The sequence below is a fragment of the Synchiropus splendidus genome, chromosome 1 (genome assembly GCF_027744825.2).
Source record: "Synchiropus splendidus isolate RoL2022-P1 chromosome 1, RoL_Sspl_1.0, whole genome shotgun sequence".
NCBI lineage: Eukaryota > Metazoa > Chordata > Actinopteri > Syngnathiformes > Callionymidae > Synchiropus > Synchiropus splendidus.
In genome coordinates, this window is record NC_071334.1 from 42,927,223 (window position 1) to 43,210,642 (window position 283,420).

At 42.1% G+C, this 283,420-nt stretch overlaps 19 protein-coding genes across 44 annotated transcripts in view; 9 read left to right on the forward strand and 10 right to left on the reverse strand.

The window, feature by feature from the left end:
• Positions 1–5,103: 5,103 nt before the first annotated feature.
• gyg2 (glycogenin 2) lies at positions 5,104–10,447 on the reverse strand. Of its 3 annotated transcripts, XM_053886739.1 has the most exons (10): positions 10,298–10,447; positions 9,865–10,003; positions 9,634–9,808; positions 8,656–8,818; positions 7,765–7,891; positions 7,513–7,693; positions 7,251–7,361; positions 6,535–6,600; positions 6,126–6,239; positions 5,104–5,711 (listed from the first exon to the last, which is right to left on the reverse strand). In XM_053886739.1, exons 1-10 carry the CDS (start codon positions 10,302–10,304, stop codon positions 5,556–5,558), a joined length of 1,239 nt encoding a protein of 412 aa, XP_053742714.1. In that variant the 5' UTR covers positions 10,305–10,447; the 3' UTR covers positions 5,104–5,555. The 3 variants fall into 3 exon arrangements, with proteins under 3 accessions (XP_053742714.1, XP_053742723.1, XP_053742734.1); XM_053886748.1 differs by lacking the exon at positions 6,535–6,600; XM_053886759.1 differs by lacking the exon at positions 10,298–10,447 and having other exon boundaries at positions 9,634–9,803; positions 9,865–9,934.
• A 1,108-nt stretch (positions 10,448–11,555) lies between these two features.
• On the reverse strand, positions 11,556–28,770 carry cd99 (CD99 molecule). 2 transcript variants are annotated; one of them, XM_053851410.1, is made up of 14 exons: positions 28,594–28,770; positions 26,344–26,376; positions 26,177–26,230; positions 24,611–24,643; positions 24,425–24,463; positions 23,272–23,304; positions 23,151–23,192; positions 23,030–23,068; positions 22,874–22,912; positions 22,654–22,728; positions 21,287–21,310; positions 21,033–21,053; positions 14,862–15,029; positions 11,556–13,949 (listed from the first exon to the last, which is right to left on the reverse strand). In XM_053851410.1, exons 1-14 carry the CDS (start codon positions 28,655–28,657, stop codon positions 13,921–13,923), a joined length of 693 nt encoding a protein of 230 aa, XP_053707385.1. In that variant the 5' UTR covers positions 28,658–28,770; the 3' UTR covers positions 11,556–13,920. The 2 variants fall into 2 exon arrangements, with proteins under 2 accessions (XP_053707385.1, XP_053707394.1); XM_053851419.1 differs by lacking the exons at positions 11,556–13,949; positions 14,862–15,029 and adding an exon at positions 18,352–18,522.
• Positions 28,771–38,007: 9,237 nt separating this feature from the next.
• Positions 38,008–48,877, forward strand: dhrsx (dehydrogenase/reductase (SDR family) X-linked). Its single transcript, XM_053854246.1, has 7 exons — positions 38,008–38,142; positions 44,184–44,291; positions 45,304–45,372; positions 46,069–46,170; positions 46,245–46,452; positions 46,525–46,732; positions 47,879–48,877. Exons 1-7 carry the CDS (start codon positions 38,043–38,045, stop codon positions 48,050–48,052), a joined length of 969 nt encoding a protein of 322 aa, XP_053710221.1. The 5' UTR covers positions 38,008–38,042; the 3' UTR covers positions 48,053–48,877.
• Positions 38,024–44,163, forward strand: LOC128752724 (E3 SUMO-protein ligase ZBED1-like). 2 transcript variants are annotated; one of them, XM_053854243.1, is made up of 2 exons: positions 38,024–38,142; positions 40,968–44,163. In XM_053854243.1, exon 2 carries the CDS (start codon positions 41,014–41,016, stop codon positions 43,036–43,038), a length of 2,025 nt encoding a protein of 674 aa, XP_053710218.1. In that variant the 5' UTR covers positions 38,024–38,142; positions 40,968–41,013; the 3' UTR covers positions 43,039–44,163. The 2 variants fall into 2 exon arrangements, with proteins under 2 accessions (XP_053710218.1, XP_053710219.1); XM_053854244.1 differs by having other exon boundaries at positions 38,049–38,153.
• A 1,268-nt stretch (positions 48,878–50,145) lies between the features above and the next one.
• LOC128749031 (ankyrin repeat domain-containing protein SOWAHC-like) lies at positions 50,146–51,976 on the reverse strand. Its single transcript, XM_053848194.1, has one exon. It carries the CDS (start codon positions 51,887–51,889, stop codon positions 50,318–50,320), a length of 1,572 nt encoding a protein of 523 aa, XP_053704169.1. The 5' UTR covers positions 51,890–51,976; the 3' UTR covers positions 50,146–50,317.
• A 1,110-nt stretch (positions 51,977–53,086) lies between these two features.
• On the reverse strand, positions 53,087–58,589 carry cep70 (centrosomal protein 70). 5 transcript variants are annotated; one of them, XM_053848092.1, is made up of 15 exons: positions 58,484–58,570; positions 58,278–58,342; positions 57,839–57,938; positions 57,634–57,757; positions 56,923–57,103; positions 56,590–56,765; positions 56,379–56,526; positions 56,246–56,313; positions 55,851–55,935; positions 54,197–54,352; positions 53,848–53,994; positions 53,617–53,785; positions 53,443–53,551; positions 53,302–53,381; positions 53,087–53,227 (listed from the first exon to the last, which is right to left on the reverse strand). In XM_053848092.1, exons 2-15 carry the CDS (start codon positions 58,284–58,286, stop codon positions 53,166–53,168), a joined length of 1,614 nt encoding a protein of 537 aa, XP_053704067.1. In that variant the 5' UTR covers positions 58,287–58,342; positions 58,484–58,570; the 3' UTR covers positions 53,087–53,165. The 5 variants fall into 5 exon arrangements, with proteins under 5 accessions (XP_053704067.1, XP_053704077.1, XP_053704085.1 ...); XM_053848102.1 differs by having other exon boundaries at positions 58,278–58,330; positions 58,484–58,547; XM_053848110.1 differs by having other exon boundaries at positions 58,415–58,509.
• A 3,896-nt stretch (positions 58,590–62,485) lies between these two features.
• Positions 62,486–66,742, reverse strand: LOC128765719 (progesterone receptor-like). Of its 2 annotated transcripts, none has more exons than XM_053876850.1 (8): positions 66,537–66,742; positions 64,874–64,983; positions 64,036–64,152; positions 63,689–63,970; positions 63,446–63,590; positions 63,252–63,382; positions 62,976–63,133; positions 62,486–62,908 (listed from the first exon to the last, which is right to left on the reverse strand). In XM_053876850.1, the coding sequence occupies exons 1-8, from the start codon at positions 66,725–66,727 to the stop codon at positions 62,750–62,752; spliced, it is 1,293 nt and encodes a 430-aa protein (XP_053732825.1). In that variant the 5' UTR covers positions 66,728–66,742; the 3' UTR covers positions 62,486–62,749. The 2 variants fall into 2 exon arrangements, with proteins under 2 accessions (XP_053732825.1, XP_053732737.1); XM_053876762.1 differs by lacking the exon at positions 66,537–66,742 and adding an exon at positions 65,748–66,163.
• Positions 66,743–67,163: 421 nt separating this feature from the next.
• On the reverse strand, positions 67,164–96,626 carry mapk10 (mitogen-activated protein kinase 10). 7 transcript variants are annotated; one of them, XM_053876987.1, is made up of 14 exons: positions 96,415–96,626; positions 84,563–84,634; positions 82,667–82,836; positions 78,269–78,398; positions 78,093–78,151; positions 77,541–77,679; positions 77,209–77,374; positions 76,759–76,830; positions 74,588–74,770; positions 73,079–73,203; positions 72,490–72,516; positions 71,922–71,985; positions 71,090–71,167; positions 67,164–69,783 (listed from the first exon to the last, which is right to left on the reverse strand). In XM_053876987.1, exons 1-14 carry the CDS (start codon positions 96,415–96,417, stop codon positions 69,641–69,643), a joined length of 1,431 nt encoding a protein of 476 aa, XP_053732962.1. In that variant the 5' UTR covers positions 96,418–96,626; the 3' UTR covers positions 67,164–69,640. The 7 variants fall into 7 exon arrangements, with proteins under 7 accessions (XP_053732962.1, XP_053733219.1, XP_053733133.1 ...); XM_053877244.1 differs by having other exon boundaries at positions 84,546–84,634; XM_053877158.1 differs by having other exon boundaries at positions 82,667–82,838; positions 84,536–84,634.
• Positions 96,627–101,613: 4,987 nt separating this feature from the next.
• On the forward strand, positions 101,614–141,501 carry ptpn13 (protein tyrosine phosphatase non-receptor type 13). Of its 2 annotated transcripts, none has more exons than XM_053877434.1 (49): positions 101,614–101,945; positions 105,804–105,923; positions 108,134–108,300; positions 110,078–110,143; positions 110,539–110,724; positions 110,798–110,885; positions 113,579–114,214; positions 120,202–120,294; positions 120,388–120,487; positions 122,043–122,259; positions 122,635–122,709; positions 122,789–122,960; positions 123,041–123,191; positions 123,256–123,394; positions 123,536–123,688; positions 123,825–124,007; positions 124,102–124,264; positions 124,610–125,054; positions 125,598–125,704; positions 126,081–126,134; positions 126,474–126,563; positions 127,361–127,468; positions 127,699–127,830; positions 128,949–129,379; positions 130,614–130,745; positions 131,666–131,759; positions 132,379–132,464; positions 132,570–132,711; positions 133,276–133,490; positions 133,616–133,714; positions 134,166–134,539; positions 134,615–134,747; positions 135,007–135,162; positions 135,286–135,457; positions 135,777–135,987; positions 136,118–136,203; positions 136,780–136,835; positions 136,967–137,122; positions 137,240–137,405; positions 137,471–137,557; positions 137,625–137,719; positions 137,794–137,849; positions 137,925–138,022; positions 138,235–138,383; positions 138,459–138,549; positions 139,986–140,323; positions 140,396–140,611; positions 140,860–140,922; positions 140,987–141,501. In XM_053877434.1, exons 2-49 carry the CDS (start codon positions 105,809–105,811, stop codon positions 141,062–141,064), a joined length of 7,620 nt encoding a protein of 2,539 aa, XP_053733409.1. In that variant the 5' UTR covers positions 101,614–101,945; positions 105,804–105,808; the 3' UTR covers positions 141,065–141,501. The 2 variants fall into 2 exon arrangements, with proteins under 2 accessions (XP_053733409.1, XP_053733420.1); XM_053877445.1 differs by having other exon boundaries at positions 130,614–130,730.
• An 848-nt stretch (positions 141,502–142,349) lies between these two features.
• On the forward strand, positions 142,350–148,299 carry sdad1 (SDA1 domain containing 1). The gene is made up of 22 exons (XM_053846290.1): positions 142,350–142,534; positions 142,647–142,751; positions 142,836–142,934; positions 143,012–143,122; positions 143,551–143,622; positions 143,704–143,804; positions 143,889–143,946; positions 144,028–144,106; positions 145,171–145,268; positions 145,338–145,407; positions 145,481–145,584; positions 145,673–145,730; positions 145,799–145,857; positions 145,923–145,999; positions 146,252–146,349; positions 146,599–146,675; positions 146,812–146,938; positions 147,021–147,112; positions 147,184–147,371; positions 147,447–147,531; positions 147,865–148,026; positions 148,107–148,299. The coding sequence occupies exons 1-22, from the start codon at positions 142,445–142,447 to the stop codon at positions 148,152–148,154; spliced, it is 2,058 nt and encodes a 685-aa protein (XP_053702265.1). The 5' UTR covers positions 142,350–142,444; the 3' UTR covers positions 148,155–148,299.
• Positions 148,300–148,571: 272 nt separating this feature from the next.
• klhl8 (kelch-like family member 8) lies at positions 148,572–158,405 on the forward strand. Of its 3 annotated transcripts, none has more exons than XM_053846312.1 (12): positions 148,572–148,691; positions 150,568–150,787; positions 151,132–151,193; positions 151,692–151,857; positions 151,929–152,249; positions 152,701–152,887; positions 152,964–153,107; positions 154,645–154,756; positions 154,842–155,010; positions 155,081–155,240; positions 156,331–156,532; positions 156,598–158,405. In XM_053846312.1, the coding sequence occupies exons 2-12, from the start codon at positions 150,590–150,592 to the stop codon at positions 156,719–156,721; spliced, it is 1,845 nt and encodes a 614-aa protein (XP_053702287.1). In that variant the 5' UTR covers positions 148,572–148,691; positions 150,568–150,589; the 3' UTR covers positions 156,722–158,405. The 3 variants fall into 3 exon arrangements, with proteins under 3 accessions (XP_053702287.1, XP_053702277.1, XP_053702297.1); XM_053846302.1 differs by lacking the exon at positions 148,572–148,691 and adding an exon at positions 149,103–149,194; XM_053846322.1 differs by lacking the exons at positions 148,572–148,691; positions 150,568–150,787 and adding an exon at positions 150,835–150,922.
• Positions 158,406–159,773: 1,368 nt separating this feature from the next.
• On the forward strand, positions 159,774–182,626 carry LOC128751543 (macrophage mannose receptor 1). Of its 2 annotated transcripts, none has more exons than XM_053852637.1 (50): positions 159,774–159,894; positions 163,842–163,987; positions 164,047–164,159; positions 164,224–164,354; positions 165,237–165,460; positions 165,517–165,623; positions 165,686–165,804; positions 165,873–166,008; positions 166,107–166,189; positions 167,359–167,478; positions 167,548–167,649; positions 167,734–167,892; positions 167,958–168,040; positions 169,092–169,236; positions 169,306–169,350; positions 169,420–169,587; positions 169,662–169,781; positions 169,853–169,963; positions 170,264–170,296; positions 170,369–170,503; positions 170,578–170,724; positions 170,783–170,917; positions 171,007–171,164; positions 171,227–171,371; positions 171,434–171,488; positions 171,551–171,617; positions 171,694–171,827; positions 171,888–171,931; positions 171,992–172,165; positions 172,250–172,404; positions 172,475–172,588; positions 172,661–172,776; positions 174,532–174,683; positions 174,752–174,957; positions 176,121–176,298; positions 176,357–176,581; positions 176,693–176,862; positions 176,931–177,001; positions 177,061–177,161; positions 178,796–178,915; positions 179,018–179,155; positions 179,224–179,378; positions 179,453–179,552; positions 179,627–179,862; positions 181,322–181,505; positions 181,573–181,821; positions 181,884–182,066; positions 182,123–182,182; positions 182,299–182,444; positions 182,510–182,626. In XM_053852637.1, exons 1-50 carry the CDS (start codon positions 159,831–159,833, stop codon positions 182,552–182,554), a joined length of 6,507 nt encoding a protein of 2,168 aa, XP_053708612.1. In that variant the 5' UTR covers positions 159,774–159,830; the 3' UTR covers positions 182,555–182,626. The 2 variants fall into 2 exon arrangements, with proteins under 2 accessions (XP_053708612.1, XP_053708621.1); XM_053852646.1 differs by lacking the exon at positions 159,774–159,894 and adding an exon at positions 162,664–162,749.
• Positions 182,627–182,696: 70 nt separating this feature from the next.
• On the reverse strand, positions 182,697–197,244 carry aff1 (AF4/FMR2 family, member 1). 3 transcript variants are annotated; one of them, XM_053852659.1, is made up of 19 exons: positions 197,012–197,244; positions 193,671–193,791; positions 192,216–192,914; positions 189,611–189,652; positions 189,186–189,269; positions 188,965–188,998; positions 188,582–188,639; positions 187,445–187,556; positions 186,515–187,372; positions 186,373–186,443; positions 186,119–186,287; positions 185,491–185,549; positions 185,311–185,374; positions 185,111–185,247; positions 184,983–185,048; positions 184,032–184,125; positions 183,920–183,960; positions 183,636–183,844; positions 182,697–183,555 (listed from the first exon to the last, which is right to left on the reverse strand). In XM_053852659.1, the coding sequence occupies exons 1-19, from the start codon at positions 197,197–197,199 to the stop codon at positions 183,416–183,418; spliced, it is 3,246 nt and encodes a 1,081-aa protein (XP_053708634.1). In that variant the 5' UTR covers positions 197,200–197,244; the 3' UTR covers positions 182,697–183,415. The 3 variants fall into 3 exon arrangements, with proteins under 3 accessions (XP_053708634.1, XP_053708643.1, XP_053708651.1); XM_053852668.1 differs by lacking the exon at positions 197,012–197,244 and adding an exon at positions 195,312–195,488; XM_053852676.1 differs by lacking the exon at positions 197,012–197,244 and adding an exon at positions 195,390–195,487.
• A 3,429-nt stretch (positions 197,245–200,673) lies between these two features.
• gsdf (gonadal somatic cell derived factor) lies at positions 200,674–202,989 on the reverse strand. Of its 2 annotated transcripts, none has more exons than XM_053854232.1 (5): positions 202,692–202,989; positions 202,234–202,319; positions 202,002–202,079; positions 201,826–201,941; positions 200,674–201,587 (listed from the first exon to the last, which is right to left on the reverse strand). In XM_053854232.1, exons 1-5 carry the CDS (start codon positions 202,811–202,813, stop codon positions 201,444–201,446), a joined length of 546 nt encoding a protein of 181 aa, XP_053710207.1. In that variant the 5' UTR covers positions 202,814–202,989; the 3' UTR covers positions 200,674–201,443. The 2 variants fall into 2 exon arrangements, with proteins under 2 accessions (XP_053710207.1, XP_053710206.1); XM_053854231.1 differs by having other exon boundaries at positions 202,162–202,319; positions 202,692–202,981.
• Positions 202,990–206,989: 4,000 nt separating this feature from the next.
• On the forward strand, positions 206,990–216,775 carry LOC128770694 (serine/threonine-protein phosphatase with EF-hands 2-like). The gene is made up of 17 exons (XM_053885497.1): positions 206,990–207,714; positions 207,784–207,899; positions 207,979–208,106; positions 208,553–208,607; positions 208,670–208,845; positions 208,964–209,078; positions 209,141–209,187; positions 209,253–209,419; positions 209,503–209,539; positions 209,692–209,841; positions 209,913–210,239; positions 210,318–210,503; positions 210,910–211,052; positions 211,141–211,247; positions 212,301–212,464; positions 213,377–213,464; positions 213,553–216,775. Exons 2-17 carry the CDS (start codon positions 207,857–207,859, stop codon positions 213,729–213,731), a joined length of 2,112 nt encoding a protein of 703 aa, XP_053741472.1. The 5' UTR covers positions 206,990–207,714; positions 207,784–207,856; the 3' UTR covers positions 213,732–216,775.
• On the reverse strand, positions 215,115–224,153 carry nup54 (nucleoporin 54). 3 transcript variants are annotated; one of them, XM_053885517.1, is made up of 15 exons: positions 224,091–224,153; positions 223,771–223,878; positions 222,858–222,941; positions 222,699–222,734; positions 221,883–221,969; positions 219,741–219,899; positions 219,360–219,580; positions 219,110–219,297; positions 218,743–218,939; positions 218,616–218,670; positions 217,418–217,511; positions 217,057–217,164; positions 216,150–216,269; positions 215,444–215,554; positions 215,115–215,354 (listed from the first exon to the last, which is right to left on the reverse strand). In XM_053885517.1, the coding sequence occupies exons 1-15, from the start codon at positions 224,134–224,136 to the stop codon at positions 215,226–215,228; spliced, it is 1,743 nt and encodes a 580-aa protein (XP_053741492.1). In that variant the 5' UTR covers positions 224,137–224,153; the 3' UTR covers positions 215,115–215,225. The 3 variants fall into 3 exon arrangements, with proteins under 3 accessions (XP_053741492.1, XP_053741483.1, XP_053741501.1); XM_053885508.1 differs by having other exon boundaries at positions 222,567–222,734; XM_053885526.1 differs by lacking the exon at positions 222,699–222,734.
• Positions 224,154–225,297: 1,144 nt separating this feature from the next.
• On the reverse strand, positions 225,298–247,916 carry LOC128770457 (lysosome membrane protein 2-like). Of its 2 annotated transcripts, XM_053884930.1 has the most exons (13): positions 247,484–247,916; positions 241,114–241,271; positions 238,148–238,295; positions 237,888–238,079; positions 237,201–237,292; positions 236,605–236,724; positions 231,621–231,799; positions 228,958–229,076; positions 228,657–228,730; positions 228,537–228,588; positions 228,309–228,461; positions 228,146–228,187; positions 225,298–226,649 (listed from the first exon to the last, which is right to left on the reverse strand). In XM_053884930.1, the coding sequence occupies exons 1-13, from the start codon at positions 247,604–247,606 to the stop codon at positions 226,539–226,541; spliced, it is 1,563 nt and encodes a 520-aa protein (XP_053740905.1). In that variant the 5' UTR covers positions 247,607–247,916; the 3' UTR covers positions 225,298–226,538. The 2 variants fall into 2 exon arrangements, with proteins under 2 accessions (XP_053740905.1, XP_053740911.1); XM_053884936.1 differs by lacking the exon at positions 228,146–228,187.
• An 8,860-nt stretch (positions 247,917–256,776) lies between these two features.
• On the forward strand, positions 256,777–271,557 carry amacr (alpha-methylacyl-CoA racemase). Its single transcript, XM_053854449.1, has 6 exons — positions 256,777–257,045; positions 259,817–260,073; positions 261,523–261,666; positions 265,137–265,297; positions 266,818–267,004; positions 268,770–271,557. Exons 2-6 carry the CDS (start codon positions 259,827–259,829, stop codon positions 269,177–269,179), a joined length of 1,149 nt encoding a protein of 382 aa, XP_053710424.1. The 5' UTR covers positions 256,777–257,045; positions 259,817–259,826; the 3' UTR covers positions 269,180–271,557.
• Positions 271,558–275,577: 4,020 nt separating this feature from the next.
• The window catches only part of slc45a2 (solute carrier family 45 member 2), a 17,562-nt gene continuing 9,719 nt past the window's right edge, over positions 275,578–283,420 (forward strand). The window contains exons 1-2 of the mRNA XM_053882548.1: positions 275,578–276,180; positions 278,740–278,916. Coding sequence (XP_053738523.1) covers positions 275,712–276,180; positions 278,740–278,916 — 646 coding nt within the window. The 5' untranslated portion in view covers positions 275,578–275,711. The remainder of the gene's footprint in view (positions 276,181–278,739; positions 278,917–283,420) is intronic.

Genomic DNA, 283,420 nt, shown 5'->3' on the forward strand with positions numbered 1-283,420 from the left:
TTCAACCAAGCGCCACCTAGAAAAATGATGACCCTGTTTCATGAAGCTTTATCCGCCGCTCTTCCTTCACTACTTCCACAGCTACTGTTCCCTGGATGGGCTTGAGCAAGCAAAATCTCAGTCGATCAGCAACAGCAGCCATTGTTGCTGGCATAGCTAGTGCTAGCAGAAACAAACAACTATGAGTGAAATAAAAACCTGAACAAATGAGAAGGACCTTACTTTCATCAAAGGAGAGAATAAAAGGTTTGTTTTGATTTATTTTTGCATGTTTAAGTATCTTAGTGAGGTCCAATTTTGGGGAAAACACCCTTTTTTAGGGCTGTTTGTGGTTCCCTTTTGCTGGAACCCACAAGATTAAAGATAAAGACTTCGAAATAACTGGGTCATTATAACTTGGTTTCAGCTTGGTTTAGAGTCCTGGTTAAGGTTAGCCATGTTCTTTCTGTACAAGACGTACTGAGCATCATTTTAAGCTGGAACCCCTCCCTGGTTAGATTTATTATCTAGCTTGAAGAATTTTATCCCAGTAAAACTGCTTTTATTTCTCTGCTCAACTGATGAAAACAAGTTCCTGGATCGGTCCTCCCTGCTAGTGTGGTCCAACAGACTCACCAACATTGAGAGGTGGATTGATGACGGAGTGCAGCCACCATGGGCCAGACAGGAAATGAATTGTGCCAGTGTGGCTCCGTCTGAAGTGCAGTCGCACCCTGAAGGATCTTGAAAGTTAAGAGTACAGAAGTGTAAGATCCGACCTGGAGTTTTCCGCATCAGTTGATGCAAGGATATGACTGCTGTATTAGATTTTCATTTTCTGTTTTTAAATTATAAGAAACATACAAATTCAAACTATGCATTTTAAACCATTTTATAAAAGCCCCTATTGTATGATGACACCTGGATTTATTGTTGTAAGTTGCTAGAATTAAAGAGAAAGAGGCCTCCTGAAAAATACCCCATGTTAATAGTTCTACTAAACCTAATCAAATGACCAAACTTCTTAACTCACTGACCACAGTTCCATGCGGAGTGTAGTCCGACTGAGGCAATAGTTCGATTATGTCATGGTTGGCTCAGGTGAACAGACCCGAATGCTAGATTGTAAGACTTGACACAGAAGAGGTCAAGTTGTAACAATATTTAATATACAATAAACAAAATAACAGGGCACAGACAGGAAACAAAGAACTAAATATGTTGCTATCCAAAACGCGGCGTGAGGGGAACACTCAAGGACAAAACCTGAAAACAGAAGAGAGGCAAATTATTACCAAGCCAACTAACAGGGACAACCAAAACCACACTCGGATACATACACAAGGCCCAAACAACAAAAAAAAAACACTTGATGGTGGAACACTCAAACACACACAAGAGAAAATAAGACAAAAAAAACTCAAACTTCAAAGAACGCTGAAGAAGTGGATTTCGAGGGGAACTTTACCGGAGGACGTGGAACAACCATCTGGCAGGGTAGACTGGAACCCAGGTGTAGAAATCAGCACGGCTTGATCGTCGGACGAGCTCCAGCTGCACTGCCATGAATCTGGGGGGAACAAAGGAAAAGGAAAACACAGATAGGAAATAACAAAATAAAAGCACAAGTAAAACATAACAGATTTAGGCCACTGAGTCCAATTGTGTCATGTTCTCTCAGTTTACTTGCAGTGCAGAGACACTCGAGCTGTGAGTGGTTCACCACTGTGACAAGGGGTGGTGCTGTGAGCTCTTCAGTCCTTCTGGTTCCTATGATCTTAGAGGGAGAGCAATGGAAGCTGACAGGCAGCAAGGAGCCGTTTCAGACTGTTCTATTGAACTCTGTAGACAGCGATGGTGCTGACTGATGAACTGCAGAGGTCCAGAATCATCACATTGCAGCAAAGCCGTCACCGTCATGGAGCTGTTATCGCCATCAACATGCTTCCTTCCGCAGGTTTTGGGATTAAACTTGCAAGTTTCTGAATACAATGAAATATTCAGGAGACTGTGTTATCCAGGTTGTGTTGTCCAACTAAGACAAATTACAGTTTCTCTCCAGTAGTCAGACTAAGTCGTTTACATGCATTATAAAGTCCGAACTTAGCTGGACGAACGCAATCGTTTTTTGGGGCTGTCTTGTGACTGCAGTTACCCATTTTCTACCCTTCCTCGCGGATGCAAGCTGCTCTCATTACTCACAATTAGCTTGTCGCCAGCTGAATTTTAAATCAGCGCAGCAGCTTTGACTCAGACGGCAGCACTGCCGCACATGATGAGGGGAGAACGCAACTTAACCCCCAACATATGGCACTGCTTTGACAGTTATCACATTTCCAGGTTGGTCACAACTACAGCGAGGTTCTCAGAAACAGCTGTATGCTCCAGCTGCACACAACTGCTCCCACGGGGGCCACTTCCTGTGCTGCTGCTGACAAGCGACCCTGAGCACAATCCTGGAGGAAACACAATCAAGCAGAGCGCCGATCTGAACATTATGAGATGGATTATGCTCACCTAAACCGGCACAAAGACACACGCAGGAGGGAAGATTTGAGATCAAAGCTTCATTTCTGCCAACTTTCTGTGGCGGAAATGTGTTGAGGTCACTTTGGTTGTCAGTCCTGCAGTGCTCAGTAGGTGGCGCTCTTGGTTTAAAAATGACCTGAGGTGTCATTGAAATGATTATTCAAATCCAAACATTTTAAAGTGCCATCTAGGGGGTTCGGAATATGCTGACACTGCTGCCTCATTAGCCCATCACTAACGGCCTGACCTGGACCTACCGCTTTCCAACGTCTCCTTGGGCCTGGTGAGTAGTTGGGGAGCCATTGACGGGGCTCACTGCTTGGGCTGGGAGTGCTGGTGGAGTTGTGCGCCTCAGGGACATTGGCGCCAAACATGATGTAGTTACAGATGGGCACACCAACAAGGGTCCTCCTGTCCAGTTCCCTCAGCCCCGTCCTGGACAGCCAAATGTTAAGTGCCACAATCTGGGTGACCATGTAAATCCTCACACTCTCCGTGGCGGCAGCAAGCACCACCTTCTGGAAGGCCACCACTGTGACTTGGGACACGTTGAGAACCAAATCAGTTTCATAGAACTGCCGGTCATCCTGCTCTGTCACGTCGGTCCAACCCAGCTTCCTTAAAGCCGCCGTTGACACAGGAGGACGACCGACTTCCCCGGGGTAGCAGAGTTCTTAGGAACCAAGCTCGCCCATGACTAGTGCGCCAGGGTGGGCAGCGCCAAGCATGAATCCAGCTCACTGAAGTTGCAGGAACGAGACATAACTACGTACCTTGCACCCAATGGCGATTGTAAGAGAAAGGCTGAGTGGACAAAGAGGTTGAGCAGCGGAACACAAGGGGGTCATAGATAGTGGGCGGTGCCTACCTGGGCAGTGAACCAGTCAATCACGGTCTCAGGCCAAGGCCAGTGCACCATGTGGATTAACCAATAGCAAAGGCCGTTGGAGGGCGGAGAGCATATGACACAGAACCCAGTTTTCACCAGTAGCTGCGCCAAAGACAAATATTAAGTTAGTGACTGTGGATTATTAACACATGTCTAGTGTGATCTTCTAATGAACAATGGAATACAAGACAAATGAGATCTGCCCGGGGGGAAATAAGACGTGAGTCGAAGACTTGAAATCTAGGGATTAGTCACTGCTGCCTTTTTAGTATGAGCTTCACCTTTTATTCATTTGACAATTTCTGGATTTGTTTACCAAATTAGCAATATTCAGTGTTGAAAACCAGTACACTGTATCAAAAATAACAAAATAACATGAGAATGTTATGTTCCATTCACCATGTTTTTTTTCTGATTGTTGCTTTTTATTTTTCCTTTTTGTCCACATCTTTTTCCCAGACACACATTGATTAAGCAAATACTGTAATATAGTTATGTTTTGAACCCGGAATGACTTATTCAGACCAGCAGAGGGCGGGGGAGGACAAAGGCTTGGTTTCAGCCATGCCTGTCTTCAGCGGAAGTGACGTCTTTTGAACATTTGTCATGCTGCAGACCAATGCCAATAAATTATTAGTCACATAGAGGAAATGAAAGATATTTGGACTCGCACAAATGAAGAATAATGGCTCCAACTCTGCAGAATCGTCACAGACGGCATTCAACGTATTTATTTACTGTACACACGGTCACCGTTTTTCAACCTGCAACATGAAACATCGGTCCAAATATTTCATGCTGGATTATTGTTACACTCACTGCTCTATGCTCGATGCTGACCTCAAGTGGGCGGGGCAAGACCTTTGTGTGGGGCAAGACGAGAAATGTTGCTGGCAGTTTGTTGATGGGCACCTTTGGGAGTAAAGCGCAAAATAATGAAACTGGACACAATTTAACACAACCAAACAAGCTCTCCATCAGAGCACGACTTTATTCCGCGTCTCCACAAGTGGCCACAAGACACGCATGAACTCTGAAGCTATATTATGGAGACATTTCTTGTCCAACAGTCAGTGATCTATACATCATCACCTGTATGGCATCCACTGCATAAAAAAAAAAACAGAGGCAGTAATTGATGGTGCGTTGGTGAATTCTGATTTATTCTCCTCCATGTCATCAAGTCTGCCCTCTCCAGTCTCTACCTTGATCTCCGTGCCTGTCCTCTCAACACCCTCATGGTTCATGGGCTCCACTTCTCCTTCATCATTTCCAACATAGACACTTCACAACTAACTGGGACTCGAAACATGTACGTAGGCAGCAAGGATTTAAATAGTTTGTTTGTTTGTTTGTTTGATCTTTAAAGATGGATGGAACCAAGCAGGTGCCACATGTCTGTGCACCTGCACTTCTCATCTGCACTTCCACTCCTGTCTCTTACTTTGGAAGTATCAAATGATCGCTGCTGAGACGTTAAGGAAGGTATTGTTATGGAAATGACGCGCGAGCAAACATCGTCTGACTGACAGTTGACTGTGGCGGGATCTTTTGGAAAGAAAGCGGCACAGTGCCCCCACGTGGTCATTATGGCACACAACGTCAGTTAGAAACGAAAGATCATTTTCATACACATCTAGTAATTTAGGTTCACACTTGAAATGATTCGATGATATTTTGTTCTTCGTGTCAATTATCAACACCACTCCTCAGCTGTATTAAACTTTGATGGTTCAACTTGATTGTTGCCTCCAGACAACGTGATTATTGAACCTGTTCGGTTTGACAACACGAACAGTAAAGCTTGGATATTTTGAAAGAAGATGTCGTCGTGATGGACTTTCTTTAATGGATGGACTCATATTTACTCAGCAGTGTTGGATTTCAAACGCATAATAGTCACCATCTGGGCTGTTAAAATGAAGAAAATGCTTCATTTGCGAATCACTTAATAAGAACGTGTGTTTAACAGAGTAGTTTTACCCCATAATTCCAGCACACAGACATGTTTATTTTACACAAGATACAAAACCAAACAAACAAAACAAAATCCTCCCTCTCGTTCTCTTCATCCAACACCATTGAAATGAGATTCAACACTTCTTTATCTTCCACTATCACGAATAAAAGCAATGTTTGATGATGGATTAAGTTCTTCTCACTGCTCAGGCTCAGTCTCAGAGATGCGTTCATCCAGGAAGGAATCCAGCAGCTTCTGAATATTCCTGAAAGCATCTCTGCCTAAATAGTCGGCCCGTCCTTCCTCCCACATCCTGCGATGCTCTAGCTCCTCGTTCTCACGGTCAGCAGCAGGCTGTGAAGAAGAAGAAGAAGCCCCGTCTCAAACTTAGACCTTACAGTTGCTGCAGCCATTTCTTTTAAGCCAATATTTACAGTCCAAACCTGCAGAATTCTGACTTCAGTCAGTTGCTCCAGAAGTCTGATTATCTCAGAAACAGCACAGAGAAAGGCTCGTGACAGTGGTTCCGAGTTGGATCGAAATGAGGTGTCAATTACAGGTGTGGTACGGGTTTTTTTCGTGGTGGGGGATTGTTTTTGTTTTGAGAGACCAACAGAAAAAAGATAATGGAAGATGTGATGTGATGAAGGACAACAAGCAGAGGACAGGCGTGAGAGGATGGTCTATGACACAGTCAGGAAGCAGCTGCACTGTGGGATCACGTGTGCAAGTTGATCGACATTTTGAGACACCGAAAAGTTAACATACTGCTTCACTGTGGTCGGCAGTGCTCTCAGCCTCGTCCATTTCCAAGATTCCTGTGCTTGCAGGTATTTCCCCCATCACCGTCATCTCCTCTGGTGTGTTTTCTACATGTGGAATCTAAACACACACACACACACACGTTATGTTTTGTGGGGACCTCTCATTGCCATAGACCTTTCCCAGCCACTCACCCTAAACCTAACCATCCAAAACAAATGGACTTAACCAGAGCTCTGAACCAAACTGTCATCGAATCATATTTGAAGTCCTCATCCTCCAAATAAGGCTTGGATTTGTGGGGTTCAGCCAAATGGTGCCCACATTGGCATCAGGTTCTCAAAAGTGTTTTGTCAATAATTGGTCCCCACAAGCAAGAATCAGCCAGGTACGTATACACACACAAGTGACGCACCATCCACTTCCCAGGCTGTACTTCTGTGTGCGCCATGACTCCACAGATATCACTTTCATTTGAGGCCTGTGAAAAGGTAGACAACATTTGTAAACTGACCTGTAAACATCCGTTCTACTGAAGGAGGGAATCTAATGTAATCACAGGTCATGTGACCAGATTGGATTCTGGACCTAGTGGTGGGTAGATGACGTATCATAAAACAGTGTCCTAATTTGGAGTGGCTCTTGGTTTAGAAAAGATGTGAGGTTTCAATGAATTAGTTGTATAAGTCCAAACATTTTACAGCAGACAGCGCCATCTGGTGGCCTCTGAAAATCAGGACACTGTTTCTTGGAGCCTCATCAACCTCTTCAATAGTATGTCATGAAGGCACATCTACCCATCACTAAGGGGACCGCCCCAGCTCATATCTTGAAGGTGAAACTCCAAAGTGGGAGGACTGCGATGAGAAACTTGTGGCAGGTCTTTTATTCTGCTCAGTCAAAGCCAGTGAAGCAGAACCTCTGATGAATTTCCAGCATCATGCTCTGGAGCTAACAAGAAACACTGCCTAACAACCCCCTGTAATAATCCCTGTGATGTATTATAAACACAGCCGGCTCCGTTAATAGCCTCATTCATCAAAGGAATTACTGGATTTGCTGGCAAACCCTTTGGAAATGGGTGATTTTCAGTGAACTGTGTGTTGATGAAGATGCGGGCGCCTGGCTCACCGTCAAAGGTGCGGCGTGAGTCGGCTCAGAGGTGGAAGGAAAGTGTGGGAGCAGTGAGTTGGAGCTGTCAAAGTGTCGACTAAACGGCGTGTCAGCCGCTGGTCCTTGGATCTGCAAGACAAGCAAGGCTGTTAGGCGTTGGCATGACGACGGTAGCAGTGAGGACAACTTCCTGGCTAACTAGACACTCTTTGATTATTTGAAGTAAATCTGTGGGTGTTGGAATGTGTGGTGCTGAGTCATGGATGAGCGGCATCATTACTTGTGTCTGCTGGCACTGCCGGGAGGAGGAGGAGGATGATGATGAAGCGCTGACGTATTCTTTCCACCACTGGGAGAAAAAGTCTTCACACAAATACGAAACGCCACGAGCATCTGGTCCGCTGGACCTCCAAGGTTTGTCCGGTCCCAGGAAGTGGACGATCTTTGCTTCGTGGCCAAATCTGTGGGACAGAGAGCACCTGGGACTTGAAGGGCCAGCTCAGAGTGTAGTCTGTGTTCTTTGCCGGCTCACTGTTGGAAAGCAGGGGCATAGCTGTAGACGGAGCTGGTGCTCAGGTTGTAGATGAAAGGCAGGTGTTTCCTGATGTCCTCCACTGGCCAGCCACTGAAGAAGGAGTTGAGCAGACCCTGGTCTCCCCCTGCGATGCAACAGTGCGACATCAGTTATGCTAACTCTATATAATGTAGTGAAGCCAGCTTCCCACACACTGATTCATCTGCTGAACTGAAATGAAACTACACAGCACTCAGGGTTATTTTTAAACTGATCAGACGTCGCTGCACACACACTCTCTCACACACAGGCCATCTGTTGGAGCATCAAGCTCATAAATTATCTGAACTGGGTAATAATGAAGAGATTCAGAATAAAGATTCATGTCATTCTGAATGCCTTTATAATGGCAATCCTTTATCTCCTAAATAAACCTAAAGGATGGATTGAAAATGATTTTAAATGGCTTTAAACGGCGCTTGGTGCTCCTCTTGCTACACACACTCACAGGGAAGAAGCAAAACTTTGAGTTGTTTTTCAAACCTGACGCGCCTCTAGCTTGACCACACTCCTTCACGACAGAGAAACTTAAGTTAGTCTCAAAAGTACAAGTTGTTTTAAGTAAATGCTGATCTATTTTTGTCATACTGCTCACCCCTTTCTTGAGACATTTTGAAACAGATACATTTTCTCCAATTTGTTTCTGTAAATAACATGCCAGTCAGGATGTATAATTTTCTACGGGACTTTCCACTCTTGGGCCTAGGTTCCTTAGGTGGTGAGCCTCCGGATTTTTTAAATGAGCGAAGTGTGCCGTGGCTTAAAACAGGTTGAAAACACTGCACTAATGTTCTACAAACGCCATAGTCCAGCCAACGAATCGCTGACATCCATATGCTGCCTAGTTACCGTCGAAGCTGCCCAGCCTCCGCGCGTGGTCCAGCAGCCTTGCATGAGTTTGGAGAGAGGGTTTAAACACAAACACTCCGGAGTTGAAACAGTCGGGCCAGCCGGGATCAGGAGCAGCTGAGAGTTCATCTCGTTCAAACAGCTCGTCTATGTTACACAGCACCTGAAAGTAGGAGTCAAAGCGTTCAGGTCTGTCTTGGTAGCCTATTGTTGATTTGTTGATCTGTAACAGAGTTGTGTGGGAGCATGATTACTCCTGCCCTTGAGCACTGAGCATCCAGGCTTTCATGTTTGCACTTGCCAAACAGAGGTAGACCCATGTACGTGAACATTATATTGATCCTGCCATTCATGTCGTGTGCTTTTCTGTCTGTCAGGGTCCAACCTTGACTCCCTGGGTCAACTCCTCTGCCATGTGTCATTGAGTTCTAAAGTGTGATGACACGGCAAGTCATGCAACAAAACATGATTTTAAAAGAATCTTGTCTAGTGGTGCACTCAACAAGTTCTAATGTTAAGTGCCGTTGACTTTTCAAGAGCACCTCCTGGAGTAACTCCAGAGACTCACTCGTGCATGAGAGGTCTGTTGCTTATTCCCTAAGCTGATGATTTCACTCAAAAATAAACAGAAATGTCTTGCACAGTGGATAGAAAAAATATACTGTATATAATTAATAGCCCTACGATACATAGATCTGTGCTCGCTTTGGGATATGATTAATAGATTGTAGTGATATTAAAAAATAATAATGCATTGCCTTTCATCACGACAGACTGTGAACAAATGTGTTTTTATGCACTTTTATAATGATAAACAATAAAGCGGCACTCGATTGATCCTACGCCATTGTCACACATGATTTATGAATGGTATGCTTACGTTCAAAAAACAATAACTGACATAGTTACGTTTTTGATTGAAAGGAGACTGGTGAGACTTTGTACTTTCATGTATGCAAAAATACACCATTTGCTCACCAGAGTGTCGGCGTCCAGGAAGACACATTTACTGAACTGTGTCAGAGTCCAGCAGTGGATCTTGGTGAACGTGATCCCCAGCTCCGGACGTCCCAGCACAGCCAGGCGGACGTGGTCCTCACTGTCCATCAGTTCCACCGTGATGACCTCATCAAACAGCTTCTCCAGACCTTTTCTGGTGAGAACAATCAGTTGATATCTGTCGACTCAAGAAGGAGATTCAGCTCTGACCTTGACTGTTCTGAAATGCCCACTGTCACCATGACAACGATGTCGCGAGTTGTCCCATGCCGCCGTAAACTTGCAGCTACTGCCATGGCTCCCTTGCAGTATTCATCTGTGGTCGCCATAGTGACGAAGGCTTCAGTAGCTGGAGGATGGAAACCACTGAAGAATACTTGCATCCAAAAAACATCTTTTGATAAAACTCTACTTTGTACAGACCTATCAGGATAAAAAATCTTTAACATATACTAAATTCACACAATATAGCTGCAGGACTACTGAACGGGTCGTGAAATATTGCACCTAACTCTGTCATATACATTTGCGCACAAATGCCAACTAGACAAAGTTCTACGTCAGCCAATCAGATCACTTTACAGCAGCCAGAGGACTTATAAAAGAGTTACACTCTGTATAGCTGCACCTTTAAAGCCCTTACCTGCCATTGCTGTTGTCGGCTATCCAAGTTTCAGACCCTTCTCTCAGCGGCCATGTGTGCTGCGTCTCGATTACAACAGTCTCACGAGAGTCACATGCCATCGGCCTTGGTGTTCATGTGGTCATTCAACTACTGGGAAGGTTGCGCAACTTGACCCGGAAAATCCCCTCGTTGATGCTCGGACAACACTGACAGTTACATTGCTGACATCAGCCACGTGCAGAGTGCAGGGAGGATTTTCTCATGTTTAAACCATATGTTAGGGTTCAGATGTGGGTCACATGATTGGAGAAGCGGAGAAGTGCGACGCCATTTAGGGCCATATACTCATATTGCTGAATATTTCTTTGGGGAAATATATCTGTATAAGTCTTACGATGCAAATAGATTAGAATAGATGGAAAAACCAACTGAGCTAGAAAATGATTATTGTTATTATTAGCCAAAACCATTGGCTTTCACTGAGTTTATTAAAATACTTTATGTCAAATATTCCAAGTGATTTATTTCTGATGCCTTGTCTTCAGCAACACTTGCAAATTTGGTGTCTCCAAAGCCATAAATCTAAGCAAAGTCACACAAGTTCTTTTTAGAAGATATGGCAGCCAAATATTATTGCTTTTGTAGAATAGTGGTGCTATAAATCACAATAAATACTGTAATATAATGCTTATATAGTTTGTGTATGATTGATGATCATCTGCTCTTTTTCAAATCATTAAATTGTATTTTGTGGTGCAGTTTTTTGGGGGGATGAGGGGTGATTTGTGCAACAACAAAATAAAGGCAAAAATGTTATTTCTATTCGGTGAATACATTTTGATGTACATTCGACTGTAAAAACATATAAAAACGTATTCTAAGTGTAATGAGCTCAAGCGGTCAGCAGATGGCAGTGGCGCAAATGAGTTTCTTTCACCCGATAGACATGAAGAACACGTTCCGTTGCTGAAATAACTGAGAAACCCATCCAAAAAAACACTTCAAATAGTTGGTAAATCCACAGTGATACTTATGAAAAGTGGTATATTACAGTAATTAGATTTTATGTTGTGTTGTTTGAAATCCAAACGGCCGTCTATGCTGGTTTCATTACTATGTACGACTTACGATGTAGAACTCGAAAATGAAGTTAGGATGTTGCAATAGTGACCGACCTTCCCAATTGGAATGCGATGAACTTAACAAAATCAACATATTTCATCTAAGTTTGAGTTTAAATGTTTGTCAGTAACACAGCAGGTCAGCAACAGCAGAGTGTACGACACCATTTTATTTAAGACATTCACCAACAAACAAAAAGCCAAAACGGTTGACGCAGTTTGATAGTAACTCTGAAAGGCGTTTAAGCAGATGTCTGTGCACGTTACAGTATTTACAGCTCACAAAGCAGCATGTCAGAAGAATCACCTCAGATATTCATTTTAACAGTGAAATCATTGGAGAACAAAACTAAAGATACATGTGCATCATCTGCAAAACCTTCTCTTCTGTTGCGACTATTTAAAAAGAACAACATGACAAACATCACTTGCATTCAGTTTCGGGTAACATGCATTTCCACCAGGCGCAAATTTGAAATTAACTTGAAATATTCAATTGAAAAAAAAATAAAAATCAATATGAGACTGCAATTCACTACGCCACCGCTAGGAGACAAACGGCACGAATGAAACTATGGCTAATATTTGACCTAAGATTGGGCGATAAATCGAGATTTGCTCATGAAGGTGAAACTGCAGGAAGCAGCTGTCACTCATGGACACTCGTTGGTCTGAGTGTGACATTCGGAACGCGAAGCATATTGCCCAAGAAATAATCATTAATTCCACCGAGCCAGATGACCAGCCTTTCTAAGGTGTCGCTTTAAGACGGAATCATCCGCTGCCGTTTTGTGTGCGTCAGATGCAGCGTCCTTTGACCACCTGAACCTGAAACCTTTGCAAACGTCCAGAGTGGGAATTTTCATGAAAGACCTGAAGAAGAAAGCTGCTTCCGCTGAGTGCTCACCCTGTCTCTCGGAGCATCCCTCATTTTTACAGTCTAAATAGCGTCATGCTGGCAACAATATTGAGCCTCGTCACAGCAAACGGATGACATCACGGGCATTTTATTTACCTTTAAAGAACTCAAATTGCGCTGTTTTCGCCCGCGTGTCCGCAGCTCTGCCAACAGAGACGATCCACAGGAGGGTAAACAGCGCTTGTATGTAAATAGGATGTGAGGAGTTCATGATTCAAGTTCAGGACATTACGGAGATTGTTTCATGAGTCAGTCTCGATGTTGGACCCGATTTCAAAACTAGAACAAGAGGATCGCTAGAAGTGATCCTCGTGCATCACTTCTAGCAACGTGCACTGTTGCTGTCTGCGGCACAGACAGCAACAGTGCACCTGCGGCTTATAGACCGGTGCAGCTTATGTACGAAAAGGATCTATTTTCTGTCCCCTGCATAGATATCGAGATACATATTGTATATCCAGATATAGCAGAAACATATTGAGATTAGTTTTTTTCTCAATATCGCCCATCCCTAATTTGACCAACATTTGCAATATTGCAAGTCGCTCAAAAAATAAAAAAAATCATCACTGCAACCTTACAATAACAACAAAATAACTGATACAAAATGATGTGACTCAAAAGACCCTCTATTGACACTGACAGACTGATGACATTCATCCTATGGTTGTAATAAACACAAAGCTCCTTCTGCTGGATAATAAGTCCAGACACAAAAACATGAAATGCAGCTCACGAAACACGGGACAGGAAGTTAAGAGACCAAACAAAACCTGTTGCTCCTCGTATTTCATCCTGTCAACAATGATGATTCAGGGAGAGGAACAGACTCTTGTTGAGTTGTATTTTAACGCTGACACATGCACTTTTGACGGCTAATCATTTAGTAGCACAGGTTGGGGTTTGGGAGACAGAAGTACAAAAATGAGGAAGACAGCTTTAGTATTTGTGCGTCCATGCAGCCACAAAGAGACCTCCAGTGCACATGTGAACAGGTCGGCCACTTTGAGTTCATTATTATGGGATAAGTAAAGGAGACCTGTTTACTGGGGAGCAAAAGCACCTTTTGTCCAGCAGAAAATAACTGCCCTCAATAACCCTCAAGTCAAACCTGGTGATCAGCGTGCCAATAAGGCGCTCAAGAATGAGTTATCCCTTAGACGTTCCACTTCCTGTTTACAGCACTACAGTTCAAGTCTCACGTGTGAGACTGTGTGTATAGTGGATGTGCATAGGAGATATGCAGGACTCTCGTGTGTGCCTGTGTACATGCGGACTTGGATCTTCTTCTGTTATCAAATGTGTTCATCAGACACCAGAATTTACAAATGTTCCCGGATCAAGGTGTCAGCTTGTTTCTGTGTCGTATTAAAATGGGGTGCAGCTGAAGGAAGCCGCCGCAAGTCATCACTCACGCGAACGAGGTGTCGAGGCAGCTAAATCGACGGCCAGTAATTTAATGTTGTCAATAAACAATCCTGTGGCTCATGTTTGGACCGCGTGCTGGATATTAGGGGGTACATTTTCGAGGGGCATTACGATCATTGATGTCTCACAAAGAGGCTCCATGATCCAGCTTCTTCTTGTGTAGGGCTGGGAGTCTAAGAATTCCTCATCAAGTTGCTGGAAACTGGGGGGAAAAAAAAGAAACAGGATGAATTTTGAGTTTCAAATGTTCACTTCATTTCATTCGTCACTAGAGGTCAGACTAAAGCAAGTAAAGCTCTCCCCCCTTTCTCTTCCCTGGCCATTCTACTTACATTTAACTTCAACCAATTGATGGTCGTGAGGGCCCCAAACAGGGCCTTCCCCAAACGTTCTGTGACCGTGAATGCTTGGAATTGCTCCATAATATAGCCTGAGTAGCACAGCATCTTGTCAAATGCCCTGTCGGTTCTTCTTAATCCATCTACCCGGTTAGCTGCAGGATAACCGCTTTAGTGGAGGAACTGGCAAAGAACCAAATATTTGGACGTTGAATGGAGCTAGAGGTGGTGCTCAGCGGTTAGCGCCTACTTCACGCCCACACAGTTGTATTTCATGTGCACTCTTTTATTTTTATTTTTACCATGTCAGGTCCGGGGCTCTGTAGGGCTCTCATCACTTTTTGGAGCAAATTGGTTTGATTCTGCATTTACTTTCCAGCCAACTTTTAAACCGCGGAGCAAACTTTGCTGGTGTAAATAACATTTTGGAGGGAGACGTCACTTTTGCCTCTATTAGCGCTGCAGTGCAGACAGTCTTTGGCGTTGTGGTTCCGACATGGGACACTCCCATCATTCTGTCGTGTGTGGTGAAGTTACAGGCGCAACAGGTTTGGAAACAACTGGAAGTTGTGAATTTGACTGGCTTGGCACACCAATAAGGTCACAGGTTCCACTTCCACAGTCCAAAACAGACAGATGTGAATTGGTGACTCTGGATTGTCTGTACATGTGAGTGTGCGCAACAATGTTAGGCCACACATGCTGTGTGTCAGGGTGACTTGTGCCTCTCGCCCCAGACAGCTGGGATCGGCCCTGTGACTCCAGGGGACCCTTACCTTGATTGTCAGACTGGTTGCCACCATGGTGTTTCCCACTCTCCGGGTCTTGCCCTCCCTGCAGCTTGAAGCAGAGTTTCTTTTTCTGGTAGGCAAAGTAACTGGACGCCGCGCCCAACAGAGCCACTCCGATGCTGCTGGCGATTGCCGCGATTGCTCCGGAACTCTCTGCCGGAGGAAAGAGCCAAACTTATCGTATTTTGTTTCACAGAGATGCTTCACAGAACTGATGGGTAGATGAGGTTTCATGACACAGTGTCCTGATTTTACGAGGCCACCAGATGGCACTGTCTGCTGTAAAATGTTTGGACTTAAACAACTAATTCAGTGAAACCTCACAAACTCACAAGATCGCCATCTAGTGGCCTCTGGAAATTAGGCCACTGATTCATACCTCATCTACCCATCCCTACTTCACACATCGGCTTCACTGAAAAACAACAATTCATAATGTCCAATCTTAGCATGTCATGACTGTTCCTAATCATGAATGATACCTTATAATGAGGTATATAGAATATTATAATTGAGTAAAAGACTCAAGAAGCATTATAATGCCAAAGAAACATTATCATTTGAAAAACATGATTATGAGCATTCATAAGGCCTTCCATAAAGCATTATGATGTTTTATGATCGTACTAACAATAATGTTAAGAGTCCAACTATTATCATTTTTTCTCTCTTTTTTATGATTTAAAAAAAGACATTTATGCTTTTCCATCATTCCATCCTTTCCATCAGTGATCAGACGTATACGTCATATATTGTTGCCTCTTGGTCATTCAGAATCAGGCCAGTAAAGAGTCTGTAAAAAAACATCAGGTTTCGACTGATCACAACAAACTTGAACTGGAGTTTCACATGAGCACCAGACAGTCAGGCTCTTCCTCTTGTTGTCCCTTCAGGGCTACATATCTCCAAGTCACAGTGTTGTCCTTGACTAGTCATTTCTACCATTAAAACCACAGCCTTTTCGTTTATGATCTGAAATGCCACCGAGTGACAAAGGTGCGCTGTGGCCGACATCACACACGTGGTGAAGCAGAAACAGACCTGAACAACATGGTGAAACATGGTGAAGCAGCGACTACAAATAGTTGTTCGCAGGGCAAGGTGTGGCACCCGTCAGGACTGAATAATCCCACTCATTCTCAGCTTTCACACCACAGTGAGTCATGCGTGAGGGCGGGTTCTCCTCTGATGCTCAGTACAACAACAGGGCGTCAGCCAGAGAACCGCTGTGCGTGCCAGCCTGCAGCGTGACTAACTGCACAGGAATCTTCCGCACTTGGACATTGTCTTTCTCCCCCAAAAAAGCCTGCAGCGCCTCTGCACTGAGGAAACATCTGTGCTTTAGCACCCAGTCCTGCAGGTTAGAATCACACCTCCATCATCCACGCCAACACCCAGGCTGCTTAAATTGGGTTTGGTTTTAACTGCTAACAACAACTGCATTTAAAAGGTGAACGCTAAAATAAGCTGGAACCAGGCCCCACCACGATGCAGGTCAGCCCATAGCCACCAAATCTACAGCCCTTCTCAGGTGTTCCCAGCTCTCCAAGAGAGATTCTGACTGTCACCTACTCCAATGCAACGTTGGAGTAGCTGACAGGAAACGTTTTCCTTGGTTTCCAAGAATATTGCTCACGTCATCAGAGATTCTGGTGCACTCTATAATAGGTCTGAATCACCGGACGACACAGCACCACTTGTGCTATCACAGAACACACTTGAAAGGAAATCTTGTGACAGAAATGTCAACACTAACTAGCATTATTCTGACCTGAAGCATTGGAATAAGCAGCTTTTAGAAGAACCATTTACCACCAGTTGAATCTGGAGCTGAAACATCAGTGCTCCGGTAATGAGCTGACTCTTCTCATTCTACTCTTCTTATATTTTCCCTCCATCGGCATCTAATTTCATCTCCTTCATCATGGGGGTTTAGCTGATGACATCACATTGTATGATGTGGCGCACCTGGAATTGGTGCCTGAAAAGCGTTCCCAGAGAAAGAAAGTTTACATGCAATACATCTGTTATTTGAATATTTTTTTGTAATTAATTCACCAAAATTAATCTCTTCAAGTACAAGGCCCAGTTCCTTCTCCAACTCAACAAATACGGACCCTTTATGTTTCATCTGTTTCATACTAAAACATGGAGATCCTCTTTGTCTCTCCATTGTCCTAACTAAAGCTGTTGATGCCAACGGAAAAACTTACACCAAGCCGCAAGATCTTGAAGGTCAGTCGACCAAACAGTCGCTTGAACTGATCCATAAAAAAAGATGTGTTTAACGGTATTTAAAAAGTAAAAGCCTTGTAGAGTAAAGAACATGGCTGAATAGAAGTACAGAAAAGGTTTATTTTAAAAATCCATCAAAATCTTTTTATAAGTTGACATAAGATACAACTGAGACAGCAGCAGAGACAAACATTCAGCGGAATCAAATGAAAGCTTAGCCGAGCTTATTTTATCTGATGATTCAATGACGAACAAACACATAGGTCTGTTTTCTGACAGGTTTCTCAAGCACTGTCATAAATCCTCATTCCAAGAGCCACAAAAAAGGTAAAAGCCAATGAGAAGTTTGTTCTTCAGAGTCGAGAATCTGGGCTATGAAGACTATTCCTGCCAATCGCCTCTCCTGGCTGTTAGGCAGGCGTGTTCCAACGTGACAGAAAATATGCATGTTTGGTTAGGCAGGGGTAGAAAAGTCAACTTAATCTGACGGGATTCGCAAGGCAAAATGTTCTCATGTCACTTCATGTATTCCTTAGAGATGTTCTGATCTAAGCAATGCTTTGTCATCCATGTGAGCAGTGTGAGTGGTTTGAAATTTTCATGTTCATAGAAGATGGCAACAGTTTGGAAATTGGCCCGAGGACAACGGGAAAAAACACAATTCAGTCCGATATCACTGATCCTTCAACGTCTGTATTGACAGGGGATTAATTCATGGGCTCAAATGGGGTAGCATTCCCAATAACTGAATAGAAACCATGTTTGATCTGAGTCATTGGCTTTGTTATGGGATTAAGCAGTAGGGCTGTCAATAGATAGATAGATGAATATTTTTATATCAATTAATGGCACTTAAAATGAGTTGACGCATGATTAATGGCAAATTAATCCCACAGTTTGTATCTGTTCTAAATGTAGATTCAAGGAAGATGTTCTCAACACCAGAGTAGCCATTAGAACTGACACAAAATGTGTGAGTCATTCGCTATTAATTGCAGGTTAACTGCAATTTATTGAGATAAAGATTTGAATGTATTTACAGCCGTATTAAATAGAATAGAGACCACAGTGACAAGCAAAATTGATTCATTTTTCACCCAGAGACAACTCAACACCCATCCACATGAAGATGAAATAAATACAATAAAAAAGCAGTCAGAACTCATCAGTACCCAAACTCAAAGGAAAAGTAAACACACACTTCAGATCCTTCAGTCACAGTGACTGTACAGACAGTTGACCTGAGATTCGAACTAGCGACCTGGCGGCTAGGGTACAGCTTGTAGCAGATCCATGGCCCTCTCTAACAAGGGGAACAAGGTTTGCTTAACGTTGGCCAGCCACAAAAAGAATTCCTCTGGCATGTTAGCATTTATCAGCTTCAGGATTTGGTCCCACGGCAGGTCTGGATCTGCAACGACACAAATCGAAGCAGGATTTTAGCCATTGGAGCCAGACCGGCCAGCTACGGCCAGCCGCAGAACTTCAGTCCTGGTATTATAGTCACCAAATTTTTAAGTCTTTATAGGGAAACAATGACTCAACAATGGCTCACTCTTCTGTTGCCATTAGCTACACATAACTTGATGAGTCGGTGGAATGTCCTTCAGCCATCTCCTCTGATGCCGCCATCTCACAAATTCTCTCTCGCTGACTTCCAAGGAGGCGCTAGCAGCAGAGTGCAGTATAATTCTCAAGCTCCGTAACAGAGTCCAGAGCCTGACCGTCATTCCATCACGTTTTTTTAAACTTAGCTTTACAAGTTAATTAATTAATCAATGTTAATCCAACGCTCTCAAAGCTGCTAATGTAGATTTCCACTTCGACCATCATGTCATCTCTACAGGGGTCGCAGTTGGGCTGGATTATTTTGATTCATATTATAATCCCGATTTTTCAACAATTTAAGGTTATGTTGTCATTGAACTTTCAAACTTTATTCAAAAATGAACGACAATAAAACAATGCGTAAAATATAAATAATAATTTAACAGTGATATTTAAACTTCGGGCCACACAGCAGCCTAGTGCTTCGCACTCTCGCCTTGCAGCAAGACGGTTGTGGGTTCGACGGCCGGGTCGGTCGACCTTTCTGCATGAACTTTGCACGTACTACCTGTGTGTGCGTAGGTTTTCTCCGAGTACTCCCACAACCCAAATACATGCTCACTAGGTTAATTGGACACTTGCCCCTAGGTGTGCATGTGTGTGTGAATGGTGTGTGTGTGTGCCCGGCGATGGACGACACCTGTCCAGGGTGTCCTCTCTGATCCAGCACTCCCAGCAACCCAGAACGGGACTAAGCTGAGGTTCATGGATGACGTATGTATGTATTTAACCTTCATCATGCAGGATAAATGTTTCTCTCTAGAAACTCCAATTTGCATGGTCTGGGTTTACAGAACAGTAGATAATATTTCCAGTTGAGTAGGCACTTGACCTGAATTTTTCTGATGTTATTTAAGATGTGATTTCACATTCCAAGCTTTTTTAGTCATTTTTCATGACATCATCACTACTATATTTGAGCGCTCTTCCTGCGTCTCTGCAGCCTGATGAATGACAAGGATTGTAAGGAAGCTTGATTTTATCACCTCTGTCTCAGGTTGAGCGCAAGCGATAACAACAACTAATTCACCTCACATCTTTTCTAAACAGAGAGTGCCATATAGTGGCCTCTGAAAATTAGGACACTGTTTCATCAACCCTGCAACACTGTTTCATGACACCTCTTGTAGCCATCACTATTCGTGCTCCATTGACACCAAAAGGAGTAATCTGGATGAACTTCAAATACTTAAGTTCATGTTTGACGATGGTTTGAGAGAATAAACATTTGCTTGGAATATTAAACTTGTGTTAGTGACTGGCTTCTCTAACTGTTCTCAACTCATTATGATGAAAGAGGAGCTGAAGACATTGTGTTAATATTAACCATAAGCTAAACAGTAGATGCTGAATGCACACTTCAATCTAGTTCACCTGTTGCGTCGTGAAGTGAGGACTTTTAGGGAGAGCCTCGAGGCGGACGGGGCTGTGATGTCACCATTCTTAAAATTATCTGGATCAGTCGCACACACAGAGACAAGGATCTGCCATTTGCAGAGTAACTCACTCTGGGTTTGAAAAAGTACTGTATCCAATACGGGCTCTCAATAAATTCTATGTTTCAATCTCAATACGACCAACACCGTGTGGACGAGGTCACAGGCCTTACGGATCCTAAACCAAGAGATTCCACCGAGACACTGTCTGGGAAACTGTTCCAGGTTATTGCGGTAAAAAGGCATCTTTTAAATTGATAAGTTGAAACAGGAAATCATCGATGAAGGCGCAGTGTAAGGGCACATCTGGTTTTCCCCAGTAACCGTTTGCAGCTAATTTCCTTCAAGTTGCAGCACAACACCTCCAGCAGCAACATTCCTTAAGGAAGCCAACAGTCTCCGGGAAAGAAACTGCTCATTTTAAGAGCCTCCAGTCAAGTTCGAACTTTCCACCACATCAACTCCACTGACACCTCAGTGCTGACCAACAACTGCTTGTGTTCCAGCAGTTCTCGTTCCCCAAATACTGTTCATGGACGGGCTACAGAACCACAAGGTGAAGTGGTGAGTACCATAACAAATTGAGTGTTACACAACAGAATATACTGTACATGTTTGGTGACAGAAGAAAATCACTTGTGTTTCTAATACCCACGTGCCAGGGCTCAAACAGAAAAGCTCCTTGTGTCAGATCAATGTGAAGCTACAACTCAGGATTCAGTGCCAAACAGAGATGAGTCACTCAATTGCAGCTGAAGAAGACTCATTTGGGCACAATTAAAACCTCTTCCTGAGAGGCAGGAAAACACCCTTAACACCCCCCCTCAAACAGGAAACACGCCGGCAACAGCAGGGAACAGATACGTAAGGGGCTTACCTTTAGGCTGCTCGGCGCCACCTATGAGAAACACAGAAGATTTCAAATATAAACACATTCACACATACAGTACAGTGTGGCGAACACAACCCACATGACTTTCTAAGGGTTGAACTTTGACCCTCATTAAAGCTGCATTCACTTTTGCACGGAGCCTCTTGCTAGACTTTGGAATTATTTTACTGTACAACACTATCACTCAGTATAGATCAGATGCATCAGAGGCAGCCATTAGTGCAACACAGGACACTCACCGTTTGAGTCATAGCCAGAGTTTCCTGAAATCACAAGAAAAAGACAAAACGCTTAGTCACTTCACTAGCATTCATCTAACATGTGGCAGAAAAATTTATATTAAACCGCTTCCATCTCATGAATGAGGTATCAGTTTCATCAAATGAAAGAGACTGTGTTTTATTTTTGATAGTCTCTGCTGTTGTCAGTCTCAAATAAAGTCCATGCTGATGAAGACATGTGGCTTTCATTTTACTTTCTCTTTTTTTGGGTTCAAATGTGACTGCTTCCAAGCTCTAACTAAAAGGAGGAGGGTTTTCCCTCCAGTCTCTTCAAAACCTCACTGCGGAAACCAATGTTTTAATGTTTAGAGGAGTGTGGAAAAATTCCGATGAGCAAGCTGATGTTCTGCTGCAGCAACTCAAGAGGGCTACATTTCCATCCAGAGCGTTCTCTTTTATTAATCATTATTATTAACCCAGGTCTCACACGTTTCCTCTTTATTTGAATTTCTTTGTTGTCCACGGTGTCAAGTGTCAAGCACGGCCGGTTCCGACCGTCGTCAAGGCAACGCTTCAGCGTGTGATCCAAAGTCTGCATGGTGGTCTACACGGTGTTGAAGTGTGCGGCTTTGTTCAACATTACTAGCCTGTTCAGTGTGGCTAAGGTAGCTGCTACCAAAAGGACAAGAATTGAATTTGTTGCCGGATTACATACAGTATATTAAAAAAATAAAAATAAATAGCGACGCTACTTAGTGTCACCGAGTCTGTTCATCTCCGCCCACAAGCAGGGCACACTGGACCTTTAACTCACTGGGTCCGGAGACTGGATGTGGTCAAACACGCTTGTTGGAATGTAAAACCATAAAAAATAAAAGTAAAAAAATGTCCGCCTGCATGAACATTGATGACGTGAGGCATCATCACTGTTGGCTAAGAGATGAGTATCACCAGCGGATACAAAAAAAAAAAGATGTTCCAGTAAAAAGTGATGTACCAGTCAGATGAGTGAATTTACTTCCATCGCAAACTTTGGGTTGCTAAAACTATTAAACAAATTAAAAGCATGAAAAAAGACTTTTTTCAATGAGCTTTAGTAATTAAACTCAAGATAATAAATAAATAAATAAATTGATCGAGCATGTTGAAGACACGTTCATTACTGACTCATAGCTAGTCTCGTTAAAATGAAGCTTCCTGTTCAGTGCACTACAAACCAGTTCAGTGACGTTTTCATACATTTATAGCCCTACGGCCGTCGGCACGAAGGAGTGGCAGAAGTCTTCCCTGCTTTGAAGCAGCTTCAAATGGTTTCATAATTTTAATATAATATTTTAATATTTCAATATCTACAAACAGGGGAACCAAAAGAGGTTAAGTCCTACCTCCACTGGACTGACCTCCATCGGGCTTGTAGCCTCCAATGTCCATCAAGTCTGAGTCGCTGAAGGCGCCGCCACCTATTGAAGACACACAGAGCCCATGCATGAGGGAGTGTTTCTTTTCACAGATAAAAAGTTAGCGTCAGACAGAAATACATTTTTAGGAAGCAAGGAAACACGTTGCCTGGTGTAAATTCAGAAAGCAGATGTGTCATATTTTTACCTCCTCCACCTGGGTTTACGGCAGGTTTTTTGGGGTCATCTGTAAGGATGAAACCAAGGTCAACATTTATATAATTCTGAAAAATGACCAGTGAAATAGCTTTAGAGAAGCCAATTAGTCTCGTAACATTGATGTTGCGTAATTCAAAATGATTACCTGGACCAAGTGCATCTTCCAAGTCAAAGCCGGCATTTCCTGTAATACATCAAATATTTGTAACTTCATTTCAAATGTTTGGACACATGAAACAGATAAAAACAAATCAATAACGGCAAACCTCCAGATTTGGGTTTCTTGGGCTTCTCAGGTACAGGCTCATCTAGAAAGCAGAATAATATTCAAAACAAAAAGCTCACACCTTCATCATTTGAAACCATCATTTGAAGATCTTGCTTTACCTGGTCCAAAGGCATCCAAGAGGTCTAATCCATCTGAAGGAGGGGAAACAAGAATATGACTATTTACTGTGTTCAGGAGGAGTCTTTCAGATATTCTAAATTTTCTTTTCATTCACAGCAACAAGAAGGAACGGATATAAATGGATCTACGGAATACAGCATGCATTCTTCACTAAAAGAAATGCATATAGTTAGGTGCAGAATTGGAAAACAATTGAGGGAATGGGGGACAGCCATTTTCTGACACAAATGATCATGTTTTAACTTGGGGTACGACTTAAACAGATCAATTTCATTTCATAATTACAGGCAAAAGCAGTTAATGGATCGCATATAAACTTTTACAGCGGACAAGTGCACCGCATTATACAATGTGATACCATAACTGAAACATCTGTGAGGGATGAGACTAAAAGAGATTGCACTAATGGATGGAAAATTTAAATTAAAAAACCTATGGAGAGAAGCGCAAAAAATAGGCTGAGGTCCTCCAGGGGATTGGCTCTGTTGGCACATCTGGGGACACGCGGGCGAAAACGCCGCATTTTGAGCACTTTACAGTAAGTAGAACACCTGTGATTTCATCGCTCTGATGTGACAAGGCTCAATATTTTGGGATCATGACCCTCTTTAACCTGTAAAAATCCAAATATTACCTGCATCACTTTATAAGCCACAGGGTTCAGACAGCGAGAAAAAAAGTAGCGACTTATAGTCCTGAAATTACAGTAAAAGGTTTCGACAAGGGCTGTCAATAGATAACAATTTTTTATCCCAAGTAATCGCACTAAAGCTGAGTTAACTCACAAAGGGCAAATGAATTCCACGTTTTGTATCTGTTCTAAACGTAGCTAAAAGGAAGCAGAGTGGCCAATAATGTTTCCAATGTTATGCTGTTAGCATGTTGTTGAGCCTCTTCAGAGCCTCTGAGGTTATTCTGAAGAATGTTCCTGACAGTAACTGTTATGTTGGGCTGCTGTTTCCATGAGGAAAGCATTATTGGCCACTGTGGTGTTGAGAACAGCTTCCTTTAAGCTGTGTTTAGAACAGATCCAAAATGTGATTGTGAAGAGGTTCAGACCTAGTTTAGACACATAAACAGAAAAAGAATTAAAAACAAATCAAGAAGCAATTATTAATCCCAACTGCCAACCTCCAGATTTGGGTTCCTTGGGTTTCTTAGGTGCAGGATCTACAAAGCAGAACAATAGACGCCAATTAGAATAGAGTATTTCAAAACAACAAGATCACATCTGTTCAGTTATTTACATGGAAGAGAAAGGTAAGAATTCAATTTTTTTTTTGCTAATGACATCACCATTCGAGGATCTTGTTTTACCTGGTCCAAAAGCATCCAGGAGATCTAATGTATCTGGAGGAAGGGAAACAAAAATAGGACCGTTAACTGTGTTCAAGACAAGTTTAAGAGACATTCTAGATTGTCTTTTAATTCACAGGGACTGGAAGGACGCAAAAGATCTAAACTCGATCACTGTGGGCACATCACTCACACGAATACAGCATGCTTGGTCTATTATGACTTAATCTGCTTTATCTTTGCTTTCTTCGCAAGAAAACTGCATGCAAATGATCATGTTTTTGAACGGCGTTGTTGCTCATAAATAAATCCCAAATCAATCATTTCATTATAGAATTAACATGTATTTTCAATAAGAATTTCAGAAATCAGGATTAAGCAGAAGAAAATCCGTAAGTGAGTGCATCAGGTTGAATCCCTGCAGCTTGCTAACAAAGTGATCCATCTTGCTGAAACCGCCGAGGACTGAGCAGTGTTTGGTATCCTGTAGTTTAAATGAATGAGCCCTTCATTTTCCTGTGTGTCTACTGCATATGTGGTCACTCACGTATGATTCCTCCGCAAAACAGCCTTAGTCACTAATATAGAGACACTGACACAAAGGGGCTATGTTTGTACGTCACAGTCCAGGAGGGAGAAATGTACATGTAGTCAGTGCAGAACCACGCCCATCACTGAGTACTCTTGAAATGTCATCAGATCCCACAGCTAAGAATAACATTGAGCCTTCAGCAAGCCCACATTCAGGTCATGGTGTCGCTCTTGCTCACTCTCACATGCTCCTCGCTAAATTTAACCAAAAGAATAGCTTCAAATGTGTTTTTATTTTGGTGCACAGACCATCATTATGTCATGAACTTACACTGAAGTAGAGACGGAAATACGACAGAGGAGTCCTGCACTTGAGTATCAAGTCAATGAATTTAGCTCAACTTCAATAATGTATTAATATCAGCTGTAAAAGCAAGTGACAGGCAGATGGGGCTTCATAAAAAATCTATTCATCCTCTGCTGCTTATCCGTTGCCAGGTTGCGGGGGCAGTGGCTTCAGAAGGTAGCACCACATGCCCTTCTCTGGGGCAACATCCACCAGCTCCAACTGGGGAATCCCAAGAATCTCCCAGACCAGTGAAGAGATCTCATCCCTCCACCTGGTCCTGGGTCGACCCCTTGGTCTCCTCCCAGCTGGCCATTCCTGAAAAGGGAGGCGTCCAGGGTGCATCCTCATGAGACGCCTGGACCACCTCAACTGACTCCTCTGAACATGGAGAAGCAGCGACTGCACTCCCAAGTGACAGAACTCCTCAACCTATCTCTAAGGGAGATGTCTGCCACCCGTCGGAGAAAACTCATTTCAGTCGGTTGTATCTGGGAGAGCAGAGCTCATAACCATAGATGAGGGTCGAGATGACGATTGATCGGTAAATTCAGAGCTTCTTAAATCAATGGGTTGTAAAAACCACTTCAATGAAACCACACAGAAGATAATTTCTAGACTGACAGGGCCACCTACTGAGCTCGGAAAATAGGGACACTGCTTCATGAAACCTCATCAGCACATCACTGAGTCATGAAACACACACATACCATCATTTTTAGGCTCTGGGGCTTTGGGCTTCTGGGTTGGCTGCGTATCTTTAGCTGTACGGAAAAACAGAAGTAGAAAAGCATAACATATACTGTATATATATATATATTTTTTTTTTTTTTATTTTTTTTTTTTTTCCAAAATGTGGCATAAAAACTGGGCTTACGGGATTCATCTAGGGCATCACCGAGGTCAAACCCTGTAAAACAAGAAGTTGAGAGTCACTTATTTTTGGAATACAGAACAATAGAGATGGGCCGATGAAGCGTCTAGAAGAAGAGAAGAGTCTGGAGTACCATCTAGTGGGCCATAAAAAATGAACACTGTTTCATAATGCCTCATCAGCCCGTTAATACAAAACAAAAGTAGTCAGGTTTCCATCCGAAAGTTTCAGCATCTTTTAGAAATTTTGTGAAAGTGCACAAAATGAATACAATTTTCATACAAAAAGATTTTCACAATAAATCAATGTATACGTGGAGATGATCTATGTAAGTAGTAAACTAATATAATGTAATTCATGCATTATTATATTATGGAAATAGTAATGACTGGTGAAAATTGAAATAATAGTTATAAATATTGACTGTTTTAGTTCCATAGTTTCACTTTGAGGGCCACCAAGGTCTGGCTTAGAAGCTTTTTAAAAATTACATCTTTAAATCTCGGAAGCTTTGAAAGTGGACAAATATCATGAGAGAATTGTATAAGAAAATGAAGGTTACATACAAAAAGATATCATGGCCATAAGTCAAAGTATCATGATGAAATGGCAGCAGAGCAACATGACATTATTATTCAAGACAAAGGCTAACGACAAAAGGTTAAAAAGGTGTCTGACATGATTAATGACACAGTTTCACAACAAAATATGACACATTAATCTTTTAAGTCTCTATGAAACCAGACTGTCTGACGTGCTACACCACACCAGAGTTACCAGTTTCCTTTTCTTCAATTAGACTTGAACTGAGTTGTCAGTACAACATCAACAGGAAGGAGAGTGTTTATGTTATTATAGTGATTGTCATACTAAATTACGGATGAAAAACAATACTGTTGACCAAGCTGGTGATGAACCAGACTGACAGTCTTGGCTGATCATAATGTCCAACTGCCTTGCGACTCCGCAAGTTGGAGTTCTGAAGTGAACTAAAATCAGTCGTCAGTCACGGTATCGAAGGGAAGTACAGTGTTTATGTGATCATAGAGACACAGACTGCGGCAGGTTGCTAGGCAGAAGCATCCGGCCCACTGAGTCACTAAAGCATATGATGTGCTGCTTACCCTGAACCAAAAGGGCTAGACTTGGGGGTAATGTAGTCAAGTTTAGTTGCACTACTGGATCCTCAAAAACTATCTGCTTTATTTCATACTGTTCCACCTAAACAGACAGCTTCTCAAGTGACATGAAACGCATGTTGGTCCACATACACCATTCGCAAATCTTGCTTAAAAAAATAAAATAGGAAGCAGATAGAGGTGGTTTTGCTTCCTCCTCACATGGCAACCCACCACATGAACATTACTGAATCACTGTAGTTAACATGAGACTGAAATTAGGGCGTCATGACTTATTTTCGCTGTAGCATTTACACACGTGCAAAGTGAAGTTTAATATACTGTACATGCTATTTCATGATTCCTGATGCAACATTGAACCATAGATTCCATAAGATAATAAATATAGAATGTGATTTTTGTTCAGTACTTATTCATCTTTTCTGAAGCATCATCATAATACACACATGTGAAGAGTTACAATAGAACTTGGATGTTCGGGGTGGCCATGGAAACAGTGTAGTTTTTCCATACACCTCTTTATATTACCAAACCTATGATGGAAAACAATTTAGAGAACTTACACAATAAATATGTGTGTTGTGATAATTTGTTGCCTGTCTCTTGAAAGCTTGTCTTACAAACAATTTTATTAACAACTTGGTCAAGTGTCAACAAAAACCCCACCTTTCAGGACAATCCATATTTATCGTTCTTAGATGCTTTTTAGGTGAAAGAAAAGGGGGAATTTTTTATTTAGAAAGGGTGTGGCTTCCACAGACGCCTTGTTTTTATTGTAGAAGTGAATTTTATTTCAATACTTCCAGTCTCATACAGTTCAAGGTGTTTCTTACTATCACTACTCACTTGCATATGTTTTGAAATGACGACATAAATCAGTTGGCACATATGGACTGTCACTTTAATTGGCATGTGTTGTCGACGCATTTATACACGTTTCAGTGCTAACAAAACTGGTCCTGGACATGAAAAAATATATCTTCCTTTGCAGTTTTAGTTCAGTACATTGCAATAATAGATAATAAAGTAAACAGTTGGCGTACAAACTCTTGCTAGTATCAGAATCGTCATGGAAACTTGTCGAAGTTTCACAAGTTCAGTCCACAGTACGTACCGTCTTGTGAAAACGTCCCCGTGAGGAGAAACGCCAGCAAAATGATCCTCAAAACGAACTTCATGGCGGTTTTCTTTGTTTGCAGTTCGCTCTCTGGCTTCCCTTCCAGGACACTTCAGGTCGAGTGGCACCGAGAACCTCGCCCGGAGTCGGGTTACGTGAGCGGAGTCTGGCGGGGAGGAGTTGCTGGGTGTGGCGGCCGAGACCGAAGCGCCAGACTTCGACCCATTTCAGCCTGTTTGTGGCTGAATAGAAATAAAAATATATATTAATTTATTGATATCAATCAATATCGACTGATTGAAAATATTCAATATCTAACATAAATATTAATATATATATTTTATATTGATTGATATATTGATATAACCTTTCGAATCGTTTGTTTTAGTGTGCTTGTAATACTTAACTCAAATACCGTTTTAAACAACAACGGGTGACGAACTGCAGTGACTGTCATGGCTGATCACAGCGTCCGCTCCGCAGGTTTGAGCTCTGACGTCAGCTGAATTTTTGGACAGAGCAGAACCACGCCAACAATCGATTCTTGTGCAATATAAAACCCCATCTGAATTGGAATCATCTGCTGAAAAGGGGTAATTGCACTACACTTGAATGACTGCTCACATCAATCTTCCACCACTTCTCTGAGTCCCGGGGGCAGCGACTGCAGTGCAGAGGCACCTGTGCACTGATCCTGTGTTTTCCATGCCCTCCACACCAGGGTCTTCTCTCACACAAGGAAATGTGCATCCTTTTTTTCTTCAATCAATCTTCTTCAACTTAGACTAGCAAAGCTGTTGACCAACTTAGGAGCCAGTCAATTGTTTCTAGGAATAGACTGATGCCTTGCTCTCGGATCTCTGTGGAGTTTTGGATGGCAGCTTGGGTCCTGACGTCGTAGTTGAACTGAACAACCCGCCAGTCGTGTTCAGTATTTTGAGAAGGTAAGATGTCTGAATGTTCTCTGAGTAGTGGTTGCTTAAGTTGTCTTCGGTGTAATCCGTGTCATTTCATTAACTGTTGTTATTTGTTTCGTTCTTTGGTTTCGTGAAAACGTTTTGTAAATTGTTTCTCCATGCGTTTAAACTTGAACATTGTTTTTTTATACTAATTTTAGTCGTGTTCTGTATGTTGAGGAGGATTGAAACAGAGTAAAAAAGTCCATCCACAACTTCTGAACCGTAGCCACTCGTCCTCTTTTCACTCCACCCTGCACATCAAACCCCAACAAACACAACACAAAGGACCGGCGGGTGCAGCATCGTCGAGGCAGCAGACCGGCGTAGAAGTTTGGGTTACAGAACCATACGGTCAATTACCGACTGACCATGGCACACCAATTGATGTCGAATGGATCTGTGGCCACCTTGGTGATTTTGGACGGAGAAGACGCTTCCTTCTGTCTGTATTTGCATATGTTGTTAGCGTAGAGCTGAGCTACCATCTGCGGTCCATTTGCGCCCATAATATTTAACATGAAATATGAAATGCACGCAAGACAATGATTCTGTGAATGAAGGGCTAGGTGGAGGTCTGCACTATGAAAGTGCCTTTTTATTGATTTTTATTGATACATGCTGTTAGTGTTGCAGTCTGACAGGGTTCTGGACCAGCCAACTTCATAGGTATCTTTTCATTGATCAGGAAAATGTCTGGCTGATCAGGAGCTCTAGTTCCACCCCTTGTTTCCTGTACATAAAACAAAAGCTTCTTAGTCAGAGCATAGCCTTTCACTTTGAATGAAAGAAACGCACCCAGAGCTTTCATCAGCAGGTCCTTGTTCTCCATTTGGTTCTTGATGATCAGGTCGAGCTTTTGAGCGATATTAGCTGCGCCGGGGACAGAAGGAGAGTTTCAGAAATTGTTTTGTCTTTGGATGAAATTATTTATGAATCTCTCCAGGATATAAATTCTTGGAAAATGTAACAGACTTACAGTCTTCAGAGACTCTGTCAACAGCTTTGGGAAGGTATCCGTTTGGAAATCAATGCAAATGTATGAGTTACAGAGTCTGGAAAAATCTCTATATCCAGTTGTATTTTTGTCTTACCTGGATGGAGAGCATCAGCCAGATTGAACCCACCTGAAAGAATGTCTGAATTAGATCAACAGTGAGTCTTAAAATGCATATATATATATATATATATATATATATATATATATATATATATATATATATATATATATATATATATACACACACACACACACACACACACGGGCCAACTGTCTTCACTGTGCGTTTATGAAACGCAGCGATGTATCTTAAAAGCTATATTTGCTTAATAGAATATTTCTTCATGTTCTTTCTACAGCGAACTGATAAACCAGCGTCTTCCCGTTCGACACCACTAGATGGCACTCTTTGCTCTATAATCTGTGGTGCGAACGCGTTTTGGTTAGAAGTGAAATCAATTTATAAAAGGCAAAAACTGTTTTTTTTTGTGTTCGTCTTATAGCAAGTTTAATGAACCTGTGTTAGACACTGTATTTTGACATGTTATTCTCTAAATCCTAGTTCATCTGTAAAGCACTTACAGCCTTATGAAATTTGCTATGTAAATAAAGATTGGTTTTGGGCATCACTGGGTCCGTTTGGGCCTCCTGAAACACATGAAAATGAGCTTACATCATAAACATATTTGAAGGTAATTGATTCAACACCTGAAGGCCAAACATATCTTTCCGAGCACTGCTGACTCACTGATGTGTCCAGTCAAGTGTCCCTCGCCATTATACACAGCACACAGTGCGTGTCATTCAATTGGCCTTTGTAGCAGTGTTCATGTCGACTGAATCTGCAGTCACTGGGGAGAACACTTCTGCTGTTATAAAACCTTGCCAAATTACACCGAGTTTATGGCACCAAATGTTCTTTCCACCCCAAAAATGGCACATATACTTCTCAAAGTTCAGTATTGTGCAAGGTTGCATGTGACCACAATAAGATGGTTGTCGGTCATTTATTATTAGCTGAAATGGGGAAATCATGTTAGAAACTGTACCATCCTTTCCTTCAGCTGTGTCATTGTCGGGTTCTGAGCTAACAACTTTAGTTCTGTTTTTTTTGTCACACACAACTCCATGATGGTTTGGAACTACTGCAGGATTCTACTGTTATTTATGGTGGTGGAGAAGCTGGAGCGGTATGAGATGGAGAAAAGTGGAATGAAGGTCATCGAACTCGGATCCAAATGGTTTGGACATGTTGAACAGATTATGAACCAGTGAGGTTCATAGATACAGTTAAAGAGAAGAATGATGCATAGATATTTCTATGCCTTCTGCACTAAATAAATATTGTTATGCTGAACTTCATGACCATCTCCACTCAGTCACGTTTATTCTGTCAATGTTTTGAAAAATGAGGATTCATTGTTGAAATTATAGACTCACCATCCCTGTTCTTCGGGGGGCTGGATTCTCTGGGGTTCCCTGGAACACATTAGAAGTATGGAATACCACCACTCACAAGATGTCAACAAGGTGTGACAAAGAGGTGTCACTCTCCACTCCCCTCAATACAGACAGTGTGCCATGTTGTTTTGTTGGCCAGACATTTTTTTTGTTACAGAAAAAGAAGGCCAAACCTCTTGTGTATTCTAAAATCATGCTGGATTCCTATTGAACAATGATATTTACATTAGAAAATGTGCATGAAACCCGTCCTCACTCCCATGGCATCATATATTGACATTGGGAAAGTGGACTTTTGCATCCTATACTGACACCGAAGGCAGCTTTCGGTGTTGCATGATGTTAAGTTTTTGGTTGAAGCAGATGTTCGATAAATAGACAGACATTGGGATTAGGTGTGCAATGGGATGGCAAAACAGCGCTTTATAGCAACTGACATCCAATACAGTTAAGTGAAGGAAACAGAAGTTTAAATATACTGTATATGGACCGTGAATCTAAGAGCATGATTCTGAGGCGAAGCACAGTGGGATATAACTTTGTGTTTTCAAACAAACCTGCATTAGATAAAGTGGGAGTGTCCCTTGGGGGCCACATGCTAAGACTGGGCACCCAGTGGCAGGTCACAGATCTGCATCATTAGGGCCGCAAATGGCCCACGGGCCACGATTTCAAGAGGGCTCCTGGCCGAGGAACTTCATGTACACCACTGGCAGTCAGGCATGAAAGTAGCCAGAGCACCATGTAGAACTCAGGTTTCTTGTCCCACCTGTGAGCCCACCATATCCCAAATTACACCGTAGAAAGTCAAAGACACATGCATGCATGAAGCTTGTGACATTATTTGAGTCACCCGGAGCCTCTTGAAAGTTGGGATAACATGGGAAAGGCATGTTTTTACTCACCAGGGAGAAGTCTTTCAAAAATGCTGCTCGCTGTTGTGTGACACAGAAATGAATTGTGTGCTCAGATTTCTTGGTCAGCTACTTATGATAATAACAACAAATGATGTTCAATAAAAACCAGCTATGTCAGAGGTCTGATAGAGTACATGATCCCAAACGTTCAAAAAGAGTTCAGTAAAGCACACAAAGTCTGTTTAGAATGTGTCGGACATGTGAGAGTTTTGAGTGCAGCTATGTATTTGGTCTATACATCTTTATGCAGCGTCTGGAATACGATCATGTCTGTTAAATATGTGTGTGTCTATGTGCAGGTGCTGACTCACCGCGCCTCACTTGGTGCCTCAGACTTGGATCTGGACGTTCAGATGCAACGAAAATAAAGAGACACTGAACCCAACAAAAGGCAACAAAGTCCTGAGGAAAATCTCCATTTATAGGATCATTATCGTTGATGAATACTGTAAAACTCTCTTTCAAGGAAACTTTTAGTCAATTCCTTGCATGCAAATAACCAAAAAGATGATCAGACTCTTCTTGAGGAATTAGGTAAACATACCGTCTAGTTCAATGCTCTCATGTACAAACATCTGTGACAAACTTGACATTCCAATGCGGGAAGAAGCATTGACGGTTTTACAACCAAAAACCACTGAATGTTTCTGAATGGTCACAAACTCACCAAAATTCTCAGACAGCGATGACCCTGCATATTCAAGACAAAGATCAGCGTTAATGACCGAACATTGAAAATGAGCTTGTGAGCTGCATCAATAATAATGAGATCACCTTTGACGGTGTCTGCTCCAAGGAGAAGAATCAGGAGGAAGAGGCTCATCACACCGAACTTCATGTTGACAGACCAAATGAGATCGGCATGTCGGCACGTCACCGAGCGCTGTCTTTTAAAGGCTAGACCGGGTGTGGTGCTTCACATGAAAAAATAAAGGACTAGTGGTTAAAAGGTTTCTCAAGTCAGCAAATACTTGCAACATTTAAGCCCAGTCTGTCTCGAGTTACACCTCACAGTTAAAAAACAATGTTGCCACAGTCTGTCACTCAACAACAGCACTGACAGACCTCCTCACCTGCACTACATCAGGGGCCATTAAAGAGTTCTTTTTCCCCTCAGTATTCAAAGTCCACAATCTCAAAGAGTGGCTTCCTGCCAAAATAAAATTTTAAATGCCTGTGTTTACCAAGTCATATTCACTTTAATTTTATCATGTGTCTGCCACGTTTGAAAGGACAGACACTCTAATTGGAAGAGTGTTCTGGTGACGGTGTTCCCTTACAAAAGATAACGTTCACAGTTTTATTCATTCTTCACTGGTGTTTTAGTACTTGGTAAAAGAATCATATTTAGGAAGATGGTTTTGTTTGTGTTTTTCTGCTTCCTGCGGATGGAACGACTCCCAGAGAGTTACTTCAATAGACGGCTCAATCATCATCACTATCACAAAGGCTCGCACTAGAAGCCTGTTTGTCTTTAACTTAAGGTGATGAGTGTAATGCAACTGCAGTCGCCTCGTTTTTGGCCCTTAGTTCAGATTGCTTGTTAATCCTTGACACCGTTGCCATTGTACTTAGATGTGCTCCTCCACTTTCCTCCTCCTGCTGTACAAGCCTCTTCTTAATCCCAGCTCCTTGTTGCCCTCCTCAGTGCCTCTATAGCCCCACATATAGAAACCCTCTTCTTCATCTTCCCTGGAGGGTTTCTGAAAAAAACGCCTGAAAAAACGCCTCTTATCTTATACAACAATTTCAGGCGGTAACCATGAAGGATGACTGCTATTTATAACTCAGAACTTGAGCCTGGATCCAAACAAACATATTAATTACACAGTCACTGCAGAGATTCCACCAAAGAGTTAACTTAACTTCAACATGAAACAAATTCACCTGTAACTTTCCCTTAGTCTGAACAATAACAATAATTGTCCATCACAGGTGGCACCAGCTCGGCCCGCTTCACCCGCATGGAGTTAGCATGCAATACTAACTGTGATCCAGAGTGGCACGATGGCAACGAGCAAAGTCTCCGAACTCAATGGTATCACTGTCCATGTTGGATCCAGCATATCCACCCAAAAGCAAGACAAAAACACAACAGCAGACCAAACAAAAAAGCTCACAAGGAGCCATTGCAGCCGAATTGGCCGCCACTCATTCAGTACAAGCGACTTAGTGGTATTACTGCATCAACACCTCATAGGACACAAAACAAACATGAAGGTTTTGTGGTGTCCATTCTACCATTCTAGAGAACTATTGTGTAATAAGGGGCTCTGACTAAATGTTCGCCTGGTTTAAACAGTTTAAAAGTTCTGCTCTTTGGCCGAATAGTCATCCAAGTTCACTGAAAACCTGTTGCAAATCTGTCTTTTTCTGCACGATAAGAAGGCACACATGACGGAATGGATTTGTTATTAACATGAAAGGAAAACATCACCGCTAACAAGTGACTAAGATGAGAATCTTTTTTTTTTTTTTCAATCAAAGTTTGTCAAATTCTGTATTAATTGCATGGCAGTACTCTATGGCTAAATGAGAGTTTTAAAACAGGGCGTGAAAAAAACCTTCTCTTCTCTTTGTTCATTTCCTTGGAACTTCATCTATGCAAACTGTGCAAGCAGGACAATAGTCACTCGGTTCGTGCCCAAACAGATTCAGAATGCCTTAACTGCAAGGTCAGGTGGGTACATGTCTTTGTTTCATGTGATCAGCTGATCAAAAGTGCTGTCAACTGATCATGATGCAGTGGTTGGTAGTGATGTGTAGATGAGGTGTCATGAAACACTGTTGCAGTATTGATGAATCGGTGTCCACCGCTTGATGGCGCTCTTGGTTTACAAATGATGGGCGGTTTCATTGACTAAGTTGTTCAAGTCCAAACATTTTACAGCAGACAGTGACATCTGGAGGCCTCTGAAAATCAGGACACTTCGGTGAAACCTCATCTACCCATCACAAGCTCAAGTCTTGGTTTAAGTTTGACATGGTCTACTGCATTTAACCAGGTTGGCTCAGTTCAACTTTCTCACGTCGCACGCCCTTCTTCTTCTATCTCTTCAGTCAATAATAATGTATACATTTGTCATAGTTGATGAAAGTATTTATTTATTTAGCCAAACAAGCGATAGCACACCCAGGATAACTGCTCAAACGTTGCAGCAATCCCACTGGAGCTTTTGGCAGCCTAGGCCTAGGGAAGACATCTTGACGTCTGGCATGTCAAACTGTGTATACTACCAGTTGGACGATGAAGCTCACCTCATCTAGCTCCGGGTTCTTGTCCAAGAGTGTCTCAGGATTCACCTAAAAAAATTGGCACAGGGCTTTGAATGGGAAGTGGAGGTCTGGGCTACTTCTTGGGCTTCTTTGTGGGGTACTCAGCTGTCATGGCTAAATTGGTCCAAAGCAAGCTGGATTGCAATCAAATACTAAAAATCCACCCCCAGACACACAAAGTCATGGATATCACCGGTCAGTTGAGTTGAAGAGAAAAACAAAATGGTTGAAAACATGCTACCCGAACGTGGTAACAATTCAAGGCTGCGTGGAAATATGTGGTGGAGTGGAGAAAGCCAATAAAAAAAAAAATCCTTGGCCTAAGGCAGAGCATGGCAGTGCTAAACCAATAGTGAAGCTTGTTTCGACTGCATTTTTTTTGTCTGCCGTTGTTTGTGAGCAACAAAGCATGAAAGGTTAGGTTATGCACAAATTAAGATTAATTTCAGGGTATGTTAGAAACAGGGCGCGGAACGCGTAATAACTTAGGAGGGTTCCTCCATTGGTTTGTTTGGTTTTATGAACGTACTGTACAGTTCCCCATTAACTTCCATTGCTTCCAGTTGTGTGACTAGATACAGTTCAACAACTAGGAATCCTGACTGTTGAAACACAAATCTACATTTGGACCTTAACGGGTGCTTTTGTTCCAACCAAACCCTTAGATTAGCCATTCATGGATGCTGAAAAGGTGTGCTCCTGATTGGTTAGAACAAAAATCTGCACCCACTAGGGACCTTATATGGATCGGATGGAGACCCATTTTAACGTTGTATCAAGGCTGAAGTCACCCAGATAACGCAATTGCAATTCATTCGACAATCAGATGCACGGCTTGTTCCCATTAGACCTCCAGCGATGATGTCACTTCTTCCTCCTCTAATCTCAGGCCGAGCCTAACACTTCCAACTCCACAACCCAACACATCCCGCTTGTTTCTTTTGTCACCACATGGGACGCGACGGGACAAACTGCAATGTTCCGGTAAATTAATGTAAGGTAAATGAAAAATCAGAGCGTGCAAACCTCCGCCAAGCAGCTGCAGTCAGTCCACCTCTAAGTATAAGTATCTTTCAAAACAAAATTCCTCGGTCCAAACGCCAATGGATCTGGATAAATAGCAATAATTGCAAAAGAATTCCAGACAGTGATCTATATCTGTTCCCCGTCCTATTTCCCACTCTTCCTAAAAAAAATCATCCAAATCCCTCCATAACTTTTCAAGTTATTTTGGACATGGACAAACAATTAAAAAACTGGGTTGGCCGTATTTTAAATTGGAAGTCCGAAGATGCCCACATCCTGATCTCTCCACTCACATAGCACAGATATACGTGCTAAATGTGACTAAGGATGAACTGCATTTGTTCCCATGTGGGTTATACAAGCTGGTATGAAAGCACTCTACACACAACTCAGCGTGTCGAATCATTTCTATGGTTTGGAATTACAGCACTCTGTAATTTCCATCCAGGAATTTCCATCAATATTCCCAACCACCGACCACAGTCACCAGCTTGACCCCTGTTATTGCCACTGTCTCTAAATCTTGTTCACAACAGTACCAAAGACGCTTTCTCCCCAAAGTTCATCATGTGACCAATCGATAAAGTGTGCCCCGGAGACTTGTCAAACGGTAATTGCAATATCCCCTGGCGTACATTCCACAGACAAATGTTTTGTTGTACTATTCAAAAGAACCACCGAGCCGTGCGGTCACAGCGTGAAGCGGCGGAGGCGGAACCTTCGACAGACTCCCCCCGCAGCTGCAGACAAAACGGCCGCTTTACGGTCGGACACATTTCTCTGCAGCACCGTCTCGTCGGAAGCAGAACGATGTGGCTCTTCACAGCGACCGCCGCTCTCCTCAAGCTCTACCTCTGCGGAATCAAAGTCCTCATCTACCAGATGTTCAACAGATCGTTCCAACTGCCAGGTCTGACCTTGGTTCGTTTTTCATAAAGCTTTCATTTCCTCTCATGGAGCCGTTAATGTGTTGTCCTTGCAGCCAATTTGATCACAAACAGAACACGTTACTCACTGAAACAATGTGACCACGCGGAAAAGTACATTTAAATGCAAAGCAATGTTGTAATAACTAAGGTTTTACCACTAGAACACGACCACATCATAGCAACATGTTTCGTATGTGTTTGATAAAATAGTTACTGTTAGTGTTTCTATGTTTTGTGTCGCGCTGTAAACAGAATGTGAGGTCGCGGACTTAATTCCGTTATCAGTGAGGATGTGTTGTGTAATAAAAAAAAATCGTTATTACTAGAAAGAGACATTCGAATGATTTCCTGTAGAAAATATTTAAACATGTTAAGTGTCTGACAGCCACTAAAAACAAAATTCTTCTTAAATTCTTTAGGATAGTGATCTGCTTCCGTTTGGTAGAATTGGAATCAAGAGTACTATTCCAGACTGATTTCTTGAGGTGTCTTTGAGACACTTGTTTATTTCATTGTCTCTTTATTTGGGGTCAATTGAGAAAATATATCCATCTCTCGAGTCACTGATGCTATTAGCACTAACAAGTGCATGTAACGAAGTAGCCAAGCTCAGTAACAATTCCTGTTGTTCCTTGTGTTTTATTGTGACAGAACCAAAATGCCTCTTTTAAAGTGTGACACTGTCAGATTCACTGTCAGATATCTTGTCAGCAGACCATGAAACCCTGATGCATCAAGCATTGATACAAAGACGACATTGATCTGGCAAAATGTTTTCACTTTGATAATCTGTCCAAGAATGCAGGCTAGTTAAACATGGATAATGCGATTTACAGAGTTCTTGCTCTTTCCGGGGGCGAATATACAAGTGATCCAGCCACTAAAACTGTGTGACCGCAGGCATTTGAAAATAAGAGGTGCAAAAAGAGCAATTGACATTGTAATTTACTGAAAAAAAAATCGATTAAGGACTGTAATATTTTCATTTCACAAGACTGAAATATTTACCAAAAGAAAAGAATATGTGTTTCTTGTTTCAACAATTTGTGCTTCATACAAAGAGACATTTTTTGACTTTATCACAACAATCATTTGACATTCATGCCAATTAAGTCATTTAACAAGCAAATGTCAGCGACATGCTTTTGCTGTCTGAAACTCATCAAAAACATCATGCTGGATGAAATGTTAGTATCATGGAGCAGATATTAAACCCTAATGTCCCTGAACAAGGTGTCCATGAAGTCTCTTTCCATAAAAATGTATTGCAAATGCAGTTCATAGGCTCTCTTATGAGATTTGTGGGACTACACTCACTTACTAAGAAAAAATTTTTTTTTTGTTTTACTAATCAAAATCTGTTGAAGAATGAAGCTTTCTTCAATTGATTTTTATACTTACCTGTTTCTAGGCTTTGTTTTTAAATGTAAGTGAATTTGATGATCTAAAGCATAGGATCCCCCCCACCACCACGTAAAAAACCAAAACCAAATAAAAAACATCATGTTCATGTCCACCTCCTTGATGCGTTGTGTGTTAGTCACTTGGTCTGATGTTTCCACTTTGTTTTAACACGTGAGATTTCAACTTTTAAAAGAAACCATTTTTCCGATGACTTTATGTTTATGTGTGGCGGAAACCCTGCATGAATTCAATTGAAGTCACGTATGAACTGAGCTAACAGATGCTATGTAAATATTAGCACATGGGAAATTAATTGTGTGTAGCCTAGCACAGACAGTTGCATGTCTAGGCTCACTGCAGTTGTGCGATCTCAGTATTAAATGACGCGTCCAAAAAAGTTTATTTTCACAAAAAGATGATTGTGATGAGCACACCTGGCCTGGAAAATACTGGATGCCCAGGCTGCCTCTTACTGATGACATCACACTGTGCGTGGTTCAACACCAAGACTGGTCGACTACAATCGACTATTAAGTCTGTCGCACTTGGGTTTAACAGTTGACTCGTCTACTTGTCATTGTTCTCTTAGCACCAACTGCAGTAAGTAATGAAATGTGTCCAAAAGTGTCCATTACGACCCAAAGGTAAAGAGTATATGACATTTGACAAAGGTCACGTAACTCTCTTTCCACATTCTATGCTACTAAAATTTGAATATTAAGTTCAAAACAACATTTAACACCATACAAGTGTTCACAACAATGTTCGTCAACAAGTCGCGCACAGACCAGTCAACTCATCAAGGTAGTCGGTGACTAGTCAACTATTATGGAAACCATTAGGTCATAAATTCAACGTGGGTGATAAATACCGAATGTCTACTAGTGCTACTAGTAAGCATTTTTTTAGCACTAGTGCAGTACACGTGACAATTTTGCTTTACTTTACTCTAGAACGTGACGGTGAGACGTCTTGAAAGTGTGCCGTACTGGAGATATTTCCATTAATAAGTGAACCAGCGATGCCAGCCCTTCAGTATTTACTGTACACAATCACTCATTAAGAATTTGCTAACTCCAGTTTTTCGTTTGCCTTTGTAACGCTCTTTATTAGTTCAGTGGTAAAGAGACTCTGTGGACACCCAATAGCATGTAGTTAAGGAGATAAAGTCTAAAATATATTGTGTTTTTTAATAAAAAAAAAACTCTTTATGACTTTTAATTGTGCTATGAGAAATCGTCTTCAGCCCAAACATGGCATGACACTCAGATAGCACATATACAGACCAACACAAATGTTTCCATTGTAAACAACCTTCATGGTTGGTTATGAGCTGTTTTAACTCACACTGTCTTGAAATGTCCTTGTTTTTCTCAAACATGTATTTCACTATTCTTGTTAGGCACTCAGTAATCCCAGCCCCACCTGCGCGTTTGCCAAAGGAACCAATGGAGGGTAAAAGTTCAGGGGCTTCATGCTCCCGCCTGAAGCTGGTCGCACATCCCCGAGCGAAGAGCAAAGTCTGGAAATACTTTGGCTTCGACACAGACGCAGATGGTTGCATTTTGCACTGGAAGCGTATATACTGCCGTGTCTGCATGACTCAAATTGCTTACTCTGGAAACACGTCCAATCTGTCCTACCACCTGGAAAAGAACCATCCCATTGAGTACTCTGAGTTGTTGAAAAGCAACTCGACGCATCAAGTGCGTGAGGCGTTCGCAGCTGCGTTCTACCAAATACAGAGTAAGCCTTCTGGTCCGCTTGTGCCGTCGCAAGACTCCGGCCTGAAGCAGACTTTAAACGATGAAAACAGACGACACTGTGATCTGACTACGGCCGTCATGAACTTTGTCTGTAAGGGTTTGTATCCTGCTTCCATCGTGGAAGAGCCGTGTTTTAAGGCTTTGATGAACACCGTCGATCCTGGATACTCGCCACCAAGCAAAAGTGAGGTGGCTCTAAAAATCCTTCCTCAGATGTACTGGTGTAACCGCGAAGTGGTCTTCAGTGAAATCTCTGGGGTTTCGAACTGTGGGGTCACGACAGATCTCTGGCAAAGTCAGAACAGAACATACATCTCTCTGTTTCTGCACTCAGTTTATCAGAATGGCTCCAATAGCTTTGTCTCCATCTACAAGTGCCTCAAAACATTTGAAGTTCATGAAGATAATACGGCAGAACATATCACCCGGTCGATGTTTGAGGCCTTTGATGAATGGGGAATCACTCATAAGGTCATTGGTGCCACCACAAGTGGCTCAGTGGACATTGGCAAAGCCTGTTCTCTCCTGGAGCTCTCAGTCGAAATGCCTTGCCTCGGACACACCATCAACCTTGCGATGGACAATGTCTTCCAGCTCCCACAAATAGAAAGCTTTTTAGGATGTTGCCGTAAACTGGCCGATCATTTCAAAGATCGAACTGCCCAGGGTCACCTCGCTCAGGTCCCGTCCACTTTGATCACAGACAGGGGAAGGTCCTGGTTGGGGACTCTGGCAATGTTGCAAAGACTGAAAGAGCAGCAGATTGCGGTCACTGCGTATCTAACCGAGAGCTCCAGCAGCCATCACTTTAGGATCGATACTCCTAACTGGAGTGTCTTGGACGGATTGATCGAAGTGCTTCAACATTTCAAAGTAGTGGCGGACATGTTCACCTCCTGCAGGTACCCGACGATCAGCATGGTGAAGCCAGTGCTTCACATGCTTTTGACCAGCACCCTCAAACTCACGGAGGGGGATCTCAAAGAGATCAGCATGACCAAAGAGGTCCTTTCCCGCATCCTCTCCAGCACCTATTCACAAAACACACAGTTGTCGCAGGACATCTCAGAGTTCCTCAACATTGCCACGTTTTTGGACCCAAGGTACAAGAAGCTGCCGTTTCTGTCCCCGCAGCAGAGAGCTAAAGTAGAGAGCAGTGTCATTGACGAGACCAAGGCACTCCTGGAGAAGCAGAATGCTGACAGGCCGTGCCATGATGACTTCACAGAGATGTCAGAGGAGCCACCGAGCAAGAAAGTGAGCTTGCACAGAGAATGCACAACAAGCACCATGGCTCAGGACAATCCTCTGGCTGCCATATTTTGCCAGTTCGACGCAGATCAGAATCACGAAGAACTGCATTCCCAGGCCATAGAAGAGCTAAGTAACTACAAATCTCAGAGGGTCCTTGGTCTGAATGAAGACCCTTTACGTTGGTGGTCGAGCCATGCGGCCTTATTCCCAACCCTACCCAAGCTTTTGCAGAGGTACTGGTGTATCCCAGCGACCAGTGTCCCCTGCCATCGGCTCTTCAGCCCATCTGGAACTGCTCTCTGTGGAAAGAGGAACCGCATAGCATCGTCGCTGGTGGATCAGCAAGTTTTCTTGTACGAGAACCTGCGCAGCCACTACGAGCCAGAGCCTTGTGGGGATTTGGATGATGTCAAGGACCCAACTTGTGAGCTCAGCGGTCAGCCACTCCAGTAGCTCTTCACCTCTGGGCTATGCTGTATGGAACTGAGCTAACTGGGATTGACAAATGCTCCAGAGTACCAAATTGAGGAGACATCCGTATCACTATCAGCTTGCATATTTCAACCTTATAAAGTGTGACTCCAAAGCAACTGTGAGGTCAAGAGTAGGGATGGGCGATATTAATCGTTACAGCAGAAAAGACATTTATCGCGATGACTTTTTTTGTCCATATCGCCCATCCCAAGTCAAGAGCTTGTGTTGAAAGTAAACATTCTCATCTTCACCGTTTCCCTGTTGTTCCTTCTCATGTTAAAATGTTCAGATTGATGATGTCAGAGACGTACTGCTATCAGTCTCTTACATCAACTTGTCTGTTATAGAGATTTCTCTGCAACTCTCAGTTCTTTAAGATCATGGTGAATAGAATAGAATTTGTCTTTTACTCAGTCATCTGATTTTCACCTTTAAATATATATATTGTTAGGGGTGGGATTCGAGTAAAAAAAATAATGTAGTTAATCACAGAATTTGTAATTCTCAATTGATTGCAGTTTAGTGGTTTAAGAATATTTGCCACAAGAAGCCACATTTTTCAATTTGAATGAATTTGGTATATTACTGAATCAAATGATGGACCCATACATACATTTAAACAAGATATTTCGCATCAGTTTGACGATAGCACAATAAATCAGGATGGTGTCTATATTCAAGTTTTTATATCACCTTATTTAAACTGAAGCTCTTTTAATGTCTTGAAAATATTTGTATAAGAATTTCAATTTTATAAGAATTTCAAGTACATTCAGAGTAGTGGAAACCCTGACCATTGTGTAGTGAAAAACATCCCTGAACAAAAGCTTAAATTAAATTACATTTTTGTTGTAATTAACTAATAAACTAAAGTCCCACCACTAATTATTGTATGTATTTTTAATTGTTTTTATTAATTCCCATTGTTTTTCTTCTTTTATTCTCTTTGGCTTCTGTCAGTATTTCTTGGTTAATAAAAATGATCGTGCTTTAACAATGAACCAAAGGACTATTTAAAGGTTGGTAGGTTGTGTCAGATCCAGCAGCTTGAGTTTGGAGTGTAAGGAAACTGTATACTCTGTTCCTCCAAGTGTTCATGCGGTCGCCTCTCTCCTATCTCACAGTCTTGCCCAGGCAGAAGGGAAAGGTTGCCATTGTGACTGGGGGTACGAGAGGAATGGGGTTTGAGACAGCGAGACACCTGGCGAGCCTTGGCATGCATGTTATCATAGGTATGCACCTGTCTGATCTGTCACACCTTCACCCAGTCACAGTTCAGGACATGCAGCCATCACTCTCTGACCACCAGCCGCATACTCTGGCACCACGTAAACTGCAGCTCCTGCAGTCGCTGGCAACTGGGTTTACAAATGTGGTGTGATGGCCAGTAAATGAGTCTATGTCTCAGAGTATCATTTTAAATTCAAAGTGTTGAGTCGGTTGTAAACTTCATTGTACAAAATAGGCCGACAGGGGCCCTCATTTTTTTTTAACCCAATATTAAGAAAATATATTGTGAAGTAAACTGAAGTGAAAAAGTGAAGTAGGGTAATTTGAATTTAATTTTTTTTAACAGTGAAGAGCAGCAGCATTAATTAATCAATTTCTCAAGTCTAACTAAAACTAGTGGCCGTGTGTTGTGTTGGCTTGTGACTGAATATTAGTACATGTCTGGGTTACACAGAGTAAACCCTTGGATTAATCAAAGATTGTTATTGTGATCATCATTTGTAATTAAAGCTTACTTGAAGGTTATAGATGAAGACATGAACCCATATTTATTTGATTCATTCACTATCATAAATTTGCAAAAGTGATATCCAAATTATGCCCCTTCATAATTGTAATATTAATAATTACTTACTTTACACATTATTGCATAATACAAAAAAAAACATTTCAATACGGCACAACATGGTAATGACAAAACAGATACTGTATAATGATGACTGAAATAACAGCATTGACAGTGTAGTGTGATGAAATGTTATCAGATATGTAGCTCATATGTTGGCAAGGGTCTTCTAGAATAGAGAATATATTCCTCCCCTGTGCTGCGCCTCAGCCCCTTCCTCAGCCATCTTGGATTTTGAAGCTGGCCAAGGTTAGCAGTGTGGTGTCCACTGTGGACTGACGACTCATGCACACAAGTGAAAACAGCTTTTGAATAGCTGTGAAAGGATTGTTAGAAGACTGAAGGAAACACTGGACCCACAGAGACTTTCTGATCTGCATCACTTCCAGCTGGAAACGAACAGGAGGAAGGTGCCGCAGCCGTCAAGAAGATTCAGGAAGAGAGAAGCGAAGGCAAAGGTGAGTAAGTACGCACTGTTCTGACCGAGGCGCCACAGACCCCTGTGTAGTTAAAACACGGTTCTAATAACGTGGACATAGTTCCAGTGGCCACACGGCATCATGTTCGACCTGCACTGAAGCACCTGTTTGTTGGTGGAGGATTCTCTGTCTCCACCATTTGCTGAACCTTGACAGGACTGACTGGGTCAGCGGGTACTTCAGCAAAGACACCTTCCCAAGCAGGTGGTGTGACATCATACCTCCATACTTACAACTGACCTTCATGAGGAGGCTCACTTGTCTGTGTTTGAGCCAGTGTCTGAGCAGTGAATAACCTCACTTGACAATGCAGATTATTGACAAGGGATTCTCACTGACTGAGGAGCGCAATATTAGCAAAATGCTGTCCTTGTGTTGTGTTGTGCCACAATCATTACTGCACTTGAACTTACTTGGACATTCTAGTGAGTTGAACCTCAATCATTCTGAAGTAAAATACTTTTTTTTTTTTTAATTCAAACCTAAGCTTGCAGGATGTAACACTTTTTGTTTGTTTGTTTTTTTTTAACGTGCCATGTTACCCACGAGACAGGGCTCACATGAAGCGGCGACATGGCACTGTGTTTGGGGGTTTGAACTAAAAAAATAACACTCAAATACAAGTGAAAATGTTAAGACCAATGATGCTTGATTTCTTTTCGCCCCTCCCCCCAGCCGAGTACGTCTTCTTGGATCTGACCTCGCTGAAGTCAGTGAGACAGTTTGCCCAGAAATTCAAAAGCCGAGGTCTCCCTCTCCACGTCCTGGTTAACAACGGTACCCGACTCTCACTGTGACTCCATTCATCCACAGCAACATGTGTGACCAGATGGTTGGTTTTTCTGTGCTAGCTGGGACCATGCTGGTTCCGGAGAGAACCACAGAGGACGGGTTTGAATTCCACTTTTGCCTCAACTACCTGGGGCACTTCCTGCTGACCAACCTGCTGCTGGACTCCTTGAAGAGATCCGGACGAGTGAACAACTTCTCGCGCATCATCAACATGTCGTCGGCCACGCACTACGCCGGGTATATTCACATGGACGACCTGAACAGAAGGTGAGCGGAGACAACCTTGATGGACGCTACCAAATAAGAGCTGCGCTTTACGATGCCTTTCACCTCCGACAGGGAGTTCTACACCGCTCATGGAGCCTATGCCCAAAGCAAACTGGCGCTGGTGCTCTTCAGCTACTACCTACAGGAGCAGCTGACAGGGGGAGGGTTCCCTGTGTCTGTCTACGCTGTGGATCCCGGCATGGTGGACACAGCTCTGTATGATAACCTGTGGACCCTCGCGCAGATGCTCAAAAAACCCGTGGCCAAGATTCTCTTCAGGGTAAATGCAAAAGCATTGCGAGATCTCGCAATACTTCTTTTTTTTTTTTTTACTAGTTTGAAGTGACGTCGTAACTACTTCCTAATCAGACAACCATACTGATGGCGAGTCAGGATCCGTGGGAAAGTTCCATCGAATGTTATTTCAAAGTTGGACTAAAATATGAGGACATACAGGCCGTGCTTCGTCGCAAACATGGTTTTGAAATCAGTGTCAGGTCATCCTCCATGACTCCTCTACTTCTCGCTGGAGAATCAATACATTTGAACGGCGTGAGATCTTGCATAAGTATTGGAGTGTAGTAGACAAAAACAGCCGTTCCGTAGTTTAGTTTATTCTACTTTTATTTCACTCAAACACTGTGTAGTGGTCTCCAGAAAACAGAAACAATTGCAGCTCCTCGCTCTCCTCACCAACTCCCAAAAAACAGAACTCTCTTTCACCCCCAGTGGTTTTGCGAGATCTCGCAAAAATCTTGCAAATCTTTTTTTTTTTTTGGTCATGTCCCCCTAGGGGCTCCATATAATCTCATGTGTTTTTGAGACTAACATGCAATTTTCTGGTGTAAGTCTAAAGGAAAAAGAAAAATCTCGCAATTCAGGCCAAATAGCTTTATTCTGGTTTGGGCCATTTCCAGACAAATCTTTTAACATTCCTTGCCTCAACTTGCTTCATAACAACAATTCTCTCATCCCATTTTGGAGCAAATTTGTTTGGTTCTGCATTTAGTTTCTAACCAACTTTTAAACCAGGCAACTTTGCTGGTCTACAAGTGTCAATGAAGACTTGAAGAGAGACGTCAGCCGTTTGCTCTGTGGTGCCGTGAGATCGACGAGGAGCACTTCATCGTTCTGTCGTGAAGGCCGTTGTCAAGTTTGAGGCTCATCAGGTTTAAACACAATTCAAAGTTAGGCATTTCAGAATGAGAGCCAGCTTTATCCATGTGATCTCCTCACCTTTGGTGCTCCTCAACACCTTCTAATTGTCATGATCTCATGTCATCTTGTCGTGAAACTGGATCATTTTCCCACGGCACACCGGTTGAAAAACGCTCCTTTAACCCATAAAGTGAACTCATTTGAGATATTATAGTTTATGTCTGGATTAGCAACTTTAATTTTTTTTTCCCTAAATGATTCTCACCAGACACCAGCAGAGGGCGCTTCGATCAGCGTCTATGCAGCAGCAGCGTCTGAGCTGGAGGGAGCGGGCGGTTGCTACCTGTACAACGGGGAGAAGGTGCAGTCCTCCGAATATTCCTACGACCTCGAGCTGCAGGCGGAGCTGTGGAAGAAGAGCTGTGAGCTGACGGGACTTTGATACCAGAAAACATAAAAACAGCCAGTCAAGTGGCACTTATGGGGTTTCAAATTTCCCTGGCTGCTGGAAGTAAGAACCTAGCACATATTTAAGTGCACTTATGCCAATATGGATTTTTCACTTCCAAATTTATTTACATTATTGTGCTTTTATGAAGAATGATTGTTGACGAAGTTCAATGTCAGTCAGTCTTATATGAGATGCACTTATATCTTCCTGCCTTTTCTCAATGTGTGTGTTTAAATGTGTGAAAATCATTTTAACAAGAGTCTATGAAGTTTTAATCTCAGATTTCATGTGAAATGCAAAATAGATTTAATTTATGAAGACTAAGAGAATTACCGTCAGTATTTACTTCAATGTCTGTTTTATTTCTGTCATGATTTACAAACATGATCCTGTACTGAAGGGTTAATCTCTATCAATGCATCTGTATTCTAGCGCTCTGAGCAGTGTGTGTATCTGTTCATCCATACTTATGGGGACCAATTATTGACAAAACACCTCCTTGTGGGGACCTTTTGCTTTTATGGGGACCATTTGGCCTAGGGGTGTAAGAAAATATCTATACGATCATATTGCAATACTTGATTGCGCCGATCGATATTTTGGTTGCAATATTACAATATTTGCAATAATATAATACAACATTTTCTTGTCTGTACATTGGAGTTATTCTGTTGATTAGCGATACATTCCTCTGGTGGAGTGTAAAAATAAAAACTGATGGTCTAACTGGACTGACGTTTTATGGCAATGTATCGTATCACCACTCCTATGGATGGTGAGGGTGAGAGGCTGGGGAAAGGCTTATGGCAATGAGAACCCTCACAATGTCCCCACGAGGATAGAAATACAAGCGTATGAGTGTGTGCATGCCTGGTTTAGAGATACTTGTGAGAACCATGTCTTGGAAACACCTATTTGTGATGAGATTTTGCTTTGTGGGGACATTTTTGCTGGTCACCACGAGGTCATTTTGAGGACTAAAATTTCAAAAAACTAAGCTATAATAAGGTTTTATTAAGAGTCCTGGCTAAGGTGAGTCCTTTGTTATGGCTGCTTAGGTTTACGGCGAGAGGCTGAGGAAAGGGTTATGGCACTGCGAGGTCCCCACAAAGATAGGGATACAAACACGAGTGTGTGTCTTGAGACTGCATTACAACATGCCTTAAATGTACAGCGTTAGTTATTAAAAATGATGGAGAAAATTGAACATGAATGGAAACAGGATGCTGACGGTTGTTGGTTCACCAGGGGAAAGTCATTTGTTGACGCATGTAACAACCTACCTTCTTCTGCCACCATTCTCTTCCCTGAAACAAATGAACGACTGCATGTACAGTCTTCTAACTCCAAAACACTCATGCAAAAGTTCAGAAACAACAGAGAACTGGACAGATTATCTCAGATTCGACTTGTCTGCCTTAGAAACGCCTCTCGGCACCAACGCCACAGCACCGGAACGACTGGAACGACTGCTTACAAGTGTCTCTGTGACAGTGAATTCATGAAGCTCAGTGGTATGACTTCCGAGGTCGTAATGCAAATACTGAAGGTCTGCTGATCAACCCTGTGACTACAAATCTGCCGGCAGTAATCCAGATTACATGTTGGCGCTAAGGAGATTAATGAGCAGCAGGTGGACTGTTTCTGATGTCTGAGATCCATTTGTTCGACTGAAGCCAGTTTCTCACCAAGATCCTCATGGACCTGTCACGGTAATAAGAGAAGATTACAATCTCCGAGACGAGTGGATTAACGCCCTCTAAAATCCAGATTCTGTCGTCTCCGTCCAGAGATTTAACTCATTAGTGTTGAGCAGGTGAGGCTTCATGAAAAAGTGCCCTTCTGTTCAGAGCTCAGTAGGTGGCGCACTTGGTTTAAAAATGTGAGGTTTCGTTGAAGTGAGCGTTGTCACCGTTTCACGAAACCTCATGAATCATCTTCGTGACACATGACCCACAGTAGTATGAGGGTGTGTGTGTGTACGTCATACAAGTTCAAAGCTGTAAATACATGCTTACTCCGTCTGTAGGTTTGATGACATGACTGACATGAATGTATTAATGACAACCATTTAACCTGAGAAATCCAAAAACAGCTTTTATTTTAATTGTCAGCATCACAGAAAAGTCCTAAAAGCATCCAGCAAGTCAAAAAGAAAGGCAATGAAACATCCCTCAGATCCAGGCGTTTTACAACCGCCGTGCTACTGTTGCACAAGAGCGCCCTCACCCTTCACACTAGGAATCAGAAGAGAAATCATGAGCCAAAGAAGTGGGACTTGGCCCTGAGCCTGAAGGAGCCCCTCCTTGGACGCTCCGTCTCATCAGCGTCTCGGAATGACGTACTGTGAACGATCTGCGAGGTCCTCACTTGCAGCCTCTCCAGTTTGGGCTTCATCATGCTGAAGGACGATTTCCTCCGGAGGGGCTTCTCCCTGGAGGAGGCGCTGCCGTCCGCTGTGTCGCACTCGCTTGGAACGTGAAGGCTCGGTGGCTTGAGATTCGACTGGAGAACCTTGGAGAACCTCCATTTGTTGCCTGGCTTCTGCTGAACTTCCTCACAGCGGGCTTCTTCTCCCACAATGTCTCGGATGTCCATGCTGACGGAGCCTGTCAGGTACTGGCAGGCCTTCCTCCCACTGTAGTCCCTGACCTCCACGTCCGCGTTGTAGGCCCCCACCAGCAGCTTCACCACGTCCAGGTGGTTCTGCATGGCAGCGAGGTGCAGTGGCGTGTAGCCACAGCTGGATCGAGCGTCAACATCAATGGGGATGTTGCTCTGCTTTGCGAAGTTAATGATCAAAGCGATGAGCTCAGTCCGGCCGTGCTTGGCCGCCCAGTGCAAGCAGTTGAAGCCGGTGACAAAGTCCTTCCTCAGGAGGAGCCCGGGCTCTGTCGCCAGGAGCCGGTACAAGTTGCTCCACTCGCCGTCAGAGGAACACATCATCCACTCATGCTCCAGGGGGTCCAAGGTCACAGAGGTTCGGTCGTCGTCCAGCAGAGAGGCGGAGTCACTGTCGCTCCTGGAGGGGAGGTAGACGGAATTCCGGAACACCATGCTGCGCCTCACCTGGGGGGAGGTGTTCATCATGAGCTGGATGAAGTGCTTCCGGCTGCCACTAGGGGTGGTGGAGCCATCGCTGTTGGAGTCCACCTGCTCATCATCATCAGAGTCCGCAGGGATTCTGACTATGGATGGAAGCTCGATGCGGTTCCGGGGTTCTGTTTCAGCCTGCCTCTCTCTGGGAGCCAGTCCAGCAGCAGAGGCCCTTGCACTGGTTGCGGCAGGCCCAGGCAGGCTGAACTGGGTGGCGTCTGACGGAAGAGGCGACGCACCTACGACTGTGATCTCAGGTATCGCCGGTGACCGTCGGGACCTCTCTCTGCGGACACTTCCTCTGTTCCCCATCCCCACCGAGCCGCGGCCCTCTACTGCGCAAGCAAACTCATGGCGCTCACGTTCGTCCTCCTCAGAATTGCGGGTTGGAGAAGTATGCGGAACTCTCAGCTGGCTGTCATTTCCGTAACATGAGCCAGGTGTTGGCGGCGGCAACGTGTCATCAGCGCTCACCTGGGAGCAGAAGGCAGGTGCGGTCTCCGGGTCTGCGCGAAACCTTCTCTTGAGACAGACGTATTTCACCCCGTCCTCGGTCTTCACGAAAGCGACTTTATCCACGTAGCTCTTAAAAGCCTCCCGAACGGCCGCTCTCGGCTCCGGCTCCGGGGGAAACACGTCCTTGAAGTGCTCGACCAAATCACTGTTTTTCACTCGGTCGCCATGCTCCCTTAAAAAGTTCAAAATCGCCTCTTGGCTGCACTCGGTGGGCATTTTTACGACTCAAATCGCCCCAGCCCAAGCATAGCGTGCTGTCATAGCGGATTGGGAGGAACACAACTGGCTAAACGCGTAGAAACAGGCTTTTCTAGAGAACTCACCCGCTGCATTGCTCACCGGCATTAGCATTGACCTACACCACCTAGAGCCGATCTAGTGATGCTGAGCACCGACAACAGCTGCGCAAGCTGCTCTACGCGTTTCCATGCTATGACCACCCGCACGTCTGTTGTTCAAAGCAAACGAAATCGTTTTCATTGGGCGTAGATGTTAAATATGAAAAACACGCGCAATAAAAACTGAGAAAACAGATCGAAATAAAGTTTGATTTCAATACAACAGTTTAACGGAGTGTTTGAATAATCACGCATTAGTTTGGCGATTCTGTTCAAATCGTATTTTAAAACATATTTAACAGCAGTATTTCTTTCACCTGCTCTGTATTTAGATCTAAGCTGATGAATGAAAGCCTCCAATGAATGGCAGTCTTCTCCTCTTCGCGACCACATTACGGACCATCCAGGCCAACAGGGGTGCGAATGAAAACATTCAGAGTGTCTGGATTCTCCTATTCCGTGTTCTAATATCATATTTATTTTCCATCCAATAAATAATAACAATTGGAAAATCAAAACGGAGACAAACACTAGGAAAACTTTGTATTTAATGTATTAATTTCAACTAAGTCCACCGTTTTTGAGGTGATGGTGGAAAAAGTGACCTAACTGGAGCTGACAGGTGAGAACAAGTCTCGGTGCGAGTCAGCACCTTGACATGTCGAGGTTGATGGGAAGATATTTTATCATACGATTCTTTGTTAAAACCAAACTACTAAGCTGTTTCCAAATAGGACTCATGGAGTAGTCCAACCGGATTTGTCGCCATCTAGTGGTAGAACCTCGCTAATGTCACAGAACAATAAACTCTCTCTTATTAATAATTCGAGTGGACCACATACGGATTAACAAACAAGTCTGGTGGAGGCTCGAAAAAAAAATCAATTTTAAAAAACACTCTTAGCAGCGATCTATTGAGGGTTAAGGCCTCCAGGGAGTATGGCGTACAAAAACGGGTTTAAAATATGAAAATATTTTTCATTATTTTTTTCACTAGTATTGATGATGATGATCTAAAATAATTAAAAAGTCACTGCGATGGTGAGCAAAGAAAATTACTAAAGAAATATTTTTGGGTGGTTTTATTCTTTCAATTTTATAAATAAGCTCCATACATTCATATGAAACATAATTCTATTGACACAAACGCACGGCTACGTTGCTCTCTGTTTTAATGACTGGACAGCAGGAACGACTTCACCCAGTCGACTGACCCCTGAAAACAAAATTAAAAACTTCAGCACGATCGATGACAAACCAAATGATGCTGCGAGATAGCCACAAACTCACCAAGAATGTGGAAAATGTCCAGGACAAGAGAATGAAATGCAGGAAAGAATTCTTCATGTTGCTTGACCTTTTGGATGACACTGGAACACAGAGCATGGGTTTGTTCGTTTGATACATGATGGTGCGCCGAGGGTCCCTCACCTGTCAAGGTCAGCATCACCAAGAACATCCTGGAGTCCGCTGGTGTCCTCTGTGAAGGTGACCAGCCGGGCCACGGCATTGACCACCTCAGCAGGAGCGGCACTGCTCTCTGACAGACGAGCACAGACTCAGTCCTTCGTTCTCTTCAACTCAAGAATTGTGGATGCAGAATACCGAGCTGGAGCACATCTCTGAGGTTCCTCATTGCGTTGGTCACCTCTCCCAGCCTCATGTAGACCTCGTTCATACGTGGGAACACGCCACTGATGGAGGCCACGTCAAACAGCTTTTGAAAGTGAGACACCATGGACAGCAGGGTGTGTCGGGTCGGGCAGACCAGCTCCTGAAACATAGTGTGGTCACGCATTCTGCCCCTGGACCAGTGGAGAAAACAGGCGGCTGCACCTTCTCGTCGGCCTGCGGCGTGTGCTCCAGCATGTTGTCCACCAGCTGCACCATGTCCTCCACCTTCACTGCCGCTGCTGGATTCCCGTCAGTGGCCTGCCACGGAGCCAGCCGTGCGCTCAGCTTCAGCAAGTTGTGTTGCAGATCCTATAAACCAACAGGCCGACCGTGACACACACACTTGGAAAACATAAGTGTCACTGGTGCCGCTCAAACAAAACCTTCAGTATTAACCGTCTCCATTTTGTTCAGCATCGTCAATGGATCTAAAGAATCACTGATCTTCCAGTTTTGATCAGATAGACCTTTAAAAACTGGTTTTCAATATTAACATTGCAGATGTGTTTACCGCAAGAAGGTGAACCTGCTGCGCCCACAGCTCCAGTTTTGGCAGCAGGGCCTGGAACTCCACGAGCTGTGACGAGTCAGAGGAAGGCGGCTTCTGTCGGCTCAGTTGCAGTGGAGCGTCGGAGTCGTTCAAAATAGCGCTGAACTCACGTAAAAGCTGCAACATGTGGAGACAGAAACACAGAAAACCAAATTATTGTATTAGTCCGACTCATACCTGAGTACCTGAGCCTGGATAACGGGGTTAATAGCTTGACTAGGCGAGCATGTAGCCGAGTAACTGGACGATGACCGGACAGGATGACAGATGTGCGGCTGCGCAAGTTCCAGCTACACAGCAGAAGTAAACAAACTCCTTGACTAATCACAGCCTAATGAAGTCTAATAACCTTCTATACAACAGAGAAGTCGTGTGTGTAACCTGATGCAGTATGTGTGTATCTGTGTTTTGGAGCCTGCGACGCAGTTCTGCAGATTTGTCTTCACCTTCCTTCACTTGGGTTGTTTGATGATGATTTGTTGGTTTGTTGGAGGCAATTATACCGCCACGTTAGCAACCGTTGCTAAGTGATTCAAGGCTCATGACGGTGATGAAAAGCAACTGCGCTTATGAGATATGCCACATCTATCATTGTAAACACTGCTCCATCCTCAGGCAATAAGAAGTCACCATGACTTATCGAAACGCTTTGACGGTCATTTTTAAAAGAAACTTTGCCGTGATATACCATTTACACCATTACGTTTCTAGGGGTAGAACATGTTACCGTTACAGGGCAAACTGTCGTCTGGATTAGCAATACGCTAATCTGTACTTCAACGCTGGATATGGATTTATGGATAAGTTATTTATCGCAGTGTTTTCTAACCTTTTTAAGCACACTTCTCTCATTGAAAAAATTCAGAGTCACTCTATCAAAGATACTTTGCCAAAGCGCAATTGTGTTTCACTGAAAGTCCTGTACAAAGTCCATTTTATTTTGTTAAAAATTGTAGCTCCTGACTATACTGACTATTTTGACATGTTATTAGCAGAAACAAATGGCAGAAAACGTAATGGTTTAAAAATGTGGGGCAATATGGCAAAAAAATTATTTATTTTAAATAACAGTTTCAATTTTATGACAGACTAATCTCTTTTTGCTTGATTTTGCTCCAGTTTGTGGAATTTCCTGACAAATTTTCAACTTCATTCCACAAATCTTCAATCTTGGCTGTGAGTGTGTGTGGGAAGAGGAGCACCAAGCCCAGATCTACAGCGAGTGATGGACGTTCCATCGCATCAGCATAGATCTATAGAAAAAGTCTGAGCGAATCCATGTGATCTCCTCACGTTGGCAGACCATCAACGGGTTTGAATTGTTCATGATTTAATGCCATCATATCACCCACCTCTATTTTTGACAAATGAGGTGAAACTGGATCATTTCCCACAGCACGCTGATTGAAAAGCTGATTTGTAGTAATATAATTTATAGTATATAAGTGTCTTCATCTCAACCTCAGTTTAATTTCCACTCGAGTCAATGACTATTAGAGTATATCATCCGAACTGTGGACAGTAAAGAATTTAGATGAAGGTTTAGGATGAACCAGTGGGCGATTCTTTTGCAGTTTAGTTGTCATGAACGCAAGGCCTCATTGAACACACATACCTGAAGGTAGTCAGCACAAGTCGCCGCTTCCCCGGGTCCTGTGCTCGCCACTGTTCTGCCGGTTGTTCGGTCCTTGTTTTCCAATCTGCAAAGTTCAATAACAGGTCAAAGAACTGACCTACAACACTGGTGAAGGTGAAACATAAACGTCTTTTGCCAGAGACGAGAATCAACACAACGATTTCCCGAATACTGCATGAATGGAGTACAGTTTTTTGACGAACAATGATTTACTGCCAGAAGAATGTCAAAAACTTTCAACGCCTTCAGTGGTCGTGACAGGGTGGGCTTTGACCTTTTATTCATTCAACACAACCCACTGTCAACAAGAGGCATGGATTCATTCTAAACACATACAAACGCTGGTGAACTGATAGAGAGAAGAGCCCACAGACCTTGTTCTCAACTCATTCTTGAGCTCCTCCAATTGTTTTTTGGTGTCTTTCTGCTGCTGCCGATAAGCCTGGGAGACAAGGTGAACGCATGAGTCATGTCTGCCTGTATATCTCCATCATTTATCCAGCTGACCTTCAGAACGCTTTTGAAAGCTGGTGTGATGCTGCTGGATGGCTTACTGCTGCTCTGATTCCCCATGCCTGCACGTCCTTGGGGTGGGCAGCCGCTTCCCTGTAGCTGGGCCAGTTTGGACTCATAGAAATCGATCACATCCACCAACCTGCACGACAGAACGCCACTTCAGCTGACAGCAGCAGCTTAACTTAACCAGGTGAAGACCTACTGCTGGCTCTCAGTCGTGTCCTGCTGGATGACGTTCGTGCAGATATGCTTGAAGACCTGACGCTGGCGACTCAGTCGCAGCTCTTCTTCCTTCACTGTGAAATGAAGCTTCCTCTGCAGCTCATTCACTTCCTTCTTCTGCTCAGACAGTTTAAGCTCCAAGGCCTGACAACGCTTCTATAGAAGGAAGAAGGATTATCTCCTTTCAAGGTTTTGTTATTGACATTCAATGGGCAAATAAAATACGGTCAAAACAGTCGGCTTAAATCACTGCAACCTGTCCGACTAGATTGTGAGTCATTTTTCGATTACTCTTATCAAAGTCGGCACACACCTGCTCATCCAACTTCTCCTCCAGCAGCTGCTGCGTCTGGCTTCTCTGCTTCATGGCCTTGCCGAGGAAACGCTCCTCCAGGTCTTGGACTCGAATCTTCATTCCATCTAGCAGCCCTTCCAGCTCAGTGGTCCTCTTAAGTAATTTTGCCTCACGCTTCACATGCTCCTGGATATCCTCCCTACCAATACAGCATCAAGCATTAAATCAAAAAAGCATTAAATGACAGCAGAAAACGTGAATATGTTAGATTCTTGATTCATTTGACATCTGAGACCCATCAAATCAAAGGTTTTGTCCAGACGTGCCAATTTCAATTTATATTTGAGTGTTCATCGTGTGTTTCTGCATATTTCTTTTCTGCATGTTGGTGTCTGTGTAAACTAGTGGTAATCACACTGTTCCACAGTGGGAGCCCATCAACACACACAGTCATCAGGCGTCAGCCTGACCAAGCTGTAGATCAACTGGTGATGAGCGGACGAGGCTGAGTTCCTGTGTAAACACCTTGGTGTGTTTCATCAGACTCCTGTCACTAATGGGGATTATATGACAGGAGGACAGGTGGTCATCCTAAATTCATCTATTATTAATCACATCAAGGAAGAAATAGTTAGACATTGAAACACCCCTATTCATGCATTTGATACATAGAAAATGCAGCATTGAATTACACGTTAAAACTCTTCAAAACTGCTTTGTTTTACATACTTAAATTGGTTGTTGTTTTTAATGAGCTCCTGGATGAGAGCCTGTCTTCTCTCTGAGTCCGAGAGCATCATCCTCAGCGTGGTTCGGATCTCACCAGCCGATTTCTTGTCCAGCAGAACCAAATCTAAACATTGACAGAGTCACTTAAAAATATATACGTTTGCACCCATTACAAAAAAAAAATACTACAGACAAAAGTCCTCACCTGACATTTTCTTATTCTCAACAGGATCGGCAAAACTCAACGGCTTGAATCCATGATGCTGCAAGACTTTATTCAAATCCTCCCACTGTCGCTGCTCCAGCTGCATCAAATGAAAAATGAAGAATGATACGATGGTCAAAACTGAGATCAAATGTGCCACATTTTATCATCTACCTGAAACTGTTTCGATGTCCACATATATACATATGTCCTTTCATCTGACTGTGAAAAATTAACTGACATCTTGTTACCCCTCAAGAGCTGAACTATCGAGAACCCTATTTCTCCTTGAATGGCCCCAGTCGCACTTTAAAGTGATCGTGTTTCAGTCGTCTGAACAGCAGTAATGAAAGAGGAGACGATGGACCACCCACTCCTCCCACGCTTCAGAACATAATCTCTGAAATATATGTAGATATAAATAAATGTATTCACTCACCTGGTCCATCGCTGCAGCAGGTGTGTCAGAAACGGGGCGATTGTAGGGTGAGCCTACCCAGTGAACTACATGAGTGGATTCAATGGTATTGACAAACAATGTAAATATGAATATCCTCTACGACAATTTAGTGCTACCTTTTCAAATTCGACATAAAAAAACGGATCGATGTAGACATGAAAATGAATTTGGCTCGTTATTCTTACTTGACCGTGGAGACAGTTTTTGGCCACTTCAGTCAGGTAACTTGATCAGTTGTTGTCATAGAGCTTCAACAAGAGCGCGACTTCCGGATTTCAAACAAAGTGCGCGTCATCTTCTTCTTTGTGTTAATGGCGCATTACAAACGACTATACATTAGACAGTGCCACCTAGTGCACAAGAGCGGTACCTCATTCTGAGCCACGTGTCACTGCCTGATCTGGTCCGCCTGCCTGATGTGGTCCGCCGGAAATTCCGGTGCTGGAACCGAAGGTTGCGCATGTTTTAACAACTGACGGACTGTGCAAGGAGACTACGTCCTCCACAAAAGAAATCACTTTTGCAACTGACCTGAGTCAACCTACGGATTGTTTCATGTCGATGAATAAACTATGTTCTCTTTAGAATGAAGGAGAATAATGTGAAGAAATATATAGAACGCTCGTTTATTTGTTGTGTCTCATAATGAGAAAATCTCGGTGAAAACGATGATGACTTTTTGTTTTTACACATTTTTATTAAAAACAAAATATGTTTTTCCCACGTCTTAAAATTCTGTCTATTGCATTTATTGCAAATAATAATAATAATAATAATAATAATAATAATAATGTGAACAGAGGTACCTTGAAATTAATTTCAATTAGAATGGAGCAAGACAAGTAAAAAAAAAAGGAGATTGAAAGAAGTACATTATTCTCCGACAGGATATCAAAATGGTCCCTCACGGCAGACGATTTGTGCTTCTCTTGGAGTTGCTCCATAATCCACAAAGACATTCAAGAGGAACCATTAGATTATATTGTTTCAGCAGTTGCATTCTGCTGACAGATGCGCTGGCGCATCGGTGTTGCAGGACCTATCACTAGCAGAGTGGCTCGACCGAAGCCTCTCCTCAGTGCAAGACATATGAAATGCATGAAGAACTTTTTGGACTCAATTCTACTGATGTATGTATGTTGCTGCCGCTGCACCAACCCGTCTATCAATCTCACGCTCCCCTTTTCACTCACTCGAGAACAAGACCCCGAGATACTTAAACTCCACCACTTGGGGCAAGAACTCTCCACCGACCTGGAGAAAGCAAACCACCTTATTCCGGTCGAGAACCATGGCCTCAGACTTGGAGGTGCTGATCCTCATCCCGGCCGCCTCACACTCGGCTGCAAACCGCCCCAGCGCATGCTGAAGGTCCCGGTCCGATGAGGCCAGCAGAACAACATCATTCGCAAATAGCAGAGATGAAATTCTGTGGTCCCCGAAACGGATCCCCTCCGACCCCTGGCTACGCCTAGAAATTCTGTCCATAAAAGTGATGAACAGAACCGGTGACAAAGGACAGCCCTGGCAGAGGCCAACATGCACCGGGAACAGGTCTGATTTACTGCCGGCAATGCGAACCATGCTCCTGCTCCGGTCATACAGGGACCGGACAGGCCCTAGCAGAGGGCCCCGTACCCCATATTCCCAGAGCACCCCCCACAGGACATCGCGAGGGACACGGTCGAACGCCTTCTCCAAATCCACAAAGCACATGTGGACTGGTTGGGCGAACTCCCATGATCCCTCGAGCACCCGATGGAGGGTATAGAGCTGGTCCAGTGTTCCACGACCAGGACGATAACCACACTGTTCCTCCTGGATCTGAGGTTCGACTCTTGGCTGAAGTCTCCTCTCTAGTACCCTGGAATAGACCTTTCCAGGGAGGCTGAGGAGTGTGATCCCCCTGTAGTTGGAACACACCCTCCGGTCCCCCTTCTTAAACAGGGGGACCACCACCCCAGTCTGCCAATCCAGAGGCACTTTCCCCAACTGCCACGCGATGTTGCAGAGACGTGTCAGCCACGACAGCCCTACAACATCCAGGGATTTCAGATACTCCGGACGGATCTCGTCCACCCCCGGGGCCCTACCACCGAGGAGCTTACGAACAACCTCGGTGACTTCGGCCCGGGTGATGGGAGAGCCATCTGAGTCCTCAGTCCCCGCTTCCTGAATGGAAGACGTGACGGCGGGATTGAGGAGACCCTCGAAGTATTCTTTCCACCGCCCGACAACATCACCAGTCGAGGTCAGCAGTCTCCCCCCCGCACTGTAAACAGTACTGGTGAGGCACTGCTTCCCCCTTCTGAGGCGATGGACGGTTTGCCAGAATTTCTTCGAAGCTGACCAATAGTCCTCCTCCATGGCCTCTCCGAACTCCTCCCAGACCCGGTACAGGTCTGCTGCCTCAGGAGTCCCACAGGCCATCAAGACCCGATAGGACTCCTTCTTCAACCTGACGGCATCCCTTACTTTCGGTGTCCACCACCGGGTTCGGGGATTGCCGCCACGACAGGCACCGGAGACCTTACGACCGCAACTACGTGCAGCCGCACTGACAATGGAGGAGGAGAACATGGCCCACTCAGACTCCATGTCACCTACGTCCCTCGGGATCTGGGAGAAACTCTCCCGGAGGTGGGAGTTAAAGACGCCACTGGCAGCGGGTTCCGCCAGGCGTTCCCAGCAGACCCTCACAATACGTTTGGGCCTGCCCGGTCTGACCGGCTTCCTCCCCTGCCAGCGGATCACACTCACGGTTGACAGCTCTGCCCCTCTTTTCACCCAAGTGTCCGAGACACGTGGCCTAAGGTCAGATGACACGATCACAAAGTCTATCATAGACCTCCGGCCAAGGGTGTCCTGGTGCCATGAGCACTTATGGACACCCTTGTGCTCAAACATGGTGTTCGTTATGGACAAACTGTGGGTGGCACAGAAATCCAGTAGTAGATCGGGTAGGCCGTTCTTCCCAATCACTCTCCTCCAAGTCTTGCTGTCATTGCCTACGTGGGCGTTGAAGTCTCCCAGTAGAACAATGGAGTCCCCGGTTGGGGCACTGTCAAGTTCTTAAAGTTAAAGCTATTTGAGTAAATAGGGAGAGTTTGGCAGAGTCGCTGTGCCACACTCCTACATCGTTCGCATCGGTCACGTGACCCCCAGTGGACATACTTCTGAACAGGTAAGTTGTGTGGCCCCGATCTTAATATAAATGATTTTAGTGCTCTAATACGGTTATCGAACTTTGTATTTGTGTCGTGCAACTCTGGTTTCAGTTTCGTCTTAACTCATTTGCTTTCACACCCTATTCATTTTTTTCGTGGTCCACAGAACGTAAAAAAAGCTTTTTTTCGTGACCTCATGCACGATTCAATAGATTAAACATTTGTGACCACGTGAACGATTTTCCTTGAGACCTGGTTGCTTGAGTGGTTGTAGTTGTAGTGGTTGCATAGAGTTGGTCAAGTCTCCACGTCAAGTCTGGCCGAGTCCTGTCTCGTCTAGTCACCGTCTTGTTTTGCCCTGTCCTCTTCACAAGTTAATGCAAGTCTTGTCTCCTGACTCATATATGAGTCAAAGCTCAAAGTGAAAGCACTGACGAGAAGGAAACACGGAGGAGCTAGCTCAGCTAGCAAGTACACTATGTGCACATTTGTTTTACTTCACAAAGTCTTGGGAGGCAAAACATGGTCATATACTTCTAAAGCTAAGTATTAACTGTCGCATCAACACAGCGCTTGAGTGAGTTGGAGTGTCGGCTGGTAGCAGCTTGTAACTGGCCAAAAATCATGGTAAAAACACAGTAAGGAAAAGTGTTTCTTCCTGATCAGGTCAGGTCGAATCTCAATTTTCTGGCACTGAAGTGAGACTTGCTTGTTCCCCAGGCCTCACAATCAACGCTGATGGTTCTGACCTCTGACTGGTCCAGGTTTGAGTGCTCTGCGAGCTGTGGGTCACGTGACCGGGACCTCAGCTGATACACCTGGGGGCCCCGATGTGAACGTTCCATGGACCACCCGCACCCTGAAGGCAGCGCGTCCTGAGCCCTGGTTTTCAGGGTAACACTCCCTCAGCTTGAGAGAGGACTTGGTCCAATCAGATCCAGGATCCCGACAATGACTGACATCTGGAGTCAGCGGCGTTCCAGGCTGTGGTTGGTGGGAAACAGATGACAGAAGCCCGGATGCTGTTTCTCAATCTTTATTGCACAGAAGCTGAAAAGATCAAAGGGAAGCTGGCGCCCTTCTTCACGCAGACGAGAATGAAGAAGCTGCAGGGTTAAAGGCACTCGGTTCTGGACTGTCTGTAACCCAGGGACCTACAGAGATCTGATCTCCAGCCTCACACAGACACAGCAACACCCGACTCTCACTGCACTTCCTGGTCTACAGTCCAGCGCCAGCTTGTCCTCGGAGTGCAAGAAACGCACAGATGAGGCAGGGCTAGCGTCACTGCGGGGAGTGGAAGAGTAGTGGCTTCACCATGCCGGCCACCACTTTTAGCAGCTGCGACGTGATGACCTCCCTCATCATCTCTGGGAACTCCACCTGCATGGCCTCGGCCTGGATGAAAACGCTCAGACAGGACAGGCTGGCCTTCTTCACGATCTGCCCAGAGACACGGGAGGTCAGGTGAGTCAGGTGCGGGGCAAGTGGGGCACAGTGAGTAGCTCACCTCGTGGATGGAGTCCATCAGTTTGGTCAGGCGGAAGAACCTCTGCGAGCTGGCGACCATGCCCCTCTCCTTCATGTAGGTGGTCTGGATCAGCGTGTGGATGTATGTCTGCCTCATCTCCTCGAAGGCGAGCTGACTCTTCAGGCCCTCCAGCGGGACTGAAGACAGACGCTGAGTCAGCAACAGCCCAGCTACCTCGGCTCCTCTGTTCTCCAGCTGACGCTAAGCTAGCTATGCTAACCTAATGTGAGTTGAGGCAGGAAATGGCCGACTGACCTGTGTTGAGCAGGATGATGGCTTTCATGCAGAGGTACTCCTCCGTGGTCACCTGCAGGCTGGTGAACTCCTGAGGGATGAACTGGATGGCCAAGCACACTTCATAGATGGAAGACCTCCTCATCTGCTCCCTGAGGGCGACACCTGAGTTCAGACTCAACTCTCACCTGGGGACCATTTCTCCAGCGACTCACTGGCTCAGTATCAGGTCTGGGGCAAAGTAGAGGAATTCATTGGTGACGTTCTGGAAGGAGCGCCAGCCCAGAGAGAAGACACACAGGTTCATCCAGGAATACTGGATCAGGGTCATCTGGTCCTCCAGGTGGAGATTCTGAAAGCCTGTGGACGAAGCAGAAGAAGAGCTCACCATTGGAGGAAACATGGACCCCTCTGAGAACATATCAAGAGTCAGGCCAGGGTCGGGGTCCACCACTCACCCGGCAGGGACTTGGCCCACTTGACGATCCACACCAGCTGCTTCTCACAGAGGCGGTTGAGGCAGCTGAGCAGCAGATGAGGGACCTCAGCCTGACTGCCGTCGTTGTCCGACGAGACCATCCCTGGCTCGATGTTGGCTAGAATGGTGATGATCTGCTGCGAGAACTGCAGCTCCCCGATGCTAGCCTGAGCCTCACTGGACCTGGCCAAGTGGGACTGCCGCACCGGGGGCGGGGGCAAACCCAGGGCCTCCAGGGACCCAGGCTGCTCCATCCTCCTGTCTGAGACAGCAGAAGAGGGTCAGTGAGGAGACACACCTCATGGCAGTGGACAGTCAAACTGCTACCTCCCAGCATCATCCCGGCCTGGTAGCACTTCTGCAGGCGACACGCCGGGCAGTTCTTCCTGCGAATCTTGTCCACGATGCAGTCATTCCGTCCGGCGCACAGATAAATGTGATGCCCTGTGGAGCCACAGGGGGGCAGACACAGCTGTGAGAGGAGCCTCAGGCTCAGAGAGTGAGGAGGAGGCTGTCAGGACACGGTGACATGTGTGCGATTCAACTCACAAATTAACCCTGATTAACCGTGAGTCACAGGTCTCTATGAGTCTCAGTACTGAAGGTAGTTTGTGATGTAGTGTAATAGAGGCCACCAGAGGGCGCCCAGGTACACAGGACAGCTGACTCCCAGAGAGAGGAGTTTTGTCGCTTTCTCTCGCCTCTGACTGATGAAGCTCAAGACACTGATCGAGTCGAAGCTTCACGCCGATGGCCTCTGACGCCAAAGTGGTTGATGTTGTTGCTGTCTGATCCTCAGCCTGAGGTCACCCACGACCTGGACTCAGACCATTGTCAGCCAAAACACTAGGACCACACCACTGAGACGGACGTCTGGTGGAGACTCGCCACGCAGTGCTCAGTAGCTGGAGACGTGCTCACTGAACTCCAGTCATCAAACTGCTCTCACCGTGAGGCGAGTGGTACAGTGGTTTAGTGAAGGCCTTTCAGGGAACCTACTGAGGCCCCAGGACATCCTTCATTTAGCTTCAAAAGAGGCAAAGTCTCCGGAAACAGATGGACGCGAGAGAAACCTATGATCAAAAGCGACTTGGCGTCTAGTGACGTGTCTCTCTTGACCCATTTGACACCTGAGAGGGAGAGGATGGAGCTTGTGTTTTCTCACCTTCCACCGCTCGCTTGAAGAAGACCTTGCAGCTGCCGCAGGTCAACACGCCGTAGTGACAGCCCGACGCCTTGTCGCTGCAGATCACACACTCTCTCTGAGGTGGCGCCCTGGAAGCAAGCACAGCACCGTGAGCCTGGGCTCTGAGCAGAGAGGGCACGCGAATATGGGTTGACATTCGAGGACCAGACTCCCGGATGTATGGATGTTAGGCTGTTGTGTTAACTTCAGTTAAAGAATTGAATCAAAGAAGATCTTTGTCGTCCAAGGAAAACTGACATTATGTTCACCATGAAAATGTCCCTGACAATTGAGAACATCGAATGAATGAATCTTCTGAGTAATCACTTGCGTTCTTCCTTATCTGGATCAGACTTTAATACAGTGTGTTCTTTCATGACTTTCTTTGAAATTCATTAGTTATTTTTAACTAAACTAAGAACTAGAACTAACCAAGAAAATGGAATATAGAACATTAAAATTGAGTCACTATACTTCCTTTCATCCTTTAAAGTTTACTCTTTTATCCCTTGCTGTGTCATACTTTTATTCTATGACTATTTTAAACAATAAGTTGAATATTCTGATTTAAAAAAAAAACATTTAGTGACAATATTTGAAGCATTACCGTCCAAATAAATGTATTTTAATTGCGATGACAACCATATTTGTGTGTAACGGCTTATATGATTAGACTTGAAGAAAATAATTCACATTATTTTATGTCATTTGTTGCTCGAACATCAAACATGTTTTGTCCACAACTGTAGCGGGACTTTAACTCGTAACTTCGCGTGGTCACGCGACGACTCCCGTGTTTCCAGTCGTTCGCTCTTTCACCGTCAGGTTCAACAGAAGTCAGGGAGAGTCTCACCCCGGGAACGCAGGACTCCTCTGGGTCACATTCGAGTACGAGTTAGACATCGGGTCCCCGGTTCCGTCTGCGAACTGGTTGCCGTACTGGGGTTCGTCGGACATCACGTGCCAGCTCCGGTGCACCGGCGGTGGGGTCTCGCTGGGGTCAAAGGTGGTCATCACAGAAGCCCAGAAGTCCAAATTCGTGGAACCTTCCGGTCCGGCTCGCGGCGTAGGTGAGGCGAATCCGCCCTCGCCGAACATCCGGTCCAGAGTCGGCACCTCCGCTGATAACGAGTCTTCCTCCACCGCGTCCTTTTCGTCCTTGGCGAACTTGCAAGCGGCCGGTCCAGGGAGAGGTTCAGACACCGGCCACGGGACGTCGTCACCCTCGAACTGGGGTGGGTTTGGCGGCGACATCAAGGAGATGACATGAAAGCATCGCAGTGACGCCCGGCGGCGGAGGAAGACAAGTGACGTCGCTGCCGTAGGGCGAGTCTCCAGCAATCATTTGTACATGAAAACAGCTTCTTTTTTATTTTAACTTGTGGATTTTTGGTCGTCACTCTCACGAGTAAACGAACACGCGGAAGTTACATCAAAGGTGTATTTCCCTGCAATTATACAATATTAATATTGTTGGAATTGCACAATGTGCTACAAATAATTAAGTTATTTACAGACGGAGGATGCTGAGTGAAGAGAGTGCGGTTTAGTGTGCGTGAGAAAGAGAAGTTACAGGTGCAGCACAATGGCCTGAGCAGCCGTTTACAGGGTTCATGGTCAGACGGAGAAGGCTGGAAAGTACCATCTTCTCCAGAGCTGGTCCTGATAAGAGCCACCTGGGTCCGCAGGAGGGGAACGTGCCCTGAGATCGTTGCCATGGTTACGATGGAGCAAGCGACCAGCACTGGTGTCAACGACTGAGGACCAGTCAGACGAGGACGGAGGCGAAACTTTTGTGTATAAAGGGGTGAAGATATATCCTGATCCACACATGCTCACTGTTCCATGACGAGCAGTCAGAGAATACGGTGGCCACAAGTGGACAAAATTAAGTCTCACAAAAAGACCTTACTCATGAGCCTTATCAATCCCTTTGAGAAAAGATAAATGTTCACACAAGTTGCTTGAAGTGCGAAGCAATTCATCACTAGATACTTGATATACAATTAACTTAATAAACAACACGATAAAGTGTTAAATGTATCGTTTTTCATGGACTTTTCACTACTGTTTTAACATACGTTGGGAGGAAGTCCGTTTCACTCATCCACAAAGCATCCTTTGTGCCCTTTTATAATAAAATGCTAATAACATGAGTGCAAGGGAAAACAAGCATATACAGCAAGGAAGTAATTGTGAATTATGAACACGGGATTGGTGGGACATTTGGGGGGTGAGGGGAATACACACAAACAGGGACGCCATCACCCAAGATCAAAGTTTTGTTTATTTTCAATCACATACATATATTATTTTTACATACACAGTTCCTTTAAAATGTGTTTACAGTAACAGCTTTCCGATTTTTTTTCTTTTGCATTTGATTTTGAAATGCTTGTAGCCCAAAGCCTTGAAAACAGCATGAACAGTTACATAGGTATTTCCTCAATCTGACATTGTCCAAAATAATAGTAATAATAATAAGAATAAATAAATTCTAAAAAGAGAGAAGAAAAAGGGATGACTCCTAAAAACAGCACAGAGTAGAAGAAAGAACATTTGAAGGACAACAATCACCTGATTCGGATGAGCTTCACCGGTTTGATTATTGTTTCATGTTTGGGTGGAAATAACTGCTGTTTTATTGAAGCATCACCTGATGGTTCCTCCCTGTCTGAGTAAAGTGATTATTGCATTGTTGGGTTTTTGTTATTTACAATATGATCAACAAATCCAAGTGATGATCGGCAGCACTCTTTCCAAATTGTATCACAGCGAGTGCCGGGTGGAAACCAGCCAAAGGAAACGTGATTTTGGCAAATATCATGACCCACCCATGTCAACACTAACTAATGTGAGCACGCACATGACCCTACTTCCACACACCAACATTCTTAAATGCAATCACACAAAATCTACATGAACTGTCCAGATTGCATCTTTAAACAAATGTGTGTCGAACGCTGGTTTTATTTTAAGTCACGGTGAAACCAAACACTTGTACATTCATCCGTTCCCGTGATAGCTTCATCTCTTCAGCCGGTGCGTGACATTTAAAAAAAAAAGGGACATCTAAGCACCTGTTTTTACTCTAAAGTAACACAATTGTTTGTTGGGATGTTGATAAGAGAAAGTCACATTCGGAACGAAAAGGGGTGACTGAAGAGAGTGTCTGTGATTGTGGTGAAGCCGACTTGTACAGACTCTTGTGTGACAGTATTATACAGCGTAAAGAAGTTCAAAAGTTGCACCCTGTTTAGTAACTTTGCTCCGGCCAGACCCTGAACATAAAGCCGTGCAGTAGCTTATTCTGGAGACCCCCGGTGACCCCTTGTTAGCCTGGTGACATAACCATGAGTCTGCGAGTGTTTCACTAGTCAGGTGCTGAAGACTCAGAAAGTCCAACTCAAATGTGTCCAGCGGTCAAATGCAGTTGAGTTCAGACTCAGCTTTTTTTTGTTTGTTTCAAATCTATGTGCAAATTCACAAGTGTCCTTTTCTAGGTGGCAGCTAGTCATTTATGGAAAATGGTGTCATATTGCAACTAGATGGTCCAGTTAGTGCTGCTAAATGTGGATCTAAATAGGTGCATGTTGAAACAATAATTGTTATTACATGAGCAATAAATAAATATTTTCTGATAATTCTGACAATGAAGCAGATCACTAGAGGAAGATGCTAGCTAACCCCTCCATCTATTAAAGAAAGGAAGTAGGGCTCTTAAAAGATACAAAACATAATAGAATGAAAAGTTGTTCTGCCCAGGGTTACTGCGCTAGTGGGTATCCGCTAGTGTAAGTTGAAAAAGAGGTCACCTCTGTGGCTCTCCCGGGTTAGAGCTCAGTAAGGTCAGTCAACTTGCCTGATGGCTGAAATTGTAACAAAAAGTGACAGTCCTAGTCCTTTGTAAGTACTAAATGGAATGGCAGTTCTGTGCGTAAGCGAAAACACTAAAGATTAGGCAGGGATTTAAGAAAAAAAGTGGACAATGTGCATGACTTTTATACTTGTGAACCTTCTAAAAGGCACTTGGCACAGTCAGGTACCTTCCTTTTTTCATTAGTAATTCCATAAGCATTCTAGATTTGGGGATGTATTTAAGATAAGTCTTCAGCCCTGACTTCACAAACACATGTGCCACCAGCTGTTAGTGAACATCACATGAACAAAATATACATCTTTTAGCATACAGTGCGATTAGCATTGTTCTTATATCTAATCATGCAGGAATACAGTGAGGACAAGGGGCAACTGAGGCAGGAGGGGGAGGTGATGTGGCAAGGTGCTCTCGTGAAACAAAAACAAGAGAAAGGTTTCAGTGTACTGGCCGTCAGTCCCACTCTGCTGTACAGAATTACAGTATTTACAATGGTGCACGGTGAAACAAACAGATCCTGCTTCGTGACTGTGACGTCACAGACATTGTTTGGGAGAAAGGCAGCCCACCTTGCCACACAAACCAGAGCAGAAAAGCTTTGACAACAGGGGATTCAGGAGGCCACCAGCCAACGCGGCAGAGTCGATGCAATTCATCTGGATATGAGGGCTAATAATAGCAGCAAAGCAATAACCATTGTTTAAATATCGACGCTGTTTTCAGAAGGACATTGCACAGGCTTTGGATTTTGTTCTTCCATATTTTTATTTTCAACGTATTCCTCTTTTTTTTCCCTTTTTTTTTTTTTTTTAATCACTGGAACTGCTTCATCTCCGGAAGAACGAGGGGTTGCGCAGGCAGGCGGCTAGTCACCTGCAGCATCCCAGGGGTCCGGCGGATGTCTCCAGGCTGCTGTCTGTGTCGGAGGCCAGGGTCTGGTCGGTGGACATGGAGGAGATGTCGTTGATGGAAGAGGAAGGGGGGAGGCTCTCGCTGCTGTTCACGGCTGCACCTGCGCTAAGGGAATCAACCGCAGCAGGGGGTTACAAGAGTCCTGCTCAGGAGAGCAGCTGATATACGAGCAGGTCACATGATGACGTCTGTGGGACAAGGATTCGTTTGGATTTGGGGACTGTTGGACATTTTAGTCAAAGGTTAAAGCAATTATTCATGAGCACAAATCACACATTATCATCACAAGTTTTTTCTCCCTTGAAAACAGTGAGCACCCCCAGTTGTTGCTCGTGTCCAGTAATACATGCAGCAACGTCAAAGGTAAAGGTTCAGACTTGTTTGTGAAATCGTTCACATTTAACGGAAACTCAATAGATGGCCTCGATTGAGGGAATAATAGTGATAGAGCTTCGTCTCTTGACACACGTCTGTCAGTGACTACTGGATCCTATATTTCCCTCCTGCTGCAGTCAAGCATCTCTGCTGCACTGCGTCTGCTCCCAGACACTGCATCTGCTTAATTACTAGACGATGGGGAGGAGGACTCTGGAAGAGGTGCTGCGACCGTGTCATCACGGGCTTTTGGGAACCATTTGCTCTTCAGAAATATCAGAGTGAAATACTTATGAGAAACAGTGTACTCTGGTTCCTTGTATTTTGAAGTCGGATCAGCCAGCGAGGGTGAGCCAGTCACTGCACGCAATGACGCGATTGGCCAGTAGATGCCACTGTACGCAAGATAAAACGGGCACGCTATTGAAGGAGTTGTACTCTGTCGACGGTGAGTCTGCTTCACGGTCACACTTCTTAAACGTGGTTGATTTCAAGGTGCTTCCAACTCCAATAACATCACGTTTACTGGAGAAACGTGGAGTCACCCTTGTACTGTATGTTGCAGAGAATTATTATCAGATGGAGCATCATCGCAGGTAACACACTGGCAGAGGATGCTAAAGAGAACTACTAATCTTAATGTTAACTTTTTGAACTCTTTCATGTTCTCGCTATTGGAGGATGTTTTCCCAGCAAAAACTGACTGAAAAATATCGCCTCTGTGTGGTCAGTTCCCAGAATTCGCTGACAATAGAAGAAAGGTTCCCATCTGACCCCACAACACTCCAAATGTTAACATTTTCACAGGCACACAATAACAAACACAGGACACTGTGTGTTGATGACAAAGAATTATCATTACGTCACGATGATAGAAGACATGTATATCATGTTTAGCTGAGTTAAAATCACAAGATGAAGCAGACGGGACGTATGTTGGACAACACAATGGGATTGTCGATTTACGAAGGAACAATTCCAGTTGTAATAAATTCACTTACAGAGCGATTAGGGTTATGCACTGAGAGTACCTGAAGGTGAAGGCTGTCCCTTCACTACGCCATTCTTCGTTCTCTCCTCAAAATTCATCACCTCTTTGTAGATCAATTCTGGCAGGACAGTCAAAGAACAAAAACACAGTGAGGGAAATAACCCATAAAAGTGAGACTCGCATGAAGAAAGGTTTCAGCCACAGGAAGAACAAGAAGAAGCAGGAAGAAAAAGACTAGGAACAGGACGAGCAAAGGGCTAATTCCACAGAAAAGCTAATAACTATATTTTGCTGTCAGAACATATCAGCTGAAAAGCTTCTCTCCAGGCTGATCAATATTTTACGATAAAATATCACTTTTTATTATTATATAAATGATTTTCTTTGTCCTACATTTAAATCTAAGAATACTATCATTGCATATATTTACTCAAATATGAGGAAAGATGAATGCATTCCTCTCCCTCCGTGACCTCCCTACCCCGATCCCCAAGATCAAAAAGCCTTTTCCAGAGGTCCTGGTTCTGTTTCTGGTTCTCAACAATGAGAGAGCCAGAGAGCCAGGCGCCTGTCCATCAGATCAGGATGTTTTCAGTGTTTGCTTGGGCTAATCTGTGTTCACTTTGTCTATAATTCCCAGGGCTGAAAGAGGAGCAAAAGCCTGAGTGTTAAGACTATCATGTATCACTACAACTTGTAACAAACATTTCACAGCACAGCTGAAGACAAGAGTACTAACAACTTCCTCTTCTTTTACTCTGTCCTCTACTGCTACTGACAACAGAACTATACAAAATACTATTGCTTGGTGTAAGTAATATTTCCTCTGGTCATGGATGATCACGATCGGTTCGACTGCGCCAACTGCTCACCTTTCCACTCGTCGATGGAGTGTTCTCTCTCATCAAGTTGTTTGTCATAGATCTGAGGCGGTGGCTGCAGGAGGACAAAGAGAGTGACGCCATTTTAGAATAACTTAACTGTGATTACACAAGTTTACCAGCTTAGCAGTTAAATAAGCCTGCAACTAAACTCAAAGATGAGCATGAAAAATAAATATGCATCAAACAATCATGACTTGTTTCGCTGATAAATAGAAAAATAGCATGCCGGAATGGAAAAGCCGGAATGTGGTTGCTCAAAAATGAGAAATTCTAAAACACAAAATACATGTGTTCAGTGCATCTCATGTTGCCTTTGTTTTCCGCATAAACATACTGTTACATTACATTTAACAGGTGAAGGGTTCCACACGCTCAAGCTATAATGCAAAACACTCCTCATAAACTGACCCATCCCGACTCATATCAGTGACCCCTGCAGTGATATGATCCAAGATTGTCAGCTTGAGACTCGGCAGACATGTGAAGCTACATCAAACTAAACAGATTCTTCTCCTTCATTATCATTCTTCTTTGATGTCGGGCGGTGGTTATTTACCATGGATATTTGGATGAGATCTCTGGCCTTCATCAGCATGAGATGACATTAGAGAAGGGGAAAACAGCAGAAAATGTGTTGAGATGCCATTCACAGCCATGAGAACACACACCAACGTGACTCGAACAGCAATGTCATCATTAAAACCCATAAGGCAGCACAGCAGACAGTCAGAAACATCAGCTCTGGATGGGATGGTTTGTCTCTGAAACTGAGTCAAATTAGTGGTGCAATAATTGTTGTTTAATGATTGCCTGTGAATCCATCTCGCTAGAAGTGGTAACTTTTGAACTAATGACGCTGGAGATGGCTTTTTCCCAATCTCTATGTCACCTCATGATACAGAGGTTTTGATGAAGATGCTTGCAGTGTCGTCTATAAAGGCCTTTCATCCATCTGTCTTCATCATGATTTCTACTATGTCATGCAAAGCTACATAGTGCACACTAGAGATAGAAAATAAAGATGAGATGTCAACCAAAAAAGCAGCACAGATACTCAGTACTTATCACTGAAGAAAAATAATTCTATTTCAGCGCTGCACAAATCCCAAGACAGAAGGGCATCGATGAGACAGTGGCCGACTCACCGCTTCCACCTCAGCTGGATCGTACCAAACATTGATGTAGGGGTGCTGTAAGGCCTCGTCCACGGATATCCGTTTAGCAGGATCGATGATCAGCATCTTAGACAGGAGGTCTCTGGCCTGGCTCGCTGGGGACGGGGAGACAGGTCAGCCACATTAGCTATTGGGTGTTAGTAATCGAATAAGTCGAAAGAAAATGTGAAGCAGCTCTCATATTCAAGTCACAAGTCATAGAGGGGACACAGAACAGTGACCTTATGCTCTGCAAACATCTGCCACACACTTGTCAGTAACACAGACCAGGGAACATTACGAACATAAACTACTTATTCTCATGTGTATTAGAAGCATATTAGCCAGTAATTAATCATTACAAAGAACTGATAAATGTCCTGTTGTGCCAGGGTTGTTTGTTTGATTGTTTATTTAAAAACGAACTGTGTTCCCCATTATCAAGTGTTACCCACTTTTCCATTTCAAGCTTTATTCATGCATATGACAACACAAATACAAAATGTAATAAAAAGAAAGGGTTTACAATGGAGTCACTGAAACCTAGTTGTTATCACACAAAAAAAGTCAAAACTAAATGTAATCTGGCAGTCAATGTAACAGTTTGTTCTTAGGGGGAAAGGATATTGATAGCACTGTTAGATACCCAACACAAAAACAAGATAAACTATTTTCTGAATATTGGCCACGAAGATTATAGATTTTTGTGGGATTAATAGTAAATATATTCAAGTGTAAACAACAACTAGTCAAAAATGTGATATAAGAAAGAGTTTCATTCAATTTTAAAAACAACTTTTCTTTTATTTCTAAGAAAACGTAAAGCCAATGTGAACATAGATTTAAGCTTCGTAAATCGAGCGGTCTGAAATTGAAAACCCTTCAGCCATCCCTCCCCTGCCCACTGACTGCTCTTCTAAATTGAGGGAGAACTCAAGTTAAGGTGCTCCGCCATCAACATGCCGATGACACAGGGCTCTGCAAAAAAAAAAAAAACTTTGTTGCTTCCATCACCATTGCTCCTCTGACGGATTTGTCGGTTTCAGCTTAAAAGATTCCTCCTTTTTGCCACTCAAACCCTCAAGGATGCCTGTCATTTATGAGTCACTTCACCCGCGGTATGATAATGCTGCACTTCACACCTGATCCCACACTTCACCACATCACGGTTTGAGCTCATTTCTGTTTTATGACAGCGTTGGTCACAAACTTCTTGCTATTTTGGGCAACAAGTAGAAAAAACTGTACAATACATCTTCTGGGCAAACGTGGCGTGACACCTGGGCTTGCTCCGACAAATGGAGAGTGTCATGTGATGCTCCTACTTCATGTTCTACCAGCACTCAAACATTAGCTCTAAGAAGCGTGACTAAACTCATAATTGATCACTCTGAAGTTTCTAGCACCTGAACATTTCTAGCAGCAGTTTGAGGATTAATGTTGTTAAAACCTGTTCATGGTAAATAAGTTCTCTGAAAATCTTCCAAATGAATGTCTCACCTTTGAGTTTGTTGTGCTCAGAGTCTGCAGGGAAAAGGCAGTCAGGGAAGAGCTTGGGAAAAGTGAGTCCAGCATACTTGGGCCTGTTCTCCACATAGTTCCTCACTGTGGGTTGGAGCTTCTTCATGAACTCTGGTGAGGGAGTTCCAAGCTGCTCAATTACCTTGTTCCACTGGTCGATATCTGGAGGGGGGGGGGTCAGGATTAAGGCAAACACCCACACAGGACAGACGCGACTATGGTGGAAATAAAATCATGGTGAGTACGTTGAGAAAGGAAGTACAAATACACTTAATGTGAGTTTATATTTGGCAAACATTTTGTTATGGACAACATTATTTGCTTTTTTTTCTCTAAAAATTCATTTATTATTTCTGTATGATGCACTGACGGAGAAGATTAAATCTCACTGAACAGTGGTTTGTATAATGACAATAAAGTCTACTACTACTAATCTTTGTATTCAATAATTTGATGTTCGGTTGTGAGAAAATGATTTCTTATCCTCCACACTCACAAATCATGACCCCCGCCAGTCTTGTCCTCACAGGGCACGGCAGTTGAGAGAGTCTGCTGCCAGAACCTGCTACTTCCGTCGTACCGGCGTGTCAGACACATCCTTCCACCCACCAGACTGGACCTCCTCCAGCATCTACTGACAAGATTTTTATCGCCATCTTACATTGGTGAATTCTTTCCTGTGCTGTTTCATTTCAGCACATTTTCCTGGCTGTCTCTGTCTAAAACTTAAGCCTTAAATATCTTTAAAGGAGCGGCAGGAGGTTAGAAGGATACGATCGATCCCAGGGAACAGCACTGTTCCTCTTATCACGTCACCAAAGATGCAGCCAACTGACCACATGTCCACTGAGATCACACACACACAAACACACACTCTTATTACTGGCAACGCCACCCTCAGTGACGATATTCGGTTCTTAAAGTAGATGAACACGTAGAAAGATTAGTCTTGACACCCTTGACGTCCCTAAGAATTGGGACATCACTTCATGACGTCACCCGTAAAGACGACGTGTCATTGGCTGCCGCGATGTTGCGGTGATAGATCTGTTAGAGGTGTGAGGATGTTAACGTTAGCCTGGATGCTAGCCCACTGTTGTTTGTTCAGAAGAAATAAAAACATACTGTTGTACATACATGTTGCATTGATATTTCCATGTATTTTTTTCCTTTTATTCTCAAATTCATTTACAAATTATGGCATGCTAATCATTCCATATAACACAAGGTTCTGTTTTAGAAATTACATTTTAAAAAGAACAAAAGCAAGGAGAGAGCAGAAAATGAATATGTGAAGCATGATTTTTTTTCTTCTGAGGATGTGTTTACACTGATGTGCATTCATTTCTGTTTAGATCATATTTAACATGCTTCTAACACAGTGTTGGTTATTTACAAATTATCTTTTGAACTGTCCTGATCCCGATGAGTCAGAGTGATAATAGCAAATGAACATTATTCATTCATTAAATGCATGAAACACTTGTTAGCACCTCTTCACATGCATATTCTCAGCCTGGTGACCATTCACCCTCAAGCTGTGCTCTTCAATAAGTCACCTTGGAGTCATAAAAAGCATCCTGAGCTTCAGAAACACATTCAAAATGAAAGAGAGAGAGAGATCAGGTCTATCTTTCTGTCTGTCTGATTTTAAATCATGCAACAAAGTTTAGCGTACAATAGGGGGCGATATGGACAAAAAAAAGTTATCACAAGAAATGTTGTAATTGCGGCGATAACGATAATTATCGTAATAATTAGCGACCAGCGTCATTATCAAAGGTTCCCTGGATTAAAAATACGTTTAAATCTACGATGGTGAACCAAAGTCCACCACACTCTCCACAACTGTTGCAGCGGAGCTGGAGAGCGCGGTGCGCCGTCACGGTCTCGTCGTGTTCATGTATGCAAGTCTAATGTAGCGAGTGAGCCGCGTGTTTGTTGAATTTATCGTGAGATGCAGAATTGTCATTGTGGAGATTGTGTTTGGCGGTATACTGTGAACCATAAGTTATCACCATCGCTAGCGTAAAACAACAAATTTTGAGTGATGGGCTGAAAATGATTTTAGGGATTAACACATGACGCAGAATGATGTTAAAATATCAGAGTGAACTAACATTATGGTGGCATTTGGTTAATAAGGATACAGTCCCGGCCAGGGAAAAGGATTTTGTGGCGCACCATTTCTCCCATGATGCACCCCACCGACCATATATCCACTGCATTCACAGAGATGACGGCAAGAAAGAGAGAAAGAGGGAAAAACAGGTGTTAGTGCCAGACAAGAGCCATCTATGGAGGTGAAAACAAAAGTTATCATGTGCTTGTTATTCACTACAGGGAAGAAGATTAATGAGGAGACAGATTTAAATGGAGCATCAATATTAAAACATAGCAGAAAGACAAGAAGCAAATAATGAGGTTGAAAGCCTTCATCTTCATAATCAAGGGAAATACAGTTAACCAAAGTTGAACATATCATTCTAGTTCTGCTGTGGATCAATGGCTAAATCCCCTGTGGATCTAAACACAGCTCATTTAAATGCTATGTCGACAATACCATGATTTTGAGGTTCTCTCAACAGACAGTTTCTTACCATTTTCTTTGTAGCCCATGCCAAGGATGACTTCGGGGGCTCTGTAATATCTAGTCACCACGTAGGGGGTCATCATGAAGCTAGTGCCAGCTGTCCGCGCCAAGCCAAAGTCCAAAATCTTCAGCGTGCAATCTGATTTTACAACTATATTGCTAGGTTTTAGGTCCTGGAGGAGAAAATAACATGTTTTTAATCATCAAATGTAAACTGTTTTGGACAAATTACTCAATTGTTTTACTAATAATGGTCATATAAATACGAAAAAGTTGCATCATTGCTCATGAAAATCTATTATTTATGTGTTATTGGTTACACATACACGTGCTACACACCCTGTGAATGATGCCTGCAGAGTGCAGATGTTTGATGCCACACAACATCTGGTAGAGCAGGTAGGACATTCTCTCATGGTCGAGCTCCATCTGAATCACCTGGCACAAGTTGGCGTCCATCAACTCCATCACTAGGTATCTAGGACGAGTGTTTTAGATTCCATTAGATAAGATGTCCTTTATTTGTCCCACATTAGGGAAATTCAATGTGTAACAGCTGCAACACTCAATGACAATAAAAACACACAAGACCACCAAGACATTAAAGATACACAACAAACATCACTGAGGTACACAAAGCATCAGCATGTGTAATAACAGTGTTCCATAAAAATGCACAATGAGTCCCATAAAAGTTTACTATTATACAAGCCCAGTTTACAATCGCAGGTGACTCGATGAAAAGTATTTAAAGCTCAGTCAGAAATCAGAAGTAACTATGTCGATCAGACTGTTAAAGGTCCAGTGCAGCAACACTCATACACCCGAGAGAGGAAGAAATTCTGAATGACCTTTTAATGGTGATGGTAGTTCGCTAAAGGTCATACTCACACATCCTGGAATTCCTCTAAAGATTTCTGTGGGGTGAAGACGTTTAATAAACTGATGATCTGAAACAGAAATTGATCAAATAGTCAATACAAACAGGCAATTTACGCAAATTATTTAAATGAGAAAAAGTTTTCAGCCGTCGTGCAGACAACAAAACCTCTGAGTAAGTCACTTACATTTTTGTGATTGACACATTTCATGAGCACCAACTCCCGATAAGCCCTTTTGGCATGGGTCTGGTTCTGGAAGGGTCTGCTCAGCTTCTTGATGGCAACATTCCGATCCAGTACAGCGTCATAGCCCGCACTGTAAGACAGAAATCAGTTTCATGTGTGAGCCCACAACACCTAAATGTGAATGCCACTTCTATAACTTTCATTCAATAGATGAGGAAGGGCGACATCTATGACACTGGTTGAATCTGAGTCTCTGGATCCCTGTTTATTTTATTAGATGAAGTGGTCCTCATAGGTTCTCTGACGCGGTAGTCTGCCTTAGTTCACATCAACACATGCAGGTCTCCCGCTGCGTGGGCGCCTCGGCGAAACACCATGGTGAAAATAGTTGGATATTGGACAGACCACCGCTCTTCCACGTCCCCATTAGGGTTCACTGATCGCGGACACACTCTCACAGGCAGCGCTAATGCAGTTAGGGACCATCAACAAATTCTAAAGTGGTCAAAGTATTAGTGACAACTTCAATAAGGCAATGGAAAACAACCATTTTAGGAGAGAGAATTGAGTAAAGGTTTTTCATCACACAAGACAAAGGACTGACAGTTTAAATAATGATTTGGAGAATAGAATAGACGGCTCAACTTAACCCCTAAATAAAGCTGGCAGAGCAGCCTCTACCAGCGACGTGAAACACTGAATTTGTCATCTCTACACTTCACTTCTACACTCTAACTATTATATTGAAACATAAACAAATAATGATGTTGGAGACAAACTCCACTAATAAGTTTCATCGTAAGAGACTGTAGTGTCCAACACATGGAATAGAATGAAAATGTATTTATTGTGATAATTATCGTTATCACCAAAATTACAGCATTTATTGTGATAACTTTTTCTTGTCCATCTCGCCCATCCCAAGAGCAAACAAAACTTATTGGGACAAACTATAGCACACCTTGTATCCAATACAAATATTGACAAGCTGCTCCCCATTTTCAATCCATATTGTTTAGTCTGCATCAACCATGAAACACGTCACAAACAAATCAATGGGATCATCAGAAATGTGTCCCTTTACTATGGACACACTTTTCCATCTACCGACAGCAAATAGTTGAAGCATCTATGAGGAGAAATGGTATCACTGAATGACGAACTAATTCATCACAGGGAGACAAGCCCATGCAGGGAGACAAGTGCTATGTGTGGGACTGACCACTGCTGGGCCGGACTCACTTGCCATGTCCCTGCAAATGCTGCAGACGATGGATGATGAGTGGCCATGGAACAGCAGAGCCTTCATAAAAGCATTGATCCAGTGGGAGATTTGAGCTAGTCACTGTTGTTGCTGTGAGTAAAATGATGTCCTAGCCAGCTAAAGTACTTAAAGCCTCTAGCCTTCTTAGTTTCCTGGTCCAGTGTTCGACTTCCAGAGGCGGAGAAGTAGCCTGACTTTTGATGCAAGTTTTAGCGAGGGCAAAGGATGGCAAGTTGTGGCACTCTTGACCTCAGTTTTATAAATATATACAAATATAAACTCAAAATCAGAAGGGAATTAGAGTACAAAATGCAAAATCTATCGTATCTAGTAAAGAGACTTCATCTTTTTTTTGGTGCGAATATTTTATCATATTTTATTTGGTCATTTTTAAGTAAAATCACTCAAAAGCCTATTTTGGGCATAAGAGGAGTGTCACAAAGAGACACTCTTACCACTGAGCTCCAATTTCCTATTCAGAGGTCAGAAACTGGTGGGATTCCTCTTTAAGATGGTTCTACAGTAACAAACTGTAACTGAGTGTATTTTATTAAAAGGGGCTACATATATGAATGAGAGACAAACAGGGAAAGAAAAAAAAGGCTAAATTTATTGAAGAATGCCTATATATTAACAATGGACATGCAAAATCTCAGTAACCTAATGTAATTGGAATTTCATGGTCACTGTGAAGAGAAAAATGTTTTCACTGCATTTCACGTCAAGATTTTTGTGGCTATTGAAATGAATGGGTGATTTTACAGTGTCATATGATCATGACATCAGATGACATTTAAGTTCACTTTTGATGTTGCTCTTACTTGCTGCCATGCATGTCTAATACTCAGCATAAATCCCTGAAATGGGCACAACCCCAACATAGATAGCTCCATCCTGCACCAGCTGATTTGCACATTCCCAAAAATTGCTTCGCAATGGAAGACGCTAAAGCCTGAGGCACGGAGGAAATGGATGCACCACAAAGGAGGGCTGGCAGGGTGAGAGGAGGACATGAGGGGGACTCAAGACTACACTCAATGAGGAATGGGAGATGAAAAGAACCCTGGGTGTCAAAAGTAAAATTCATGATGGCTGCAATAGGTGCTTGTGACGTTAATGTGACTTATTGATCTGTTTAATAAGCGGAGCCACATTCTTTTAGTGTCTTCACAATCGTGAGTGGAATCTCACTGAACATCAGCTCCAACTGCAGTCAGGACTAAGGACTCCAATCCCATAGTGAGACACCTCACAAAATTCCATTGGCACTTCAAGGCTTGAGATGAAAATAAATATATATGAAAAATTATGAAAATTAAAGTGACAGTCAGAGCCCTCTTCAAATAAATTGATTAAACACTAATGAAATATTGACATAGTTTTGTTTGTTTTATGCAGCATGCCTCATCAGCCTAAACAAATCCTTTTATGTTCTAAAATAATCATTATACAAAATAAACACTGGCCACAGATATACATTCCTAAGTCTGAAATTTTTGCATTCAAAGCTGCATCCTGCTGACTGGATGCTGGCTGAACTTGTATAATCCATTACAATATCTGAACAGCATTTATACTTATGACTTATTCCCCATCAGCAGTAATATCTTCCATTCAAATATATTCACAATAGGGGTAGGATTCGATTAAAAATAATCAAATTAATTAGAGAATGTATGATTAATTAATCTCAATTAATCACAGTTTAATTGTACAATAATATTTGCCACAAGAAGCCACATTTTTCAATTTGAATGAATTTGGTATATTACTGAATCAAATGATGGACCCATACATACATTTAAACAACACAATATTGTTTATTTTGCATCAGTTTGACAATAGCACAATAAATCAGGATGGTGTCTATATTCAAGTTTTTTTATCACCTTATTTAAACTGAAGCTCTTTTAATGTCTTGAAAATATTTGTATAAGAATGTCAATGTTATAAGAACTTCAAGTCCATTCAGAGTAGTGGAAACCCTGGCCATTGTGGAGTGAAAAACATCCCTGAACCAAAGCAAACAGATGCTTTTGTTTGCTTTTGTTCAGGGATTCCTCCATGTTTGTTGTTGTTGTTATCATCCTAGCTGCCACGTGTCTTGCGCATCAGTGTGATCAGTGGACCAGGAACTCCTGCACTTACAAAGGTTCCCTGTTGTCTGGAGAGCAAACTGTTCAATTAAATGAAATTATTTATTGTAATTAATTAATCATAATGGTGTAATTAATTAATCATAATTAACTCATTAAAGTCCTACCACAAATTAACAAACAAAAATGGGACTCTTCAGGCAGCCCATGATTCAATAATAAATTGATGATGAGATTTATTTTCACGCCATGTAGAAACAATGCCATGAATTTAGTGCTGTTGTCTTTTATCAAACTAATGGCGCAGTGTGTTTTGTGAAAGCAACTTCAGTCTGAAACACTGAACCGTGATTGAGACATGAAAAATGAACTACCCATCCAAACTTAAAAATTAAATGAATTACATAATGAATTTACATACAGTATTGTCCATCCAAAAGATGATAAATTGCATGTCAAATCATCTATGCTACTTGGCACCTTTGAACGGCAGCATGTTTTTCACCATGAGCAAATGTTTTATGCGCTCTTTATTTCCCTTCACTATTTATTCTGATTCCATACATGCTGAGCTGCAACCACTCATGCTACTTCCACGCTTTTCTAATAATAACCTCCTTCATTATTCATTCATGGAACAGCAGATGTCTTTCCAGCGGGGTGCCTCAGCAACACCCCTCAGGTATTGTGATCATTTCCTTTTTCTGCATCTTTGTGAATTCACCACTTGTGACTTACATTGAATAGGTGGGGGGAATCAAAAGAAAGACAAATACAGACATAATGAAAAGCAAAGCAGAGGGAAGCATCATAAATATACAAATAAAACAATGATATTATCATTAAATACGTTTCACATGCCGCACCATATTTGACAGAGCTCTTGCTGTGTTAATTGTCTGCTATAACCGTTTTTCAATGAGCCTGTAATCATCCAGAAATTTCACACTGCTTCTCAGGATTCATTCATGTAAAAGAAAGAGACGTAATAATTTATGCTCATGACGAATGATTTAAGAAATCAACTGGATGACTCACCAGACGATTCCCTGAGCTCCAGAGCCGATGGGTTTCAGATTCTGGTAGCGTTTTAAGACAGTGAAGGTGGAGTCTCCCACTTCCACGCTGTAGAACTGGTTGTCCACTTTGCTTTTGCTCATGTTGTAATGTTGGGCAATATATGACACATCCACTTGTTTTCCAAACCCCTGCCACAAGAGAAAACGCGACAGATCAGAGATACAGAATCACAGACCTACCGATAAATAATTTAGAATCCATGATACATCACCCAAATATATTTTGAGGATAGGGATGGGCCATATGGACAAAAAAAGTTAAATACATTTTGATTCTAATCTATGTGTTGGACACTACAGTCTCTCTTGAAACTGTTTTATTATCAAACTTATTGGTGGAGTTTGTCTCCAACATCATTATTTGTTTATGTTTCAATATCACAGTTAACTAAGTGTTGAGATGAGAAATTCAATGTTTCACGTCTCTGGCAGAACCTTTTCACAATTCTCTCTCCTAAAATGGTTGTTTTCCATTGCCTTATTGAAGATTTCAGTAATACTTGGAGCACGCTATAATTTGTTGATGGTCCCTAACTGATGCCAGGTTGTAGCATTAGCGCTGCCTGTGAGAGTGTGTCCACGATCAGTGAACCCTAATGGGGACGTGGAAGAGGACGCCGCCGACAATACCGGAGCAGAGCTCCGTCCAATATCCAACTATTTTCACCACAGTGTTTCCGAGGCGTCAGCGCTGTTGATGTGAACTAAGGCAGACTACCGTGTCAGAGAACCTACCTAAGGACCACACCATCTAATAAAATAAACAGGGATCCAGAGACTCAGAGTCGACCAGTGTCATTATCAAAGGTTCCCTGGATTAAAAATAAGTTTAAAACTATGATTGAGAACCAAAGTCCACCACACTCTCCACAACTGTCATACGCCGATGTCAGCTGTCAAACGTTGCGGAGCTGGAGAGAGCGGTGCGCGTCACGGTCTTGTCATGTTCACGTATGTCAAATGCAGCAAGTGAGCCTTGTATTTATCGAATTTATCGAATTTATCATGAGACGCAGAATTGTCATTGTGGAGATTGTGTTTGGTGGTATATCATGTACGATAAGTTATCACCCATCCCTATTCGAGCAACAAGTGACATGCAGTATGTAACATGCTCAACAAGAAACCAATACATGCTCAACACTAGTTCAAATATGTATACTTCCTTAAATATGAATAGCTCTTCCTTTTGTAATATTTGGCAACCTGAGTCAGTCACATGAGCAACCGTTTTTATAAACTGGTAGTTACATTGTAATGGAAGCAAGGCATGTTACTATTTCTGGACTGAAGGTTGCTCAAACCTATCATCTAATTATTTCAAGACATTGGGTAAGTCATCTTTGCTGTAGCTTGACAAGCTAGTAGACTGGTCAGACTCCAGGCAACGGTCACATGACGGAGCCTGTGTATTCAGCCGTGTCCTTCCAAGCATGTGACAGTCTCTGCGGGCAACAAACCAGATTAAATCTAGAGTAGAGAAGCAGTTATAGCACGGAAACACAATGAGTTAGAAGAATTGTCTCGAGCAAAAGTTCAGTGAAGGATGCAGCAGTTCAAGGCACTGGGTGCATCCACTCTGAGCCTCTGCTGGATGACTGGTCTTCTAATTCCAAAGGATACTGAGCTAATGCTTAAATACACCTTGTGCAAACCTGCGACTCATATACTGCAGTTGCATGTTGTTGAAAAGAGTCACATTTCATGTCTAACTTTGGATTAAATGCAAGCATAAATCAGAAAAGGGTGAAAAGAAACATTGGTGTCAGTCGTGTTCGCTCATGCAAACAGTGACGTAGGGGAAGCGGAACTTATTGAGTACTGTACCTTTTTTTTACCTGTAAGGGACACACACCTGACAAAAGGCAATCTTCACATCCAGGATCGGTTGGCTGCAGTTGTATAAGAAATGTCTGCTCATAAATACCTGCACAATATGAACAGAAGAAAGGAAGAGTGAGAGAATGGACCTCCAACAGGAATGATCACAAAATGAAATGAGAGTGTGTAGCAAAAGTCTCAATGGAATAGAAAGAAAACCATATCAAGAAACACAATGCACTTTTTAAAATCAAATGTTAAAACTTGGGAATAAGTCAACTGTACATAAAATGTAAATAAAGTTAAATAATTTAAAAGCATGAGCAAAATTTAATTTGAAACAAATTCTTGTTGATATATAATCAAAAGTTAGTTTACTTAGTTTTAAAACACACACCTATGCAAAAATAATATAACATTATAAATATATTAGTATTTCAAATCTCTCATTTTATGCACATGGAACAGAATTGCCTCTAGCACATTTTAAAATAAATCAATGAAATCCTGCACAGTTTAATTTATGTCTCTTAGCCTTAACTGATGCTTTTGTAGCTTAGTAGGTAAGTGGGAGTTTTAATAACAGCTGGGTTTCGTCGTTGGTCCACACTATTTCTGTTTCCACCTTCATGTTGTTACGCTACTCAAGCAAGTGATGCCACTCGAAATGCTGCACTTGAAAGGCACTCAGAAACATTACAGCCCCATATGTACTTTGTCTATATAGCAGGATATCATCTCTATATATTTATCATTCACATCAATATGTTGTTTGCAAATGTTAGCGAAATAAAATCAAACAGAAGAGGCCATTAAATATATTTAACAGTTAAAAGGATGTGACTCTATAGCGCCTCCGTCCACTGATGACTCTGACTTAGTTCCGGCAGTTCTCCAATAAAGTCACAAATGCAGCTTTACCGCTTCCATAAATCTCGAGAGAGGAGAGTAGCTTAAAAAAGGGAGATGTGGGACATGGTCCGGAGGTTTGGGCTTATTTCAATCTTGGTCGTGCAGTCACTGTCAATGCACTGGAGACGGAGATTCACGGAGGTTCATGGATGAGGAAAATGAGGACATGAAGTGTGACAATTGCTGATAAGTAAATCAGCAGCTAGGTCACAAAAGGGTCATGTGGCCAAAGCTCTTTCATGCCTGAGCTAATATTAAAGTTGAATTTAAAATTCAAGTTGAAATATTGATAGGGGGCGGTCAGAATGCCATCAATCACAAGAGACAACAGTCTGTTGATCTGAGGGTTTCAGCCAACTTCTTCGGCAATGTTTAGTCAATCGTGAAAAAAAACACACGTGTATTTTGATGCATAGCAACACCTGCCGCTCCAAGCGTGACATTCGGACGGCTTAGCTAATTTCCCAAGAAATAATCATTCATTTCATCGAGCTAGATGAGCAGCCTTTCTCAGGTGTCGTTTATGCGGAGACGGAAACGACAGGCTCTGTCGGTTTGGAGTCGGGTAGCCACCTGAATCTGAAACTTTTGAAAACATCCGGAGTGGAAACTTTCATAAATGCAGCGTTCCCTGTCTCGGAGTCCCGCTACAGGCAGCCAGTATGTAAATATTTCACGGACACAGCAAACTGCGATGTCTCGCATCAAATTAAATGTTTCTCAGTTGTCCTTTTGACAGAGCAGTTACTGCATTCTGCCAGGGTTTTCTATTTTTTGCCTCCTTGAAGAGGTTTATAAAAACATGGGTAAATTAAAATGATTTAATGGTTCATTTTTTCACATCATGTTCACAGAATGTCATCATTTTGATTTCAAATTCATTGTTAATCCATGTGAGTCATTTTTTTTTTTTCAAAACGACAAAAAGAGTTTCGTAATCCTGGAATACGACTGGAATATGTAGTATTGAGGTCTGAAGTTTAGGTAGTGAGTGTTTCTTAACAGGACTGTCACATTCACTTAATTCTACCATTCATGTTCATTGTCTATTTTTTTATCAATTGAAACATTACAAGGTATGTGTGAGTATGTTTACATGAATGAATAGTGTTTAATAACAGCACTAAGCCATAACAATCTAGTAAAATGCCCCGTCTCTTGCAGAGTAACAGAGATGACCAGTTAAATTACTGTCAGTTAATGATGTGACGGAATCACTGCGGGGCCCAGTCCTCTAATCTGCCGCCATCTGGGATGTCAAATGTCACGTGGGGGAAATGTATGGAGACCAAACATTGAGAACAGATTTGTTAGATCTAAAAGCAAAACAGACATTTGATTTATTTTTCCAAATAATCTTGAACACTTGGCAAATGGACGGTCAGATTTAATAAACACTATTAAACAAAATCACTTTGTTTATGTATTTTCTCACTGGTATTAGTTAAAATGTTTCACCAGTAAAGAAATCATAGATATACTGCATTAGAAAATTATATTCATCAATACCCGAGTACAGAAAGTTAGCAATGTTTTATAACCACTCATTTTTAATTGTGTTCCTTCTGGTTTTTTTAAATAATATCCCTGCAAGTCATACACCTTGTTTAAATACTTTTACTAATAAGTCCATAAACAATACAGATAATTGTATTCAAATTTCAATATTAGTATTGACAGGGCTCCTTCTTCATGTTCCTGCCGTGGATAGTGACAAAAAAGACGATAGAGGAGGCCAACTGAGTTGCTGCTGCAGGATGGCTGGATCTTCTCTGAGAGAGGGAGAGGAGCTGCCATCTTTTTGAGAGAAGCCAGTTCATTTAGTTTGACCAGGATTTGTTTGTGTTCCTCCAGAATATTCAAGTGAGCATTGCCGACTGATGTTAAATCAGGCATCGCTCAAGCAGTTTATAACAGCCACATATGAACTACTGCATCCTCACTACAAAAATAAAAGTCATTATAACTTCTGGTACCAAATCAGAACTTGAACATATACGACTAATGGCCCCCCATGACTGGTCCTTCTTGTCAGAATCCAATCAATTTACTACTGTCATTAGCCATCAGTCTGTGAAAACCACTGATGCAGTTCACTCTTCTGACACTGCTGACATTATAGATCCTGTCCGGCTCATCAAAAACTCCATCTATCATTCACCATGACTCTTCCTCCAATCATGATTCAAGATGACTCGAAGTTCAGTTGTCCACTATAGTTTGCATTTACTGTAAAGTGATGTTTTGGGTACATGTTATGCATATACATTTAATTTGTTTTTAATCCTCAATTCTAATCAGTTTCAATTCTATTGAGAACCGCGTTCAAACACTGGCCATTTTTCTGATTTAAAACTAAGGCTGCAACGATTAGTTGATGTCATCGATAACATGGACAACAAAAATATGTCGACGTCAATATCTGTGGGTCGATGCGTCATGTTGGTTGTTGGTGTAAACACACACAGGCCGTGGGATGGGCATCGAGAACTGGTTGTTATTCAGAGGCAGTGTGTAATTCGAGCGGCGACGGGTCGTAGTGTTGAAAAGTGTGGCTTTGTTTTGTTTGCGAAGATAACGCGTCTCAAGGATGAGCAAACCCCTTGGACACCATGGTAGAATGATGACAGAGTGTTCCGTGTTTGGTCTGTGACGCCACTCACCCTCAAGCTAACAGCTAGCATGTCGGTTAGCACGGAGCTAACACACACGTCACACGTGCACTTCTGAAGTGATTTTTTTGACAGTAATGTAGTGAAGTGTCTCGCTCGGCTTTGTAATAATAACCAGAACTGTACTAGGGAGTTACACTGAACACATGGGCTTTAGAATATTATTCAAATGAGACCTTTTCATGTGGGTGTTGATCAGATATTTTATATGAGATACATATGTGTATAGTGATGATTTTAAATTCTTCTCAAGGACCAATGAAGACCTCGGTTTTAAAGAACTGGAGCTCTCTGTCAAGTGTTTTATGCTTCATGCTTCACAGGGTTAATATATGTTCCTGGATTATGTGTCATTATTTTAATATACTTGTTAATAATGTATGGCGTCTGAGTATCACAGTGAGATGATTTAAACAACTTTAGGTAAAACAGAAACTCAAAATAGGTCCAAACAAAGGTAATCACGATTAGCCAACTAAAACTAGCTCAACAACGAAAATAATGGTTAGTTGCAGCCCTATTAGGTCAATACATTGTTCCATAGCCATAAATATAATATAAATATAACATATGAAGACAAAGAAATGGTGAAATTTGATCTAAATAAGGATGTTCTTATTATCCGAAGAAGACAGACTGATACTGAGTCAGCATTTACATGGAGACAAGCTCATGTCTGTTGCTGATTTACCACAAAGGATTTAGAAGGAGCTGTAAACAATGTTTTATGTCAGGGCTTAAAAGGCTGATTAGCTGCTACAGCACTAGAGGGATGACGATAAAGGCAGAGTCCCAGCATCCACCACACTGCTTTTATTGTTCCCCGTTGCCTCGCTGCACTTCCACTGGTCGACTGCAGGCTAAACACATCTTGTTAATGTCACATAGCCATCTCCTGCTACAGTCACCTCTCCACAGAGTCTGCCTGTGTCCCTCCCTCCCTTGCTGACACCGTCTCCCATCCCCCTCCCTCGAAGCTCCATTCTGAGGGATGGGTTCAGCCGCCGCTCCTGCAGCACACAGTGCAGTGTGCAGCCAAACGCTGCTCAGCCTATCTCAGGGGAGAGAAGGAGAAGCACTTCAAACTGCTGGGCTCGGCCAGTGAGACGAGACAGCTCTGATTCACCCTCCGAGAATATGAACACTCGCTGACATCTATCAATCGATTTGGCGCCGCAGAACTGAAATACATCGTCCTGTATTGAGCCGCCTCATATCCAGTACTTCCCCCTTCCTTCAGAGGGAGCATTGCTTTTGATGCGCTACATGACAGTGACACATATAGCAGCACTTGGCACAATTGGTTGTCTTGTAAGCGTTTGCTTGGAAGTCATAGTTCATAAAAAAGAGGCTCGAAAAACAAGCTGCAACGATTAGAAAAGTTCACAACTCAGACAAAAGAACTGTTTGACGTTGTCTAACCTGTTGCCACGACAACTATGAGATCCTGTTCCTCAGCCACTATATCAAGCTCTGACTGTGCAGAATTCCAACATGTTCCCAAGCCAGAGTGAAGATCTGAAGCTCTGAACTCTCCTCCTACTGGAATATACCTTAAAAAGGTCTGAAAGCGGACACACGCAGGAAATGCTGAGCTTTTCATCCAAAGGTGACGATGTCCTCAGCAGCACAGGGCTCAACCAGTGTTGCAATGGAGCTGATCCCAACTTGCCAGGACAAGGAAGTGGAGCCAGTTCAGCGTAGCTGCAGTACACACAAACTTCCTGTTGTCTTGCACACACCTATGCTATACTTACAACATTTTGACTGCTTCATCTTGGTCCGTACGGTGTCCTGAGACTTCTCCCTCATTATAAGTCTATCTGATGTTGCTGAAACTGAGGTGATTTCTAACTTGAATTTTTAGGTGTATTTTTATCGTACATTATTGAATCACCATTAAACACAAACTGTATCCTTTTTTTTCACTCAACAACATGCAAAGAGTTCTCTCCTCCATAGTAAGGAGCAACAGATGGCAGCTCTACTAAGCTCTCATTTCCTGCGAATGGTAGCAAACAAATCAACATTTTTCAAGTGTGTGAACCATTGACTTTCTGATCCTGTTGCAGCAGCTTTCACTTGACTTCATTGCATATGTATCCCAGCATGTGACAGCAGCTGTTACATTGCGAATGTTTGATACATTCCACTGTATGTCCTTGCACTGTCTGTGTCAAGTGCTTCACAGCATCTTGGTATAAGACGCCATAGTAACAGAAGACAAGGTTCTAATTTTAGACTCAAAAACACCTACCTTGTGTGGAACGTTTGTTTTCAGTTAAACTGATATCTTCACTTCAACACTGTCTCGAGTTCATCACTGCTCTGTATTATCATCTGAACCATGCCAACAAGCTCTGAGTAGATTAGAACATGCTCACAGCTCTAAAGTCTCCTTGCTCTGTGCAAACAAATAAAAGCTGCATAGTTGTGACAACAAATCCAGTTACATAACTAAGCATCTCATTCCGCGGGCGCATTGTCGACAGAACTGCAGCCAGTGGAATCAAACTTTCCAGCTGGTAGACTGACATTCTACTTTAACACGTTAACTAAATAAACATCAGCGTTACTGAAGATGACCAGTTTGGATTTTGAAATATCATTCTTTCACTTTATTTTAGCAAACTCATGCACCAGCTGATTTGTGAATGCTTATTTTCCGGGTGAAAAGGAAGGTTAAAAAAGAATTCACCAGGTACTAGGTCTCCAAGTACATGTCCATTATTTGGTAGCATCCTGTATAATAGAACTTCACTTGTGTTAGAGCTTACATCAACTCAGTAACTACCATTGAGGATCATATAGTGTCAAGAGAATTTTAGAACCCACGTCTAAACTCTTCAGAAAGACACTAAAGGTGAAGAAACTGCAGGCAACCTTGAAGTAGAATAATTCGTGGAAATTTCTGATGTGAATATGGACCTGCCTGTCTTAGCATATCGGGGGCGGCACACAAGTCACAGCGAATAATGGGGCCCTCTGATTTGTCGCGATCATGGAATCACGGAATTCGCTGATTACAGAATTCACATGGAATATCGATGGAACAAAAACCTGCACCCACTGCGACCCCTTTATAGAGCAGTTTGAAACCCCGGGTTTACATGGAGTGGGTGGAGTGCAAGCATTTAGAGCTTACATGTCCAAAATATTCGCACAAAAAATATGCGTCTCATTTGCAAGTACCTTAAGGAAGGTGAATACAAAGGACAGGAAAGATAAATTATTAATATTAATAAAAAACATTCTTCTGACAAAATTGCACAAAAATAAAAAGCTAAGTTATGCAACTTAGCACAATTTGACAAGTGACTTTGTGGGAATGGTTGTATAATATGAGATGTGGAAGAGCCAGCGTTGACCTTCAAGACTCTGCATTCATATTTATCGTAAATGTACTAACATTTACTTATTGGTTCTCATACAGAGTTTAACGTTGGGATGCGTTATGAAACTTTAGCAGCCAAGTCTTGGGTCAAAACTTTGTGCTTCAAGAGCATCCTTTTTTGCTTCCATGCCTGAACACTAGCTTTCAATGTGGAATGGTTTGGAAACAGTGGCACTGAGGAAAAGACAGGAGGCAGAGCTGGAGGTAGCAGAGATGAAGATGCTGAGCTTCTCTCTGGGAGTGAGCAGGATGGATAGGATCAGGAAGCAGTAGATCAGAGGGACAGCACATGTGGTCAGGTGTTTAGGAGACAGTCAAGTCAGAGAGGCTCGATGGAGATGGTTTGGACATGTACAGAGGAGAGAGAGCCAGTACATTGGTAGGAAGATGTTGAGGTTGGAACTGCCAGGCAGAAGGTGGAGAGGAAGGCCAAAGAGGAGATTTATGGAGGTGGTGAAGGAGGACATGAGGTTTGTAGGTTTGAGAGAAGAGGAAGCAGAGGACAGGGTGAGATGGAGGAAGATGATCCGCTGATGCCATACCTGAAGGGAGAAGCCCAAAGAGAGAGAAGAAGAAGAAGATTCTTGAACACTGGCTTTACATTGACACTTGTAGTGGAACACAAGGTTATCCCAAGCCAAGACAAAATCCTGGGGAGGACCTTGGTAATGTTTATTACCCATGTATTTCTAACACCCCACTTGCTTGATTTTCCCTGAGCCTCTTCCTTTTTGCAGGGGACACTACCGGAAAATCCTCATGCTGATCAGAACATGACAAGCAACGTATTCCTAAATCTTAATCTGAAAACTAAAGAACGGCACCTTTTGTCAGTGAACCTTCCATTGGTAGGGTCATGTATTTCTGGATGTTTCTGCTAGTGCTAATCTGTCCGCCTGTCTCTCAGTCGGATTATTTTTTTGACAGCAAAATAACTAGCCAACCTACAAATGGATTTCAATAAAATGTTAAGGAAACGTTGACAACAAAGCAAAGAACATATGCAGCTGCCATCTATATCTTCCATTGTTGTCTAGCCAAGTGCAGCGTGACCCAACGTTTTTTTTACTGTCACCAATTCAGTAAATGACAAAACATTCCCACAAATTTTTCTGTCACTTCATCAATGTTCCCTTTTGTTGTTTTTATGTATTTATTTTCATTTTATTCCATTTGAATTTGACCATTACCAATACATTAAATGATCAAACCAAGTGCAAGAAACATGGATGAAGCTTAGGCCTCTGGCTTAATAGATAATTTGGTGACTACGCACGCGTCAACACAGCCATGGAAGCGGTTTGCCAGAAAACTGCCAAGTGAAATCAGTGCAACAAATGATCGATCATTTGCACAGCAGTCACACACCAGAATAGAAGCTGCAGGTCTTTTCTGTTATCAAAATGTAATTTCCTGATCATTTGCTAAAGCAACTGAATGAACACAATAATGCAATTGTCCCACTGTTAGTTATGTTATTTAGCGGTTTCAATGTTAAAATATTGCAAACTGCAGCTTTTGCCTTCAAGACTAAGCAGATATTGGGATGTGCACAACAAATACATTCGCTTCTGTCAGCACATAACAAATCAAGATCAACTCTGTCTTTGAAATGACTTTTATTTGTCCATCAGATTCTGGAGCTGTTCCTTGGATGATAGGAGGCTGAGATTGATATTGATTTACTGACCAGCTGACATGTAGCTCTATTTAGTCCTGTGACACCAAGCCAATGGCAAACGGGAAGAGTTTTATTTCAGAGACATATTCTTAAAAGTACAACCACTTCAAGACACCCATTTAAGATTGTTTTATATCATTATTGAAGTAAACTACTTAAAAATCATAAAATCAGTTGTAGTGATTCGACATTTGTACATTGAATTTATGCTTAGAGAATAACAGACCTGAAGGTAACCAGAGTTAAAGACATTAACACACTTAAATTAACAGACATAGTGATGTAGAACTGTAGACAAGGTGACAGCTAATAATATATTACATGATAATCGCACTATTTGAGTAATTCATTGTCTTGCCGCCATAAAACAGTTCCGTTTTCATTTCAGTTTTGATGAACCACTAAAAAATAATAATAAGTGCCATGATCTTATCCAAACGCTGCATTATTTCATTACATAACCTGGGATTAGTACGCTGAGATACTGGAGTCGGCGGAGCCAAATGGAATTAAAATAGTGGAGGCATCTATTCTGGCATCTGGCTGTTTCCATTACTACCGATAATTCACCAACAGACCAATCAATTCCACCAGTTGGTAAATAGATTCTAAAAACAACACCATATTGAAGTGGAAAACAAGACAGCCACGCGATTAGTTTAGTAGCCTCCCTGTCTTTTTATCTAGCACCAGCACTGCAGAAAAAGAAATGGTTGTTTCATTGTTAAGCTTGTACCCTGCAGCACTTTCTCAGGCATGGAAGTAGGCTGTTGAATTATTCAGTAGCCGAGGTCACAGCGCTAAAACCTTTCTCTTGATCTCAGACACCGTTTGTTGTGACACGCTAAAAGATTCCATGACAAGCCGTGATCAACGTCTGATTACCGGGGTGACGGGAAAATAGTCATGTGTTAGGTTAACAGATAAAGTAGTGTTTCAAATAATTCTCCTTTTGTGACAATACTTGGAGTTGCATTGCAACAGAAGACGATTTGACACATCTTCTTGCACCATTTATGATTTCTGGCTGAGCCAAGAATGAATCTTTACTTCGATATCAGAATTACGATCAAAGGATTCTCTCAGAACCTTGTCAACCTTGGTCCACACTGCATTCTTCATGTCACCTTGGTTTACATCTGGAGTTATGCAGTGGCAACGGAGCAATGCCGCCGTAGTGTGAAATCAATTGTAATTCACTCACTGTCCAGGCAAACAAGGGGAACCCCAGAAACGATCTCAGCTGTCATACTGACACTTTGACAGAACAGGACAAACAGCTTTGACTCCAACTGGTCTCTCAAGCGCGTCTTGACTTCAAATCTAGAATCATGCTTTGTGTGGAGTTTGGATGTGATTTCTGTTACTCGTGAATGTTGCTTTTCCTCTCTGGTCATGTTAGTTGGTGAATAAAGCCAGTCAGAAGGCTTTAAAAACAGGAGAGGGTCCAAATCAGCCTTTTAGCTAGATGGCCGACTGAAAAAACTGTTTTTATTTTCAGTAAGACGTCCTAAATTTCCAATCGTTGGTGCCTGCATAGTTCCCAAATCATAGTGCCAAGATACTGGTTCCCAAGGAAAGGGTGTTTCTGCCTGGTAATTTTGCTGACTTAGATCAAACATTCGTGGAGCCCCTGGTTTGCCATCATGGGAGCCATATTTGCTTTCCAGCAAAATGTATCTACGTTGTGACAGTCGCATTTGATTGGTCAACGCCCCACGGAAGTGCGCTGTAATTGGTAGGATGTCACTGTAGATGGGAAGAAAACACTGAAGTGTTGCCTGTAAAAAAAAGGCGGTGTTCTATCTGACATTGTTCAAATCTTAATAGTAGGAAATTGTACGTATTGTGATTCTTTGATCATTTAATTGGAAAAAAAAACATTTTGGCGCATTTTGACACATCAAAATTAGAACTTGATCGAAATTAGAACTTGAAAAAGTGTTTCTACAAAGGGTACAATATCAATTACTTCATTCAGCGGTTCAAATGAAGGGTGTTGCATAAACCCTCGTCAGAGTTTTTAACTGGTTTATGCAAAAATTTGTTGCATGTATATCTGGAGGAGGTGGGTCAGAGTGTCTTCCAGTATGCTGGATGGTGATTGGCTCAGCATCTGAGCCAATGATGGCATCCTCCACGTGTGGTCACTCGTGTTCATTTCAGGTAAAACTGAAATCATTTTAGGCCCAACATGTCTTTTGACACAGAGAGAAAGATGCTAGCTATCCTAGCAGCCAAGCGGCTCCTTGGTTGGGAAACGACAAGAATCGTAGCATATTTAAAAAATATGATTGCTTCCAACCTTAAGCAGTTTCATATACTGTGAACGTCCTGTGAGAATCAAGGCATTGCTGAACTGGTTTGACCAACACAAGGGTGAAGAAGGTCGAGAGGATTCAGTTTCTAACAAGCAGCATTGCAAAGCGAAAGAACAGCGAAAAAAATGAGTGTCATATACATTCTCTGATCGACAGTATAGACAAAAATCATGAAGGAGGCTGTGTATTAAATATGGGACAGACATAGGAACTAATGCGAGACCTTCCATCTTGACTGGATAAATGGTCAATGGTCATCGAGCAAACCATAGAATATTGTTGAGCATGGGCATATCCATTACACGGCTGAGGTCTGGGCCTGTCTTTCAATATGAAGCATCTCTAGACCCGAGACCAATATGGTAGAAAAAGTGCTTCAAAAACACTTGAGATTACAGCTGCATTCACCCGTAAGATGAACACATCTCCACATTGTCTGTGACCTTGAAAGGAAAAGTATTTACCAACCTAAGAACTCCATTCAAACAAAGAAAAGCGCCACCAGCTGCACTGGCCAATGTGGACTGAATAGGGATCATTAGTTCGGTTAGACTGCGCTGGACAGGTGGAGAGCTGACCCCTGGTTCCTAGCACTGATGGAATAGCAGTGGTCTGCATAATGCACAAGGTGCAGCTGACATCTACAGGGGGAGGAGGGACCAACTCCTGCATGCAGGCCTCTACTGTACGGAGCATTTGCAGCACTCCCAATGTAATATGCATAGCGTGTTTCCCAGCACTCCACAGGAAAACAACCCCGCCAGCATTCATGACTACAGCGCCCGTGGTGGCCTCGTCAATCACGGGGCATGCGGGTGGGACGTCTCGCTTCGCTAGAACACAGATTCAACGAACCAGTGTAGGTGCGTTTACTTAGCAGAAGAGCAGATTCGGCCTTGCACTCACCATTCCGTGCCAGCTGATGACGATCCCAGTCCGGTGGCAGTCCTGTTTTTTTTTTTTGTTTTTTTCAAAACATCCTGACCGGGTACGAGGTGGCAATCATCGTCAAGATGGCGAGGCCGATGCTGAATCACTCTCCTCCAGCTCACCACCTCGCAACCATTGTGCTGCAAGATGCTGGCTGTACCATTGTAGCGAAGAGAGATGGCGAGAGAGGGGAGGGGGGAGGAAGGAGGTGCGGGGAGGTGTGTTGCCATGGCAACCGAGCAGGAGCGCGCGATGACGTCAGGGAGAGGGGATTGGAAGAGATGACCGAGAGCTTGTATCAATGAGTGGGTAGAAGTGTTGGAGCATCTCTGTGATCCAGCGTCTCTCAGGTGGCAGTTATGTGCTGTCCGTGATGACCTTCATGGGGGAATCATTTTTATCTTTTCTACATAAATAAATATGCAAGTAAGGCAAAACCTAGAGTCAATGTGGGAAAAAAAACCCATTGTGGCTTCATTGTATTTCTGCATATTAAATTGTATTAAAGACATGCAAACAATATATCGCTTTTATTTACATGTTTTTTTTTTTTGTTTAATTTAAGCAAGTAATTGAGATTCAAATAAAAAAAAAAAAAGATTTAGGGATTAACATACTCATAAACGCATTGAAAACTGCTCACGCCAGAGATACATTACGATTTGTGTGGTTCATTTGCATACCACACATCAAACCTGTAAGCTAATTTTCATGTGTAAATTGAACATTTTCTAGGCTTTTTAAGGTAGGTGCAAACACTGTATTTGTAATTGTGCACACTGTTGTGAACATGTCCAGAGCATTTTTCATTCTTGTTTAAATTTTTTTTTTCTTTTTTCCTCTTGGACTTCATGGATAGGGGTGGAGCATTTTGCACAGTGACTCTTGGTATATTGATGAATGATTGGCTGATCTGTAGTTTAAAATGTCAACTAAGATGACTACGTGCCCTGAATTGGGGTGCCAGTGTTTTATGATGCACTTTTCTTGTTAAACCGACTAAAATAGTGATCTTGTTTTGCATGCATTGTTTGAGTTACCATGTTTTCAGATGTGATATGCAGGGTCCAGCAGGGAAGGTTTACAAGGAAGAATCATCAGCTGGTGTTTGTCTGAAACTCGACTGTAAGGACAGAGTTGTTCTTATTTATCTTCAGCAATTGATTTTTTTTTCTCTCAATCATTTCGCTTCTGGATTTGAAGAGTCCATATGACAAACCGTCTGTACGCTGGAGATCAGAATTAGAGAACAATCTACAATTTACTAAATTTCAAGGTCACTGCATAATCATATTTGAAATTATCCAAGCCGGATTAAAAGAGCAATATTTTAAGTATATTTCAAGAGTTACGTATATCCTGAAAGCACAGTATAAAAAACTTAGATGACATATTAGAAAAAGAACACTGATGAAAATTAGAGAACACTTCATGATACCTCCTAGTTATTGGTGTTAATCTGGCACCTATTGGTAATTTCCCTGCTTACCTGACAACCCTTATTTAACTGGCAGCCAAACTTCCAGTTTCTCTGACTCTGCAAGATGGTGAGCCGTTCTAAAGTGACCGAAACCCTCCAGCTGAAGGCCAAAGGGATGACCCTGTCAGCCATAGCAGGACAGGTCGATCGTTCCAAATCTGTCACTTCAAGAATATTGCATCTTTACAACATCACAAACTCATTCAAGTCCCCCAAGAAGGCTGGTCGTCCACGAAAGACAAATGCAAGAGAGGACAGGATAATGTCAATGGGCGATCGTTTCAACGGTGCAGCTGGGATTGCTCGCCAGTTCAGCGCTGACCACAGTAAAAATCTGTCTCGTCATACAGTGCCTAAACGTTTAAGAGCATTTGGACTGAAAGCCCACTCTGCGGTGACCCAACCTCTCATTAGCAGAAAGAATCAAAAGGCTCGACTAACCTTTGCTGAGGAGCATGTTGTGTGGACAGAGGCGAACTGGTCCACTTCAGTGATGAAAGTAAGTTTAATTTGTTTGGGTCTGATGTGAAACATTATGTTCGGCAAAAAACTGGGGAAAGACTGAACCTTAAGTGTGTGAAGACGTCAGTGAAAGGTGGAGGAGGTGTGTGTCATGGTTTGGGGCATGTTTTCTGCAGCAGGAGTTGGGCCTCTCATACAGTTACATGGCCGAGTAAATGCAAATGTTTACAAGAACCTTCTTCAGCAACATATGGTTCCTTTCCTGCGTTCATCACCCAATCTGCCGGCAGTGTTGATGCAGGACAATGCTCCCTGTCACACAGCAAAACAGGTGAAACAGTTCCTTGAAACTGAAAACACTGAAATACTGAAATGGCCTGTCCAGAGTCCTGATGTGAACCCAATAGAGAACCTCTGGAAAATCCTTGGTGACAAAGTTATGGCCAAGAAACCCACGACAGTCACTGAACTGTGGAAAAGACTGGAAGAAGAGTGGACCAAAATCACACCAGAGCAGTGTGAGAGACTAGCGATGTCCTGTGGCCGCAGATGTGCTGAAGTCATTCAAAGCAAAGGTCTGTACACTTCCTATTGATTGCTGACTGTTGTAACCTTCAGAATTTTTTTTGTTATAATCTTTTTCCATGCTACGGTCGTTGTTAATTTTGATCATTGTGTTTTCTTCTAAAACAACATTTTTTGTTCAAATGCCTTGATTATTTTGTAAAAAACTGTTTTACTTGCATTTTGTACAGCTATGATAAAAAAATATTTTGACTGTTGAGGAGTGTAGATGACTTCATTCCAGAAAAAAAACTGTTCTTTATAAATTGTTCTCTAATTTTAATCTCCAATGTATGTCTAGGATGGGATTTGTCCCCCAATGACCTGTAACAAACTCTATATAAACATTTTAGATATTAATGCATAAAAAGCATTTATTTTAGCTGGAAATTGCTCAGATTTCATTCAGTTCTTATCTATTGATCTACGACAAATGGATGCCCCAGGGTCAGTCAAAAAATAACTTTTGTCCACTTGGCATCCCTGATGAAAATTAAATGACACGTGTAATGTTGACTAATTATTTGAATCTCTCATGTAAAATGAATCCTCCCCAGATTTGTGTTTTTGTTCTTCTTGTTGAACTGGTTAAACAGCAGCTAGTTTGGCAACTCTCCAAGTTGAACTTGTCATTAGTAAGGAGGCAGACACAGGTGACATTTAAAGCACTAGGAGCTGTGGCTCTTTGTCTCTGAATTGGGAAAACCGCCCAAAAATTAATGCTGAATTTGACAAGAAGAAGCCAGCTGAATGGAAGTTACATGGATTCCAAAGGGAAGTGCTTGCAGCAGCTTTTGCATACGCATTGCTTTCTGACAGTTCATTGGCCAACGTGGTGATTATTTTAAACTCTTGGCAGATGAAGACACCTATTTCAAAGGGGGTGAAAAAGGAGCAGCAGGAACTTTTTAATGCACTTCAGCTGGACCTGAACACCAGGCTCTGTAGTCAGTAGACCTCTTCTACCTATTAGCTGTTGAGGGGAGACAACCTTGCTCTTTCAAGTGCTAATCTCCTTCAGGGGGAATTTTAGCAATGCTGACGCAGACAGAGATAAAGGAGGAAATGACAAATTCCAAACCATTTTGTTACCCATATTGAGACTTCACTTTACTGTGTCTCACGCCAGGATTGGATCTCGCCCTCAGGTGATGTGCTCAGATTAGTGATGTCAGAAAGGGCAGACATTTTGATGATCACCTAAGACATGTTCAAGACTGTAGAGACGTGTCGATACATGCATGTCCAAGAAAAGAACACCGTCGAGGATTATTGGATTAAAACCAAAATGTCTGGTTTAAAACTTTCTATTAAAAAGGAATTTCTCATTCACTGCCTTTATTTCTTTTTCTATCTTATATAATTGTCACATTAAAGTGTTTTTCTAATGTTGTAAGATGGAGTGCCTTTTATCTAAATTTTACAAATGTCACTCATTTTCATTTTAAACCTATATCTGGTTCTCAATCCACTCCAAGCACATGGCAAAATTGTATTTTTTAAGAGTAAGAAAATTCGTTTTATTTTATTTTATTGTATTTATTTATTTTATCTTGTTCATTATTGTACAATGTCCCAAAGCCCTTTCTTAGTTGGTGGGATCCTGACTGACCATGGTAATAAAGATGATTCGGATTCTGATCCTGATTATGTTAACAAATTATTCGATTATTATTCATCCTGTATGGAGGAGAAAAAGAAGGGGACAATGATGACTAAAAACAAAAACTTAACTGAAAACAAAGAAAAGACGAAATAAATATATATAATAATATTAATAGCCAACAACAACAATAATTGGTGGATGTGTGATTTAAAGTACCCAAAAACGTTGAAGGGAAATAAAATATTTGGATTTACTTTCTTTTTATATTCCGTAAAACCATTGCATAATTGTCATTAGTCATTGTATTGTAATTCCTGAAAAGTCGGTGCTTTTTCAAAGCTGCAGCTATTTTATATTGTATTGACAAAATCCGTCTCTTTGAAATGGCTAGAAAGATTAACTGTAATCACTCCAGGCCATGTTTAGAGATAACAATCAAACCTTTTAGAGCCAACAGTCGCTGGTGGAAAGAGATAAGAAAAGTCAACACTATCAGCCGCGTGTGTATGTCATGTGATGTTCAGTATTGGCCACTGGGTGTCACAGGAGAGCGCCAGAACGAGGCGGCTCTGAGGATGAAAACGGGAAGGAAGTTCTCAGCAGTTATTGCTTCCTGCCTCTGATGACTGCCAGCCAGCTTTGATGGAGTGGGAAACTTGGAAGATGTTTAATCCTCATTTTATTGGTTGGAAGAAACTAGAAATATTTGCTGTTCTCGGGATAAAGATGGCATGTCAATTCGTAAACACAATTAGCGAATGACGTTAAAATATTACAGATACATGGATTGAAATATAATTATACCAAATATTTAAATATTAAGAACTAAGAAAAGATGAAACGCACGTGCATATTAGTGGCAAAACAAATACATCATCACCAAAATGAAACACTACAACAGATCTCGATGGGTCATCCAAATTTCATCTCCCGTTTCTTGGCATTTTACAAGCGGTTGTGCGTCACCATGGAAACGCTTCCACGACAGTCCCCAAGCAGGCAGCCAATGACCGGCCATGCTGCGGTGTCTAGTTACTCCCAGTCAGCCCACGCGAGCCGGGACTAAGGGAGGGGTTACACCGCTCCTCGGCTGCAACTTGGCTGGAAGTGAGTGAGCACCGCGCCGTGGCCAACAAACACCAATTCCAGTTTGTTTGCGAAGAACAGATTTGTTTATCCAGTCACTGTAGCAGCCCGGAGGACCATAGTCACCGTGTTGTGGATCTTTGTGGCCCGCCCGCTGGAAACCTGTTGCTCGGCTGCCTCGCCGCTCACTTACCCGAGATGTTGCTTTGTGGATGGGATGGCGTCTGGTCCCGTTCGTGTGCCTACTCATAGCTTCGCCGGAGCCCCAGCAGTTCCCCTCCCAGTGAAGTAGACTAACCACCTGAAACAGTAGGTTGTGTTTTTGTTATCTCCTCATTCTTTTACTTTCAGGTGATGTCAGCGAGAGTCACACTGTTGCCAACGGTGACCGGGAGTTAGCTACCTTAATGCTAATAAACTCAACATTTCCTCACCCAGTTTAGACTCAGTAAAATATGTTACTGGCGTCTGTGGTTGCTTCAGTACGTCTTACTCTAGTAATTACTTGGTCATGGTTGTACAGTTTCTTTAATAAACACACAAGAAGCAACAGCTGTAATACACATTTCCGGTCAAGGGGCCCCATATATCTATTTAGAGTCCTATAATGTCAGTACAGAATGAAGGTTTTATAGCGGGAGGGGGAACCTGTTACACCTCCCCCCTCATTACCAATGAAAAGTAGTAAAAGTGCGCTAAGGTCATGGGGTGGTCGAATATTTGTCTGCAAGACTTCAGTTTCAGTGATCGCGTTGCTGTTGTGATAGTTGTTTTCATCACATTGAAGATGAGTTGGAAGTAATTGTTGAAATGTCGTCTTTGCAGTTTCTGTTTGTCCTCAATCTTTTGCAGAATGTGGAAGAGCTTGTTTGCTCTGTGATTGGATCAAACGCTATTTTAATTATTGAGGGGAGTTACCTTTTTGAACACTGACTTCCTTTAAACACCTGTCAGTGTTCTCCAAACAACACATTTTGTTCTGTGCCAAACTGGAACACAAACCAAATCAGGCAGCTGATATGTAAATACCATGAGTGCTTCCAATAGTGTGTTGGACCAAATTATTTTTGGGAAAAAAACATCTGGGTTTAAAGGACAATCTGGTTCGGGTCTCCTGGGACGTGGCGTGTTTTGAATTTGAAGCTTGTACTTGCAGGCTACAGAATGATTCTGGGAAAGTGGAGTTCACTGAGAGTTTGTTTTTGAGTTTTCCTGGCATGGCTGACTTTAGGAAGATTTTCATCTTGACGTTTGTGCAGAGTATCTATTCTCAACAGGCTCTGTTCCAAATGCGTTTCCCAGCTGACACCACAATCCTGATGTTTTCAAGGCACGGTCACATTTTATTCTTGTAGCGCGATTCAGGAGTTTCAGTTCAAGACATGGGAGCAGTCATTTTCCTTTCTTTTGAATTTATTGAAATGGAATGGAATCAGCTGTTATGCTATTCTGTTCTCTTTTTTTGTGAGCTAGCCATTCAGTTGGCTTGTTTAGGGAATTCTTTTCAACTCCACCTGTGGGTTGTTGCTGTGTCTCAGACAGGAAGGTGGGAGGATAGAAAAGGCTTCACCTAAGCGCTGAGTAAAAAGCACTATCACATTTCCAGGATTATTTTCTTTACATTCCTTGTGACTTTGTAAAAAAGGCGCTAAATCTTTCCAAAAGGGACCAGCTAAGTTGTTTAGCTCCAACGTTCTGTTGTGTGGAGATTAATGGGGATACCTGGGAACGACTAAAAGTGAGGCATTGAAGTGGTGAAGGCTGTCTGGTCTCTCTATTTTGGGCCACTGCCTCCAAAAGCCCCCTTTCAATAATGAGCAGCACGGCGGTCCAATGAGAGACGGTCTGGCCTGCGCAGCAGTCTCAGTGTGGATAAAAACATTCCACTGTAGGTCTCTGCTGAAATAACAAGGGCCACAAAACAATCAGTCTTCACAGCACCCGCAGCACCCATTCTCATGGGTAATGAACAAGATGGGTAGAAACCCTCACTTCACGCCTCCCATTGACTAAAATCCTTAACCTGCATTCCTGCATAAACATGTCGGCCTCTGACATGCTTACTCATTAACTCTGTTCCCCAAACTAGGATCCACAGAAAGAAGGGTATTTCGCATGTTACTCACTGACATAAAGCCCTACTCTAATGAGGCTGATGACCCATTTTCTGCCAAGTTCACAGATTAGACATGGGCTTGAACTTTTCTCACAGTGAAAAACACCCAAAAGAATCATTGAGAATGTCAAGTAATATGAAATTATCTTTATTTATAATGAAAATAAACAGAATAATGGGGTAATGGATTTTTAAATCGTAATGCAAGTGCTGAAAAAGGGGATCAAAGCACAAGATGATGTTCCTACTGGAATTCTTAACTGTTGCTTTGATGAGTTCATTGGTTATTTTGGAACAGTTAATGTGTTTATATTTACCAATCTAATTCAGATACAGGGGCCTCACCCCTGATTTTGAGCCAGCATGCAGAATTACGCTATTTGGAATAGACCTCCACCAATGAGTCGACATAGTCTACCTCAATTAGTTGCTGACAAGTCATGATGTCATCTCTCTTTTCAGCGCATGCACACAATCTCACAATCCACTCACTAACAGGAGAAATGGGAACTCATTTGCACCTTTGCATCATTATTTATGTACTCCCCCAGTTACGGTCATTCTCTATACAGATCTACCAAAATGTGTCTGTGTTAATGGCACTGATGCTCAATATTTGCCACCACGATTGTTTTCCTTTTCATTCCCAACTCATCGTTTCTCATTAGTTATTTCTATGTGTAATCCTGGCTTTGTGGTTTTTGTCACTGATTCTTTAATTCTTTATTGTCATTTGATGGAAGGTTTCTACCATCGGGTCTTTTTGTATTGCTGTCTTGTATTGCTTCTCTTACCAGCTTCTTGGCTCCTGAGGAGTACCATCGCTTGGTTGGTCACGTGGAAAGTTATTTAATTGAAGAACCACTCACTTAGAGTGAAACATGCGAGACCACAAGTTGTCAGTGTATACAACATTATATGGACTACCTATTTACTTATTTTATTTCATTTTATTTTTTTTTAAAAAAGCTTGTTCTCTGGGTTTATAGGCCAAATTAGACTTTAAGGTTGACTTCAAAAGAAGCAGTGAAGGAAATCACTAACAGTAGGTTTTCAGCTTCAATGCAAGACCAGGCATTTTGACAGAAAAAAAGATCTTCATCGGATGTGACCCTGAGGGATACAATTTTTAGAGGTTTAGAGGTTTAAAACTCTAAATGCTGTTTTGCTAATATGGGGTTTCGGTAAGCTCAGGAGATGGAATTGGCTTAACTACCTGTTCATCACTCAGACAAAATGGCCTCTGTCAGTGCACATATAGTGAGGCCTTTTATATTTGTTCTTTGCTAGAACATCATCAGGGATATTCCTCGGTCTGTATCTTTGGTTGTAATTTGTACATTTAGTGAGTCAGCGGTGATCATTTTTTGTTTGTGTGGTGTGTTGCAAAAGTCTTCAGTAAGAGCACTAACATACTGTACTGTTTCTTACACATTTTGCTATTGTGAAACAGTCATGACTCAGCTTGTCTGACCTGCTTGAGAGCATGAGGAGAGAATTTTGTTCGACAAGCCTACAGTTCCGTTTGATTCCTTCCATGAGTCAAAGTGAAAGACTGCTCTTATGATTGATTTTTGCGATACATATTGACAAAGAGGCCATTTGTTTTAATAGCCAGCATTTAATTGAATGGATTTCTTTGTCAGTTTTTGTTAATGGGAAATCCCCAGTCATGAACTTGTCACCTCCACCGATACTGGTTGATATCTAGCTCATTCCTTTATGTCATTGAGCCTTCACTAAAAACATCATGGTCATGTCATACGTGCACAAATATCTGAAAAACTAGCTACTACACAGCAAATACATACCAGTCTGTGCGGAGCTTGCTCTGAAGCAATCTGTTATAGCTGAAGAAAGCCCTCTACAATTAAAATCAAGTCCAAATAATGTGTTTTGGACCATAGTTAGTAGTCTTTCTCGCTCTAAAAATGTGCTAGTTGTGTAACAAAATATTTTATTTCCTGTCAAAAGAGTCAATGACGAGACAGAAAAAAAAAAAAAAAATGTTCATGATCAAGCTCTTAACTCAAGTCCTTCTTTTTCTATAGGGACGATGCATGTGTCTCTGGCAGAAGCCCTGGAAGTCCGTGGGGGGCCACTCCAGGAGGATGAGGTCTGGGCAGTCCTCAGCCAGAGTGCAGAGAGCCTCCAAGAGCTTTTCCATAAAGGTATGAAAATGTGAAATGGAGTTCTCATTGTGGAAAAGAATTTTTGTATGTTGTTAATTTGAATTATCAATGCAACGGCTGACTGTGGAGATTAGCATGTTGTGTTATAATGACTTTTATGACTCATTTATCCCCAGAAATGTGGGCCATTGAAGACCGAGATAAGGCTGTCTGCTTTCCTTTTTTGTTTTTGCTGTCTTTGTTTTTCAAGGACGGTTTCAAAAGGTTGTTATGTGCTACATAAAAGTCATCTGTCATCTGTTTTTAAATTTTTTTTTGCTATATGCAGTTTTCTCTTTATCTCTCGCTGGTTCTCCTGACGATTTACAATAGTTTTGTTGGTTGAGGCGTCTTCTTGAAATACTGTTGATCCAAACACAATTACACCACATGAAAAAAGCTGGCTAAATAACTCCTGGGAGAAACTGCTATCTACAAACCTCAGCTCTTATCCAGATGCCTTGCGCTGAAGCATGCGGCCCAAATACTTCCTGCCAAATTTGGTCTGTCATCGAGAATTTCATGCCAAGGTTTTATCCATCTCCGTATCTATGACAAGATTATGAGAAAATGTGTTTCTTGATTGCCATTAGATGGCCTTGCCAAGGAGAAGGATGGGGGTTGAATTTACATCTTGAGTTCAAATTCACTAAATGTTTACTGCTTTGTTGCCTCAGCGACTGCCGTTACTTGACGGCCCAGAAAACCGAATTATGGCGTTTGTCTGGCAAAATTCAGACTTGTAAAATGAATGCAAACAGTTAAGTCCAACTACTGAAGAGAAATTCGATTGTTTGTTAGATGGACTACACAACCTGGATAACGGGGTTAATAGCTTGACTAAGCAAACATGTAGCTGAGTAACTCGACTATGACCGGACTGGATGACAGATGTGCGGCTGCGCAAGCTTCAGCTACACACAGGATGTAAACAAACTCCTTAACTAATCACCGTCTAAAGATGTCTATTAACATTTTATACAATTGAGAAATTGTGTGTGTCACCAGATGTGCAGTATATGTGATCCTCGGTTTTAGCCAATGTCAGCGTTGAACACATGACAAACCTGATATCTGCTATGCTTTGTAACTTGCGGTGACAGTGATCTACAGATGTGTGGTTTTATCTTCAACTTCGGTCACTCCGGTCGTTTTGATTGTTAGTTCTCACAAGAAGATAAGAAGAGGTGATTTGTTACCACCACATTAGCAACCATTTACCATGGTTGCAGTCACTAACAGACCTGTTGGAGGTCTGATGATTGATGACATTATTGTAACCTCTGCATCATACCGCTTGCAACGTAGCCCCCGTGGAACGCCATACCAGAAGTTGCTAAATCATATTTTTGGCCATCTGGTAGCAGCTCTCCTTTGTTCCTTCTTTCTGTGGCAAACACTTGCCACTCTATGCATCTCAAGACTATTACATATTCAGCTGTACTGAGCTGGTGAGTCTCCTTGTTTTCCTGCCTCTCCGACTGATAATTGAGGTGACTCCCTCTTCAGAAACATTAGTTCTCTTTACAGGAATGCCTCTCCTCACCTACTGGCTGTCCCCGTTTTATAAGACTTCAGCTCATGCAAAATTATGAATTAAATTAACTAAAATGTCACAGTATGGTTAGAGATGATTTGAACTCTTTGTGTTGCTGCCACAGATTCAGTTCCATGATTTATTTGATTACGTGGAAAGCTTCGTGCTAACTCACTCATAAACAGCTGTAAGATTAGTTTGCACTCAAGTGGTCACAGACCTATTAAACAGGAAGCTTTTATTTACACCGGAGATTTCAGCTTTAGAGAAGACATTCAGATCCCTTGATTCAAAGTTTCTCTGTGAGCTGCTCCAGAGAAAAGAATCTTGCAGAGCTGCTCAAACATTCCTTTGTATATTTTTAAAACGTCCCCTAACCATAGCACGGGCTGTGGCTTAGTAGGAAAAAGAGAATTACACCGTGCATTCATTCCTTTCTGTTTCTACGCCTCAACAGTTAGTTCCTTGCATGGCAAAGATAGCAACATGTGTTTTTGTTTACTTCAGTCGTCTAAAATTCCCATAAACACCAAACCCATGTCTGAAGAGAACGTCTGCAGTGGTTGGCTTTGTCTACAGTTCCTGCGCTTCGTACTGTTCTGATCAAGACATGGGTCTGATGCTTTCTGTTGATTTCAAAATCTGAGTGTTTAATTTCGGTTTTGTATTTCAGATCCTGCAGCAATGGGTTTCATCATCTCCCCTTGGTCCATTCTGCTCATGCCTTCTGGTAACATCTCCTTTACTGATGAGTATGTGACACAGCAGGACCTCAGGGCTTTTACCGCTCCAGAGGTTTTGGATGGTCTCACCTTGTCGTCAGTTTCAGACATCGAGAAGGTACATGTCATAATGCACTGTGTTTAAAGTCATTTGAATGATTACTCATAATTATTTAGTTTTGCTTTGAGGTTTAGTACATTAATACAGATGCAATATTTACTGTTGTTTTTTGAACTTTGGAGGTCCAGTTGATGTAGATTCCATTACAATCACGTGTCTGAGGTACCTACGTAATGATCAAACATATAGTTTATTGTAATTTCACATTGAGAAATTGGTTTTCTATTGTGGTTCTAAGTGCCTCCAAAATAAAAAACAAACATTTATTTAGATAAATACTCAGATTTGATCTATCAACAAAATTTCTGTGCGTAATTTAATAAGTGAGTGTGTTGACGCCAAAGTTGGCCTTCTGAGTTGGATGTTGACGTGTATCTGTTTCAATAGATTAGAAAAGATTTCCTTCCCTGTGTAGTATTCCAAGCGGTGGGTAGTGGATTGGAAGCTCTCTTTCTAACCCTCTTTACATTATCACTTGACCACATGTGGCTCCTCCCCTTACTGACAGTGTCACCTTGAGTCAAACACACTGTGGTATTCAGAGCGAATGGAGCACCATCCCATGGCTTACCCTAACCGCAACCTCCATTCTTTTACATGACACATTGCCCATGGCATCAGGATATGCCACGAAAGGAAGAACATGTGTTTCATTTGAAAACATAATGCATCAACATGTTATGCTGAAGCCTGCAATTTGTAGGAAGTCTATTCTTTATCTCCAGCTTAATGCTGACACTGCATCTGGCAGAATTTCCACGTAGCACAGTGTAATGTTGTGTGGAAAACAGGACTATTTCTTGTTCCTTGTTGCTGATGAAATAGATGAAGGCTAACAACAATATTTATCCAATCTACTGCCGATTATCCCGACATGGTCTGTGGCGGGACTGGAGCCGGTCGTGGTAGATGTTGGGTGAAAAGTGAAATTTTACGCTGCATATCACTGGAGAAACAGCAATGACTTCGCTGGAGTTGCATGTGTCAACAGACTGACTTCCAATTACCATTCCTCTTTTGAGTGCTTAAAGTCTCGCTTTTCTATCCAGGTAAACAAAGTTTCTTTAATGGAAGGAAATGTGATAATAGCTCTGTTGTTCTGGAACGCTGAACACATTGTCACCGACCTGGAATGTAAATCTTTGCTACATAAACTCGGGACTCCGCCTATATTATTCAACTATTTCCCTTCTGTTGAAAACGAAAATCCTGCACGACTGGATTCCCTTCTCTGGCAGCTTCCATCAGACCTCAAACAGTTTTGTGCTGACTCAGTTTTCCGACATTGGTTGCGTCTCCTCAGCCGAGTTATTTCTGGGTTGAAAATAGTCTGTTTTTTTCATTATATGAGACACACTGGGGGAAAATACGTCAGTGGCCATTGCAACTGTTTTCCTTTCCTTTTTTCAACATATGGGGTGTTTTCACTTTCAAAGGGTGGTCTTTACTTTTTCACATTTTCTGAAACTGTTTGTCTTCAAGTCTTTGGCCAGATACTGTTCCTGATAGACCTCGTAGGCTGTGTAGCATTCTTTGGCAACGTGTGAATTATTCTTCTCTCTACCAAGCCTAACATTGAGGGGAAGTGATTTCCTTCCAAAGCAGGAGTTCAAGAGTAATGAGGAAAATGTTCTTCACTCAGCCTGAAAGAGTCGTTACTTTGTAAAGATGAATTCAGCTTCTGATAATAAACAAAAGCCCTTTGGAGTGTTTTGCTGCATGTAGATTTTCAACTGGTGCACATGTCTATAATGTGATTCATTCTGTTTTACAGATGCACATGTACTCTTTGGGAATGACGCTGTTCTGGGGAGCGGACTATGAAATCCCTCAAAGTCAGGTAACTGAATAAATGTATGGCTTGATGCCCTGGTTAAATATGACACTCAGACTCCTCTCTGAGCAGAAGACTTGAGGTTTCTATTTGGCTTGGCATAACTAAGCAATGTGTGAAACATTAATTTCATTGTGCTTCATTTAACATCTGCACTCAAAATACCAAAGCATCTAATCGTTTGCGTTGCATGCATAGACTGACAAATGTCACTGACTGGTCAAGCTGTTGATCCAAAATGTTTCCTCGTCTGGAACAAAAGAATGTGTGATCTCATGACATAGTTATTCACCCTCACTGTATAAATCATTAGAAGTTCACATCTGGGCCTGGTACGGTACAAATGTGTAACAGGATTCGCAAGTCTATTGGAAATGACTCTGCTCCTCTACCCCTTGTAGCCCATGAAGCTGGGAGAACACATTAACAGCCTGCTCCTGAACATGTGTGATGATGTTACATTAAGTCGAATGTCGCTGCGCACGGTGCTGGACATCTGCAGCAAACACATTCGAAACTCCAGCGGTGACCCCCCGTTTTCCTACATTCGAAAGTTGGTGCGGTTGGTACTGGGCAGCCTGTCGCAGGTAACGTAGCACTAGTACTCATCACACTTCCTCCCTTCTTTCTTTAACCCCAGTCCTTTATATGTGTTCACAGCTGGATGGTCTACTGACTGACAGGGAGTCACTTCCAGAGCGCAGTAAGGAGATTCGGGAGAGACTGAGGGGTAAAGGTTTGCCCACAGGTGAGAGAAGTGGGCACAGTCAATCACCTATGCAGAGTAGAGTAGCATACTGTAATAACATTGTGATGATCAAAATGAAGTGGTGTTCTTGTCGTGGCATGCATATTATTGATCAAGTGCATACAGCTACAGCAACTGTGAAAATGTTGAGTATAGTCAAAGCACAATGAACCCTTTTGTGGAAAAATGTTGTTCAACAAGACGGTCAATGCATTTTTGCTTGGAAATTGAGACTTTATGCCAAATTTTTGTGTCACATTTGTGCCGTCATTAGTTCACTAGAAAAGTCTCAAGTAAACACTGTGAACTAGGACTCAGATTGATTTATTGCTGTCTTGCACAGAGTTTCTCTGTTTGTGAGGACATACCTTCTTTGTCTTTCGATTTGGGGCTCTCCATCTTTACCTGTCCTAATTATTCAGCCAGTCATGGCTATCTTTCTCCATCTCCTATTACCAGAGTCGAAAGCACCCGACATTCTTCATTTCTGAACGTCCTGGTCCCTTCAATATTAAGGCTTTTATATCACATGGCGGGAGATGAGTGCTGCGTGGATATCTTAGAAACCCTCTGTCCACCAAAATGGCAGAGAGCAGCGAAGCCTATAAATCCAAGCTTAAAAATAAATCACCCAAATTCCTATTTTGTTCAAGAAGCTCTTTAATTTCAGCCATTGAAATACTAATACACAAGCACTGTGTGTCATTTCTGATAAGCATCTGCTTGTCTTACTGTTTCACTTCAAGCCATTGCGTTGAGCTGATTGAATTATGATGTATGATATTCTAAAAAGTGGATCTTAAAAATTATCCTATAACCAGTATCTGTAATTCGACAGAAACAAGGCCAACGACATTATTCTGCTATGAAGTCACAAGTGACAGCAGTTCTCTCCTGAAGCCCAGTCCCTAAACACTTCCACCCCCTCATAATCAGTTTGTGGGAAAGAAATGGAAGTAGAAATGAAACAACAACTCAAAGTTCAAATCCGATTTGATTCAGGAAAATATGAGCAAATCTTCCCAGTGGTTTTTGGGGAGAGCACCGGCAGGCTTCCAGACCATGGAAAGCAGAGTGCACACATGGGGCTCGTCTTGATTATGTAAGCGCTGCATGGCATTGATTACACATGCATATTTGGGAGTCACCAGTGAAGCTGCTGGTCTGCTGTTTCTGTCAGTGCTTTGTCTCTCTGGTGCGCAGAGGGCGAGCTAGCCTTAGGGAAAGTACATGCAAAGATCATTACTTGGTTCTTAAGCTGCTTTCTTCTAGAGTAATTGCTCCCTTCGTCCTTAAACTGTTTCCAAGTTTCAGCCACGGCGTTAGGAACTCCACTTCCAGAACTTCATTCTTTAAATAAACCAGTTTGTCTGAAACGGAACACTGTTATTACCTGGAAATACACACAGATCACGGTCCTAGTACGACCTTGAATATCTATCCTCATATTTTCCACATTCTAGTCTTTGTCTGCATCTCGGCGATTCCGTTGTTCTTTGATGTCATTTTGTCTTAACACCAAACATGTGCTTGTTAGATTAAATGACCTCATGCAGGGTTTTACAAGACTTAATGTCTCCCAACATGCTTTCATTCACTTGTGGCTTCTGTTCACACTGTCGCTCATCCAGATGCTTGTACTGTTGGAAAATTGGGTTGACTCTAAACACCGTAAATCATGAAGAATTTGTTTGGTTTGCATGAGTGGCATTGTAAAGTTGCAAGTCTTTTACATAACATAGTATGATACTTTTTAAGCTGTGATCAATTAGCCTTTGGAACCAATACAAGTTCTTTTGTAATGGTAACGTCATAGGTGACAGTCAATAGTGTGTGTACTATTGTGGTCCTCGTGAAGGTAGACTGAATCTATGAAAGCAATCGTGAAGAAATATTTCTGTCTGACTTCTGATTTCTGCTTCATATTGAAACACTTGTTTTTGTTCCTCCCCACTTTAATTAGGGATGCACAGAAACAAAGATCACTGGCCAAAACGTAATCACCGAAAGCTCTAATATGCCAGTTAGTAGTAGCAGCCAAGAACAGGGTTAATGTTCTCTATTAAGACCCCCTGTTGGGATGTGACTGTCACAGGGAGCTTGCAAACTGCGCTGCACAAAGTCAAGACTCGCATATGCACTCAGTGCGCTCCCTGTTGTAATTTCACCATTACACATCTTACAAATGGCTACTTGTTGGTCTCTCTCAGATCCTCCACACTGCACACCTGTTGGTCATTTCCAGACGGTCACCCTGGCTACGGTTTTGCGTCATTACAATGTCCGGTTTTTGGTTGTTTTCCTGTACTGGTGAAACTCTTTGGGCCCGTAAATTTTCAATTGCTGAATTTTTGGTGCATCCTTAATGTTAATCAAAATGTGGTCAGTCCGTTTGATCATTTTTGTTTAATGTCCTTTTGCCATTGTGTATGTTGGCCATTTCCCAAAGCTAGAATTGATATTAATTTTTTCAATCTATTCTGTATTTCTGTCTTTTTCACCTCTTGAATATCTGTATCTTGTTAAAAAATTCTAAATATAGAATTCTAAATATAATTAATATAATTTGTTCTGAATATCTTTTTTGAAAGTCTTGTACAGTAAAGTTAAAAATAAAATAAAATAGATATATTTGGTATAATGTATATCATGTAATGAGGCTCTGTGAATTTTAACACTTTGTTTGTCATCAGGCAGGAGTGCTGCACCGAGAGTTCTGGAGCGCTATAAAGCAAGGACTCAAGAGCAGCAGTCTGCCCTAAATCGTGGGCTCAGCCGTTCCATGGGGTCACTTCCAATTCAGGAGCTGTTGAAGGGAGATGACCGAATTCCCCCACAGTATTCGTCTGCTGACTATTACCCAAAATCTGTATCCCCCAATGACCTATATTCCCATGCTCCCTCACTCCCCCACCAACATTCCTATCCCTACCTGCACCCACTCCACCCACAGCAAAAGGGCCGGCCTGTAGAACTGGACAGAAGGTCACTGCCCTTCTATACTGTTGACAGAGGCCCAAGCAAGGCCAAGAAGACATGGGCTTCCTCTGTGGATTTGGCATGTATTGACCCTGAGGCGCTCCGCTTTGGTGCTTTGGAGGATGCGCGCCGGGGTAGTAGTGCCTTGAGCACTCACTCAATGGGAAGGCACAAATCACCACTGCGGGTGTCCAGGGAGATGGAATCTTTGTACCCGGAATTCGGTGGACTGAAGAGCAGGAAGCCTCATCACCACTCAGCTCAGTCTGTTGGCTCAGGACTCGCCAACGCTTATGACCGGATTAAAGAGAAACAGAGAAAACTTCAGGCGCTGAGACAAGCTGTGGATGGTGAGTTTACTCTCTTCTTCAGACTGTTATATTGTTGAAATTTTCATGTTTTAGGGAGTAAACAGAAGTGAGAGAAGCATTAGTTAGGGAGGAGCAGGCTGTTTGCTCCTTGTTTGTGCCTTTGATCTTCAATTCGATTTTGGCAAATTTTGACATTATTTTTAGTCATACTCCACAATTTTCAACAAGTTTGTGTCTAATTTGATGCCACTGCAGGCACGAAAAAGTATCGGGGTAATATGAGTTCCCTAATCTGAAGTGTAGCTCAATGCTGCTTTGAGAAATTGTGATCAGTGTAATGTCATGTATCATTTATGAACTGATGCATCCTTAAAAAGCAGTCAGATTGATAATAGAGGTCATGTGCCATTGATACAGTTGCTCTGTTGTTGGATGATATCTGGATATGATGTGGTGGTTACATGATTATTCGTTCTATGCATGTGTGTTGAAAATTCCACTGATAAGGTTTGTTTTTTTAAAACTTAAAATTTGATCTAAGATGAGCCTTTGTTATATGTTATTTGTTGCATACACCATTCCATCTGCTACAGTTGACTCTAGCCTGTGAAAGTACCACACAGTACAAGTATGGTGACACATACTGTACTTGCATGGACATTTTCAAAATCTTTCACGTGTGGGTAGATACATGTCAGGACTCAATTAGTTTTATGTTGGATCACCACATCACTACTCTTCTTTTTCAAGGAGACTGTGTTGAGTGGTTCCAGCTGTGTCTTCTAGATATATGGGATTGTTAAACAGGGTTGTAAATGACTTTATCAGTTAAAGGACATACAGAACTGCATGGCGCATTCGGCTGGTGCTAGCTATAGATTTGACACGCTTGTAGTGGAGACCTGTAATATGCTACAATGTCAGTCTGGACCCAGTCATATATTATATTGGTAATTAATTTGATCTGTATTTATTAAAGCAACTTCAATGAGATTAAATCACATTTCTGAAGCATTTAGGGAATAGCTAGTATAAATTACAGCAGACTGGAGAACAGTAGTGTGCATCAGTGCCTTTGTCGGTGCCACTATAAGTGGCTGAAACACTTTCTTCATTTTCTCCATTGTTTTAAATGTTTCCCTCCGATAGTTTATATACAGCATTGCAGTAATCCCTTTTTTATCTTATCAAATGTGCTATTTTTGCTTGTTTAAATATAAAATCTATATGTTTTAATAACACGCCTCCATATTTGAAATTCTTTCAAGATGTTTTTTTTAGATTTGTTTTTGCAGGTCTATGTCTACCAACATAGTTTCCAAATGAAATTGCGCTAAATTTGATTGTATGATTGATCTGATTTAAGCAGCGTATTAGTATTCTTTAAGATTTGGCAATACAAGGCCCCCCGTGTATTTATGCAGTTGTTTTTTTTTTTTTTTAATTTGCACCCTCGGTTCCTCACCACATGAATCTGGATATCAGCTTATCCCACGAAGAGAACTGAGAGGCTACAAACTGGTAGTGATAAAAAGCAGGATGGTATGTTGGGTAAAATATTCATTTTTATTCTTTATTTTTCTTCGTGGTCGCGAGCATGCCAATCTGTCCTTGAGGGGATGGGTATTAAGTATATGCTGACCGCCTACTGAAGCCGGCTGTCATCTAGGCATCTACTACACCGAATATTTTGTGTTATATATGTTAATGTATGTGTTAATATATATTTGGTGAAGCAGGGTCATTGGTTGCAATCAACTCTTTACTTTCACATCCAGAGGTCATTGTCTGCTGCTTGCAGCCCTGCCTCACAGTGTGATAAGTGTCGCACATGAAACAATCCATATTTAGTGGTTTTCTAAACTTGGGATTTGGCACTAAGTAAACGCCATACTTTGGCCTGAGCATCATAGGTGCCTCCCGGGGAGCCAGTTTTGTATATGAGTCACTGTGTCATGGGTTTCCAAGTGACTGGTTCTAACTACAGACCTGTTTAATGCTAGACTGCTGTTTGCTGTCACTCGTGGTATATAGTCATGTTTTTCTTCCCATTTTCTCAAACATACAGTGAATATTGGTAATCAGAATAACTAGAGTTCAGAGGGTAGAGCAGTCACATGTTCTGAGCATACACACACAATTGTTTTTCCACATAATTGCAAGAGCTGTAGAAGCCGATTGCGTTACTGGAAACGTGCCCGTAAAGTGAATATTATGGCAGCAATAAGTGTTTTTGGATCTCATGTCAGTCCAATGCAACATCTGCAGAATGACCAAGCAGCTCTCTTGCTTTTTCACTTTCCTTCATTGCTGCCGCCCTGACCACATCATTTTCATCCACCATGCTTTCTGGCAGCAGATTCATAAGAAAAATGATCAACTTTGTTATTTTATTTGACTGTGAGGACTCCAGGACTCAGATTTTCAAATGGGCTCGACATTTTTTTCATTCTGAATAATGATACTTTGAAACAGTGAATTCAGAATTCTATTCTGTACCAATTGTACAGTGAATATATTGTTTATCATTTCACAAATTGCAATGAAATGATAATTGATATTGGAGTCTTGGCTGACACTCAAGTGTGAACTGTTTTTTGGACAGTAATTGCAGATGAATCTGTAATCTCCCAGAATAGTCTGTATGGGTCGCAATTGAGCTCAGAGTACTTGTGGGGCCTCCTGGTTGTGTTATTTGGCAACACCCTTCTTTTTCCTTCTTTTCCTCTTACCCTTTCTGTTCTTTCCTGCAGGAAAGTGATGGCGCAGCAGTGGTCAGTGTTCTCAGGTTTCACCCACTGACACAGTGCATATATTTGTGCCCAGAACTCTACGTTTGTGTGGTCCTATTGTCTGACTGATGACCAAAAATGAGCGTTGTGTGTGCATGCCGATATGTTTGCATGATGAGCATGTCCTCACCCTTCAGCACAAAGGTGCTCTGACGAGGCTTCTACAAAGACCTCAAAGCTGTAATTGGAGTCATGAGCAGCGGATGAAGGAATTCCAAACATTACTGAACTTCTGTAGGCTTTGGAAGCCAGTCATATGGCTTTCTAGCCTCATGCAGCGTCCATAACCATTCAAAATGTTACTCTTGTGTTTGAGATGGACTGGCCATTGCATGATCATCTCATAATCAGTGCAGGCTGCGATTCTGCAAAACAATAGACCACTTTTTAACATTTCTTGGTGGTGCTTTTCAGAATAATTGAGTCACAAGCTACTTTGAATGAAGAACACTATTAGCATTGTTAATGTTATTTCCTGCAATACTAGGCCAGTTAAGTTTATCTTTACATTTCATAAACATACAGGAATTCAAAGAGCTTAACAATCCATCTAAATGAGTTCAATTCATTTAAAATGAAACACCACACTGTTTACTGTCTTAAATACGCCCTATTTAATGAAGGAAACTGTATGTGTAGAAATTAAAATCATAGACTTAACTTAACACTGACTAAAAAATGTAGTTGAGACATAACTTTAAGCCAGTTAATGAGACTAACGTCTCTTTTCCACACGTGTGACATAGCACATCACACTAAGAGGAGAAATGGCGGAGGGTACTGGACCATTACGACCCAAGACGTCAAAAGTTTGGGGACATTTTCCAACACAAAACTGGTATGGGATTTGCGAAACATACCTCTTGACCCACATTTTTGGCAATTACAATTCAAATATACATTTGTAGAACAACATTTAGACGTGTATACAACAGGAGAGACCCCCCTTTAATTGCTATTTGCAACACTACAACTTGTTGCAGCCCTATGTAGAATATGTCGGAAAGTTTGAAACTTGAGTTTAGCCCTTTGCCAAAGATGGTTTTGCAATGCGTATGATGTTGAGTCTTTTTGGTTGGAAATCACAATCTATCTACACAAGTTTCGGACTATCATTGGGATTGCTTTTCACATGTTGATTTGAAATGTTGGACACAGGCATTTTGGTTTATTTATATTGCTTAGTTTGGATCCATCCATCCATTCTAACCCACTAATCTGTTGCCAAATCACAGAGGCAGCTGCTTCAACAGGGATCGCGAAACGTCCTTCTCCAAGGCAACATCTTCCAGCTCTGACTGGGGTATTCGGAGACGTTCACCGGCCAGTGAAGAGATCAACTCTCCAACTGGTCCAGAGTCGTCCCCTGGGTCTCCTCCCAGCTGGCCGTTCCTGAAACGCCAAAGGGAGGCGCCCCAGGGGCATCTTCATATGCTGACCAAAACACCTTAGAGGCAGCGACTCTATTCTGAGTCTCTACCGAGTGACTGAACTCCTCAACCTATCTCTAAAGGAGACACCTGCCACCTGAAACACATTTCAGCTTGTATCAGGAATCCCGCTCTTTGCATCATGACTCAAAGCTCATGACCATAGCTGAGGGTCGGGATGAAGACTGGTAAATGGAGAGCTTTGCCTTCTGCTCGGCTACACACAACAGTGCGGTAGAGCAACTGCCATACCTGCTGGACTGATTTGTCGTACTACTTTACGCAGGCTTTTAGGTAGGGGGGCATCTGGGCATCTGCAAAACATGAAAAAATGGACGTCCAATTCTTGACCGTATCCTGGCCGCCAGATTACGCTGGTATATGGCTGCATCGGGCGGCCAAACTACGGTCGATAATCTGGCGTCGATTTCTTCATGTTTTGCAGACACCCAGACGTCCTCCTAGCTAAAAGCCTGACCTTACGAGAGAACAAGATACAGTGGTACGTTGGTTTTCGAACTTCCCGGAATTCGAACAAATCGGAGAAAAAAATTTAGAGATTTTTTTGCTTCGGATTTTGAACGAAATTCCAGAACTCGAAATCTGTGGAGGAAAAAAGCTGTAAAAAACATAACGCCTGCGGACCGATCAACTGACGCACAACGTGCTTTGTTGCCTCGGTAGGCTGACGTGTCCTGTTAGCTACATTTACTGACTGTTTTTTCTTCATATTGAGGTGTAAAACCTTTCCTGTCTCCGCAGTTTTGTCACAATTAAAGAAGGAAATAACTCCATCAGGTAGAAGCAAATGCATTGAATTTCACTGTTGGGACGTCATATTAAGTGAGGAATTACCTCGAACGAAAGGTTCTAAAGAGAAAAAATGTGTTTAGTAATTTTTAGAAATTATGATTAAGTGAATCTCCTGTAAGTTAATATACTAACAGGACAAGTATACATCTACATGATTGGCTTATTAATGTCCAATTACAATGACCTGCTGGAATTGGAACCGACACATAGTAATTATGGATTCGGAAAAACGGGATGTGGGGTAAGGCAGTTGTTGAATGTGGTATCGTTGTTCATTACAATTTCGATCCAACTGTTCGTTCACGCCTGTGTCATCATTTTTGACGGGCCTTTTTCATGTTTTATGTGCATTGTAAGATTGATGACACTGCCCCCCTCTAGCGGGTCATGACTCGCCACGTTGCTGAAACTACTCCGATGGTATGGTGCACATGAGCATGTGGCACTGTGAAACTCATCTTAAGCAACAATGCCAAAACAATAAGAGGAGAATGCTGTTCATTCTTGTCATGTAGCCGAGACTGATACTGTAGAGCAGGACTTTCAAGTTCTGTGAAACGCATGATTCATTAAGTTCTGTTCGCAGGTTAACGAGTCTGATGTGATGTGTTAAAAATGAGGTCAGCCGTTCGTTATTGTTGTCGGTGTAACCACTAAATCACCTCAGATGACACCCTCTGACCTGTTTGAGTGCATGACTGAGTGCTTTGTATCTACGTTTGAGTGATGGCAACCATGTATTTGACAAACTGCATGGCCTGTACTCGTCCCACTCCATTTTGGTTGCTTTTAAGCAACGCAGGACTTCAAAAGAACTAGCTTTGCTAGTCAGCATTTTTGTACCGAATATGTGCCTGGAAGCTTTTTCTCATGTTTATTGAGGGAAGTCATCTGGCAACAATCTTTTGTGCATGATTGTTTTATCTGTCATCATAGTCACTTGTTTTACCTCCTAAAAAAAGAGACTGACTTTTGTTCCCTCTTTCCTCAGAGCCAGTGCTCACTCACAACAGGTACCACAGCGATTACAGTTCTTCCAGTGAAAGCCCCTCAGTAGCCTCCTCTGATCCAGACTTCAGACAAGGTGAAGCAAACTTTCAAACCGCTGTTTGTGCTCATACTTTGGAAGTAAAGTGTCCGGAAAGCAAACTTCATTTGCCTATTAAATGTAACGCAGGTAAAAAGCCCAGCGAGGCGAAGAGGTTTGGTTCCCAGTTGGCACTTTCATCAGAGCATGACGCCCTGTCACTGTCAAGTCACAATTTACACAAACACAGGTAACGTGAAGGTCCTTATGCTATAACTTCATGGCTGCCTAAGCTGCCACTGTTGTTGCTTATCACCTCTTGTGCTTGCCCATATGGATGGGTGGGACCTTGCTACTCTGTTTATTATTTTGATTGGGCAACATATAATGAATGCAGAGATGCTGGAAACTATTTGTAGTCAGTCTTTGAAAGCGAGATCCACTGGACTGATCTTTAGGCAGGTGGTGCTTGGTGAAACGTGGGCGGTGCCTGACGCTAAACCCCCAAATCACACCCATGAACAGGAGTGGGCAATTAAACCCCTGTTGAGAAGGACTGTCAAGCCAAAAGGCCAAAATGACAAGGAAAAGCAATCTTAAATGTGACTTGAATTTTGGACAAAATAGTGACAGTGATTTTATTTCATGACAGGTCAGTATCTTGGTGACAGAATTATCAAACAGAACATCCAAGTAAGATATAGAAGCTTTATTACAAGTTGTGTTGTTCATATTTAATAGCCACAGGGGATTAAATTCAGACAAGAAAATGAGCCATTGAGTTCTTGTTCGTGGAATCAAATTACAATTAAAACAAAATGTATATTTACTGTGGTGCGTGAATAAGTTAATGGGTCACCTGTGGCCCACGCATTGCGCTGCTGCCTCAGAACATTAGGGCTAATGTTTCATTTACGAAGACAGGAGTGAAAATATGTAATCGTTGTGGTTTGCATGTAAATGTGGTTCACACACAGGAACTAAATCATAACTACTGCACTGGCAATGGATGTCTTTATTATTTTTGTGTTAGTTAAATTGTTATCAAGAGTGGAGCCCATTGAGATTAAAGAATTATTTGACTGGAAAATTAACGCAGGTTGTGGTACATGTTGATCATGTTGTGTACCCTTTATGCACTGGTGTAAATTTACACCATTTCGCAGTTGTTGAGAATTATATACTGTATATTTTCAAAGGTTCTTTGCCCATTAAATATACTGAATACGACTGGCCGAAAAAGAAGTTGTGGGTTCTGTTTGGAAGGGGATGATAGTGATTAAGCTGTGGAGGAAAAGGAGATGATGAGTTTCCCTGCCACATAATGGAGGACATGCTAGTGTAATCAAAATAGGGGATCAGCATCCCTGAATCCAGGTCAGAGAAGTGACCCAACAAGGATAAGTGCGACTGTGTTGACTGTTGAAATATCAATGCTGTTGTTAAACTTGGATCGATTTCTCAATAAAGCACTGTGAAAATGGGCGGATCATTCACCAACACTCATGGTATTCCTCTAACTGACCCTGGAGGTCACAGGAGTTGCATCACAATCCTTCTATGAAGCTTCAGATGAGACAGACAGCTGGTGTGGGCCAACACGGGCTTGACTAGTCAGGTCACATAATGCAACATCCACGTTCAGCAATCTCAGTTGCTGTAATCTCAGGCCCTACAAAAAAGGAACCGTTGTTGACTGGTCCTCACTGTCAAGCTGTGTTTCTATGTCTCAAAAGAAAAATGGCATTTTCCTGCCATCACTAGGTTCCTAATCTGCACTCACCTTCTCTTGCAATGTCCTGCAGGCAGTATGAGGGGGTGGCTGATGAACCCTTGGCAGGAGCAGAGCTTCTTCTTCAAAAGCAGGAGGAGGAGGTGCAGCGCCTTCAGGCCCATCTTGCTAAAAGACTTTCCAGGGCCAACCTCTACACGGTCGATGATGCCCTGGTTCCATCTCGGGCTTCCATTGTGGACCTTCAGGACCCGCTGTACAATTCTAGTCTACCAGTTCGCAAGCTCAAGGTTTCTATTTTTGTATTATATTTCTATTGATGTAAGAAATTTTCTGTGGCTCATGTACTACTTTCAAAATCAGAATGACTAATATATTTTCTTTTATAAAGAAGTTACTGATGTGTGGGGCTGCAGTTACAGATGAGGTCCAAGATGGTGATAATAGCACTATGGTGCACAAATTTAAAGTGCACAGGGATGGATTTACTGTACTGAAAAGTTTGTTGCCCATGAAGAAATGATGATATATTTCTGTTTGTATTAATTAATTGTAATATTATGTCACACTTCTCCTGTTATGAAAGGGATTTGATGTTTGAATATTTATATCCCTATACGTGTGTTTTATTATGTTGTCTAATATCTCTTTCCCCATATCTTCAGAGCTATCATGGACCCGAGTTTGTGAAAATGGCCAGCGAGCCATGCGTGAGCTTAACTGTCCCTTCGTCCATAATGGTGAAAATTTGCACACCCTTGAATATGTTTTGTTCCTGCATGAATATCTAGTTGATATATCCTTCTTTCTGCACTAAAGAAGCGTGGCAAGGTGGAGGAAATGCCGAGGAAGGTGGGGGTGGTTTTGCTGAATGGCCAAAAGCTGGAGCTCACATGTGATGTCAAAGCAATATGTAAAGATGTTCTTGATATGGTTGTTGCCCACATTGGGCTTGTGGAGCACCACCTGTTTGGCCTGGCTTACCTCAGAGGTACGTGGCTGCGTGTGCTTTTTTTGTTTAACATAGTGACTGATATTTGTGTTTGATATTCACTTTCATCTCTCTCCTAGATGATGAGTTTTTTTTTGTCGATCCTGATGCAAAATTGGCCCGCGTAGCCCCTGAGGGATGGAAGGAGGAGACAAAAAAGAAAAAAAGCGACGTGCCTTTCAACCTTTTCTTGCGCATCAAATTTTTCGTGGAGGATGCGAACCTCATACAGTGAGTCTTTAACTGACAGCTTGCTGATTACAGTTGAATGACAAGCCATTATTGTGCTTTTCAGGCATGCAATGACCAAACATCAGTACTACATGCAACTGCGCAAGGACGTGTTAGAGGAGAGGACGCGCTGCGACACAGAAAACGCCATGTTATTGGCCTCATTGGCCTTGCAGGCTGAATATGGGGATTACCAGCCAGAGGTAATTTCCACTTCTGCGAACAGAAAATACCGGGCCAGGATTCAATAAGTACTTAGCTAAAACTGGCAGCTGTGCCGTAAGGGTTTTATTCCCCTGAATATGGTCTCAACAAAAAAATTAATAAGTGTTCTTTCTGTCCAGCTACATGGAAAAACATATTTCAGACTTGAACACTACCTGCCAGCAACTGTCCTGGATAAGGTCGACCAGACCACCCTCAAGGAGGAGCTTCCCAAACTTCACAGCAACTACTATGGAGCAACAGAATCAGAGGCTGAATTTGAATTCCTTAAGGTAAACAAGGCAGCCACAGCATTTGAACTGCTATGCTTACCAACCTCTTTTGTGCTTATACCATTTGTTTATGTTTGTAAGTTGAATAATCAATACCGGTCTCATTATGTGTTGTGGTGTTTTCTAAATCTATAAGGTCAGCCAGAAGTTGACGGAATATGGGGTCCATTTCCATCGTGTGCTCCCTGAAAAGAAATCTCAAACTGGAATCATGCTCGGGGTCTACACTAAAGGTGTCCTCATTTTTGAAGTTCTTAATGGAAATCGGACTCCAGCACTGCCATTTCCCTGGAGAGAGACAAAGAAGATTTCCTTTGCTGTATGTTTTTTTTTTTTATTAATGAACTATAAACCCTGCCTCTGAAAAGCTTATCTTTTTCCCCTGGTTTGCACTCATTTCTTTTATCCTGTAGAAAAAGAAGATTTGCCTTCAGAACACATCAGATGGGATTAAGCGCCTGTTTCAGACAGACAGCAACAAAACCTGTCAGTATCTGTTGCAGCTCTGCTCTGATCAGCACAAGTTCCACCTGCAGATGAAGGCCCGGCAGAAGAACCAGGAGTTGCAGGACCTTGGTAAAGGACCAGTTGTCTGCTCATATTGCACTTGTTTTTTTTTGTTTTTTTTTGTGCTGTGATTATCTGCATTCAGTCAATGAAGAGCACTCAAAGTGAAAAACTTTAACTCCCCAAACCAAAAGACATCCGTGAATAGTAAATAGCAACTTCCTATATACCTTTTTGTGATTTACGACCCCTAAATGGTCGAAAAGTATTTTTAAACATGAGCTAAGTTGCATGTGTGAATGGTCAATGATAAAAAATGGATTTCTAGTTCGTAAGTTTGAAAAATAGCGAGTAGAACACTTTCCAAAACCAATCTTACTTGATGACAATTTCATTTACCCGTATGTTTTCCAGAAAACTCTCAGCCTCTCCCTCTCAGCAATTGGCAGTATTCTCTTGACCCACTGAGTGGAGACGCAGTACCACGAACGCTGAGCGCAGGCAGCCTGGCCCCAAGTTTATCCACCCGATCTAACCCAGACCACCTGAAGAGGATATCTTACTCGGAAGTCGCCCTCAACAATGCATTGTCCGGCCCAGTGTTGGTCCAGGATGACCTGCACTTTCCAGGTTACAACCCTGTAGCCTCCACCGCTCTCTCCAAACCTCTGACCATGAGTCGCTCCCACCACAACTTGGAGCAGATGCCAGAGTCTCTGGACTACAACACGAGCAATTCTTACAGCAGCCTGTCGCACAGCGGACTGAGTCACACCCAGACCGACCAAGTGGACTCTAATTTCCAGCCGCACCATCGTGCCAGCTCAGACACAGGCTCCCTCTTGCACAAACAGGACAAGTGAGTAACAAAAACCAAGCCGCAAAAAAGCCCCCACATAATTTCACGTCTGATTTCTCATTCTCTCAACTCTACCGGGAGTTCGCTTTTCAGCTGTTTAATATTTACTCCATAACATCTGCATTAGACTGCAGAGACTCTCAACAGTAGACCTTCATACTAGCTAATTAATTCTTAGCCAACACAGTGTTTGTATATTCCTCGCAGTTTCACCAGTTTCAAGTTCTCCATACTGGTATAAATAAATTGGACAGTTCCTTAGCAATCATTTGTTGTACTTTGTTAACTAGTACATAACCTTTCATTTCATTAGCCCTCTGGGGTTCTATGCTAGCACCTGTGATATTAATGACGTTACCGACACACGACTGTTACTATTTATAGTGGTTGCACCCTCGTTTTATGTTAATAAAATGTCACTTAATGACATTGTACATTAATCCAAAATTGTCATCTGAGCCTTTTAAAGGTTTCCATCTGCCTGGGTTCAATGAGCAGCGTTGCCTCCTCTCTAAGTGTCCATTTTCTGCTTTCTCAATGCAGATCTTTTGGTACCGTTTCTCACAGCAGCCCCCTCAGGGGCCACAGTCCAACAAAAGTGGAGTCAGACTCATCCTCCGCCGAAGATGTTGGTCAAGCTTACGTTGTGGGTGAGTATATGTTTTTTATTTATTTTATTTATTTATTAATGTTTGAAAGTGTGGTTCGACTCAAAAGTAAGCATAGAGACTCTTCCAAAAAAATTGAATGCAAATTATGTCTCGAATCAACTTCTTACTCTGAACTTAAAATGTGGTGGGTAAATAGAAGTACAGCTTTTATAATGTGACAAATGTCTTCCTCTTTAATTTATTTATTCTCTCTGTTAGTATTTTTCTTACAATGCTTGAAGAAAGTTAATGTTCAATGTTTCTTGCTCAATTGCCATCGGTGACTTTACATTCACAGTGACAACACTTTTTGTTTTGTGTCTGATTGGACCATGTTCTTTTTGACATTTTGTTTTTTTTTATTTTTGTTTCCCAGGTGTCAGTATACACAGCTCGTCCGGAACACAGTCGACTCCTGCTTCGACTAACGGTAAACACATTGACATGGCATGACTTCCTAATTCAGTCTTCAATGGAGAAAATATCTGAAAGCACTAATTTGTTCTCGTTGTTGAATGATGAATTTCTTGGTACATTGTACTGCATGACAAATCTAATAATACCACATGGAACGATTTTGCCCCCAAGTTACTGATTTTTGCCCCAGATGGATTTTTGCTTTCATTCTTAGCTTAATGTTAGCCAGCAGGCATGTATTAGCACGTTAGTCTGAGTGCACTGTCTGAGGCATTCTGACTCATACATGATGACTGGATTCCTGCATGGAGTCTTTAACATTAAAATCATGATGTCTCTATTACTTATTTAGATTCTCTACTGAAAAAACTCAACGCTTTACCATCACCTGAGAGAGAAGTCACATCTGTGCGGCTGAAGAAAGATGCCAAATATGGCCTGGGTAAGAACTCATGTAATTGTTTATCAATGCTTTTAATATCTACCTGTTTTTGTTGTCGCTTAGTGAAAGAGCTGCCTTACTATTTGTACAGAAGAACCACGATGAACAGAACAAATTTTCATTGCACAGCAAACCAAATCAGGACGCATTTTAATTGAAGAACTTGGTCTGGAAACTATGATCTCATTTTATTAGAATTATTAGGACTAGATAAAAAAAAGTGGCCGGCAGCAACCAAGGGCAGCTTAAATGCTTCAAAACGCTTAAAAGCTTTAGAATCTTTCAGCTGAGCGGAAACTACAGTTATCTCATTAAAGCTTTGAAAGTTTTGCTGTCAGACATAATTTGTAGTCATGAGAGTAAAGAGGAGACCAGGGAATCTTTCTTTTAGCTTCCCGTTCTGAGAGTGATTCAGAAGTGACTTGAGAAGGTATACTACATTAACCCCAATATTAGGGTAACAGATGGATTGAGCTCTGATTTCTGAGGCATGATCAATATGGCTGGAAAACTGGAAATTAAACTCCAACTCGACTTCAATGTCAAAATCCATTTTACACCTCTGTGTCATTCAAGTACAGAGTCTCCTGTGAGTGTCTCATTAATTCCACTTGCTCTCTTTTCTTTTGTGTTTTTGTAGTACACTGAAGTTAAAGAAGCAATTTTAAACACTGTATTACGTAAAGAAAGACAAGCGGACACACATTGTGCATGCAGCACAAACTGCTTGAGTCTTCATAAGACACAACCGCAGACAAAAGAGAACATGAGAGAACACTCAATTGTGCTTTCTTCAGGTTTCCAGGTCGTAGGCGGTGGGAGCTCTGGACGGTCTGATCTCGGTACTATCATCAGTTCCATTACTCCGGGTGGTCCAGCTGACCTTGACGGCCGTTTAAAGCCAGGTAGATCTACCACTTCTTCATGCGTTCCCCTAATTGTATGTTTTGGAACCACACAGTGGTTATTGTTTTCAACGCTTGATTTCTGCTGGGAAAAAAACATGAACCTAATGGAGAATGTTTATTTAACTTGTCTCATTTTACATATTAAATGCCATTATTCCGTCTTGTTTCTCAGTTCTTTGTCCTGCCATGTTGTGTCTCTTCAGTTAGTGACAGTCGTAATGTTACAGGTGACCGCTTGATTGCGGTGAACCATGTCAACGTGGAAGGGTTCTCGCACGCGAGCACCGTTGAGCTTCTGCATAATGCTCCTGATGACATGACTCTGCTGGTGTCGCAGCCAAAAGAAAGACTCTACAAAGGTAAAACCATCATTATTCATCTGCCATCTGGTTTGTATTACTACTGTAGCAGTAGTAATCAATTGCAAGCAAAGTCAATCCATGATTAATGCACATTTATTGTTGGCTTTTTTAAGGCTATCACTCTGACATTTCAGTTTTCATCCTCTGAACAGAAATATTCTTATTAATCTCTTATGAACCCATATTTCACCCAGATAAATATTATGATTGTGAATTAAGAGTGCTTGTGCTACTTTTTGTGGAAGTACTGCATTTTTTTACATCAGTTTAATTGGCAGATTTTTGATAATTGATTGTCAAAGTTAGGTAGCCTCCGCAGGTTTAGGCATGGAGGAGATGCAGGGAACGTGGGGGATAAATAGTGTTATCTACTAAATCGGGGTACCTGGTAAACATAGAAGGGGTCAACCATGTATGTATCATGTATGTGACAGAGGAGGACATGAAGAAGGCAGGATGATCAAACTAGGTCAAGGTGGAGGCAACCCCTGACAGGAATTGCAGAAAGAGACAAAGAAGAAGGTGGATAACGTCAAGAAGCCTTTTTCTAGGGATGATCCGATCAGGGTTTTTACTGCCGATCACCAATACTGATCAGCCAGAATGGCGATCATATGGATTGACAATGAATTTGTCATCAAAATGATGAGACCTTCTGTGTACATCGTGAAAACATGAACCATTAAATCATTTTAATTCAGACATGTTTTAATATACCTCTTTAAGAAGGCAAAAAGTAGAAAAAACGTGCAGAATGCAGCAACTATTATGTCAAAAGGACAAATGAAATGCTTTTCAGTTGGTCGCAGTTTGCTGAGTCTCTTGAGACTTAACTATGTCCGTGAAATATTGACATACTGGCCGCTTGTCATGATGAATCATTTTATCATGCAAATTAAAAAGAAAAATGCTTCTTCTGCTGTTTAATTTAATTTCTTCAGCAGAAGAAATAAGCTAAAGTTTGTGGATGTGTACATTTTATGTATAATTAATCTGTATTCAAATTATTTTAATATTTTCATTGTCCACCTTTAAGGAATTGTTGCACGTCATTGATGTATTTTTCAATCGCCACACAATATCTTTCTGGTTAACGACCTCCTTTCTCCCAACAGGTTTTGTGCCATACTTCTCAAAGTCTTCTCTTAAAGCTCTTGACTCAAGCCAGAAAGGAGAAGCAGATGTTGACGGTTCACCAGAGGATCGCATGGCAACAGGAAGCCCCAGCCCTCCTGTCCGCAGTGACTCACCTTCATCCACGTCGTCTCAGGTTCTTCCAAGTCAGGCATCCCCGGACTCTCTCAGAAGCAGTGCTCCTAAAATAAGCCAATCACCAGCCAGTAGAGTCCTACAGTGTCTGGAACGAGCCTCAGGTTCTGCATCTGCTGCACCGGCATCAGAGCCTCTGCCACCGGCTTTGCCACCCAAAACTCGGAAAGCAAAACTCTTGGAGGCTCCCAAACTGATTGAGCATTCAGACTGGGGCGATTCAGACATGGATGAGGAGACTTCCTCCAATAGTCAAGAGAAACAAAAACCCCAAAAGGTAAGGGCTATTTCAGGTGTAAAATAGATCAAGTTAAAGTGTGCTATATGCAAAAAGTAAAAGTATTGGAGGGAATACATTTTCCTTACATCAGAAATTCCTAATGACTACAATGAGTGAGGTTCTGCAATAACCCAACCTTTTGATCCTTTTAACTTGTGCTTTGACAAAATTAAATGTTATTTTAAGTTTCTACCTGTGGCTCGTTAGGTTTTTGCACCGCGCCTGCCACACAAACAATAAATGATTTTTTTTTTTTTAATTTGTTACATTTGTTAAAAAAGTGTCTTCAAATAATAGATCAAAAATATCATAATGTCTCCCACATTGTGAGCCTCTATGCATGTAAGTTATGGCTTAAATCTTAACATCATTCATTCACTCTTAGCAAGTTTGAGCACTGAGCTATGTTGTGGATTTTAGAATTGCATTTCACAGTATGTCATTTTTATTTTTAGCCTTTGATTATTTTGTATTTTTATTTATTTATTTTTTTATGTAGTATAAATGTATAGTAAATTATTTTGCTTTTTCATATTTTATATTTAAATATTGTGCTTGCCCTTTGTGAAAAAATGTATGGGGAATTAGGACCATCTGAGAAGTTTGTTAGTGTTATGCATATGTGTGAGACAGTGAGTGGTGAGGTGTGTTGTAGGAGTGATGGAGGGTTGAAGGTGAGCGGAGGATTACACCAGAGATCAACCCACACCCCCTGTTTGTTTGTTTTTGTTATGGACTGACTGATAGGTGAGGTTTGGGTGGAGGCAACCCTGGGACTCTGAGACAGAGAGCACTGCATTTATGAAGTTGTCCACTCCAGACGTTTTGAAAAGTTTCAGATTCAGCTGGCTGATGCGTGAATTTAATAGCATTTTCCTGTGCATGTGCAGCGCTGGCTGTCACACGTCACACAATCGGTTGTTGTGATCTGCAATGACAGTTAGTGATCTGCATTCACAGATCATGCTGAAATCGGCCGATCATGATCAGTGACCGATCAATCGGAGCATCCCTATTTTTTTTTCCATTTACCTGTTGAGTGCTTGACCTAACCAGCTTGAAGCTTTTGTGTATTTTGCATTAACAACCAAAATGCAAAGCCACTCTGCTTCCTGCATGCAGTCTGCTGAATATCTCTTGTGCCTCACCCTCATCTTCTTTTGGTCTCATCTTCTACCTGCATGTTGCTGCTTGTGATAATTCAGCTTAATGCCCTGTTCTCTGTTTGCAGGAACACATGATGGAAAATTTAAATGGTAATGCGCCAGGTGTCAATAGTCTCCGTCCAGGAGATCTATTTGACATTGAGCTGTCAAAAAAAGACAGCAGCCTGGGCATAAGTGTCACGGTACTGTTCGGCAAGGTTTTCACCCTCTCTTTGTTTTGGGCCCTTCTCCCCGTCATCTCCAGTGTGTCTGTGGTTTGGTCTGCTTTTCTGTGGTCACATCTTAGGTGGCTGAGGGGGCAATCTTCACCCTGCGCTGTAAACGCTTGCTTCTTGTCTTTCCTCTTCATCCTGGTGACATTCACTTGAATCAGCATTGTATCATTTATTTTCTTGAGAATATGGACACTTAACTCAAGCAAAATGAACTGAGAAATCATTCATACTGACCTCAGAACGGATTTTAATTGTTGTTGATAATTATTTCTCTTTCGCACCATAATTGTATATGAGATCCTTTATTTCTACTTACCAGTCAAAGGTCTAGCGAGCCACCTGACCAGTTTTCTGCACTGCTGTAACACACATCTGTTTTAGTTATCTAGTTGTAGCTCCATGTGCACCAAACTTTGTCATCATCCAAAAATCTTGTCATAGAATTGCTTTTTAACCAAATGTTTGTCAGTAACATCACAGTGGAAGTTTTTTTATTCATGCGTGTCAACATCACCATAATGATAAATACTTAACTCCTTGGGATACTGCTTTGTATATTATCTACATAACAATAAAATAATAACATATCTACATAACACATTTTTGATTTGTTGTTTTGTGTTTGACTTTTTTTTAATCCAGAAAATTTGGGAGCCAGAATAATGCTAAATAATTTTTGGACGTTTTGGAACGTGTGGGATTTTCCCAGAACCGGTGAAGATGCCAAATCTTTTTAAATTGGAGCAGTCACCTAAGGAGGATAAAGTATCTATCGTCTAGATTTCCTGTCCATCAAAAAAAAAAAAAAAGGAAAAGAAAAACTTCCACATACCGATCACCCCTAAAGAAATTTGCCATTATCTCAAATGCAATTTTGCTGAAGGTTGTTTTGTCTTCTTTAGGGCGGAGTCAACACATCTGTGCGACATGGAGGCATCTACGTCAAGGCAATCATCCCGAAAGGTGCCGCCGAGCTGGATGGGAGGATACAGAAAGGTAGTGATGGTTTTTGGTGTGAGCGGCAATTATTCACTTTTTAAAGTATAAATTAGCATCAGTGAGACTGAACACCTCCAAGTGTGGGGCTTTGGTTTTAACATCTTATAGTTTATTTCGCCACTACTGCAGATAAAGGAATTGTATTGGGACTTGAGAGCAAAGTCAAGCAAGCAAACAAACATTAGCATAGTTTTCTTCCTCAGACTGAATTGAACTTAACTGAAAATGTTTTTAAGGTTCAGCAAATGAACTCTGTCTAGAACTAGCCAGTTGTACTGGCAACCTCAATGTCCATGTTTCCCTCACTCATGAACAAAACTCTAGCCCTGGTTTTCTCGTTCTGAAACCAAGCAGATATTCCTCACAAGCTGGTGGATCTCACCATCATGATGACTGATGTCCTTCCCTTTAGAGGACTATCTGAGTCTATCTTTTGCTCCGAGCTACTGAAATGGGAAAAGGGTCCCCGGATTCCCATGACACTGTGAACAGGGTAGCACAAAGGTTGATTGCATCTTCACTTTGGCCTGATGGCTGCAAGATCCCGACATGCACCATAACCTGCTCCAGCAAGACTAGAGATTGTGAATTAAGAAATACATTTTTGGCTTTTTAGGTGATCGCGTGGTGGCTGTCAATGGGAAGAGTCTGGAAGGAGCAACTCACCAACAAGCAGTCGAGGCTCTGAGAGACACAGGGCAGGTACATGATGACCCTTGTTAACTTCAAGTTGTTAGTACAATTTATTACATAATAATGGTTTTTGAAGTGGATTATTAACACAACGTTAACTACATATCGTTTCAGACCGTGCATCTATTGCTGGAAAAAGGTCATCTGTCTGCCGACACTGTCCAAGCCCCAGTTACACCCGCGATCAATCAGGACCATGCCAAGGAGCAGTCAGTCGAGGCCAAAGCCAAACCAGAGTACAGTTTTGTAGCACCAGGTGAGACAGACTCTAAAGCTAGTACTCTGAAGTGGTCACATTTCAGTTTTCAGCAGCCCACTTATTTAGCTTTCAGCCTCCCAAAGTCAGTAATGAAGGTATTCTAGAAAGAACTCCCTGTGGTTCAGAACTTATGTATCCTAATTCCTTCCACTCATTTTATTTACTCCCGTCATACAATGTAACTTACTGTTTGTAATCGTGTTTGCAAAGCTAATCAGTGCAAGTCTACAACTTATTAGCAGCACTTTGTTTCCCATTTCGGACGTGGTGCCAGACTTTCTCAGAACCCAGCAGTCCACTTTCTGTTGCCTATTTCCAGTTATTCCCTGCAAGTCTGGTGCTGTGTGAAGTGGCTTTTTTATTCAGTTAATATTTTCCTCCAATAGCTACAAATCACACAGGCTATTTTTCCTCCTTTTTTCTGTCTTCATTCTCTTATTTCCCTCTCTTAGTTGTTGGTCAGAAGAAGAAAATACAATTTCTGAGTTACTAAGACTATTACTTTTAATAACCCACATTCCCCCCTGCACCACCCAACACTCATGTATGTTCCCATCCTAGACAACGTTTTCGAGGTTCTGCTGCTGAAGAACACGTCAGGCCTGGGCTTCAGCTTCAGTCGAGAAGAGAACATCCCAGGTGAACCGACTGGCTCCAGCATGGTGCGAGTTAAAAAGCTGTTCCCTGGACAGCCAGCTGCTGAAAGCGGCCGCATCCAAGTGGGTGACGTCATTATGAAAGTCAATAAGACCCCTCTCAAAGGACTCTCACAGCATGTAAGCAGCATTTTTATTGTACCTTTGGGATAATACTGTGCCTTTAGTTTGCAGTCCAATGTCTCCGTATTCTGTATTGTCCTGACTCTTTCATGCAGTAGTTTATATTCTGGCACCTTTTGCAGGAGGTCATATCAGCGTTAAGAGGAACCGGGCAAGAGGTGACTTTACTCCTCTGTAGACCTGAAATAGGCGTTCTTCCTCCACTGGAAACTTCAGCCCTAGTAAGTTCTTCTCTCTCTCATGTTTAGGGGTGGGACACGATGAAAAAATCTGTTATTTTTTATATATATTATATATTTTATAATAACCTGTTATTTAATGCACTGTACCAGTTGAGATGAGAATGATCAGATTTAAGTTGAGTCTGTTCACGTGAGCTTAAACATCGAGATGGAAGTGCTCTAGTGTTAACTCTTTTTGTTTGTGCTTGGATCCTGAAATGTTTTAAACTTACATTTTTCCTTCCATCAGCCAGTCTCATTTATTCTCCTTCATCATGAAGGTTTTGTTTCTGACATCAGATTGTAGAATGTGGAGAACCTTGAATTGGCGCGCTAAAAACTTTTTGACTTGAAATATCTGTGTTACTAAATTATTTACTTTGTCTGCAGTTTATACATTTGTCAGTTTAAGTAGTTTAAAAACCATATTAACTTTAGATTTTCCTCGCAGACACCCATGCCGTCCCCAAGGAAGCCACCACTGACCCAAGTGGAACCCAAACAAAATCTAAGCTATGCGGCCTCTCCAGATGCAAAAGCTAAAAGTAGCTTGGGTACTGTGGAAACCGCGCTCGAGAGACTGCAGCTGAAAACACCGGGACGACGCAACAGTTACAGTGATAGTACCGATGGTGATGAGGAGGTGGAGGAAGCATTCAGCTCCAAAAACATGGAGCATACCAGACAGGCCTGGGAGCGCAGCATTTATCAGACCCCCAACAGTAACCTGGGGGGCTATGACAATGCTGCTCAGCTTGATGAATCTGTCCACTCTGGTTTTTACACACCAAACCTGTCGATGACGCGGTCAGACTTCAATAAAAGGTAAATGCTTTGATTCATGATCCTTTATAGTCACTTGCAGTTGACTGAATTCTTTGGTCTTGCTGCGCCCATCAGTCTCCAGTCTTCTCTTGGCCCAGCAATGCCTCATTCTACCTCCCCGAGTCCAGATCCGCTGCCGCCCCCCCTGCCTTTGCCTTTGAACCTCACAGCAACTGCGAACGGACAAGAAATGGAGGAACTTGTACCGGTGAGGAGAGCAGCATCCCTAGTGTCCCTACTTCATGGCTCCTACAAGGGCAACATAAGCCTTTACCATGTTGACCTACTATTAAATATGCAGGACAGAAATCCCAGGTCACAGTGTGCATGTGTTAATAAGCTTTCTCTGCCAAGGACTCATCCTCACCCTCTTAAAATCTTTGTTACTCTTTCGCACAAAATACTTACCTTGCAATGCCAAACAATCCAAATAATGTGGGATTTGTTTCTCACGTTTTCTTCACTAGGAAGCAGAGCTGCACGTTTCTCTCTCAAAGTCAGAAAAAGGCAGTCTTGGCTTCACACTTACCAAAGGAAATGATTATGGTTGTTTCATCCATGACATCATCCAGGATCCAGCTAAAGGAGATGGCAGGCTTCGGCCAGGAGACAGGATGATCATGGTGGGGACACATCTTTCAAGTTGTGCATAACGAAAACTACAAAACACTGGTTGAATACAGAGTTTTTGCTGTCATCGTATTAATTATGATACTTTAAATTTGTATTTTTTCCCCCATTTGCAGGTGAATAACACGGATGTCACGAGTATGGGTCACACTGAGGTGGTGAATCTTGTACGTGCTGCACCTCGCATGGTGGACCTGGTAGTGGGAAGGGTGCTTGAAGCTCCCAGGCCACCTTTTGAGGCCCACATTCTGCCTGACATCTGTCTCAGTGACAACCAACAACCCCTGGGTAAGCTAGAACCAGTACTGTAAAACCACAGTGGACAATTCACTTTTCTAAGGGGCCACATTATGTACCCCTTGCCAAGGGCTGTCAAGCACAAATGATGCCTTAATGTGATAAGAATACTTAACTAAATCGAAAGCAAAAAAAGATGTGGTTATGTGTTTTTTAATATACATACAAGTATACATATAAATGAAGTATTTGTCAAGGTACTTGACAGATACTTTTGTTCTAAATTCATACTTTTCCCAAGAATGCTGTAGTGAGACAATCTCCTTTATTTTTACTTGACTTAATTCCGCCCCCCATACTTTATCTGCAGGTTTGATTCTGGACGGTGGTAGTGACAGCATGTATGGGGTCTTGTTTGTAAGAGACGTCCTAGCTGGATCTGTGGCCTCTGAAGAAGGAAGCTTAAAGGCACTGGACCTGATCCACTACATCAACGGAGTCCCCACTCAGGACCTCACCCTCAGTGAGAGCACAAGACTGTTGGAGCTTTCCCGCAGCAACTTGACCCTCAAGGCTACAAGGTGCATACTCTGAAAACACGATGACTCAGCGTGATATGTAGTGTACTAATTTTGATGAGTCTTTTACACATGATGTGCAAACAGCTGCTCAATTCCACATCAGTTATTCATGTCTTGTCCTGGTTAACAGGGACGGGCAGCCCGTTTTCCCCGGACAGAAGAGTGTCTCTTTTCTCAACAACAACCTTGGTCCGGAAGTGTCAGCCAGTATTAATGGTTTGTGTTCATTAAAGATAGCTATTTCCTCTGAACCAAATGTACATTTTATGATTCATTCTTGAAGTTTATATACTTCCTTTGCGACTGCCTCAAAGGCAACTTCTGCAGACACAAGGTTCAATGGCTTTTTACAATCACACTGAAGCCCAAAAAGAACATGGCACTTAACACTGTCCTCTGCTGGAGAAAAAAATAAATACACCATTTAAGTACTCAATTGCCTGAAAATTCCCCATTTTTGAACTGTCCTCTCTTCACAAATAAAAAATGAAATGCAGTATTGATTTTCAAATATGTTTACAGTATTTGATACATTTGAGCACAGTTATATTCAAGTCCCCTATTGTGTGAGTAAAAAACTCTGCCTGTCTCTCTAACAAATTGAAAACATGGTATCATATGTCAGTCACTCTAGACAAACAGACCCCAAACAGTCATGCACAAGTATGATAGGTTCATGAACTTTTGAGGAAATGCAGAAATCTGAGTGTTCAAAAACAAATCCCGGCTCTGAAGGCTCTGAAATGGGGGTTTCAATAAAAACGTTTTTCTTTTGCTCACGTTTCATTCTAGGATTCTTCAAAGCAGATGATCCTCGAGATTCTTTCAGTGCACTTTGTCCTGTTGAGGTACCATTTATATTTCCAATGTCCAATCATCTTAAGTTTGACATTTACCAGTTAACTATTTTTTGGTAAATTAAATAAGAATAGAATTGTAATAATGCGGTCAATTGACAGTTGTTCTTTCACTTTTGCAGGAGGAAATAATAACTTTGGATCTAGAAAAGCCGCCATCTGGAGGCCTTGGCTTCTCTGTGATTGGTGGAGAAAGAGGCATATTTATCAAATCTTTAACACCAGGGGGGCTCGCAGAGTCATCAGGCAAACTACAGATTGGCGATCGGCTCTTGAAAGTGAGTGAGGTTTTTTTTTTTTTTTTTGCTGGATTTGAGATCCATAGCATATTTTCTCTCTGGTATTTCCCGAGTGGATAGAATAATGTGTTTGAATTTGTTTGTCCTTGCTTAAAGGTCAACGACGATCTCATGACAGGTGTGTCACACACCAAAGCCGTCACCACTGTACGCAAGGCCACTGGTCTGGTTCACCTCGTAGTGTCCAGGCCTCCAGACCAGAGCCCCAACACTTACCTGGCCTATCTACCCATGAACTCTAACACCTACAATGGGAACACAGGTGTGATCAATACAAGTCTGAGGTGCGACTTGATGAGTGATCGGCAGATTTCCTGTCTCTTTTAGATCTGAGTGACGACAGCGGAGTGAAGAGTAAGCTGTGCAGTCCCGATGAAGAGTTGAAGTCCAAAGTGCCGTCTCTTCCACCCATAGGTATGAAGCACTGAGCCACACCTGTCACTGTTGTTAGCTTCACTCTATGTTTATATGTATTTCACAGATTATGATGAGCTGGATAAAAGGACTGAACCAAGTGCAGAGCTGTCGGAGGACACCGACTGTGACGGCTCTTCTCTCCCTGAAGACTCGCCTAAGGTCTGGCATCGCACCCTCCATCCGTGTTGATCCTCTGAAGTTGTCTGACTAGTCGTTTTGCTCTGCATGCTTAGAGTTCCAGAAAAGTGGAGTGGCAGGAAGAGAGTGTGGACGATCCAGGCAATGAAAAGTAGGAATCGCATCATGATTTCAGTTAAATGAGGTTCCTGTCTGTCTTTACTCCAGTTTCTCTGTGGACTTACAGCTATCTGCAAATGAGTGCCGGTCAAACAGAAGAGGACGAGATCACATGGGGAAGTGATGAGCTGCCTATTGAATCGATGAACTCTTTGGCAAGAGATGGTGAGGAGTAAACTGTTATAGGCTCAAGCTTGCTGAATCATCGATTTGATCTCAGACTGCATCGAGATTGTTATACATAATGTCGTCTTTAATGTGTGCATGCTGTATGTTCAGGGTTTGATACCAAAAATGAATCGATTGAACACTATTGATTTTTTTGGTTCATTTAAGTTCCTTTTTGTCTCGCTTTGTTCCCCTTTACGATTTTTCAGATGGCCCGATCATCACAGAAGACGAGCTGACGTCCTTGCCCCTTGTCAGGGTCGTTCCTGATGGTCAGTACATGGGTCCAAAACTCAGCACTGTGGTCAGAATGATAAGAGGGCTGCTGGAGCAGAAGGTGCCGCTGCAGGAATTTGAAGTAACAATCCATTTTTCTTCCACTATTGCAAGTTTGTGTGCCTTTTATTTTATTGAATCTGTTTCTGCTTTGTAGAATCTGCAAAACCTCCAGCCTCTCGATGACTGTTTGATCGGTCAGACAAAGGAGAACAAGAAGAAAAACCGCTACAAGAATATTGTTCCTTGTAAGTCACATTTAAATGTATTGACTCATATCGGTCATTCATATAGCGTTTTTTCTGCCATCTGCTATGGTGTGAAAAACCGCCTAGAACAGTGTTTGTCAGACATTTCAGGCTGCGGCACACTTCATTCATTGAAAAAAATCCAGAGGCACAACACCCAAGGAACCTCGGCCAAAGCACAATTGTGCTCTGTTCAAAGTCTTTGTCAAAATCCCTTTTTAATTTGTGAAAATATGTACAGTAGCTACTGGCACTCACCTATTATGCGATTTGCAGAAACAAATGGCAGAAAATATATTTGTGTAGAAATGTCTCCAGAAAGGTCTGGGAAATATGTCAAAATATGCCATGATTTATTTATTCACTATTTATCACAATCTCATATATATTTTTGACACTAACTCGCACGTTTCTAGTCAGTGTTTGTCTTAAAGGAAAAAATAAATCTCAGATACTGATCACATGGATTGTCAATTAATTTGTTATCAAAATGAACAGACCTCCTTTGTGCATGATGTGAAAACATCAACCATTAAATCATTTTAATTCAGACATGTTTTAATATCCCTCTTCAAGAAGGCAAAAATAGAAGAAAAAAAAAACCTTGCAGGATGCAGCAACTTTTCTGTCAAAAGGACGACTGAAAAACATTTAATTTGATGTGAGACGTCGCAGTTTGGTGAGTCTCTTGAGAAATATTTACATACGGGCCGCTTGTAGCGGGACTCTGAGACAGAGAGCACTGCACTGATGAAAGTTTCCACTCCGGATGTTTTCAAAAGTTTCAGATTCAGGTGGCTGACGAACGCTGCACCTGACTCCAAAACTGCAACGGATCCGGTTGTTTCCACATATAATGACGCTGCTCATCTAGCTCAATGAAATTACTGATAATTTCTAGGGCAATTAGCTTTGCGTTCCGAATGTCACGCTCGGACCGGCGGGTGTTGCTAAGCGCAAGCTGCGCTAACAGCCTGCTGCTGAGGAACCAGCGCTCTCGCTTTCATGAGCCCAGAAAACTCTGTGCTCCTTCAAGTGCTGGAGCTTTAAATGGCGTGTTTCATTTGAAGGCGCGTCCCTGCACAGCATTTTCCTGTGCATGTGCTGCAGGATGCAAACTTGACATGACAGATTGAAAGAAGCTCCGCAGCAGACTGCTGCTGCTGAGACATCACAGCGGGGCTTCATCAGAGCACTGGCTGTCACAGGTGATCAGTTGTTGTGATCGGCAAATGAGAGTCAATCGGCCGATCACGATCGGTGACCAGTCGATCGGAGCATCCCTAGTTTTCACACTACCATTTCAAATCATTTTTGATAGCTTGTGATAGCATAATTGGAATCATGTAAGCGTTTTGGAAATGAGGCCTGCAATTCTTGTTTATTTGTTTAAAAGAAAATTGCATTCACTCTTGCAACATTCTCTTGTGTCCCAGTTGATACGACTCGTGTGATGCTCGGCCAAGAGGGCGGCTACATCAATGCCAACTTCATCAACATGCCTGTGAAGGATGAGAACTTCATGTACATCGCATGCCAGGGGCCCCTTCCCACCACGCTGGGAGACTTTTGGCAAATGGTCTGGGAGCAGAAATCCAACGTGATCGCCATGATGACTCAGGAAGTGGAGGGAGGTAAAGTGAAGTGTCAGCGGTACTGGCCAGACACGCCGATGTCACCGGAGATGGTGGACGACAGGTTACAGATCATGCTCATTAAAGATCAACATCTGGACAACTTCATCATCCGACTCATTGAAGTCAAAGATTCCCAGGTGCGTTACAGTTTGCGTTCATTTAGTACCGTTTGGGTGCCATTAACTTGCCCGTGCAATTGTCTTGGTCAGACAAATGAAGTTCAGCTTGTGACTCACCTGAACTACATGGGATGGCCGGATCACGGAACTCCATCACAACCAGAGCAGCTGCTCACGTTCATCTCCTACATGAGGCACGTCCACCGATCAGGACCGATCATCACGCACTGCAGTGCTGGCATTGGTCGCTCAGGAACCCTCATCTGTATAGACGTGGTGCTGGGGCTCATCAGTAAGGACGCAGACGTAAGTTGTGCCAGGTGCTATGGGGGAGTTCTCACTCTCAACAGTAGGCTAAAAAGAAAGACTTGGACTGGAGTCAGGCAATTACTTAGGCACAGCGAACGACATATTCATGTAAACCACATCAAGATGTAAAGGGAGATTTGCTTGAGGGATAGAAACTGACCTCCAGCTGATGGTACTAGAATCATTGGTCTGTCTGTGATCATAATAAAATGTTTTAATTACTTATATTCAGATTTTTCTTGCAGTTTGATATTTCAGATGTCGTCCGTAACATGAGGCTCCAGAGGCACGGAATGGTCCAGACTGAGGTGAGCTTAATCTCCCCTGCATTAACACTGTGTTGTTTTAACTTTTGTTTATTTCCTTGGACAGGACCAGTATATTTTCTGCTACCAGGTGATCCTCTACGTCCTCAGGTGCCTTCAGGCTGAGGAGAACATCTCTGGATAGTAGAAAGCACATGATCAATGTTGTAGGAGAACAAAATAAAAATGGAGGAGAGTTGACGTGGGCAAATGTTGCCAAATTACACTACATGTCTAGAACTTTAAAAATACTTTGAGTCTTTTAAGAAGTCTATATTTTTATGTTTGCTATCACGTTCTCTGTCTCTGGCTGCTACTCCCTTTTTCAGTGCATTCATGAGAACTGCTGATTGTATTTCCTGTTGTCTCCTATCAGAGAACAAATTCTATGAAATGTCTTTCATATATGATGTGGAACAAAATGGTACTTGTCTATTATGAATCCTGTTTCTGATGCTGCACCATGTCTTGACAGAATACTATGTCAGTATTTGCTTTGTAAATCTATTATACTGTAATTTCTCACTGCCGGAGGTAAATGATGAAATTAAATGTGTAAATATTCCTCTCCTGAAAATTAAAATGGATATGTTTTAAATGTAAAGCCATTTTCCTGTTGTTTTTTTTATTTTACATGTATACTATAATGACTGTAAGATCAATACCCTTGGGATATCTTGACTGAGTAGATTTCAACCATCACTTATGAAGAATCCTGGAATATGACCATAATAAACAAGATCTCAGTGACCAAAACGGGTAGGAAAACCAGGGATAATTCATGAATTATGAATGAGAGGCTGGTCAACCAGTTGGGGGAAAATGGATGATTTAATGTCCATTTTTAATTCTGAAAAAACAAATTATGAAACTAATCAGATTTAGCCTTCGCAATCTGAAAGCTGCGGATTATACGGTAATAGCAAAATTTACCTAAAAATACATATATATCCTAAATTAATTTTGAAGTCTTCTGGCAAAAAAAGTTAATTTTGATCACCGAAACATAAATCTGTCCTCAATTTACGAAATGCTCGTTTATTTTAATGTGCCATGTAAAGAACCTAAATCCGCAATAATCACTGCTCAGGTCCAGTAACAATAAACATTATTTTAATTCCTTTAGGATAGTAAGAAAATATTTTAAATTGGGAATTATTCTCCACGAATGAGATTTACGGCCAGACAGAGAAATAAGATGTTTCACGTGACTGAAGTCGCAGTAATAATACGTGAGTTTAGTCGCTATATTCTCAACACTCATCGGGATTTGTAACATAAAATTAAAACAGCTAGAATACAACCCCAACTTACAAACAACTGCATGAAGGTTTTTTTTGTTTTGTTTTCACTACATTTTTTTGTAAGTGTAGTCGTGTTTTTACGAGTCTAACGTTGGGCGGAAGTGACGCCACAGTCGTACATGACAGTTCCGAGTAATGGCGGCGTGCGTGCATGCCATGCTGGTCTGTTAATTAAAAACTTTTTTTTTCCCCGTACGCTATCTCCAAAATAAGCATCAAACATGTCCGGAAGACAGAGCAACAAGCTGCCGAACAACTTGCCACAATTGCAGAATCTTATCAAAAGAGATCCACAGTCGTACTTGGAGGAGGTAAGTGTTGCTAGCAGGAGATGCTAAAGTTGTTGTTGGCCAGCAGGGATGTGGTTGGTGTTTGGAACCGATTGCCTAAACTAACACGCCGTTATTACTGCGTCTTTGCCAGTTTCTGCAACAGTACAGACATTTCGAGTCCAATGTACAGATTTTTAGACTGCAGCCTGACAAGCCAAACAAGGAACTGGCAGAACTGGTGATGTTCCTCGCTCAGGTAACGCATACAGCTCTTATTATCTTGTAACATTCGTCGACTGCATGTTTTTTTTTTAAACCAACGCGTTTGACTGTCATTCAGGTTGGCCACTGCTATACACAGCATCTGTCAAAATTTCCTCAAGAACTAGCACAGCTGCTTCTGACCCACCACACAGTCGTAGAAGCTGACCTTAGGATGGTATGGTCAAGATGTTCTTACTACATATGTATTTCACCAAACATTCTTGTGTATTTATCAAACCTTATTCCTGACAGACCTTCTGTAAAGCTCTCATACTCCTGAGGAACAAGGACCTGATTGACCCTTCCAGCCTCCTGGAGCTCTTTTTTGAGCTCCTCAGATGTCATGACAAACTGTTGAGAAAGGTAGGAACCCTCTCTCTCTGGCGTTTGCTTTGTTGTTCATTTATGTGGTTTTTATTCATTTAAATCCATGATGTTTTTATGTCATTTCCTCCTGACATGTTGTTATTCATTCTGTCCTTCAAAATAAATTGAAACATACACTATTTCTCAGTTGCCATTGTAGTAAGTCCATATTCCTTGTACAGTACATAATGACTCATTGATGATTGTAAATTAATTTTATATTATGTGGTTTCGGTTGCCAGCTTAGGTTGTTTTCTTCAGGTTCTGTTTTGAGTTTGTGCTGTACTTTTCAAGACTATTTATTTGTGCTGTCGATGGACTGGCTGTCGGTTTTCTGCCTCTTAGGTAGCGGGGATCGGCCGGTTAACCTAGACAGAGAATAAGTGTCTGAAATGGAGTGAATGGATTTGTGTTTCTCTTCACAGACATTATACACACACATTGTAACAGACATAAAGAACATCAACGCTAAGCATAAGAACAACAAAGTTAACACAGTAAGTGTTTGGTTGTTGTGCTGATCATTTTAATCTGTAGCTTTCTTGATGACTTACCTTTTTACACTCTTTGTGTGACAGATGTTGCAGAACTTCATGTATACCATGCTCAGAGATCGTAACCCAATTGCAGCAAAGATCTCTCTGGACGTAATGGTGGAGCTTTACAAAAGGAACATTTGGTTTGTGTCAACTGTCCTCTATTTTTATTGTGCTTTGCTTTTTGTCTCCCGTTTCACCTGCCATTTCTTTTTGTTTTACCATAGGAATGATGCAAAAACTGTTAATGTCATCACAACAGTGTGTTTTTCCAAGGTCACAAAGGTAAGCGTTAGATTTTCGTGCTGTGTTCAAATGGTATGTTTATAAGATCAAATGTAAATGCTTGTTATTTTTCTCGTGTAGATTCTTGTTGCAGCTCTGAAATTCTTCTTGGGCACAGATGAAGATGAGAAGAAGGATAGTGATTCAGACTCAGAGGCAAGTAACTTTCATGAATGACGTTTGGTCTAGATGGCTTAGTTTTGTTACCAGTGGATCCATAAGGCTTTGTTTTGTCAGAATTTGGGATGGCCGATAAATTATCGTTCACGATATACCGCCAAAAACAATCTCCACAATTCAGCATCTCACGATAAATTCGCTAAACACGCGGCTCAGTCACTGCATTTTTATTAGATGGAGTGGTCCTCATAGGTTCTCTGACGCAGTGGTCTGCCTTGGTTCACATCAACATATGCAGGTCTCCCGCTGCGCTGGCGTCTCGGCGAAACACCGTAGTGAAAATAGTTGGATATTGGACGGAGCTCCGCTCCGGTATTGGCAGGGCCGTCCTCTTCCGCGTCCCCATTAGGATTCACTGATCGCGGACACACTCTCACAGGCAGCGCTAATGCTACGACCCGGCATCAGTTAGGGACCATCAACAAATGCTAGCACGCTCAAAGTATTACTGAAATCTTCAATAAGGCAATGGAAAACAACCATTTTAGGAGAGAGAATTGTGAAAGGGTTTTTTCATCACACAAGACAAAGGACTGAGAGTTTGTATCATGATTTGGAGAATAGAATATGACTAAATGATCATTTATGCACATGATTTCTAATATTTCTTCAATAGCATCTAGGAAATGTGTCCAGACTGGTGCATAGTTAAAGTCAACTGTTTAGAGACATGAGATACAGCAGAGAGATGCTCAATTTGACCCCTAAATAAAGCTGGCAGAGCAGTCTGTCAGACACCAGCTAACTATTATATTTAAACATAAACAAATAATGATGTTGGAGACAAACTCCAAGTGTCATCATGAAACAGTTTCAAGAGAGACGGTTGTGTCCAACATGGAATAGAATCAAAATGGATTTATTGCTGAAATTACAACATTTATCGTGATAATATTTTTGGCCATGTCACCCATTCCTAGTCAGAATATACCCAAAAGTAGTGTTGAGGCCACCTAATATAATCTATTTCTCTTGGTTTTGAACTGCGATGGTACTGAAACCCACGGTTTTGTGTGATTGTTTGTTGTCTTGATCTTCAGGCAGAGGGACCCTCAGCACGAGACCTCATGGTGAGATACTCCACTGGCAAGAAGTCCACTAAAAACAAGAAGAAGTTAGAGAAAGCCATGAAAGTTTTAAAGGTACCTCTTCAACCTGTGACCCTCATAGTTGTGCTCAGAATTGTCATTACCTCTTTATGTTTTCCTTAGAAACACAAGAAGAAGGGTAAAGCAGAAGTGTTTAATTTCTCTGCAATCCACCTCATTCATGATCCACAAGGTTTGTCCACCTGCATGTGAACCACAGCTGTGTAGATCAGCTCGCTCACTTATTTGTTCACAATACTTTTTAGATTTCTCTGAAAAACTCTTGAAACAGTTGGAAACCTCTCATGAGCGTTTTGAGGTGAAGATCATGATGATGGAGCTCATATCCAGGCTGGTAGGAATCCATGAGGTGAGTGACAGGAAGCTGTGTGGGATCTTGCGAATATTTCACACTCATTCATTCATGTTTTCCCCCTTTACATATCATTGCTCTGCAGCTCTTCTTGTTCAATTATTACCCCTTCATCCAGAGGTTCCTTCAACCACACCAGAGAGGTAATGAATGCATGTTTTGCTTTCGTGACAACATGCTTTCATGTCATTTCCTCCTCCTTTCTTTTTAGATGTGACCAAGATTCTCCTCTGTGCTGCTCAGGCCTCCCACCAACTGGTCCCCCCTGAGGTAAGACTACTGACATTTCAGCGACTTGAATGTGGCAGGGTGCAACTCTATTTTGTTTCTGGCAGATCATTGAACCGGTGATTATGACCATTGCCAACAACTTTGTGACAGACCGAAATTCAGGCGAAGTTATGACAGTGGGGTAAGAATTTGCTGTGATATGTCTTGTGTCTGAATTGTCAATGGGACATATGTTGCATGCTCAGTGTCGTGACTTGAACTATTGACGCTACTTTACTGAGCCAGTGTGTCAGTTTATTGATCAATGCACAGAGCATATGAGACCTGTACGTCTTGGATTTCATCTTGAGCCAACCGTCCTGTGTGAAGCATAAAACGAGACCCTCGGTTGAATCTGTTAAGTTAAACAATGTTCCTCCCATGTCAAACTCAGAATCAACGCCATCAAGGAAGTGGCCGCTCGCTGTCCACTGGCCATTAATGAAGACCTTCTGCAGGACTTGTCACAGTACAAGACCCACAAGAACAAGAGTGAGTTACGACATCTGTGTTTTACCTCAGTGGTCCCCACCCCTTGGGCTGTGAGAGGAGAGTTGGTGAGTCTATGCGGGCACACAAACATGCAGAGGCCTCATATGACGGTTCAAAGTGGCAACTTCATATTCCCCGGGCCATGTTCCAATTGTTCACTGGTCCGCAGTGCTAAAAAGGTTGGGGACCACTGTTTTACCGCACCATTTTTCAGCTCCGTTCGAAATATGTGTATTTTTTTGCCTTCAGATGTGATGATGTCTGCGAGAGCTCTGATAATGCTGTTCAGGAATCTGAATCCTAAGATGCTGCACAGGAAAGACAGAGTGAGTAAACGTCCTGCGACTTTAGTGATATCATCATCATCATTTACCTTGAATGGGGGGGTTGGTAGCGTGATGTTTAACATTCAAATGCAAAATAAGTATTTCAGAGGTGCTTACTGTTAGTTGTTCCACTCAGGGAAGGCCCACAGAGGCATCAGCAGAGGCTCGAATCAAAGGTTACGGTGAGCTTGAAGCGAAAGATTACATCCCCGGTGCTGAGGTTCTGGAGGAGGAGAAGAAAGAAGGAGAAGAGACAGATGAAGGTCAGGAGTTACTCTTTGGGCCTTCATATTTTTTTGCGTAAAACTGGTAAACAAAAAAAACATTGTTTTGGCCCTACAACAGACGGCTGGGAGAGTGCCAGTGTGAGTGGAGACGATGAAGATGGCGAGTGGGTCGATGTTCATCACTCGTCAGATGAAGACACCGGAGAAGTGGTGAGGCTTTTTTCCTTGCACAGTTTCCAGTCAGCTAAGTGGATTTGTGTTCATGTTGTCTGTGTGAACAGGAAGAGAAGCTTCAAAACATCCCTCCGGAGGAGCGACGTGCCAAAGCAGCCGCCATCAGCGCCAGTCGCCTCCTCACACAGGAGGACTTCAAGAAGATCCGCCTGGTCCAGCTGGCAAAAGAGGTCAACGCTGCGCCACACAAAGGCCAGAAGAGAAAAATGGTGGATTGTGATGATGAAGCTGAAAGGTAAGACTTTTTTTTTCTTTTTTTTGGGTTTGATTGTGATATCAACAAACGTGTGAACTTTTCCCATCCTTCTAGAGGGGAGCTGCTGACATTGAGGGACATTGAGAAACTACACAAGAAACCAAAAGCAGACAAGGAAACACGACTAGCAACAGCTATGGTAAGGCTTTTAGTGTGTTTCTGAACATATTTTGATTTAAACATAGTGTGTTTTCAGTTATTACCCAGTCGGGCATAATCTTTTTTTGAACACAAGTCTGAAGTCTCAGTATCATGATGTGGCCTTCAGATTATGTCGTTGATTTTATTGACATGGCCTTTCAGTTTCGACATCAACATGCGGTGAATGTGGAGTGATGTGGAGTTCTGTTTAAGCTAGTTTAAATATCACCTTCAAAACAATTGAAATAGAAATGGAAGAGGGCGATAATGACATACTGTGGAGGTTATCTCTTCTGTATTCCAGTGTGCATTCTACATGTTTCTTCTTTAGGCTGGTAAAACCGATCGGAAGGAGTTTGTCAACAAACGGATCAAGCTCAATCCACATGCCAGCACCAGCAACAAGGAGAAGAGGAAGACTAAGAACTTCATGATGATGAGATACAGTCAGAATGTCAGGACAAAAGGCAAACGCTCCTTCAGAGAGAGACAGGTGAGCACATCAGCTGAATCCATGTTGGATTTTACTGTTCAAAATTTCACATTTGGCTCAATTTTTTCTTCTTCTTCCAGATTGCCCTAAAAGAGGCACTTCTGAAGAAGCGCAAGCAGCATAAGTAACACGTGGCTTCAACGCTTAAATCCACATGATGGACAGCTGATGGCACTGCAGCACTAAACTATCATGTTTTGTCACTGCAGTACTCTGAAGTATCTTCAGATCAATATTATATTGTTATTATGCGTACATGAAGTGCATATGAACTTGGTGAAATAAATCATTTTTGATTACGGTTTGTGTTCATCTCTCTTTTTAAATCGTATAAAAGTAGGTATAATAATTGAGCGCTACAACATCAAACTTACCACTGGTTTATAAAGTAATGTTGTGGCTTTTGCAAATGTCGTGTTGTGCTGTAGTGTTCGAATTGGACTGTGGCTGTTGCACAAATTGTGTTGTGAGTTAATGTTGTGTTGTGGTGTTTGCAGTTGATGCTGCTTTTTGCATTTGTAGTGAGCTTTCCCGGCCACCGTAAACACGTTCACAGTATAATATACATGTTTGTTGTACAAATACGCTGATGTGGCTGTCTAGGACAAAATACGAAAGTACACCATAAAACGTGAATTTGAGTGCGGCGCCAGAAGACATTTACAGTAAGTGCTGTTGGTTGTTATGAAACACTACAACACAACGACATTTGCAAAAGCCGCAACATTAGTACATAAACTACAACGGAAGTTGCGGGCGGGAGAAGGTGCTGTTGTTACCGCGGACCAAATGACTTTACGGCCAATATACAGAACACATATATGGTCTCATAAAATCGCAATTACCGACAAACGTGTCCTTGCTTTGCAAGTTTTCCCGGTTTATTGCCAAATTGTACACTCGCTGTTTGTTGACCTTTCATTCTCTTTCTGTCATAAGGCGAGGTGTAATTATTGTGAAACACGCAGTAAATAATGAGTATCGAGAGGTAGGGCTGCAACTTAAAAAGAAATACATCTCAGTTCATGACGTGTGTAAAAGAAGCGTTTGCGGCATTTTGTTGTTCACAAACTACAAATCCCATGAAGCACCGGGAAACACAACTAATGTGCCGATTCCAAACAGTTACTACAATGAAGCCCGTTTGTAATTCTTTCCATGTCATGAGGTACGGTTTGGTATCACGTCTATTCTTAACGAAACTTGTTTGTTGTACACCGCGGACATTATTTTGGTCATAGCCAGCGAACCAAGTTGCTCTCGGCCAAGATTAGCACTCGTATCAGAGCTAGCTGCTTTTAGCGGACGAGCTAACGCCTAATCTTCGGATGTTCGCACTGTCTTGTTCACATGTCGAACTCCTGTCGACGTGTTTCTGTGTTAAACATTTAAGTTACAAATGTATAACCGAATCATACGTTGTCACCTTGTCATATTCGCTTCTAAATCATTTCAATGTTCACGCGTGTTAAATAATTCCGATGACTCGTGTCATTGACTCCCTCGAGCCCATCTTCTAGATTTGTTAAAAGTCGTTAAATCGAAACAGTTTTTTATCTTGGAATTGTCATTGGACCCCTGCCCTACTAGCCGTCAACATGGAATGATGTTATCCCATCTGAGCCATTTTGAATTTGACCAAGCCAGAGAAGAATTGTCTTCTTCTGGTGACAGTTTTGCAATGGACTCTCATCCTGTCTGAAAATATCAGGGGGAAACCTCTGTCGATGACTGGGTCTGGCGTAACAGTAGTCACGAAGCCCGTACTTGAAGTGAGCATCCCATCCGTTTCCTGTTACTCAGAAGTTATCATTTGGTGGCACATGAAAACAACGTAACATGCGAAAAGCAGCCATTGTGTTTTTTCTGCAGGAAGCCCAGAGCCATCTGTCGTAACTTCATGATTGTTTGAAAAGCATCAAACAAATAATGGACAAATCATAATCTGACAGCAGTTAAAATGCTGATTATTTTTATTCCCATTTTTTTTTACAAAGATTATATGCATTCATTTTTGATTTAGTCGTCGTCCATTACAGCGTACGTACATTAAATTATTGATAGTTTTCGCTTGCTCACCATGAATAATACAATAGGTTTTATCACAAGGCCAGGAAGCCTGACTGGTTCTGCTGATCATGAAATCCTTTCATAAACCAGAAACCAAAGGATTTTGATCGCCTTCAAGTGTTAAGGGGCTTGACATATTAAGAGCTGGGGATTGGATTAGATTGCCTTTATTCTTTTCACAATGGGGATTTTTTTGTTCTTGTTAGATTACATAGCCTATGTTTGTCCCACAGTGGGGAAATTTTGGTTGTCACTGTTGCATAGCAACATTAATGACACACACACAAAAGTCACTTTTTATTTTAGATGAATTACATGAACCCAATAAATAACAATAACACAACACTATACGGAAAACATTGCAACGTAAAGCAAATAACGTAACGAGAGACAAGACAAAGGGCTTGAAACCTCTTTCTTTAACCTGGGATTGCTTAATTGGTTTCTTCCTCCCCAACCCCCTCTGTGAAGGTGCTGTTTCATGTAGTCCACTATGGCACCAGGGGACGTGGTGCCTGACCATGCCAAGCAGTCCAAGTCCAAGGAGAAGCGACCAGGAACCAGGACCCTGAAAGCAGACTGTGAGCCTGATGGATCGTTTATCTTTGAGGCAAATGAAGCCTGGCGGGAATTCCATAATTCTCTCAGACACTTCTATGAAGTTGGAGAGCTTTGTGACGTCACACTGAAGGTCAGTTTCAACTTGTCTCTCTGCACAGTCCTTTAATAATCGTAGATGAAAATACGATGAAGAATGGGCACGTAAACAACATCAATTACAGTCACAGTCTTCGGACTGTAGACTTAAGGCCTTTACTGAGGATTGGTGCGTTTGTCATCTATAACTGCCTACTATTACATGGAGGATTTGTTGCATCAATGTGTAACATCAAAAACACATTGGACCTGTTTGTCAGACCGATTTAATGCTTTGTTACGTGCTTCTCAGAAACATAATTGTAGTATTGAAGTTGCATTGTACGTTTGGGTTGTTTTTGGATTTTTGTTCAACACATCACGTTGTGTGCGTTTCAGGTGGGAAGCAGACTGATACCATGTCACAAACTTGTTCTGGCCTGTGTCATACCGTACTTCAGGTAAGCTCAAGTAAGAACTGTTGTACCGCTGTAAATAACGCGAAAAAAAGGATGTTTAGGCCAATTTACACATGAATGTGACTTGTCCTCTACCTTGTTGCAAGAGAGACTCTTTTGTGTTAAACCTGCCTTGTGTTAAAGTCCTCCAAGGGTTAATGGTGGCAACTAGTGATGGGCTGATGAGGCTTCATGAAACAGTGTCCTCACCTTCAGATCCCACTAGATGGCGCCCTCTCCTCTAAAATCTTTGGATGTGAACAACTATTTAAATGAAACTTCATCTCATTTTTTAACCAACAGCGCCACCTATTGAGCCCTAAAAATAAGGACACTGTTTCATGAAGCCTCACAGGCCCATCACTAGTAGCAACCCTAGTCCACCTCGCCAACTTCCCCTTCGTTTCACGCTCACTTCCAAATGACTCTGTCATCCTCAAACATCGTTGTCTGTGACCTTGTCTGTCCACATTAATTATGAGTACTGTGTTTGTCCCTCAGGGCCATGTTCCTGTCAGATATGTCGGAGGCAAAACAGGAGCTAATAGAGATTAAAGACTTTGACGGTGATGCCATCCAGGACCTGGTTCACTTTGCATACTCATCCAGACTCACGCTGACTGTGGACAATGTTCAGCCACTGCTTTATGCTGCCTGCATCCTCCAGGTACATACATCACACACTCAGTTCTTATCAACTGGGGTGGTATTTGTGCCACATACAACTTCTCGCTGCAGGTGGAGTTGGTAGCCAGGGCATGCTGCGAGTACATGAAGGCTCACTTTCACCCCACCAACTGTCTGGCTGTGCGAACCTTTGCTGAGAGCCACAACCGTGTGGACCTGATGGACATGGCTGACCGCTACGCTTGCGAGCACTTTACCGAGGTGGTGGAGTGTGAAGACTTCACCTGTGTATCCCCACAACACCTGCGCACATTAATAAGCTCCAACGACCTCAACATACACTCTGAAACACAAGTGTACAACGCAGCGGTGAAATGGCTTAAGGCCAATCCTCAGCACCATGAATCCTGGCTGGACCAGATCATGTCTCAGGTGTGAACTCATTCAGATCCTTATTTTATTTACCTCTCTTTTTCAATTTTGGACCCAGTTTGCTGTTAAATGTGTCAGCATGTATGGCTTCTTTTTAATATTTAACTGAATTCATATTTAATCTCTTTTTGATCCAGATGGAACCTTTTCTTCACCATAATTATGATGTCAATGTATTGATATAATATGTGGTTTTTAGTGGTTAGTGGACTGTAAGGTGAGAAAAAGTCACTCGTTGTTAGTCTAGTTTCATAATGACTATTAGTAATGAGTAATTTGTCTTAAGGCACAGGGGTTGAGTGAGAAAAGGCAGTTATTGCATATATATGGAACAATTGAAAGCCACAAACTCACGTGAAAGGTTGTATAGCGATTGGTTCTTATCTATTGACAGTTTTTTGCTTTGTCACTTTCACAATCAGCTGTCTGTGCGTCTCATGTTTGGCCTCAGGTACGTCTCCCTCTGCTCCCGGTTGACTTCCTGACCGGAACAGTGGCTAAGGAGGAAATGATCAAAGGCAGCTTGAGCTGCCGCGATTTGATGGACGAAGCCAGAAACTACCATCTGCACAACAGCAACAAGGTGGTGCCCGACTTTGAGTACTCTGCTCGCACAGTGCCGAGGAAACACACAGCAGGTTGTCATTTCTGATTCTCCTTGCCTCTTTCTCTGTATTTATTATGAAATCCCTTTGTCTCACTTTTTCCGCTCAGGCGTTTTGTTCTGCGTGGGCGGCCGGGGCGGTTCTGGTGACCCGTTTCGCAGCATCGAATGCTTCTCCATTACTAAGAACAGCTGGTTTTTTGGCCCTGAAATGAACAGCAGACGGCGGCACGTCGGTGTCATATCTGTGGGAGGTAACTTGATTTTAGTGACTTGGACATGTGAAATGAACAATTTACGGAATTTAGCAGTTTCTCTTCATCATGTTTGTATATAAAAGGGAGACTGAATTATATTGGTTTCAGGCTAAAGAGCATCATGCTGCCGCTATATTAAGCTTCGTCACATCAAACCGATGAACTCACTGGCGTTTTATTGACCTTAAAGCGGTGAAAATGCGCTTTTCGCTAGTGTGTCCGCAGCTCCGCCAAAAGAGAGAAGAGACCGGCTGTCGTGTCGGAACTCCGGACTCACAGGCGAAAACGGCGCTTCAATGTCAATATATGATGTGAGGAGTTCATGATTCAAGTTCAGAACATTGGCGAGTTTGTTTCATGAGCCGTGCTGGACCCCGTTTTCAAAACCAGTTTAGAAGGGGTCCTCATTCATTTTTAAGCCGTTTGCACCACTAACATTTCTACAACGCAGACAACACCACTACACCCGCGACTTACAGACCAGTGCTGCTGGAATAAGATCTATTTTCCTTCTTAAATTTAGTGGGTGTGGCTAATATTTATAGTTCAGAATGTACGGTATATTTTTTTCTTTTTACGGTATATTTTTCCTTTCTCAAGATATGTCGTGTGGTATATTTGTATATCTTTATTGACTCAATCCAACGAAACGAAATCTTAAATTCATACGATACAACAATGTTTTCTGATTTGTATATCACTCTCTGCGCCTCTCTTTATAACATAAGTTCATTGTTCTCACATATCCTTCAACAAAAACTATACATTTTTCTGTACACACATTTAAAAAAAGGAAGATGTGAAAAATATATCAAAGAAATTGTCTTAGGTCATTAATTTATTTTGAATTACTTTTAATAGCTCAAAGACGTTTAAGAAGCAACTTTTTAAAGCTTTTTAATTGCTTTTTTCCTCTCAGAATCATTGATTAATCTAAATATTAATCGACTGATGAAACGATTCTTAAAAGCGTTACTAGTAGCAAGTTGCTACAAGTAACAATACAATGTTTAAGTTATAGTTCAAATTTCTGTTTTAAACTGAACTTGACACATTAGTGTGGCAGTTGGAACCACAAGGATTTTCTTGAAAAAGAAAGCACTTGATCAGAAGAGTGTGGCTTGGAGGCCAGGAGGTGGACAGGACTATTCAGATACTTCTGGATGTTACAAACTTTGAGGTATATATCAGAATGGCTTGACCAAAGCTTCTTGGCCAGGCACTAAATTTCAGTTTTCATTTCTCCTTCTACTTGAATGCTGAGGCACCAGAACAACAACCTGAACCCTAGTGAAAGTCAGTTTTGTATAATCTGGGACACTTAATAACTTATGCAAATCTGATCTGGAATAAAGGAGCAGTTTAATGTTGACAAATGAAGATACAAAAATGTCCTGAAATATCATCTGCTTACATTATGGTGCACTGATTTATCTTGTCTTAATGACTGAATTTGGATTTCTGTTGTGTCTGTCCTCTGAATTAAATGTATAAAAACTTGGCTGTACAAGGTCGTGTCATCTTTCGTTTCTAGGGAAGGTTTATGCAGTGGGTGGACACGATGGCAATGAACACTTGGGCGACATGGAGGTGTTCGATCCTCTCACCAACAAGTGGATGATGAAGGCCTCCATGAACACCAAGAGGTAGTGAGATCAGCTTGAACCGTTGCTTGACGTGGTCATTGCAAGTAATTCAAGTACAAAGGTGATGCCTATGTGTGGTCTTCAGGAGGGGAATAGCCCTGGCAGCTCTGGGGGGTCCTATTTATGCCATTGGTGGTCTGGATGACAACTCCTGCTTCAACGACGTGGAGCGATACGACATTGAAAGCGACTGCTGGAAAACCGTCGCCCCCATGAACACACCCAGAGGGGGAGTTGGCTCGGTGGCACTGGGAGTGAGTTTTGACTCAGCGTTCAGCGTAGATCTGTGTTGACTCACTGTGGATGACGCCCTGTCTTTTTCAGAGTCACGTGTACGCAGTGGGCGGCAACGATGGAGTGGCTTCTCTGTCGAGTGTGGAGAGGTACAATCCCCACCTCAACAAATGGACGGAGGTCAGTGAGATGGGGCAACGGCGGGCTGGCAACGGAGTCAGCAAACTGAACGGATGCCTGTATGTTGTTGGTAAGACCTTTTTTATCACTTTCTCTGGAACAGTTGAAACTTCAAGGTCTTTGTTAGGGATACACCGATGCCGACCCTGGTATCGACCTGTCCTAATGATAACATGGCAGCAGCTCTCAGCAGACACACCGCTGCTTCAGTGGAATTTTCAATTTCCACCCGAAGCTGAGCGGATCACTAGTTTGTCGCTGACTTCGATGGATGGATGGATGGATGGAAGGATGCATCCATGCATGCCTGAAGCAGCTGCGTGTGTTGAGGGAAGTGCTTTGTTGTTGAGCCGTTGATTATGAATAATAAAATAATACATGACACAAGTTTAATTAAGAGTATAACCATGTGAAAGGCTGACCTAAGGAGCTCAGATCACGTGTCACAGCACGATCCCACTCAGACCCGTCAATCATTGCAGAGTCTCAGAGTAACTGTGTCATTGTTAAAGGTTTGCTTGAATTGAATTTGTGCTTAAAACTACCATTATGAACATAATAACATTTCTCCTGAGTTTCCTCAAGCTTCGTCTGGGTCAGTGTTCCTCTCGCAGCACAGGTAGAGGCGGGTCTTAGATCAGCTGATCAGACGACGATGTAATTTTCCTGGTTTCCCGTCACTTTTCACAGGTTCATTCTTATCAGTTTGTTCATCTCCACTCCGACTTGGAGCGGTGCAGCAGCGGTGAGGTAGCTCAGGCAACATTTCACGTTGTTTCAATAAATATCTTTTACTTTCATAAGAGGTAATTTTTGCCTTTTAGTTAAAGCATGACCAGTGTTATCCCACAACATGGAAAACACTGATCGGTATCGGTTGATACCCAAAGCCCAGGAATCGGTATCAGTGTGTGAAACATAAAAGTCGGATCGGTGCATCCTTATTCTTTGTCTTTGCATTGAATACACCTACAAGTATTGACTCGATGAAATGATTGATCTGAGTAACTGATTCACAGATTGTCAGACTTATTTTTTATGGCAGCACGTTCTTTCGAGTCATTTGGTTCATTGAAACGTGCTTGGCTCCACTGTTAGCCGTGTGTATCATTTATGTGCTGTAGATGTCCCATCCATGTTCCATGCATCGTGTCACACAGGTGGGTTTGACGACAACTCGCCTCTGAGTTCGGTGGAGCGCTTTGACCCGCGGATGCACCGCTGGGAGTACGTGTCCGAGCTGACCACTCCTCGCGGTGGGGTCGGGGTGGCGTCTGTGATGGGGAGGGTGTTTGCCGTGGGCGGACACAATGGAAACATCTATCTGAACACAGTGGAGGCGTTTGAGCCTCGCATGAACAGGTGAGTAGAAACTGATTTGAGGGAAAGACTTTGAATGAAGTCTCCTGACGCTGTCTTCCTGTCAGGTGGGAGCTTGTGGGCTCCGTGTCTCACTGCCGCGCCGGAGCCGGAGTGGCTGTCTGCTCCTCTCACATCAGCGAGATCAGGGATGTTGGCCAGGGGTCCAGCAACGTGGTCAACTGCATGTGATCTGCCGTCGAGCCTCATGCCCTGAAACCCACTCGTGTATCACCTATGTCTCTGTTCACCACACAGATTCACAACGCTAAGCACAAAGATGGCTCAGAAGAGTTTCTCTGTCCCCTCAAATATACACGTTGCTGTGCTTCCTTTGCTGCTCTGTACTGTATTTTGATTTGTTGACTGACCTGGCAAATTTTGCTGCCTGTTGTGTACATATTTTGTTGTCATTTTTTTACTGCGCCGTGTTTTGGTGCAATAGGTTTGCTGTGTTCACAGTTTACTCATGCGGTCAGAGGTCATTCAAGGACACACCCACTACTGCACGTTTTTTCCGTCCACTGACTTCACACAACACAGTTGGGTTTCGTTTTTTGACGATCACTTGTCTATCTATTTCTGCTCCAACATTGACGTCAACTTTGGATGTAAGAAACATCAATCCATCTGAGGGCAGCCTTGACACGCCAAGTCTGAAGATGGCATGAGCATAGCAACACTCAGACTTGACTCCATTTGTGGAGCGTTTGGTCTCGTGCAGCTCTCCGTTACCCCAGTCGATCATTATGATGAGGAAAAAACGGAAACCCTGAGAAGAACCAGACTAGCACAAAACTAGTGGCTGAAAAAAGTGTATGTATATATATATATATATATATACTTTGTATTGACAAATGATACTACAAACATTTTTCATGAGTTGAATATTTGCGTTTGTATTAAATACGCAGCTGAAAGGTGATTGGTTGGCCTCCTGTAACTAGATGTCAAGCACTGACCTAGAAAAGTTGGTGTCTACATCTTGTTAACTTTGGTTAATAAGTTGGGATTCAGCTTGTTTCATCAAGTCACCTCTTGTTTAACGTGCATTGAGAGCAAACATGCTGAAATTGTGTTCTATCAAGTTAAGGACTTCAGTCACAGGAGAGGCCAAATTTTGTGAAAAAGTGAGTTGACTCGTGCTGTATATGATTTAAGCGTACGTCTATCTTTGTGAGTCGCGAGTGGGTCGTCGCATATCGAGGTCAAGGTTTGACACGTTTTCCTATGTAATGCAACTTTCTTAAATGCCGACCAAGTGTTGAACCTATTGTTTTGTCAGTCAAGTGAATGTAGTGGAACGCTCCCCAACAGCTGATTGTACCGTCAAATATTCACAAGTTATTGTTCGAACAATCAATTGAGATGCTGCAAGTGCCAAATATATAAGTTAGAATTTATTGATCAGAGCAATAATAGAGCTTCATTCGCTTTTGAATTGAAAACATTAATGAATGAAATATTGAGTGTGAAATGCTTAGATTCTGTTTGCAGCTTATGTTTTGAAATATGTCCGTTTTGTACTCTACAGTAGCGGCTCTGTTTAATAACTCATCACCGTTGACTATTTTTCTTAGAGTAGATGTGAAGTCTGAGCATATTTTTGTCCCATGTCACAAGTACTGGGGTTTGATGTACTTATTTATGCTGATCCCTGCATTACAAAAAATCCCCCAAAAATTGACTGTTTTGATATATTTTCTCTCATGTGGGCTCGTGATAAAAAAAGAAATCTTTATACTTTAAATGTTATTTTTCGATGAAATCAGAACTTGTATTTGTCCAACTGAATCACGCTTTTTTTGTGAAATTGCTGTATTTGTATTAGCCTTCCTTTTTGTGCTTCCATTGTTGCGCTGGATTTACTAGCTGTCAGAATAAATTGTTATAACTATTCTATCAGTGGCTGGTCTCTTGGTTGCTGTATGGAATGTTGTCCTCTTATAACTGAGCAACTCACTCTTCTTCAACTCCTTGGAGGATCGTTTGGCAAGTTTAAGTTTCATTGAAGAGCAGACATGTGGTCTATCCTGCAAGTCGAGGGTCCCTGCTGCTGGACACATCTGAAAAACTTGAAGTTAAGCGTCCTAAACTTTCTTATTTGTGTCAACAAGAACATGCTCTACACTGAGACTCTGATGGATGACCACTTGCTGGAAGTGTGGTTTGCTTGCGTGGTTGTTTTATGAAGGTACAAACAGTGCTGACAGCTCACCTACTTCACGACTAACTTATGGGCTTGCTCATCTGTTTAAGTACATCTGCCATGATAGTGATGCCATTTGTAGTGAAGTATAATGTTCTGCTTTCTCTGCAGGATCTCATAGTGACACACTGTTGTCACAGCTTACCGAAACAGCCTTGAACGTCACATGCAAAATGAAGCAGGAAGCTTGTGAATTGGCTGCTGTGAAACATATTCAGGTGCTGCGATGAAGAAACTACAAGCCAAACAATTGTGTGTGAGTGGAAAGGCAGCACGACATTGATGTTGCATCCAAGCTCCTCTTATGAAAGGTGATGGTGATGAGACCAAGATTTTAAAAAATCTGGAAATTAGTTTTGAAATGAGAGCGGAGAAAATTTTAGAAAAAAATCATTTAAAAGCCAAATCCACCCAGCTGATTGATAAACAGCGGATTTGACTTGCAATTCAACAGTGACATATTTTCTCTACATTCTAAGAGGAAACCAGTGAAGGAACACTTTTTTTCCTTCACTGACCCTGATCCTCTTCCCATACATTCTTGTACGATGTTGAAGGATTAAAGCAAGATGAGTGACACTTTGTGATGAGGTTCTTGTCATTGCGTAAATGTGGTTAAAAAGTAACACTGACAGTGTGAGGTTTATTGATGTAAAACATGTGATTATTGTAAAAGCTGTCCTGGACTTTGTGTTTAAGAGGAAAAGTGTGCACACAACAGGTAGTGAATGTCACGCTAGAATGTTACATAATAGTTGACTTACAGGTGTTTTTTTTAAGTATTATTAAGTAAAATTAAAGTAAAATACGGATGCTTTTTGTTTTTCTCCTTCCATAGTTTTTATAATATAATTATAATAATATAATTGTAGCGCTTCACATGGCGGCGCCCATCAGATCGTTTTATCATCTGCGTTTTACAGCTTTCAGCCTTTGAACTCCAGGTGGATGCTGAAAAGAGACGAACCAAGAGGAGATGCTCAAAGGTCCAGGAAGCTGGCATCAGTAGTGCACGCAGGTCACAGCTGGAGATAGTTTTCAGAGAATCCCTGAGTTTTCTAGGATGAGAGAGACGACTGAGGGAAATTAGAAATGGCCACCCGTCGTCAAAAAGAGCTTCTGCAGCTGCTCACCTGTGCTGCTCTTTTTCTTTGTGGTGAGTTTATTCAACTTTTAAAAAAAGTCTGATCCAAAAGCAAGTTAGATGAACATATACTCTTTATTGTTATATATATGGACTCTCCAATCAGGGTTTTTGCTGCTGCTCACCACCGATCAGCGATACAGATCACATGGATTGACAATGAATTTGTCATCAAAATGATGAGATCTTCTGTGTACATCATGTGGAAAAATCAACTTTAAATCATTTTAATTCAGACACATTTTTATATTTCCCCCCTCTTCAAGGTGGCAAAAAATACAAAAACCTTGCTGAAAGCAGTAATTATTTTGTCAAAAGAACAACTAAAAAACTTTAATTTGATGTGAGACATCGCAGGTGATTCTCTAGCGACTGTGCTGTGTCTGTGAAATATTGACATGCTGTAGCGGGACTCCAAGACAGAGAGCCGTGCTTTACTGGCATCACGCTAGCCCTCGATCTACAAATACCCATCTCGCCAGCCCACTTTTAAAAAAAGTATGCGCATCTATTTGTGCCGTTACGGTAGTGACTCCATAAGCTCCAGTAAAGTGTAGTTGTGTGTTACGGAGATGATAAATAGACGTTATGTATTGCAAGAAAGTGTCTTCAACGTTTTTTAAAACCAAAATACTACTTATACACTGTAATAATATGGATATTATTAAAAAAAGACCACAAGAGGTTAGTGAAATCTTTCACAGGATTCCTGTTCAGGGAGCTCTACCCTACTATCCCTGTAAGTTTGAAGAGGTTTTACTGTAGAATTCTGAAATAAATTGACTTTATGTACTGTAATAACATGTATATTATAAACAATATATATAAAAAAAACTACAAGAGGTTAGTGAAATCTTTCACTGGATTCCTGTTCAGGGACCTCTACTCTACTATCGCTGTGAGTTTGGAGTGTTTTTACTGTAGAATTGTGAAATAAATTGACTTTATGTACTGTAATAACATGTATATTATAAAAGAAATTATATAAAATAAACCAAAAGAGGTTAGTGAAATCTTTCACCGGATTCCTGTTCAGGGACCTCTACTCTACTATCGCTGTGAGTTTGGAGTGTTTTTACTGTAGAATTGTGAAATAAATTGACTTTATGTACTGTAATAACATGTATATTACAAAAAAATTATATAAAATAAACTAAAAGAGGTTAGTGAAATCTTTCACCGGATTCCTGTTCAGGGAGCTCTACTCTACTATCCCTGTAAGTTTGAAGAGGTTTTACTATAGAATTCTGAAATAAATTGACTTTATGTACTGTAATAACATGTATATTATAAAAAAATATATATATAAAAAAACTACAAGAGGTTAGTGAAATCTTTCACTGGATTCCTGTTCAGGGAGCTCTACTCTACTATCTCTGTGAGTTTGAAGAGTTTTTACTGTAGTATTATGAAATAAATTGACTTTATGTACTGTAATAACATGTATATTACAAAAAAATTATATAAAATAAACTACAAGAGGTTAGTGAAATCTTTCACTGGATTCCTGTTCAGGGAGCTCTACTCTACTATCTCTGTGAGTTTGAAGAGTTTTTACTGTAGAATTCTGAAATAAATTAACTCTATGTACTGTAATAACATGTATATTATTAAAAAAATTATATAAAATAAACTAAAAGAGGTTAGTGAAATCTTTCACCGGATTCCTGTTCAGGGAGCTCTACTCTACTATCCCTGTGAGTTTGGAGCATTTTAATTTGTAATTACAAAATAATTACACCTTATGTCATAATAACACATGCATAAAAAAGGGCTTAGTGAGAGGTAAGTTGTGTTTGGGAGTAGTCATTCCGTTTTTTGGAACCAACAGCGAAAACAATGAAAAAAAGTCACTGCAAGAATTGCAAAGTAAAAAGTACACAAATTCCGTGGGAGAGTAGCCAAGAGCTTCCTAAACATGAATCCAGCGAAAAAAATTGACTTGCCTCTTGTGGTTTTCTTAAATGACTTTCTTTAATGACTCTGGTTTTCTTAAATGACTCCTAATGTGCATGTTGCTACATGACATAATGTGTTTTACAAACTCTTGAAACTCACAGGGAAAGTAGAGAATAGCACCTTGAACACGAATCCAGTGACATTTCACTAAGCCCTTTTTTTATGCATGTGTTATTATGACATAAGGTGTAATTATTTTGTAATTACAAATTAAAACGCTCCAAACTCACAGGGATAGTAGAGTAGAGCTCCCTGAACAGGAATCCAGTGAAAAATTTCACTAACCTTTTGTAGTTTTTTTAAAATATATTTTTTTCATTATATACATGTTATTACAGTACATAAAGTGGATTTATTTTACAATTCTACAGTAAAAACACTCCAAACTCACAGGAATAGTAGAGTAAAGCTCCCTGAACAGGAATCCAGTGAAAGATTTCACTAACCTCTTGTAGTTTTTATATATATATTTTTTTTATAATACACATGTTATTACAGTACATAAAGTCAATTTATTTCAGAATTCTACAGTAAAACCTCTTCAAACTTACAGGGATAGTAGAGTAGAGCTCCCTGAACAGGAATCCGGTGAAAGATTTCACTAACCTCTTGTGGTCTTTTTTTAATAATATCCATATTATTACAGTGTTTAAGCTGTATTTTTGTTTTAAAAAACGTTGAAGACACTTTCTTGAAATACATAACGTCTATTTATCATCTCCGTAACACACGACTTCACTTTACTGGAGCTTACGGAGTCGCTACCGTAACGGCACAAATAGACGCTCATACTTTTTTTGAGTGGGCTGGCGAGATGGGTATTTGTAGATCGCGGGCTAGCGTGATGCCAGTCCTTCACTGGGTGAAAGCTGCACTCCGGATTTATTTTTCAAAAGATTCTGATTCAGGTGGCTAACAAACGCTGCACCCGACTCCAAAACGCAGACGGACTCGGTAGTTTCCTTCTCTGCATAAACAACACCTGAGAAAGGTTGCTCTTCTAGCTCGGTGAAATTACTGAACATTTCTTAGGCAGTTAGCTTAACGTTCCGAATGTCACGCTCGGACCGGCGGGTGTTGCTAAGCGTCAGCTGTGCTTACAGCCTGCTGCTAAGGAACCAGCGGTCTCACTTTCATGGAGTAAGGTAGCAAAGAAATCAAATGTTAAATAACTCTAAATATCTGCTATATTGTACATGATCAAAGTTTGCTTCACTTTCAAATTTGCTTCGGTGGTGTAAACCCTCTACCTTCGATTAGCTTCATAAGGTTGTCACCTATTAAAAAACTATTTCAGGTGAAAGCCTCACGAAGCTCATCGCAAGTCTGCTATTAGTGTGGAAAGTAGTAAAAAAAAGTTCTCCTGAGACACAGGTGCCTCACCGGTTCCTCCAGGCTCACCACCAGACCCTGACTGAACCATCAACAATCACTCTTCAACCTTATTACTGTCGAGATTATCTTGACTGGCTATATTCTCTCAGCATCATGTGATTCTACTGCACATTGTCTTCAATTAAAGTCAAATATTAGACAGGATTCTGAGTAGGTCGTTGACCCCCGTTCTTCACTGAGGAGCCATCACATGACCGTCATGGTCGACGCCCTCAACAAGATAATCTGCACTATTTTTTATGAAACTTCACCCTCCCCATCACCACTAGAAAGTGCTGGCACTGTTTTGTGTTGTTTCTCATCATTCATCACATTCTTTCCCCTGTGGCATCACAGATTATTGTATATTATTGTATATGAAGTAAGCATAAGAACCAAGAGAGGCCACCACAAGCCCCCAGCTGCTCCTAACCCCACTCTTTGAATGTGACTCTTTGGAAGCATCGATGCGTCATGGCTGACATCTGTGTGCATCATAATGGGATGCAGACGTCATAATGACGTCTGTGGATGCAGACCTCCACATGTTGATTCCTGGTGCAATAGGAGTGAGGAGAATGTGTTGACCCATCAAACCCAACATCTGCGTCCTCTTGGCTCTGCAGTGCGATCACAGTGCCAACAAGGCTGGAGAGAGTATGAGAACAAATGCTACTATTTTTCTACTGACGCCAAATCCTGGCTGGACGCCAACGCATTCTGCCTGCAGCACCACAGCAACCTGATGAGCATTCAGGACCTTCAGGAGAGGGTGAGGATGTGTCTCCCGGCGGCTGTGAGGCCCACCCTGACACTGATTTTGTCTTTCAGCTGTGGGTGAGAACACAAATCAGCACTGAGATCTACTGGATCGGTCTGAATGATCGGGTCACAGAGGGCACGTGGGAGTGGACAGACGGGAGTCCTTTCATAGAATACCTCTCGTGAGTCACAGGCGGCACTGAGGGACTCCAACTTTGCAACATGGTTCGTTGTGCCTTCCTGCAGGTTCTGGATGTCGGGTCAACCGGACAACTGGCAGGACGAAGACTGTGGTCAGGTTGTGGGAAGCAGCTATGGACACTGGAACGATGAGGACTGCAGCGTGCAGAGGAAGTTCATCTGCAAGCATCTCAACCGTGAGTCTTTCTACCTGTCCCAGTGCTTGGCACCTGGTCATCTTCAACTTGGGTGCCGCGGCCCACTAGTGCAGTGAGGGAGTGTCAGGTGTGCCGTGGGAAAATGATCCAGTTTCACCTCATGTGTCCGGAGATAGAGGTGGGCGACATGATGACATGAAGTGTGTTGAAGAGCAACCAAGGTGAGGAGATCACATGGATTCACTGACATTCTTTTTATCCACTCTACTGTAGAGCTACAGTGTGTTGATGCGCTGATCTGTCCGTCAGTCAACGCGGCGCTCCTCTTCCCACACACTCACAGCCAAGAAGCCGCTCATATGCGCAACTTCCAGCTGTTTTTAAACCTGATGCGCCTCTAACTTGACCACACACTTTCACCACAGAAGCACGGAGGGAGAGATCCTTGTCGGACCCCCAACGCCAAAGACTGTCTGCACCGCAGAGTTAACAGAGCTAACGTGACGTCTCACTTCAAAACTTTATTAATGCACAACAAAATAAATGCGGTCCAAGTTGTGAAGAGAGAAAGAATAATTGTTTTGATGAAGCAAGTTCAGGCAAAGAATACTAAGGATTTGTCTGGAAACTGAAAACTACAATAATCATGCAAAAGAGAAGAGATAAAATTGAAACAGTTATTTAAAGTAAGTAAATACATGAATAAATCATGATATATTTTGCCATATTGCCCACCTCTTTCTGGACACATTTGAAACAAATCAATTTCCTGCTATTTGTTTCAAATAGCCTGTAAAAATAATAACCGACTGTCAGTAGCAACAGTTTTAAGCACAAGTGCGCTTTGGCCGAGGTTCCTTTGGTGGTGAGCCTTGGGCTTGCTCTAAGGATATGACAGCATGAATGGTTGTCATCTTTCAGCCAACCCTGGCCCACAGTGTGATGCCACGTCAGGATGGCGCCAGTATGGATCCAACTGCTTCAAGCTGAATTCGGACACCAGGAAGAGCTGGGTGGCGGCCAGACACGACTGCGTGCAGGATGGCGGCGACTTGGCCTCTGTGACCACGGCGGCAGAGGAGCAGTTCATCACATCCACTCTGGACTCGTCTCATCTGGGCATGTGGATCGGTCTCTCCACCTTGGTAGGACAGTTTGGAAGAGTAATGATGGAATGATGCTACCAGGTCTATCTCTCCAGAAATGCAACAAGATTTCCTGCCATGTCGAGGTTGGCAACAGTCAGTTCGCCTGGTCTGATGCTCGCCTGGACGACTACCGGAACTGGGCCAGCGGTGAACCCATTGTGTAGGCAAAGCCCCAGCCCATGAGCAGAAAGTCAAATGCTCAATTCAAACTCTCCTTGACAGAGACACACAGACTGGTTCCTGTGCTGCCATAATCAAAGACACATCTGATGAGTTTGGCAAGTGGAAGTCACACGCTTGCAGACACGAGCGTCCTTACATGTGTAAACGTCCACTGAACAGTAAGGAGGGAACTTTCTCAGGACTCCAGCAGAACTGCCTGTGAGCTGCAGCCCTCTCTCGCACACAGCTATCTGTCCTCCTGGCTGGCTGAGCTTTTCAGGAAGCTGCTACTGGATGATCAGCAACATCAACATGTTGACCACGTGGAATGAGGCGCAGACCAAGTGCTCAGACATTGGGGCCCACTTATTGATCATCAACAGGTGTGGCAGAATTTTCTTTAAACTGCTGCTTATCCTTAGAGCTGCTGGCATGGTGAGAGTCTTAGTACTAGCTAGAGAATAATGCTGTTTTTTTCCAGTCAAGAGGAACAGTTCTTCATCAACGGGAAACTTCCTGACTATCACCAGGTGGACATTCCTGACATCTGGATCGGTTTATCGGGTACCTCTACAACTGCTTTCTTTTTATTTTGTCCTTTTCTCATCCATGTATGTATTTCTTACATTGATACTGTAGTGTGATTTAGATTTACCTTCAGTAAGAGCTTCACTTCTACTTAGTCAACAGAGGGCGCTCGCTGATATAAAAAAGAAGTCTCTTCCTCATGACCAGTGTTGGGCCAGTTACTTTAAGATAGTCACTTAGTTACAGTTACTAGTTACCTCATTCAAAAGTAACTTTGTGACTTGAAGTTACTCATTACACTCAAAGTAACTTGTTACTAGCAAAAGTAACTTTTTAAAAACTGTATATCATAGCGGAGCTCAAACATAATCATCTTAGAACAGTCACGGTCGTCAGGCTGGTTGGGGAACCAGCATCATTGGGACAGAATCGGCCGCATTGTCATTGTTTGTGTGGCCTGCCCCTGCCCTGACCAGATAGTCCGGTAATAAAGGTTACCTATCGTTCTGTAAGTCCTAACCCACTTCAAGTGCAATCCTATTACCAAGTCTCCACTTAGAGACTGAGATAGAGGCTGTGCAACATGCGCTCCGATGTCAAGCTTCTGCAGTTTGGCTGCAGTGGTTGTGGCGTCAGACAAGCAAACCTCTCTCTTTTTCCGCCAGCTTGGACGCGTGCACTTTCTGCAGGTGTTTCGCCAGATTGGAATTGCTGGTTTTGGACGTGCATAGTGTTTTCGAGCTTCCACATAGCTTGCACACCACTACAATATTTCTCTGGTCTTTTACAGCTAAAAAAGGAAAAATAATGAGAATACTGGACCATGATCAATCGCAGCCATTATTTTTATCACCTGCACGGCGCTGCGTCACGTGACTAATGTGGGCTCCAGCACGGAAGCTTTTAATGCGTATTATGGACGCTGCTTTTTAAACTTTTGAAAGAGTTTGAATGTGAAGTAACGAGTAACGAGCATGTTTAAATCACAGTAATAATAAACGCTAATGAGGAACACGTTATGGCACTCGTTATTACAAAAGATAATGTAGTTACTTAAAAACGCGTCAGTCCCAACACTGCTGATGACTGCCTGAGCTCTTGTGTGTTTCATCAGACCCAAAGACATGTTTCAGATGCGAGAAATGTTTCAGTACCAGTTTCCTCCTGAAGTGAAAAAATGCATTGTCTAATATTCCCCTTTACAGATAAGGACCACGACGGGACGTTTAAGTGGGTGGATAAGAGTGACGTCACCTTCTCTAACTATGGCGCCGGTTGGCCCACCAACACCCCGAACCTCTGGGACTGTGGACAGATCTACACCGGTGAGCTCTCTCGTAATGACGTGATGGTCTCGAACCAGTTTAGGGAATTTATTTTTCATTTCGTCAAAGGAAATTACGATGGCAAATGGGAAACAACCAACTGCTTCAAGAGTCTGGGCTACATCTGCGAGATGACTGGAGGACAGAACCCAAAGCCCACTTCAGCTCCCGGTCAGTTCAATGCTTTACATTTATCGTGGTTCTGCTGCGGCTGGTTGACCTTGACTTTGCAGCACTTTGTATTAAATGTTTCAGAATTCAGCTGTGACCCTGGATATTTGTTGTTTGGGGACTTCTGCTACCACTTTGAGACAGAGGATGTGAAAAACTGGCAAGACGCTGAGGCCCAGTGTGTTTCTCAGCAGGGTCACCTGGTCAGCTTCCACTCACAAGAGGAGCTTAGCTTCATCACTGGTAGGGAGTTGAGAATTGGAATTTTACATTCACGTTGTCCTAATGCTTCATCTTCCCGTGTCAAGCCCACATGCCCGGGGAGTCATGGGTGGGCTTGAACGACATCAGTGTTGAAGGCCAATACGTCTTCAGCGATGGCACTGCTGTGGTGAGTCACACTGACTCCTTATTTGTAGGGATGAGCGATATGGCCAAAAAGGTTATCACGATAATTATCAGGATAAATCCATGTTCATTCTATTCCATGTGTTGGACACTTGGTCTCTCTTGAAACTGTTTTATGATGAAACTTATTAGTGGAGTTTGGCTCCAACATCATTATTTGTTTATGTTTAAATAGTTAACCAACTGCAGAGATGAGAAACTCTGGTAGAAGCTGCTGGTGTCTGACAGACTGCTCTGCCAGCTTTATTTAGGGGTTAAATTGAGCCATCTGTCTGCTGTATCTCATGTCTCTGAACAGTTGACTTGAACTATGCACCAGTCTGGACACATTTCCTAGATGCTACTGAAGAAATATCAGAAATCATGTGAATAAATGATCATTTAATCATATTCTATTCTCCAAATCATGATACAAACTGACAGTCTTTTGTCTTGTGTGATGAAAAACCTTTTCACAATTCTCTCTCCTAAAATTGTTGTTTTTTCATTGCCTTATTGAAGATGTCCCTAATACTTTGACCACTTTAGAATTTGTTGATGGTCCCTAACTGATGCCGGGTCGTAGCATTAGCGCTCCCTGTGAGAGTGTGTCCGCGTTCAGTGAACCCTAATGGGGACGTGGAAGAGGACGCTGCCGCCAATACCGGAGCGGAGCTCCGTCCAATGTCCAACTATTTTCACCATGGTGTTTCACCGAGGCGTCAGTGCAGTGGGAGACCTGCATGTGTTGATGTGAACCAAGGCAGACGACCTCATCAGAGAACCTATGAGGACCACCAAGGACCAAAATAAACAGGGATCCAGAGACTCAGCGTCGACCAGTGCCATTGTCAAAGCTTCGCTGTACTGTCCACAGCTCTCCACAGCTGTCAAACGCCGCGCAGCTGGAGAGTGCGGTGCGCCGTCACGGTCTTGTCATGTTCACGTGTGAAAGTCCAATGCAGCGATTTGTAACGTTTGTAACGTTTACAAACATTGCTTATTTGTAACGTTTCAAACTGACCACGTTTCGGATGTTGATACCACCCTTCCAGGAGATCCTCCCGTGGGCCCCAGGGCAGCCGGACAACTGGCAGAACAACGAGGACTGTGTCAACCTTCGAGGGATGAATCACGCTCAGGCGGGAAAACTCAACGACGACTTCTGCTCATCGACAAAAGACTACATTTGCAAAAAAGGTTTTCTTCTCTTTTCAGTTGGACGTCTCTGTTTTTCCGCTGTGAGCTAATATCTTTGTCCCTGCACAGCTAAAGGATCCGGACCGCCTCCTCACCCTCCCACGTCAGGACCAGGTCACCCTTGTGCCGCCATCATGTTCAACTCTGACAGGTGGTCTGACCTGCCTGTTTTTCTCACTGCAGGATGGAACGAAAAGTGTGGCGCTTGGGCGTCCGACCCGTTTAATGACTACTGCTACCTGTTCAACTACCAGTCGATGAGGACGTGGGCGGAAGCTCGAGCCGACTGTGTCAACCAGGGAGGAGACCTGCTCAGCATCACTGATCCTGTTGAACAGGCCTTCGTACATGGTGCGATCATGCGGCAGGGGCTTGGTCCTTCTTCAGCTGTGCAGAGTTGACGGGGCTTCTGGTGCGTCCTGCAGGGATGATCCAGCAGAGCCCTGTGGGCATCTCCATGTGGATGGGCGGTCACGACTCCATCACTGAAGGCGGCTGGGAGTGGACCGACGGATCTCCGTTCAGATACATCCACTGGAACACAGGTCCACACTCGCATTCTTTCAAGGTCAGGTCAAACACGTGGGCTATGTGCGAACCTGTCGGCATCACACAGGAAACCCTGATGACTACTACGGTGAGGACTGTCTGTCCATCCTCATCAACAATGGCTACTGGAACGACGACAACTGCGAGTACAAGAGAGGATACATCTGCAAGAGGAGAGGTGAGGCCCACTGGAAGCAACATGACCTTCTGCCTTTGAGGAACAGTTTACTAGTGATGGGTAAATGAGGCATCATGAAGCGTTTGGACACAATGACACACTGCGATGATACTGTGTTGAGACTGTGTCACTGAAAACTGACACCTGCTGGACATTAAAAATCCCTGCAGGCAACCGACTTGACAGACTGAACTGACACTGACTTGATGACGGCGCACCGACGCAGGGATTGCTCTGTGAGCCTCAGTGTTTCGGGACCCATCCCTAACGTTTACGTCTCTTATGTGTTCCATTTCCCAGGAAAAACTCCAGAGCCTCCTCCACCTCACGACGGTGACTATAGTCCCTGACAGCAGCCTGGCTGTAATGATCACTTTATGAAGGGTTTTCTTTTCCTTGCTGCAGGATTCATGAAGGCGCTCGTGTGCCAGGACTCGTCCGCCGTCCTTCACTGTCCCCTGGAGAGCGTCATCAACATCCAGTCCGCTTTCTTTTGGCGTATGCGCGACGACATCTGTCCAAGCTTTGATGGTTCACATGGTCCGCGGCAGCAGTCCAATATCAGCTGTAACAAGGTGGTCATGTTCCGCAGCTGACTGTGCCTTCTCCTATAGGAAACTGCTCCGTGCCCGGTGTCCTGCCTCTGGTCAGGAAAGCCTGCGACAACCGTCCCTTCTGTTTTGTTTACGCTCACATGGAACAAGACCCTTGCCCCAGAGTCTCCAAGTACATGGAAGTAGTGTACAGCTGTGAGCAGAAGGGTGAGTTTTCACATGAATCAGACTAGTTCTCTTCTGTTGACCATTGATACCTTCTCAGTGTGTCTGCATGGACTTGGCGTGGAGGATCGGAACATCTCGGACTCCCAGTTGTCGGCCTCCTCGTCCAGCAGGCAGCACCCTCCCAGCCATGCTCGTCTGAATGGAAACTCCTGCTGGATTTCCTCTGGATCTGGTTGGTCTTGCTCTTCTTCATTCAGTCATGTCCTTTTCCACTATGGCTGAGGCTCACACACACTCTCTTCCCTGTTGGCACACCACCAGCCACGTCCAGCTGGATACAGGTCAACTTGGGCCAAAAGAGAAAAGTGACCGGAATCGTGATCCAGGGCTGCCCCCAGCTTGACAATTGGGTCACCAAATTCAAACTCAAGCACAGCATTGACGGACTCACTTGGACTGACTACACCACCGATGGGCCGGTAAGTCACGATGGAGTGAGAACCAAAAGAGTCTGCGTCCCACCTCGAATACGTTTGTCCAGTTCCTCCTGGGCTCCGTCGACAGAAGCACGGCCGAGACACAGCTCCTGGGCACGCCGGTGTCAGCTCAGTATGTCCGCATCTTCCCACTAGAGGTCAACGGTCAGGGCGGACTGCGCTTCGATGTTTTGGGCTGCACGCCGGACTGTGAGTTCACCTGATGCGCACCTCTCAGAAACACTCACTGAAGTGCGTCTTTTGTCCGACAGATGCTGTCACATGCGCCTCCAGGCCCAACTTCAACTTTGCCAATGACCGGATGATGTCAGTTCATAATATAACATTCTGTTTTTATTGACTTTCCTCCTAAGCAACTTTCTCCGCAGGGTCCATTGTCCAGCCCGGTGTGCCAGATCCGACTACTCTGTGTTTGGAACGACGGTGTATCGAGGCGTACGTGTGGCTTCATGGTCGTCTTGAACAGCAGTGTGGAGTTTGAAAGTGTTCATCTTCTCTGAACTGCCATCAGGACTCAAACATCTGTGCTGCTGCCATCCATGCTGGAGTCATTCTGAACGAGAACGGTGGGGACTGCACTCTGCTGAAACTGCCCGGACAGGACTTCTACACCGGCTCCACCAAGAACGGCATAACGTCCAAACAGTAGGTGTTTGGAAATCTGCTTGTTAGCTACAGTTCTGAGCCCAAACCTCCTTCCTTCAGATATGATGGCTCCTACTCAGTGTCTTACTCGTTCACTGATGGAGGTGAGGTGCATCTCTTGACCTTTGAATCTGTGGAACAATTCTGAAGTGTGTTTCACACAGAGCTTAGGTGTTCTGGTCCGGACTGGTACGAGTTCGGCGAGTACTGTTACAAACCTTTTGAGGACAAAAAGACGTGGCATGACGCTCAGAAAAGCTGCAGGGCTGTCGGGGCGGAGCTGGTGTCCATCCGCTCGGCGACGGAGCAGAACTGGCTGGAGAGCTACTTATACTTGGGTGAGAATAAGCCTTTTCATTGAAAAAAAAGGCAACGATAAAAGTTGAAGTGATCTGACTGAATCCATGACCGTCTTCCCTCAGCCACCAGCGACGTCTGGACCGGTCTCAATGACCTAGCCCATTCAGGCATGTTCATCTGGTCCGACGAGCACATAGTGACTTTCACCTACTGGGCTCCCGGAGAACCGAACAACCATGACGGCTTTAAGGAGGACTGTGTGGAGATGCTGCACCAGGTGGCTCCGCAAACACCACACATCTTCACTCACCACAGGCTCATTTTAACCTGGAACGCTGCTGCTACAGAGCGGCAGGTGGAACGACGTGTCCTGTACCGAGCTCAACACCTACATATGCAAGATGCCCAGAGGTCACTACCCGCCTCCCTCAGTCAGACCCACCGTCTATGGATGTCCACTGGTGAGGCTTTGAGGCTTTGGCTCAGCCTTGTGCTTTGCTTCAGCATGAATGACACTTCTGGTGGTGTTGCAGGGCTGGGATGCGTACGGTTACTCCTGCTACTGGATGGAGGAGACAGCCCGCACTTGGTCACAGGCTGAAGAGTTCTGCAGACAGCAGGACGCTTTCCTGCTGCATATTGGAGACATGTGAGTAGCAAAAGAGCACAAGTGAAAGCAGATGTCTAGTGGAGGAGACTGTACTGGATGTGGATGTTAGGTGGCAGCAAACACTTCAGTGTGTCGGTCAGGACTAGGGATGCTCCGATACCGATCACATGGATTGGCAATGAATTTGTAATCAAAATGATGAGACCATCTGAGTAGATGATGTGGAACCATGAACCATTACATCATTTTAATTCAGACACGTTTTAATATACCTCTTCAAGAAGGCAAAAAATAGGGGAAAAAAAACTTGCACAATGCTGCAACTATTATGTCGAAAGGACAACTGAAAACATTTAATTTGATGTGAGACGTTGCAGTTTGGGGAATATGTGGAGACTGTGCTACGTCTGTGAAATATTTACTTACTGGCCGCTTGTAGTGGGACTCTGAGACAGAGAGCACTGCAATTATGCAAGTTTCCACTCCACACATTTTCAAAAGTTACAGATTCAGGTGGCTGATGAACGTGGCACCCGACTCCAAAACGGCAACGGATCCGGTCGTTTCTGTTTCCGTCTCCGTATAAACAACACCTGAGAATGGCTGCTCATCTAGCTCGGTGAAATTACTGATTATTTCTTGGGCAAAATATCTTACTCAGACCGGCGGGTGTTGCTAAGAGTCAGCTGCACTAACAGCTGCAGAGGAACCAGCAGTCTCACTTTCATGAGCCCTGAAAACTCTCCGTGCTCCGTCAAGCGCTGGAGCTTTAAAATGGTGTGTTTCATTTGAAGGCGCTTCCCTGCACAGCATTTTCCTGTGCATGTGCTGCAGCTTTCAAACTTTGCATGACAGATTGAAACTGATTGAACTTTCCCGACAGACATGCTGCTGCCCAGCGGGCTTCATTAGAGCGCCGGCTATCACACGTGATCGGTTGTTGTGATCGGCAGTGACAGGTTGTGATTGGCATTCACAGATCAGGCTGAGATCAGCCGATCATGATCGGCGACCGATCGATCGGAGCATTCCTAGGACACATGAGCAGGGAGGTGGAGAATGAAGAAAGGAGTCCATGTTGAAATTCACTCTTGATATGAATTTTAGGAGTGAATATTCCTGTGTGTGTGTGTGTGTGGTTTCTGCAATACAGGTACAGGGACACAACATGATGAAATGAAATGCAGATGCACACGTTTAAGGAGTCAATCATAAATGTATGTTATCAATAATCTAAATGAGGCTCAAAATAATAGCTCTAACTTAAATCACAGTGATCAAACCACAGAGTGAGAGGTTCAAATGAAAACATAAACAACAGTGCCTAACTCGATAGTGTGCTAGCATGAATTCCCTTTAGCAGCTGGCTACATGCTGCGAACTAGCGGCTAACTATTGAAACTCCTTTTAACGATAGAAATTCCCCAAACCAAAGCGACTGACATGTCATTAAAGAACTGATGAACAAACAAAATTACTCGCAGAAGAGTGCACACGTGACAAACAACACAACTCACTGCTTTTGGACGCACACACTTCAGAATCACTCCATCGTCTCCAAACGATGCCAGTGTGGGAATTCACAAGTGAAACAATTAAAAACAATCTTAAAGGAACAGGAAGGACTTTCACTTCTGTGAAGAAAATGATCAGTAGACAGAAAGGTTCAGACTGTGAACACATCTGTAGCTTCAGCACCATCACTGCACTAGCTGTCATCATAGTGGACAGACGTCAGTTGCCATCTTGGCGAGCCAGGTCCTCCTCCTTACACTCTCCCTCGCCTTCCTGCAGTTATGAGCAGTCCCACTTCACGGTGGCGTTGACTGGAAAGACGGGAATGTGGTGGATCGGCTTGCGGACGAAAGGGAGCGGGGGAGGAGTGGACTACGTCTGGGTGGATGGCTCTCCGCTCACCTTCACTCACTGGGACAGAAACCAGCCAGGTCAGCAGTCAAAACTCTGAATTTGAGCTGACAGCACCTTCAGCACGACATGATATGACTGCTTGTAGATAATGGGGATGGAACTTGTGTCGCCATGACGACGGGTGCGGTCGGAGGCTTCTGGGACGACAAGGAGTGCTCAGAAAAGTTTGCTTTCATCTGTGAGAAACACCGACCTGACATCAGCCCACCCACCAAGGCCCCGACTCCTCCTCCGTCGCAGGGCTGCGCTGACACCTGGACTGCCAAGCCACACTTCAGGAACTGCTACAAGGTCTGTTGGGGGCCGGGGTCTGTTGTTTCTTATCTCATTCTATTCCGTCCAGTAGTGATGGGCGATATGGACAAAAAAGTGATCACGATAAATGTTCTAATTTCGGCGATAATGACAATTATCAGGATAAATCCATTTTCATTCTATTCCATGTGTTGGACACTACAGTCTCTCTTGAAACTGTTTTATGATGAAACTTATTAGTGGAGTTTGTCTCCAACATTATGATTTGTTTATGTTTAAATATAATAGTTAACTAAGTGTAGAGATGAGAAATTCAGTGTTTCAGGTCTCTGGTAGAAGCCGCTGGTGTCTAACAGACTGCTCTGCCAGCTTTATTTAGGGGTTAAATTGAGCCGTCTGTCTGCTGTATCTCATGTCTCTGAACAGTTGACTTAAACTATGGACCAGTCTGGACACATTTCCTAGATGCTATTGAAGAAATATCAGAAATCATGTGCATAAATGGTCATTTAGTCATATTCTCCAAATCATGATTCAAACTCTCAGTCCTTTGTCTTGTGTGATGAAAAACCTTTTCACAATTCTCTCTCCTACAGTGGTTGTTTTCCATTGCCTTATTGAAGATTTCACTAATACTTTGACCACTTTAGAATTTGTTGATGGTCCCTAACTGATGCTGGGTCGTAGTATTAGTGCTGCCTGTGAGAGTGTGTCCACGATCAGTGAACCCTAATGGGGATGTGGAAGAGGACGCCGCCGCCAACACCGGTGCAGAGGTCCGTCCAATATCCAACTATTTTCACCACGGTGTTTCGCTGAGGTGCCAGCGCAGCGGGAAACCTGCATGTGTTGATGCGAACCAAGGCAGACGACCGCATCAGAGAACCTATGAGGACCACTCCATCTTATAAAATAAACAGGGATCCAGAGACGCAGAGTCGACCAGTGCCATTATCAAAGGTTCCCTGGATTAAAAAGAAGTCTAAAACTACGATGGTGAACCAAAGTCCACCACACTCTCCACAACTGTCACAGTGTCGGCTGTCAAACGCCGCGGAGTCATGTTCACGTGTGAAAGTCCATTGCGAGTGAGCCACGTGTTTATTGAATTTATCATGAGATGGAGAAATTGTCATTGTGGAGATTGTGTTTGGTGGTATATCGTGTACGATAAGTTATCGCCAATCTCTACCGTCCAGCTATTCCACAAAGTGGACTGGTCCATGAAGAAGAGCTGGAGCGCCGCCCTGGAGGACTGCGTGGCCCGAGGAGCCAACCTAGTCAGCATCCACAGCCAGGAGGAGGAGCAGTTTCTGTCAGAGTACACCAAAGGCAGCAGCAAGTGGATCGGACTCCAGAGCAACGCCATGGAAGGAGGTGACTGTTGGATGGATTTGAAAGGTCCAGACTTGAATTCTGACAGATCGTCTCTCAGGTTACTCCTGGAGCGACGGCACCCCGGTGTCCCACACCAACTGGGATCACGGCGAGCCCAACAACCACGATGGCAGGGAACAGTGTGTGGAGATGGTCAGCAGCACCAACGGGACGGTGTCCTGGTGGAACGACCTCAACTGTGACGCACACCAGGACTGGATATGTATGATCGCCAAAGGAAAGACCCCAGTTGTGCCTCCTGCACCCCCATCTCCTATTCCAGGTACCGACTCCTCACCAGGCCGAACACTCTCTCTTTGTCATGCCACTGCAACACAGCGCCTTAGGCAGACTCCACCTCAGCATCAGTGAAGTGAACCGTCTGCACCTTCAGCTCCAGAGTGCGGCTCCAATCCCGGCTGGAGGAAGTACAACAACATCTGCTACTACTACAACGACACAGAGGAGGTGGACTTCCACACTGCCATGGGCCGTTGCTACCAGGAGAAGGCTCTCCTCGTATCCATCCTGAATCAGCACGAGCAAGCTTATGTCAACAGCATGGTGAGGTCCAGTTTGAGTCTGGACATCAGTAGATCATATGAGCAGGTGTTGACGTTGCGCTGCTCCAGGTGGGCACGGGTCAGATCGCCTCCGCCTGGATCGGTTTGAGAATGTTTGGTATCGCAGGAGGAGAGTACAAGTAGGTGTGTTTTGGCTCAATCGTGAGGAAAATGGTCTGAGCCGGTGGTTGTTGTGCAGGTGGGTGGACCACTCACCAGTGACCTACACCCACTGGGCTGCCGGAGAACCCAACAACGCCAACGGGGAGGAGCAGTGTGTTCAGATGAACAGACATCAAGGTACCGTCCGGTTACCAAATGTTACATATCCCGGGGCGGTGACCACGTGAACAAAAATGATGCAACTGAGAAATGATGAATGAATGTCAGTGGAGAAAAGATGATGCACACACTGCAAGTTCCAGTTGACTTACATTTAGAAAAAAACAATATTTACAGCAAGAGCTCATACGTTGTATATAAAAATTAGGGGTGGGATTCGATTAGAAAAGTAATCTAATTAATTAGAAACTTATTAATCTCAAGTAATCGCAGCTTGATGGTATAAGAATATTTGCCAAATGGTATATTTATTGGTATATAACTGAATCCAATGATGGACCCATACATACATTTAAACAACAAAATTGTTTTGCATCAGTTTGACAATAGCACAATAAATCACGATGGTGTCTATATTCAAGTTTTTATATCACCTTATTTAAACTGAAGCTCTTCTAAAGTCCTGAAAATATCTGTATAAGAATTTCAATGTTATAAGAATTTCAAGTCCATTCAGAGTAGTGGAAACCCTGGCCATTGTGTAGTGAAAAACCTCCCTGAACCAAAGCAAACAGAAGCTTTAGTTTGCTTTGGTTCAGGGATCAGTGGACCAGGAACTCCTGCACTTACAACGGTTCCCTGTTGTCTGGAGAGCAAACTGTTCAATTCAATTACATCATAATGCTTAAATATTTTAATGCATTTTTTGTTGTAATTAATTAATCGTAATTAACTCACTAAGTCCCACCACTAATCAAAATAGATGAAATATAAATCTTTCAATCACATTTGTGCAATGGATGCAATGTACTCCAAATAATACTATGACACGACCCCCTTCTTCTTCCTGAGTCTCATATTCAGTCATCAGCATACAGCACAAAAACAGGTAAAATAAGACATGGCACTAAACAAATCACTGTGTTCCAAAACAATAAACGCTTGAGCCCAGAATAAAAACAAACCTGTTGAGAGCGAACAACCACGACAACAGTCAGACCTCACTTCGGTGCAGCACGTGCCTTGACATGAGAGAGGGGCACACAAGATGGCGCCAATACACGCCGCCATTCCTCCCTCGGTGCAGAGAAATCCCTGGCGGAAGTAATTGTGGTCTAATACGTCACCACGCAATAAAACTTATTTGCATCCAGTCGATGACAGTAGCCACAAGTGAGGAGCGACACAATGGTATGACATTTCTCTAAATCAGCGCATATTTCGTATCGCATTTTCTGCGATGGAAGGTGAATCGCGATGTTTGCAACTTTCATTCGCTCCTCCGCCTGGACCATTATAAACTCTTTTCTTGCGTATAACCATCACACTTTAAATTTTCCATTCTGACCATATTCACCCAGGACACTGACCTAAGAAATGATGAATGAATGTCAGCTGGTTCGCACACTTCAGTTCACTTCCAGTTGACATGACGGGAAGCCCGGATGTTCCTCCCTGATCCCAACCGGAAACCTTGACACCGTCTCCTCCGTTGCACTCATTTTACTTCAAATCATTTTAGAATCATGTATAAAACATGAAAAATATATATTTAGACAAAGTGGCTAATAAGACAATTTGCATTTAAAATGTTTGCTTCACACTTCTTGAATTGGGTGGTTAAAGAAACTCGCGGATTCTTCTCTGCACAGGTGCATGGAACGATGCTAACTGTGGCCGAGCCATGGCCGGTTATGTCTGCAAGAAGTACCATGGAGACAGTCACAGCACGCCTCCACCCACACAGCCCTGGCTGGGCCACTGCCCTGCAGGTACGGATCACGCTGTGATCAAAGCAGGCGGACCTGAGTCAGGACCTGAAGATGCTCAAGATGAAGCAGCTGCTTCATGCACCTGCTCTCCTGCTTTTTCAGGCTGGCTGCGGTTCAACGACAAGTGCTTCCTGTTCAAAGGGAAGAAGGGCGACATGAAGGCCAACTGGTCTCACGCCCGGGGCTGGTGCAGGGAGCAGGGAGGAGACCTGGCCGTCATCGACAGCCAGTATGAAAACGGTATCCTAAGCTCACTCTGTGGTCGATCAAGTGAAGTCCGGCTGGTTGACGCGCTGCGCCTCCTCAAGACTTTGTGTCCAGCTACCTGAGGGACTTGGAGCTGCCCACTTGGATTGGCCTGTCTGACCTGTTAGTGGAGAACCAGTACGCCTGGAGTGACGGCGTCAGCCCAGTCCGGTTCACCAACTGGAATGAGAAGGAGCCCAACAATGCTGGAGGAGCGGTAAGCTGAGCGTTTCTCAGCTCTGGTGGAGGAGAACCAGAGCAGAACTGACCGACCTCCCTCCCTCCCAACAGGAACACTGTGTGGCCTTGACCCACAACCAGCTGGTGACCGGACGGTGGAACGACGACGCCTGCCACAAGCCGCACAGCTTCGTCTGCTCCAGGATCAAATGTCCGCAAACATCAGTCTAATTCAAATCCCCTCGGCTGTTTTGGTGTGTGACATCACGTTTATCTCCACACCAGCAAGCACCGTGGAGCCCCCTCCTCCAACCAAGAGCCCGTGCCCAGGTGGCTACATCTCCTGGTACATGAACTGCTACAAGCTGGTGGAGGAGCCGGCCACCTGGGCTTCCGCCCGGGCCACCTGCGAGAAGCAAGGAGGCGACTTGGCCAGTATCGACATGAGCTACGACCAGGCCTTTGTGGCCGGAGCAGTTCTGCAGGGTGAGACCGACGCCTGGATCGGACTCAGACGCAAGGTCAGTCCAGTCTCAGCAGACCAACTGCTTCATGATCAGGGTTTTGGCTGCCGATCACCACCGATCACTAATACTGATCACATGGATTGACAATGAATTTGTCATCAAAATGATGTGAAAACATCAACCATTATATCATTTCAATTCAGACACGTATTAATATACCTCTTCAAGAAGGCAAACAAATAGAAAAACTTTGCTGAATGCAGCAAGTATTCTGTGAAAAGGACGACTGAAAAGCATTTAATTTGATGTAACAGGTCGCAGGTGAATCTCTAGAGATTGTGCTATGTCTGTGACATATTGACATACTGTAGCGGGTAGTGATGGTGAGTTGAAGCTTCTTGAAGGACTGAGGCATTTAGAGGAACTGGTTCGACTCACGAGTCGACTCTTCAAGAAGGTTAATTTGCGCTCTGGCACCACCAAGTGGACATTAAATATAAGATTCTGCAAGCAGGAACTTGAGTTGCACAAAGCTTTCAGTCGGATTGTCATCAACAATATATGACAGATGCGGGTAAATGCTATAATGGTGTTTGAGAAGACATGGATAAGATGGCAAAATTTAATTTCAATTATTTTTATTCAAAAAAGTTTTTTTTTCTCTTTAACAGAATTTCCCCCGCTATATCTGTAACACATGGTACTTACCTTGTTGGCAGAGATAAGATCTCTGGGAAAACTTTCGCTTTCTCGATGGTTCCATGACAACAGTAATCGATAATTGATACACAGCTGCTCACAAAACGTGACAAAACGGGGAACCTCCATTGCGTTTCATGCCGCTTAAATCTGGAATTGAACTGCTCGATCCACTTCCTGAACTGGTCACATGGTATGTCCAGTTTGCAGCTTTGACCATCTTCATTTTTTAAAGTTTCACATTCAGGTCACTGATGAACACTGCACCTGACTCCAAAACGCTTCCGGACGTTTCTGTCTCCACATAAACGGCCCCTTAGGAAGGCTGCTCATCTAGCTTGGTCAAATTAATGATTATTTCTTATCATTCTGAATGTCACGCTCAGACCGGCGGGTGTTGCTAAGCGCTAGCTGCGCTAACAGCTGCCGAGGAGCCAGCGGTCTGACTTTCATGAGCCCAGAAAACTTTCTGTGCTCCGCCAAGTACTGGAGCTTTAAATGGCGTGTTTCATTTGAAGCCGCTTCCCTGCGCTGCATTTTCCTGCGCATGTGCCGCAGGATGCAAACTTGACATGACAGATTGAAAGAAGTTCCACAGCAGACAGGCTGCTGCTGAGTGAGCAGCAAGTAGGGAGGAGTGGACGCATCACAACCAGCAGGGCTTCATCAGAGCGGCGGCTGCCACACGTGCTCGGTTGTTGTGATCGGCAGTGACAGGTTGTGATCTGGATTCACAGATCACGCTGATATCAGCCGATCACGATCGGTGACCGATCGATCGTAGCATCCTTATTGACATGAGTTTGGCTCTCAGGAGGACGACTCCTACACGTGGTCTGATGGCTGGCCTGTGTTCTTCACAAATTGGGGTCCCGGGGAGCCCTCCAACATCAAAGGCGAGGGCTGTGTGAGCATGCATGCTTCCAGGTTCCTTCACGGGACATGGAATGACACCGACTGTGACCAAGCCAAAGCTTTCGTCTGCAAGATCTCCAAAGGTAGTCCACGCAGCCAAACGTCACACCAGCGGCCGCCTCGTCCACATTTCTTCTTCTTCTTCTTCAGAAAACCCACCACCTACTCCTGCACCTGGAGACGGGAAGTGTCTTCCATTCTGGAAACCTTACGGCCAATACTGTTACTACGTGTACAACGAGGCCCAGGGCTTCTCCTGGCCGGACTCGCGTCACTACTGCAGGGAGGTCCAAGCAGAGTTGGCGTCTATCCACAGCAGAGCTGAGCTGGAGTTCATCCGGAAATTAGACCACTCCAAGAAGCACCACCTCTGGATCGGCCTCACTCGGGGCGAGAATGGTAGGAGCCAGGATGAAAGGACCGTTTCAGAGTTCTGATCAACCTCACGTGATGTGTGTCAGGTGGCTGGACCTGGACTGACGGAACAGCAGTGGCTTTCCTAAACTGGGCCCCCAATGAGCCCAACGCAGCCTTCCACCCTGGAGAGGCCATGCAGGAGAAGTGCGTGGAGATGAGTGGCGACGCTCTCTGGAACGACAACAATTGTCTGGAGAAGAGAGGCTTTGTTTGCCGCCACCGCCAGTGTAAGGACACACGTTTGGTCCCCTCCTGAGAGTAGAGGTAATATTTGGTCTTTCAGTCCACTCGACAGATGAGGGAGGAAACCCGATTTTTCCCACGGACGTGATAATACCGGACGGTGAGTACAGTCAGAACATGGATGATCGGCCACACAGACCCGCACTGAGGCAGCAAGTCTCTGTGATGATGGGAGTGGTAAACCTTCAACACAACAACATTCTCATCCACTCACAGAGGGCAGCCTGATCGCCATCGGAGTGATAATCGCAGTGGTCAGCATCAGTTTGGTGGCAGGTTTACTTTATTACATCCTCATTGTGAGAGGATCCAAGAGCAGCAGTCCAGGTCTGCCAGCCAAGGCCGACTACCACATTGATATAGTGAGTCTGTCTCTCTGTGACATTTGATCCAACATGCACGTTCACTCCTGTCCTCTTTGTTGCAGGCCGCCTTCTCCAACCCCAACTTCCCTGGAGAGTCAGACACATGAATCCAGATTTGAACTTTTGTACAGTGTTGTCATGACAATCGATTGCAGCGTTATGAATTCTGTAAATAAAAACTAAATTTAAAAAAACAGTATAAATCTCCAACTCTGTTTCTGGAAGCAGGATTGTTCCTTGAAAGAAAAATAAAACCAAAACAATGTCGTCTCCAGTGTTTATTGATCTCTGCAACACAAAGCCGTCACACATTTCCCAAAGGTCATCAGAGGTCACACAGTCCAGGAATCATCTATGGACGGTTTGGTAAACGTAGGTGGATGTAAACAAAGCCACAGGTTAGTTAGTAAGACAACATGTTCAGGAGAAATAGTCAATTATTTCAATCTTAAACTGCAAAAATGGTTTCATTTCATGTGCAATATTTTGAGAAGCTCAGAATTACGTTGGAGCAGCCGGCGGAACATAAAAAGGAACAGAAGCGCGTTAAAAATCCTCGGACAAACTAAAAATAGGAACGCTGTGATCCCTTTGTAGCCCTTTTTATTATGACATTTCCGGAGATGAGCGGCTGAAATAATATTCCAATGCATTTCACTTCCAAAATCACGATCCAACTGAACCATAATCCAAATTCATCCCTCGGCCACTTTCTCTGCGCCACAGTCAGCGTAAGTGCTGATGGAAGTTGATAGAAGGAAGGACACGTGACTGCCAAGATGGCCGCTCCACTTGTGTAAAGTGCAAATGATATCAATATTCACAGAAAAGGAAGTTCGCTGCCAACAAATGACTGAGTCCAGTGAGGAGGCGGTCGACATTTTCCAAGGCACATGAGGCATCTGTTGGTCGCGAGTGCAAGTGCCGTGCGTCTGAAGAGGATATCGGGCGTGAGCAGACCGCCAGGGTCACTTTACCCGTTTGTTGTTGTTGTTGTTGTTGTTGAGTCTCAACCAGGCCACGCCCTGCCTGGTGTAGCGCACCATGGAGCTCACACTGGAGGTCAGCGTCAGCGGGCCCACGGCAGAGTCCAGTTCTGAGAGCAAGCCTGAAGCACACGCAGACACCATGGTTCAGAGTTACTGCTACTGCTGCTGCTGCTGCTGCTGCTGCTGCAGCCAGACTCACCGCTGCCCTTCTTCGCCAGCTCCTCCGACTGCTCCCACATGTCGTGAGCGCTCAGACACAAGGCGGTGATGTTCACGTAGGCGACCGTCATCTGACCGATGGTTTGGGGGATGGACACGGCGAAGGCGGGGCCCGAGCCGCTCTGCGTGAAGCCGGTGGATGCCGCAGGGGACGGCGCGCTGGGCAGCGGGGACGGAGTGTTGGTGCCCCTGAGATATAAAGCTCCATTAGTGAGGGGTAAGAAATTCGGTGGAATTGTGCAGAGGGAAACAAGGAGCCGTTACCTGAAGGTTGCTGAAGGATCCTGTGTTGAGTGAGCAGAGGTCTGAAACAAAGTGGCAATTTAGTTGGTGTGAATTCTGGGGACAGTGAAGACGCAGAGTGAGAAGGACTCACACTGAAGTGGTAAGCCAGGGTCTTGGAGTAGTTCAGTGCGGTTTTCTGTTTGTGCTGAAACATCGCCATCTGCAGGAGAGCCTGGCACCTCAAACTGCAAGACACAAAACCCAGTCATTCTTAACCATAGGGCCGAGGGCCGCGAGCGCCCCCTAAAGGCCGCTGAAAATTTTTTGGGCTGTGAGACGCTCAGTTGTAATACATGAGCCACGCATGGTGGCAGTAGTGTGTCACTGAATTGACTTGACAGCTGCAAATCTGTGATAGTTACCAACTATGGAGGCGTTCTTGAAAAGAAAAAATGATGAAGAAAGTGATGGCGCACCCCAACAGTAAAAACTGTCATGAAAGCACCTATTGAAGCAGTTTTGAAAATTAATTGGAACATTTTATGGCAATACTTTCATTTACACTTTATTTATATCTTATTTGGAGTTTAAATAAAATACGTAATTTTTATTTTATGATATTTAGACATGGTTTTATTATACTTATTTTATTCAGTATTCACAATTTTCTCTCATTTTTTCCTTTTTTCCATGAGTAAATTTGATAAACATGACTTGCACCTGGTTCTGTTGCTGCTGAATTTGTAAATAAAATTTAAAACCGAAAAAAAAAACCCAAAACTTTATATCACCAACTTCAATCAAATTATTAATTTTCATGCTGACTTTTTTAAAGACTATGTAAATCTTTGGGGTTTTTTTTGTATTCAAACCTTAATAACAAGTATCAAAACATCATTTTTTGGCATGAATGATTGATTTTTTTTTTTTTTATTCAATTTGTTGTTTTGTATTCATATCTCGATGGCAGAGAAATCCCTCCATATGTATCCATTCCCACCATATTCACAGCTTTCAAAATGGAAGTCCACTGCCACACAGGAGCAACTTGACGGGCTGCATCCTTGTGGTTGTCATGGCACACAGCTGTTCTTCCTCTTACCAGAGAACAATGAAATCCTTCTCTGAGGGCGATAGATCACAGGAGCTCTTCAGTTTCAGAACAAACCTAATGGAACATGATCAGAGTTAATGACCAATGCAAACGTTCCACGTCAGGCGCTCTCTTACTTGAGCAGTTCCACTGTCTCGGCGAACATTGTGTGGGAGGACAGCGAAATCTGCGGGTCCTTCTTCATGGCGATGCCACTCTCAACAAAGTACATGGCTGCATCCAGGTAGTTGAACCCTTTACTGAGCTTGTCCGACTGCAGCAAAAACAAAGACTAAGCTTCCTCCTCCACATCCAGTCACGGCGAACATCAACAAACCTCTGAATCGGCCTTGTGCTTCAGTCTCTTGGCCTCTTTGATGTAATGCTTTACCGAGTGCAGCCTGCAGGGGAGACACTAGTCAGTGTAAGTGGAAGGAAAACCCTACACAGGACTAAGAGCTGGAGAGAGAAAAAAACCCAAAACAGACACTTCAGTGTGAAATGCAGAAAAGCTGACCTGTCTTCGAATCTGAGCAGTGGCATGCACGTTCCAGACATTTTCTTGGAGGACTGCTTCTGTAATGAGACAAGACAAGCTTCAGGTCAAAAATTCAAAAACTAAGTGCATCCAGTTGGATTGCAGAAGGGAAACCTTCCAGCTGCCCTACAGTGAAGCGGAGGACACAAGAGGTGTCACAACTGCAGTGTGGTTATAGCGGCAACACTGTAAAGGCCTTAAAACAACAAACATTTACACAAGTGGTGTCATTTTACATGAAATATATCGTAGACTGCCTCCCAATCCTTTCATCAGGAGGATATTAAAATCCACTGAAGAGTATTTATGGGGATGAATTGGATTCACATTTCCCAGAACGGTCCATGTGAAACTACACTCACATGATTTTGCCATTTTACATCCAACAATGATGTGGGATGTAAAATGAATGTGCAGTTCACAGGAAGAGTGAAGCCAGAATCTGCCATCATAATGGGGCCTGCACAGCGTGCAGACTTTATCGGTCAGAAAAGCTGCGGAAGACTCCATCTGATCTCTGACAGGATGGTTAGGGGTTCAGCGCTGAGACTCATCACCTTCAGTCTGCAGGTGGCGCTAACCAGAAATGCACCTCAACTGAATTCACCTGTGTTTGGTCTTGCGTTCCACTTTTCTTTTTGCTAGGCTCCAGAGCTTCTTTAGTCTCTTCTGACCGGCGCTTGACATGCTTTGATACCTTCTTGACTGCTGGAGGAGTCATGTGACTTTTCTTGAGCTTCTTTGGCTCCTGACTTTCAGTGGCTCTGCAGGAGCTTCTGCACATGAGCGGGAAGAGGCTGCACGTTAGCATACGGGTGCTACATACGGTGCAAGGTTTACGACCAAGGCTCAGAATCTTACTCCTGCTTCACAGCTGGTGTGGGCTTTTTAGTTTCCAATTTTCTTTTCTTCGCCTTAACATTTATATCTACCTGAAAACAAAACAAAAAAACAGAGTGATTATTTTAGTTCAAATGTGTTTGGGGTGACCATCAGTCGTCACCGTTTCAGCAGAGGACTTCCTGCTGCCGTGTCTGTGACGCTTCACGCTGCCGACGTCGTGTCCTGCACCTGTCCTCTCTGTGCAGAGGGGCTTCTCTTCAGCCACCCTGGAGGCACAGGGTGGTCTGGACAGCAGACTGAGATCAATTTTCACCACCAAAGAAAAAGGCGGTCGTGAAGAACTCTGAGCTTCTTTTTTCTCATGTCTACCCTTCTTTCTGTCCTTATGGCCAAGGGAGCAGGGATCCTTAAGAGGTGCACCTGTGCCGTTCTCCTTCCTCCTAGCTTTACCAACTCTGCCTGGCGAGGGCTCGGATTTAATGAAGCAGGAGCAGGTGTCAGGAAACCTCACCACACAAGTCGGACAATGTGGGGATATCTGATCCGTTCTTTTCTTATTGAGATCCTTGGATCTGTCTGTGTTGCTGCTCTTCCTGTGGTGAGAGATTTCCGTTTTCACTTTTGGTCTGTCAGTGAAGGGGAGGTCTCCTTTTGCCGGTGCAATTTCCGCAGATTTGACACTGACAGCCGCTGCAGATTTACTGGAACAAACCGCCTTCCCTGTGAGGACCTGACTGGCTTGAACACTCATATCCGCCAGGGGGGGCTCCAGAGTCGCTTCACGGCTCTGGCCGGAGCTCTCAGCACAGTATTTGGGATTTGACTTGTTGCCACTGTGAGGTGAAAGCTGAGATTCCTTCGAGGGAACGACCGACTCGCTACAGGAGGGCTGGAGAGTGTCCTGGGAGCTGTTGGAAACACGTGCACCTCCTTGGTATTTGCTGCTTGAACTCTGTTGGCTGGACCTGATCCAGTTCCCCAGCTGCCAGTTGCCATGGGTCACAGCTGGTGCACCCACCTATAAATAGAGGAATATAAAGGCTCAGAGTTGTGGAAATGGAGACTTCCTCATAAATAAGTGACGCATTACCTCAGTGGTTGAGCCACCCGCAGGAGCTTGGGGGTCCGCGGTGACACTTTCGCTGTCTGACTCAGACCTCGAGCAGCTCTCTGACTCGCTGGAACTTGCAGACTCGCCCTTGCTGCATGAGAATCACAAAATGCTTCACTCCAGTCTGGGTTTACAAGATCCTTGTGTTGCTTTTAATTCATTAGTATGCTTTCTGTCGCACTTTGATCACACTTGTTAAAGTGTAACACTGCCAGTCCGGCCAGACGTGGACGGTTCAAACCCATGGAGGAGATACAGGCGTCAGCGTGACCATACTGATCCCTATTCACGACTGCCTGCATCCTCCAACATACTGCTTGACTGTTTTTTTGGAAAACCTGACACATGACTCACAAGAACCCACAAAAGAGGAGGATTTTTTTGCAGTATGGTACAAAATAGGGGTGTAGCTCGGCTGTGTCTTAGGCCAAATGAATATCCCTCCCTTTGTATAATGGTTACATTTGGTACTTGGTGGTAAATATGAATCAAATATCTGTGTGACTACGGTGGCTTTCACACTATGAAAAATCCAAGATGTACCTCAGACTTGATTCCACCAGTAGATGTGGCTTTCAGTCAAGGACACGGGTAAAGAGTGAGAAGGACTGCCATAAATGTCACATTTATGGCAGTCATTTATGACAAGACTGTGATCATTGACTCCAACGCTATTCACAGTTTATTTTCTCCCGCAGTTTCTACAGCGCCTGCCACTATTGTGTTTATTGTGTTTTTTTTCTCCAATCACTCTACTCTACATCACCGCTTTGATCGTGCTTCACCACAGTCAAAAAAACAGCAGCCAATACGTGGAGGGTCACGGCAAATGGACATACTGTCACTTTCTTCTGTTCATCAGAGTATGAATATTCCTCTTTAGAATCTGAGTCAGTCAAATTCACACTGCTGCGCTCTGTTATGCTCCGACTGTGTAGCTGCTCCTTGACCGGGGGTGGTTCTCAATCTCCCTTTACTCCAAAGCTTAGATGGAAACACACCCATGTGTCCACCACAACATGTGTGAAGGTAATAACTGCCTCAAGCTTCACATTTGCAGCTTGGCTTGTTTGATGATGGTGCTGCAAACGTTAATAGCAGAATGAGTGCACTTACGATGAAGAGCTTTGAACGACAAGCACAGGTGGATTTTCTGCAGTGCACACGCTGATTTCTAGAAGGGAAAACAAAACACAATAATGGTAACAAGTCCTGCAACACAAACACAACATCTGAAACATGAAAACACAAGATCTTTTGCCTTTGCCTAGATCCTGTTCTGATGGGGTTAACATCCCATTGTCATCGGCAGTTATATTTCCTCTGTGTACTCACTTAGGGCAGGGGACCAAAAAATATTGTTATTTCCAAACATGAAAAAAGAAAACAAAAGCTACAATATGGAAATGGCTGAATCAAGTTACATTAGCTACAAATCTAAATATATATAGAAGCTTCACATTAATTTCTTCCTTATCTACTTCCGTCAGTGTACTTACTTTGCCCTGGGCACGCAGAAACATCTTTCACTTCCTGTAGAAGCAATGAAACTTGTTATCAGTCTCACGTCGTTTAAGCACAGACAATGGGTGAGTTGCTCTGATGTTCATGCTCCTGTTCAGTAAAACAACGTACTGGTGTTCGATTAAGTGACTTTCCATACACGCATGCACAAACATCCACTTCACTTTCACTTAACCATTTACTTAACTAAACTTACCTTAGGTATGGCTGGGGACTGAGGTTCCTCCTTAAACATTGTGTGTATGGGTGTGAGGAGAGGAGGCCATGGATGGATCAGTTCCTTCAAACCAGACAGAACATTTTTGAATCTTTTTTTATTTTTTATTAGGAGTTAATTTCACATCTACGAGGCGATTGATGAGCCTTTCTATGGTGCACTTCATGATTGTGGGCATGGTGTCACTGAGCAGTATAAAGTCACCACAAGAGTTTCTGTACGAACAAGCTTAGAATTTCCCATCTTGCTAGGAATGACCAGTAATGAAAAATCTAATTACACATGCCATTTTATCCATAATTAAAGCGGTACAATTGATTCTCTGACAGCTTTAATGGAGCTTTGACTGTCATGGGGGGTGCTTGAGAAGTTAAAGCTTTATGAACACGCAAGCCTGAACTCACCCTTAAGATGTCTTCCACACAAATGGCTCCATCTGTCTTTGTCTGTCAGGAAAGAAAATGGTGAACTTAAGTTAATACAAAATTAAATAAAATTAAATCAATTTCAACACCTCAGTTTAAGAACTGGGACTAAATACAAGGCACATGTAGGGTTCCATTCCAGGACTTTTCAAAAATGGAAGGTTTCCATGAGAATTTATGAGCATAAACATGAATAAACTGGGGATATTGAAAACTGAAGGTTTGCTCTTCCTATGGAGCTTGAATATAGTTTGAGAAAGCAAATTTTAGCATGATCTTAACTAAAACAAACAGATGTCTAACAAATAAATATGTCATTTCTTAATCACATGCACACAACCCATTGTTTACTGCATGGCTATTGACACCACAACTTGTACCGGCACACGCATTCAGGAGAGATATCTAGCAAATAACAAATACCCCTATTTAAAAAAGGATGCACCGATCAGGTTTGCTGCCGATTTGGATCGCATCACGGTTCAGACTCGAACCAAAAGAAAAAAGAAAAACAAAGACGACAAGAGAGATCTAACTTTGTCCAAAACAGTTTTGTCATTAAATAAAACAAATTAATACAAATTATATTAATATCAACACGCACAACATTTCTTTGTGTTGTGCATGTGTATGCTTGATCTAGGGATGCTGCGATCAATTGGTCACAGATCATGATCAGTCGATTTCAGCGTGTGTGTGGCAGCCGCCGCTCTGATGAAGCCCCGCTGGTTGTGACGCGTCCGCTCCTCCCTACTCGCTGCTCACTCAGCAGCAGCATGTCTGCTGTGGAGCTTCTTTCAATCTGTCATGTCAAGTTTGCATCCTGCAGCACATCTGCAGGAAAATGCTGCGCAGGGAGGCGCCTTCAAATGAAACACGCCATTTAAAGCTCCAGCACTTGACGGAGCACAGAGAGTTTTCTGGTCTCATGAAAGTGAGAACGCTGGCTCCTCGGCAGCAGGCTTGTTGCTTAGCAACATCCGCCGGTAGGAGCGTGACATTTGGAATAATAAGAAATTATTAATTTCACCAAGCTAGATGAGCAGCTTTTCTCAGGTGTCATTTACGTGGAGACGGAAACGAATGGAACCGTTGCCGTTTTGGTGTCGAGCGCAGCGTGTTTGCCACCTGAAACGGAAACGGTTGAAAACGTCCGGAGTGGAAAAAAGTCGTCATTTCGATAAGCTTCTGCAATGTCACAAGATTTATTTCCATCCAGTGTTGCATTCATGTTTCACCAAGATCTTGCATTGATGATGGTAGAGTCTGACCGCTGCGCAAAGCGTATTTCACGGACATAGCAAAGTCTCTAGAGACTCACCGAACTGTGACATCTCACATCAATTACATTTTTCAGTCATCCTCTTGACAGATTATATAAAAACGTGTCTGAATTAAAATGATTTAATGATTGATGTTTTCACATCATGTACACAGAAGGTCTCATCATTTTGATGACAAATTCATTGTCAATCCATGTGATCTGTATCGGTGATCGGTGGTGATCGGCACTGTGGCTGATCGGTATCTGTGATCGGCAGCAAAAACCCTGATCGGCGCATCCCTAGCTTGAACATGATACATTCCAGTTAGTTCCCCAAGATTCCCATTAAAAGTTCCCAATGTGGAATATATACAAAATTTCCAAGCTTTCCCTTTGCAACTCTAAGCACATCACATTTCAACTTTAATGTTAACCACAATAATGTATGGCAATAATAAAAAAAAAAACATGGTCAACGCAGACAACGATACAAATCTGACGAAAAGATAAGGTGTTACCCACTCAAATTATTGCTCACAACAACACAAGTCAAAGTCACATGCATGCTGTTCAATCAAGGATCAAAAACCACATTTGCAGGGTTTTACTCCAAAATTTGCATGATCAATTCCGACCTCTCAGAAACAAAATGAATCATCTTAACTAAAGATGGGTTATGCAAGGTCAAATAATTTGTGCAGCTGCCATGTAAAGACAATTGAGGGTAAAAGTGTTCAGCAAACTAATGAACCTAGCATGCAGAAGAATAAAGCAGTGGCCTGAAAAATCGCCATGGATGTTAATATTACACTAGGAAAATGCAAATAAATCTCTGTCCAAGTCAGGCTGACACTGGAGGACAAAGATGAAACTTCAGTTACACATGATACTAGATGTGTCAACAGCAGCGTCTTTTTTATTTTGTTTAATCAGTTCTTCTATCCTTGTGAGCACACACACTGTTTCTTAACCAACACAGTAAGGACATTTTGCCTGGTCCTCACTTCTTCAACCCTCAATTTGAGCTTTGAAACAAAAAAAAACTGGGTTTAAATTCTGTTGAGAGCAATGGTTTTGGAGGGTGGGAGGCTCAGGGAAGCGTTATGTCAGTGAGTGTCCTCACTAAGATGGAAGTACAGACGTGTGTGTGTGTGTGCACATGTGCATGCATAAGTGCATAGAAATAGCTGAGTGAAAACCTCACCACCATCGGGAAGTGAATAACACTTAAGGATGCAAAACAAGGGAGAGGATTCCAAATTCATCTCATGTCTTCACTATATGTATCATTGTATTATGCTGCGTATACAAGACTCTCACCTCCAAATAATGAAGCAACATCTCCGACTTCACATGCTCCATGGTGGAGTCTTGTAATGGCTCGATCAGCTCTGGAGGAGGCTTGAGATCAGGCGACTCATTGACTGTCTGGTCCTGACCATCCAAAGGCCGCACATATGCCGTGGGCTTCTGGGTCATGACGGAACTTGGCTGCTTTGACGACAACAGGGACGCAAACGTTTGTTGGAGAAGTGGGTTACTTTTGCTGGATCTTGGCAGAGGTCCCTCTTTAGGAGAAATCTCCATGGCAGAGCGGCTGTCTGTAGATTCTTGAGTGTGTTGCAAGACCAGCCTGTCCTTATGATGAATGGCATTATTCTCTATGTTTTCACACTCTTTTGTGGGTAGAAAAGATGGCGCCTCAGCAACTGCCTGAGGACGATCCCTGAGATCTGAGATAGTTTGTTGCTGCGTGGGCAACTGGTTGAGTTCAGTCTTTGGCAATATGGATCCATTTCCATAGTGGTCAGAAATAGCAGTGGAAGTAGACTGAGAGGAAATGCTGTTACTGGTGGATGCACTTTGACTGTGGGGCAGAGGCTGGACTGGCCGTGAGAAGTTCCCATGAAAAGGAATCAGTAAAGGCTCAGCTGTCGGGGGATTGCTACTGTTACCATCTTCATAACTGCCTAATAGCATCCGGATTTTATTGGAAAGGGCATCCTCCCTTTTGTCTGGCTGAAAAAAACAAACAAACACGCAAGTCAGTTTATAAAGAAGAACAGTAGGGATGGGCGATATGGACAAAAAAAATATTGTGATCAATTTTTCAACGATAACGATAATCATCAGGATAAATAAATTTTCATTATATTCCATGTGTTGGACACTACAGTCTCTCTTGAAACTGTTTTCTTATTGGTGGAGTTTGTCTCCCACATCATTATTTGTGTGACTGCGATCAGTGAACCCTAATGGGGATATGGAAGAGGACGCCGCCGCCAATACCGGAGCGGAGGTCCGTCCAATATCCAACTATTTCCACCAGGGTGTTTCACCGAGGCGCCAGTGCAGCGGGAGACCTGCACGTGTTCATATGAATCAAGGCAGACGACCGCGTCAGAGAACCTATGAGGACCACTCCATCTAATAAAATAAACAGGGATCCAGAGACTCAGAGTCGACCAGTGTCATGAGCAAAGGTTCCCTGGATTAAAAATGAGTTTCAATCTATGACAGTGAACCAAAGTCCACCACACTCTCCACAACTGTCACACGCCGGTGTCGGCTGTCAAACGCCGCGGAGCTGGAGAGCGCGGCACGCCGTCATGGTCTCGTCATGTTCACGTATGCAGGTCGAATGCAGCGAGTCAGTCGCATGTTTATCAAATTTATCATGAGATGCAGAATTGTCATCGGGGGATTATCATGGAGAACATCAGAGACTCGGACAGCGAAGTGGGAATGTAGTGCACTCATCGTAACATCACTTACTCTGTATAGTTCACCAAATAGTGGCACATTATCAGCATGGTGTTTCTTGGCTTGGCTTGTCTCCTGGTTCCTCTGCTCTCTGGCCTGGAGGCGAAGACGGTTCCTTTCCTCACTGTAGCCACTGCGGAGCGTCACAAATGCATTTTTTAAGTTAGATTTGATTGGGTCAAAAACAGTCGGGTGACAAGGGTCTCTAGATAACACATCCTGTATGAATGATCTCCCTGTTTCACAAGATCAAAAGCTGTTTAATTAAGATCTGACTGGTGGACCTTGGGGAGGATGCCATTCATGTCATTTGGGGAAAAGTGCCACACAGCTGCACAAAATAGAGTAATTGGCTTTCCAGAACCTCATACATATGTTGATTTGTGTTCCTAACCAGGAGTAACAGTCCGAAAACCTCACTTGTAGTTTATAACAAGACTGACTTTTCCATCACCGAACAGAAGAAGTGAGTCTAACAACTATACACAACATGTTGTTATTGTCTTTTTGGGTGAAATCCTCACAACTGCCAGACTAAAGCAGAATCCCAGCTGACGTCATTCCATGGCAACTGCACGGCATAAAGCATTTCAAATTTGCATTTGAAAAAGATGAGAAAACATCTTCATAAGACGTGAAAAATTCATCAAGTGCAGGTTAATAAATATTTGATTTCAGTCGCACATCACATCAAAATGAATGCAAGGTCTTGATAGATTTTTGTATCTGAAATGCTTAGCTGTATTGATACTGCAGTGCACATGTACAATTATTTGATCAATTAAAACAGGGGAATAAGGCATTTTCTGTCTACATTCATTTCAATGAATCATCAACAGACCAAAAATGAAATACCAAAACACAGTAAATAAGCAGTTAAATGTTTGGGCTATGACATAGTACGGTCTGGTTGTGTTCACATATTTAGAATGTTCCTGGTGGGATCTCTGGTTCCATGCAAACCACTGTTGATAATCGAACAGTACAGACGGTCTGGGCACTTCTGCGGTCAAAACTGCATGGTGTAAATATGAGCATTTGAAAAAGGTCAGCATGGCTGTTGTGCTGCGAGGATGAACAAAAATATATAATATTTAAGTGCTTAAGTTATACTGAAGGACAAGATAAAGTCGTTAATACATTTATATTAAAATAAAACCCGTTTCTGAGTGACGGAAATAAGTAAGAAAATTATATTTTTAGAATTAAATATGAATTGCAACACCGCCCCCATAAAAAAATGGTTTGAAAGCTTTAGTGGTAAAAAGGAATAGTAGAGTAAGTCCCTAGTTACACCACATCAAAAAGTCCACAGTCTACCGTAATAAGACTTGTGGTTCAACCAATGTTTGGACAGAACTAAAAGAAGAAAACCGTGGCTCGGTAAGAAAGTTGGTAAACACTCGGACCAGCTGGTGAAAATCATAACTCTCCCTTCACAGCTGATTCCACCCCTCCAGTTGCTGCTCAAGTCACGAGAACAGCCCAAGATTATTATACGAATTGCCCTGGATTAAGAGAGCCATGAACCCGACGTGAGAGTTCGGCCGAGTAGGACATATAAAATCAAATGTTGAAATCGGGGTTAAGTAAGGATGTTTAGCTGTTGACCAGCTAGCACCCGCAGCTAACAGCTAGCCGCTGCTGCCTTACCTTGCCTGAGCTGCCATGGTCTTAAAAGTTGTGTGTCATCAGTATCTGACAGTCATCGCCTTCGGTTACATTGTTTACCGGTTATTTCAACTTGTTTAACAGCGAGTTTGTCAAAAGCGTCCCTGGTTGCCGTAGTTTGACACTTGTCTGCTAGCGGTGCGTGAATCTCAGTGCCTGCTGGATTGTTCGACTCATTCATCCTCCCGGGGGCCTCCTGTGATTTATGCACCTGAAACTCAATACACTCGGTCACAAAATATCTACAAAGACTGTATCGTCGTGAGTACCGCATACGGCACATAGTGAGAGTAAAATACGACACAATATGCATTTTAATTTTTGATTTTAGTCGTGTACACAACTAATCTACTCAAAGTTTTACATAACTCCCCCCGAGTGCCGAACATGGTACAGTCACATTTGTTGACATGTGTGATTTACTGCATAAGTGATAAGATCGTCTTAGCGTAATTCTACTGCTAGAGTTATTGAAAACCTTGAGCTTTGAACTTACGTTTTCATGACAGTTATGTAACTAAGGAGTAATGTTTGAATTACTACAGCACTAGCTTGGAATTTGGGACCAGCGCAGGAATAAAAAAGAAACGATTTTTAATATCAAGTTAATGTCATATATAACGATAATTAAAAAAAAAATTCGAAACTGGGAGAACTGAAAAATAAAATAAACAAAAAACATAGTCAAATAAAGGAAACCCGCAACAATAAAATGCAAATAATTATAATAACAACAACAACAAAAACAACAGTGGCAGGATGTCTTCAACATCAAATCGACATCAAATATTTGTTTGAAACTATTCAATGAATCCATACTTTCTTTCATTCATCATTTCTTTTCCCTTTTTTTTTTGAAAACGAAGAGCAAAGCATTTTTAGTTGTTTAAAAAGGTGTATGAGAGGTCAGTCAACTTTTATATAGACGTATAGAATTCTGCCAGAAAACATTTGTTTTGTCATTTGGTAGCATCAATTACTTTTATTCATAAAGAATATGTGACCACTATAAAATTAAACAAATCAAAGAAAATAAAAAAAGGAAAGGAAGGAAGGAAAATTGTCACAAAGAATAAAAACATCAATAATTACACATGAATATCTGATTTTGTATTAGCTGTTTAATAATGACTGAATGTTCTCCTTATAAGAAGTTGCCAAGGAAACGGTTTTGTGTTACAAAAACGTATTGCAAGCGTCCACATCTGTGACTTTGTGGACATTTAGCATGTGAAGCGAACATGCTGGCTGAAGTGTGAGAGGATTACACCACACCATGGTAAATCCACTCAGTCTTCCACCCACAGTGAGAATCAATCAAAGACAAACAATGGCTCTTCTAATCACTTCTCTGTTTCGTCTTCCCCAATATAATCCAGTGCAAAATTAGTCGATCATTTCGTTTTCTGTCAATCATTTGCTTTCATCAGGACACTTCCATCATGATGGGATTAAAGTCTAGGTTTGTTTAGTTGGCAGAATTTGGATAGCGAGGTTGACTGGGTCACAGCGTGGCAGGTCTTGACCAGGGCTACAGACCTGATCCTTCTGGGACATGACTTTTCACCAGAAAGGAAACACGATGAGGGAGAATAGTGTCTTTCTTCCTTCTCCACCCCATATGTCATACGATCCGCATCAACGTGCTGAATGGTGGATTTATTTTCAACTTGTGAACTCACCAAGCAAGCTTCATCGCAACACACACGACAGAAGAGAGGTTTGACAAAGCCGCAGTGATGCTGAGGATGCTCGCATATGTGCAGCGACGAGAGGTCCTACATGAGTGATGTCGCGATGGAACCATTCCGCAAGTCCTCCTCTTTCCAGAATATTCATTGGAAAACAACTTGGCTCCTCCCACATACATTTGCCATCTCTCATAAAGGTCAATATAAAATTCTACATTTACCCCACCAACACATATTTATCATGATTCAGTACCACTGATGTCAAATGTGTATTTTGTCATGCTGAAGATACGGAAGCGGATTAGGGCCAGTGAAGAAAAAAAGATAATAATTGGCAGAATTCTAACTTTAATCTCAGAATTCTCACTTTAAAGTCAGAATTCTGACTTCTGAGAATAAAATCATATATATATATATATATATATATTCTCTATATTATCTATATGTTCATAAGAATATTCCTATTTAAGGTTTGAAGAGATGCCAACCTTGTTCTGTTTGTATAATGTTCAATACCTTGTTTTGTAAATGAAACATTGTTAATATGTCTAGCATTGAGAACTCAGAGAACTTGGGAGGTGTCAGATGAAAAGTTGTCCAGGTGAGTCAACCATCTTGCACGGTGAATGGCGTACACTGAGCACTTGCACATGCATCATTTCACAGGAGTAAGATTGAATTTCTGCCATTAGATACTCACCCATGCTCCAAATTACCCTTAACAGATGTTGATGCCAAATCCACAATAAAAATTGTGAAAGTTTTTGTTGCTTTCATTTGCTTGCTTGGGTTCCAGGGATAAAAACACAGTTGTGGTTGTGAAAGGCTTGGTAAGATATGGGGAGTACGTAACACTGGATATGCTTTCTGCACTGGCTCTGCTCCAAGTCCCCAGTGGATGACCTGAGAAAGACACAAGCTTTGCAAAGAAGATGACGTAGCCTCCACCTCTTCTTCTTTTTGTCATGAACACAATATACCTTAATACTTTAATAGATGATATATTTAACTGCAGGTTACACAGCAAATGTATACTCATGAGAAATATTTATGAAGAGCAATTAAATTTTAAAATAAAATTGTATTCTGATTTTTCCATCATCGTAATACATAGGTGTCATCATCATTTGTGGAAACGTACGTATGAACACAATCGACGAATATCCAGCATATTTGCAAAATAAACAAATAAATATGATTAAAAAAAATGGAAACAGTGAAACCAAAACACGTGTAATGAGCTTAGATAACTTGACAGTAAAGTAGACTGTGATTTTTACCGTCAACAGTGTTGGTGAGAGTTGAGTTACATGTAGCTGAACTACTTAGCCTAATAACCATTTACTGTAGGACTTGCAGGAGTTTAAATGACATTTGTATTTTGCGCTCCATCAGATAACTTATACAATATTTGCATAATACAGTATATGTGCCAAGGATGACATTATCCACAATTTTGTAGGCAAAGCTAAATAAGTGTAATGAATGAAGACCGTTCCTCGAGCCAGTTTAGCAAACATTTTCCAGGGGCAGAAATCGTGACAATAGACTGCAGACTACGTGCAGTTTTACAAGCTACACTAGCAAACTTGCAGTCAAACGGGAAACTGAACTGTCACTTCACTCATGCAGACGCAAACTTTCCAAACTTTGTAAGTAGGTGGTACAAGCCAATACTATTTCAATGCAAAATAATGTGCAAGAGCAGTGTACGTCATTCTTATTTATTTGTTCAACGTGTATTTGTATTTTTGCATTACAGAATGGACATTAATAATAATAGCAATAAACCATAAACCAAAAGTCAACCATCACAATTAGCAGCTTGAAGAGCATGTCATAAAAATGCTATTGGAGAACCTATCCATGTCATTGCTGCAGGCTGAAACACAGCTCAGGCTAAGTGACTATCTGAGGTGATCACAGACTACAAGTGACTATTTGTAATTAAGACGTCAGTAGAGTATATTGGCATATTCATAAATCATTTTCCAGAAAACAAACATGTCCATCACACTATGTACACAAACAGAAATACACTTCAGAAGACAAAACATGAAAAAAGAAACAGTTTTCCATGAAGAGCGTAACACACTGTCTGACCTCTTTGGTGAAATCCCAGGATTTATAAATGATATTTTTCTCGTTTGAACCTCTTTTATTAAGAGTGTCCACACGCCAGACACCCATCGACCAAATTCCCAAGAGCAAAAGATAAATTGACTGCATGACTTTCCGTTGCTATTCCAACAAAGATTCTCCTGATGAAGATTAGGGCAAAGTGAGTGAAATAACACAAACAAACTAAAAGCAAAGTAATTCTGTCGCAAGGGCCAGATGTGCTCATGATTTCGTGGAATTTCTCGACCAGAAGGTGACCAAGAAAGGGTTGCATTTCAGAAACCTGTCCTCCAGGTTTTGCAGCTGGCTCACCACCTGTATACAGAACGTCGTCGCCGTTCTTGTCTCCGGCCGGAAGCGATCTGTGACGTCATAACGGAGGCCGCAGAGGTCTGGAATGGTGGTGTGGTTGCTGTGGATGTTAAGTGTGGAGCCGGAGGATGTGATCTCCAGCTGATCGTGTCCAGGTACAGATAAATCCACAGGGAACACTAGGTAAGCCAGCTGGAAGCTCTCCCCACTCTTGCACTGGATCTCTGTAGACCAGCAATACTCCCCAGGTTTTCCTTCAAAGACACAATGGAAAAAGGTAGTTATTACAGAAAACCCTATCAATGGATTTTTATTTTTCATCCGCTTGCAAAGTCATATATTTCCAATACACATTTTAATGAAAACATCTTGATATTAGTACAGAGTGAAATGTCAAAGTAGCAACCACTTTATTCAAGGCTGAAATCAGTATTTTTTTCCAAAACTACTAAACTGAAGTACAATGAACTACTCAATGTATAATTTCCCATTCTTTATAAACATAAGAAGCAATTATGTCTTTTTAAACAGTGAGTGATATTATGATACAAATCCTTAAAATAAAAACCTAACTATTAGTCCTAGAAAATATTAGAACCATGTATTAATGTTGTATATTTATCTGTCTGAAATGACATCTTTGCGGCACAGTTTGGTAAAGCAGCATCTCACCTTCTGAAGAATCCCGAAGTCGAATGTTACGTTTGTCCTGGACCTGCAGTTTCCTGACGTACGTCCTCCAAGTGCAGTTCAGTAAGCACTCGGTCGGCCAGGTCACTGAGCTCGGTATGGGCTCCAGCAAAGTTTCCTTCTCGGAGCATTCAGCTGCTCCAGCAGCAAGAAAAAGTGAGCACAGCAGGCCAAGCGACACCCACACAGTGAAATATCCCGACATTCTGTCTCCTCTCAATGTCACTGCGTCGAGATCCAAATCTTTCTCGAGTTGCGTAATCAGCTGAGCGCAGAATCAATACCTGACTTTAAAGCAGTCAAAAGAGTCCACAGCAGACAGGAGCCGACGCACTAATGCACCTGAAAGAGGCTGAAAATGTGAAACAGCTGGACATGTGCAACATGTTGCTCTCACCCCTGCAGCCACCCTCTTCTCTCAACACATTGATTCCTGTGCTCTCTTCCTCCCTCCCCAGCAACACTCTGGAATGCATCCAAAGTGGCCGCCATGATGAGTAAATTCAGCAAAATAAGGAGAAAACTTTTTTGTCAAATCTTTATTGTGAGGAAAAGATAAACATGCACTCATCAAACATATTAAAATGTACATGTATGAAGTGGGAGAAACGTGAGGTAACTTTAAAGGCAGGATACAAACATGCAAGAGAACACAAAATCACAATAAAACAGGATTAAAATGAGAACGTGGCATCCAAAATACAACAAAGAAGCTTTTTTTTTTAGTACATTCATGCGGTTCAGTCTTTTAAAGGAAATATAGGTTCAATTAAAGTATAAACCAAAATCAAAGTTACAAGTCAGTGACTTAAAATTCATTAGCTTTACACAAATGTTCAATTTCTATGTCAGTATTTTTCCAGGAGAGCGTTTCTCATTGAGGGGAAGTTGGCCTGGGAGAAGACTTGGCTCTGAACGGTCAACACATTTTTGAAAGGAACACCGAGTCCTCCATCACAACTCCATAACTTAAAATAACTCTCTTGGCTGCTGTTTATTTGAAAATATGAGGGCAGTATTTATCACATGTGCATCAACAGAACTTTGAAAAAAAATGTTTTGGTTGTGACGACAAACTAAAGCTAAACCTGCTCATGAATGTTTCTACTGCCATTCCCACGATCCGTGTTGAGCAACTACCATAATATTTGAGAGAAAGTGTCTGGAAGAAGCAGCAAGTGGCGACCTACATATCCTTAATCGACTTGTTCTCTATTTCACTCTGTGTGTGTGTGTGTGTGCGTGTGTGGAGGCCAGGTGCGCCGCAGATGTCGCATACGCAGAAGCATCAGACTAACTTTTACTCATTGGCAGGTGGCTGCGCGTTGCCAGGTCGGCAGCTGCAGCTGCGGGGGAGCTCCACAGAGGAAAGCACGACGGTGGCGGAGCCGTCCAGGTACAAGAAGGGCACCGTTTCCTTGGAGGTGGGCTGGCAGCAAGGCATCTGGCAAAGAAGGGAGGAGAAGTCTGGCGTGAGTGCACATGCAGCTGAGACTCAACAACCGCGCATAAAAAAAAAAAAGTCAAGAAATGATCCTGCCGTGGTTATATAACGCCACAAATTTGCATGTAATTCCTGCCAGTGCAACTTGTTCAATCTTGCACGGAAAGTTTTCATTCGGTGAGACAGACGTCAATGGGGCGCAGACAGGAGCAAAACACTTATGAAATATAAACTGCACCTTGAAGTCCGAGTCCAGGGACAGTGGGCAGGTGAGAGTGTTGACAGCGTTGCAGACGGCACATTCAATGATGGTGACGCTTTTGGGAAGGATGACCCAGGTGTCCCAGCCAAGATCTGAAGTACAGACGAAACAATAAATATGATGTCACGGCCTACACGTGCTCTTGTGTTTACCTGTCATGAGGACCTCAGAGGACACGGAGCAGCAGTTTGGGCTGGTGCCATTTCCGACATCCAAGTGTCCAGCAGCGGCTGAAAGACAGTAGTACAGAATGGCATCATTACAAGTGTGAGATGAGTCAGCAATTTCTGGGTCCATGCGATTGAAGCCGACCAGCAGAGTTTCCGGTCAATTGTGGGGCGGAACCAGCGACGCGCAGCCACAGTTCCCTGACACGGTCCGCACCTCCAGCAGGCAGCCGAGGCTCGGTCTGGAGGTTGAGAGCGTCAAGCAAATGCTTTCTGATGGACTGCAATGACGAAACATGGCACCTGGAAGAACACCACACAAATAATATATTATACAACAATAATATATATAACAACTATTCTGATAACCGCAGCAAACGTTCTGGTCAAGACTTTACTCCACATTTGAGAGGTTGGCTTGATTTCAGATTCAAACTGACGTCAGAATATGAGAGGGGTTGAAAGCAGAAAACAGATGAAAACACCAGGTGCTCGAAGGCCAGGGCATGCTTTCCCAGAAATGGTTGACTTAAACAAGAATCATGAACACAATTCCTGAAAAAAAGGCCAAATCACATCTGCAGCAAATTGAATCCAATTAAATCAAAGTTACCGAACTTAAAGATGGAAGCAGACATTTAATACTGAGAAGAAAACAATGAAGAAACGACTGACCTGCCACGGGTGACAGTGCTGTCAGAGGGTGTTGGTTCTCCCTTCGCCGGGTTCACTACAAACCCGATCACTGCTGTGGAACCCAGGATCAACATCACAGTGAGGCTGAATACAAAGGACATGATGGACCAAACTCTGGCGACCAAACTGCTTTCAAATCAATGCGACAGCTGACAAAGTTGTCTTTGGCTCTGCCCAAGTGATCTGAGGAGGAATGACCAGGCGGGATGCTCCACGAGGTGTCGTTTGTCTGCGCCTGGGAACCTGGATTTTTATCTTCCTTTACTCAGGCTTGGCCTTGAGATACTTGACATTGTTGTCCTGTACCCTGTTCTGTGTGAAACACGGAAAGGAGGATGCTCCAGCAAAGAGAGTCTCGCACACACACGCGCACACACACACACACACGCATGCACAAATGTACACACATGCACATCGTTTGACTGGACAAAATCTTGTTTTTACTGTAAATAGGCCACTGTTGTTTGCTTTGGAAAACACACAAATTCAACATCCATGCCTCTATTATATTCTGATTTCGTGATGCTGGCTGTAAACGTTAACTTCTACATCTTAGCACAGTGGTGAAAACGCTCTGACCAGCCCTTACCAAAACAAATGGGTGTGCGACGTCTAAAACCTTTTGTTCTTGTTTTGTCTTTGGACTTGAATGAGTTGATTACGAGTGATTCATTCAAAAAAAAATTGAACAGTTTGCTCTCCAGACAACAGGGAACCTTTGTCAGTGCAGGAGTTCCTGGTCCACTGATCACACTGATGCACAAGACACGTGGCAGCTAGGATGATAACAACAACAACAAACATGGAGGAAGCCCTGAACCAAAGCAAACAAAAGCATCTGTTTGCTTTGGTTCAGGGAGGTTTTTCACTACACAATGGCCAGGGTTTCCACTACTCTGAATGGACTTGAAATTCTTATAACATTGAAATTCTTCTACAAATATTTTCAAGACATTAAAAGAGCTTTAGTTTAAATAAGGTGATATAAAAACTTGAATATAGACACCATCCTGATTTATTGTGCTATTGTCAAACTGATGCAAAATAAACAATATTTTGTTGTTTAACTGGATGTATGAGTTCATCATTTGATTCAGAAATATACCAAATTCATTCAAATTATCTAACTATCTTCCGTTCAACCATGACCTAGAGGTGCTAATGCTCTGGCTCCCTCGAGGCCATTTGAGGCCAGACACGCTTCTGCTGCTGTAGATCATCTACTTCAAGGTTCAATGTTCAGTGGTTCTGATATGGCCATCTGTAGACATTGTTGAGCCTTGCATCTTAGTGTCAAAGTCACTTTTCTGTATTGTGAACCACAGTAAAGATCCCACCAGGCCACCTGCAAAAAAAAAAAAAAAAAAAAAGCTTGTTTCCTGCGTGTTGAACGCTATCACCTTCTAAAAACTCCCCTTCATGGACTTACATAAAAGGCCTTTGATGCTTCCAAATAACATTTTTTTTCTGTCCAAGTATCATCCAAGGACAAAATCTGGGCAGAGGAAATGTAACAAAAGAGTCCAGATGGATACCACAGGTGAACGCTAATGTCCATCCGCAGGGCAGAGGAGAATTTCAGCCTTGACAGTGAGCGAGTCCAGAGCGGAAACATGCATGGAATGATAACTCCCCACAATGATTTGAGGGCAGTTTTCTTTCTCCTTTGGCCAGTTTCACCAATACACTGAAAACCACAATTAAGAGGAGGAACAAGTGTTAAACTGTAGTGAGTCAAAAGGTTTGGATGGCGTGGATTAGGGTATGTCAACTGCAGAAACAGAAAATTATTTGATTGATTATTCCATACAATATTCAGACTGATGGAACCATTGAGGATTAGTGCTTGAGAAACATGTATTTTATAACATCTTAAATGCTAAACAGTGTACATTTTCTGTTGTAAGCACACTGGCACTCTGGGTTCTATTGAGCAGACTGTTGTCGGAATAGAAATCTTGCCTAAAATATTCAACAGGTCTCAACAATAAACTTCTAAGGTTCAAACCACCCCTGAGGGAGAATGAAAAACTTAACCAAGAAACAACTACTCACACATGCTATTTTGATCATATAATGTGTACTAAAAATGCAGGTCATACACCTCAAGTTGTCAAGTGCAGTATGGAGTGAAGGTAGAGAGTAGAGAATGCGGATGACTGGTATGTCAAGGGAGCTTTGTAGAGCAAAGGGGCGCAGTGGTTGCAGGTGTTTGTTGCTTGTTTCAGATGCAATCTCATTGGTTACACTAAATCTGTGTGTTTGACCTGAAACCTGCACCTGCCCGGGCCTTTGAGGAACGTCTTACCCACCCAATGGTTTGTGGTCCCACATCTGCTTATTAATAGCATTTAGACAGCCAATGTTGTGTAAGAGACACACATTTTGCCGGCTTTGTCACAAGAAAACAAGTTCCAAGTTCATTACTAAAAGAAAAGTGTGGATATCGGCTATTCAGAGAAAAATTGAATGAATGAATGAATGTGATTGGGATGGCCGATAACTTATGATACATGATGCTTATGATACAAACCCAATCTCCACGATGACAATTCAGCATCTCACGATAAATTTGATAAACATGCGGCTCACTCACTGCATTGGACCTGCACACTTGAACATGACGAGACCGTGACGACGCGCTGTGCTCTCTAGCTCCGCGGCATTTTATTAGATGGAGTGGTCCTTATAGGACGCGGTCGTCTGCCTTGGTTCGCATCAACACATGCAGGTCTCCCGCTGCGCTGGCGCCACGGCGAAATAATGTGGTGAAAATAGTTGGATATTGGACGGACCTTCACTCCAGTATTGACAGCGGAGTCCTCTTCCGCGTCCCCATTAGGGTTCACTGAACGCGGACACACTCTCACAGGCAACGCTAATGCTACGACCCAGCATCAGTTAGGGACCATCAACAAATTCTAAAGTGGTCAAAGTATTAGTGAAATCTTCAATAAGGCAATGGAAAACAACCATTTTAGGAGAGAGAATTGTGAAAAGGTTTTTCATCACACAAGACAAAGGACTGACAGTTTGTATAATGATTTGGAGAATAGAATATGACTAAATGATCATTTATTCATATGATTTCTGATATTTCTTCTATAGCATCTAGGAAATGTGTCCAGACTGGTCCATAGTTCAAGTCAACTGTTCAGAGACATGAGATACAGCAGACAGACGGCTCAATTTAACCCCTAAATAAAGCTGGCAGAGCAGTCTGTCAGACACCAGCAGCTTCTACCAGAGACGTGAAACACTGAATTTCTCATCTCTACACTTGGTTAAATATTATATTGAAGCATAAACAAATAATGATGTTGGAGACAAACTCCACTAATAGGTTTCATCATAAAACAGTTTCAAGAGATACTGTAGTGTCCAACACGTGGAATAGAATGAAAATGGATCCATCGTGATAATTATCGTTATCACCGAAATTTTATCTTGATGACTTTTTTTTGTCCATATCGCCCCAACCAGCGCAAAACCCATCTGCTTTATAATGCCAGGCGATTACAGCTGTGATGTAGAATGGAAGAATTCTATTTTTGCTTGTGTTTTAAGGGTTGTCCTCTGGGACATAAAATCATTTGTAAAAATGGTTTCACACAACATTTTCCAACTGTGCTATTTTATTTTATTGACTTTTTGTATCTTAAGTGGCTTCTTTAAAAACATGCAAACGCACTGGATGTCAGCATGCGTAATCTCAGTCCTTGAGAATTTTCTCCCTGGAGCACAAGATGGCCGCACCAGCAAAGATTGTGAGTGCTGTGATGAAATAGACTCGTCGGAAATAGAGTTCCTCCTGCACAAATAGCTTCCACACATTTACACGTCACATGTCAACACCTTTAATAAAAAAACAGATAAATGCAGGATGCACACTTATCACATGACATTCTTGATGCAAGGAGGGGGAAATGACTCCTGCTGATGAGCGATGTCCTGGGGTGAGTACCAAGAGCCCAATTCAAGTAGTGAGATTTGCTGTCTGGGAAAGAGATTAAGTGAATCTCTCCATTTAATCAAAGTCTGTTCAGTAAAGAGGTGTTGAAAAGATAGTCATTCACAGATTCCATTATTTTGGCTTCGGAGCCACGCTGGCCTATGAGTCATGGAACTAAAGAACACATGCTGCCCTTTAACAAACTCCTCATCCGTTTATCGAGTGCACATGCAGGCCGCAGTAATCCTAATCCACTTATATCTGGTATTGTTCATGTGACCACAGACCCCCAGTTAGACGCTGCTGAGAGAGTGTTGCACCTCTAAGGCATATCAGCCCGCAGACGCCCAGTGGACAGGTGAGCAGAAAAATGTCTTTTTATCCCAGTTATGTTGATGGAGTTTACACTGAAATACGCCAGGTAAGAGACAAAAACCTCGTCAGATGTGCCTTAGTAGCTGGTGTTATTGAGCAAAACAGTCTGGTCTAAAGGCTTAGATTTCATTACAACCGTGTTAGATCACATTTCCAAAGACAGTTGACACTAATAGCAGAACATGGTCATGCAAGTATGCTGAGGCTTCCAGGTGGGCCAGTCGGTGCCTGCCCTTTTCTAATGTTCAGCATTATATTAAAAAAAAAAAAAAGCCCACACTGTTTCACCACTTGATGTATTTTTCCCTCATAATAATGAATTGTTTTCTCACTGAAAAAAGGGAAGACTGGAAGGTCCAGCTGTGCCCATGTGTACTTGCACTGTGTGTATGTGTGTAGGAGGCGAGCACGTCTCGGGCCCCAGTCTGTGCTGGGAGAGGGCACAAATTGTGTTTTACCAAGTTGGTAGTTCCCCTTCTGCAGACTTCACATCTGAATTGGCCCATTCACAGTGATAGAAATTATCCCGGAATGCCAAATACTGTGATACTTGAACTTCCTGCGTTTGTAGCATTTTCCGACCACAAGGTCAGACACTCACATGAAAGGTTTTTGGCAGGCCACCGAGGGTCATGGGCTGTGGCATGGGAAAGTCAGATCAGCGCGAAAAGAAAGGTGACCACATACTTCTGAGGTGGGAAAAGGTAAAAAAAAAAACTAAAATATTGTTTTCTCACTGTGCAGAAAGCATCTCGGTTCCAGGTAAATAATTTTAAAGTGATGCCATGATTGAACGTTTGGATGTGATGTGTAATGTATGGTAATTCAACTCCACCATGCATGTGTCGAAGCTGCTACAGGTGAGTTGCCAAATTGCTTCATTGATGATGTTTTATTCATTGACTCCTGACATGTACATTCCACCTTCTGTATCGTCAGCGATCAGAGCAGCGCTGCTGATTCAACGCTGGTACCGTCAGTACGTCGCTCGCCTGGAGATGCGACGCAGATGCACATGGAACATTTTCCAATCTATTGAATACGCAGGACAGCAGGACCAGATCAAAGTGAGGTCATGGCGGTCGTGAAAATAGTGCTTTTCATGTTTAGGAACCATGGCATTTCATTGATGACAGCTTAAACCAGCGTTTTTCAACTGGCACGAGAGAGAGTCAGGTGTGCATGGGAAAATTATCCAGTTTTTTAAGTAAGTAAAAAAAAAAAAATCATGATATATTTCGCCTTTCTGGACACATTTGAAACAAATACATTTTCTGCAATTTGTTTCTACATGTATCCTGGCAAAATAACAACTGAGTGTCAGTAGCTGCAGTTGTTCACAAATGAATAGAGGACTTCAAGCACCAGTACGCTTTGGACGAGGTTCCTTTGGTGATGAGCCTCAAGATTTTTTCAATGAAAAAAAGGTTGAAAAACACTGGCTTAAACTATTGCAATGAAAAAAGAACCATTTGTTTCTTCCATCATGACTGAATTTTTTCTTCCGTTTCAGCTGTACAATTTTTTCAGCTCCCTCCTGGAACACTTCACTCAGGCCAGCAGTGAAAGTAGGACAATAATAAACAATGTTTAAATTGCCTGTTTATTCATATCTTCACCATCTAAACAGATAAATTAATAAATCACCTTCACCGTGAGAAGGAACTCTGCGCTGATGCAGAGTGGGAGAGAGAGTTTTGCTACAAAAGCATCGAAGTCCCGGCGAGTTACTCTGGTCCACACTTGACCTTCCCTGTGACCTTCTGTGCCGTGTCAAAGCTGGTAGAGGCCTTCAGGCACAAGCATGTAGGTACTTAGTATGATGTCAACAATTGTATCGAAATATCACAGGAAATGAAGCAGGATATTATCATTACTGTAGTAACATTTCTACTTCACTGCATTCTCTTTTCTTTCCCAGTAGAAGCTTCATGCTCGCTATGTGCTGCAGCTTCTTGGGGAGACCTGGAGACTTCTGAAAATCCTTCCAAATATAAATCACATCTCCACCCACGGTCGCAAGGAGATAACTATATGTGGTACACAACTTAGTGTAAAACAGTCTTACAGCGTGTGACTAAACAATGTTCTCTCTTCTCAGGAGACTTGCATGGACAGCTTGAAGATCTGCTCTTGATATTCTACAAGGTTATCCATAACCATGCTGTTCATTCTGTTTCACAAGTTCTTCTAAATCTTCAATATGTCCCTAGAATGGGTTGCCATCACCTGAAAAACCCTATGTGTTTAATGGCGACTTTGTGGATCGGGGTAAACACTCCTTAGAGATTCTGCTCATCCTGTTCGGCTTCCAACTTCTATATCCGAATGATGTCCATCTAAACCGAGGGAACCACGAGGATCACATTGTCAATCTTAGGTATTGCCTATATCAATATGTGAGCCAAATCTGTCATGCAAGGTTTCAAATAAAAGTTGTTTTTTTCGTCTTACGTATTCCAGGTATGGCTTCACTAAAGAAGTGTTGCTGAAGTACAGGGTGAGTCAGTGGTACCCCACAGTTCAAATGATAAACCCATCATGACGCAGGATCAGTCATTCAAATCACACACTTGTGATCTGGAAATACGGAGCAGCGATCAATCCAGTGCTTCAAATGGATGAGAGAAAAGCTGTTTGTTGTGTTTGCAGATTCACGGTAAAAGGATCCTCAAGCTCCTGCAGAAGATCTTCAGCTCGCTACCACTTGCAGCACTGATCGACAAGAAGGTGCTCGTGGTGCACGGCGGGATCTCAGACACCACAGACCTCAACATCATCGCCAAGCTTGACAGACACAGAGTGAGGTTTTCAGTTGGTCATGACACTTACGGTGTGAGCACCACAGAGGATAAGCTTTTGTTTCCCGCTAGTATGTGTCGACGCTCAGGCCTCCCAAGTCATGCCGCCACACAATGTGGTGGACGAACACCAGCCAAACTGGTGACCAGCGTGACGGGCGACCGCGGGTTTACTCCCTAAATCATCAAAGTTCATGCCGAGGTCAGAGACGTGACCTCCGACGTCGGTCACTCCACAATCTGACCAATAGCAGTCAGCCCAAGTGCTCGCTGGAGAAGGAGCTGAAGAGGAGACGCAGACTGGCCGGCTTCCACCAGGCTTACGGAGAGACGCAGAAATGCGACTCGGGCTCGGATCCAGAGTGTGGAGAGACAACAGACGAGGAAGAGTGGAAACAGGTAGGAAGTCGCTGTTCATCTTTCTTTGACAAGCGGACTGAAGAGCTTTTCCTGGCCATTTTTAATTGGGCCACCCAGATCGTGGACTTGCTGTGGAGCGATCCAATGCCCCAAAATGGCTGCATTCCCAACGAGGTGCGCGGTGGAGGCTGCTACTGGGGGCCAGATGTGACGGCGGCTGTTTTAGGAAGACACAAGCTCCAGACCCTCATCCGATCTCATGAATGCAAACAGGATGGATACGAATACTGCCACAATCACAGGGTGAGCACAAACCATAGTCCATCATGCTTGAGCATCAACTGAAACTCAACACAAAACCATGACTGCTTGTAGGGATTTTAATTTTAAGAACACAATGGTATCAGAGTATATTAATGTTATTGCTGTGGTGCACTGCGCTCCTCACCCGCCTCTTTCTGGACACATTTGAAACGAATACATTTTCTGCAATTTGTTTTTGCAAATAGCCTGGAAAAATAACAACTGATTCTCAGCAGCTACAGTTTTCCCCAAATGAATAGGGATTTTCTACAGGACTTTAAGCACAAGTGCGCTTTGGCCGAGGTTCCTTTGGTGGTGACCCTCTGGATTTTTTCAATGAACCAAGGGTGCTGTGGCTAGAAAAAGGTTGAAAAACACAGGCTTAACATATTGTTTGTTTTTGTAGGTGCTGACGATATTTTCAGCTTCCAACTATTATGAAGTAGGCAGCAACAGAGGGGCCTACATCCGACTGGGTCCTGATCTAATGCCACACCTGATCCAGTATCAAGCCGGAAGAGCTTGCACGGAGCTTACATTGAGACAAAGGTTGATTCCTCAGACTTGATTTATTATTTATTTTAAATTGTGGAGTGTAATATAAGCGATTGCAAGTTTAACTTTTTTCCTTTTATAGCGTTGGCTGGGCGGAGAGATCAGCACTTCGAGCACTGAGAGAACAATTGTTCATTCACAAGTCTGAGCTCATCGCTGCCTTCAAAGAGTTGGACCCAAACCACACAGGTGCAAGTAAAACAAGTGAATTATCAGTTTAAAAGAATTCCATTTGATATATATATATATATATATATATATATATATATATATATATATATATATATATATATATATATATATATATATATATATATATATATATATTTCCATACATTTCCATACAATCTGTTCTAGAGTTCCGCGGGCTAACAAGGCTGAAGTTGCATAATGCCGTAAAGCAGGGGTCTCAAACTCAATTTACCTAGGGGGTCACTGGAGCTAGGGTCTGGATGAGGCTGGGCCACATCAGGTTTTTCACAAGAAAAGCAACAACAAAAATGTGTGTACATTGTGAACATGAATGGAACTTTGAACATGAACTGCTCTGAACATGGCTTCTCTTGCCTACTTCTTGCTGCTGGAGACCTGGCAGCGCTTCCCCTCCTATCGCCAAGCCACATTTGGCTTGAGGGAGGAAGCAGTTGAGACCCTCAGTAGACCTCGAAGACGCTCATCAGTAAGTCTGGTCCTGTACTTGGACTGACTGAAGTTCAAGGTGGAGAGGAGCTTTTCACACAAGTATGTGCTCCCCAAAAGGCACATGGTCCGCTTGAACATTCGGGAAAGCTCAGGGAAGCTGAGAGCCAGTTCTCTCAAAAAATTGCCCGAGCTTGTCTGCTTTCCCACTCACCATCCGGAACTTGACTTTGAGTTGAGAGTTGCAGTCAATGTGCTCCATTTGAAGCACAGGAGTTGCAACTTGCTCATCAAAGAAGAAGGGATCTGCAAAAATTTCAAATGTGGCTCTGTACGTCTTGAAGTCTGCAAATATATGGTCAAATTCTTTCTGAAGCTTCAAAATGGCATCAGCATACTTCTCACCACTGAACGCTGCGCCTGCACCCACAAGTGCCTTGCATGCTGGGAAATGGCAAAGGTTTGTCACACTAACATTAAACTTTCATATTAAGGCAGGGGCCCTAAACTACAGTCCCACGGCCGCAGTTGGCCCATGGGCCGCGAGCTTGAGACCTACAGCATAAAGAAACACATGCAAAGCATTTGTTTTTACCTTTACAGGTACAATCTCGCTTGGAAACTGGGTGGGCGGCATTGAAAGTGTCCTGAAGCTGTGTCTTCCCTGGAGGGTCCTGCGGCCTCAGCTGGTCAGGTGTACCCAACAGGGCCTGGTCAACTACCCACAATGGATCAAAGAACTTTCCATCACTGAGCCAAAACTGGAGGTGCAAAAATGTATATCACATCAGTTGTGAAAATGATTGGAAGAGGGAGTGGGAGAGAAAAAACATATTTTTAGTGCTTAATTTGTCTTGTCAAGTCTAGTTTTCTTTATAACGAAAAAAAAAATCTTGATTTTCGCACCAACTCTGAATGCTACTTTTTTTAGTTTTTAGTGGTGTTGCACCTGTTGAGGGACATGTATGCATTCTCTGTGAGGACCTTGACTCATCTGCTGCCACCAGCTTAGCTGTCGCGAGCGAGTGTCTGCCAACTGGTGGCTTTCACTCTGTAAAAGAGAAGTGTCTATCTTTTCTATGGACCAAGGACAGATTACGCTACACAATTAAAAAATAAATACAGATAAAGTAGGTCTGGGATTTGAAGTACTTAGGCTCAACTGTCCAGGGCGATGGAGAGTGCGAGAAAGAGGTGAAGATCGGGTGCAGGCAGGATGGAATCACTGGAGACAAGGTGTGATGTGTGACAAATGGTTGTTGGCAAGGATGAAAGGGAAGGTGTGGTGAGGCCAGCAATGTTGAATGGTTTGGAAACAGTGGCACTGCAGAAAAGACAGGAGGCAGAGCTGGAGGTAGCAGAGATGAAGATGCTGAGCTTCTCTCTGGGAGTGAGCAGGATGGATAGGATCAGGAAGCAGTAGATCAGAGGGACAGCACACGTGGTCAGGTGTTTAGGAGACAAAGTCAGAGAGGCTAGACTCTCAAAACATAGAGTCATAATGTCACTTTGATGTGCAAAATACACAAGTCTGAAAAAAATCATGGTCAAACACATTTAGAGTGCCAGTAGTCTGACCTTTAGAAAAATAAATAAAGTCCAGAAGGCTTTCCTGAAAATAGAAAACAAGGAAAAAAATAATCAGAAGGTTGTTGTGCTGAAATATGTGTAACTCACAGATCTGTGACACCAGCATCCTGGAGACCTTGTACAAAAACCACTCCAACTTGGAAGCTATCTTCAGAATCATCGACACTGATCAGTCAGGTCAGTAAAGCTCTGGCAAAAAGCAAAGATTTTTTTCATTTTTTTAACTCCAAAAATAATCATGTCTGCCTCCCTTCCTGATGTCAAGGTTTGATCTCATTGGAAGAATTCCAGCAAACTTGGAAGCTCCTCAGCTCACATCTGAAAACAGAGCTCAGCAACGAGGCCATCGCACACTTGGCGCAGAGCATCGACTTCAACAAGGACGGCAGCATAGACATCAACGAGTTCATGGAAGCTTTCCGGCTGGTGGATATTCCGTCTTGACATTAAGCACAAATTCATTTTCTCAGCAAGTTCCCAGGCTGTTACAAATCTTTTTCGTTATGATCTTCACTTGGCTTTGCACAGGGAAGAACAATAGTAATTAAATCTAAAAGCTTAGTAGGACACAGAAAATACAACACACTAGGGATGGTCCATATGGCCAAAAGAATTATCGCAAAGAATCATGTTCATTCTATCTCATGTGTTGGACACTACAGTCTCTCTTGAAACTGTTTTATGATGAAACTTAGTAGTGGAGTTTGTCTCTAACATCATGATTTGTTTATGTTTCAATATAATAGTTAACTAAGTGTAGATATGAGAAATTCCATGTTTCACGTCTCTGGTAGAAGCTGCTGGTGTCTGACAGACTGCTCTGCCAGCTTTATTTAGGGGTTAAATTGAGCCATCTCTCTGCTGTATCTCATGTCTCTGAACAGTTGACTTGAACTATGGACCAGTCTGGACACATTTCCTAGATGCTACTGAAGAAATATTAGAAATCATGTGCATAAATGGTCATTTAGTCATATTCTATTCTCCAAATCATGATACAAACTATCAGTCCTTTGTCTTGTGTGATGAAACACCTTTTCACAATTCTCTCTCCTACAATGGTTGTTTTCCATTGCCTTATTGAAGATTTCACTAATACTTTGACCGCTTTAGAATTTGTTGATGGTCCCTAACTGATGCTGGGTCGTAGCATTAGCGTTGCCTGTGAGAGTGTGTCTGCGATCAGTGAAACCTAATGGGGACGCGGAAGAGGACGCCGCCGCCAATACCGGAGCGGAGCTCCATCCAATATCCAACTATTTTCACCACGGTGTTTCGCTGAGGTGCCAGTGCAGTGGGAGACCTGCATGTGTTGATGTGAACCAAGGCAGACGACCGCGTCAGAGAACCTATGAGGACCGCTCCATCTAATAAAATAAACACCCCGAGACTCAGAGTCGACCAGTGTCAATATCAAAGGTTCCTTGGATTAAAAATAAGTTTAAAACTACGATCATGAACCAAAATCCATCGCACTCTCCACAACTGTCACACGCCGGTGTCGGCCGTCAAACGCTGCAGAGCTGGAGAGAGCGGTGCGCCGTCACGGTCTCATCATGTTCACGCTCGCAGGTCCAAAGCGAGTCAGCCGCGTGTTTATCGTGAGATGCAGAATTGTCATCGTGGAGATTGTGTTTGGCGGTATATACATCAGCCATATCGACCTCACCTACAACAGCGTAATCCCTTCAGCTGTCAATCATCCCTACACGCTCCCAATCCCTGACATGAATCCATTGAACTCAAGTCTGCTTTGGCGAGTGTCTGTAAAACCTTCATGTAAACAACATGATTAAATACCATGAACGACAAAAGACAACACCGATTTATTTTGGTGAATTTTAATATTCTATTGATCACATTTAAAAAAGATACAAAGATGTATGTACAATGTTTTAGACTCATAATCATATTGCCAAACGTAGGTGGTGTGTTCAGTCAAGCCAGATTTCCTCCTCTTGTGTGTCCACTGTCGCTCAGTCCGTGCTCAATCAGTTTTATATCTTCCAGGTCGTCCTTGATAACACTTATCAGATGACTTAACCCGTCCTGCTGCTGTTTCAAGTGCTGAAAAAGGAAGACACAAGTCAAGAGTTACTTGTTAAGGTGCTCTCTCTCGCGACTGATGAACACAACAGCTCACTTCCATCACTCACTTGTTTGATTTCTCGGAGAAGGTCTGCATCAACACTGTAGCGTTCCTCTGATCTCACTGCTCCAAAGTGGTTCTGCATGCGGATTTGGGACATCAACTCATTCAACCGGCCCTATGGGAACATAATGTATGGCTGTAATGAAGCAACACATTGCTTGCAGAAATACTGACCCATGAAAGGGTCCCTGATAATAAATGTTTGTTTTGTGTGTCACACAGATTTTTCTTTTGAACTGTTAACAAAACTCAATAACTTTCTTCTGAAACTATGCCTAAGTATGCAGTATGAAATGATCATATATCGCCTAAATTGTTGGTTCTGTTGAATTACAATACTAAAAAGGTGTGATCCACTTCAAAACTGATGAATTTCAGTGCAGAGTTGCAACAAGTGAGAACCGGAAATGTGCCTCTGTGACATCACAAGAGCCAGATTGTGTCGCCAAACCCATAAGAATGCATGTATGTAAAAAACGCATCAGTATCAGACATTTGTGTTTTCCAGCGAGAGCTGCTGTGTAGGTACTTGCTGTGTTCGTAACGCATGGTTTTCACAATAGTGTGGCGGCGCCACCAAGCCTCCAGAAAAATAATCTCGTTTTAAAGATGAGCTCTCACGTGATCAAATGTATTGAAACATGAAGCGGAAACATTGTAACAAATCAATGATTTGAGCTTCCTGGGGCAGTTTATGCATAAATAATAACCTTGAACTGTGTCGGGGCATTGAGTTCTGACTGAATGGTGTCCAGCTGCACCCTCAGGTGCTCCTCGTCCACTTGGATGGCATATCCACTTTTCCTCTGGATCTCTTGTTTAATCAACACCTAAGGAAGGACAAAACAGTGTTAGGTAAGACAATGAACACCACAGGAGAAATCATGAGGTGACAGTGCAGTGCAGCAAGAGCCAAATGTACTTTTCATGTTTTTGAGTCACTGTGGTATCAGGCAGAGTCAGCCACGGCATGTAAAACTGTCCGTCCTCCACAAAGAATCCTTAATAATAAAATAGATTTTTTTTAAGGACAGAAGTTAATATAATACCCTTAAACTCTTTAAATTAGGGGAAACACAAGAAGTTGTAACATGTTAAATAACAACATTCCAACCAAAAAAAGGAAATGTCTTACAACTAGGGAGGGGTGATAACTTATCGTTCACAATATACCACCAAAAACAGTCTCCACGATGACAATTCTGCATCTCACGACAAATTCGATAAACACGCGGTTCACTCGCTGCATTGGACCTGCACACGTGAACTGATTTGGAGAGTAGAATACGACTAATGATCACTTATTCACATGATTTCTAATATTTCCTCAATAGCATCCAGGAAATGTGTCCAGACTGGTCCATAGTTCAAGTCAACTGTTCAGAGACATGAGATACAGCAGACAGACGGCTCAATATAACCCCTAAATAAAGCTGGCAGAGCAGCCTGTCAGACACCAGCAGCTTTTTCGTTATCGAAATTACATTTATCCTGATAATTTTTTTTGTCGCCCATCCCTACTTACAATATATTTTTCTGGCTTGTGATGACACTGATGATGTCTCTGGTGCAGCAGGCAAACAAAACAGAGCTTTGGTACTAAAAGCCAGAACATACCTGCAGCACCCTGTGAGACAGATCCATCAGCTTCCTCTTGTACTGTGCAATTTTGGCCACAGTGGTCGCCTGGTTCTTCTGGAGCTCACTTATGTCATTGGAGACAATCTGTAGAGTTGAGTTGAGTTGATAATAATCGTCAATACAACTGTATTTGAAGTAAATATCATAGACCATACATAGATAGATACGATTTTTCAGCTTGCACAATTCTTGCAGAAGCATAACAAATCAAACAAACAAAACCTCTGTATTCCTGCATCCTTCAATGTAAAATATTACTGTCTATCTTTGTCTAACCCAGGTAGTCGGGTTGCTTGAGGCAAGTGTCTGATCACATTTTAAGTGAAACACTTCTCACATCTACACGTGTCTGTTGCTGTTTGGTCATCTGCTCCTGGATCTGTAGTCTGCGGAGTAGCTCCTTGAATCCCACCATAGGAACTGGAATTAACCTGAAATTAAATAGGAAAAAAACAGGATATGAAACCTCAGCTACACCATTAATGCACTTATGAAGCTCAGATTGTTTATCTTTATGGAACCACTTCAAATTGGGATGCATATATTTGCCATTAATGAACAATTTAATTGCTTATTTAGTATTAATAATAAGTAATTCTGTTGTTGTTTAGAGTGAACTTTCAGTGACTACAACCAGGGTAAAATATACTCAGACTTGACAAGATGCTGTTCAGTACTCAACTTATATCTATCTATAACATCAGACCTGTCCAGGGTGCACTACTGCCCCTCTCCTAACACTCCAGGTAACACTGAACAGGACTAAGCACTGGTTGACTGACAATGTACCTATCAGTTACCTATCAGTAACAATCTGTTTCAACTTATTACACCATTCACGATGAGAGCTCCAGATTTCATTCAGTCGGATGCATCAACTCTGTTAAGTGAGCTGGAAGCACTAACAGCAAAGAGCTGATGCTGGACGTTACTGGTATACCAGAGTTTCCTTCACTTACAAAGTAGCGTAGCACATCGCCATGGCTTAAACAAGAGGCGCCACGTCATGAGACAAAATGATCCCTTTTTAAAGATGAGCGCTCACATGATCAAACTTACTACTACTATCGAAACAAACAGAACATGACAGTTTTCACTGTGTTATTCGCGGAAAAATCCCGAAAAGAAACACCATAATGACTGAAGTCTGTTGAACGCTGAACTCAAGACGCCTCTCTGTTGAGCCTGTTCCTGAACTTACTTGTGAATGTGTGCAATACAGAGAGAGGACGCCATGACCCGTCGATGCATTAGGCCGCCAGTGACCAGTTTAATGGTCGACTACTGCTGTCTAATAGGGTCATGGCAGGCTGGGGTCCATCAGAAGTGGCAGTGGGTGGTAGAGAAAAGGCAGCACAAGGCGAACACACAAACTCCAAAAATCCCGAGAACATTACATTAAGGTTGCAGCACTGACATCTCACACACTGTGAAGCACTACTTGGAAGTTACTACTCAGAAATTAGTCAAGTAAATTGAGCGTGTCTCAGAAAAGAGTGCATGTTTTCGTTCATGTTTGAGGCATGTAAACTCACTTTTCTGGATCTGGGTTGTCCACCTTGGCCTGCTCCCAAATAATTGGATCCACTCCTGCAGGGATCAAACAACAGTTCAGATGGAAACAAGATCCTTTCAACTGTGAGTGGTACTACTGAGGCTTACCAGCAGGGGGGGTTTGCAGCAGTTGCTTGAGTTGCGTAGGAGAGAGTTCAGTGCGAGTGACAGACATGGTCACCCCGAGCTGAGTCAGTTGCACTTTCACGTTTGCTTGCTCCAGGTAAGTGAAGAGTGTGGAGGCAGGGATCCTCTTGGATGTGCCATTAGGCGAACGCTCCACCACATATATGATCACCTCTGTCCTGATGGAAAATGGAAGTATGCTTATTTCTAACCCCAAAACTTTCCAAAGGCAGCAGTGTGGTTTCCTACATTACTGGAGAGCAAAAAGCATTTCAATCTAAGAATATTCAATAATCATGAGGGAACTATGTGCATTACCTTCACTGGCTATAAAGTCAGGGGAACTTACTGGTCACTTGGACGAGCACGTACGCCGTCTACGTTGACACTGAGCATCTGGTTGCTTCCCAAAATCTTATGCAGTGACTCCACCAATTGTTGCTGCTGCGATCGAACATCAGCTTCTTTTTTATTGAGAACCAGAACAACCAAACCATCTTCATCCTTGCTCACTGGGACACAGCTGTAGCCCACTGCCTGTAATGACAATTAACATAAGCAAACCAAAGACCAACAATGCAGATGCGGTGCGTCACTACCTTGAACCTGCAGAAAGGGTTCTCCAGAGTGAAGTCCACAGGTGGATTGTTGTTGCTGTAGAAGCCCTTTCCAGTGCCCCAGTAAGCCTGCAACTGGTTCCATTTAGCCAGGATGGTATCGCGTTCATCTCCCAAAAGAACAGGTGCCGACAGAGCGGTGACCTGCTGGTAGAGTTGGGTGGACAGTCCCTGCTGCTGGGCCTGCTGGCCTAGGACACTTCCTAGTCAGGTAACAGAGATTATACATATGCTTAAACAATTCTGGATCCATAATGGTGTCATTGCCATCAGTTGTTATATCACATCCTGCATGGCTGGACACCAAAAATGTCTTTTTTTGAGTAAACATATTTTTACAACTGCTTACAATAGTCGACTTACCCTGCTGCTGCTGTGCTGGCTGGATGCCAAACCCTCCAAAGCAGCTGAGGTTTGTGGTTCCTAATCCAGTCCCAAATCCTGAAGTGCCAGTGGCTGTTCCAGCACCAAGGCCAGATGAGAACCCAAACCCTTTGTTCTGGGTGCTGCCAAAGAGTCCCCCTAAAAGACACAGAAACTATGTCATCTAGAACAGTGATTCTTAACTGTTGGACCGGAGCCCATGGTTGGGCCATCAGCACCAAGAGGGCCGCTAAACGTTTTTTTTGTTTTACACCTCTGGGCTGTGAGGGCCAAGAGACGCTCAGTTTTAATACATGAGCCACGTATGGTGGCAGTAGTGTGCCACTGAATTGACTTGATAGCTGCAAATCTGTGATAGTTAACAACTATGGAGGAGTTCTTCAAAAGAAAAAAATATAAAAAACAAACAGTAAAAACTGTTCATGAAAGCAACTGTTGAAGCAATTTTGAAAATTAGAACATTTTATGGTGATACTTTCATTTACTCTATACTTATATCGTTGTATTTGGAGTTCAAATAAAATATTATTTTATTTTATGATATTTAGACATCGTTTTATTATATTTTTTTATTCAGAATTTTATTCAGTTTATCCAATTTTCTCAACAGTTTGCATCAAGTGTATTTTTTTCTTTAGTAAATTTAATGAGCATGACTTGCACCTGGTTCTGCAGCTGGTTGGACTTTTCAATGGCAAATAAATATCTTTGCAATAATCACATGGTTTCATGTTATTTCACAAGGTTTTGATTTGTTTACGTATTAATAGATTAAATATGGCTATTGATCACAAATGAAATCAAGTAATGATTCAGTTGTACTGAATGGGCCCCAGGCCCATGTGTTCTGGGAAAGGTGGGCCCTGAGATCAAAAAGGTGAAGAAGCCCTGATCTAGAAGTCATGTGCTGTAAATAAAGTGTTCACGTTTGAAGAACAGCTTTTGGATAGTGACATCTAGTGGTGACTTCTAGATATGGACCATTTTATATAAAAGACATCTTAGAGGGGACAATTCTGGTTGTGAAGGAAAAAGTAATTGGATGGAATAGCTCACATACACCTTATTAGAATATAGGGGCTGGTTAGTATGGCCTTTTTTTTGTTTACATTAGCGTTCTTTGCTGGATATATAAAAAAAAAAATATATATATATATATATATATATATATATATATATATATATATATATATATATATATATATATATATTATTATTTTTTTTTTTTTTTTTTTTTTTGGAAAAATATTTACCCTTTATTAAATGAACTGATTTAATAAACTGTCAAATCGAAGATGTTGTTTGGGTTATTCACCAGCATAAGACTTGTTTTTGGCACAAACCAGTGAAACATACAGTAGACCTGTCACGATAACACATTTTGCTGGTTGATTAATTGTCCCACAAATCATTGCGATTCATAAATTGGTTGACAATATTTTTAGACGAAATGAATGTAAAAAAAAATAACAAAAGCACACTCTTTGAATGTAATTCTTTCATTTCAGTATTCTTTACCATTGTTAACAAAATGTTTTTTCAAATAACATATCTTAAAAAAATTATAACAATTAAATAAAAACATAAAAAATGGATTCATAGTCTTTGTTAACAAACCTCAACTTAGTAAAACTGCCTGGTGGGTGCGTGTGCGATGTGTGCCTTTGTTGTCACCACTTTAAAACAAAGTCAACACACTACGATAACTCATGGGCTCACATTGCTCACTATATTCTACAGTACAAGTCAAAATGAATATATTATTAAGTCAAAATATTCAAACACGGTGGCTGTGGCCTTTTGTATTGTATTTCTTTCTTCCCTTTTTCTACATCATTGTCACGTGTTTGTAGTTAAGTCCACATGAACAATTGCTCGCACTCAGGCTGTGACAGTGGTGTGTAAACCTAGTGTCTTTTAATACACTGTACTATACTCCGGCATTTCCAGAGTGAAATGTGAAATCACATCTTATTAAATCAAACAATGAACCACAGAATAATCATTAAATCCCTGCCACTGGTGCCTGCTGTATGTGAAAAATAAACAATGTCCAAATGCGGGTAAAAACATTTAATTTAAGCTGAGTTTTGGCCAGAGCACTGGGAACCTCCCACCAACCTGTGGTGTTGGACGGAGTGGCGAAGCTAAAAGTGGAGCCTGCAGCTGCAGCAGTTGTTGTAGTCGTCCCAAAACCACCAAAGGTTCCTAAGAAACACAAGATGAAAGATGCGTGAGCACAATGTGAGGTTTGGAACATTCGAAATAAAAAGTATGACGATGAAACAGTGGCACCGGCACAATATCAAGATGGAGAGTTGGTGATGAAAAAACATTCAACTACATGCTCATGTCAACAGGCATTCAACCACAAAATGAACTTTCCAGTGATACATTAACAATCAAACTATTGTGTTAAACTTTCCATTTGGTAGTGGTCTGATTGTCTGTGGTTTATTCAGATCTGTTTAACTTAGGATCAGTAGTCATTGCACAATTAAGCATTACGGCAGCAATAAATAAGAAATAAGAAAGTGAAGGGGAAAGACAGAAACCCTCATTTTGATTCACCACTTTTCCACCACCCGCCACCAAGTTCTTTGGATTTCAAAACAACAGCATCAAGTCAACTTTGCAGGAATCATGAAACAGAAAACGTAGAAGCAGAACTGACTCTTTCATGCCAATAACAAAGGCGAATGGTGTTTCTCAAGCCAATGGCACTACAGCACATCAGTGTGAAATGGATGAAATGGTGCGTTTACAGGACACAGAAGGAACTGAACAATCAGGAACATCATCTACCTGTGCTAGCCAGACTATTGCCAAAATTGAAAACATTGCCAGTGGTGGCTGCTGTGCCAAAGCACCCCATGTTAAAGCTGACGGCTGCCGGGTTGTTGGCATTTAAACCAAACCCCCCAAAACTAAACCCACCAGCCGTGGAGTTTCCAGCTCCCAGCCCCCCAAATCCTGCAGCCAGCAGAGGCAGGCGAGAAAGAGAAAATGAGATGAGGTTAAACCACAGGAGCAATTCATAACGAGGACAGATCTGGGATTATATCTCAATATACAGCGGTGGACCAAGTTCCATACCGGTGTTGGTGGAGCCAAAGCTAAATCCAGTGGCTGGTGTCGCTGCAGTAGTGGTGGCCGTCCCAAAACTAGGCGCAGTGAGAGCTGCAAAGACGAGACAAGCTTGTTTATGCTTTTCCAAGCATTTCCTGATGCTGATGTAATCTAAAAAAACTTTCCAAGATTACCATAGAGACATGGATAAAATAAAGGACACTTGGGTATAACTCATGACAACTATAAATTAAGAAAAATACTTAACTGCAAATACAGTCTCATGGTGAGTGACAGTAACAAAGTCAATATTTCTGTCCACAGACAAACATAACAATAAGTCATTGGAATTGTATTAATCATTAGGAAGTACTGTACTGTTTTTTCTTTACATTTTTGTATTGGCCAAGTGGAGACTAAAAGTCACTAATGTTTCATTACTAAAAAAGCATCAATTCATTCCATGCAATCAGTCAATTCAATTAGTTGTTATAACTATTTTCCCAGGAAAATCCATCCGTGATAACAGCAGTAGTGTGTATGTCATGGATTACGGTGCAGCTGCACAGACCTTAAACTGTAACATCTCCTTCATGTTTTATTTTTCCGTCCTGTAACATAATTTCCAGTATTACAAGTTCTGCTCCACGGTGGCCACTAGGGGGGAAGGGTGAGCTTTTTAGGATGGAACTCGAGTGTACATATTTGAGTGGTGAAGAGCAAGCTTGGCATTTCTGGAAAACTTTCAGGGATAGCGCGGTCTGAAACCGGCGTGTTCATTTCCAGAGAAACAGCTGTCAAGTTAGTGTTTATGTTAATCTCTGTTAAATTCAGCAGCATCACACAAGCTAATTGACAACAATTGTTATTATTTAAGAACATTATCCTCGTTGTCCCCCACTAAAAGATGAAGAGTCACAAAAGATTAGCCATGACTAACTTCCGAAGCCAGAAGAGGCGGTGGTGGTGGTGGCTGCAGTGCCAAATCCAAACGCTGTAGATGCGGTCGTCTTGGCACCAAAGGAACCGAACGAAAATCCAGGTGCGCCTGTTAATAGACACATTTCTGAATGAAAATGCCGATTTAAAATCAACCATGTTAGAAAACCGATTGGTCGTAGCCTCGAAGTCACATGGGGATGAAGGAAAATACGCGTTAGCTTCTCTCGCGTAAGTATTTCACGGCAACATCGAAACCGGCGTAAAACCAATAACTAAACTCATCAGAACAGTAAAGAATGTCAATAAAATATGAATTACTTGATGCGGTGTTGGTCGCCGCAGCACCGCCAAAACTGAACGCCATGTTGACGGCCGATGACGTCTTCTTCTTCTGTTTTTGCTGTTGGACAATATTCAACCAATCGGTCCACCACCACCACCCTCAGGAATAAAGTGGTAATGCACAAGTCGATGGGGCGATGCTCAACGATGAACAGGATGATAAACCGAACGTAATATGAATGGGATAGTTTGGCAAAAGTGTTTATACATTGCACTTTACATTGCATGTGTAATGACATTTGGATGTTTTTGAATCCAAAGTTTTTTTTTTTTTTAACTCTGATATGTCTTGCACATTGTGACAAAAATTAACATTTCTGCAACGTGATGTTTTCAATTATCACTTTACAGTGAAGTACGGACCTCCTCCAATGTATAATTTGTTACGATTAATGAAAGAAGATACATTGTATAGGGTTTTTTTTATTAGGGGTGGGATTCGATTAAAAAATAATCTAGTTAATTAGAGAATTTGTGATTAATTAACGTCAGTTAATCACAGTTTAATGCTATAAGAATATTTGCCCCAAGATTCAATCTGAATGAATTTGGTATATGAGTGAATCAAATGATGGACCCGTACATACATTTAAACAACAAAATATTGTTTATTTTGCATCAGTTTGACAATAGCACAATAAATCACGATGGTGTCTATATTCAAGTTTTTATATCACCTTATTTAAACTGAAGCTCTTCTAAAGTCTTGAAAATATTTGTGTAAGAATTTCAATGTTATAAGAATTTCAAATACATTCAGAGTAGTGGAAACCCTGGCCATTGTGTAGTGAAAAACCTCCCTGAACCAAAGCAAACAGATGCTTTTGTTCGCTTTGGTTCAGGGATTCCTCCATGTTTGTTGTTGTTGTTATCATCCTAGCTGCCACGTGTCTTGTGCATCAGTGTGATCAGTGGACCAGGAACTCCTGCACTGACAAAGGTTCCCTGTTGTCTGGAGAGCAGACTGTTCAATTAAATTAAATTAAATTAAGTTGTAACCGTAATAATGTTGTAATGAATTAATCATAATTAACTTGTTAAAGTGCCACCACTAGTTTTTTTTTATTTTTTTTATTTTAAACCCCTGCTGTCCACTTGTAATGAAGAGGGCAGAACGCAATGTAACTGATGAATGAATGACGAATGATAAATAAATAAATAACACATTTATTGAAACAATGTCTTTATTTCCATGTACACAGTAAAAACAGCATTAACATTAACACTTCCAAGCTGTAGGAGGCACAGTTGTTAAAGCAATGCCATAAGTCGAATCATCAGTCACAGTATGGCACAATGAAGTGCTATGCATAGCCCTTACTGGATGTTTTATGTTTTGGTTTTCCAACAACGTAATAAAATGACTCATGGCCACAACATTAGTGGCATATAACACTGTTGTTTTTTTTTCTTTAACTATTTTACCATTGTGATTATTATTATAACTATTTATGCACCAGGAATTGAGATTTTCTAGTACAACATTGTAAAATCAAGGAAACTAATAATCAAAAATATTTATTGTACACATGAAATGAATTATACCACGCTCTTTGCTACAGCTAAGCAAAATGTCAGAAAAGTTGGACTCATCCTTAACAAATGATAGCTACACTAAACTGCAGGTTGGACAGAAAGGTACATTTGGATTATGCATTTGTCATGGCACAACAGACGAACATCCTTGCTCATCAAATGGCTCAGTAACTTCAACAACTATCGTTTTTGAGTTAAGGGGAAAACGTCATAAAAACCATTCAGGTTTCAGTCAGCACCAACACTACTAACAATGCAACAGACTTCATGCAAATTGACATGGTGAAGTGTCATTCTTCATTTTACCATTCTACAGCAAACATTACACAAATGAATTAGTAGTTTTCACAATAATAAGGTATTCTAAAAACCCAGCGCTTCTAAAGTTCCCCAGGTTTAAACGCCAAGGAGAACAATGGCCTATGCGGCAGCTTAACACACACAACACAAACTAGAGTCACACAGTTTTCCAGACATCTTGTGCACATTTGCTACCCTCAAAACAGTGCATGGAACAAGAATAATGACGCTGACAGTATTCAGCTTTGAAATGAGAATGACTCATTATAATACTGAAAGAAAGCTTGAGGTGCTCTGTATAGAAATGGCTCTACTGTATTCTCGATAAACGATAACGATTCACAGCCCCACCCACGACTAACCTCCTCCCAATGTGCTGTAGAAACCAGCTGCTAACAACCAAAGAATGAGAGATTTAATATAATCCACTATGAATTTAAATGAGATACTCCTGTAATGTCTTCACAACTGTATTATAATTTGTTTTAGGACGTTTTTAACCCTCTCCACCCCTCAAAAAAATGAGAACACATCAAATTTTTGGTCTAAAAAGTGATTCCCATTTTTTTTCTCTTTTGCTTTTCACTCTTAAGTCTGCGGATCAGCTTTCTCAGTCAAACCAATGTAGGTTCCATTCTGTCCGTCGTCCTTTTCCTTGTCGGTGACGGGAGAGTAGGATGTGTTGTCTTCAGTCTTGGTCTGCAATGATTGATGTAAAAAAGAAAGAAGATCTAGAAAGCAGTCAACTTGAATGTTCACACAAAAATACTCAATGTATCCATATTCGTTTGTTGAGAATAGAGAATACCAGTACTGCAAAAGGTACGTGAATGCAGAACATTTTAGCAAAAGGAAAAACAAAAAGTTTAAAATCTGCGGTCTAACATGATCAAATCTTCCAAATTCAATACAGTACAAGTTCTAGTGTTTAGTGTTACTGAATTGCAAAGTATCAGCCATTGTTTTACTTTGAATAAAACGTGCCATAAATTTATCAGGTAAAAATGGTGTCTACAAAGCATGAAGTTCATAGAACCATTTTATACTAACTGAGGAAGTATACTTGAAGTTTACGTTTGACATACTACCTTTGAAGCACTTACACTGAAATATACGTAATAAAATGAACTTTAAGTGTACTACTTTTTTCTTAAGGATTTTAAGTATATTATTGAGGTAATCCAGAAGGAAGCTATGTTAAGAATAATGGGAGTGCTTCAATGAGGGTAGTAAACATTTGTTATTATAGTTAGATAATATAATAACAGTATCTAACTATAATAACAATTGCTCTGATATTTTCTGCGGTCAACCAGAGCTGATATGTATTGTAGTATGAAGACATTAGTTGATGATGTACTAGGGTTCAGCTAGTACATCATCAACTAATGTCGTTGGTTCAGCAGCTTCGGTCGGAGGAAAAATATTCATTGATATTTATGACAGCCAAATTTAATATGGTCTCTCAACAGCAGCTGTATACAGCTGGGAGCTGAACGTGCACTACTTTGAATGGTACACTACATTGTTACAATTTTGCACTGGTAGTATACTTCTTGTACACCTACTGAATACTTGATGTTCCACTTTGGTCCGAAGAATTATAACATTAGTATACTTTCTGGTAAACTACTAGTATATGATCTGGAGTATACTTGTATACTGTTGTAAGTATACTTAATAAAATGAACTTCATGTATACTAGTCTTTACTAAGGGTAATGCAGCTGCAGGCAACTGACATTCCTTGCAAAAGAAATGATACAATGTTATTTGTATTTGCTGCAAGTTTACATTCAACATTTAACTAGAAGTGTAGACTTCAGGGCAGCTCGGGGCGGAAGCATGTTAACCCTTGTTACTACTACTTGTCTCGGTTTAGCCTTCCTCGGTCTCCTGAAAGACACCATCCAGCCTCTGGCCCCTTGGCAAACTACACATCCGGAGAGTGTGAAGTTATGTGATGGAGAACTTCTGATGTGGACTTGTTGCAGTGTTTCGCTCTCTTGTCTTACTCAGTTGGCTTGGTTCAAGGTTAGTCATTGCAGGACATGTTGTGACATCATTGTTGTAACAGGAAGATTATTTCCATGGTGTTGCAATGACAACGTCCAAAAAAAGAGATGTGGGTAAAGCAGAGTGTGCAGCAAAAAATAGCAGTGTTAAGGAAGTGCAATTAAGAAGACCAAAACTTACAGAATATATAGGTTTGGTAAACACAACACGCTTTGCTTCATTCTGCATGGAGAAAGAAAGCATAAGGTCATGCACACTGCCATTAGTGTTCATTAAAGCAAGATGAGAAATGAATTAGGCAGCAAGCAGGGCGTTAATATGAAATTCCACCAGACGTGCACACCTTTTCCTTCCTGGCACGGATGAGGAGGACTATCAGCACAGCCAGCATGATGGCACCCAGTCCCACGAAGATGAGAGGCAGGTTTGGAACAAGATCTACAATCTTCAGCAGCTTCTGGACTCTGGCCGCAGACGCTTCGTCAATGACCACGCTCTGGGAGGAAGGAAGAACATTCATTCATACTTATGACAGCCACAGTTCATATGGTCTCTCAACAACAGGTTTTACCTCATTAATGAACATGACCGGGAAGACGGTTTCCTTCAGTTTTCTGGTTAACCTGCATGAGAGGAAATATAAAAGAAGTTGCTTCACAGGGCAGAGAGAAAATGTCATCCTTTTACTCACGGCAATCCACCGATCTTCTCAATCAAGACATTAACTTGAGCTCGCTTGTTGGCACGAACAATCACGCCGGTGGTCTACAACCAAAAGCAAAAATAAGTCAATGAATAATAAATGAAATTCCGTTGAAATTCAACTAAGGCAACGCAGCTCCATTACGTAGTTGTATCCTTACACCACTAGGGGGTGTTGTCTCACGTTTTATAAACGAGAGCTGGCGTTGCCATGCGTGATCATGCCAAGCTTCACTGCTGCTAATAATAACCGCAAAATGAGGTTATTAGAGGGGAACACACGTTCTTACCGGGTTAAGATCAATGTACGTCTGGTGGTGCTCTCTCTGTGGTGCCATTCCGCCGATAGCATCTATGTATTTGTTGTCAGCCAAGTAGAAGTGTGGAAAAGATGCGACCACAGGGGCACCTTGTCCAAGAGAACAGAGCTTACCGTTAGCTATAGAAAATGTACTTTTGAAGTGGAGCAAAGAAAAACAACATTACAGATTGATTGTCTGGCTTGCTAGCAAGATAAGAGATTCCTTTGCAATTCGGATTTATTATCATTTTAATTAACAAATGGAAGAAGACAAGACAAGACATTATTTGGACTGAAATATTATTCACATTTATTGATTATTATTATTAATGTGATAAATATTATTTTTTTCCCTCTCCATTCAGATTAATGTTTCACAGATTAAAACACTTATTATTCATCAACATAAACAAATCAGACAATTTCCATCTCTCAAATAGCATCACAAACTCACAAGGCATCTACATTTATTACGCCATTTATCATGTAGCCATCACGTCCACAAAGAATCAGAATATCAAGATCTACTATATTTTCGCATTAAACAATGTATTTATTCTTCACCTTTTCACCACTTCAAAGCAACTTTAATCTCCTTGGTTTGTGTGAAACTTTTGAGCTCTATCGAATGCTGACAGTTTGGTAAATGATAGTTACAGTCATTAACATGTATCTCCATCTCTATGCCTACAATTGATTTTGAATTGTTCGATAGATAAGTATAACATAGCCTCAGTAAAGAAGTACAGGGTGATCTGAATTGCAGATGTGCCCCAGGTCAGTCTTAATGGGGTCAAGCACAAACGTGCTCCAGGGGAATGAATAGGGCTGATCTTTTTCTTGGCTGACTCGCTTATTTCCTTCCACACATTGTTTTGCTGTGCATCTGGATTGTACATGTTCAATCACAACACAAGTTGTCGACCTTTGCGACATCCGTGAGTCTAAACAAGGTCAGAATCTGTCACAGTCAAACAGCTGAAGTGGGGCAGAGGTGAAGACTTTCCTGGCTTGACCCGGCTGGAGTGACAACCCCAAGGTGAATGAGAGGTGAAACACATATTCTTACTAGGACTGAATGGGCACAATCTGTGAAATATCAAAAGAAATATTTATGTCATGAGAGACTTGATTTCAGTCATGGCTTTGGCAGGTTCTAAAAATGCAATCCAAAATCTTTTCACAATTACATTTTGTCTAATGAATCCATATATCAATGAAAGTCTCTTCATGAAGTTTCTGTCCAATTTTCTTCAAATGTGACTCCAAATGAACCCAAAGCTGATTTTCAGTTCAGTTTCAACTGAACTCCTATCTTCCTTAAAGGTGTCTTTGTCGCTCTTCTATGTGCCACTTCAACACTGGAACAATGGATGACCATTCTGAGAGAGTTCACCAGCAAACTCCTCCGGCAACAATGGACTGCAACACTCACTCACAACTGAGTTTGATCTTTTCTCCACCTTATCATGTAGTTAGATGAACCGTTTTTTAATGACGGCTGAGTTAAAACGAAACGATTATATCATGCAAAGGAACTGGCTGAGTCAACTTTGCAAATCAATGGAGAGGAGGAACTGGTTTTGTTATGGAAGTAATGGCAAGGTAATGTTTGTTGGAATCAAGGCCACAAATCAGAGGACCCAGCTTAGCTGACCCAGTCAGTCAATCTCTGATGGTGGGTTGTTTTGGGGAGGGGCACAGAGCGTTGTGGGTTGCGGGGATCAGCCACATGATCGCCTATGTTCCTCTTGCCCAATATAGACCTGGATGTTGCAACTGCGTTCTACGCACGTAGCAACTAAATATCTCTTTGGAGATGTTTTTTTTAACAATAGGACAAGAACCTTTGGTGAAAATCAAATAATGGGAGGAAATGAGCAGCACTGCGGACTTCTGCATTCCTGGCTTTTCTATGATTATTTTGTTTTTGGCACCAGCAATGTAACACTTAATGGGAATTGTGCATATATTGTACAATATTAATATTGTTGGAATTGCACAATGTGCTACAAATAAATAAGTTATTTACAGATGGAGGATGCTGAGTGAAGAGAGTGCGGTTGAGTGTGCGTGAGAAAGAGAAGTTACAGGTGCAGCACAATGGCCTGAGCAGCTGTTGTAACTTATTACAGGGTTCATGGTCAGACGGAGGAGGCTGGAAAGTACCATCTTCTCCAGAGCTGGTCCTGATAAGAGCCACCTGGGTCCGCAGGAGGGGAACGTGCCCTGAGATCGTTGCCATGGTTACGAGGGAACCAGCGACCGGCACTGGTGTCAACGGCTAAGGACCAATCAGCGGTCAAGACCTCAGACAGTTTTTTGTCGCTCTACCGGACCACTGCTAAGGCTAAGTCAGGTGTAGCTGCTGAGCCAGTATTCTGCTTTTGTATTAGACTCCTCTGTCAGGGAATACATTTCTTGGATGTCAGTTGTTGGTTTCTTGGTTGTCATTCTCACGAGTAAACGGACGTGGAAGTACACAGGAGGTGTATTTCCAACACACTGTAACAAAGTCAATGATGACTTTATAAAAGACTTTTATAAGCTTTTATAATCCCCACAGCCATGGGTTCTGGGTCCCACACTGAGGAATGTGAAAGTGATTATATAAATATAAAAAAAAAAAAAGGTGCACAAGCTGACGACTACCTTTCCGACAGGGGCTGACTTTCAGAAGTCCGGTTCCCAGGCACTCCGAGGGGGTGATGCAGAAACCCTCGTTGGCCGGGTTCTCGTCTTTGCTGGCTAGAACGGAGCGTGGGGGTGTGAAGCGGTAGGCTGTGACTCCTCTAACCTCCACCTCTTTCTCAAACTCCATGTAGATTGACCTGTAGGGAGAAGCATGAGCACAATGCTGGAATACATTGCTTGGCCACACTAATATTTTGAACTTGGCAAAGCTGGTTCTTGTTTTTTGTCTACTACAGAGCCATTGCTTTTGCCCGGACAATAGGCGCCAGACCTCCCCAGAGAGATAATGGCACAGACGTCTTTATCGGGCCGGAGTAGATAGCATGCATCAATCATTACAGTGTTTCCGAAGCCGTAGCGGCCAACGTCATCATTCCACCCGTTTGTTGAGACATCAAAGGAAAACCAACCAACAGATAGTATCTGGAAGTGTACAACATGAAACAAATCCCTGTGCTCCTGAGGTGGCAGCCAGCAGTGAGATTGCAGCAAACACTCTATTATTATTACTTTATTATTATTATGATATAGTTTGCCTACATCTAGTGCCATGAGCCATGAACTTGTTTGTTAAAACTCCCAACGGAGTGCTCAATCAGTCGACGGCATGTGGAAACAATGTGGTGCGTTGATGAAATTCCCTCAACACTAGTCAGCTACTAAAATCACATCGATAACAGATGACTGACAACTTCCAAGAGAAGTGTATTATTATTATTAGCTGTTGCTTGTTTGGTAAGCTGTCCACGGTTGTCCGTGAGAACAAAAGAGCTATACAGTGTCAGCCAAGTGGCCAGGGGGACTCAGCCCTCAGCTACAGAGCCACTAATCATGCAACAATACTGTACTGACCTTTCCCTTGACATCCATGACAAAGGACAAGTGCAAGAGAGGATTCTGCCACAAAAAAGCTTAAAACACATAATTTAATCCTTCCTACCGTTAAGTACATGTCAGAAAAGAAAGGTCTTGCTGCTGTGGGGACAGTAAAAAAATCCAAACTAAAATGATTCAAAAGTCCTTTCCCAGAACAAATGGGCCCAGGGCCCATTCAAGTAATAGAACCGATTCATGACTTTTGATTTCATTTGTGATCAATAACCATATTAAATCTAATTAAATGGTAACAAACCAAAACCTTGTAAAGTGACATAAAACCATGTGATCATTGCAAAGATATTTATTTGTCATTGAAAAGTCCAACCAGCAGCAGAACCAGGTGCAAGTCATATTTATCATAAAACAAAGAAAATACTTGATGCTGTAGAGACTGTAGAGAAAATTATAAACACTGAATAAAATAAATATAATAAAACCAGAATTTAGATATACAGTATTCTGTTTAAAACTGATGATAGGAAAGAAATTTGATTGGTATGTTAAGATTTTAGATGAGAAATTAATGTTATTAGAGCAGGACATTCAGCCTTCCAGTTCTTGAATACTCAATTAACACTTTTATTCACCTTGTTTTGCTTGAATTCTCCATGTTCTTAAAAATTATTAGTTAGAGAAACTTGATATTTTTCCATCTCTTCAAATGACACCACATGGATGTATATTGGCAGTAGTGTACATTATACACAGCTTGGACACTAATCTGTTTCTTTCTTTGTTCCTTACCAGCCGCTTATTTCCAACCTGGTATACAGAGACAAAATAAGAATTATTCTTACCTCAGATAGTTTCATGTTTCTGATGTGCGGTTTTTGTCAATTGTACGTTTAACTAAACAAACACATACTCTCAAGATATTTAGATTGTATGTTAAAAGGCAGGGTTGGTCTTGTCAGTTGTCAGCAATTTGTCAACTTAGTTTCGGCTGCTCAGCTGTTCCTGTGATGACCGCCAAATACTGTCAGGTCATCTTTAGTCCAACTGGAACAAAGTTCACAAGACTTCTCTAAATACATTAGTAAGCATCAATATAAAATAGTGTGAAGTAAGTAGCATATTATTTTTTTTTATTATTATTATTATGCATTTAAAAATATTAATAACTCGCAAATAACCTACTGGGGTCAAGTCAGTAGCATATTACGATTATCATTAGCACTAATACGCTACCAGTAATTTTGCTTGGTCACATGACCAGAGGTCAACACTTCCTCTTGAGACATGCTAAAAACAGGAACAGGACAGGGACCCTTCCCTGTATTCACAACACTAATTGTCCGGCATGAAGTCCTGCGGGGGCAAGTAGGTGAAAGTGTAAACACGGGGGAGCTTTGACACACAGCCAATCACAGTCAAAGGTAGATCCGCACCACTCATCCCAGACTGTTGACACAATCAATATAGTGGAGGTGTAGGCACCATCCATGTTCCACATTTGATGGTGCCACAAATTTGAAGGCCATCAGGGACGAAAGCTGAATTTACAGTCATGAAATACTGCTTACTGTTTTAAACTCATAATACTCAGCTAAAAAAAACAGTTTTTGGTCCACCACAGCAATCTTAGAAATGTTGTGTTGATCAAATTAAACCTATGAGAGAGAAGAAGCTCTCGAAGAGAAGCCCACAGCAGAATGGCACAGTGCTGGGAAAAGCCGAGGAGCTGAACTTTTTGCTGACATCAGAGAAACACTCCCTGACATGTGGGAGTCAGACTCCCTTCAGCAGATTATCTGAGCATATGTGGGTCAAATGAGAGGGCTGAATGAAAGAGGGAATGGCATTTAGGGCCAAGGCGGGTGAGACTGAGCAAAACCTGAAGACAGCAGGCCATATGCAGCCGGACAGATAGTTCTCTGCTTGATAACGTCTTGATACATTAGTGCTGACACAGATTTGAAACCCACAGAATGACGTATGGTCTTTCATATCAGTAAGTGTCAGTGAGTAACTGTCAACATACAGTAACAGATCATCAAGTCTTGCTTAACTTAACTTTCCATTCTATTGCTTTTTAGCTCCTTCAGTTTTCCCCTCCCTACGCAATGTGGCTCCCACATGACCAGTGTAGTGTTGTCTAATAGAATTGTGGTCTGCCTGAGCCTCTTGAGAGCAAAACCATGGACTTACACTTCAAGTGCTTTGATGTGAGGACAGCCACCCCATGGTTATTGTGGCTTATGGGATGAACACTACTTCCAGGAATATCTGCCTTTATTGATCACTTGAAAATTCTAGGGGATTTGTCTTGGGTTGAAAAAAAACAAAAAGTTAATCTATTAATAGTTAAGTAAATGTCTTAAACATGATTCCTGGGAGTTTTTCCTTCACTCCCATGCTCTGCTGGATGCCTTTCCACTTTGCTGCCTAAAATATTCTTCCAACATTCTTCTCAAAGTTTCCCTTGAGGCTTTCTATCAAACCAGATGTAAGCTTTTTTGTAACCCCTGATGTTTAGAAAAACATCAGCTGCTGTGGGAATGGAAACCGCACCTACAATGAAATTTTCATTCAACCAAGACTCGAGTCCCAATCACAGAATCCGGACAATTTAAGGAGTGGAGTACATGAAAGCTCTGGCTCACAACAGGCAGGGTCATTTAACCACACCTGTTACCTACAAACATATAAAATTGACATTAGTTCAAACGTTAACTTTAGTTACTCTGAGGAGAATTATTATCTCTTATGCCTCTCGCGCAGGGGTGTCCAAACTGGTCCTCAAGCACAGTAGGTGCAGGTTCACACAACTTCAACAACCAAGGTTGCGGGGACTGATACCAGATAACCAGATGGTTGTGAATTTAGTGCCGCTTGTTTCCACTGACACCTGATTGGTTAAAAAGTCTGATTGACGGTGTTATGATTGGTTAAAAAGTCTGCTTGACGGTGTTGTTTTCTCTCATGCTTTTATTTTGTTATTCTGTTCGGTTCAGTGTTTCCGTTTCCTTGTTTTTCCCCAGCTTTCCGAGCTACACGGCTGGGACTCATTTGCAAATCAAGCCCCTCATGGATTTCAGCACATCGGTTCCAGCTCATGTCGCCAGACGGTTGCTCTGCGTCCTCCCGGTAAATTCTCTCTCGGCCCTCGCTTCTATCGTGCTCCTGTATTTCTAAATTCTGCGTGCTTGATGTTTTCTTTCAGCCGCCTCTTTAGTTACTCTCGTTCCTCTGTTTTCGTTGTATTGCTTCTTGATGCTGTTTGTTTTATTTAGACTCACCTTTTCTGTTTTTCTGTGTTATAGTTATACCACCGAGCACTTTTTGTTACTTGGGCCACGTGAGCAACCTCCGAGTGCATTTTCCGTTGTCCCCCTAAGTCAATCTTATTCGCCTGTTTTCTGTTTCAGGTTCTTCCCTGCCCCTGCTCGTATTTCCTCACTCCGCGTTTTGGTGTTGACATCCTTGGTTCATCGATTCTGTTCATCCTTTGTGTTTACATTATTAAAATAAATTGTTAAAACTGCCCTTGCTCTCCTGAGTCATCGGTAAACCTGCATTTCAGCTACTGGGTTCAATCTCCTTGACAGGCCATGACTGACGGGTTCCAATAAAAATCTGCGTCCACTGCTGCCCTTTCAGGAACAGTTTGCCTGCTGTCCGAATCATGAACAGTGCATAAAACTGCACTCGACAATGCAACTCAACAATGACAATGGACATTGTACGACATCTGGTGCTCTTTGATTATGACGCTCGCATTCTAATGTTCTATTTTGCAGCAGGAAATGAATTGGAAAACCTGATTTGACATTTAGTAAGCAAAGTCAGTTGTCCAGTTTGTCCACTGAGCGGCAGCATCTAAAATGCCAGGGGAACCGCATCCAAACCTCCAACTGTCCATCAGGAAAAAATAATGTAATCAACACGTTGGAACAGCTGTTTGAGTTGTTCTGTTAACAAACTTACAACACAATAATAATGAAATAATATTCTGATAATAATGTGATTTTGAAAGGCACTTAAGCACCACTGCTGATCTTTTGACTAGACACAACCAACCCGCCAAAGACACCAGATTGAGGCAGAATGTTTTTCACCCTACCTGCAGAGGTCCGGGGTGAAGACGTAAAGGCGCTCATTCTTTTCAATCAGGGGATGGAAGGCACTTCCATCAGAGCCATTAATACTGTTGCTTTGGTTCGACGTCCAGAAGGTCAGTTGGCTGCAGAAGATGTTAAAACATTTTACTTGTCACCAGTTTAAAATGCAGCTGAAAGGTCTATTTCAAGGACAGGGGTCACTTTGGTTGTCACTGAATGTTATGTACAAAGCTATGCATGTCAACACAATTATCTAATCAATCTTAACAACACAAAATTACAGCCAAGTGTTTTGAAGATCAAACACCAATTTATCAGAAAATCGCCAATCCCAGAAGTGAAAATGTAGTTAGAGACAGCAAGGAAACAGACCATAAAATAGGATAAGAGGGGTCAGATAAAACCCACTAAGGCATTCTTGGTATCAGGATGTCCTAGTCTGACCTCCTAACCGGAGGCAGTAGCCTACAGACAACAATACCATGCTGAACTTGTTAGTGCGCTCATGCTACTGTGAAACGGGGAATGGTTTAGAACCAGATGTTTCTTCAAGCTCTGTCTGAAAACATTGAACATGTGGGGAACCACATGACCTTACCTATCACCTTTCCATGTCGCTACGCGTCCATAGTCCATGTAGTTCTGCATTCCAGTGTGGTAGACGAATTCTCCACTGTGACTTCCATTTTTCTAAATGGATCCAATGTCGTCAGTACAATTCATTTATTAGTGTTGGCAAAACAGCCCATCTTATACATCAATGACAGTTAATCTAGTCAATGAAGAACATCACCTTTTTGTCATATTTTGTAAAAAGCTGGAGCTCATTTGAATAAATCTATAAAGACGTAAGTGAGGAAATAGAGCGGGGAAGCAGGATGAAATAGAAATACAAATTTGTGGGATGCGTTTGTTTCCTTTGTTGTTTTTCACTCGTTCTAAACGTCTACATCCTGTTCACAGTCGGAGAAGCTATCTTGGATTGCGAACTCTGGTTGGTGAGAATTCTCCCACCTTCCAGTTGGGGCGCCACTGTGGGGGCAGAGCAGAAAATGTCCCAGTTCCGAGGACAACTGGAACGCAGTATTAATGCTACCCTGGCTGCAGTTTGCAAGCACTCAAACGGACAAGAAACACGAGTTAGAGGGAGAAATTATTAAAAAACACTGAAAGTCCCTCAAAGAGATTCAAATGGACCAATCCATCAATAGATTTGGAATGAGTGGACTGGTGTTAACCATTTATCAGTACAGTACCAAGCCTATGCTTTTAAGTTTCTGCTTGCCTTATGCATAAGACCGAACACTGGCTCCACATCTGGATTGGTGAGAGCTACTTTACTCAGCAAGGGGTCTTGATATCCCCACAGCAAATCATTCACAGTGAGAGTGGTGAAAGGTTGAGATCCAAGACCGGCCATCATGAAGGCCAACGCAGAAGCCTTGAAGAAGCTTGACTTCACTGTTGACATCACCGCCTTGAGATGAAAACAGGAAACACAATTACTCAAACTCAGAACGTTTCCGTATGGAGCGTCCAACTCACCCAAGCAGGTATGTTGACAGTGACGATTGTGTCCTCAAACGGGTCCCCGACAGACTTGTCTCGCAGGAAAACAAAGCTTTTCACGGTGTAAGCAGACACCTTTTGACTATTTTCCACCATGCTGACATTATCTTTATACCTGTACTCCCTGTAGAGAACAATGCATCCAAATGATCCAGAGGTTGTTGTTTCTATGATGTTGCTAACAATTTTAGACCATTCAAGTACAACTTATCACACTCAATTCAGGGTCACCGGGGAGTACTACAATAAGTTTCTTTTCATAAAACACTCACCATGGAAAAGAAGAATTCCTCCCTGCCAGCGCCCCCTAGTAGTGATTGGTCAAAGGTGAAACTTGTAATTTAGCGATAACTTTTGCCATTCTGGCGATAAAGATAAAACTCACAATGAATACATTTTTATTCTGTTACATGTAGGCTTTTAGCTAGGATTCTGAGACAGGGCATCCAAAGAGTGTCGCAACTGGTGAGATGTGGATAACCGCGATAACCAAGACTGAACAAATATGGCGGCCGCGATGGTCAAGCTATGGCTGCAAAAGGGCCGAAAATCAGCTAATTTTGATCACATTGGGCAAAATTACTGGGCGGAAACACCCTTTTCAAACTGGGTGTCCATTTATTTCATTTTTCATGTCTTGCTGTTCAGGACGCCCTGACGCCCTGCTAGCTAGATGCCCCCCTCGTGTTTGGCACACTACATTCCGTCTTGAATGCTGTTGCTGTTGTTGTTTTTTGTCTTCTGAAAACGTATTTATACCGGGAATTGAACAAAACCAACACTGATCCAGGGACTTAGAGTCTACTGAAGTCATTATCGGGAACAGTGATGCAGTAACGCGTTACTTAGTTACTCTTATATCGTAACCTTTTTCAGTCACGAGTAATCTAACGCATTACTATTTCAGTAATCAATATGAAGTTACTTATCTAAGTCACCGTGCGTTACTATTGTTGCCACTGTTAGGAAGCGAAATATTACCGTTCGCTTACTACAACTGCATCTTTGGGCATGACGTCATGTGCGGGACACGCCACTTTTTCAACATGCAGGCGGCTTGCCGGGTACACGGCAGTAAATAACGGCATGAGGAGAGAGATGCACGTTTCTGGCTGAAAATACATTAACTACTTAGAATTAGAGTCTGCTATAGATGACAGTATTTACGCCTGCAGGGTCCACCAATGCGCAGAAATCACCGGTTAAAGAGAGCGAAATTAAGAGGCCTCACAAATGTGTCGACAGTGCGGACTCAAAAATCTGTGGACCGGTTTTTTACTTGATAGGTCAAGTTAAACAACACTTATGATATATTTTTAGACCTTTATAGATTTCTTTTCTTTGGTGGAGGAAGAAACTGTACTGCATTTTCTCTTAAAAGTCAGAAATAAAATCATCCCCGCATCCTCACATGATGGAGCGTAGAGGCGAGTAACAGCAGCCACTTAAGTACAACTACTGCCTCCAGGTTGCCAACAGGAGACGTGACACACTGAGACTTACTAAACCTTTGCATTGTAGTTAAAAAAAAGCAAAAAAGTAAAATAACAATACATTTTATTGGACAAATGGCAATATATCACTTTGTTTTGTTTTTCATACTTGTTGCTTTTTGTGTGTGATCTTCGCTCCAATGGGTCAGAATGTGTCAAAGTAAAACATTGACTGTACATTCATACAACTGGGATTGTGCAAAAAAATGACCCCAAACATGGAAAAACACTCCAAGAACTCCAACCTCAAAATTGACATTAAAGATATTGTTTACGCAATGAGAGCTGTAGTCGCCTGCCAAATGTAACTTGACAAGTAACTTGTAATCTAACTTAGTTACTTTTAAATTCAAGTAATCAGTAAAATAACTAAGTTACTTTTGGATGGAGTAATCACTTATCAGGTTACTTTTTCAAAGTAACTGTAGCAACACTGATCATGAACCTCAGTCCAACGTCGACGCTGTCAAACGCTGCAGAGGTTGGGCCTCACGTTCAATGACTTGTGAAGTCAGTAGTAGTGTTTCATACAGAAGCATGGTGTACGCTCAAATACAATTTAATCTGGATACAGGAATCCACTCACAAATCCTTCGTACTGTACTTCCCAAGGAACATGAAATTTAATCAAGCACAGATATTGGAGGACCAACCCCTCCCCTTCCATGCCTTCATTTAAGTCATATGTCAATTAGCCATGCACAGATTCCCGCTCTTTCTCAACCAGAAACTACATATAAACTGAGAAAAACAATTTAGCAAAACGCTTAATTACTCGCTGAAACTTGGTGTTACTAAGTGCCTCATTGGGCTCTACGCTTGACTCAAGCACGCCCCATGACTGAAACAGCTGAACATTTAAAGTGACACACTGTGATTTAGACAATAAACGGAGGGTGAGCTGGTGGACTGATCTTAATAAAAATTGATCAATTGAAAATGTTTCTCATCGCATGTCATGTCGTTAGTATCGACTTCCTTTGGTACACTACTCATCAGTGTTGACTGTTGTTACACTTACAAGGATGACCATTTGTATTGACGTTGAAACATGGCTGTCAGGGTGGTGTTTCATCTAAATTGTTGCTGTAATACAAGGCCATCCATACAAACACATTGAATTGAGTTGAATTATATTTGCTCTTTGTACAAACTTTGCGGTGGATACGTGAGTATTCCGCTTTTTTTGTGTGTACCCACCCTTTGTACATGAGTCCCCTGGAGAGCGTGGCGCGCTGCCATGGTCTCCTCATATTCTTTTATGGGAACAGGGCTGCCAACTCTCACGCATTTGGCATGAGACACACATTTGAGTCTTCCCAAACTACACTTGCCACACCTCACCGTGCAACACAAAACACAAGCGAATAAGTCCCTAAACAGTCCTGATGTTATGTAATCTTAAATATTTAAAAATTGATGTCATTGCGCTCCTGACACCTACTGTACCTGTATGTGTACGGTCCAATCTGCTTGACTTCTGGCTTTTCCCCCGCCAGTACCTGATCCAAGTTCGTTATATTGAAGAAGAAAAACTCCATGAAGACTGGAGGAGGGGGCGTCTTCCATGACTCAAACACTCGACTGCCTTCCACCAAAACAATCTCCTGTTGAGACATAAAGTTGATGAAAACTGGAATAAATATATATTTCAATCAAAATATAACAGTGATTTTGCCATTGTTTTATTTTTGGTAGACTCCAATTGATATGTTCAAAGTTAAAGGCTCCCCAGACGACCTCTGATAAAAACAACCCAGGGAACAAAACATCTTTGGGGGCCGAAGAGGGGAGCTGCTGTCTGGGTGTCAGACAAGAGCATTGGCTATGCACATGAATGGTATTAGGGAGACCCTTCTGTGGCTCTATTGTCGGCAGTTGCCATTGACGACCGGCTCTTAGAGAGGGCCGCTACCACATCATGTGATGCAAATAGCAGAACTACAATTTTACTGATCTGGGCAGCATTCCTTTGGACTGAACATTAAGCAGAGCAGGCACAACTTCAAATGTCCCACCACAGACTTCACTCTCCCTGCAGCAGATGCCCTGATTCACCACAGGGTGTTCTTGAGGAATTACAAAACAAAAGAAGCAAAGAGGAAACAAGAGGGTAGTATTTCATTCAAACATCACGTGACACTGAAAACAAAGTTTGACCCAATTGTGTCAAACCTCAGTGAAAAGTACAAATCAGACACAATTTGTTGAACACACTGAAGATTGTTAGAAAGTGTAGCCTCCCTCCTCTTATGGGGTCCATTCTACTTGTTCAAAGACAAAGGTTTACTAACTGAGAGAGGACAATAAAGCTGTCGCCCCAGATCGAGGAAGGAAGAGCATGGTCTGTGCATTTTGTGCTTTGGTGCTCCGGAGTATAGCAGACCCCTCCCATCATTCTACATGAAATACCTACAAATATAGAAACAAAGAAGGTCTCTAATCTTCTACTGCGGCTCCTCTACCACTCCCTTTTTGAAAACACATGTAGCAGGATAATACACAAATACTCCGCAGTTCACACTTTGATATCGAGGCAGGCAAGTAGTGTACTTGAACTTTGGAAAAGCTGGGCACAGCAAGAAGCTTTCCTTAAAAAACAGAGCTTTGTGGGCGGAAAAAGACTTTGGCAGCAATTTTAAAGACAACAAACTCAAACCAGCAGCTTGAAAAAAAGATAAATAAATGGTATTAGACCAGGGTTCTTGCCAGCACCAATGAGCGTCAGGGCACCCTTGTTTGTTGGCGAGTTGAGTCACCCTGAGACTAATATGTAACTCATAGTTAATTTGTGCAGTGGAATAAATTAACAATTGTGTCAATAATGACAAATTGTTCCAATATTAAGTAATATGAAGTCACGGAAGGGACTCATGGGGCTCCACTTCCAACAATCAGAATGAAGAGAAGGCAGATTATTCATATCATACATATTCATGTCATATAACACCAGGTTTTGAATAATCTGAATCCCACTTTGATTACATCGTGACAATATGCTTTTGTCTGAAGTGACAGAAGAGAATGCTAAATCAGACATTTTACATTACCCGCTGAAAAAACATAGGACAAAAACATTTTGGGGTTTTATTGGCTAATCGCCATTATCTGCACCACCCAGCGTAAAATCTGTATGAACTTTTGAACAAAGATTCCCCAATGCCCAAATACAGGCCCATAACACAACATCTGCATTGCCATGAAACTTTATGTACAGTATGAGATGGACAGAAATAAAGATCACATCAGTAAAATGGCTGCCATTTGATGTCTGTCATTAGGGGGTGTGGTTCAAAGACCTGAAGATTGCTGATTTCCTGCGAGGATCATAAAAATGGCCTGTGATGTGATAGTAAGAGGGGTGCCAGTTCAACTCCTGCCAAAGTACATGGATGGCCGAATCATTCAGGGCTGGAATGGCGTGCCGGGCAAGTGTCCAGTGGGCCAACCAATCCTTACTATTACAGAGCACATAAACTCAACCCCACAGACGTGACTAGCTGATGCCTCACTCAACCTTGCCCAACAACGGCTGAGGTACCCGACAAAAGGAGGATAGTACTAGTATATACAAACTTGAGCTTGCTTGAGCTTATAGAGTGACTTGTAGTATGGCAAAGGAAAATGGAAGTCCAACAGGAATGCAAAAAGAATATAGGAGGTAGAGGTCCATCTGGGTACCTGCACCGTGCAAACTGGTAAAAAAAAAGATAAGAACACTGGGAACCAGTGTGTACAAAAAGACGAAAGATTTAGGGTAAGAATTGACTTCGTTCTCTCCCTTCCCTGGAGCAGTTTTCACCCCAGTCTCGCCTGTGGGTCACTAAAGACCCACCTACATTCATTCTGCCAGCAACTCAGCCAGTTTCCTCATAAACTAAGCTGTGTGAAAAGGGCTCACAGCACAAAGGTCCACTGCTGTTCGGCTATCCATGGAATGAAATCCATCAGTCTAGTGCAACTGGGGTGAGGAGGTAACCTGATCTGGCAGAAATGAATTGTACTGCCAACCTGAATTTGTTTTCAAAGGGATGATATTGGTCTACACAACAGTTTGTTTTTGCATCAGTGGTCATTGGTGTTTTCCTTGTCAACAGATGAGTGAACTGTCTCCCAGAGAGGAATATTGGTGCATGTCTCTTGGTTATCATAAGCAAGTGTAAGAAGAACAGGAGGGAAGATGAGTAATTATCTTTGTTGCAGTTACGATTTCAGCCACATTACTTGTAATTGGAAGCAATAACCGAGGAAGAACCAGTAGACAGAGAAGTGCTGGCACATCACATCGGAATACTTTTGTCACACTTTGGTCATGGACTTTCTGAGTGTCAGTATCCTTAAACTTGCAACAGCGCTGTGCAACTTCATAATTCCACTTATTGACACGTCACTCTGCAATTACGTTTAAAGCATGGTTATCTGATGACGGCGAATAAAAAAAAGATGTAATGAGAATTTTCATTTTGTTTGAGGGTGATTTAAAAAAAAAAAAAAAAACTTCCCTATTGTTCTTGGTGCCTGTCTTTCAAACCAAGAAAGCATATTTAACCATGTACTATATTTGAGAATCGATGACTAATTGTGTAATTCAGTCGATGCAATTTCTGGAATTCAGTCCATTATTATTTTGTGGACAGTATTGATACAATAATTTTACTTATATTTTTGCGGTTGTAACATACACTGTCGTCTTGACAAACTGCATGTACACTTCACATACTCTTAGTAACTCTACAGGCCAAGTTATTATGGAATTATACATGAGCACTGGAAACCACAACACTATACATTGCTGTATTGAATCGGCTTGTCCCAGACAACTGCAGCACTCAGAGGTCATTGTGATAGGAGATATCAGGCATTAAAACGCCACTTGTGCCAGTTGTGCAACAGACATTGTAATGTGAAGCAAACACAGTGGGACAGTAAAATGAACAACATCACAGTTTCATCAAATAATACTTACTGATTAAAAAACAATTATTGAAACTCTATGCAGTTGTTTAGGTGTTCAAGAAATGAGAGGGATGTTGTGCAAGTTCCCTGATTCACGACCAACACTTCTTCTATAAAGAGATTATTTAAAAAATATGAAAAAGCAAGAACCAACCATAAAACACAAGCTCAGCACTTTTTTTTAACTAGATAAACTTGAAAAACAAGGTGTGTCATTGGGTTTGCTGACTGCAATGAATTTGATTTTCTGCATGAAATACAAAAAAGACCAATATTGGTAACTGATGAGTGCCCTCATGATTTTGCAATGCATTCATATCTGGAAAATAACAGCGACCAACAATGAGTCAACTGTGAGGTCTGAATTGCGACTAAGTATGACTGAAGTTTGAAGGGCCCCAAGGATGACTTGACCTCTGAGTGGGGGCCTCTGGAGAGATAGATGAGTTACAAGAGGTTTAAAGGGGGATGGGGCTGGGACATGTGTGAGGTGAAGGGGTGAAGTGGGAGGTTGAAGACTAACAGCTGTTATTACAGTAGTCAAATTGAGTTTTGAGGTCGACAAATTGAGTCAGAAACATCTTTCATTTGCTTTCAGAGACATAAACTTTCCCTTCTGTAATTACTCGAGCAGTAAAGCAATGGAACTCACACACCACAAAGGAGTGCAGTGATCCATGACTCACACTAATCAAGATGTCTTCCAGAGGCCAGATAAAGAGCAGCCTGTCTGAGAACAAGACTGCTGACAACTTCACACAAAACACTTGTGAACACAGTCAAATGAGAGAACTTATTTGTAAAGTTGAAGAAGTGTTTAACAACTTTTTTATAGCACAGAATTACAACATAGCACATTCAATATTTCATGTTCTTTTCATTTGGCCTTCTTACAACGAATTTGATCCCACCCTTACCCAGAAATGTGGAGTGAAAACACAGGCTAGGGGATGTTTAGAGGGGCGGAGCCAGCATGTTTTTATCGGGGTTGCCACCCTGAGTGTAGGCCACACCCCCTGCCCCTCCAGAAACCCACAACTTCAAACAAATAAAAAGAAAGACAAATATAATAAAAAAAAGAATCAGAATCGTAATAACAGAATGTATAATCTAAAATTTAATTAAAAACAAAATGACGACATTTCTTTGTAGCGTATCTTTCTTCACAAACCACGGAAAAATGTGAAATGAAAAATGAGCAGTTGGAGGCTTATTCCTAGCCTTCACACTGCCCACTTCCTATGACCCAGTCCAAGTGGAGGCCACGCAGTTCCATCTAACTACGCCTGCTGGCTCTGGGCTCGCCTGACCAGCGCCCGCGCAGCACAGTTGGTCACGTAGCTCCGCCCCTGGATGTTTCGCGATCATGAATTTAACTCTGCTACTGAGGGGCACAGATAACGCTATTCTTTATCATCTTAACCCAGGAATTGCACTTCTTTATCTTCCTTAAAAATATGTTGTTTTGGCAAATAAATGTAATCTTTGGTAGTTTTGTGGTATCCGTGTCACACGATCAGTAAAACCTTTTTTGATATCTTTTGCACCTTTATATATCCTGCATCAGCATGGCATGTTACTAGTACTTTGTGTTCTCTGTGAGTCTATGGTTTCTCTCGCCCCAAGCTTTTCATTGCATCGTAATTGAAATGCATATGACAAATAAACGCGTCATGAATTTTGTTCCAATAGACCCCATCTTTCAGTTTCTTCTTTAGGAAAGTTATGGTGACTTTGCATGTTGTTTTAAACAAGCTCACCTCTGGCTTCTGTTATACACACTCATCATTATCACTGTCCACATAGGTCAGAAATATAAATAATTTGAAATTATTAAGTTACATAAAATGAGTGCTAGCAAACAACACATAATGATAACAGTCCGAGGACTGCTGTAAGGGACCTACGAGTGGTATTGCACACCTCAGGCTAGCAGAGACAAGGGGTTACATGCTAATGAATATAATAACTGCACATTTCAGCAGATTTATCAAAGGCAAATCTGTGGGCAATTAAGGTTAAATCCAAAGGGCGCAAACTGACAGGATGGAGCCCAAGATATTGCACTGTGTGTGGAGGATGTGAGGAGACAACACCCGAAACTGCCATGCGGTCTCCTACAATCTCGACAAAATAATGTGGCTTCTCGTCAAAAGCACTTATCTGAGTCTCTTCAGGTTGACTGCGCTTATCGAAATCAATTTATCGTACATGTATACGGCAGAATCAAATCATATGCTTTGGGAGATACATTTTTGATATGGTTGCTCTCATGAAAAATCAACGACTCTCTTGTGTCCTAAAATCCTTCCTTTTCAGCTGAGTAAAGACGGGTGTGTCTGCTTGCTGAGGCAAAATATACCGTTCAAAAGGAAAATATGGGTAATAAGCATATAATACACGGTGACTAGAGAGTCACACGCACATACAACACGCTTTTCATGTCATAAATTACGTGAACGGTTTCTAGAGGGGGGCGGGGGGTGAAAAAAAGATTATGAGGAAAAAAACGATACTTGTTTCATATGTACTTAAAACAGTTCAGTAAATATTATTTCTGCGCAGCAATTTAAGTTTGGTCCCTTTAGTGACTGAGTTTGGCATTCTATTAATAACAGGAAAAAAGGTTCAGTTATCTGAAAGCAACATACAAATAAGACTGAGTGTTACTATCATTCATGGCATCACTTGAGTGAGTTTTGAAGTCAAACATTAAACATCATTAAAACAGGATGACACAATTCAGTCATTGTCGCGTGTGTTTGCCATTCACAGTTTCAGCATACAGAGCCTGGTATTGAGAGTTGAGCGGCAGATGTACGGTTCTCGCTATCCGTTGGAAAAGTTTAGAGGTTATCTTTACCTTTTTCAGACGGTTGAGCATCAGCGTGCGGAAAACTTGAGCCGCATATAAACCGATCCCCAAAATGAGTAAAGTGGCGCAGACGGTTCCAACTGCGTATATGGCGCAGGATCTTCGAGTCATGCTGGCAGGTGCTTCCGACGCACGATGCAATGGTAAAATAGGGATGTTTTGCTTCAGTTCCAGAACTTCAGAAACTGGTGCATCAAGTGGGGGGAGCGTCCTCTCCCTTCCTTTGCCTCCTCCTCGGGTCAAACTTTTGAAGTAGGACTGAAAGTTTGTTTCCTCGTCTCTGTTGGTCACAAAACTAGTCAAGAAGGTCCATTTACGTTTGGTCAATGCAAAGCTGAGAGAATCCTAGACAGTCTGGTTTCCAAAGATCAGATCTTGGTGGTCGGAAAGCATGAGTGTAATAATAATGTGCAGCGGAGTATTTGTGTGAAGGCGGTTGGCTCCGCCTCCCGCCGCGCATTCTTGTCACTGATTGGTCAAAACCATTGGTGTGACCGAGTGTGCGCGTGAGCGTGTGACATCGACAGCTTCAAGGACGCGTTAATTCAAAGTGCTTTTACACCACACTTCCTGCTGAAAGTTTCACAAGTTAAACAAGAGTTTATGGCATGGATCAAACAGCATAGTTAACTGTTAAACCACGTTCATGTTTGTCCTTACGTTTTCAGTGTTTTAGTAATATATTTCATCTTGAGATTTGAGAGACAACTGCCAGGAGAGAGAGAGAAAAAAAAACAAGAAAAAGATGGCATGTAATTGGTGAACCGAGAAGGGGTCCACTCCAGATTTTATAACAAATGAGATATTCATTTTGGGATGTTATTTCTTATTTTCAAAGTCTGAAAAAAATCAACAACCTAACAGCAGGAATATCTGCATCAGAAAACCAGATGTGCCTTTGGATTAATCTCAAACGCTTTTCTAATGGTATTCACACCTCGTTATTAATATTGTCCACTATGTCTCTAATACAGTATATATGCTTCTCTTGGTCCCTAATGTAAAGGATGCAATCCCCAGTAATTACAGAGTAATACCAAGTGATCGTGGGGAAATGTTAATAAATATAGTGCAGGACACTGTCAAAATATGTAAAAATGTTTAATCAAAATTTAATTAAGTATAAGTATAAGGCAAAAATAATTTATTTTAAACCTATTGATTATTTCTTCTGCACTATCAACATTGTTTGTTGAGCTTTGCATGAACGTTTGAGTCACATAATCATAATTGAATACCACTGAATTTTTCACTGAAATAAGTGGTGCAGTAATTTGCATACTCTTGAGTTGTATGACTTTCAAAGTTTCCTTTTCACATCAATGAATGTAACTGTCATTCATCCCTGAAGTCTGTTAACTCTTCAGGCTGTCGGCCACTGCTCATTCTGTAGCACAGTGAGCAGTCATCTGTTTCAAATATCCACAACGACAAAACACTTCAAAGTCGAAAGCTATTGAAGAACATCTTCAAGGCGCTTTTTCATGTGCTGTCCTATTGTTTAAAAAGAACAGATCGGAAATATTGCCATTGTTTCTTATTGTTTTCCCACTTGTTTGCATTGTATGTATCCTGTACGGTAGCAAACATGAAGCTCAACTTACACAAAACAGGAAATAATCAATCAACACCTATTGTCTGAGGCCACAATGTGACACTAAAAGTAGCAACATGGTTTCATTCATTTTAAATGGATGTTTATAATCTGAATTATTTCCCTTAAAAGTTGCATATGTTTATCTGTTCTCTGCTCACCTGATGAGTGTGAACATAACTGATTTATTACTCTTTACACAGTCTCTTTTTAACCCCAAATCCTTCAAGGCAACACGAATAAATGGAGCACAGGGGTTTCATTCTTGTTGGCTAGCCTTGTTTAGGTCAGTGAAACCTTGTGGCACTCCAAATATATGAAAAAAAGTACTAAATGACTTGGAACACTGATTTATAGTGTACAAATGGAGTACACATGAAGGTGGTTCTCAATGTCCCCACCCCCGCTCCGAACTATTCTTAACATGGCATCTTGCTATGGTGTTACTGAACTGTGGGGTTAAATTAGGTCATACCAAAATGACTGAGCACACTCAACTTGTCAGAAACAATAGATGATGGAATAAAGCTGTGTGTTTGTGTGTGTGTGTGTGACACCCCCTGAATATGAAGCAAACCTTCAGTATAAACTGATGTACTATTACTTCACTTTTCTACCTGGAACAGTGAAGTAATAGTACACCTACTCTCTGTACAAGGTTGATCCCCTGAGGTCACATGATGTTGCCAGGAGAACCATTTTTTTCCTGACTGTTTATATTAAAATAATAGACCTCAGTTTCCCTAGGCGAGAATGACAGACATTTCCCACAACTTTTAGTCTCACTTCCAGTAGCTAAGGGACTTTTAGCTATCATTCACTAATCATTAATCTGACATGGGGGATGCAGGCCAAGAGAACGTTTTAAGAATGAATAAATGTTCTGGCTCTCTCAACCACAGCTGGATGAAATCAAAACGAAATGAAAGATTTAAAACGAAAGTTTAAAAATGTCAACCGACAGCTGTTTCTGCAATTGTTTTTCAGTTCCATAATTGAATCGGTCAGACTCATTTCTGGAAGCAGCACAACTATTAACTAGTATTAAACTAATTGTCTGTTTGTTTATGATGGTGTTGTTTGAGTGAACTTTTGGTGGTTATTTCAGGAATTGAATCAATCATTTTTAAATGATTGATTATGGGCTAATACATGTGATTATTTATACACATATAAACAAGTAGTGTATTTAGGGTTATAAATATTCTCTCGACTAAAGCGTAGCCCATTTTGTTCAGTTATTAAGATGACACGGCACTTTTACCAATAATTTGAATGTGTCATTCCTGTCCACCTTTCAGCTATATTTAACAGAGGACCCTATATAAGGTCAAGAGACTGATGACCCTTGAGACCCAAGACTGCTTGTACGTTTTTGTTCATCATACGAAACAGTTCAATGCTTATATGCATCCATAGTAATGAACTGAATCACATCAGTTGCGGCAAAACTGCTTTAATTCAGATTTTTATGTGGAATTTTAACATCACAGCGCATAGACCAAAGACTCCTCAGTGAAAGCAAATCCTGCTAGAAACAGAAGCTGGCAGATCCAGGCTTGAGTGGAAAGATTACATCCCAGCTTTTGGATCCTTCTTTGCAAATCACCAGGGGTGATTAGGGGAAATAACTCTTTCTTTTGGCTGTTACTCCAATGACCTTGGGTCCTGGCTAAAGATGATTATCGTCTTTGCATAGTTGTACTTGCAATCATTGTCTCACTTGGACATTTTTTGGAGCACTTAAATGGCAACCTGTGCTCTGACATTCATCAAGTTCTCCCAGTGCCTCCGGGTCGAAATACAGAGCAGATCCAGGTTTCCCTTTGAATCAGGTGTGCAAACAAACTACATTTAAACATCCAGCCATCTTTGCTGAGAGGTGGCAGCATTAACAGCATTCACATTTGTTGATAGACAGACTATTAATCCCTTTGGGAGTTAGCTATGACTTAAGTTAGCGTTTCAGATGTGTGCCACATTTTCTTTTTTTTCTCCGGATGACATCCATCCGTTGAGTTGATACTGGGAATACATGATGCATGACTGCTTAAAATTGTTGTCAGTTGGATGTATCAGCAAGGATGAGGAGACGGAGTACAGGGCTTTGGTGGAGGACTTTGTTGCTTGGTGTGAGCCGAACCATCTGCAGCTCAATGTGGCAAAGTCCAAAGAACTGGTGGTGGACCTATGGAAGTCTCCTGTGACCCCCGTTTCCAATGTACATATGGTTGAGGACTATAAATATCTTGGGCTCCACATAGACAATAAACTGGACTGGGCTTGGAACACAGAGGCCCTTTACAAAAAAAGATACCATGTGCAGGAGAATGCTGAGGATGTTTTATGAGTCGGTGGTGTCCAGTGCAATTCTGTTCGCTGTGGTTTGCTGGTGCAGCAGATTAACAGTGGTGGACACTAACAGACTCAACAAACTCATCTGCAAAGCTGGTGATGTGGTGGGGTGAAACTGGACTCCTAGGAGAGAAGGATGCTCCTGAAACGAAGGAACATCCTGGACAACATCACCCACCCCCTCCATCAGCTCCTGGTCCAATACAATGGCACATGGACCAATAGACTGAGACTACCCAACTCAAAGACTGAGCGCCACAGGAGGTCCTTTCTTCCTGTGGCGATAAAACTGCACAATTCATCCCTGAAAAAATTACAAAGAAGGATTCTTTGGCTCATTTATCTGTTCTTGAACTGCATTTTCTTGCACATTGTTTTCTAAGCTCTTTTGCATTGCTTTTTTATAATATTATTTCTTTTTTTATTTATTGTGATGTGTTGTGTACAGAGCATGTTATGAACACAATTTCCTTTGGGATTAATAAAAAAGTTTTCTCATTCTGATTCTGTTTCAAATATAAGCTGCACTTTATTTGGTAGTGCTCAACTGTCTCAGCTTTCCTGTTCCCATGGGTCTATATCCTCATGTTGTGACTGGTGAAAAACAAACATTAACCTCCTCAGTCAAAATATAGTGTACAACTGTTCTTATCTGAGGACAGTGTAAAGGACACAATCCCGTCCCAAAACTAGTGTCTGCTATTGCCTCAGCAAACATGATTTGTAGGAAATATATACTTCCTCAATGTGGGGGAAAAAACAGTGAGCAGAGGTGTTTTTCCATCTCCAAATAATTTTCATGTTCAACAGCTGCTATTTCTCCTTTTTGCGATTGAGCCATTAATCTCTGTCTCGTGAGAACTGAGCCATGCACAGCAGAGGATGTATCATGCTTGGCTGGAGACCCTTTGTTTATCTCACTTCCCTATGTTTACCCACGCAGTTAGAGGATACTGGTTTGTTAAAACAGTATGCCACAGTACACCGCAGCACACCGCACCCAGGTGGGCCAGAGAGTCAGTTTGTGAAAACTTTTTGAAATATCATTCGTCATGACAAAGTTTTATTTTTAATTATAGATCATCTTGTGTGCTTGTCTTGCGTGCCATTGTCTCTGTACTTCTGCCAGTCCCATTGTTTCCATATTGAATGTTTGGTAAAACAGAGCAGCAAAACATTCAGTGAGTGAGTTTCCCAGAACAAAAGGACCCGGGGCCCATTCAAGTCATGGAAGTGATTCATTACTGTTAGATTACATTTGTGATCAACGACTATATTTAATCTAAAACAAACCAAAACCTCGAAAAGTCCAATAAGCAACAGAACCAGGTGCAAGTCATGTTCATCAAATTTAGAAAGAAAAAAAAGGAAGAAACACACTTGATGCAATGTGTTGAGAAAAATGGAAAAACAGAATTAATTTCTGAATAAGATAAATATAGTAAACCATGAGTAAATATAATAAAATAAAAAATACATATTTTATTTAAACTCCAGAGAAGATATAAGTAATATGTAAATGAAAGTATTGCCAGAAAATGTTCTCATTAATTTTCAAAACTGCTTCAACAGCTGATCAGTTTTTGCTGTTGGGGGCGCCATCATTTTCTTTATAACTTTTTTTCTTTTCAAGAACTCCTCTCGCGGCCCTCGCCGCCCAAAGGTGTAAAACAAAAAAACTTTTAGCGGCCCTCTAGGAGGCGCTTGCGGCCCAACCATGAGAATCCCAGCACTGGGAGCCCAACAACACAGATTCTATTGATGTACTGTTGGAGGACAAAGACAAATAAAAATCTCATCAGAGAGGAAAATGGATAACTGTACGCCACTGTCTTTAGCTTTAGAAGAGTTTATCATCATATTTACTGCAGAGACACAATCACAGAGCGTTGATATAAGAGAGAGTGGACTTTTAAAATAAGTGGATCCGCAGGTCTTCCTCAGTAGCTGGATAGGAAAGGTCAAATGTCAGTTCTTCCATGGGGAGCTTTTCTTGTCCTCCATTCTTTTCTAAATGAAATCAACATCCTGCCATTCTATTTGTGCAGCTGCATCGCTGTGAGTCAAATTCACTCTTTCTTAATTACCACACTGTCATGAACGGTTGTTGGACTTTCTCAAATCATTTTCCCTTTGTTCGAATACTGTCAACAAGAATATAAAAAATAAAAAATGCTTCAAAATATATGTGCTGTTGAGCATGCCAGCGCCATCATGGTGACAGAGACGGATATTTCACTGTGTATGAACAAGTCAGTCAGACTGTTAAGATCTTATTAAGTATGTGCACTTGACAACATGAGCTGTTGGTGTTCTTCTTCTTCCTTTTTAGTTGATCTCTTTCACTGGGGAGCAATTTTCGATTTGACAGTGTGTCTAACCATTTTGCATGTAATGACTAGTGCAATGAACTAATGACCAAATGTTGAAGGGGGTGAGTGTAGGGTGAGTTGCATGTGCATATCCTGGTCGAAGTCCACGATGACAGGTGGCACACTTCATTTGTGGCCACATTTCAGTGTGTACACAACCATTATTGAGATTACCTTCAGCACCTGTGCAGCTTTGCCCACCACAAACATGCACTCAGAAGCTGAAACACAGTTTCGTACCGAACAATGAATTCAGTACCGTATGTGACCAGTTTTTGTGTTGTTGCCGTTTGAGTGTGTGAATCAATGGAATGCTTAGCAGCTGGAAGCTGTTCTTAAACAGTGAGTTGACCCCAGTGAGGCGGAATGTGTGATTTCACAGGAGTGAATTTATGACTCTTGGTGAAACCTGGTTTGGATATTGCCCTCTTTCCTTGCTGGCAAGAGCTACCAGCACCAGTCACGAAGGCTATTTCCCTTTTGTCCTATTAATTGGATTTGTTTAATTGTGGTGTATCTTTAGGAAAATAACTCAAACATGGATCAACAGATTTCAATTTTTTTTTTTTAAACGTTGTAATGGGACTGAAATGATATTTGAAATGCTAAGAAAGGCACCAACTGCAAAAGATAAAATTAAAAGAATAATATGCACAGATATAATAAATGAAGATATTTAGCCTATTAGTCAGAGGGCAGACTGAAAAGGCTCACCACCAAAGGACGCTCGGTCAAAGTGCAATTGTGCTTAGCCGAAAACCTTGTGAAAAACACCTTTTAATTTGTGAAAATATTTAGCTACTGACACGCTCCTATTTTAGCATGCTATTGGCAGAAACAAAATGCAGAAAATGTATTAATTTATTTTAAATAAATGTTCTGATTTTATCACAATCTCACATTGAGACTAACTTGCAGGTTTCTGGTCAGTGTTTGTCCTGAAGGAAAAAAAAAATCTGTCAATTTAGGAAAAAAAAACTTTATTCCAGTTTGGGCAATTTCCAGGCAAATTTCAAACATTCGTTGCCTCAGCATGCATCTTAACTATCATTATTCTTTCTCTCTTCACGTTTTGGAGCGCATTTACTTGGTTCTGCATTTAGTTTTGAAACACCTTCTAATCCACGAAACAAACTTTGATGGTTCACAAGTGCCAATAAAGTTTTGAAGTGAGACATCACGTTAGCTTCACGGTGACTGATGGATCAATGGGTCAGCATTGATCAACAGTGTATATAAATAATGCAAGCAAATCCACGTAATGTCCTCACATTCCTAGATCGTCAACACATTCGAATTGCTCATTATTTAATCTCATCATATTACCCACCTCTATGTCCGGACAGATTAGGTCAAACTGGATCATATCCCATAACTTTGTGCCATGAGTCTCACGCGACTTAGAGGTGAGGTTGATCTTGAGCAGTCAGAATTGAGGACCTGATTGACTATATCACCTAGTGCCCTGGTGGTGGAAGACTAAAAGCATTGCCTTGGTGGTCAGAAGATACCTTCACCTTCACCTTCTTCTGCCGCTTATCCGGGGTCGGGTCGCAGAGGCAGCATTCGGAGCAAGGAAGCCCAAACTTCCCGGTCCGCACAAACCTCCTCCAGCTCCTCCCGGGGGATCCCGAGGCGTTCCCAGGCCAGACCGGAGACATAATCTCTCCAGCGAGTCCTGGGTCTTCCCCGGGGTCTCCTCCCGGTTCGTGTGGTCAGAAGATACAAGGGAGAAAAACAAACGTGGAAGGAAGAACTGAGACAGATAGGTGAAGAGGGTAGTAATGTGGTGGAAAAGAAGTAGAGAAAAAAATATATGCAAAATGGAGGATAGCAGGACAGAAGGAATGGCAGGATATAATAAATAGAAAATGATAGCTTGTTCTATTGCAACATTTGGCTCGCATACAATGTTTTAGATAACAAGTAAAGTGAAACCGTGGAGCACCTGATGGTTACTATGATGCATTACAATAAGAACCAACAGAGGGCAGCAGTGAGTTAGCTTTCACTTCCTAACGCTGTTAGACTGAGCTATTTTATCTTTTTTAGCTTGGTCTCTTCTCCACGTCCCAAAAGGATTCTGCGGTCAACTTTAAAAATACTTGTTCACGAACGCTTTATAACTACAAATTGGTTGAGGGAACCTTCCACTTAGATTCTACTTCAGACTGTGATGCAGTATGAAACTGACTATATCTACAAAGGTAGTTAGGGTTAGTTGTTTTGTTTTTTATTTCTACAAAGGTAGTTAGGGTTAGTTGTTTTGTTTTTTATTTATTCATTCATTGCCCTCTGTGATTCCCTCTTTGTTATCACGTGCTTTCATTGCTCTCTTTTTATCCACGTCAGAAATGACTCACCAATTAAAAGATAACCTGCACATGGGCAAATCTCGGAAAACACTTGCTCAACCCCCTGGACAAATGGAACGCTTTCATTCAAAACATACATTTAACTGAATGTACTCATCAAACTAATTGAGTTTTCACGAGTCTCTGCTCATAGGCTGTACTTCGAACGGCTGGCGTTTACTGTGTTTGTCGCTACATAATTAAATTTGCCTGTGGCCATGAGCAGATTCCATGGTGGTTCGTTTCCATGTTGTTGCAGGTTTCTCTCTGAAGCAGCCAAATGTTATCTCAAACAAAGCAAATTATTCAAACGAGTTCATAAACTTGTTTTCTTTTTCAAAATGACATATCCAACTGAAGAAGATAATCTGAACAATTGCTAATTTTCTTTGGCAATATCTTGTCCCTCGGGCATGTGAATTCATTATTTGATTTCTGTTCAGACTATTCATTTTGATGGAAAAGCACCAATTCCAGCCAAGACTGAGTTGTTTTTAATGGGACATACGGGTTGGTCAAGAGTCAGAAAAAAAAATGTAATACTACATTTCCCAGAGGTCTTACCGTTCTGTGAAGTCACTTGTACGATTGTTTTGAGCATCGGCGTTTCCCGTAGTGTGTGTTTCCACTGTCAAACTAGCCACTAGTCTTCATAACTGCAAGCTTTTCTAGAAATATAAATGTTCACACCTATTGGAGCACGCACCATGATTTGGGTGTTGGCTAAGATGCAAATGACGTCCTCTGCCTTAGGGAAGCTTCAAGGTTATTTAATGACTAACTAGTAGACGTTAGGAGCTAGCATCACAAACAAGACAGCTCGCTGTGGCCGAAGCTCAGGCGTTGCAAGGATTGTCTCCGAAACTCGTCTGAAAGTAAGAAACTCTCGTTTGCATTTTACGTTTACTTTGGATCTACGTAGTTACTAAACAAGTGCTCATTTATCTGTTTGTGAATTCGCCTAGTGTGTATTACGTTTCCTAAGTATAATTCGTCAATAATGAATTTGCTTATCTACTTTTCTCCTCCAAATGATCTTCACATGTACAATGGTACGGCTTCGTTCTATGTTTAGTAAAATGCGAAGAATACGCTAAATGCAACATTATTTCACAAAGTTATTTCACCTCCTGAACTTTGACCGAATGTCAGTGGAGTTCAAAGTGCAAGAAATGGTCAATATACACGGACACACACACACAGACATTTCCAGAAGTTGTCAACAACTATATACGTTTTTTAGAAGAGTGGTTGCATGTAACTGTGTGAAATTGACTGTTAGTTTTCTTTTTTTTCCCAGTCAGTTTAGTGTTGCACATCATTATTAAACCCACAAATCTCACAGTTTTAAATATTTAAATTGTTTGCAGGTATTAGCAAGCAAAGACTTTTTTTCCTAAGGCCACATAAACTAGAATGACTTGTTTTGGAAGTCGACTGTCCCTGAGTTAATGTATGTAAGGTTGGAACAGTTGATTATCATTTTTTCTCAACATAAAAATATTAATTAATCATGAGTCCTGACATTGAATTCATAACAATATATCTATATGTTTCTGGTTTTGAAGTGACATGAAAATTAGCTGTAGAAAAAAATATATCGTGTCACTGTATTCTATTATCTTGTGTCTATTATTTCTTTTACTTTTTGTATTAGTATTTGCGTCTAGTATATTTAGCGGCTCCTTAGATAAAGACACAAATCTCGTTGAATTGTCTCGTCAGTCCTCAAGTGCGTCACGCAGCGAATATTTACTTTCACTGTTGATTTCAGTTAGCACCATGTTCTCCATCCATGAATGATTGATTAACATGATTAGGGATTTGTTCATTAGGGTAAGTTATGATAATCTTGTGTAAACATATATTTTAACAGTAACTTCTGTAAGCCTTAATAAATGCCACTTTCATTGGGCTGTGTTGCAAAATGAAGGCCGTTTTCTTATTAAATGTCTGAAGACTTACAGTATCACTGTGCGGTTGGTCACTTACTCCAAACTCCTACTTTAACTCAGTGGGTGCTTACAGGTTGTTAGCACTATAGTTATAGTTCTTAAGATGAGGTTTTTACAGTCACAATACCTACCACATTGCCATTTTACTAAGTGGTGTGTTGGTGGCCCACTTCAACTTTGAATTCAACATTGCACACAAATTGCACACCTTCGATACCTGTTCTACGATGTTCCTCACCTCAGAATGTCAACTTGTTCCCTAAAATGATATGTGCTGTTCACAGCGTTCTTGTTCAGTGGGGTTAATCATTCTTATAATTCTTCTAGTGCTGCAGGGGCTACCAGCGCTGGTTTCCCTTGCTCTCTAATTAGAATAAATAATGAAAATGCTTCATGTAAACATGTCTTATCGGATAAATTGACATGAGTGTTATGTTGCTGGTAATAGCTGTAACACTTTCTCATTATATGAGAGAAAGCAACACAACACACATTGCTGTCATTTTGACCACTCTTCTTCAGTCACTTTTATTCACACACTAAACGCCGTAATTACACAACACAGGCGCCACCTATTGTTCACACTCAGCATAGCACCAATTAGTCCTATACATAACATGGAGTTTGTTCCGAATGACAGTGGTGCTTTTTATTGAACGTTGGTCGGCTCGACCAACCAATCCAATTGAGTCTTTGTCCCGCTGCTGATTTTTGTATCACTGCATGTTTCATTAGCCCGGGGTGGACAAGATTGCATAATATCGTAATATTTTTTTTCCTAATGAAATCACAATTTTGATTTTATCACGAGTTTTGTATTTTTGAGCCTAGTTTTCAAGTTATTGTTCTGTGCAACCAAACCGCTTCTGTATGTGAAACAGTCATAAAGGCGAAAAACAGACTACTGACACAGGTAAACAAGAACAGACGAGAACAGATTGTTTCTTAACAGTAACAACTCTTTTCAACTCGTGTCAATAAAGGTTTGAAAAGATGTCACATTAGCAGCAGCATTAGCCCTGTTAACTCTGAGCTGCAGACAGTCTTTAGTGTCGCAGGTCAGACCAGAAAAGTTATTCAATCATGCAGTCATTCTGCCGTGACCCTCTGTGGTCGAAAAAGTCCAAGTCGCGTTTTTGACTGGCATGTTTTTGATCTGATGGTGAGTGTGTAGCAGGACAACATGTGCTAGGCACAAGTGTGCAGAGAGTCTGCGGCAGCGCGTCATCATAGATCTATAGTTTATAGAATGAGACAGAGATGATCCAGGCAGTCGCCTCACTTTGGCAGGTAATAGTTCAACATTGAAAAACAAAAATGCAGTAGAGGCTTAAGTCTCTTCAGTGTTTCTTTTTCCATGCTAAAGTTACTATAAAAATATAACAATAAAATGCAAATCGATCTAGTTGGACCGCAGGGATATTAATCGGTACATTGTTCTGCTAGATGAACTGTTACACTCGTACTTGAAACGTCGTTATATTGTCCTTGTTTGGAACTTTTCCTTTTAATGTTTATTTTGTTCAGCGTTCACTGTCATATTACTCAATTCCATATTTGTGCCTTTAAGTTGTTCTGGATATCATTTCTCTATGTGATCTTTGACTATGCATGTGACAATGCATATTGTTCACTTTCCGGGTTCCATAGAAGCCATGAGTTCAACATGTGTTTACCATTTCCCCTTTCAGTCTCTCGATCATGGCTCTAGCTGGTGTGAGAGTTCTTGAGCTGGCAGGCCTTGCGCCAGCGCCATTCTGTGGGATGATCCTCGCTGACTTTGGAGCCAAAGTTATACGTGTGGACCGTACCAAAGCTGGTCTGCCATTGGACAGGCAAGCTCGGGGGAAGCGATCTCTTGCCATCAACCTGAAATCACCAGAAGGTGTAGCGGTGCTGAAGAAGCTTTGTCTTCAGTCAGACGTCCTCCTGGAGCCCTATCGTAAAGGTCAGCTGCCTGACATTTCCAGCTGAATTAGGCATCTGTTGCCTGTCTGTCCTGACTTAGGTGTTATAGGTGTTTTATATATATATATATATATATATACATATATATATACACACACACACACACACACACACACATACACTAACGGTCAAAAGTTTTAGAACACCCCAATTTTTCCAGTGTTTTTACTGAAAATGATGCCGTTTAATGTCTCATTGCACTCAGATCTGAAAGCATAATACAAATAAGCAATTGGAGTCAAAAAAGAAATTATGGAATCAATTTATGGACCAAAATGTATTCTAAACTGTTGACTCATCAAAGTAGCCACCTTTGGCAGATATAACAGCTGAACACACACGAGGCATTCTTTCTACAATAGAAATCTAATGTTCTTCAGAAAGTTCTTCCCACGTCTGTTGCAGAAATTCCCATAAATGTGTGGCATTTGTGGGTTGCTTTGCTTTTACTCTTCTGTCCATTTCATCCCAAACCAGCTCAATGGGGTTTAAGTCTGGAGACTGTGCTGGCCACTCCATGTTTTCAAGTTTACCAGCTAGTCCTTTTTTCGCAAGATAGTTCTGGCATAGCTTGGACTTGTGTTTTGGGTCATTATCTTGCTGTAAGATGAACCCCTGACCAACTAGACGCATACCAGAGGGTATTGCATGGCGCTGCAGGATGCTGTAGTAGCACACTTCCTCCTCCATGTTGGACTGTTGAAGCCACACACTGTGGAAGCATCCTTTCACCTACTCTGCGCCGTACAAACATCCTGCGTGATGAACCCATTTCTTTTTTGACTCCAATTGCTTATTTGTACTATGCTTTCACGTCAATGCAATGAGACATTAAACTGCATGATTTTCAGTAAAAACACTGGAAAAATTGGGGTGTTCTAAAACTTTTGACCGGTAGTGTAAATGTATGTATGTATAAAACATCCTTTTTTCCATTGCATGCTCTTGAATTACCAAATCATCAGTAAACAATGCTACCTATTTTCAGCCTTTCTCTCCTGCAGCAATGATACATTTCCAGACCCAGCAGACTGTGACAGACATACGATTAAAAAGAAATCCATACTTCCAGTATAGATTTTGCTGTCAGGTTGAAACTACTAAATGTGTCAGAAGTTGAACAACAGTTCTTGCGCTCCCATCTGTACCAGTTTTTTCATTGTTTTGAGTGTTGAGTTTACAATATAATGCAAATGATTATTGTTATTGATGGTTATTGACATTAATATTGTCATATGTTTATGTCTTATCGCTATACTTTTTAACTTGTGATTTAAGTGTATATAAAATCAAAATATGTCATAAGAAATAAATAATGAAACCACTATTATGAGATGACTATAGCATAGTCTTCCACAAGACATGTTGTGGTTTTTAAAATCATATTTCACTTTGTTTCATTACTCACCGCAATTTTCATTTCTTTAAGGTGTGATGGAGAAGTTGGGCCTCGGACCACAGGAGCTGTTGAAGGAAAATCCTCGTCTGATTTATGCAAGGTTGACAGGGTATGGACAAACCGGGACGTATGCCACGGCGGCTGGACATGACATCAATTATCTGGCTGTGTCAGGTAATTTCTCCATAGAGCTGCATGGTGAATCTGATATATGTGTTTGACTTCAAAACATTATTCTCCTCCGTCTGAAATTTTGGCGAACAAGAGGTCACGAGCAGTGGCGGTTTTAGGCTTGGGTGATGAACGCTCCCACCTCCAGCCAAAGTTTATGGAGCCTTTTGAGCTTTGTGAATTTTATGCACCTGTCTGGTTGGAAAAATATATGCGGGCTTAGATGTAGTAGATAGTAATAGGGCATAATATCGCTTGAAGCAATGATTTTCATGATCACAGAATCATGGACAGAATCATAGGAATCTACTGTTTAGGGCTGGGACGACGCATCGACGTCATCGATGACGTCGACGCGGAAAATACGTAGACGCGAAAACTGCACGTCGATGCGTCGTCACTCAAAATAAAAAAATGGCGGCGGCCGCGGCATCGAGTAGCAGCAAGTCGGGGGACAAGAAAAGATCTCGTAATAAGATGTCAAAAGTATGGGAGTACTTTACACCTAAAGGTAACGATTAGATGGTCTGTGACCTTTGCAAAATAGAGATGGCATACCATAAAAGCACTACCGCGATGCACCAGCACCTTAAAGAGGAGGCACCCGGGAGCTGCTTGTATGGAGGAGAAGACACCGTAAGTTTTCAACTTTTTTTTTCTTTCCTTGTTTGCAATGATTAACCCCATCATTCATCCAAACCGCACCACGTAACTTGTGCTCCATCCTCGCACACACAGAACATGTGACCACTTAAACACACACACACCTAATTCCTCCTGAATTATCAAATGTGGAAAATAAGCGGACAATAACAGCAGTCCCTCCTCAAAACCAAAATGAAATGTTGTCACTAGCAACCAGCTCCCATTATTAGCTGTCTTTTTTATACAAATCACATCTTTCTGTGAAAGCATGTCTTGAAGGCTGCACCTTCTCAGACAAGGAAGACATGGAGAAAATAAATTGGGCCGCTGGATGAACACACCACGCTAAAGTTAGGGTTTTTTTTTATTTCTTTGTCTGTCTTTTTTTTTAAAATACAACATTCATTGTTGTTTTCTAACTTTCAACTTTTAGGTTAATGTATTATTATTATTATACTTTATTGACATGGGCAGATCATTTAGAAATATGTATTTTTATGAACCTATGCATGCTGTGTTTGTGATTTATGTTTTCAGGGACAAGGATAAGCAGAAAGGTTTGGAGGACTACTATCAGACGAAAAAAAAAAAAAAACACACCCCCTGCACCCCCCAGGAGGCTGCTGCACTTACTGAGAGCATCCTTTTGATGATTTCACAGATTTAAATGATTAAGTTGCTGCTGTCACACATTGTGTTGTTTTGTCAATGTTATTTTTTAATTTATTTTATGTTGATAAGGTTTTGGTTCAGAGTGTGTTTTTTGCAGTTTTATTGATTGAAAGAAAGTTTTGTTTTATTATTTTTTTATTATAGGATTCCATTGCACTGCAACTGTGTGCACTTTATTGTTGTATTGTTCAATACAATTGATTTTTGATCATAAAAATATATTGGAAAGAAGAAATTTGTGTTTTATTCATGGAGATAAATTAGCATTAATTGCTATATAGGTCAAATTATGGGGAGATAATTGAATCGAAAATGGAATCGAATCAGATTTAAAAATGAATCAATCAATTTAAAAATGATTAATCAATGCATCGAAAAACTATTTTCTAGATTCATCGCTTACAAAATAATCGTTTAACCCAGCCCTACTACTGTTTAACGTGGAATGTTGCAGAATTTGACAAAATGTGGCTGATAAACTGGTTTTGTGTTGAATTTTCTAAGCGCGACATGTGTTCAGGGAAAATTAAAACATGGAGGGCCTCTGCCTGCTACACAGACGATACTGCCAGCAGCTCGACCCACTTATTTACATGGAGTTGGGATGCTAGTGTTAATGCGACGCGGCCGTCTGTTCAGCACCGTTTTCAGCGGCAGAACCTCACAGGAACTGACACTCTTGCAGCGTTATGAATCACTTCACCAGCGATAGCTGTGATAAGTAGCTGGTGCTACTTATTTCAGCTGACACCAGATTGGTTAACCAATCTGCCTGCACCCACTGCGGCTTATTTGTCGATCAGTTTGCGACTCTGTCTGGACTTCCATATGTCTTGGTCTTGGTCTTGTCTTGGTCTCAATATTCCACAGTCTCGACAATGTCTTGGTTGGTATGGTCTTGACTACAAAGCTAATGTCTGCACAGATTTTGCCGCACACCCCCAATGATCAAATATTGTTATTTTTAAAGGAGAAACATCAAAGAAGTGGTCACCTTTTTTTCTGAGAGTGACATGCTTCAACAGGGCATATCTCTCCAGTCATATCTCTAATGTGACTGTATCGTTGGTTCCTCACAACAGAATACTTTGTCAATAATTGAATAATTAAGATTGTATGGATTTCGTTATTCTTGCTTTTGAGTTAATACACCTCATTACATGCTTCTTAAACGCAAGCCACAAGAGACAAAATTGCTATCACCAGAACCAAGCCAGCAATATTAATCTGAGGATAGGAAAAAAGTCTGTGGAGGACTTAACAAGACACAGGTACAGTACGTGAAACAACGTCTCATAATAGTGCTAATAACAATTAGTCAGTGCACGTGTGTTATTTTGGTCTGATGAAGTTAGCGGATGAAGGTGTATATTTTTACTGTGTTGCTTTGAATATTTGCACAGTCTGTGAGGAATAATTTCACCACAGTTTGTCTGAAGGGAGTGTTCCTGCTTTGAACAGATAGATGGCCTTCAGTGAAAGTCGTGATGTTCTTGTCTCTTGTTCCTTCATTCTCCAAAGAAGATATTCCTTCCCTCATTCTTGTGTAAGGCGTGTAACATGCAAAACTTTTCTAAATTCCTTTTGAATTAACTCATTATTGTAAGATGTTTATATGTTATTTGTATATTCTATGTATTGGTTATCATGGACTTGTAGACTATTCCCTCAGAATGACTGACTGGAGAACACCTCCCACCTGCTGCCTCGCCTCCTTATTTAGTGGGTTCCATTTGAAGAGTAGCAGAATGAAAGAAACTACTTGAGATGAGTGTGAACATGAACATGCTAAAATTCAGACTGTCAAGTGCGTGACTTCCAAAAACACACATACAGTGGTTTTTGAAAACGTTTGAAACGTGTTTATCAAAAGGTCTCAAGTTCGCTGCTGAGATGCCTGCAATACATTCTACCTGCTGGAATAAAAGGAGTTGGTAATTGGTTGCGCTGACTTGCTCCCATCAAGAGTGCCTCTTTACCTTCTGTTTGCTTTCTGTCAATTTTGTTGCTGGCTCATACAAAGACATTCGACATTGAACGGTTGCAGTGTTATTAACCTCATTGCTCTCAGTCATTCTGAGATTCAAATGTCTTACAAACATAGTTATTTGGAATTATGATCACACTATATTAAAGCCTTGATCGTGCCTTTGCAGGTCTTTTGTCCCGACTGGGTCGCAGTGGAGAGAAGCCTTATGCTCCACTGAATCTCGTGGCAGACTTCGCAGGTGGAGGCCTAACATGTGCCATGGGGATTGTGCTGGCACTGCTGGAGCGGACAAAATCAGGAAGAGGGCAGATTATTGATGCGAGCATGGTGAGTGAGAATCTGTGTAAGCAGTGGCAGTGAAACACAAACTCTAGCAAATGCTAAAATAAATAGCCTGGCTGACCTTTGACTGAGTAAAGTAGTTTCAAATAGAGAGAAGCTCTCCGTCAAAAATGTGGTTATGTTGGAGCTTGTTTAGCTCCACATGGTTGATAAAGACCAACGTTTTACAGACAGACAAACGTCCACGTTACTTCATCTATAAAATGCTCTCGTGGTGGTGTCGCGTGGTGAACTGCACATTTGTCTCGGTATGTAGCTGATGGCAGCAGTTGGCCTCGTGAAGTGGAACACTTCCAGACAAAAGGGCATGATTGGAAAAAGTGTTTACTTTGAGTGCTTCCTGTCTGGCGTGATGGCTCACATGGTTTAATAGCAGTGGCCCCAAGATAGAACACACAAGAGGAAGAATACAAAATGAGTCTTATTAATAACACGGTAAACTTTAGGCTATCATTGTGGAATATTAATACAACAAAAAGCCTTAAATCAACTGATGACATATGTAACCAAGTGACACGTGACTCTGATCAATGCATTTGGAGCACTGATGTGAAACCTTAAACGTGCGCACACGCCAAAAGCGAAAGAGCTGGTGATGTACTTGTTTGAAAATTTTACCTTTTCTGCTTCTGTTTCAATATAAACAACAACTCACCAAAGATTTTTTTATATACATATAAGATGGACCACAGGTTGGCTCAGATTTAAAACACCCACAACTTAATATCAATAGATTCACCTACTTAAAGGTATTTATTGGTTTTGACAATCAGTTTGTGGAGAATGACACGCAATGTGAAGGTGACCTTTGACCTCGGTAGCTTGTAATTAACCATCCAATTGAATAAGCTCATGACCCAGTTCATTTTTCCTCCTCATTGTAGAAAAGGCTGCAGTCGATGATGCGAAATACCTGCCCTAGCCATCATCACTGTTAATTATGAAAATGAAAAGCACTGCTCTGGTCTGACAGAACCATCTCGGTAGTTCCAATGTCAATGTCAAACAACTCAAAAATTGAAGAGATGAAGTGTCTCACATTCTTTTCAACTGTTGCAAGTTGCCCTTCTCAGCTGAAACCATGTGGGGAGTTTGAACAACTGCCTGCAATATTGTGCCAGCTCACTAGAAAGAAGATACAGTACAAGGCAATAATGCAGACATCAATACTTTGTGCGACGTATCATCCTGAGCTTAGGACTCGGTCCGGCCGAGGTACACTAATATGTATGCGATGAAGGGTAATCTCATCCCCCCATGCCTAAATTGAGAATTGATTTGAATGTCAATGGATGATCGAGGAAGATGAAATCAATAACGTACTCCACAGTACAGAAATACAGTAGACAACAGTGGAGAAACAACAGTAACATAACATTAGGGAATTATGAAGTCAATAGTTTCGCCCATAATTAACTACAATAAGTGCACATTCTTTCTATATGCTCAGAGTTGACAGTTAAAAAATTGAATTAATAGAATCAGACGTTCTTTTCTTTTTTCAGGTGGAAGGAGCAGCGTATGTGGGTTCATTTGTCTGGAAATCGCAAAGTATCGGTATGTGGGATCATTCCAGAGGAGAGAATATGCTGGACAGCGGCGCTCCTTTCTACGATACCTATGAAACCTCGGATGGAAAATACATGGCCGTAGGTGCAATTGAGCCACAATTCTACAACCAGCTCCTTGTCGGTAAGTGTATACAGATTTAGACTTTTTTCCACTCTCTCTGTTTGATAAAATAATTTATATACTTAGGTTTTCACTGTCCTATATCTGTCATTATATAGTGTATATCCCCTGTTAACATCACAACTGCAGCAGCTGAAATAACATTAAGGGAATACTCCGCTCCCCGCTTGTGCCTCTGGGATTTTTGAGTGTTATCCTGCTACGTGTACTTCAGATGTTAAAGTGCATGTAACAGTTTTTGTAATTATGCAATATGACAATACAAAATGACCAAATAGGTGGATGACCTGTAACTTCACTGTTAGCTGCAGGGGGGTCAGCCGTAATCTTCAAGCTACGAAGCCACCTGTCGCTACCTGTCAGGATTATCAGAACCACATGAAAAAGAAGCTGGTTGACTTGGAGTTCCGCTCTAGAAGAAATAACATACGCATTTTCGGCCTTTGAGAGGAGGGGAGTTCAATGGCCCAGTTTATGGAGACGCTCCTAAAAACTACATTGTCACTTCCGGAAGGAATGGAGCTGAAAATCCAACAGGCTCACCGGGCTCCAGGTCCCAAACCTCCACCGAAGAACACTCTGAGTGGGTCCTTGGGAAGATTACCGGTCCATCTTGTGTCCCAACCACAGTTCTCAATAAGCTGCACGCAAATCTACGCTGCGCACCAAAAATCCATCTTGAATTGAATATGAAGTACCATCATCTCTTGGCTAATGGGCTTCTTGGCGTCTAGACATTACGCCTTGTCATATCAGACCAATGAAGTTGAGGGCTCTTTGCGCTGTTCGAATGTGTGTATTCCTGGCTGGGATTTTCCACCACTCCTCCAGTGCAGGGATGATGAGACCACTGTGTGCGGACATTGATCTTGCGGAAATGTGTCCAGATGGGTCCATAGTTCAAGTCAACTGTTAAGAGACATGAGATGCATTGGGGACAGCAGACAGATGGCTCAATTTAACCCCTAAATGAAACTGGCAGAATCGTACATGACCCGGTTCTTCGAAAGATGTGAAACATTGCAATTTGTCATCTCCTCACTTTAAGTTAAATATTATATTTAAACATAAATAATGATGTTGGAGACAAACCCCACAAAGTTTCATCATGAAACAGTTTCAGGAGCGACTGTAGTGTGTCCAACACAAAAGTCTTAAATCAACTGCTGACATATGTAACCAAGTGACACTTGACATTTGGAGCACTGATGTGAAACCTTAAACGTGTGCTCACGCCAAAAGCGTAAGACACATCAAAATCTTAATATCAATAGATTCACCTACTTAAAGGTATTTATTGGTTTTGACAATCAGTTTGTGGAGAATGATGCGCAATGTCAAGGTGACCTTTGACCTCAGTAGCTTGTAATTAACTATCCAATTGAAAACGCTGGTGACGCAGTTCATATTTCAACACATGGATTAGAATGAAAATGTATGTATTGTGATAATTATTGTTATCACCAAAATGACATTTATTGTGATAACTTTTTTTTGTCCATATCACCCATCCCTGCTCATGAAATATTTCATTTTCATTCTCTTGCATCAGTGTAGACACACTACTGTGACTTTGACTTTCACTGCACTTTATTTTTGTACTGTATGTAAGTGCATATTTTTTGTATATTGTTTCATAGACGTGCAGACTTCCATTGTGTTGTACATTCTGATCAAATGCTTTCCTTACTGTACATTCATTTGCTTTTTATTTTAGTATGTACTTCTGTGGAGGCAAACTCTTTCTTTGTGGATTTTTTCACAGGCTTGGAATTGGACTCACACCCTTTGCCTCCTCAGATGAGCTCCACTGATTGGCCAGAACTGAGACGGATCTTCACTGAACGTTTTGCCTCTAAAACTCAGGATGAGTGGTGCAGAATCTTTGATGGAACTGACGCATGTGTAACGCCGGTCTTGACTTTTGACCAGGTGAGCTCAAACCCTCACAACCAGCAAAGATGCTCTTTCATCCAAGACTGCAATGGCGAAGAAAGCCCACGTCCTGCCCCTGTCCTCTCTCGGACCCCCGCTCAGCCGTCCACTGCTGCGGACCCTGTTATAGGGGAACACACGGTTCAGGTGTTGCAAGAATATGGATTTGGGAATGCTGAGATACAGCTGATGCTTGCCACAGGGGTTGTGGAGAGCAGTGTCAGGAAGGCAAATCTCTAAGTTGAAAGAAATCAGTCGCTTTTGCGGTTTCTTTTGAGAAATGACAGAAAAAAAAAATTCAGCGAACATATTCATAATTCTTCTTGATGGTGTCTACATGGGAAGAAAATCAGATAATCCCCTCCCAACATCAGAGTTTGAGGTACGTGCCATTCAAACACGATCCCCCCCATCCATGACAGGCCTCCTGTCTGATCCTTTTCCTGCTTCTGAAGTTGCCGCTTTTGTAGTGGGCATAACCATTAAAACGAGTGAGTAGTCAGATGTAACGTGTGATTCATGTTAGTTCTGTGTTTAATGGTGGTGATCGTAACATGTCTTGCATGAACAGATCACTCATTTAACCACTATTAAACACAAAAGCAGTCTTTATTTGCTTATGGAGACAAGAGTTTAGGGTTTTTTTATTAGTTGAAATAAAAAAATAAAATGCTGGAATAAAATCCAATCCTTTTATTGCAATGAAATACTATACATCTCACTAGAAGCTGATCCCTCAAGAGGAGATTGTCCACTTTTCTTTCTGAGTAAGAAAGAATGGTGAGGATGAGTAATTGAAAGTCAATGATGCTGCTGTCCTTATTATTATTATTATTAATAAACATACCTGGGTGGCAAATAAGCGTACAATGTTTTCTTTTCTTCCTTTTTTCTCTGCTGGTTTCGTTCATTTGATGCAGAGTGGATCCCTCCTGCGAGTTTTCTGGGTAGAGTTCAATACCCACGTTGCTACTGTTCCACACACATATAATGAAAGTCACTACCCTCTCGAGTGTAAATTACACCTGCTGTAAGTCAGGAGATTTTTTATTCAAATTCTTCATAAACATGTTGTGGTGTTACCCACACTCCGGCTCTGGCCCTCCTTCTTAGTCCTTTCATGTGTTGCGTTGCGCAGCAGGTTGTACAGGCGGAGTATGAGGTCGTGGTGGGGGGCTGTGTGATTATCTTGACTGTATAGATTCCAAAGGAGGTTCCATTGAATAAATACTTTTATTTTTTGAGAACTGATTCTCACATTGCCGTACCACTCTAAATCATCGCGTCATGCGCTGCTTTCATGCAAAACTTCTGCCTCTCAGGTATTTGAGGAATGAGAATGTGACTCCGTCATCTGACTCCCTCCATGTGAGGCCAAGCGTAAGCCTGTGATGTGGTACTGTTGATTGTAATCTGATGGTTGATCTTAATAAGTTTAATACGTTTTTTGAGTGGTTGTCAACATGTCTGTATTTATGTCAACTCTGTGTTTCAAACATTAGCAGCCCTAATGTCTCATCTATCAGAATGACATACAAATTTCAGTCACCTTCTGTATTCTGTTCCTATAATCTTCTGTTGGCATCTTGGTCCTTCCATCTGTTTCTATCCCCTTTGGCGTCTGCCTGTAATCGAACCCCCGCTCCTTCTCCTGCTCCATGTCTTCTTTGAACAGCCTCCACTGGAGATCACATGCTGCATCATTTGATTAGCTTGCAAGTGTGAACACAGTGGAGCAATTGTGACTGTGTGAATTCAAGATTTGTTTGAAGGCTGATGGAAACAAGTGGCTGGAGGCCATCTCACTGATTCTCTGATGGCCATGGCGCACAATTATTCAAGGTCGAGACATAAATTAATACCTGCCCAAAAAAAAAAGGAAAACCACTTTCGCTTCATCACAATGAATGTTGGGCACAGAAGGGCATTATTTTTTAATTACTGTATATTTTTTGTATTTTGGGTCGATGAGAAGAAAAAACGTTTTACTTTGAAAAAAACTGTGTTGGAGCTGCATCTGGCAGAAGATTGTGATGAACTATTGTAACTTGAAAATGAAACAAATAATAAAATACCTTGAGAAAAGTACAATTACATGTCTACCAAACCAACTTAGTTTATAACTCACTCAAAGACTACACATTTTGGCAAAAAAAATTAACTGTATACTGGTGAATGAAAACAGAAATCCAAACCAATGAAATATATAAAGAGATAATATGAACATGTTTATTCAGCTTGGACCTGCTGGGCATTTAGGACATGAAGTACAGAGCCACCACCATGTCCTCAGTGGAGAAACACCTCAAATGCTGCAGAACCAAGACTTCATGTTCTCCAGAATCACATGTTGATAATATCATGTATTGACTCTCTCCAGATCAGATTCTGTACAGTGTTATGGCCTGAAACTACGGTAGATGTACCAATATTACTGCAGGCCACTGGACTGACTTACAGCATTTATCAGTCTAATACAATGTGAATGGAACAAATAAATGTGTGACGTGCTCTCTCAACCGTGCCGGTTGCACATATCCGACATGAGGTTTCAGCATTGATGCTTCCAGGAGTGTCGATGCTTTTGACATCCCTAATCTCCAGGTGATTGTGAAATTATGTTTGAAAATACGTTAATGTGGTAATTCATATGGATAGGAAATACTATTGAGGGAAATGCATAAATAATTTTAGAAATGAAAACCAATTTGGACATGTGCATGGATAGATATAAGTAAATAAATTCCCAAATGAAACTGGAATACATTTGAATGGTTGGAAACACTAAATATACGTATGTATCTGCTTATAATCTGAATTTACCTGGCGTAAATGTACAACAATATATTTCAGGAAAATCATACAAATGGAGAAGAGAGTGCAGGTGGGGTGAGGAGACTGTGAGCGGTGATCTACGATGGAAAGTGAAAGGGGAGCTTCATAGGACAGTGGTGAGAGCTGCTATGATATAATATATAAAGATAAGCAACAGGAAGCACAATACGTTCACAGCAGCTTTTTGGTAGGGTTATATGTCGGCCATGTTGTGACATGTACTTGACTTTCTTTCAGTTTCAGAATGTCAGTTTTTATCAAGTGTCACTGCAGCTTTTAATGACTGCCTCGCCCTGTACCTTCCGCATGAAGTAAGGTGAATGTATTGATCTTTTTTCCTCGGCTCCCCTCTCTGTTTTATCTCATGATGTTATCGCTGAATTTAATTCTGCTGCTCTCTTGACATTTGATAAGCTTTTAGTCCTTGATGACCTAAAAGTATACAGTAGAGATCACAATTCTTCATATGTTTAGGGCTACTGTCAGATGGTTTTACACATTTTTAATGTGCAATTATTCCATAACTCTGGTGATGTGGGTAACAGTGAATAAGTTAGAGTGCACCATGGAAGTGTAGTGACAAAGTCAAGAATTTATGTGCATTTACAATTTGCTTTATAACCATAAAACAGTGGTTATTCCTCCAATAGATGTTTGGTTACCACTCTCATCAAAATGATGTATACTTCATCATGGTAGTTTATCAGCCTGAAGTACATCTGCTGCTAACCCTAACCTGAACCCATGAGCCAGATGGATTTGTCAACAACAACACACGGATGGGAGAAGTAAACACACCGTAATGTTCTCTTACAACGTGGCATTGATTTTTGCAGCTAAGTGAAGCTTTGGCTTTTTTTGTTAAAGTCTGGAACAGTCACAGAGGAGTGGCCGAAGTTGGCTCAACAGAATAACATTACTATGTCGAGATTTCTTTGTTTTTTGTTTGTTTTTTTGCCTGCAATAAGATGCTCCCAACAAGTTTTTGAATTAGCTGCCATTGTGTTAAAAAAAAAAAGCCTGTATATATATATATATATATATATATATATATGTATATATATATGTATATATATATATATATATATATATATGTGTATATATATATGTATATATATATATATGTATATATATATATATATATATATATGTGTATATATATATATGTATATATATATATATATATATATATGTATGTATATATATATATATATGTATATATATATATATGTATATATATATATATATATGTATATATGTATATATATGTAGAACTGTGACAAAATATCGATATCGCGTACAATCGCTTAAGATATAATATCGATATGCTCTTGTCACATATCGATTATTTATTATTAATTTAAGTACAGTGCTATACACGCTTTCATCGTTCCGTAGTCACTGAGGGCTGTGGGGACTGTGTGTCACCGTCTGAGATGTCACCCAGCGTCCAGGGGCCAAGCCAAAGCACAAGGAGCTGAAAATTGGGGTGAAGACTAAACAAACAGCGGCGCTATGGCGGACTCGAGTGAGCAAGTGCAGTTGAAAGACCCTCCAGCATCGTTCAAATCTAAAGTTTGGACTCACTTTGCTGAAAAACTGTTCCAGGGCTTTACCAGGAGGCAAGAGCTACCATCGAGCGTGCACTCAAATCTGCGGAGAGAGTGACAGGTGGACTTCGAGGGCCACGGAATCTTTCATGACAGTCCCGGTTCACTTTATCAACACCAACTGGGAATTGAAGTCATATGTGCTGCAGACCAGGGTAATGCACGACTCTCACACCAGTTCCAGCTTTGCCATTGAGCATGTTTAAACAAAACTGATGAATGATAATGAAATACTGGATCATCAAACTACAAATTGAAGTATGTAATATCATGGCGTGTTATTATTTTACAATATCTAAGCAATATTTCAAGAGTAAAGATGTTTCTTTCTATACTGTCATTTGAATTGATCCACCAGGATCTTTCTGCTGCTATGTGTGATCGAGGCATTCTCATTGACATTTTTTCTGACCCGAGACAAAATATTCTGTTCGGAATTGTTTTCTTGCAATCACCTTGAGGATATTGGATCTTCCCTGATGTCTGCTTCTTCGACTGAATGATGTCGTATAAAACAAGAGCATAGCATAAAGGGTAAGAGGATTACTGGGCTGGGAGATGTGAGATCAACTGCTCTAATCGATGACATTACAGCGGCAGTTGAGCAAAAAAGTTATATTTGTTTTATTAAAAAAAAAAAAATAAAACACGATCAACCATGACATACTGGTCTCATAGATAGAAGGTTATGGGATGAAAGGCCCAGCACACGGCTTCATAAAAAGCTACTGAAGCAGGAGAGGATCAAGAAACTCAAAAGGTAATGGAGAAAACTGAAATGGCAAGACATAAATCGACTCTATTAACAGAGAAAAAAAAGCTAAATTCAAGATCTTTTTGAATCGGAATGTGAATAGCTCCATATCATTAAGTTATCCTGCTTTTTTTCAACCTCTCTGCATGTAAGATGAAAGTGTGGGTAATGTTCCAGACGCAGTCTAATGGAAGTAACGTAAATGTCAAAGGCAAATCGAGGAGATAGAAATCACCAGCACCAGCTGCAGGGAAGTTACTTGAATCACTCACTTGTTCTAGGGTCTTCCAAATCTGGCGGGACAAACGAGAACATTCTGCTAAAGCGAGCGCATGATGATGTAGTGACCGGCGAGTGGAAGCAGCAGAGTGATGCGTGTGTGTGTGACTTCAGCATCCAGGATGTTGATTCTGGACACTGGCAAATATCATGCTGGAAGCTTGGCTGAATGGTTGAAGGGCTCCACGATTGATTCCCCCCCTCTCCTGTCATGTCAATCAAACTGGTACAACAAGCGTTTGAAAGGAGATAAGACGACACATTAAAGGATGAACTCAAAAGCTTGCGCTGGCAGAGTGTGAAGCATACAGTCAAACCGCAGTAATTTTTTTCTTTCCACCCCAGATTGATTCTTTTGAATCGTTTTTGAGACAGTTGGGCATGTTCATCTCAGCCGGCCAACAATAAGTCATAATACAAGAGACACAACAGGATTTTTTCTTTGAACTGTGATCATACTGTATATGGGAGAAGTTGTTAGAAATACTGGCTGTTATAGTCTCTTACTAGCAGTAAAGGTAGAAGAACTTGTTGTCGAAATAACTAATAAAATCCATCGTGCAAGTAACAAAACTCGAGATCTGATTGTAGTAGAAGATGAAGCAGTAATGTTGTAGTTTATAGGAGTAGCCGCAGACCTAGCTGTACTTGGAGTTGGAATTAACTACTAGTTGAAATGGTTATAGTGTTATTGCAACATTATTAGTTCTAGGATTTGGTATAAAAGCTGCGTAAAATGCACTTAAACATACAGTAGTAGAAAAAGAAGTACTGATAATAAAGGAGGAGAAGTAGTTCCAGGAGAAGCAAAAGTTGTAGTAGAGGAAGGTGCAGGACTAAGTAGTGTGAATACTGGCTGTAGGAATGAAAGGTGAAGTAAAACGAGCGGTTCTTGTCACTCAAGCTACTACCGCACATCCATATTCCATTCATCATTGTTGCTTGTGTTTGTTTGTGTGGGAAAACAGAGGCAGAGACTCAACAGTTTAGTCCCGTGACTTCGCAGCACACATCACCAGACTCACACACGTCCACTGGCTCCTAAAAAGTCCCCCAGGATACTAGAGCACTGGGGGAGAGCCGGCGCTGGTGTGGCTCAAACGCCCTCCTCTTCTTGATCTCCTCCTCCTCCAGTTCCACTCTCTTGACTGAACTCTCACATGTTAAGCTGCCTGGATTTCAGACTCATTGCTCAGCTATGCAGTAAAGAGGAGACTTGGACGGCACTGAGCAGCAGTGCAAGGACGCTGATTGTTTGGCTCATTTTTCTTTTTCAAATCACCTCTACAAAAAAATGACACTTCTATCAGACGACCAGTTGGCCAGGCCTCTACCGTTCCGGCTGTCTGAGCAGGGAAAGCTCAACAGCATCTCCTTCAACTCGACGGAGCACATTGGCTCCAAAGAGGACTATATGGACAGCATGGAGAGCAGCTCCGAGTTTGGAGCGGTGGAAGCCCCGAGGCGCTCCCGGGGACGGCTCATCCTTCACGGCCTGGTCATGTTTGGAAGGGAATTCTGCTACGCCGTGGAGGCTGCTTTTGTCACACCTGTCCTGCTGAGCGTGGGTCTGCCCCGCAGCCTCTACAGCCTGGTGTGGTTGATCAGTCCCATCCTGGGCTTCCTGCTGCAGCCCATCATCGGCTCAGCCAGTGACTTCTGCCGCTCGCCGTGGGGTCGGCGCAGACCCTACATCCTGGTCTTGGGCATCATCATGCTGATAGGCATCACTATGTTCCTGAATGGGGATGTGGTCGTCTCAGGTGAGCAGCATGAGAGAGAGAGTGGAGAAGATATTTCTGGCCTCATCATTGAGCTCGTAGCTTCAGACCGTTCTTCAATCAAGTCATTTTAAGAGCAAGATTCCCGGAGGGATGGATGTGCAAGGTTCAATCTTCCAAACAGCAGTCCAGTTGGCTTATGCTAGAGAAGGAGGGTGGAGGTGGAATTAAATGTTGCTTTTGATCCGGCCCCTCTGCTGGTTTCATCATTCTGCTCCCTGAAATGGAGCAGGCAAACACCAACGCATGGTTACTTGCCAAAAAAGTCAATTGTGTGCTTCCTTTGTTTAATTGACCAAGTCCTTCCAAGTCCAACTTTGTTTTATCTTTGCTTCATTGTGATGACATTTTGGACAAAAGTAGGTTTTACTGTCACAGTAACGTCTCTACTATACTCTGTTTTTTGGTGCAGAAACAACAAAATTCCCTCCTGAGCAAAATGAATATGGTTTGGAAGCTACGCCAATGTTTTGCCGTGTGACTTCCACTTACCAGATAAAAAGCCAAAACAAGAATGATTTAGCGTGAATGGAATCAAAAGGGGGAAGGCGTTTTGGAAAACACGTTAAACACATTTGCTCTTTGTGACCAGCCTTCGTGTTATGCAAGGGGCTGCTTAGTCTGAAAGACTTTCATTGATCATCTGATCAATCAGACTAATGTTTTCGGGGAAGCAGAAGATACTCTTTAGATGTCGGGCCAATTTGGAGAGTCCTGATCATCGAGGACATCAAATGAAGTTCCAAAAAGATCACTGAAAGTGGAGGTGAAAGTCTCCCGGCTTTTTTTTTATTTTTTATACAAGTCTGACATGTGGTTTCAGTGGTATGAGGTCAAGACATAAATATGGAAAAATAACAAACATTGATTGGGAAATAAAGCATGTCAACTGGTGTAGCAACAAAAACTAGAGAAAATGAATGAAATGATACACACACCTTTGGTGTGAACAGGCCAATAGACAGAAAATATAATTTTCCTTCATACAAACCAAGTAACCAGGCAAATTCTATGTGACCAAACATTTGACCAAATATTACTGGGTGTACTTTTTTCTGTGCAAAATGAGAGGCTGCCATCGGCTATAATGTGTTTCGCAGGGCAACACAACGTGAGTTTAAATTTCTCATTTGAGTGTCAGGTCCTTTGACCAAGATGGGCTAGATGGCGGTTAACTGCGATACCTGGCAGGTGTGCCACAAATATCTGAGGACTTCTGATGGTTTGGGAGGAACCGTCTCGGGGCAACATGTTCCTCATACCTTTGAGAAAGTCTCTTTCTTTCCCTGAGTGTAGATGAGATAAGCAGATTATCATTCCATTTCTCATGAGTTGTAGCAAATGCCTGGCGGGTGGTGTGACGTCGCATTTGTGCCGTGTGAAGCCGTCAACTCTAGGTTACGGGTGAAGAGAAAGGGTCAGAGGCACAGTACAGTAGCTGTAGGGTAATCATGAGTATGTGTCTCACATGTATCTCGCCGCCTTCAACTTTGAATTGCATTTACATTTAAATAGTACGATTGCTTTACAGCCAAAGGCAGATTAATCTTGAGGAGTTCAATTGGGCTGAGTGGGTATCAACTGGGAAGAACAGTAGAGCAGATAGAGGGATATGCATTGAGTTTGGTCCGCACCTCTAGTAAATGACAGATGCCTTATTAATGACCACTTATTATTATCATTATTATTGTTGTTGTTTCTTCTTCATTTAATAGTCAGCATTGAGCCTTTTTTTCGTGTCACTTTTTTAATACTTGAGAAAATCAAAATACTACTCCTGCTGCTACTACTGCTATTACTAATACAAATAAAATAATTAGATATTTGTATGATGAGACGCTTGTCATTATTTGGTTATTTCTGGGCTGCTTCACTATACTATACTCAACTTTGGCTGAAAATGAATCACACTGTCGTTGTCAATACATGCAGTAAACATTACGCACGCACTGGAATTTCTACAGTTCTTTTTTTGTCTTCCTTAACAAAACTTTATTAGAATGGTTATAACAAAGAGTGTGTGATTGACCAAACCGATTCTTTTAGAATTTGAGCCATGTTTAAAAGTAAGATCTGCGAAAACTTGACTCCTCTTACAGATACATATCCGTCTTGTATTTTTTTGTTTTTGATGAGAATGAGTCTAATCTCTCATTCTGCTAAATGTTATTTTTGGGATGAGACAGAAACAGAAACACATTTTATTAGAAGCTAATTGCATTGGATTATGATTTAAACTTTCTCTGTTTGAGTGACTGTTATGCTCATGACTCAGTTGTAGCCCAACTGATAGCAGCCCCAACTGAAAGCATGTCTTCATCTGCTGGTCTTTTCATAGTTGCTGTTTTGAAGTTTATTGTAAATAATTATGTTTGAAACCTGATCATCTGCAGAGTTAAACAGTTTAAACAACTCAGAGCTGATGTTATCTTCCTGCTGTGTTGATGCCTGAGCAATGCAAATTCAGGATAACAGCTGATGTCTATAAAGGTTTTTAGAAAAATAAATAAAATAAACACGATCATGTGTTTCACTTCACAGCACTTGTAGAAGACCGGTCGCTGCGGAGCATCTGGGCCATTGTGGTGGTGATGCTCGGCGTGGTGATGTTCGACTTCGCGGCTGACTTCATCGATGGACCGATAAAGGCCTATCTGTTTGACGTGTGCTCACATCAAGACAAGGAGAGGGGTCTGCACTACCATGCTCTTCTCACAGGTCTGTCATTTCCACAGCAGAGTCACACTCGGGCTGAGATAAACACAACACTTCTTGTACCTGGAAAGTTGTGGGGTCCCCGTCAAGTCATTTTCTTCCCTTTGTTGCTTTAATGGGTCATTGCAGCTGACGACCATGAGCCAATAATAGGTGGGCAATTCAATTTCCTGAAGGGCCACATTAGAAACTGTAACTGTCGTGAGGGGCCATCGTCAAAAGAAAGACAGCGATGACTACAAAACATGACGGAAAAATATCCAAAATATATTCTTAAGTAACAAGGACAAAATTAATGTTTAAGATTAAATGTAAGGATAAGGATATTGATAAGTGTAAAAATGCCATGAAACCTAGTGTTATTTAATTTTATATGCATTTGATTTGAATATGACTGTATATGAATATGATGACTGAAATACAACAAAAAAGGCAGAAAAATGACAACATTTAATGGGGCCACGAAAATACAGGCATCGGGCCGCATATGGCCCCCAGGCTGCACTTTGCCCAAGACTGTAATGAACAATAGGTGGAGGACACCTTTAGCAGTCGATCACGCTCCGGGTCAGTTCAGTGTGTTTGTTGCACTGTGGGAGGAAACCAGAATATGCACATATACCCCGATGTATTATATGTAGTCATTAAACATAACACCAAAATGAAATATATATTTATATATCTTGACCATATGACTGAATCTAGCCAGCAGGTGGTACATTAGATACATGCAAATGTCTGAGTCGAGCCTTTCTCAAGCTCCGTGAGCCGCACCTCACTTCTTACTGGATTTGGCTTCCACTCAAGTGATTCTGTCTGCCTGGCATAAACAACAGACGAAGAATGACTGTTAGCCTGATGCCACAAATGTGAGTTTTACAGCTGAGCGATCTAAGAGGGTTTTAAACCGAAGCATTCTCTATAACTTAAACTCAATCTCTCGATGCCAACGTTGTGGGTGTGTTTGCTCGCGAATCAACCCACAGATGAAATTTCCAATTTTGTTATTTTGGAGAAAAAAAAATCATCTTACAACGGTTCCAAAGGGAGTCTCGTTATTGGTGTCCCTCTACACACACACACACTAATCCTGTCCACAGGGTTTTGTAGTGTGAGCAGTGAAGTCGCAGCAGCCTGCCATGTGTGGCTCAAAGCTAGGCGTCCATTCTGAGTTCATTTGACACTGAAGCCTGCTGTTGTGAAATCACTTGGCTTTGTCTGGAAAAAAGGGTAAAGATTGACAGCCCTTTTAATCGACAACCAATATTCCTGTTCTCTAAACTAAAAACTCATTTGAAATAAGTGTAATTCTAATGAAGCAAAGTGCACTTTAATTATAAACAGCCTTGCTCCTTGATTTCTAATGTATATTGTTCAATCAACTCCTGGTATTGTTTGTTAAAAATGTTCTCGTTCTTTCTCTTCACTGAGACTTTTTCCTCCTTCGCAAACATACGGCTTTCTCCTACACATTTTGTGAGCTTGTGGGTTAAATTTTGGCTCTCAAGTGACTGAGGCTTAACTGAGAGAATCCGGTCATTTTTGAAAATAAATACTTCAGACTCAGATAATACAGAAAACGGAAATAATTAATTATTCTTGTGCGACCCGGTGCCAATTGATCCACGGAACGGTACCCAGTCCGGGGTTTGGGGACCACTGATCGAGATTATGTTTAGCACGAGATTCGCATTTATTCTGAGCAGCTTGTCTCTTAGAGGAGAGATTTTATCTGTGGACTATCCTGAATGGTGAGTCATGGTGGCGCACGGACGGTACCCTGAGAAGGAATGGTGAGATGGAATTTTAAATCATAGATCAGAACTCAGATTATGAAACAAGGGTAGGTCATCTTGCACCTCCAAGGAAAATGTTTATGTATGTTTTGTTTGTGTTTATACATGTATAAAAACCTCGCAATGGATTAACATACAAACTTCTCTTCTGTTTCATTCTTTTGACCTGTTTCAAACCCAAAACCATTTGAAACTCAGGAGACAGATTCCAGTTATGCTGAGAACATTAACACTGCTGCCTCCTCCATCACGATTCTAAGTTCACTTGTGTCTCCGTGCTCCTGAAACACAATTTTCCTGACTGCAGCTGTCAAAAGAGGTGGGGTCAAGATTTTCTGGAGACAGCTCTGTGGAATCCCTCACAAGCAACTGAGGAGATGAGAGTAATACTCATAAGGTCAGTGAGTAGAAGTCAACAATGGTCTCTAGTCTCCATGTTCCTTTGGAGTCTGCCTGAAACTGGCAGAACAATTCTTCGCTAAAATATGATACTTAGCAACAAGAAATAGATATGTTGGATAGAAGTAGACACAGCTCCGCTTTTGAAAGGTGAAAAGTATGTAGGCAGTACTTAATGGAGTAAAGTGCTTCGATAGCGGGGTTGAGCCACGTTCCAAGCCACACCAAGGAGTGCATTGGTACCAATTAGCTCTTGAAATAGCCTTTTACTTTTGCTGCCTTAATGGAAGGTGGCCTTTGAAAAACACAGTTATAATTTTTTTCATAGCTGACATCAAACACTAAAAGAAATATTTGCCTGGTGAAATGCTGCTGTAGCTGTGGCTTCCCCTAAAACAGAATTGTGATGTAATTGTTGTATTGTATTGTTGGACGTTCATTTCAGCGTAGATCATCTCAGTGGTTCGTGGCACAACAGGCCCTCTGTTTGGAAGCCATCAGGTTTTCAGGGACAACTGCATGTATTTAAAGTTATTGGAGGCCACATAACCTAACTAAGCTGGCCGGATTTGGACCCTGTGCCTTGACAGGTTGAAGCGTTTGCCTTTTATGCAAGGCCTCTCTGCAGGTGAAATATCTAAGTAACCAACCTAAACACATTAATGTGAGTTTGTTTTAACCATATGACTCCTTTGTCTCTTCATCTTGGATGTAACTATAAAACGTATGTGGTGGACAATCGAAGTGGAAGGGAAGTTAGCTCATCATATCATCCATAGTCGCTCAGTATGTTTGTTCCTACTTGTCATACGAATGATGAATGGTTGTCTCAGGATTCTGAACTCTTCCAGCCTCCGTTTTGGAGCGTCATAAGTCACAGATATAGCTATTATATCTAGTTTCTGTTCCCCTCGATCTGTTTGTAACAACAGCTGGCATGGATATAAGTTGGAATTATTGATTTTGTGGTTGTAAAATATTGCTTTTGCTGCCGTTAAATTGATATCATTTCATAAGAAAGATACAAATGCTTATGAAAAGAAATACCGCAGACAATATGGAAGTTGCCATTTTTTTAAATGATTTTTGTGATTGTGTGTTTTTGGAGGAGCAGAGGTACAAGTCTACAATATTCTTGCTAGATTATGCTGAAGAATGCTCTCAGGTAGAGATGATGTTTTGAGTATGAGCGTCAGTGGTGCGCTCAGCTGTCAGCAGGCACCGGCTGGTGTAAGTCTGGAGGTAATCCATCCCTGAGCTGGTCATGTGCTGCAGTCATGAGTCTGGGCTGAGGTAGACAGTGGCCTGGCACATGACCATTCCCTACATCATGGAATTTAACTTCGGAGCAGGATGAATGAGGAAGTGTTTGGACTTCTCAAGGAGCTCTTTATTAACCTTTTTGTTTGAATGATCTCTCAGTTTTGGCATAAAATTGCGACTTTCGCAGTGAAGCTGGTCTGATCCAGCAGAGCGTGAGTGCACGGAAGAATCCTAATTTTGTGATTGTGTGTTTGCTAGTCATGACCACGTGGCATTGCTCTGACGCCAGTATTCTCTCAAATCCCTTCTAAAATACTGAACTTGCGGAAAATAAGAAGGTTAATACGATATTGATTGAAATGTAACAGACCGATTGCTTATCTTTATACATGTGTCTGGAGCCCGGGGCGCGCAGCGACGGCAGCGTGTTGGAGTCGGACCTCAGTCAAGAACCAAATAAAGGCACACAAATTAACACATCTTAATGATTCCAGAGAATGTGATCATTTCTCACTGCTTCTGAATAACAACTAGTTCTCGACGTCAAGGCCACGGCCCGGGTGTGTTTACACCAACAGCAACACGACGCATTGACCCACAGATTTTGACGTGGACAGATTTTTGTTGTCGACGTTATCGATGGCATCAACTCATCGTTGCAGCCCTAGATACAAGTATGTGTGTATGTCCATGTACCTGGTTTGTAGTATAAACAATGTACATGCTCAGGTCAGGACAAGTCAGGAACGTTGCAACAATGAAGTTTCGTTTTGTTCATTTTGTTAATACAAATCCCACGTCCAGAATATAATTGATGCAGAGCTTTATTTTTAGTGCATTTGAGATCATGTGCTTCCCTTTTTTCATTCAGACTTTTGCTTCCATTAAAATGGAATTCATTATTTAAAAGGCCACCTTTTGTAAACCCATCATATTGTCATGACTTGCAGAAATAAAACATCTATTTATGATTTGTATTATTTTCAAAAATACATCTTATGATATTTCTCTCATTGGTGAAACGATGGAAAACACAAGATGGAAGTAGA

Excerpts from the sequence above, each read along its gene's own strand:
- sdad1 (XM_053846290.1), top strand. The coding sequence starts at position 142,445 with ATGTCCGGAAGACAGAGCAACAAGCTGCCGAACAACTTGCCACAATTG. Across the intron at positions 145,269-145,337 it reads AAGCCATGAAAGTTTTAAAG|AAACACAAGAAGAAGGGTAA; the intron begins GTACCTCTTCAA and ends TGTTTTCCTTAG. Across the intron at positions 146,350-146,598 it reads CAAGACCCACAAGAACAAGA|ATGTGATGATGTCTGCGAGA; the intron begins GTGAGTTACGAC and ends TTTTGCCTTCAG.
- nup54 (XM_053885508.1), bottom strand. The coding sequence starts at position 224,136 with ATGGCGTTCAGTTTTGGCGGTGCTGCGGCGACCAACACCGCATCAA. Across the intron at positions 219,581-219,740 it reads GCCAGCACAGCAGCAGCAGG|GAAGTGTCCTAGGCCAGCAG; the intron begins GTAAGTCGACTA and ends TTACCTGACTAG. Across the intron at positions 218,671-218,742 it reads GCTGCAAACCCCCCCTGCTG|GAGTGGATCCAATTATTTGG; the intron begins GTAAGCCTCAGT and ends TGATCCCTGCAG.
- cep70 (XM_053848082.1), bottom strand. The coding sequence starts at position 58,081 with ATGTCAGTTAATTTTTCACAGTCAGATGAAAGGACATATGTATATATG. Across the intron at positions 54,353-55,850 it reads CTTGTGCTGACTACCTTCAG|CTTTTACGTGAGTTCAGCGC; the intron begins GTATGTGTGTTC and ends CACATGTTGCAG. Across the intron at positions 53,786-53,847 it reads CGCCGCAGGCCGACGAGAAG|GAGCTGGTCTGCCCGACCCG; the intron begins GTGCAGCCGCCT and ends ACTATGTTTCAG.
- gsdf (XM_053854231.1), bottom strand. The coding sequence starts at position 202,813 with ATGTCCTTTGTATTCAGCCTCACTGTGATGTTGATCCTGGGTTCCACA. Across the intron at positions 201,942-202,001 it reads CTCTGAGGTCCTCATGACAG|ATCTTGGCTGGGACACCTGG; the intron begins GTAAACACAAGA and ends TCTGTACTTCAG. Across the intron at positions 201,588-201,825 it reads CCCTGGACTCGGACTTCAAG|ATGCCTTGCTGCCAGCCCAC; the intron begins GTGCAGTTTATA and ends CTTCTTTGCCAG.
- LOC128765719 (XM_053876762.1), bottom strand. The coding sequence starts at position 66,148 with ATGTCGCCGCCAAACCCACCCCAGTTCGAGGGTGACGACGTCCCGTGG. Across the intron at positions 63,971-64,035 it reads GGCCGGGATGATGCTGGGAG|ACAGGAGGATGGAGCAGCCT; the intron begins GTAGCAGTTTGA and ends CTGCTGTCTCAG. Across the intron at positions 63,134-63,251 it reads CATCATCCTGCTCAACACAG|TCCCGCTGGAGGGCCTGAAG; the intron begins GTCAGTCGGCCA and ends GTCTGTCTTCAG.
- cd99 (XM_053851410.1), bottom strand. The coding sequence starts at position 28,657 with ATGAAGTTCGTTTTGAGGATCATTTTGCTGGCGTTTCTCCTCACGGGG. Across the intron at positions 26,231-26,343 it reads TGATGCCCTAGATGAATCCC|CTAAAGATACGCAGCCAACC; the intron begins GTAAGCCCAGTT and ends TTTTCCGTACAG. Across the intron at positions 13,950-14,861 it reads CAACCAGTCTGACAATCAAG|TTTCCAGCAACTTGATGAGG; the intron begins GTAAGGGTCCCC and ends TTTTCCCCCCAG.
- klhl8 (XM_053846312.1), top strand. The coding sequence starts at position 150,590 with ATGGCACCAGGGGACGTGGTGCCTGACCATGCCAAGCAGTCCAAGTCC. Across the intron at positions 152,250-152,700 it reads TGGACCAGATCATGTCTCAG|GTACGTCTCCCTCTGCTCCC; the intron begins GTGTGAACTCAT and ends GTTTGGCCTCAG. Across the intron at positions 154,757-154,841 it reads GCCTCCATGAACACCAAGAG|GAGGGGAATAGCCCTGGCAG; the intron begins GTAGTGAGATCA and ends TGTGGTCTTCAG.
- aff1 (XM_053852659.1), bottom strand. The coding sequence starts at position 197,199 with ATGTATGTGGGAGGAGCCAAGTTGTTTTCCAATGAATATTCTGGAAAG. Across the intron at positions 186,444-186,514 it reads GGAAGTCCTCTGCTGAAACG|GTAGATATAAATGTTAAGGC; the intron begins GTGACGACTGAT and ends TTTTGTTTTCAG. Across the intron at positions 183,556-183,635 it reads GCTGGCGAAGAAGGGCAGCG|GCTTGCTCTCAGAACTGGAC; the intron begins GTGAGTCTGGCT and ends CGTGTGCTTCAG.
- ptpn13 (XM_053877434.1), top strand. The coding sequence starts at position 105,809 with ATGCATGTGTCTCTGGCAGAAGCCCTGGAAGTCCGTGGGGGGCCACTC. Across the intron at positions 105,924-108,133 it reads CCAAGAGCTTTTCCATAAAG|ATCCTGCAGCAATGGGTTTC; the intron begins GTATGAAAATGT and ends TTTGTATTTCAG. Across the intron at positions 138,023-138,234 it reads GAACTCTTTGGCAAGAGATG|ATGGCCCGATCATCACAGAA; the intron begins GTGAGGAGTAAA and ends ACGATTTTTCAG.
- gyg2 (XM_053886739.1), bottom strand. Across the intron at positions 7,892-8,655 it reads GAGGCTGGGCAGCTTCGACG|GGGGAGACCAGGGTCTGCTC; the intron begins GTAACTAGGCAG and ends GTTGCATCGCAG. Across the intron at positions 6,601-7,250 it reads CTCACGCCGCACCTTTGACG|GCCTCAAATGAAAGTGATAT; the intron begins GTGAGCCAGGCG and ends ACCTTTTCACAG.
- dhrsx (XM_053854246.1), top strand. The coding sequence starts at position 38,043 with ATGTGGCTCTTCACAGCGACCGCCGCTCTCCTCAAGCTCTACCTCTGC. Across the intron at positions 38,143-44,183 it reads CAGATCGTTCCAACTGCCAG|TCTTGCCCAGGCAGAAGGGA; the intron begins GTCTGACCTTGG and ends CCTATCTCACAG. Across the intron at positions 45,373-46,068 it reads AGAGAGAAGCGAAGGCAAAG|CCGAGTACGTCTTCTTGGAT; the intron begins GTGAGTAAGTAC and ends CCCTCCCCCCAG.
- LOC128770457 (XM_053884930.1), bottom strand. The coding sequence starts at position 247,606 with ATGACTCGAAGATCCTGCGCCATATACGCAGTTGGAACCGTCTGCGCC. Across the intron at positions 228,589-228,656 it reads GAGAAGATCGGTGGATTGCC|GTTAACCAGAAAACTGAAGG; the intron begins GTGAGTAAAAGG and ends CCTCTCATGCAG. Across the intron at positions 226,650-228,145 it reads TTACCAAACCTATATATTCT|ACCAAGACTGAAGACAACAC; the intron begins GTAAGTTTTGGT and ends CAATCATTGCAG.
- LOC128752724 (XM_053854243.1), top strand. The coding sequence starts at position 41,014 with ATGGAGGGTAAAAGTTCAGGGGCTTCATGCTCCCGCCTGAAGCTGGTC.
- amacr (XM_053854449.1), top strand. The coding sequence starts at position 259,827 with ATGGCTCTAGCTGGTGTGAGAGTTCTTGAGCTGGCAGGCCTTGCGCCA. Across the intron at positions 260,074-261,522 it reads CCTGGAGCCCTATCGTAAAG|GTGTGATGGAGAAGTTGGGC; the intron begins GTCAGCTGCCTG and ends CATTTCTTTAAG. Across the intron at positions 261,667-265,136 it reads CAATTATCTGGCTGTGTCAG|GTCTTTTGTCCCGACTGGGT; the intron begins GTAATTTCTCCA and ends GTGCCTTTGCAG.
- LOC128751543 (XM_053852637.1), top strand. The coding sequence starts at position 159,831 with ATGGCCACCCGTCGTCAAAAAGAGCTTCTGCAGCTGCTCACCTGTGCT. Across the intron at positions 166,190-167,358 it reads CATCTGGATCGGTTTATCGG|ATAAGGACCACGACGGGACG; the intron begins GTACCTCTACAA and ends TCCCCTTTACAG. Across the intron at positions 182,067-182,122 it reads TGTTTGCCGCCACCGCCAGT|TCCACTCGACAGATGAGGGA; the intron begins GTAAGGACACAC and ends TTGGTCTTTCAG.
- LOC128749031 (XM_053848194.1), bottom strand. The coding sequence starts at position 51,889 with ATGCCCACCGAGTGCAGCCAAGAGGCGATTTTGAACTTTTTAAGGGAG.
- LOC128770694 (XM_053885497.1), top strand. The coding sequence starts at position 207,857 with ATGGTAATTCAACTCCACCATGCATGTGTCGAAGCTGCTACAG. Across the intron at positions 209,540-209,691 it reads AAGTGTTGCTGAAGTACAGG|ATTCACGGTAAAAGGATCCT; the intron begins GTGAGTCAGTGG and ends TTGTGTTTGCAG. Across the intron at positions 211,248-212,300 it reads GTTGGACCCAAACCACACAG|GTACAATCTCGCTTGGAAAC; the intron begins GTGCAAGTAAAA and ends TTACCTTTACAG.
- mapk10 (XM_053876987.1), bottom strand. Across the intron at positions 78,152-78,268 it reads AATGTGTCAATCACAAAAAT|ATCATCAGTTTATTAAACGT; the intron begins GTAAGTGACTTA and ends TTTCTGTTTCAG. Across the intron at positions 74,771-76,758 it reads CCTTTTCCCTGGCCGGGACT|ATATCGACCAGTGGAACAAG; the intron begins GTATCCTTATTA and ends CCCCCCCTCCAG.